The 262,397-nt window shown below is 39.8% G+C and overlaps 10 protein-coding genes across 17 annotated transcripts in view; 5 read left to right on the forward strand and 5 right to left on the reverse strand.

The window, feature by feature from the left end:
• Positions 1-10,017: 10,017 nt before the first annotated feature.
• On the forward strand, positions 10,018-19,615 carry ddx23 (DEAD (Asp-Glu-Ala-Asp) box polypeptide 23). Its single transcript, XM_006796509.3, has 17 exons — positions 10,018-10,151; positions 11,491-11,648; positions 11,778-11,897; positions 12,366-12,459; positions 12,544-12,609; positions 13,329-13,467; positions 13,554-13,687; positions 14,227-14,339; positions 14,421-14,564; positions 14,949-15,174; positions 15,313-15,458; positions 15,582-15,759; positions 17,139-17,381; positions 17,477-17,628; positions 17,717-17,825; positions 18,611-18,785; positions 18,898-19,615. The coding sequence occupies exons 2-17, from the start codon at positions 11,491-11,493 to the stop codon at positions 19,119-19,121; spliced, it is 2,421 nt and encodes an 806-aa protein (XP_006796572.2). The 5' UTR covers positions 10,018-10,151; the 3' UTR covers positions 19,122-19,615.
• Positions 19,616-21,135: 1,520 nt separating this feature from the next.
• cacnb3a (calcium voltage-gated channel auxiliary subunit beta 3a) lies at positions 21,136-47,946 on the reverse strand. Of its 4 annotated transcripts, XM_006796511.3 has the most exons (15): positions 47,603-47,946; positions 46,651-46,743; positions 33,025-33,144; positions 31,782-31,904; positions 31,532-31,647; positions 31,367-31,446; positions 31,248-31,267; positions 30,608-30,685; positions 29,459-29,517; positions 29,244-29,344; positions 28,559-28,710; positions 28,384-28,479; positions 27,218-27,388; positions 26,950-26,995; positions 23,704-23,793 (listed from the first exon to the last, which is right to left on the reverse strand). In XM_006796511.3, exons 1-14 carry the CDS (start codon positions 47,681-47,683, stop codon positions 26,966-26,968), a joined length of 1,320 nt encoding a protein of 439 aa, XP_006796574.1. In that variant the 5' UTR covers positions 47,684-47,946; the 3' UTR covers positions 23,704-23,793; positions 26,950-26,965. The 4 variants fall into 4 exon arrangements, with proteins under 4 accessions (XP_006796573.1, XP_087689704.1, XP_006796574.1 ...); XM_006796510.2 differs by lacking the exon at positions 26,950-26,995 and having other exon boundaries at positions 21,136-23,793; XM_087833579.1 differs by lacking the exons at positions 46,651-46,743; positions 47,603-47,946 and adding an exon at positions 35,059-35,138.
• An 8,640-nt stretch (positions 47,947-56,586) lies between these two features.
• Positions 56,587-105,135, forward strand: LOC102793078 (adenylate cyclase type 6-like). Of its 2 annotated transcripts, none has more exons than XM_035910201.2 (24): positions 56,587-56,806; positions 61,162-61,419; positions 61,554-62,493; positions 89,316-89,465; positions 91,075-91,196; positions 91,871-91,982; positions 92,380-92,507; positions 92,645-92,803; positions 93,296-93,437; positions 96,089-96,217; positions 96,315-96,343; positions 96,429-96,576; positions 96,685-96,782; positions 98,199-98,286; positions 98,381-98,497; positions 98,588-98,740; positions 98,857-99,032; positions 99,244-99,264; positions 99,617-99,646; positions 99,837-99,969; positions 100,165-100,428; positions 100,516-100,720; positions 100,817-100,941; positions 102,183-105,135. In XM_035910201.2, the coding sequence occupies exons 2-24, from the start codon at positions 61,400-61,402 to the stop codon at positions 102,309-102,311; spliced, it is 3,618 nt and encodes a 1,205-aa protein (XP_035766094.2). In that variant the 5' UTR covers positions 56,587-56,806; positions 61,162-61,399; the 3' UTR covers positions 102,312-105,135. The 2 variants fall into 2 exon arrangements, with proteins under 2 accessions (XP_035766094.2, XP_035766093.2); XM_035910200.2 differs by lacking the exon at positions 56,587-56,806 and adding an exon at positions 58,112-58,193.
• Positions 105,136-109,752: 4,617 nt separating this feature from the next.
• spmip11 (sperm microtubule inner protein 11) lies at positions 109,753-111,842 on the reverse strand. The gene is made up of 4 exons (XM_035910194.2): positions 111,598-111,842; positions 111,029-111,205; positions 110,822-110,945; positions 109,753-110,738 (listed from the first exon to the last, which is right to left on the reverse strand). The coding sequence occupies exons 1-4, from the start codon at positions 111,686-111,688 to the stop codon at positions 110,690-110,692; spliced, it is 441 nt and encodes a 146-aa protein (XP_035766087.2). The 5' UTR covers positions 111,689-111,842; the 3' UTR covers positions 109,753-110,689.
• Positions 111,843-117,561: 5,719 nt separating this feature from the next.
• Positions 117,562-128,919, forward strand: g6pd (glucose-6-phosphate dehydrogenase). 2 transcript variants are annotated; one of them, XM_087833690.1, is made up of 15 exons: positions 117,565-117,723; positions 118,940-118,986; positions 119,106-119,177; positions 119,665-119,783; positions 122,706-122,743; positions 122,838-122,946; positions 123,315-123,532; positions 124,252-124,410; positions 124,874-124,999; positions 125,455-125,548; positions 125,629-125,815; positions 125,897-126,132; positions 127,251-127,327; positions 127,494-127,586; positions 127,909-128,919. In XM_087833690.1, the coding sequence occupies exons 4-15, from the start codon at positions 119,670-119,672 to the stop codon at positions 127,997-127,999; spliced, it is 1,542 nt and encodes a 513-aa protein (XP_087689816.1). In that variant the 5' UTR covers positions 117,565-117,723; positions 118,940-118,986; positions 119,106-119,177; positions 119,665-119,669; the 3' UTR covers positions 128,000-128,919. The 2 variants fall into 2 exon arrangements, with proteins under 2 accessions (XP_006796576.1, XP_087689816.1); XM_006796513.3 differs by lacking the exon at positions 118,940-118,986 and having other exon boundaries at positions 117,562-117,723.
• Positions 128,920-130,999: 2,080 nt separating this feature from the next.
• On the reverse strand, positions 131,000-137,676 carry LOC102794158 (glycerol-3-phosphate dehydrogenase [NAD(+)], cytoplasmic). The gene is made up of 8 exons (XM_006796515.3): positions 137,529-137,676; positions 136,456-136,633; positions 136,164-136,304; positions 135,911-136,049; positions 135,558-135,670; positions 134,301-134,537; positions 132,815-132,921; positions 131,000-132,726 (listed from the first exon to the last, which is right to left on the reverse strand). Exons 1-8 carry the CDS (start codon positions 137,570-137,572, stop codon positions 132,630-132,632), a joined length of 1,056 nt encoding a protein of 351 aa, XP_006796578.2. The 5' UTR covers positions 137,573-137,676; the 3' UTR covers positions 131,000-132,629.
• Positions 137,677-140,828: 3,152 nt separating this feature from the next.
• Positions 140,829-207,324, reverse strand: LOC102794447 (acid-sensing ion channel 1-like). Of its 2 annotated transcripts, XM_006796516.2 has the most exons (10): positions 206,223-207,324; positions 200,217-200,412; positions 148,263-148,413; positions 147,964-148,091; positions 146,777-146,927; positions 146,590-146,646; positions 146,126-146,279; positions 144,928-145,019; positions 144,764-144,843; positions 140,829-144,486 (listed from the first exon to the last, which is right to left on the reverse strand). In XM_006796516.2, exons 1-10 carry the CDS (start codon positions 206,582-206,584, stop codon positions 144,367-144,369), a joined length of 1,491 nt encoding a protein of 496 aa, XP_006796579.1. In that variant the 5' UTR covers positions 206,585-207,324; the 3' UTR covers positions 140,829-144,366. The 2 variants fall into 2 exon arrangements, with proteins under 2 accessions (XP_006796579.1, XP_035766096.1); XM_035910203.2 differs by having other exon boundaries at positions 144,764-145,019.
• Positions 207,325-213,766: 6,442 nt separating this feature from the next.
• spryd4 (SPRY domain containing 4) lies at positions 213,767-218,011 on the forward strand. The gene is made up of 2 exons (XM_006796518.3): positions 213,767-213,938; positions 217,076-218,011. The coding sequence occupies exons 1-2, from the start codon at positions 213,806-213,808 to the stop codon at positions 217,615-217,617; spliced, it is 675 nt and encodes a 224-aa protein (XP_006796581.1). The 5' UTR covers positions 213,767-213,805; the 3' UTR covers positions 217,618-218,011.
• Positions 218,012-218,014: 3 nt separating this feature from the next.
• gls2a (glutaminase 2a (liver, mitochondrial)) lies at positions 218,015-239,098 on the reverse strand. The gene is made up of 18 exons (XM_006796517.3): positions 238,763-239,098; positions 237,146-237,233; positions 235,239-235,360; positions 231,549-231,678; positions 231,383-231,462; positions 231,077-231,240; positions 230,199-230,257; positions 228,387-228,419; positions 228,231-228,289; positions 228,080-228,146; positions 227,913-227,963; positions 225,916-226,092; positions 225,671-225,802; positions 225,399-225,497; positions 222,129-222,190; positions 221,547-221,623; positions 221,334-221,397; positions 218,015-221,238 (listed from the first exon to the last, which is right to left on the reverse strand). The coding sequence occupies exons 1-18, from the start codon at positions 238,972-238,974 to the stop codon at positions 221,082-221,084; spliced, it is 1,833 nt and encodes a 610-aa protein (XP_006796580.2). The 5' UTR covers positions 238,975-239,098; the 3' UTR covers positions 218,015-221,081.
• A 10,652-nt stretch (positions 239,099-249,750) lies between these two features.
• The window catches only part of col2a1a (collagen, type II, alpha 1a), a 23,193-nt gene continuing 10,546 nt past the window's right edge, over positions 249,751-262,397 (forward strand). The window contains exons 1-34 of one of the 2 annotated variants that reach the window (XM_006796519.3): positions 249,751-250,039; positions 251,831-252,037; positions 253,196-253,212; positions 253,322-253,354; positions 254,007-254,039; positions 254,166-254,219; positions 254,450-254,542; positions 254,933-255,010; positions 255,576-255,620; positions 255,727-255,780; positions 256,081-256,134; positions 256,527-256,580; positions 256,676-256,729; positions 256,836-256,889; positions 256,992-257,036; positions 257,174-257,227; positions 257,362-257,406; positions 257,505-257,558; positions 257,963-258,061; positions 258,165-258,209; positions 258,319-258,417; positions 258,519-258,572; positions 258,678-258,785; positions 258,906-258,959; positions 259,114-259,212; positions 259,344-259,397; positions 259,740-259,838; positions 259,971-260,024; positions 260,109-260,162; positions 260,263-260,316; positions 260,582-260,635; positions 261,180-261,224; positions 261,379-261,477; positions 262,302-262,397. The exon at positions 262,302-262,397 is cut by the window's right edge and continues 12 nt beyond it. In XM_006796519.3, coding sequence (XP_006796582.2) covers positions 249,946-250,039; positions 251,831-252,037; positions 253,196-253,212; positions 253,322-253,354; positions 254,007-254,039; positions 254,166-254,219; positions 254,450-254,542; positions 254,933-255,010; positions 255,576-255,620; positions 255,727-255,780; positions 256,081-256,134; positions 256,527-256,580; positions 256,676-256,729; positions 256,836-256,889; positions 256,992-257,036; positions 257,174-257,227; positions 257,362-257,406; positions 257,505-257,558; positions 257,963-258,061; positions 258,165-258,209; positions 258,319-258,417; positions 258,519-258,572; positions 258,678-258,785; positions 258,906-258,959; positions 259,114-259,212; positions 259,344-259,397; positions 259,740-259,838; positions 259,971-260,024; positions 260,109-260,162; positions 260,263-260,316; positions 260,582-260,635; positions 261,180-261,224; positions 261,379-261,477; positions 262,302-262,397 — 2,289 coding nt within the window. In that variant the 5' untranslated portion in view covers positions 249,751-249,945. The remainder of the gene's footprint in view (positions 250,040-251,830; positions 252,038-253,195; positions 253,213-253,321; positions 253,355-254,006; positions 254,040-254,165; positions 254,220-254,449; positions 254,543-254,932; positions 255,011-255,575; positions 255,621-255,726; positions 255,781-256,080; positions 256,135-256,526; positions 256,581-256,675; positions 256,730-256,835; positions 256,890-256,991; positions 257,037-257,173; positions 257,228-257,361; positions 257,407-257,504; positions 257,559-257,962; positions 258,062-258,164; positions 258,210-258,318; positions 258,418-258,518; positions 258,573-258,677; positions 258,786-258,905; positions 258,960-259,113; positions 259,213-259,343; positions 259,398-259,739; positions 259,839-259,970; positions 260,025-260,108; positions 260,163-260,262; positions 260,317-260,581; positions 260,636-261,179; positions 261,225-261,378; positions 261,478-262,301) is intronic. The other variant, XM_035910175.2, reaches the window with a different exon arrangement.

A 262,397-nucleotide genomic window follows, 5' to 3' on the forward strand; every position in this document is an offset into this window, starting at 1 on the left:
CTGTTTCTCGGAGAGGAGGAGGGAGGGATCTCTCAGAGAAGGCGCCTAACCTTTTTATTTGTAGCATTTAGACAGAAGGAACAGCAAAGGTGACGGCTGCACATATCGGAGCAGCGGACTGTTGGAGATGTCCCGAGCCGTCACGTGTTGTCTAAAACTTGTCTTTGTAACACTACTGCAGTCATTTTTTTCACTCCTCAGTCCTGGAACATCATGTCACCCTTAAGTTGCATTTGTCTAATGTACAGCCATTATTTAAGTCTCTCTCTCTGTTTTTTTTTTTGTTTTTTTTTTGTATATATCCTTTTAGAAATTCCCCAAAGAATGTCAGTGAAGCAAAACTAAATGTTCATGTGAAGTTGCCAATTACTGCTTAAATTATTGACTTGAGTTCTGTACTTGTTAATGCCATACACTAACTTCTAAGTCTTTTACTTAATAAATATGTCTGAAGTTCATTTTAAGTCTGTGTTTCTGTGTTAAGCTTATTAAAGGTGAAACTTTGTTGGATGTATTAAGTCAGTTTTCTTTATGCAACCTGATATCACAAATCTGTTGGTGCACTCTGACCTTGGACATTTCATCTCATTTAAGTGAAAACTTCACAAAAGCTCTTTAACAGGAGCAAGAGCAGCTGAAGAGCTGAAGGATCCCTCTTGGACAGCCATATGTACTGACCAGTGATTATAAAGAAATCCACACCCACCCTGACTGACTCCCCGCTATATCTTTCTACTTTGGTCAAAGTGCATCACACTGCATTTTTCATGGTTTTGTTTAGCAGGAGCAAATGATTATTTGGGTACACTAATCAAATTCCAAGACTGATAGCTTGGCAGCACATTGTCTATTTTGTCTTAAAGATAACCTTTAATATCACTCACTCTTACTTTCCTGATCGAGGACACAATGGGCTACTTCACAGTCATCACAAAGAAATGCGGCATTACAAATAACACTGTATGCTTGAATGAAAAGCCTTACAAATAGTACCAATGGCAAGGCTGCATTTAAAAGGATTTGTGGACAAAAATGATCAAGTCAAAACAAGGCTCTAGACGTACTAATGAAACATGTGCACACGCTTAAAAACACACGTCCAGTGCTGCATGCACTCATCTCATTACATAATCCTTGTTTTGATCACAAGTACCACAATGGTGATAAAGAAAGGTGTTTTAAGTGACAAGTATGTATGCAGAAAAGCATCTCTGATCGCACAACACACAAAAACCTTAAAGTAGATGGGCTACAGCTGCAGAAGACCACACCATGTGTTGATCCTCTCAGCCAAAAATAGGAAACTGAGGACGCAATTGCCGTTTTGCTCACCAAAACAACACAACAGAAGACTGGAAAAATGTTGCCCACTCTATGGCAACATTCAGATCAGTCAGAATTTAAAATAAACAACATGGAAACGGGGAGGGTGGTTAATCTTTTTTTTTTTTTATACCTGAAATGTACCCGATTTTAAGATCACTCCTAGGTGCACAGGTAACCATGTTAGCAAGTCTGTAGCACTTAATGTGAACCTAAAATGCACTGATGACACTGGCTGTTGTAGAAAGCCACCAGAGGTCTTCTGTTCCCCAGCACAGGCCATGAATAATAAGCCTAAACACAGAGAACCACTCCTTGAGGTCAACTGGGTGGGGTGGGGGGGTTTGTGATTATAGATGATCTGTTTTCAAGCCTTAAAACAACAACAACAACAACTTGATAACACATGCAGTGTTTAAACCTAAAACAGCTCTTTACCTTCAGCACAACAGGAGTTTTAATGCGTTAACTGCATATTGAACTGGGGGATAGTGGGGGAACTGGAAACACAGATAAGCTGCTGTTTGAATCGTAAATAAACGACTGTCACATTTTGCTTTGACCACAGTCCGTATTAACAAGCTAGCACGAGAACATCTATTCATTTAACTGAAAAATCTTAAGCTTTGCCATTTTTTATTTAGTAATGAGTAAATGCTCTCTTAGGAAGCAAATAACCAGGATAAGCTTGAACCTATGACTTGCTAGCATGATGCTGTGGTGTTTCTGCTATAAGGTTAAACTTTTTTAAATGGAGTCATTTCTTAAATAAATTAGCCCCCTGCTATTTCAGTGGTTTCCGTTTCTTTTGCCTTTCCTTGTTTACACAAACCATCCTCCCTGACCTCCACCTCTAAATTTGCTTTGTCTTTCGCCCGGCTGATATTGGCCCTTATCAGAATCTCCTTGGCTACGTCCTGCTCTCCCACTGATGATAGGACATGGATGAAAGGTCTGAATGTTTGCAATGCCTGAGCTATCACACACAGGATACAGCATTAACTTATCCAGTACAGTCAAGGCAATTGTGGGAATATTCTCTGCACCGGCAGCTTCAGATAAATTTCATCTCTTGGCTCCTCCAACATTGATTTTCTACAACAAGAAATGGAATAGCGGTCTGATCATCTTTTGGATAAACAGGGCTGCCAGCCAGCCTGTCTCCCTACGATACTCCCTTCTCTTATCTTTTCCTACAGTTTCTGTCTCTCTGTTTTTCTTCAGTACATTTATCAAAAAATTTGCCCATGTACATTACATGTCTCCGCAAATCAGATAACGGTCTGACAAAAGCGTACTGAGCCTGTCATCCATGGCAGGTTGCTCGAAGGCATGATTATTCTTTACGATCACAGTCACGGCAGGCATGTGGTCTTTTGACAAATACTGCACCTTTGTGGATTGCGAAATGTAACTCCTGAGCTGGTTATACTGCAGACTGCCATTAAAATGATAATTGAACATGTATGGGAATATACCTACAGGGAATCTTGTGTATAACTTTGATCATACTTTCATGTCTGACTGTGAAATATGAAGCTAGACTAGAAATAAAGCTATATAAAAGCTATATAGTAACAGATATAAAGCATTTGTTGTAAACACATAAAAAGGACTTATAGTTGATGATCTGTTGAGTCGTGCTCAGTTGACACATAAAATATGAAAGTTGTAGCTTGTATATTAATGTAAAAATGTTAGATATAATGGCGTAAATAATGTGAAATAACCCCTGTGAGCAAAAACTTTACCATAAAGACATGTGGTGCAGCTGTACCTTAGTAGGCTTCCAGAAGATGACCAATCAGAGAGAAATCAGCTTTTATAGAGCAGGATTTCAAGGGAAAGGATCACAGACTCTGTAGACTCAACAAAAGGCAACATAGTTTCCATAAACTGCAGTTCATCTAATGGCCACTTGAAACTGGCTCCAAGCTCGCTATAGTCTTATCTTACAATTTCGCGTTCAACGCTCTGCAAATGTTAACTTTTGGCTCCAAAACCCCCCAAAATGACAGAAATCTAAATACTAAAACTGAAACTTTAAAATCCCAAATCAGATGACGAAGGTATGGTGGTTGTGTCCATCATTAATATAATACAGTCTATGCTTTAGATAAAAGATGAACTGAGAAGTTGTTTGAAGTAGAAAAACAAATATTTTCAGTAGGGATCATGCAAAGCTACTCTAGTCCCAGGATATTGAAGTTTTAATTTCTTTTTACTTGGCAGTGGATTAAAGCAAAAAATAAAAAAGCTGATTTATTGATCAAATTAACTCCATCTTCTATGGCAGCTTCTGAAAAACAATCCCTGCTTGGAAAACAGATTTGTGCAGCCCAGAAGAGTCACATGTGGCACTGACATATTTGATGTAAACTAATGAACAGGTCAGCAGCAAGTGATCTGTGCAGTCTAGACATTTGTTCCTTCCTCTCGTGATGGATAGGAGCCTGCAGCACAGACGGTGAGACTACCTAGGACCGGGATCGGGATCCAGAGGGAGGATGACTGAGGGAAGAGCGCTGCCATCTGAAACCCTCTTGAGGAGCTGGAGAAAATGGTCACTTGTGCAGAGCGTCTCATTACTACACAAGCACATCATCTATCAGACATGGCAGTGCAGACCCACACGAAACACACACACACACACACACACACACACACACACACACACACACACACACACAATCAAACTATTGCATACATCTTGCACAGCAGCAGCAGAAAAGGAAGCTGAGGAGAGAATATGGGTTGGCAAAGCTATGCTGTCTGATTGCTGATGAGCTATCTGCACACTGACATGTAGGTTATGTTCTCTCTGTGCAGTGAGCTTTGCCACAGCTGCTCTGACAGTCTCGTAATTCCTGTCTCAGGATGGAAAATGGGGTTGCAGTCGAAGGCTCAGCTGGATGAGGAGCAGAGGAATGACTGTCCTACATGAGCGACCCTCTGTTTCAAACTAGCACACTGCTATATCTGCATAATCCATGAACTGTAAGCAATAGTTTGATACTTGGAAAGATGAAAACCACTTGCAGCAAAACTTAACAAATCAACAGATCATAGGGATAAATAAGTCTTTGCCTACCACCTGGGTCTAGACACATATATTTGCCAGAACAGAAATGAACTTAAAACAAGTACTTAAGTATCTTGGTTATCCTTTGTCAACCACAGTTTGTGAGCCTTCCAATTTCCCATCACATATATGTTTATATCTGTCATCTCTTCTCTGAATAAAAGAACAAACTAGCAGTCCTGGCACAGCTACAAACATGAGAAAAATCAGAGCGGATTTCTTTCTGATTATGCAGGACTTCGTAATGTTTCATGCAATCAGTCCATCTCTGTGTGTCTGATTTTTGAGTCCAGAGCTGCTCTGATGTGATGGCTTCATGCAGCTCTCGGCCTGTTTGTCAGTGAGCTTCTGGCTATTTAATGAGGCATACAAACATCACTAGACAGCACGCAGCACAGCCTCTGTAGCCTTAAACCCTGAGGATTCATTCTTTTTAATATTAACCACATTACGCTGTTTTAGCATTTGCATGCAGTGCACAACAAGCTGAAAATCAAATACAGCACTCGATAAATATGGGATAGATGTCATTGGGGCACTATCAATTATACCCATACGGGGCAATTTTAAGTTCGTATGTGTATCTGTGGGCAAATTATCTGCAGCTTCGGGCAGCCATGCGTAATCATGCACATGTGAACTGGTGTATGAATGTGTGTCAGGGTGTGCTGTGTATACTAAGCAGTTTAGCGTGTCTGCTCTGCTTCCCAAGAGCAGAAAGGTGAGCGAGGTTCACACTGACAGCACTCAACTCATCTGCTGGAATGATAAGACTCATTGTGTCCTGCTTGGGGTAAATAACCTCCCTGCTATGTCCTTTGCACTCCCCCTTTATATAACCCTTTCACCGATGCTGCTCACCTTCACCAGTTCTATCCCTCTTCCTGCATACATGCCCCGTTTGGCACACCCTTAGGGCATGTCATGAGTGAATGCTCTTCTAGCACTTTAATTAGACAACTGCGCCTGGCATTGGGAAATATGGGGGGAAGGGAGCTGAGGCTGGGGCACATGAGATGCCTGGAATGGGGGTTGACTTTTGTTAGGAGTTGGGAGAAATATACGAGATGATGTTTCATCCAATCATGTGACAGAAGCCTGTTTCCAGGGCTTCAAAAGTGATAATAATCACTGATCAGCAGAGCCATTTCCATGTCAGATCGTAAAACAATGGCCTGAACAGTGTGACTACTCTGGTATTGATTCCTTTCTCAATCAAAGCCTAACTTTAACCATTATCAATCATCAGCTGCTTGTGATTAGAACTGAGTAACAGTCAACGTTACACAATGCTGGTCGAAAGCAATTCACCTTCATCACTTAAAGAATGATTAAGTGGGTTTAAAACACACTTTTTTTAAAGACTTTTGGTCATAGAAATATCCAATAAGGGTAATTGTTTTCCAGTTACTGTAATTCTTCGCATTCTCATTGTCTCTGCCCTTCATCTGTTTCTTGCGCAGGCATTTATTCATCTCATGTCACGTCTCTTCATCTCTTCATCTTCCCACCTCTTGTCACTGCTCGTCTCCTCTGCCTCTTTACAGCAGAAGCGTCAAAAACAAAACTGCTGCTCGTTAGGAAAATAATAGTGAGTGGATTTCTTTTTTTTTAGGTTCATCTGTTGTGCTGAATCTTTACTCTGTGCAGCGCTCAGTGGGGCTGTTGTACAGAAGTCAAGCTCCTGATGGCAAACGTGGTGTAGTCAAGATGAAGAAAACCAGTGTGCATTTGTATATGCGTAACAGTGATGTGTACTCATGTTAAAAAGAAAGTACTCCCTCTGTCACTTCTAAGCTTTTACATATTGGAAAATAATAATAATAAAAAAAATCTGGCAGCAGGTTTTAAAAGTGTGTAAACACAAAATCAGGTGAACTACAAACCTTCACATATTGCATTGTGTTACTGTTTATTAAAAAAAAACTGAAGGCAAATGCAGAAGCAGTGTGCAAAAAACTAAGGACCCCCCTACTGCTTCTGCTGAAATTAGGAGTGTAAGAAGCAGCCAGGTGCTGCTAATCAAATACACTTGATTAACTGATTATTAGCCAGTGTGAGCGTCTCCATAAAAGCAGTTTGTTTTGGCAGTTTGCTGATCTGGAGCTTTCAGGTGTGTGTTAACACAGCGCCAAGGAGGAAAGATATAATCAGTGATCTCAGAGAAGCAACTGTTACCGCCCATCAATCTTGGAAGCGATATATAAAGCCATTTCCAAACAATTTGAACTCCATCATTCTACAGTGAGAACAATTATTCACCGGTGGACATTCAAGACAGTTGCCAAACATCCTGTCAGGCCAAACAAAGTTTAGAGAAACTGCAAAGAAAAACCCAAGAGCTGTCAAATTTTAAAGGCCTATAGCTAGTATGTTATAAAAAGACTGAATAAGTATAGTTTGTTTGGAAGGGTCACCAAGAGAAAGCCCCTTATCCCTAAAAAGAACATGTCAACACAGCACAACAGCACAAATGTTTGCAAAGTGGAATCTGAACAAAAAGACTTCTGGAACAATGTTCTTTGGATAGATGAGATCAAAGTGGCCATAAAGCCATGTAAAACCAAACCCACCTGTTTTTTTCAATCATTGAATCGATCGTGAATTCCTCTGTGTACCAAAATATTCTAAAGTTAAATGTGAGGCCATCTGTCTGATGGCTAAAGCTTATCACAAACTGGCTGGTGCAAGAGGACAATGCACTACGCTCAGCAGCAAATCTACATCAGAAAGGCTGTCAAAAGAAAAGCATCAAGGAGCAGAATGGTTCAGAACTGAACCTGACTGAGATGTTGTTCCAGGGCCTTTAAAGAGCTCTGTATAAATAAATGCCAACAAACCTCGATGAACTGAAGCAACGCTGTAAAGATTCATCCACAATGATGTGAGAGACCGATAAAATCAAACAAAAAAATAAATAATTTTACTGCTAATAGTGATTTTACATGCTACTTAATAACACATTTAAAACCCAAAAAGGACAAGATGATTTTTAATTATGCCCTAAAGTGTGACACGTTAGAAATGAAAGGCTTTCATTTTTTTTACACGTCTGCATGTCAGCGCTTACAAATGCCAAAATTGATTTGTGCAGTTTTATGACTCATTATTTTATTGAGATTGTTAAGATAAATATTTGATTGTGAATCCATAAAAACAGATACACTTATAAACCCATGTTCAGAACCTAATATTATATAAGATTAATGCAAATTCTGCTATATTCTGATAATTTTACATCTAAAAACTTTTAAACTGTTGTCATTCCTGAATATCACAGAAGAAAAAAAATTTTTTGTAAAGAAAGTACAAATTTCATGACCACCAGCATCACAATCAGATGTCTTTCTTGGACACAGTGCATACTTGGTGTTGGGCCTGTTTTCAGCTTTAGAAGATAATTTTTCATGTGTGTTGGAGCTCTCGCTGTTGCTACTATATACATGTAATGAATGGGCACTGTTTTGCGTTTTTCCATGTTTATTTTATTTATTTGCTTATTGATTTTTTTTCAGTACCTCAGGCTGCCCTTGCTTTATGCAGTGCAGTTCTTTATTCACCTTAATGGAACAAAAAGGTCTTCTTGCTTTGTTTGCTTAGCCTGACTGTCTTTATGTTACCTACATGGCTACCAAACAAGACAAGACTGCTTTACCCCATCTGTTTTGTGAGATACATCAGTTTACCTGTGTGCTGACGTAGACTCTGGGTTCAGAGGCTCTAAACCATAAAATATACATTATGTTAGTCTTTAATGCAACAGGAAAAGGAAAAGGAAGTGAAAAGATTAGCAGAGATTTTAAAAATTGGACCTAATCTTCAGCAGGCATTTTTGTCATAGCTGAAAGAGTCAAGCTGGAATTAACAACAATAACCCTTGTTTTTTATGTTCAGGGGTTTCAGGCCATTGTACTCTTAATGGATGGACTTACGTGCAACTTACATCCTCAGACACTGATACAAGTTGTTGTTACAGCTCAGTTTAGACTCGTCGAAACAAAGCAAACCAGCAAGAAGCACAAACTGTTCTAAATGAACAGAAGGTCAGTGAATAAAACCTGTTACTGTCTTACCAGTCTATTGTTTTCTTTTCTCCTCCTGTAGTGTGTGTGTGTGTGTCTGTGTGTGTGTTTTTCTTTCGTTCTTATTTTTATACCATCATCTTTGATCTGTTCCTACTGAAACTGTTCACCTTCAGAAGGGCTCCATAAATCTCTTTTGATCTCGTCTTGGAAGAAAATCCACGTCCAGAATATGAATCGGCATCCAGCCAATCCAGACTGTAGTCAAGCAAAGCACCATCTAAAATGTCTTTCATCATAAGACACATGCATACACACACAAAGAAAGAATGGCTATGATTACAGGGAAGAACATATTCTAGCTTTGGCACTAACAGAACAGCACTTCTTGAATTTTAATCTGCTGCAAAGGATAGCCGCTCTAAGTGCTGCTCAGCAGACAACACTGTTTCATCATATCAGCAGGTCTGCATAGCATTTCGGGTTTTATCAGGCAATAACAGGCCAAGGAGACAACATTCAACAGAATTGAAAATATATTTCAGTACTGTGTGAAATAGCTTAGATAGATAGATTCCACAGGTCTGCAACCAAAATACTGCATAGGATATATTGACTGGTTCTTATAGATTTTTACTCACTGAAACTGGGAAAATATTCCATCTTGTCAGATATTCTTGCAAAACTCGTGTTTTTAGTTTAATTAAATGCACAATTTCCTATCCTATACTTGTGTCAAAAAACACACGTCCCAAAAAAGCATGTCCCAACAGCTTTGTTTTGTTCATAGCGAAATAATCTCAGAAATCTCAGAAAAATTATGCATAGTTAATTGCAAAAAAAAATATTGATTTTTTTAAAATGTAAACTCCACATGTTTTGCAAAAAAAAGTACGTGATCAGAATCAGAATCAGAAAGGGTTTTATTGCCAAATGTTGAGCAGGTTTACAACATTAGGAAATTGCTGCGGTACTTAGTGCAAAAACATACTGTCAGACAACGCTTAAATAAACATAAAAAATAAAATTAAAAGTGCTAAGTAGATAGATATATACATGAATGCAGGTGGTGATCAGTGCAAAAATGGAATGATGCTGTGAACACAGTGTAAGGTCATGTGTTAGTTAGTGCGAACAGTCATATGGTTATTGTTCATGAGTCCAACAGCAGAGGGGAAGAAACTGTTCTTATGGTTCTCGTGCGAATGGACCGGAGCCTCCTGCCTGAGGGGAGCAGGTCAAACAGACTGTGTCCAGGGTGAGAAGGGTCAGCTGATGAATGGAGGGAAATGACGGAGGGAAATGGAGAACAGTTTTGGATTCAGCACCCTAAAAAACATAAAATTTACCAAAAATATCCCATGCAGTTGAAAAAAAACCCATTTTTTTGCAGACCTGTAGTTTCTATCTATCGTGGTAACTCGTAACCCTATCGCCACCTCGTGCCCAAAATGACAAAAATACAACATAATAGAAAAAAGTACTTTTGTTCAGGCATTTAGGCGTCTGTATGCTAAACATTGAGGGCCCTGGCGTAAACTTACTTTTTTGGGAGGGAAATGTAGTTTCAAACATTGCCTTTTAGCCGCTAGTTTCCACTGTTTCGTAACAGCCAGTACTACAGCTCCCACAATTCCTGGCGTGCTTCAGTTCGCGTTGTGGGCGACATGGCGTCTTCTTGAAGCGTAGATAAATCGCAACTGTTTTGTTGACAAGTGATTGAGGTAAGCGCTAAATATTTGTAAGTAACAGAGCCTCTGACTGCGCTGTCCTACCTGCGATTAGCTGATTTTAATTTGGTTTAACCGGAACTCTTTTGAGCAGCTTTCCTGGAGATAGTTAGCCTTTTTGCTAGCTAACGTAAGAGGCTAGCTAGCTTGCTGCATTTATTTTGCAGAGGATAGGAGGTAATTCAGTTTCTCTTCTCGTTTAATAAATTAGTAGTTTTCGTTATTGGTTTGTAATTTCTGTCCGCACCAAAAATGTGTCGTTATTTGTTGCTCTAAGAGTTTAATCGCGTTCTCTATCGGAGAGTGTTGAGGAATAACAGCTATTTTCACTTTTTGGGGCACATCCTGATACCCGTTTTTAGAGCATAAGAAACTTCTGCATCCACAAAACATACGGTATTTCTGTATTACTATTGTTTTTATGTGCTTTCTCTTCTCGTATTTCACAATTTGATTGAGTTCAAAATTGTCAGCCATTTAAAAAATGATCAAAATTACAGAAATTACAGACAGAAAAATTAGACCAAAGGATTAAGCTAAATACACAAACGGACAAAGGTTGCAACACCCTTCCTTGCATGATTAGAAACAAAACATCATCAGGCTACCGTTTTTACTTCTTCTTTTGCTATTGATAAGATATATGGCATGAATAATGTAAACACGTGTCACAATTTCAATATTGTCTGAACCAGAGACTCCCACTTTCTTCAAGTAATAGAAACAGATATTTGGCCTAAAATATTGAAATGACATTGCTTAAGTAGTTGTCCTGATAAAGCCATTTGAAAATGACTCCACCAAAAACTCTAAATAGGCTCGAAAATATCCCTAGCTTTATCACAAAAATAGTCTTATGAGCAAACTAACACTAGAAAACTTTAATTTGACAGCTTGTCTCTTAAGAAGTGTATCATCACCCTGAAATATTTCTTCAGGGAAATCAAGGATGGCCAGGCTAGGATTTTTTTTCTCAAATTTAGTCAACTGATATGCAATGAACCATGATGAATGTACAATTTGCTAAAACTCAGGAAGTAGGTACTAATGTTCATATAGTTTTGCTGGAAATGTATGCCTTTTATTTCTCTGTGAAGTATTTTTTTTGGAACTCGAGCGTAATTCAATTAGAGGTGAAAAGAAAAACTGGATTTGGAGATGCTTACACAGCAATATATAAACACTAACAGCTGGCAAATGCATGATCTGTAATCATTGTACATAAAGCAAATATAATTTAATATTAATATATGTCCTGCCACTGTGGTGTGATAACAGTTTTCACTTTTGTAAATGCAGTGAAAGCAGAGTTTAATGTCTGGTCTTTGTGCAGATGGCAGCTGACTCCACAGACAAGAAGGATGCAGACTCTTCGGGGACCAAAGACCGAGAGAGGAAACGCAGCCGTTCGCGAGACAGAGATCGTAAAGTCTCACCTTCCCGCAAGCGCCATCGTTCCCGTGAACGAAACCGCTCTAAATCTCCTGAAAGGTAACCGCTGCACAAAAAGAACCCATCAGGAACACCAGACTGACTTCTAGCTATTAATCTTACTGCGTACTTGTGTTATCTTTCCCTTAAGTTTTTTTGTGTCTGTGTGATTTTGTGTCATTACGATAGAGATCGACGCATGAAAGACAAGGACAGAGACAAGGACCGAGATAGAGATAAGGACAGAGACAGGAGCCGTAAGGACAGAGACAGCCATCGGCGCGATAAAGATCGCAGCAGGAGATCCAGGTATGTGACACTGATTAAGCTTCTTCGGTCAAAGCTGGCAAAGGAGATTTTTTAGTCATAATTATTTCATAATCCATGTTTGCCTAAATAACACGCCAAGATTTTTCACATTAACAAAAATTTGATATTCAAAGGAATTAAACCCAATTTAAGTGAAAATATTTTCAGTGCACAGTATTTTTGGCACTGACATGACTGTTGCCTCATATTAGAAAATGCCGATAAGGCCAACTGTTAGCAGTGAGGTTTTTTTTTCTCATAAATAAGCCTCGATCATCCCATGTCTGAAAGAAGCAGTTTTACCTCCTCTCCCTTTAAGTCACCTTTCTTCTCAGAAGTCGGTTCTCAGCTGCACTTTCTCACTTGTTAACTAAACTCTTACCAAACATCCAGACGTTTGGATTTTGCTACAGTTAGCACTTCAGCTAAATTTCTGTTTTGCCGTATTTACATTTTTGTCATCTATAGAAGCGCTTCTCCAAGATCAAAGGATGCCAAAATAAAGAAAGAGAAGGATATAAAAGGAGAAGATGAGGAGGATGAAAAAAAGAAGAAGGAAAAGGTAAAAATCTGGTTTATTGTTTGTGTAAATTTGAACTGCCACTTCGGTTATTATTTTGGGTGTTTGACATGTGCTGTTGTTCAGGTCCAGCCGCTGTCTTTGGAGGAGCTTCTGGCCAAGAAGAAGGCAGAGGAGGAAGCTGAGGCAAAGGTGAGAACATCCATCCGTCTGTCCGTTTGTCCATTTTCTAAAGCTTTTCTGGGGCCAGGGCACATGGGCAGAAGTCTTAAGCAAAGATGGCCAGATCTCCCTATTCCCACCCACCTCCTTCTAGCTCATCCATGGGAACACCAAGACGGTTCCCAGGCTAAGCATCCAGCACACCACACAGTGACTCCAGTAAGGCTGGATACTCTGAACTGTTGTAAGCCTAAATAGCAGTCAGAACCAGTTTCCCAACCCAGAGATGTTGGGAAACAACACTTGTGTCCACCATGAATAACACTAACATTATACCCATGCCTGCCCACCTCCTGTCACTGAAGGCGACTCCAGATTGTAGCACAGTCAACTCCTCTTTAGGAAACTGGTTCCACTTAAATCCAGGCCAACACATATTGCATCCGACCCCTACGGCACTGCAGGTGTTGGCATGCCAATGTCTCCTCTTCATGCTGTGCCCGACTGAGTCCTGTGGGCTAAGGGCCAGCTATCAAGCACTCTCGCTTGAGCTCCTTCCGGACTCCAGATTGGGGAACCAAAAACTATGCCCTGCACGGGGTGAACTAGTCCTGAACTAGTTTTTTTTTTTTTTTTTTTTTTTTGCATTTATGTTTTGTGAATTGCTCTTCATCTGGGAGATTAACTTTTCAATTTAAGATTATATTTTCTCTAAATTAATATTATTTATTTTGCTTTGTGTTTTTCAGCCCAAGTTCTTGTCAAAAGCAGAGCGAGAAGCCGAAGCTTTGAAGCGCAGAGAGCAAGAGACTGAAGAGAGAAGGAGGATGATTGAAGAGGAGAGAAAGAAGAGAAGGACGTTTCAGGACATAGGGAGAAAAATGCTGGGTGTGTTTCAGCCTCTAACCTGGAACAGTTTGCATTTAATTACAGGATATTAACGTGTCGATAACCACCGTGATTCTTTGTTACAGAGGACCCTCAGGAAAGGGAGAGACGGGAGCGTAGGGAGCGAATGGAACGAGAGAACAACGGCAATGAAGATGATGATGAGAGACAGAAGCTCAGAGAGGAGAAAGATAAAGGCAAAGAACTCCAGGCTATCAAGGTTAGTTGCATGAGAAAGAGTTAAAATTACAGCTGTGTACAGATTGGGCTGACAGAAACTTTATTGTGTGTAGACTAAGTAAGTAAAGTAAGTAAAACACACAAGTAAAGTAAAACTTTATTTATATAGCACCTTTCAAGATAAAAATCACAAAGTGCTTCACAGAAGCTAAAACCTAAAAATATAAATCAACAAAAAGCAAGTTTAAAAAGATGAGTTTTTAGCTGTTTTTTTTTTTTAAAGCGACCACTGAGTCCACAGATCTCAAGCTCAAAGGGAGAGAGTTCTAAAAGCTTTGTCGCCTTTTGTTTTCAGCCTTGTGTGTTGGACAGCAAGCAAGCCCTGGTCACATGACCTCAGGGACCTGGGAATGTATGGATGTAAAAGTTCACTTATATATGTTGGTGCTTGTCCATGCAGAGCCCTGAAAGTCATATTTTAACACACAAAACTTCCACTTATTATTTTGAGGGGCTTGAAAATTCCTAGGGGAAACTGGAAAAGCAGAATTTAAACCGATGTCCACAAATTATTCACAGGAGCGTTATCTTGGTGGGATCAAAAAACGGCGACGGACTCGCCACCTGAACGACAGGAAATTTGTGTTTGAATGGGATGCTTCTGAAGACACTTCGGTCGACTACAACCCGATGTGAGTGGATCGTGAGCACAAGATATCCACAGATTAGGTCTTTGCATTCTCTCGCTAAACTCTCGTGATCGGTCTTTCCAGTTACAAAGAGAAGCATCAGGTGCAGCTGTACGGACGAGGCTTCATCGCCGGCATCGACTTAAAGCAGCAGAAAAGGGAGCAGTCGCGTTTCTATGGTGACTTGATGGAGAAAAGGCGCACGCTGGAAGAGAAGGAGCAGGAGGAGTGAGTACAGTGGAGCAAAAGCATACAGTCGAATCTAAAACATGGAGCTTGTAGGGGACATGCTCATTTCCTACTTTTTATTCTTTACCAGAGTAGTTTTGCATGATTTCACAGAATAAAAGTAAGAAATGTGATGTTTAGAATGTGATTATTGGTTTCAAGTAGCTCAACACAATGTGTAACCTCATCTGAATGTTCTGTGTTTTCTTACTTTTAGGCTACTTTGTTAGTCTTTATTTATTTTTTTTAGTCTGTTTTTAATAAAGCTAAATCAAAGTTAGTCTGAAAGCTTATGTATCTATAATGGAAAATGATCCTGTATCCATAGTTTCACCTTCAGCTTCCGCCCACCCCCCATCTAATCTTTGTTTTTCCTCGCTTCAGGACAAGACTGAAGAAAATGCGTAAGAAGGAGGCCAAGCAGCGCTGGGATGACAGACACTGGTCTCAAAAGAAGCTGGACGAGATGACAGACAGAGACTGGCGAATCTTCAGAGAGGATTATAGCATCACCACCAAGGGAGGAAAAATCCCAAATCCCATCAGGAACTGGAAGGAGTACCCACTGCCTGCACACATTCTGGAGGTCATCGACAAATGCGGCTATAAGGTCAGCTAGGGTTCAACTTATCTGGTTCTGTGTTTTGTAATTTTTCTTTTTTTAATTATTTTGTAGCTGTTCACTGTTTTTCATTGTGTTCAATTCAGTCTCCACTAAGGAATTTTTTGTTAATTTTTTTCTCTCCAGGATCCGACGCCAATTCAGAGGCAGGCCATTCCCATTGGTTTACAGAACCGTGACATTATTGGTGTGGCTGAGACTGGTAGTGGTAAAACTGCTGCTTTCTTGATTCCACTGCTGGTCTGGATCACCACCCTGCCAAAAATTGACAGGTAACGGTGTCTAAGATCCAATAATCTTCAGCAATTTCAGAAATAATAACTCTGCATTTGGACTGTCTTACTGTGCCTCTACTATCTCTTATGATCCTTTGCTCTCTGTATGACTGGATGCAGGATCGAAGACTCAGACCAGGGTCCTTATGCTGTGATCTTAGCTCCGACTCGTGAGTTGGCGCAGCAGATCGAGGAAGAAACCATAAAGTTTGGTAAACCGCTCGGCATCCGAACAGTGGCTGTGATCGGAGGAATCTCCAGAGAGGACCAAGGCTTCAGACTCAGGATGGGTTGTGAGGTAAAACGGAGAGGGCTAGTTTTAGGAAAAAAAAGTGTTTCTGCCTGTGAAGCAAACTGAAGCCTCACTAACAAGTAGTTTTTAGTAGTTTTTGTTTGCTGTCAGTATTTTTACATCAAAAGAAGCCCATGAGGCTACTGAAATAAACTCAGCAGAAAGGCGAAGATGGTGCAGGACTACTGTTGCATTTGCAGAGCAGTAACGATCTCATCACAGGTGTAGTTTATGGAGGAGCTGCAGGCTCTAGTCTCTGACACACACACACACACACAGAGGTGATATTTCAACCAGGAAATTGAAGTCCAGGTGAAGTGAGAGACGTTTCTTCAGCAACACTCACTGTAACCTTAACCAGAACCTTCAGAGGTAAACCCCCCCCCAGAAAAACAAAAAAGGTCTTCTATCAAACCACCTGAACAACAAGCTTAAGAGAGAATGAAAGCTCCAATCCACTGCTTGTGTTAAACAGAAGCAGCGTTGCCGAATAAAGAATCCAAACTGCTTGTCTTGTTTGCCACTAGCTCTTAAATTTGGCAGCTTTCTTGCAGACTTGGCTGCTGTCAGCCTGCAGCCAAGTTTATTTAATGTGTGTGGATGGTTACACTCCTGATTCACTCTGTTTATAGTAGAATGTTTCCAATCTTTATTTACAGTCTCCCACATTAAGAGCTTAATGGGAGAACACAGATATAATACACACATGCTTCTTGATAGTTTTGTGCACATTCAAAACATGGACTGAAAGATGCTGCTGAACAAATTCAGCAGGATGTAAATTGTGCACATTTGCCAAATTGTAAATAAATTAAAAAGCGCAGAGTTGTGGGCTAACTCACCAAGCCATGAATATCTTTAATACATTTGATGAAGGCATAAAGAATTGTGCCTTCATGATTGGGCTCCAAATTGGCAAATTTTTTTCAGTTTTTTGTTTGTTTGTTTTTTTTCTTGCTCTTATAATTTCCAGGCTTCCAAGTTTATTTCATACTTTGTTTCTACAACTAATTTTGAGCATCAGTATCATGGGATTTGTCATTGTTTGAATGGTAAAACTGCATCAGTTTCATGTCTATGGCATAGAGCATCTATTGATGTCTTTTCTGAAAACCGTCTGTATGTTTTGTGTGTGTTTGTGATGTGTAGTGCTTCTGTCAGTGTGTATATTATGTGAGTAAAGAAAGAGGGAAGCGGTACAGATGGTGGTACAAACAGTCCACATGGCTCATTCTCAGACGCTGGTAGCTTAGCAGCTTAAACACACACAGACTTTACACTGTTTTTTGGCAGGAAGTCCATCCTGGCTTTTTATCCATAAGGTGAGGATTCTACTTGAAAATCATCTGTTCACCTGCGTCATATTTGTTTACATCGTCTAACAGATCGTTATTGCCACGCCCGGGCGTCTGATTGATGTGTTGGAGAACCGCTACCTGGTACTGAGCCGCTGCACCTATGTGGTCCTCGATGAGGCCGATCGTATGATTGACATGGGCTTCGAGCCCGACGTCCAAAAGATTTTGGAGTACATCCCGGTGACCAATCAGAAGCCAGACACCGAAGAGGCGGAGGACCCTGAGAAAATGACGATGAACTTTGAATCCGGGAAACATAAATACAGACAAGTAGGTCTTTCTTTAGCAGTTGGAATCTTCTGAAGGCACCACATGATTATCTGTTGAGTGTTTTCACTGACTGTGTGTCTGATTGCACCGTAAAGACGGTCATGTTCACAGCTACCATGCCTCCCGCTGTGGAGAGACTGGCCAGGAGCTACCTGAGACGTCCTGCTGTGGTGTACATCGGGTCTGCTGGAAAGCCTCACGAGAGAGTCGAACAGAAGGTCCTGCTTATGTCGGAGGGAGAGAAGAGGTGAGACGGATGCAAGCATTAATCTTAAATAGCAAAAATTTCACTTGTATCAAGATTCTAAATGTTTTGTATAATGTGCCCTTTGCAGGAAGAAGCTGCTGGAGGTTTTGTCGCACGGCTTCGAGCCTCCGATTATCATCTTTGTCAACCAGAAGAAGGGTTGCGACGTGCTGGCCAAGTCACTGGAGAAGATGGGGGTAAGTCACTGTAACCTGAACCACAATGGATCTCAATTTAGGGTCGAGATTTGGTAGAAGCTTCATGCTTTGGAGTAAAAAAAGTAATAATCATGTCAGGGGTGTCAAATATAAGGCCCGGGGACCAGAATAGGCCTGAGAAAGACTCCAGTCCAGCTCACTGGATGATTTTGGAAATATGTGAAAGACAGCATTTTGGACTTTTCCTACAGATAAAGACCTGAAGCATTGCCACTCATAATACACCAAATCAATTAATGGATAAACAGATAAATGACATTTGATGTTTGTGCCAGCATGTAGAAATTTCTGGGGACATTTTCTATGAAATATCAACAAATATTTGATTGATTGCCTTAAAATTATGCTCAGATACATTTAAGGTCACAAGAGAAATATTCCTAGAAGTTTTTGTTTTCCTACTAGCAGATCAAATTGTCTTGTTGCACTAAAATTATATTAATCACTCAAAAAACCCACAGTTTTAGTATAAAGAAGAAGTTATGAAAATTTGGAAAACCAGATACATTAAAAGGCAACAACAGCTTTTTAATGCACAGTATTAGCCTCAGCTGTACTTGGTGTTCAGTGCTAGTGTTGCATCCTGACATAATGCTGAGTTTCACCGTTTGTTGTCGGAAGTTTTATCCAAAATACACAAGAAAGCCAATAAATCTCAGATGGAGGTTTAATTTTAATTCACTTTGGTTTCTGATTTCCTAAAATACTAAATATTTTGAGCAAAGATTAACCTCCACTGTTCCTCCTTCTCTTCTTCTTTGTAGTACAATGCTTGCACGCTGCACGGTGGCAAAGGCCAGGAGCAGAGAGAGTTTGCACTTTCCAATCTCAAGGCGGGAGCCAAAGATATCCTGGTGGCCACAGATGTTGCTGGGCGAGGTATCGATATCCAAGACGTCTCCATGGTTATTAACTACGACATGGCAAAGAACATCGAAGGTAAGAGGCCTCATCTGGTGTGCAGTGTTTGTTTATTGACTGAAATTAAATTTTTGCCATAGGAATTGCTAAATGATTCACTGAATCATTGTTGCCCTTTCTCCTCTTGCAGACTACATCCATCGTATCGGTCGTACGGGTCGTGCTGGTAAGAGTGGTGTAGCCATGACTTTCCTCACTAAAGAGGACTCGGCGGTGTTTTACGACCTGAAGCAGGCCATCCTCGAGAGTCCCGTCTCCACCTGCCCTCCAGAGCTGGCTAACCATCCAGATGCTCAGCATAAACCTGGAACCATCCTGACCAAGAAGAGACGCGAGGAGACCATTTTTGCCTAAAATGACCTTTATCAACTGAAGGGGGAGGGGAAAACCCCACCAACTGTTTATTTTTCTCCCTCTCAGGATCTGCTCTCTAGGTTACTCTCACACATTTTGTTGTTCTTTCCCACCTTGTCTTTGTGTTTTGGTCCCATCTGTGCGTGCAGAAACACAGTAACTGGTGCCGAAGTCGTCAGCACACTGGTTCTCACCAGTGTGGGTGGATTTTAAGATAACTTTGTTTTGCGTCTGTAAGCCAGAGCCAGGAGCAGTATGCAGGACCCCGATCTGATCTGATCTGTACTGTATAAATACCCAATGCACCAAATTACAGGCAGGATGTGAGTGTAGATGAGCAGTAAGTGCTGTGTTTTTAGTCATAATTTGAGTTTTCTATGTAAGAAACCTTTACCAGAAGTGACACCAGTTTTCTTTGCTTCAGATACATCATTTGATTAAAATGGAAACAGCTGTTTTAAATGTATGATGTGAATACAGCAAATTTGAGCTTCTTAACTGTCATACTGAGTTTTTTTTTTCTTTTTGCATTAAATTACACGCAAAATGTGGAGTTTTCACAAGTAGAAGAGCAGTGTTTCCTTTCAACATGCCAATAATAGAGCTCTTCGCATCTCTTTTAGTTTTCCTCTTGGCATTTCCCACCAATGTTCTTTAACCTTTTTATTCCTTTATTTAACCAGAAAAACTCTTTGACCCCATTATCTTTTATATAGGAAAACTCTTTAAAGCTCTTTATGTGTTTATCATATCTGTACTGTTTCCTTTATCTATGCCATGTGGCTCACCACCTTCAGGAGGCACCATAGAGGTCGGGTGCAGTGTGTGTTGGGCGGAAGCCCTGGCAGTCCAATCACCAGCTGTTGAGGCAGGCTTTTTGGACGTTGCAGTAATAATGATAGAGTAATGCAAAACTCCCTATTTCTTCAAAATTTACATTTGAAAATGAAGGAATATCGAACTATTACCTGGCAATTACATGGTAGTTAAGTGGGACGTCATAATAACGCCATAATACTGAAGTTCAATCATTTCTGCTAATACAAAGAGAGGCAGAAAGTTCTGTTTTTGAAACTATGAATAACTATAACTTTATCAATACGGAAAGTTTTAAATCGAATCTTAAAAGTAGAGAGGGTGTCTAAACTGGGACTTGTTCTACAGAAGAGGAGCCTGGAAGCTGAAGGCTCTGCCTTCCATTCTTCTTTTAAATATCCTTGGAACCACAAGTAAGCCAGCAGTCTGAGAGTGTGGTGCTCTATTGGGGGCACTATGAGGTGTTTAAGATAAATACCTCATAGATTATTCAAGATCTTGTATTTGAGGGCAAAGACTTTAAATTAAAAAATGACTCCAGGATTCCTCACAGTGTTACCAGAAGCCAGGACATGCCACCCAGGGTAAGTACCTGGTTACACACCATGTTTCTAAGATTTTTTAGGCCAGTATAATAACTTAACTTAGAGGTCATCCGCATCTTTGTCTATAAGACATTCCTGATGTCTGGTATGTTTCATCTGACTTTATGGATAGATAAAGCTGGGTATCATCTGAATAGCAATGAAAATGTAAGGTATTCCTTCTATTAATACTGTCTAAGGAAGCATGTATAATGCATATAGAATTGGTCCCAGCACAGAACCTTGTGGAACTCCATAATTAACTTTACTGTGTGGAAAGGACACTACTTACATGAACGAATTGGAATCTATTCGGTATGCTTCAAACCACTCCAGCACAGTACCTTTAATACATATTGCATGCTCATGCAAACCAATGCATGTCATTGGTATCAGATGCTCATAGATGAGTCCACTGTCAGCAGCCATAGGAAAATCATTCATAACCTTCACAGTGTTTTTGTACAGTGATGAATTTTGAATCCTGACTGAAACTCTGTTAATCCAGTTGGAGATCCACTTAATTCTTATGGCAGACAGTCCTTTCCTGCTACACATAAATGCTCATAGGTATTGGTCAGTAAATGACAATGAAAGACAAATGAGTTACACCATTAAAAGTACATAAAATGTCATGTTTATTTAGTTTAATTCATATTTTACTTAACATTGTAAATCTATTTTCAAATAGAAAGCATTCTATACAGCATCAGGCAGGAAATGTCTCACTTTTTTACACATTTGCTGTCTCTTTTGATAAATAGAGGGAAGAGGCGTGTCGGGTCACGCTAGCACGCTGTGGTAGTCTGGTGGATATATGGTTATATTTAGTGCAGTTATTGCATTACAAAGCAACCATCCCAAAAAAAAAAGTAGTGCAATTTTTTTTTCTCTACTCACACAAAAGAGGAAGTCCAGATGGTCTAAGGCGTTTAAAAGTTTTTCAATGTTAGGCTTTGTATTGCATACAGAATAAGACAGAGGAAACTGAAGTATAACTCTTGTAAAAATTGTGCTTCATAAATCGAAAAACCTTCAACTGTTTTATCAGTTGCTAAATTGGTCCGCGTTGAAAAACATACTCTGCCAAAATATAACGAAAGGAGCTAATTGTTGAACTAAGACATGCAGGGCTTAGGTAATCCACTCATTAGATCACAAATTAACAAAATCAAAGGCCTGATCTGGGAAGGGGTTTTTTTTGTTTTGTTTTTTTCCCCCAGTGAGTGACTTTATTGTGGAAGAATGTCCTCAGTGTTAAAGGTGTGTGAAGAAATAAACAGATCTTTTTAGTAATCGTGTTGTTGGTGGTGCGAGGAGTGAGTAGCCCCAAAGACAAGACTATCACTACAAGACGACGAGGAGAGTCAGAATCGATGCATTACTAAAATACTTCAAAAGAAACAATCAGATTTCATGCAACACTTGCATAGATTTTTTTCTTAATTTTTTTTTCAATCATGCTGATTTTTTTTTCTCTTTAAAATATACAGAACACTAGATAGAGATACCTGTGACACATGGAAGCAGTAAACCAGGGTTTCCTATCAGCCGGCCGTGACAACAATCCACCCTGTGTAATGAACAGAGTTGGGCTGCCGCTCATCAGCATCGCGTCCACCTCGTCGTCGGCTCACGGACTAGAAATGGCGCAGGAACAGAATGACGTGTCACGAGTGCTACAAGTCCTCGGGGAGCACGACACGGTCGTTACATGGAGCTGAGCGCGATGAGTGTTGTAGGACATACACCTGAGGATCCGCCTTTGTAAAAACCAGCTGTAAAACTGCAGTACGCAAACAATGTTCGACACACAAAAAATATCCGAGGAGAGTGAGGTGGATGTAAGGGGAGTGAGATCAGTCTAGAAACTGTGGATGCTACAATCAATAACGTGCTACAATCGAATTCACGGGGCGATAGGTTGTGCGACCAAGTGGTGCTGGAGGTGCAAAAGGCATGCAAGCTTACATTCTCTGAAGCCTGGATTTGAAGAGGAGCTGCAGCTGTGCAGCATGTGCTTGAAATATGTGTATGAGTGGATGTAAACAAGCGTGTGTTTTTTTTTTTGTTTTTGTTTGTTTTTTTGGCAAGGAATACATCCTTCAAAAAATTTAAAACATTCCCTTTCATGGTTGTGTTTACATTCTCTGTGCCCATTCAAAGATTTTTTTTTTCTTAAGAGAGTGATTGTGCAACAGCAAAGACGAGCGATGCCCAGAACGTACTGCACTGTAGGTGACGCTGACGCTGTACTGCAGCTTCATATCGATTACGTTTTAACTGTTTAGAGACTGTACAATGTCTCTCCAAAAATCTCCGTTCACCGAACACATGGATGGCAACAAACAAGTCCATATAAACAAAATCAAACAAATAAAGTAGCAGTGCCCATTCAGTATATACATTGGAATCAAATGCATTACTATTTCCCATAATTGATTCAGCGGTAGACATTCCTACGTTAGTTTATCCATAAAGGTCATTCACTTCCTGTTCTGACGTTAATGTGCAAATAGTCTTAAAATTATACATGCAATAGTAAAGATCGTTAAAAGTCTTAGGAATTTTAAGGCCAGTATATGAGACATCCTACAATAGAGAAACCTTAGGCAAAGCAGCTAAAGTTTGAGTTTGCGTACAGCTGGTAGCCTGAAACCTTTCCCTTTCAGAGGTGAGTAGGCCCCCTGGAAGATTGTGATTGGTCGATAAACTGGGCATCTGTTTGTGTTTGTTTCCAATTGGCACTAAAGTTTGGCGAATCTGGGAACAAATTTCATCTCTAAGTTGCTAGTTTGGGACTGTGCGGTGGGTGGAGGGCTTGGGGGGGAGCTGGAGGCTGGGAGGGGCCCCTTGTCTCAGTAGGTGTCTCGGGGCCAGGGGCGGCTGCGCTGGCGGTTCCTCTGGTTGTGACCTTGCTGAGCTTCGCGCTGGAGCAGCCTGTCTTGTGACTCGTGCCCGTTGGCGCTGTGGGCACCGCCCGTATGCCCGCGGTGAGAGGGGTACATGTCCCTATATGTGCGAGCGTGGCAGGGAGAGGCGTATTCATCCTCCTCATCCTCCTCCTCCTCTTCTTCCTCTTCCTCCTCTTCATCCTCCTCGCCCCCCCTGTGACAGGGGCTCCCCCTCCGGCCACGAGAAAGCGAGTCGCTGGCTTCGTCAGATGGCATAAGACTGTCCTGCTCCAGGGGGGAGTGGGCCTCCTCGCCGGCCTCCTCTTCCTCATCACCCTCCAAGCCTGTTGTCTCACAAGGCTGCGGCTGGTTCTTGTTCTGGATGATTCAAGTGGTCATACAGGAAAAAAATACAAATAAAGGCAGAGTCACATCAAAGCTTGGACTCAGGATATCATCTCGAAGGAAAAACACAAAATAAGGCAAACACTACATCAATAAGGACTTTGAAGGAATTGTGGGAGTCTGTCTGAAAAGAAAATTCTGGTTTCTTTCCCATTATTTCCCACTGAAGTGACTATTTTGAGCCTACAGAAGACATTGAGCTCTCCAAGTCTCCGATCACAGTGTGATCAGATCAATGCCCAACCGTCGCTCTAAGTGGTCAGTTTTTACGTTTATTTTTAGTAGATTTAAATTAAGACTTTAAAACAATTCATACAAAATTGTTTTTTTTCTTTTCCATGAACAGCATAAAGTTAGCATTACCCTCAGAGACCAATAGAATATGGCAGACTCAAATCATTCCTCACATACCCACGTGTGCCTTTAAAAAGCTTCTTACTGAACACAAAGTGACACCTACTGTAGGAGTTTAGGTACAGTTTAGACCACAGTCTTTGTTCTGTTTAAACAGGTGTCGAGTATTAAACGAGTATAAAGGGCAAAGGTGTCACTTTTATTTTTGCTGAAGAGCCCAGTTTTATTTGATCTTGGTTAGTAAAACTACTGAATAATGACCAATGAAACAATGCATCATCTTTGTATCTTTGTGTTCAAGGTTCAATCTTCACTAGCAATCCCTTACAATCAGATAGGAAAAAGCCTCAGCTGTCTTAAGAAAAAGAAGAGCAATTTCATCACATTCAGATCGTCATTGCAAAAAACCCCAACAAAAACAAAACAAAAGAACTTAAGTGAAATATATATGTAATAATATCTTTGTCAGTAAAACTGCTGCAAAACTGATGACGGTTCAGACCTCTTGCTCACATAAAAAGTTATAATGCGATCACTCTTAACACCGCAATACTTCCTAATAGAAAATACAGAGAAAAGTCACAAAAATAATGCCGTGCATGTCTGCAGTTTTTACAATTTGAAAAACTAACTAGTAGGCCACATTGGACCCTGTGGCGGGCCACTTACAATTCCTTGTACATATCTTGGACACCCCTGCAATTCAATGCTACTTTTATGATTCTTTATACGGCCCGAGGACTGTGGGCTCTGTAATCTCTCTTCTACATCGGAATTGCATTAACAGTAAGTAAGAGTAAGACAACAACACAAACTATTGATATCGATTGATAAAAGATGTAAGTACGTCCTCTACTGCTTGTGGTGCTATATTTTCTTATGTAACTCCAGCCCCACACCACCCTGAATTGGATAAATGGTAAAGAAAATGGATGAATGGATGGATATTCCAATGTAAAGTAAGCTACCGTAACCCAAAAGCTTAATTCCGTGACACAGAGCTGCAGAACTACAGTTGTGGTCAGAAGTTTGCATTGCACTTATAATCGACATGAATGTCATGGTAATATAGGGCTTTGATTTCTGCTAATGCTAATGATTTCTTTGAACTGTTATTTTTCCACAGTGGAATAATTGTACAGAATACATCTGTAATGAAAAAAATGAATGGGTGCACAAATTTTAATTTATTCTGTTTTTTCTGTAATCCACACAGGCTCAAATATATACATATTACACATATTTGGTTAAATGTTCCTTAGCAAGATTCACCTCGACCTCATGCTTTTGATTGTCATCAACAACCTTCTGCCATAATTCTTCCCTGGACATTTGACCACTCTTCCTGGCAGAATTGGAAGAGTTCATAAATTTTTTTGGTTTTCTGGCACAGACCCAACTTTTAAACATATTCCACAAGGTTTCAAAATGTATTCCAGACGCTTAATGTTAGCTTTATCCAGTCCAAAACCATTTTTGATGTGTGTTTGTGATCATTGTCCCGTTTGATCACCCAATTATCTCCATGTTTCAACTGTCCAGCTGTCTGGTGATCTGAGGTAAAGGTGAAGAATTTGCATGTAGTCTTCTTCTTCATTTTTCCATCCACTTTGTGTAATGCACCAGTACCGCTGACAGGAAAACAGCCCCAGAACATGATGCTGCCAGTGTATGTATATGTTTGAGCCTGTATATATACTTCTGTCCCTGTGTGAATTAGAGAAAATTCAAAATAAATTCAAACTTGTGCACCTACTTTGCACTGCCCAAATTATTAAAATGTTTGCTGTGCAACGATTCCACCCTGGAGAAAGAAGCCAAAATGACCATGACATTCATGCTCATGATGAGTGTATGTAAACTTCTGACCACAACTGTAGGTAACATTAAGAAAAGCCTATATAATGACCAAAAAACTCCTATTTTTACTAAAATTGCAAGAAATAGCAAATGTGATGTATAAGCTCAGAAATATTGTGGCATTTTCTAAAATATCAAGTTATAGAAAACTGGGATTACTTGTTCTTTAATCAACCTGCAGTCAGTGTCATAAACCACAGGTAAGTAAACTGCAGAAATAACACAGAGCTGAGCAACATAAAAGGGTGATAGTGTTCATAAGTGGCATGCAGAAGTGCAGCAGTGTTGTTATCTTCAAAGTCCTTTGTTTTGTCGGTGTGTATATAGATTAATACAACAGACACTGAACAAAAAAAAAGTGAAACGGCTGAATGGATGTTCAGGAAGTTCCTCATGGAGGTAAAAAGTTATTTTGCCGATGCTGTGAACTCAGTTTTTTTGTGTAAATTTGCATTTAGTTCAGGTGAAAGCATCGTTTAAGCTCGCTTAAGCGAGCCCCATCACTCGCTTTAATTAGCATCATTCAGGTAGCTTCATGTGCCACAGTGAGCGGGGACAGCATTCACAAAGCATGCTTGGACACTGAACACAATAGGAAAAGTTAGATTTAACACAACCAATATATTTAAATTGTAGTATTAAAATGGAGACAGAGCTTAGCTGCTTTGTGAATAAAGCTTGTGGAGCAGTGATTCACCTGAAACCATCCAAGTAAAGGAAAAGAGGCAGGATGCAGTAAATTAAAGACAAACAACAGCAGAAAAACAAAAACACACCAGGTCTAATCTTTTCTGAGATTTGAATGAATAAAATGCTTTTCATTCACTGTCTCAGCCGCAGGGTCGTGTTCGGGTGTCGGAGGTGCGCAAGAGGGGTGCAAATATATATACATATTATATAAACCCTACTACTCACCCCAGTTTGTACGCGATCATTCAATTAATTCCTGTGTTTCAGAAAACTGCAAAGATGTTAAGCATGGATGAGTGAGAGGACAGACAAGACAACTGGAGACAATTAAACAAAACACAGGAGTGAAGCCTGAGATGGGAAGAGCTGGCAAAGACAGTGACAACATACAATGTGTTCAAAAAACAAGGCTCGTTGTCAAAAGTCTTACATTATTTTAAAAGCGTATTTTTACGCTCTCCTGATTTATGTACACACTCAGAGACAAACTTACCTGTAGGCTAGAGATGGCAGAAGGCGGGGTCATGAGACTCTGCTCCAATAGTGGATTAAGAGGGGTGTTTCCTGGGAGGTGAGTGGCACGCCAGTAAACCTCCAAGTATTCAGCCAAATGCTCACAAGCATCTTCCAACTGGTTCTCATCCAAAATGACATCAAACATATCCTACAAATGTACAACATGAAAAATTAGACTGTAACTCAGTGGCATTCTGTTAGGACAAGAAGTGCTTGCATTATTAAATCTAGAAATAAAGTAAAATACATTGAAACAGACCAAACTATAGCGATCTCTCTCCTTTCATCTCAGACAGTGCTGTCATAAAGCACCTTGCCTGTCAATTAATGCGCACCCAGTCTGTACATTACTGCCATCTTGTGTTAGGTAGTTGGCTATTGTCGCTGAAAGCTGTGCTTATTTCATGACATAGCAAAGTGTAGTCGTCTCCTTCTCTGAGGGGGTGTCTGTTTCCTGCTAACAATAACTGGTGCTAGGCAAGCTGAGAGGCCAGCAGTTTTTTTCCTGGTGGTTTGCGCATGGGCACTGCGGATAAACCTCTGGTCTTTGATGGTAAACTAAGGGGAGAGCAGAGTGCGAGGCAAGCTGCGGCTGGTCTGCTTTCACTGCTTCAAGATCAGTTATGACCTGCGCTTTGTGTGGAAACACAGCTAGCATTAGCAAATGAACGGGCTTCAGTGATAGCATTATAGCTTCAGAGGAGTGTTCTCTTGCTAATCACCTTGGCCAACTTGTGAGATGTAGAGGAGATGGCACGTGAAAACGTTTTTAATAACTCTTCAATACATTAGAAAGAAAAGCAATGACAAGGCAGCTCTGACCATGCCTGGTCTAATAAAACAGGCAAGTTGAACAGGCGCAAGCTCAGGAGCACTTTTAGATTAGCATCTATGAGAATGCCTGAGTGCAAAAAGCTTAACCAGCTGTTTTGCTAAAACTCCACCTTTATTTTTCATTCGTATTTTAATCCCCCTGTAGATACTAACAGTTAACCACGCCACACACTGCTCAAGCCTTTAATTCAGATGATTTTTTTGATATTAAATATCTGAATATACTTTTTGAAAAATCAAAAAAATTATTTTACATGATCATGTAAAATGTCCAAACTGTATGGACTTATTACAAACTGTAGCACTCACAGGGGGGCACTGAGAGAGTTTGTCTGCAGCCATCATCTGCACATTCAGGTGCTTGCTCTGAGACTTCCCCCTGGATTTGATCAGCCTCTGGAGCACCTGAGAAAAAGAAACAGATGGTGTAAGAAACCAAGAAAGATAAGACTGCCTTAATCTAATGTTCATGAGCAAGGTGTACCTTTGGTGAGGAAACTTTAACATAGACAATGATGGGTGCAAGGGAGGTTTTGGCGAGCTGTGCGGGATGGTTGATGGTGTCTGCGTCCAGAACAACCAGTTGCAGGGTTTTGGCGAGTTCAAATATCCTTTCAATCTCACTCTGAACCTCAGCTGCACAGACAAGAAACATTAGATTATCAAAGTTGATTCCCTTCCCTAAATGTAAAATAGAGGTGGCCAACCTCAAAATACAACAATTTTGGTTTGTCATAAAGTGTGAACTGGATAAGATCTTCACCACTGACTCTGAATGCACTCCATTGTGCATGCTACTTGGAGTAGCAAATGACAAAATCAGGGGGAAGTTTGGAAAGCAGCTCTATGCACTGTTAACGTTCTGTGCAAGGAAATGTGTATTTTTGAACTGGATCACGGACACGGCCCCATCTAAGACTCAATGACACCGGATGGTACTGGAATATGTGTCACTGTGGATTCTCTATTTATTTATTTGTATTCTTGGTTGTTTGTTTTGTCTGTTTTATTTTATTCTGTTATGTTGGTTTTGTTTTGTTTAATGATGGTGTCAGTGTAAAGTTTAAAACTCAATAAATACATGGGAGAAAAAAAAAGTTGCTTCCCTTCAAAAAAAGAAAGAAAACAGAAACTTGTGGAACTTTCATACTGGCATCAGCATAGCTTACCTAAGCTCGAGCGAGTGTTGGATCTCTCCATTATGGGTCTTTTGTTAAGGACAGATCTCTTGGCTAAGGAAAGGTCGGCAGTTACACGGGTGATTGAGATTCTGTGGACAAGTTGCAAAACGCAGGTAAATATACACTGAACCTCTTTCACTAAAATAAAGGCCTGGCTTTCACCAACTACTTGATTTCTTATATAATCTCCCCATTTTACTGACCTTCCCTCAAATCTGTGTTTCAGGAAGTCAAAGAGAGCTTTCTGCATCATATCTGTCACCTTTGGGAACATAAGAAAAACAATGAATTACAAATACATTATAATTAAAAGGCTAAGACATCCTGCTTCCTCTTATTGTTTCAAATGTATGCTGCTAGAGTTGTTCATGTTAGTACTAAACATGGTCAAATCAAATAAACCAAAATGTTATGCTTCAGACTGCTCTTAACACTTGACTCTGGACATTTTTTTCTATTCTTGGCTTGGTATATCAGTGAAAGTGGATCCACCCCTCCACCTGCTAATCAGCCAATCAGAAGAATGCTATTTTGAAAGGAGGATGGCAGGAGGTAAAACAGCTTCTTTCAGGGAGTGGATAAAATGTACTTAGCACAAAGGCCCAGTTTAACATAAATAAAGATTATTTTAATATCTGAATCCTGCAAAGTGGTTTTAGTGAAGTCAAAGATTTATAAGTAACTAAAAAGTAAAATTCTGAAAATTACCAAAACAGTTCAAATAAATAAACAAAACATAAAATGTTTTGGCTTACTACAGTAAAGCGTACTAGGTACACTTGTTAGACTGTTCGCTAAATGTCTAATTAGCCAATCACATGGCAGAAACTCAAAAAGTCCACTTGAGTCAAAGTACAGTTACTTCATAAAAGACAAAAGCTTGAGTACAGGAGTCAAACAATTACTTGTGCAAAAGGATGAAACTGTCTACTGAAAAATAACTTATGAGTAAAAAAGAGACATAAACATGCAACTGTATCAATAGTCCAGCTTTGATGAAATTCTTGATCCTAATTTCCTAAAAGTAGTAAGTAGTGTTAATTACAGACTGCATAATCATCCAAATTTCCAAAAACTGTAATGGCTGCCAAATGGCCCTTAACAAAGTATAAATTCAGGGTCTGAGGACTTTCATAAATGCAAAATCATAGTGTCATTTTCTCATTATGAGTGTAGACTAAATAGCAAAAAAGTCATCATTTAATATTTGAATATTTTCCAATAACTTTCAAAGGACAAATTCACACGAGCCAATAAAGAATGCAGCAGTGCCGAGGCAGTGTGAACAGAGCAAATAGTGCAGAGGAAAGCAGTCGTTCTGTCTGCTGGAGGTGAAATAGGGAGAAGCTGACCTCATAGCCCTTCAGCGATGGTCCCACGAGAACCACCGGCCTCATAGAGGGCACCACATCATAGGGAGGGACATGTTCCTACCAGAAATAGAGGAGGACAGGAAAGGGGATAAAGAACAGCGAAAACAGGGGTGAGAAATGATGGGAGTTGGGTTTGGTTGTTGTTTTTTACCCTCATATTCAATCAAACAATGACCAAAAAACCAGTTGATTAAATGCATTTTGGTTTTATAACATTACATAACAATAATTACTGGTATTAGTTAATCAACTAACCTGACAATGAGACAGGTGACAGAAAAGGGATTGGTTAGTTGTAAAATATTTAAAGGTTTTGCTAAAATGACCCATTTTAAGATCAGGTGCTTCCAGTGTACTACTGCAGTGATTATTTTAATATTAACTCCGTAAAAAAACAATTAAGCAACCTCCTACACTCACAATCTGTTACACCAAGCCTGCTTGTAGTTTCTAATTGTATAACCTACTTTTGTTTACTTTCCATGGCCTCTCTTACTTTAGGGAATTCAGTATTATCTTCTACAAACTCTGTGTTGTTTAGAGTGAAAAATTAAAAAAAAAGAAGCATGAATTATAAGCTACATCATCTTCTACATCATCATAAAGTACCAGAACCTACCTGTTTTTGCTTCTGTTTAGCTTGTGAAAACAAGAAAATAGCAATCAGTACAGAAACTGATAAAAGACAGCAGAAGCTGCTTTTTGTTTCAGGACCAGAAGAAGGTTTGCTGTACTTACATTCACCTGCAGATGGCGGCGTCGTCCTCCAGCCCCCTGTCACCATGTCTCCTAAACTTGAGGAGTTACCTCCTGTTTTCCTGCAGAAACAGCAGCAAAGACACATTGAATTACCAAAGCTGTTTTGTGGAAATAGATCACCTGAGATGAAATGAAATAGCTGACCTCTGTTTCTGCTCCTGTTTCAGTCGCATTGCCTCCAGTCGTAGAGGGCTGGGGATGAAGGTGATGTCTGCTCCTTCTTTTACTAGCCGGCCGATCCACCAGTCATTATTGTACTTCTGTTAAATTCAGTTCAAAAGTAGCACTGCTTTACATACAGCATGTGTCTTGTTTTAATATAATGAAAGGGCATATTATTATCATTATTAGTAGTAGCAGTAGTACTAGTATTATTCAAAACAGATAATCTCACTTCTTTGATGTGCAGGAAGTCTTTGGCATCGAAGTTGACTGCAGCTCCTTGGACTGGACAGTCCTCATCCAGAGCTCCACAGTAACTCACATTCGTCTTTACTGCAAACGCTACAGGTTTGGACTGTGGTGTCAACAAATAAGAACACGAAGAAGACTTGTCAGTGATGCAAATGCTCTGCAAACATGTGAGACTCGAGGACAACAACAGAGTGCAACAGATCAACTCCTTGTTACTTGAAAACAGACTTCCTTTGATTGAATCAGCAACCAATCACACAGCACAAAAGATGGTGACCAGACTAGCAGATTATCAAAGGATGTGACCGGGTGGTAATATGCCAAATATGTGGCTCAAATAGGAATGCACCAATACAACATTTACATTGGATAATGGTCAGATCCTGACTCAGAAATCAGTGACAGTGATTGTGCACATGATGTCACATGATGTCACCTTTCATATTGTTCTGTTTACTTCACCGCACAACAGCAGCAGCTAGCAGAAGCACTAACAGCAAAGTGTTAGCAGTTTAGATGCCTCCTTTACCAACAACCCGTCTTTCTAATAACAATTTTTTTTAAGTTACGTCAACGCACTGCTTGTTTGCTCACTTATTATATTCAGTCAGAAAAGTATCAGGTAGAAGCTGGTGCAAAAACTTGTTGGAAAGCTTTTAATATGGTTACAGTAGCATAATGTGTCATAGTCAACTCAAATAATATTATTTTGCTCCAACTGTCCTCTGAAAAGTTAACTAGCACAACTGTAAAAGACAAAGGTACTTAGACTAGTGCAAATACATTTGACAAATCCATTAGTTATCTTGGGCCTGTTGTTGCTTATTTGTTTTTACCAATTAATATCAACTCATTAAAAATATACTCTTGAATCTATTTATTTGTTACAGAGTTAGGAAAGATATGTTTAAAATTAATAGTGATGCTTCCATAGACATAACAAATGACTTCCTGCCTCTTCCTCATAGTGATGAACAAAGCTTGATAATTTAACGGTAATTTAACGGTAGCGGTATCAAACAGCACAAACGATGAAAAAATGATTCGATTTTCAGATTTCTTTGTAAAAGCACCCACATTAACATCTCCTTTGCTGACTTTTACCTACAGCCTAGACTCTTCTACTTCAAAATTCAACTGGAGAGATAGAGCCAAATGTTTCTTAGATATTTTCGTTCATAAACACAGCAATGTGTAGCTACGATAATGACTGTATGGTGTACCTTAGCTCTGTCGAGCTGCTGTTGTGCCTGGCGCTCGGCTTCACGCCGATACGCCTCGCGGTCCTCCTCTGCTGACAGGTCTGAATCAGATGGTCTACTGGTGTACGAATCAGCTGACCCCTGTCGGGAAAGAGTGACATGATATTACTGACACAGTGTTTAATAACTCAGTGAGTCACATGAAGATCATCCAGCCATGTTAAGACTACTTAGGCTGTATTACTGTTTGTTTTTTCTTTCATCTGCTTCTCCCTTTTAGCGTTTGTTTGAGTGCAGGTGTGCATGCAAATATGTGCCTGTACTCATGAACACATTCATGTGTGTGCATCTACAAAACAATGCGTTGCTCTCCCACACCAGCCATCTTCTGAGAGGCCAAATATAGCACAAAGGAGGCAAGAGCTTCCTCTTCTCTCCTGCTTGGCCCCAATCCAGTCCATCATCCCCCACAGTGCAGCATATATACATCATTTATTCCCCTGTTTATTCTCCAAGGACATCTCCTCATTAGCAAAATATATGCTGGTTATCATTTTTCATTGTAGGACACATACCAAGGATGGCTAGCATGTCATGCTGAGGGCGAGGGATAAAGCAAACAAAGAGCTATTTTACACAATAAGGAAAATAGTGAAAATAGCTTCATAGGTCCTTCTTTTATTCACAAAAAACTCTCATTTTCTTAAAATAGCTGCAACCATTAGTCAATTAATCAATTAGTCAATCAACTAAAAATGAACAGGGAAATATTTAGGTAAACATTTTAATCAGATACCAGTACCTCAAGTGTGACGTTTTCCGGTTTTTCTTGATCTCATGTGGGAGTAAAGTTAATATTATGGTTCTGAACTGTTAATGGAAAAAAAGGCTTTTCAAAATAGCCCCACAGATTCAATCAATAGTAATAATAACAATTGCAGTTTGTATACAATGTACAAATGGACTTCCACAGTAATAGTTTGGTTACTGCGTGTCCCTGTGAGCGTGTGAGTTCTCCTATATTTGGCTTCTCTTAAGGAACTCAGTCCTGAATCTGTCAGCAAAAAGAAAACCAAGTCAGAGGAGACAAAATACAAAGGGGGTTGTGGCAGGAGAGAAAGAAAAATCTGTGGTGGTGGTCATGAAAATGCTCAGGTAAACCTCTCACAAGTAGCTGCAGGAGTCTAAATGACATGATCAGCCATATTGTTGTAAATAAAACAAAATGTTGAGAAACTAAAAAACAGCAGAAATACAGTTCACTTTGGTTTTCCTCTCCTCCAGAGTGCAGCGATTCAGTCCCGATCATCCATCTTGCCCACATATACAAACAGATCCTCTGGAGGACCAATTAGCAACAGCAAAACAAAAAGAAGTACAGGCACATAATATAGACACACACACATACACAAAGTGTCCAGACATACCCCCCCCCCCCCTCCACAAAACAAAACAAAACAAACAAACAAACAAAAAAAGAACCAGCCAGCACCTTTGCTTTCTCTGCACTTCAAAACGCATGCATGCAATCCAAAATAAATCATCATCTACAGTACCACTGCAAGCGAACACCTCTCCTCGTTTCTTTTTTTGGTGTGGTGGTGTCTGTTAGATAACTAGATCTGATTTCTAGCACTCAGAAGCTCTGCAAGGCAACACTGCACCAGTGCCAGAGAGCAGCACCGTCAGAAAAAAGGAGGGTGAGAAAGAACGGGTAGAAACAGACAGCGAGAGAGAGAGAGAGGGGGGGAGAAGGGGGGGGGGGGGGTGAATACTGTTGACAAGACATACTGAAAAGAGGATGTTTACGAGTGAGTGATGGAGATGCGAGAGGTTTTATGCAACGATAAAGACAGGCTATCTAACGGGAAAGATGAGATTAGGACAGAATAAAATGCTGTGAAGGACTGGAATGAGACCTACATATCTTTCCTTACTGCAGATACACGAAAAGATGGGAAACAGAGGGAGGTGGAGGTGGAGGTGGTGGTGGTGGAGGGAGGGACCGTGACCACATGAGACAGACGCACACAGATACCGGAGAGAATTGCATACCTGGCTGATTAGCAGGACGGCGCTAGAGTCTGATAAAGACATGAATGTGAATTTTCTCACTCTAACAGCGATCCCTGTCTTCACTGGGAATGCTCACAAACACACACAGACATAAAAGCGGAATAAATATGGTGGTGGGCGCAGAGGAAAGGTGTTATGTCAGAGTGCCTTTTAATGATGTTAGAACACAGAGAGCTTTTCGTTAATAACGTTTAGACAGGGGAGCATGCACCTGTGCTGCACACTCACTAACTTACCAACTGTTAAATTCTCCAAAGAGCAGCTTTACCACCAACGTCTTTTAGGTGAAGCTTGGCTGCATTGCAGAGTGTAACAATATAAGAACATCCTTATTGTGTTTTCTAAGGATGTCTTGTTTTTTGTTTCTGTTCTTTTGCTGCTAATGTCCCTGTCTGCAGACTAAATTTAACTCTGTTCCTTCCTACTCTGCTTCTGTGATTATTCTTCACACACTGCAACACTGATGGCCCCAACTCCACAGGGAGGGGCCAACAGGGAAGTGTGTCATCTAACTAGTCGAGTCCTCAGAGGGCCAAGTCATCCTACAGGCTAGGGACCGAACAACAGAGGATTTCCACACTAATTTGATTAGGCGGATTTCACTGATACTGTTCTGTTCTTTCCCCCCCCTCCTTCTGATAAGACATGTAGAGATTTCTTTACTACTGGCTCAAGACTAATGAATTTCTTAGCCATGGTAGAGTAACTTTACAGAAGCACAACCCCATTAACAACAAGGAACAACTGATTATTGATTTATGATGTTGATAAATCTTATTAGAAGAAAAATGTGGCTTTTGAGCTGCTAAATACGAGAAGGTGGCATAAACTCAGTTAATCTGATATTAGACATACACATGTACATGTGTTGTGGTAACAAAGCAGCAGCATTCTTTGGATTAAATTACATGTGGGTTTGTCCCTATGATGTGACGTCTTTAATATTATGTGTAGTAATTTGAGCTGCCGTTAATACAAAAATTGGGTGTATATTTTACGCAAGTACCTCCAAAAATCAGATGTGAAGTTATTGACTGTATTAACCCTATTAACATTTTATATTTTACCCTTTTTCACCTTCATTGACATAATTTATCACTTGTTTACTTGTTCTCCCAAATTTGATTTCAATGTGAAAATGCAGTCGCTACATGAAGTTTAAGGTTTACAGGCAGCAAAACCTTGGGAAACTCACATGACCTTACCATTGAAAACAAAGACCAGTAAACACAAGCTCCAGCTGAGACTGATGTGAAGGTCTTTAGTTTGGAAGTGACTCTGTAATTAGTATTGGACAAACTGAAAGTTTGATCTCATTAAATGTATAATAGTGTCTCGTCATCCTCTTAAAGTCTGGGCAAAATCCATCCAATAGCTGTTGAGTAAATCCTGGCAATCAGCAGACTGGCATCCATCCCTGCTGCCATGTGGCTAACACAGCAAAAAACAATGCATACCTGCCCTCTGTTTTGCTGACAATAGTATTTCACAGTATGCCATAGTGGTATTATTACTGCACAAGTGGGCTTTTACACCTTGGCTCATACTTCTTTGTAGAGTGTATACAATACTTAAAAAATTTAATTCCATTATTATTAAAAAAATAAGCAAAAATAAAGCGAAACCACACAAAAAATTAAAAATTATCTCATTTCGCCTCTGTTAACAAAAATGACATTTGTGCCTGTTATGTTTAAAAAAAGAATCTGTTGGCCTTGACTAACACGATATCTTTGCCTCACCTGATAAACTACAAAAAGCAGACACAACCTCTATCTTGATCACAACTCATTTTGAAGCTTCTCTGGTCTCTTTTCTTTATCCTCCATCTGTCTTTCCTGTTCTTGAATATAGTGACAGCTGTTAACAGACTGTTGTGCTACTGTGTAAACTGCTGTTCTTCAGTGTTCATATCATGCATAAAATGATGCCCTGCACATATTTACAGTGATGTTAGGTGAACAGAATTTGTTAATCAATACTTTAGATATTCTCTAAACATCTCATGTGATGGCAGTTGGTCCTGAAAGCTGTCATGCACGCACATACATAACCTTCCTCCTTAAAAAGAAACTCTAATCCAAACCGAAGAAGCTGCTAAATAATCAAATTGAAACTTTATTTCAATGTCAAGATCAAGTCGTACATGGTGACAAACAATTTTTTAGAACTGTGTTACATTGTAACTCCAGTGTTTTCCCCAGGCTGAGATTTACAGTTTAACAGTTCTCCCTAAACGCCTCACTTGTTAACTCTGACATCATTAGCCATTTCAGGGCTCCAAATGCTCCTTCTGTTCCCAAAAGCAAACAAACACTGAGGCACCAATGAGGCTTAAGAATGGTCCAAATTCTTTCAGGTCTAATAAAATGAGTGTAGCTGTTTCAGGTGTTACTGTAAAGTTTAACTTGACAAAAACAAGACGTATGAGTTTAATCTAGCTAGCTGGAATCTAAAGATGATACACCGTGTTCTGACTGAAGGACTGGGCAATAAAGTGATAAAGATAGTTAATGCGAAATAGGTTTTCCGTGATATGAGACATAGTTAAAGTCTATAGAACGTCTGTGTTTTGAAGGACAACACAAAAGCCCAATGACAATGAGAATAGTACTGTGCCAAACCAATCAGGTGGCTGGAACAGAGTTGGAGCCACATCAGGTTAGACTAAGGAGTCTAGGAGGCGTGGGCTACCACAGTTGTATACACCAGCACAACAACAGAAAATCAAGCAGTGCCATCCCTGCACAGCTGACAATTTACCTGCTCAATGCAAGACTTTACAAGACTCTTTCTCCCATAACATGCCTTATGACAAAAACGAAGAGACACAGATGTATCACAAATGCAAGCGCCTGTGTTATGGTAACACCTGATGTCCGTAAGTACAGTCAAAAACACAGAACTTAAGCAGCTGATTAATGTAACTGACCCTTGTTACTAACTCCCTGGCCATAAACACACTGAGTGTAGAGAGACAGCTGAACAGCTGTGTCACACTTCTCTACCGCATCAGATTTCATCTGATCCGTGTATGAATCTCGCTGCCCACCTCACTGCGACTGTACTGCACTCCCTGGGCTGTAAATTTTTCTCATTTATTTTTTGCTTTGGAGCATAAGCCGACCACAGTCAAGTGAATATGAGTTTTTTAAATGTTCTACTTTGTTTACATTTGAGCGTTTCTTACATTTATACTAAGGATATTTAAACAGAATGCTTTGTTTGTTTTTTGTCTTATTTATGTTTTTGTTTCCCAACAATTTAAACCAGTTTGAATCTATACAAATTAAGGGTTTTTTTTAATAGTTTTAGCAGATTTAGATTTCATTTTGAATGAATCTCTATGTATTTATTTGGAATTGACAAAAAAAAAAGTAGTTTTTCAATTTGATTTTTTTTTCAGTAACACTTTAAGCTTTTAACTCGTCAGAATAAAGATTTTAGTTTACTGTACATACCTAAAGACATAATATTCTACAGCAGGACCGGTTTATGTCTGACAAAATTTTCATTGACCAGCCTTTAAGGTGTTGTGGATAAATACAACAAAATAAAACCAGTACTGGTACCCCCCAAAAAAGAAGATTTATTCATAACACATGGGAAAAGACCCATGGAAACCATGTTAAAGATAAAAACGATAAAAAAAATAACGCTAAAAACCAATAAAAACCCTGAAAACCATAAATTTCACACCCAAGCCTCAACTCTCGCATCCCGGTACCAAGCGACTCCGGTCCGTGGCGCGGGGGTTGGGGACCGCTCTTCTACAGTATATATAGCATGTTAAACTTATACCAGAAAGTAGATATTATTTTAAATCAAAAGTCAAATCAGTATTGTCACTGATTTGATTTATATAACTAACTAACGAACTAAATGTAGATAAATGTCAATATTGACTTATATGAAAAAAATATTGTGATCGAGATATTTTTTGGCATATTAAGAAAGTAAAAAATGTATCACACTGCTGTAACTTTAGATGTAAATAAAAACCTTAAACTAAACACCAGTCACATTTAGAGGGTAATTTTGGTTGGACTCTTTGTATAATGATATCCTACTTCGTCGCTAGCTACAGAGCTATGTTTAGGCCAATATAAACACATTAGCAAAGGAAGCTGTGGGATGACGGTTAAATGCTCTCAACAGAAGTACATATTGAGGGTCTTGAATTGAAACAGAAAAATACCATCATATGGCAGGTAGAGCAGGGCGATATGACCAAAAATATTTATCACGATATACATTTGAAAATCTGCGATAACGATATAACTGACGATATAATTGACACTAGACAAAATACTTTACAACTCCTCAACTTTATTAGTGCAAAAAAACCCATCAATGTATTTTCACTTAAACAAGCAGCTTTTTTTAAGTGCATTAAAATTATATAAAAAATTAACAGTGCAAATGCAAATTCCTTGCTGACAGTTTAACCAAAAGGCATTTCCAGTGGAAATTGGCCGACATATCCTCAGCATAACCATGTATAATATCCACAAAACTTAAAAAGAGGTTATACACACACAATACGGTAATATTATGTTGAAACATGGTACGTATCACTCCGCGAGGCTCCTGCCTACGATAGCCATAATGCTCCGACAATCCATCAAGCGGTGCAGGTTCGTAGCTTAGCAAAGTCGTACTGAAACATTTGACAGATTTTTGAGCGCCGTGTACCACATAAAATCGTTTCGAGGTCAGTAAACATAACCAGAATTCATACATAAGGCACACGGGATTATAAGGGGCACTGTCGATTTTCAGAAAAATCAAAGGATTGATTTTAAGTGTGCCGTATTTTCCAAAAAACACGGTAATAACGACAGCCCGCTAGCATGCGCTACCAAAAATAGTGCTTTGTTGTGTATCTGACAGACAAAAGCTAACCCAAAGTTGCAGCATTTTTACAAACCAATTCTGGTTCATTTAACGACGTTTCATTTAACGATCCACTTTCGCTCTTCTCATTCTGCGTCACCGCCATGTGCATATGTAAACAAAGGCACTGCACATCCGCGTTTTACCCATATTCTATTGCGATATTTCATTTTCCTATCGTTGCCCAACATTACACCAGTATTACCGTGAACGGTATGATATAGCCCAGCCCTAATGGCAGGTATAAGACACAGAAAACAGACAAAACTTTAACCAAGATGATGCCTAAAATGAGCCTTCTGAGGCTAGTCGTTAATATCTGTTGTACGGCCCGGAGTACTTTCTATGAAAAGGTCGTGATTCTAAGTTTCGTGTCTACATTGAGTTTAACAGAAAATCCAAAAATCCAAATGATTTTCCAAGTGTGTAGATCAAATACATACAGAGACTCCTTCTTTTATGAGAGAAATAAAATGCAGGGACAGCATGCTAATGCAAATTTCTATGGTTTTATTAAACCATAGGTAGCAGATTATCCAGAGCAGCAGCAAAATACATTATTCAGCAGGCTGAAAACCCTTTCCCTCTTTGCAAATATTCTGAGCAAAAGCTCCAGCAATCAGGATATCCAGCAACCAAATATCTAATTTCAAAAAGTGTTCGATTAGCTGTGCGGTCGTAATTCAACGTCAGCGAGTTCCACGAGCTACAGTGCTCTCTGAAACACACTGCAATAAATCAGTCTGTGGTTACATCAATATGGAAGGCAAGATCAGGCATACTGCATGTCAAACTGCAAAACTCAGAAGAGGTGTGAAGAGCAGCTGAGGCAATCATAAAGTCAAACAGGTGAACGAATGAGCGAAACAACGAGCATGAAAGAGGAAGACAAAGCAAAAGAGAGACAGGTGAAGCGGCTACAACATGATCCTTTAGAGATGTTAGGAAATCAATAGAAGAAGAAGAATCTAACTGTATTATAAATCTTTGTACTTACTCAGTTGATGTGGTGATGGTGATGCTGCCAGTCCCTCCCTCTCTATAAACTACATGCTGCGTGCAGACAGACCGCACTATGTCCCATCACCTTACCTCACTACAACCTGCACTGGAGCAGACACCGGCAACACCTTCTTTTTCTATTCTTACCTCATCACATCACAACACAACAACGAGTGCAGCTTTTGCGTCACCTGATCAAACCGCCTCTTTAAATTTACATCACATTCTTACTCATTTCCATTACAGTCCAATTCATCGGAGGAGAAACTGAAGAAACTGCTGTTATTATCATGCACTCCCTGAAGATTTCTCCTCCGGTCTCAAAGCCTCGCGTCCTACATATAACACATACATCCATACTGCTTATTGTATCCTGCTGCAGAAATGAGTCATACTCCACTGCTCCTACATAGACACCCCACCCCTATCACAGACAAGAAACTATCTGCTCTGTTTGTGAATTTTACTCCTTCTGCATAAAACACTTTGTCATATCAGCAATGGGAGCAGGAGGAGGCGGGGTGCCTGTTGTGCGTGCAGAGAGAAGGTAATGATTGAAAAGAAACCAAAAAGGTGCTTGTGTGAACACTGAACCCACACATCACATTGCCCGAGGCCTTCAAAATGAGAGTCATGAATATTTTAAACCGTGCAATATTCTCTGGAAATCTGGAGATTGTCATTAAGCCTCGCGATCCGGATAACTAATGTCCCCTTCTGAAGAAGATGTCTGCTCAGCCCTTTTTTCCCCCCTTCTTCTTCTTCTTTTTCTCACGCCTCTCAGTTACACTGTTCCTCATTCCTGTTCTGTGGATGAAATCGAGGTATTTTATTTATTTACTTTACAGACCCTTATGCTTGCAGATTATTCACACCTATAAGAAAGGAACATGATGCCTTTACCCCTTAAAACCCTCTAAGTAAATGTAATGTGGAGATTAATGAAGAAGTGGATAATGAACTGCTTCAACTACTTTACCAAATTTTTGCTGCATCTAGTTTCTCAAATTAAGAAGATGCTGCTTATTTGTATCATAAAAGATAGTAAACAAGCTGTGGGTGAAGGCGAAGCTGTCGATTCACTGGTAACAAAAGTTTGTACAGTCATCTACATCTGTGGGCTGTGGGTAGTGACCAAAAGAACAAGACTGTGGATATAAGGGTGTCTGGTGTCATCTGGTCTATAAAACACTCACAAAACAGTGCAGAAAACCCTAAAGTGATGGAAGTTGCTATAATGTAATACAACACAAAGGGTTTAAAACACTAAAATTTGGCACCTTTCATTAAAACTAAGTCAATCGGTTAAGGATACTACTGCTTATTATTAGTGTAATAGCTTCAGCTTTACTTTGAGAGATTATCTGACCAACTGACTTTTCAAGGTTATTTTTGTTAAATGTTTTCTCAAAGTGCAAGGAGTCAGAGTAAAAATTGATCAGCCAGGAATCAGAATCATCTGATTTTCAATGTTCTCAGTCTCACATATGACACAAACATTTTTGTCTATGGACAGTGGTGTGAGCAAATAATCGCTTGCACACTCACAGTCACAGTAAACTGTGGGGGAACCGCCACAAAAACATTTCTACACTGAAATCACCTTCACCCAGCCGAGCATGGACATTTAAAGAAGCTAACAAAGGGGAAAGTAAGCTACCCAGAGCTCAGATCCAGGCGCAAAAACAAACAGACAACAACAAAAATGCAGCAACTGTGTGAAAATGTAACACAATGTGTGAAAATGTTTTTAATACATCTGTTCTAAAAGTGCAGCAGCCTCAGTATGAGCAGTCACAGGATCAAAGCAGTAATGAGGAAAATTATGGAGACAAGCAAAATGATGTAATGAAAACAATGTAAGCGCCTGACAATTGCCTTGTTAAAGAAATATGTTGCACCTTCTTTTGTTTGGTAAAGTAAAATATGTCACATAAAGGTGAATGTATATCGTCTTATCTTCAGTTAATTATTTATGCCTCTTTCCAAGAAGCAAAGGTCTTTATTTTCAATTAGTTAACTTAGTGTACTGGGGGTAGGCGGAGATTTGTAAAGTTTAATAATATATTTTGTTATTAAAATTACATTTTAAACTGATTTTTTTTTGTAAAGGCTGTCAATTATAGTTTTTCAAAAGAAAATTGTAATTGACAAAATCATAAAGAGACAAGTAACTTTAATATTCATCAGGACAGAAAAACCTAAAATATAAAGTTGCCACTCAAATCTAATAAAATAAACTGTTAAAAACTTAATAAACAATAATGTTTAAAAAGCCTTTTTTATCTATCTATTTGTTTATTTTACCTCAGTTTACCTGACTTTTTCCAGGCCTGCTATGTTTCCCTTTTAAAGGTCCCTTGTAGGCGGAGTTAATCAGTGTAAGTGGGAGCACCTGGCTGGTCTCCCTGAAACATTTACAACATTTGCTTCTTATTTGGTCTGCTTTAGCCCTGTTAGCTCGGAGTTTATACTAAACAACACCTTCCACTCATCATTCAAACACTCATCCCACTGCTGACACACTGATAATACTGACTAACACACCTCATATTGCCAAGTATGGTGCCGGTCTGTTTTAATTAATACAGTTGTGCACTTTTGAAACTGTCCTCCTATTTGTCACAGCTTACGAGTTGGACCACGACAATGGATGCGGTAAGCTGGCAAAATAAGTACACTTTCTTACATCTTTACTAACAAGTTTTAGATAAGCCGCAACACTAGTGAAACTGCTGTGTACCTCTATCTCTGCTGCATGAGTGCAAAGGCATGGCTGGTTCATATGTTTCCTGTTTCAGCTGCTGTTTGGCTCTATTGAGACCATCTTTCAAAATTCACACTCAAATTTTTATTCAGGATTTTTTTCTGTCTTTGCAATATTTCTGATAAGGGTGCGTTGGTTGTTGGTTGTGATGGTTTATTTTTATTCTTTAGGGAGGGGACGTCAGGAATGGCAGTTAAATTGAAATATAATCTACAAACAACCATCACTGATAATAAATACATCTATGGGTGTATTAAGCAAAGTGCACTAAGGTGAATTATTGTGAAGCGCAAGCCTTTGGTATTTTAAGTGTGCTGTTACTGATATATTTATGGTCACAGTAAATAAGATTATGAGCACATGGCTTTTACTGTTAACAGAGTATTTCTACTTCTCCTAAAATAATAACTCCACTCTTGTCCCAGATAAGGAAAGTTGGGAGAGGTAGCAGATGATAAACTGTAAATCCTCATATTTCAAAAATGGGAAGTGCTTACTTAAAGTCCCACTAAAGCCCCAATTCCAAAAATGGCAGAATGCCATGTAAATGTATACAAAAACAGAATACAATGATTTGCAACTCTCATAAATCCTTATTCACGATTGAAGATAGAAAACGGAAATATTTTAAGAAAAATTATTAGCTCCTTTTGAATTTAATTGCAGCGACATGTCTTAAAAACATTGGGGTGGAGGCAGCAAAATGTTAAAAAAAAAAAAAAAAGTAAATGGTACTAAAAGAAATGGCTGGAGAAACATTTTGCAACTAATCAGGTTTAACCACAAATACATCAGTAATATGACTGGGTATAAAAAGTATGTTAGAGAGGCAGAGTTTCACCAATATGCAAAAAAAAAAAAAGTGAAACATGTTCTTCAATGTAAAATTTCCAAGACTTTGAGTATATCATCATCTATAATATCAAAAGTAACAGATTTTTGGAGAAATCTCTGTGTGCAAGGGACATCGCTGAAAATCAATAGTGAGACCCTGTGATATTCAGTCCTGAACACTTCCAGAAATTGCTGTTTGAACACAGTTCTCTATACTATCCACAAATACAAGTTAAAGTGTGATCATACAGAGATGCAAAAATGGCTCAAAAAGCTTAAAAAGGACTGAAACAAAGTGGAAAACTGTTTGGCTATAATAAATCAAAATTTTAATTTATTTTATTATTTGTTTTTGCTTTTTGTTTTTTTAATCATATGCTATCATCCAGATTTTTTTTTTTTTTTTTTTTAAGACTCAGCAAGACAATGCTTAAAGCATTTAGCACATCATGAACCAAAGAATACAATAAAGATAAACCAGTATGGTAGAGCAGCTAGGATCCTCTATCAGACAAAAATGGGTCAAAACTTCCCTCCCAAAGGTCCAACAACTGGACTTCTCCGTTCCAAGATCTTTACAGACAGTTAAAGGAAGAGGGGATGCTGTGGTAAACATGGCCCTGTCCCAACTTTGACAGGTCTCGCTGTCGCCAATTTCAAAGCGAGCTAGTATTTTTCTCAAAATGCTACATTTTCTCAGTTTTACACATTTGATTTGTTTCGTTACACTTTGTTTATTGTAAATAAATGTGGGTTTTATGAGTTTTGCAAATGATTGCATTCTGTGTCATTTACATTATAGATACCATCCCAACATTTCTGGAATTGGGTTTTTTGTTTCTGTTAAGCTTAAATCCAAATTCCAAAACGGCACATGACAACTGACTTGAAAATACATGGGAAGAGCCGACACATGGTCCATGTGATTCCAACCCTCAATGTTCCACAAAACTGAACAACAGAGCACCTTAACGATATACAACTTTACTGTAAGAAGCTTTTTAATTTGATTTCAAAAGAGGGTGCTCCACTATTTTTTTGCAAAAACACTTTTCTATGATTAACTCCAGCACATTGCAGATACAAGCTAAACATCTGGTTTTTTCATATCTGCCAAATTTGATAGTTTTGCTGAGTGGCAACTATCTCAAGTGATCTATTACGCTAAATGACCCAATACATTACAATGACTTCATATTTAAGACGATTTGTTCACAAACTGTAACATGTTTATTTTTCTAAAGTAAAAATATTAAAATTTCATTAAAGTCATGTCATCAGTATACATATATATTCATGTCAGTACATCGTATTGACACATTTTTTTTTGATTTATATATTTTTTAAACTAATTTCTCGGTTTCTGAAACACCATCTATCAGATTAACACAGTTTAAAATAATTCATATTCCAGTTCAGCTGTTCAATATATGGCCTTTCACTTAAAGTCAATATGATCATCTGAGAAAATCTTTCCTACCCCTTGCCCATTTCTACAATCCATTCAAAATAGCTATGCAGCAACATCACATGGAGAATCCTTTTGTTTCCAATTACAGATGCCTATTTTCTTAAATAACACTAAAACTCCATCTGAGTCTTCCACACATGTCTGACCTGAAAACATTAATTAAAAAAAATACTGTGCTGTGTTGGGATTTTGGTTGGACTTTTTGTCAAGCATTTTGCTACCCTCTACTGGGCAAAGCAACCTCTGCAACTGAGGAAAAAGCGCTGTGGATGAAGATGCAGAGCAGAAACTGTCACACTGATACGAACAAAATAAGTAGAGAATCATGCAGGTATTTTAACACCCCCATCCCCACCTCCACCAACAGCAACAACAGCCTATACCTAAAAAAAAAAATGCAAGTTGCATTACTGCCAACCAGACACTTCAGAGACATTGGCTCTGATGACAAATTTCAAGCACCTTATAGCTTTATTCCAACATTTAGAGCACACCATGACCTATATTTTCCACAGAACCTACACCTTTTTCCACCCACTAACAATCAGTGTGCAATGAGTGGCCTGCAGTGAGACAATCCAGGCACAAAAGGAGCTTTTACCTGTCGTTTGATGAAGCTGGACGTAGTGTCGGAGGATGTGCTGCCATCTGAGCGTTTGAAGCGGCTCTTGCGCTTAGGCAACTTCCTGGGCAGCTGTGAGGAAGAAAGAGATGCACACAGGTGAAGAGATAAAAAGGGGAATGGGTAGATGGATGGCGATAGATAACGGGATGCAACAACTCTCTAGCAGTAATACTGGCAGCAAGGCTGACTATAATTATTTCAGTGCTTTAGTTACTAATTATTTTGCAGATTTATATTATTCATACAAAAAATAAATCTACTGCTGGCTTTTAAGGACTGCAAAATCCAAAATGTATGGTGATTAGGTGCAAAATAGCTGCTTTGCACCAAAGCAAGCAGTAACTCTGCCAGAATCACACATATTTCAGGGCTGCCTTTATTCGGCTTCACATGGTGGTTTGATTAATGCAGAGCCCCATCAAACTGAGGAGAAAGCCTTTCAGATTCAGGCTACAGGTGAGTCCAGAGTCACGGCCTGCACATTTGCAACAATAAAATCCTGCATGAAAGTCCCATAATGTTACTGGTGTGTGCTGGTTTCTCTGCACTGGAGTGGATGAAGCGTAGCACGGAGGGTAAAAATGCACTGAAATAAATAATAAAGCATCAATGCAAAGGCCTGATCTGCGAGTTGAGATCAAAACAGCAAATACATCGACACCCAAGGAGGTGTTAAACTGTGTATCTGTGTTTAATAGCCATAATATGAGGATACATGACCGTTCACCGGCTCAAGCATCAATCTGCAGTTTCAGAAAAGGCGGAGGTGAAAAAAAGGGAAAACGGAAAAAAGTAGCCCGCTGCCAAAACGCGACGCCTCAGATTGAACAACAAGTAGCATCTGACACACCAATTAACCATTTTCCTCTTTTCTCGGTGAAGATGGAGTTAGATGCGAGAGAAATGGGAGTAAAGTGAGTGGATTTACCTGGAAATAGTGCGACTGGGAGCCGGTTTCCACGGCAGACAGAGGGTCTACGGGCGATTTGGACATTTTGACTTGCACCATATATTGAGAGCGCAGGGAGGCGGGATGCACATAGACATGGGTTACTGGAGGAAACAAGAAGCATCAGATACAGTGAAGAGAGCGAAGAAGCGGCGAGGGGGGGGAAAACGGACACTAATATCCAAACTCAGCTGACGGGAAGGCTAGCTCATACTCCCGAATAAAAACAAAAAAGTCTGTGGCGGAGAAACGTAAAGGGAGTGGGGGAAAATACTGAAGCTAAAATAAACCGTTAACGCTGAAGCGTCAGCGCACGAGCGAACCGTACAGGTCCGTACTAAGTGTGAGACTCTGCCGGGGGTGTCGGCGTTGATTAAAATGACACAAAAATCAATTCAGACCTGCTTACAGGCAACATTTGGCTTCTTTCTTTTTTAGAAGTGCCTGACTTCAAACAAACGCCGTGTTCCTTCTCGTCTGTGCATAATATTTGATTGTCAAAGAAGGATTCAAATAGTTGAAACCGCAGTCAAATAAATGTGGAACCTTCAAAGAGGGCAGCTTTGAAGTCATATTTTAGAGGAGAGGTGGATTTTAGTTGAACGGGTTTGTTTTTCTTTGATCACCTTTGCCTCAGTAAAAGTGGTACTTTCTCACGAGGCATCATTTATAGTGCTTTATTGGTGATTGATAATAATTTATAAATACATTATAGGTCATTTAAGAGCTATTAATCACAGATACCCAGCAGTGTAATAGATTACGTAGTGTGAACTTGGATTATATGAAACCTAGTTAAGCTCGTTTCATAATTAATCCATCTGAAATCAGTAGGTTTGGATTAATGCAGGCGAGCAAGCCAGGACTGGCCTGCTAAATGTTCCAGTATGATCGACTAAGATGAGATGAGATAAGATAAGATAACCCTTTATTGTCATTGCACAGTCATACCTAGTACAATAGTACAACGAAATTGGAAACTGTCCCACGTCGACACCAAGCACAACTAAACACAACAAAACACAACACAACACACCTTTGCAACGTGTAAAAACTGAGGCTAGACTTTGCATTTAATTTGCACCAGGAAGCACTGTGGTGCAAGTAATGTCTAGTAATGAGAGTTTTGTCATAAATTTAATCTGAGGCAGAATTTTAATAAAGGTCACTTTTACAGCTTTCTTCTTTTAAAACCTTCTATACCACACTCAAAATTGACGCTGATGTGTGTCTTTAGGTTAGATAGTTAAGATGATAGTACTCTTTGTTATGACAGTAAAAGACATATTGGTGAAATTGCACATGATCGGATTGATTTAAGGTTACAAATCCTGTCAAATTATCTGTAGTACAAAGAGTAGGCCTGTCTGTGTGCAACAATACAGTGCACATTACTAATGCTGAGATGTGTTCAGTGTGAGATTTCTAACTGACCAAAAAAAAAAACAAACCCTGAGGGTTACTTTTGTCATAGGATAGTATTCTGTTGATCAGACAAAAGACCTGGGCTGTAGTTTCAGTAGGTCAGCCAGGTCTTGGCAGTACCTCAAGACCTCAATATGAAAAAGGGGAAGGGAAGCAGCCAGTTGGGCAAGTAAGAGATCAGAGCAGGGGTGGTGGAAACCTGCTCCAGCAGTATGGTTAGTGTGCAATGGCAAGGTCTGTGTGTACACAATGCAAACCAAAAGTGCTCTATTGCTTTTGTCAATGCTAGAGAGAAGTCACGACAGCACATGGACCCAGCAGTGGGTATTTTTGCAGCAACCTGAGACTGGCAGAAAGTTGACCTGGGGAGACACCATAGCCTTGACAAACCTCAGACCTAATATGGTGCTAATATCAGACTCACTGAGGCAGTTGGTGGTCCTACTAGAATTGACCATTTCCTGAGAAGACCAGATGGAAGAGGCTTCTTGCCAAGTAGAAGAAGCTTACAGGTGAAGCAAGGCATGGAAGACCCATTGTACCTCACTGTACTAGCCCATGAAATTGCTCAGGATCAAGGGACTGAACATCATTAATGCACCCGAGAAGACATCAAGATGGCAGTGGACCAAAAGGGGAGATCTGCAGATGACTTAAGCCACCTAGACACAAGCTGGAGACTGATCACCCGTGGCTAGGTTGCCTGGGTACTGGTGTCTGATGTTAAAAGACCTAAAATACCTGATGACACTGGGTTTGGTTGCACTGTGGGTTGTATGTTAAAACAAGCACTCTCATCACTACCTTTTGTCCCCAAAATAATTAAAACTGTTATTTACTGTTATTTGTTATTAATGTTGCTGTTTTGTCGAGCAGTCTTTAGGGTTTCCATGCAGAAGTGCTTTTTGAGCTGCACATTTCTCGTTCAGCTCAAATAATTGAGAAACATGTATATAAGAGAATTTAGTAATTTGAGAATCACTTTCCACCACTTTCATATTCTACAAAAATCTGCACAACTTGTTCCTTGGTAGTGATTTGTAGTTTTCCACTTTTGACATTCTTCTTTTTTCGCCCTTTACCCCCAGTACAGGCCATGAACAAGACACCTCCAGAGTTTCCCCTCTGGGGAGAAAACACTCTGCCTAAAGCTAACACTACACATAAAGTACATATTTCCTATCAACCATAATTAGAAATAAAAGTGAAAATATAAAATTGAAAGGATAAGTGAGAAATTAAGTGCTATGATATCCCAGGATAATCAATATTTTATGGTATCTTAGATGGGAAAGGGTGGAACATAAAATTGAAAGTTGAAATAACAAATTGATTTCCATTGGACTGAGTGTCAAAGTATGATTTTTGCCATTACACCTTTTAATCTTTAGTGTAAAATTACTTCCGATGCATTTGTAGATAAAGTGTAAAAAGAAACTGCAGCAGTGAGACCTCTCAACAGCAAACTGCAGCAGCAACTTACAGTGAAACAATTTCATAACCAATGAAAACAAACTGAAATTTTACCCTTACAAGGACATGTATATTCTGAAAACTGAACCACAGTAGATGATGAATAGCCTGACCTGTCTTAAGAAAAAAAAAAGTTTAGTTTTAACAAAATGTGTCAGTTTTTCCACATTTGGTCAGTCTGCTGTCATTACAAAAACAAAACAAACGTTTCTACAGTAACTACAAGTCACTCCTTACTTTAGCCACCTTACTTTGGTGTGGTATAACAGGAAATGGGAAATGAATTTGTCAGTAAGAAAGTGTTGTAAGTGATCGTGATTCAAACCTCCGGCTTGGATAAACAACCACTTTCATAACACGACACCATTCTTCACGACTTCCTTTCCATTCTCCACCACGCTCCCTAGAGTAAATACAGTGTAATGCAGACAAGGCGGGTGTGCATGGTTTCTGTAGTTTTCAAAGTCATCCTGTTTGGCTGGATTGGGCTTTTCTTTTCTTTTTTTTAGTCGGTTTTCTGGTCTGTGGGCCATATGTTTGATACCCCTGGGTTAAATCTTTTATTTCTCAATAGTTAAAAGTGTGCAAATATAAAGTGATCAGATGGCCAGCAACTGAATTATGTGTGTTGACTTTAAGTTATGCTTCCAATAGTTTGCCTGCTTTTAAGACCACCGTATGTCAAGAGTTGGTCTGCTTTGCTGTTATCATTTCACAGTGAGGATGTTAAAAGACAAAGACTATAAGCTGTAAAAAGCCCATTACAGCTCTATAGCTAGTTGAGTTACAGGCAATTTTTAAGCTTTTTGTAAATTCAGTAAAGTCATAAATACCCAAACAGTGACACATCCATGGTGTTTTCATTTGTGATATAGTCAAATTTTATTCAAATTAGTTACCATCCTGTAGCTGTTTTGTCTGCCTGATGGCTTTTTTAAGATGCATGCAGATCCAGTTTCTCTTCCTGTTGTTAAATGTGGACCTAAATATAAACAAGACCTTTCTTATTCCAAAAAAATACCCAGTAAAAGTAATAGAGGTGATCCATTTAGCAAAACCTACAGAAATCATCCTGTAGAAGGTAAGATGTTTAGTTAGCCACACTTAGCAACAATCAGCTGTCTGTGTATCCTGTGACATCGAAGACACCCCCCCCCCCACACACACACACACACACTCACACACTATTTGCTTCAGTTTTCACCCAAAGCCTGTCCTACAAAGACTCCAGTTGCCCCTTTCCCATCAATATGGTTCTGGTGCAGAGATGGTGCCCATGGTACAAGCACCAACAACTTGCCATGAGATGGGTTACAGCAAACTAAATAAATAGTAAAACCATCAATGACTGATTTTTTTCTTTATTGATATTTTATTTTATTTTATTATTTGTTCACATGAGCCTCTCCTGTGATTTCTCTTCCACTGTTGGCTACCTCCTTAACAACTGTGGATGTTTATTTATCTCTTAACATTATAAATAGCAGGCAGTTTCACCAATACGCTGTCTATTTTATCACACTGGGAATAAACTACTGGTTTGTTGGACAGGTTTGAAGAATTGAAACAAGGCTCTATCAGTAATTCCAGATTCCACATTCAAGATAATTTCATTAATTATTTATTATATTTATCTTAGTTTTCCCAAACAGCAGTCCTTTTTAACTCGGACAGCTGGCAGTTTGCTATTCAAACTCAGAAAACCAAAGATCCTAAAGCTAAATCTAAACAATAACATAGCTTTAACAACACCAAGCTTTGACTTGAATTATTTAAGCACTTTAAAAACTACAGGCAAACTTTGAATGGCTTTTATTGACCAGATTGAGCTATAAGAGGCCAGGATGATTACGGCTTTCTTTATGCTGATATAACAATTCAGTGTGTCAATATGTTTATGCTAATTTGGTTAAAATGACAGGAATATGTTCCATGCGATAAAAATTTAAAGTACAATATTAAACATAATAATTTCTGACATGGACACAAGTTGTACCACAAAGTCTCTGATGATTTTATAACTAATCAATTTTACCACAAAAAAACCCCCAACTAACATGTAGTGGTCTTTTAAAAATTTGGAGTTCATTTCTTTTTGTTATCTAGCATAATTCGTTTCATGTGTTGTCTCTTTAGGACAGTAACGTATTAGATTATGTCTATTATATCGCAGTTACTGGCATAACTTTAAAAGATGGTTGTGGGACGTGGCGTGAAGTGCATCTGTGTTCTGGACACTCAAGTTCAAGTTTACAGCTTAAATACCAGTGTTAATTTAAGCTTGTCCACTGTAACCTGCTAATTTCTGTTTGTTTAAGGCTCAGTTTTATGAGTTGTCAGCCTTTGTAAACACCACTGTAGTGTCCTGTCTGATTTAGTTTAGGCACTGACGATAAATCAGGAGGCACTGCTTAGAAACCAAACCCTGTTCATCTCCTAGAAATGACTGTGATTACAGAGTTTACAGGAGCTGTTGGATTTTACTGTAAACTTATATTATTTTGGTTGTTTTTAATTAAATCAGAAGCAAGTGGAAACTATATACAGAACAAACATTGTTTAAAAGCTGATTCCATTTGATTTTTACAGAGAAAGCTGTGAGAGAACTAACTATATTGTTTTGAATGTATCTATGTACTGCATTTAGCAGGTTGTATTCTTCCAAAGAAGGCATCAACCCTCTGAGGTCCACATGTAAGTCGGAATAGGTGACAATCCTAACCTTAACTTTAACTCTAAACCTAATCCAAATATATAAGTCTTTATATAACTTTTTTTTTTATTTTGTATAAATTATTCATTAAAGTACAATTGGGCGGGGGGGGGGGAATAATCAATATAACTGCCCCACATCAAGAACTACTACTACTTTTTTTACTAGTCTGTTTAATTTCTAAAAACAAGAAACTAAGAAGAAGAAATATATGTTACAAGAACAAAATATTTTAACTAAGAGTATTAAATATATAGAGAAAAAATTTTAGTATTAAAAAAAAAAAAGTTTGCGTGATTTTTTTTTTTTTTTTTTTTTTTTTAAAGAAAAAAAAGGTCAATGCATCATACATATGCATCATATATACCCAATTAGGGTACATCAATATAATAAATATTAATTAGCACAACAAATGTAAGCAAGAGTAAGTAATTCAGTATTAATCAAAATACACTAGAGAAATAAATGTTCAGTTTTAAAATAAGAATAAGTTATTCAAAAAAAGTTTAACTCCTTCGCCTTTGTTGTGGATTACAAAGACGAAGAAGAAAATATCTCTTCCTCACAATCTTTCAGATCTTTACATATCAAGCATACATGAAACCAAACCTAAAGCATTGGATTTGGGTCATTACACAAACAAACTGTGGATGTCTCTGACCTGACCCTCTCACATTTAGCTGTATTTGTTTGGTACTTTTAGAACTTTGCCATATTTAATGAAGCTATGCAAATCTGTAATGGGTCTTTTTTACTAGCTATACATATTTTCAGAGTAACAGGCCCTGGGGTACATGGAGCGTCTACATTTTGTTATTTTTTTAACTTTTTTGAGCTCTTATACCTTTGTAACTTAATAACAGGTGATAGGCATGTTAAATTTTTACAGCTGAAAAATACATTTAAGCTCTGTTAAAAGCTGGAACTAGTCCGACTTTTCAATGTAAAGCCTAACAAAGAGTAAAAGAAACAAGCATTGGCACCCAGGATATTTTATCTGTTTTCTCATATTTCACTTGAAAAAAATACCTCAATAAATACATTTTGGGTAAACTTTAAAGGTTGTCATGTTGTGTAGGTCTTATAGCTTATGGCTCTGAAACAGAAGAACAATCACATTTTCTATATAAAAATTTGAACTTATCAGATTAATCAGACAGTTAAGTCCTGAAGAGATGTTTCGAAATCCTTGCAATGTGAGCACATAGAAGGGATTGCAGAGATCAAATTTCCATAAAACTGCTTTTCGCTGTATGTCTGCCTCCATAAATCCAGTAAATTAAAAGATAATAAATAAAATTACTACACTGGTTAATTCTTTACTCTCCTCCTAATACCAGTCCCCCCTCTCTCTCCTTAGTGTTGTTGGAGATCACAGCAGGTGTTTGACCTGCCCGGCTTGCTGCAGACTTCACCTCTAGAGGGCGTGCCGAGTGAAAGCGGGAATGAGAGAGTGGTGTGAGCAGCAGCGGCGCGCCTCGGCGGAGCGGAGCTGCGTCAAAGCAGCCAAAGTTAGACAGCATTACGCCGGAAATTACAGGATTTTCATGTCAAAATAAAAGCCGAAAACGCCACAATTGGAACGTGCGAGGACCACAAGAAGTGAATAAGCTGATGCAATAGTTGAGATTTAACGGAATAAAAAAAGATAGGCGTGAAGAACAAACAATCATACTCATGTTAGTCAATTTTCTTTTAGCTGCTGTCAAGGTCTTTTCTTTTCTTTTTTATTACTGGGTTACTAGATTAAATGAACACCCAGATAAGAAGCTATGCATTAAATATTTATATAAATGAATGTAGTTCTTTTAGTTATTCAGCAATTTAGTTATTAGAAAACTAGGTGTTGCAAAAATATTGTTTAACTTGCTGCTAAAACTTGTTTTCGTTTGTAAAAGAAGGCCTGTTGTTCTCATCCACAGAAATACTTGCATGCGTACTATATGTAACACTGTGAGGTAAACTGTGCTTCAAAGCTATTGCTTATTTTTCACAAACACAGACCTTCATGTTTGTCTAGAGCCCGTTATGTTTTTATTTGCAATCTTTAGTTTTGATTAAAAAACCCATCATGGGTCTTTGAACTTTACTGCACAGAAGAAGTTTAATACTAAAAGAATGGATTCGAATTCTGCTTCTGAAACTGGGCTAAAACCTGCAAAGAATCACATTAGTCCTGCATTTTAATTAGGGGTCAAACAGCTGGCTTGCATCAATGCGATGATATAACTCAAACACAATTCATTATGAATGCTTTTTTTTTTTAGTATGCAGGTGAAATCTTATCATATCCTGTGATTAGACTTTGTAAATTTAAGATATTTGGATGGTTTAACTATATTTAAAAAAAACGACACACCAATAACGTTAAAAGTTTTCTATCAGAATCAGAAAGCTTTAATAATCCCTAAGGAAATTATGTGGTTACAGTTGCTCCAAGACAGTAACAGTAACAGACTGAACAAAATGAAATAATACTGTATATTACAAAGTTGACAAAGTATAAGAAATAGCTGTAATTATAATGATTTAACTTGGCAAGAGTCACATACATTATGTTCACCAAATATAACAGTGGTTCTAAAACATTTTCTGTGATGTCACCCTTTAGAAACCAAAAAAATTCAGGGCCTACAGGGGTGCAAGTGAATTTGCAGGTAAATAAAGCATCAGCAAAATGCTGCTTGTTTCTCACCCTTAAAGATAATTTTCAATCAGTTTGGTTTCACTTCGTACTTTTCCACTGATCATCTGAGCCTCTAACACTTCGATAACTACTGAATGCGTGTTTATCAGAAGCATGTATTCACAGTGTGACTATGAGTGACAGCACCGGCTGATTTCCAATCCTCTGCTGGGATTTCAACTTCATACTTTTACTTACATTCTAGGGTTTTTTATATTAATGCTAAATACAAAATAAATCAGTCATTAAGAGTTTAGAAACAATTATAATCACAGAAAATATCCATGGGAAAATAAAACAACATTAATTTACATACATTTTATAACTATATTTTGCAAAAAAAGAGCAAAAAAAATAATAAAGGTTCTAAACGTTCTCGTGCAGCCCCACAAGTTTGCGCCCTTTGTGACAGACGCAAACATTGGTCCTGACTCACCTCTGCTTCTTTAAACATCAGCCTAGGAACGCAGTTTGCCAGCAGATCGTTTTGTGCTTCGTACATAATCCGTGCAGTGTTAAGATCAACTAAATCTCTGAATTGTAAGATGTGTAGTTTTTATGTTCCTTCTGTCAAATACATTTAGGATTCTTCTGCAGCGGCAGCAGCCTTTGAGTTTGAAAACCGTATACGGAAGTGTGATGTTTGTACTCCCCCTGTCTTGACAGTGGTGCTGGGAGCCGAGAGGGTCAGGGGGAGGAGAGGCAAGGGAGTGGAGCGAGAAGACGACAGGAGGAGATCCACCACAGGGTGACCAATTTAACCGGACCATCCTTGGACCGCTAGGCTACAAATGGTCCTCCACCCTGGGCGCCCCCACCGACAACCACCGCGCCGAATCGGATTGTGTGCTGCGCTCCTGTCGGCGGATGGAAAAAGATGATCTCGGTGAGTCCGTCCTTTTTTTAAAAAAAAAAAAAAAAAAAAAAAAAACTGCTGCTGCTGCTGCACACCGCAGGCCGACATATATAAAATATGTTCTCCTGTCACACAAACGTCTCGGGCGCTGTTGCGCTGCGCCGCAGACGCCCGTGCCACCTCGCTGTCAGTACTCCATTTGTGCTGAAGTGAATGACATGGCTGGCGACAGTTGCTGCGAGGCCTCTGCTTCACATCGGCGGCGGTGTGGCGGCGGTGGTGGCAGAGGATACGCGGCCAGTACATGTTTTCCACTGGCGGCCAAAAACAACATATCTGTGTAGCAGTGGGGAAAGGATGAGCCGCATCACCGTGCGCCTGTGTTTCCGAGCACAGCTGACAGCGCTGACGGGTGTTTACAGGGCTGGCTTGCATCTCGCATGAGGCGCTCATAATGATTCGGATCTTTTTAATGACATAACTTTAAACTCAAAGCCTCTCTTTATGCGCTAATTGCCTTTCGAATGCGGTGGATTTCTTTTTTTTTTTTGTAGGCGATCACTCGCTTTCCTTGCACTGACTGATGCTGAGGAATGTGCAGCAGCAATAATATAAATATAATGCTAATCTGTTTATTTACCCAAGACTCGTGTTTGTCAGTGCACTAATCCTGTGAGCTATTGCTTTGCTGCAGACTGAAGGACAGAGGAGGAGAAGGAGGAGGGGGGACGACAAAAAGAGAATAAATCGCTGACAGAGGCGTGTTGTGTCCTAAGTTGAGATACGGGACGCGGCGGAATGGTTTTATGGTCCCCGCTATGGTTGTCACACAGGCCGTGGTGTTATGTAACAAGAAGCCTACGCTGTTTGAATGCGGGCCCTCACACACGGCCTGTCTGTGCATGGCATTTAGGCACAGGATCACAAGCACATCATCCGCACATGAGCTAAACAGGGCCACAGAATATGCGTAAATTGCCCTTTCAAAATCCACAGCGTACCTTTGGTGCCCCCCACCCACTACTAACTGCTTGATACTATTTTTTTCCTGCATTTTTATCCTCTGGATGAGAAGTGCACCACAGGGAGAAAGAGACGCATGCATGCGCGCCCTCGGACATGTCTACTGCCCCGTAATGAGTGACTTGAATGCTCCCTGTTTGTGGCCAGTTGTCCGGTTTAAAATGCCCCTTAGGAATCGGTCGCTCACCCCCCCCCCCCCCCCCCTTCTCACCCCCTCCCCTCCCTGCCTGTCCTAGAGCCAGTGGGGAGGGATTGGGGGGCGGAGAGTGCAGCCAGGCACCATGCAAACACGAGCGGCTGGCAGCTTCGCGACGTTTGCAAATGGGCATGAGCTGGTCGACCTTGTGCAGGGGAGCGAGGGACGCAGCCGGGGATGTGGAGGTGGGAGAAGAGGGTAGGGAAGTATGTTTGTGTGTGTGTATGAGAACGAGAGAGAGAGAGAAGGGTGGTGAGGTGGTGTTGGTGGTTCTCCTTGAATGTTGTCGATACGCTGCCAGGGAGGAGGAATAGGCCACAGCTCGGACAGATACGTGCCAGAGAAGGCGCATGCAGGCAGCAGGATATAGCGAGGAAAATCTATTTTTGCTTCAACAACACATCGTGCCTCTCTCCGGTGAAAATACCGGCCGAGGAGGAGGAGGAGGAGGCGGCGGGTGCAGCAGCAGCAGCAGCAGCGGCTGTGCGTTTCCTGCGTTATGCGTTCGACTCTGCACTATGGAGCTGAGGGTATCTGGCAGACAGACGTTTTATAACTCAATAAGGGACTTTAACAGTGCTTACAGTGAATGATTACAACGCCAAACTGTTATTGTGTGTATTTTCCATGACATGAGAGCTCTAATAGTGATATCACAACAGGTAGAAACACAATAAATTTGAACAGGTCAGCACAAATTCCCAAATTAATTCCACAGACATGCCCATTTTAACAGACACAGTTCTGCACGTCCTAATCCACATTCTTATTCTTGGACTCAGCTAGAGTGGCTCTGCACGATTCAAAGTTATCCTTTATGTATCATATGCTGAAGTTCAACCACTGTCTGTAAAAACTGGCCACCCTCTGTTTAAACCAGCCGTCCTATAATTAATTAAAGCCTGCACGAGTTATTAAACAAGACATTAACTTATACACAGTATAGCAAAATGCAGTAGTGAGTAGTAAAATTAACGATTTTGCTACTTTAGGCATTTGAGATCGAAACAAGCAAACAAAAATAGCAGACAAAAGTGAACTTTTATTAACAGTAATTTGAAAGGGAAGTTGCTGGGCCCATTTCAAGCTTCACAATATTAAACTTGAACTCTGCTAGAGTAGCTTTGCATAATTCAAAGCAGTTTGAAAATAAACCTTATCTATCTCCTTGGCCTTTGTGCAGTCCCTCAGTTCATTCTCTGTCTGAGACAAGTTGTTATAGCTCATTTCTTCTGTTGGAACATCTGTGCGCCCGACTATGAACCGGTTGGTTCATAGAATTGCTGACCTCATTATTTGAAACTTGCTTTCTCAGGTCATTGTTAGGCCATCTGGGGCTAAGGTTAGGGTTAAGTTTTGGTTAACGACCAGCCTTTTTTATGGATTGTTTGATCATTTGAAACACCCAAAAGAAAAAGCTTTAAAATGTAACATTTTCTAGTTTGTGAAAATTTAAGTATTTAGCAGGTGGTCACAACAAAACCCAATCCTAACAGGTTGCAGATTACCTGGTACATGTTAAGAGGTTATCATGTTATATTACAGTATACGTATATAGTACCAATCAAAAGTTTGGTCATAGTCATAGTATTTCTTTATGATGGAAACAAAAAAACATTTCAGCTGTCAGTCACCTACAGCAACTCGAGCTTTCTTCACCGAACTGAACCAGGAAATTGTGCCTTTAGCTAAATATGTGTACCTTGGTTCAAGCTTACTTTGCTGCCAATTGTTCTGGATAAATCATTAACAGCCCAATGAGAGGAAAGCAAAACCCCAAATACACCTTAAACACTTTCACTGCCAGAGGATTGTTTTGAACTTACCAAAGACTCAGGAGAAAGTTAGATTTTTAATACCATCGCATGACGTAAGTCGCCGGCGCAGATGGTGTGAAAGACAGCAAAAGAATCATCAATTCGAAGATTCCACTTCCAACCGTCACTCATGTTGTGTTATGACTTCCAGTTGTTCAGAATTTTCTAAAACACTTAAAACACACACAAATTTTCTTTTTGTGTGTGATGCATGGATACGATTGTCTTTCTTCTGTGGAGCTCACGGGGGTCATTCTCTTGTAAGGTAACATAAAGGCAGGCATTAGAGTGCCATATGCTATGTCTTCTTTTGGTTACCAAATATAAGTGATAATAAAAAAAATATGATTATGATTATCAAATTAAATTAGAAGACAAAAAAAGGTTTCTCCTAAACTGCATGGCATTAAGAGAGATGTAATATTCGAGATCATAAACCACATAAAGTAAACATACATCGAAGTCTTTAAAGGTTAATAAAACAGAGTGTGCTCTGAGTGTTGTCCTGTTAGATGGAGAGAAGCAATTTTCAGGAAAAGCATAACTCCAAAAGTTTAATTTCATTTATTCTGGAGTTCACAGAAAATCCCTACTTTTAAATTTTTATCCAACCAGACGACGAATTACATGTAAGAAAATGTATGTATGAAATGCTGTGTGTGTTATGTACAACTAAAGGGAAAATACAGGTGAACAACTTGTGATTTAAACCTGCCGTGCCCCAGATCTTGTCATGTTGTATATGCTGCTCCTGTCTTGACAGTGTCCTGTTGTCCGGCTGCGTTTATCTCCATTTTTCACTCGTCTGTTTATTGTTGATTGTGATTATCAGCAGAGCTTGAAGGAACCTTTCTGCATCTTAAAGCCCACCTGCCTTCAAATTTCTGTTTATACCAGAGGGTGTTTTGTTTTTTGTTTTTTTGGTCTTTTTGTGTGTGTGTGTGTGTGGGGGTGGGGGGGGGGTCAAACAGAGCAAGTTCTGGTTCACCTTAAAAAACCCACACCTACATGCTATTTTGGGCCCCCTCCCCCTGCTCTGAATCCATTTTCAGACTATATCAAGTGTGTCTGGTTTTCCAGGAAATTAGATTTATGTGCATTTTGCTCTCAGTATGATGCATTTTATTTCCTGTCAATTTGCGCATGGAGAAGCTTTTTTTCCCCCTCTAACGAGCTATTAAAAGAGCTAAACGTGTGTCAGAAGAGTTTATTAGTATGACTACTAGCATCAGTGACAGGCTGCTAGTGTGTTTCACCTGATTACTTAAAAATGTTTTTTCTTTTGCTTCACCTTTTCCTGTTTGTCACTGTACAATCTTCTGTGTGTGTGTGTGTTTTTTTCCCTTTAGACCCAGCAGGAGCTGTGGAGATAGGCCTGGCAGCAGAGACTGGTCATCTTATTAATCTTGGTCTCTGATCACTGGCTCTGGCACAAACATCTGGAGCTTTGTGCGCCATTTAACCCCCATCCAGTCACTCCCACCCTGCGGCCCTGCAGCGTGGCTCCTAAAAACACCTCCTTGCGTCTTCAGAATTTTGTCCACGGGGATAAATGAGTGAACCGGCTGCAGGGGAAAGGGCTGGGACATGTACCAGAACCCCAACAGGTAAACGAACAACTCCTCTACTCCAGGCGAGGCAAGGAGTAAAACGGTGTATTGGTCCTCCACTGTGGTATCAGTGCTGTGGCTCTTATCTGAACTGTTCTTGTACTGAATGTTTTTCCTCTCTGCTCACACAGAATGTCCTGGTTCAGTGGTTTCCTAGTTGCCAGAGTGGACGACCGCAAGACTGCGTGGGGGGAGCGCAATGGCAAGAAGTCCAAACGGAAGGGAGGCTCATCTCTCTGCAACCCGCGTTACATGAGCTGTCTGCGGGACCCCGATGCTATGGAGCCCCCTTCCGGAGCCCCCCTCCATCAGCACCACCGCGGAGGGGGGGCAGGGGCCATGGGAGGTGGGGGAAACTTCGGCGTCCGTTGCGGATGGCAGGAGGACCACTATGGCAAAAGGGGAGGGGCTCCGAGCGAAGGTGTGGGGCTGAAATCGGTTGACCTGGGCTTTGAGGACGGGGAGTTAAAAGGGAGGAAAGGGGGATGTAATGGAGGAAGCAGCGACATGGGCGACGAAGGTCCCAACGGCGCAGCGGGGGTGGTGACGGCTGCGGACTGCTGGCTCAGGGTGGTACGAGTATTCCAGTCGAAAAAATTCCAGTCCCGCAAACTGGAGCGTCTATACCAGCGTTACTTCTTTAGGCTGAACCAGAGCTCCTTGACCATGCTCATGGGGGTACTTGTGATCGTGTGCGGCATCATGCTGACCTTCCACTGTGTCCACGCCGCCCCTCACGTGGCCTATTCGTCAGCCCTTTCAGTGGCGATGGCGCTCTTTATGGCTCTAATGGTAGTGTGCAACCGCAATGGCTTCCACCAGGACTACATGTGGATGGTCAGTTACCTGGTGATCGGAGTCTTAGTGTCCGTACAGGTTTTTGGGGTGCTCATGGTGGCACCCAGGAGTGCTTCGGAAGGCATCTGGTGGTCCGTGTTCTTCATCTACATCATCTACACTCTGCTGCCTGTGAGGATGAGGGCGGCGGTACTAAGTGGAGCAGTGCTGTCCATCATACACGTGGTCACCACCTGGCAGATCAACCAGGAAGACAAGTTCCTCTGGAAACAGGTAAAAAGCCTGATGTCTGAATGTTCTGTGGTGTCTTTGCTTTTCATGTGAAGCGACACAGATGGCCAACAGTAGTTGCTTTTTTTTTCATTCTGTGGTTTTGTCTCCATACATATTTGCTTGGCAAGCGAAAGATCGCTGGTTCATTTCCAGCCCACAGATACAGATCTCCTTTGGGGTTGTGGCGGGAAGGGAATCCGGTATAAAACTGCCAGATGAAACATGCAGAGCTAACTGCCGTGGTGACCCCTGTGACAAGGGAACAGCTCCTTCTTCTCTTCCCATTCTGTGGTTATTGATTTGTTATCCTGCTGTTTTTCAGAAGTTCATGATCAAGTTCATACTCTCATATCCTCTTAAAACACACAGGCCTTTGGGTGAGTCACTCATTATAAATGACTTAGAGTGTAGCTAAGCATTGGATGAATCAATATGCTGAGGTCTCCAGCAAAGTTTTTAACCCCCAACCTGAATAATAAAAAAAGAATGCCCTTTTCCCACATTTAAATAGTATTCGAATGACCAGATCCGTTTGAAGCAGAGCGCCACCACAAACAGGAACCCAAATGGTTTTCCCCCTTTTAATGACCAATATTGGCCTCTTACAGATGTATTGGTAGTCGTGAGATTAAAGCTGTTTGACAGGAAAAAAAAGCGCTTGGGTTCATTTAGTAATGATAACAAAGCAGCTGCGGCTCAGCAGACGGTGGTGCAAAAACAGGCGGCGTTTTCACATTTAGGTTTTACACATACTGCTGTTAAGGTAGCTAACAATAACATAATAATGCCGTTTAATGCTCCTAAAACCACAAACCTGGTTGAGAGGTCCAACTGAAGTCTGTGACTTGCTGGCTATAGCAGCCTATTTTACCACATCTGCCAGTCAAAGTGGCCACACCCCTAACTCCATGAGGAGGAAACAAACTATAGAGGCTAAAGGGCATTGTAGTTTTGATGCTGTTAAGCGGAGCATTTAACAAGGGAGTGTGAGGGTTTACTCAGCTTTGGAGCCAGAGCCTCAAGTGGCACAAAGAGGAACTGCAGTTTTTGGGACTTAATTGTTGGCTTTATTTCTACAACCCTGAAAGTTGCTGCTTTATATAGCCAAACCATATTGACTGATATATTATCATTTTTTTTACTCTCTAAAAACCCCTCAGGTTTTAAGATACCATAGCAATAACAGCAGGAATGGCGGTTAGTTCCTTACTTTGTAATAAAACTGCATAACAGCAGAATAGTACCTTCTTACTTTTGTTCTTTTGACATGTCAAAGAAACACAGTGTTAAGCCAAGCTTTTATCCCCATGTTTATTCTTCTTGGGCGTTATGCAAGAGAAGCATAAGAGCACTCAGATTGATTTAAGAGGTATCTATATTAAAACTGCATTCTGGTAGAACATCTGTAAATGCTTTGAAGGCTGTAACATCCTAATAGTGATCTCTCAAATGTCACCTTTGCAAAACAATCTGTATTTACACGTCCAGGAGACAACAAGCTAAGTTAGATTCATTGGGAGTGGCCTTCCTGATGATTTGATGATCCAGTTTTTGTTCAAATATACTTGGTGCCTTTCTGTGTAGTGTTTGCATGTTCACCCCGGGCCTCTGGGTATTTCTGCTTTCCACAATCCAAAGACATGCATGTTTGGTTCATTGGTGGTAAACTGAACTGGCTATAGGTGTGAACGTGAGTATGAATGGTAATCTGTATTTCTGTGTTCGGTGTTGGAGTTTACGGTGTACTTTGGGTTTCTCATAGCATGTTTTTTTAATGGAATAAGCTGGCTGTAAGGGCTGAAAACAGAGTATATAAGAGCCAGGAAACAGAACAGAAACAGTTTCATGTTGCAAAACCAAAACATGGAGCTGAAAGTTGCTAAGTTAGGTGATGGTACACTGATATGAGTAAGGTTTCTTTTCTGGACTTAATTAAAATCAGTAAAATAAAACACTCAAATTTTTGACAAGCACAACCAAACCAAACCAATGAGAAAATCAATTAACAGAAAATATGAACAGAAATGGCATCCTTGGTGTAAATCCAATCCAGTTTCCTCCGCTTATTCAATTCAGGGTCACCGGGGGGCTGGAGCCTTTCCCAGCTGTTGTTGGGAGAGAGGCAAAGTACACCCTGGACAGGTTTCCAGTCTCTCTCAGGCTAACACATAGAGGCAGACAACCACTAATGCACACATTCACATCTACATCACCAATTAACCCAACCCCATGTTAGGTTGTTTTTGGCCTCTAGGAAGAAGCCAGAATACTCAGAGAGGCCCCAGTGGCCCTAGACTGGATTCAAACCGAGAACCTTTTTGCTGTGATGTGACAATGCAGATTTTTAATGAATTTCTGTTGCAGTGTGATTTTAAAAAAGCAGAAATAATTAGTCATTTTCAAAAAACTTCTATTGAAAATCAGCTAATTTCAATAAAACACATTGTCGAAACTGGTCAGTTTAGTTATGAGTTTGTTGCTTTTTTAGGCAAAAATAAAACTGAGCCTTACTACAGTGTGATAGGAATTTTATGTACCTACCCGACACTCTATAAATAAAATATTTATTCACAACAACAGCAACTACGTTCAGGTTCCAACTGTTTTGGGTTAATTAAAAAAGGGGAAACAATGAGGTTTTGAATATGCAAGCAAAACGAAACGTTGGATCTATAGTGATGAACTTCACTGTAGATTGACTGAACTTGACTCTCAGTCATATCCCTAACTGCATTTAAAACACTGACATCATGCTGTTGATCGGGCGGCTGGTGTGTGAACTGTAAACGGCTCTGCTGGGTTTTGTCACCACGTTGTATGTGCGTATTTACATGTACTTTGGGGCTTATGGGTCTCGCTGTACAGTGTGTTGTTTGTGCGTCATGCCAAGGACCTAGGGGCTCACTGAAGGTCAGTGGGCTGAATGAACCGCCCCAGCTGGACGGCTGTATGTGTGTGCGCGTATGTGTGCTGTTGTGTGACAGTGGGAGAATACCATGATATAAAGCAGTATCACTCAGGTCTCTGTGCTCTCACACAAGGGACACTTTGTACTTTTCTCTCAGGGTGGGGGTGACGGGGGTGAGGCCGAAAGAGAGGGGGGGGGGCAATATGGTGGATATTTGGCCTCTGTAGTGCCTTAGCTGTTTTACAGCTGTCTTCTCCTCTGGGAAAAGTTATGCAAAACAAAATAGGAAGGCCATTACTAAGAAACAATAGGGGGGATATTAGGCGTAATCTTAACTAATTGTCACTGTAATGCATTTACCGACTCCTGTGTTATAATATTGTGATTGTTTATTATAAATTAATTACTGTAGCACAGGAGTAGATTAGGGATTCGTGGGAACTCAGTAATTACAGCGTGCTCTGTCACATCAGGCACGATATATCATAGTGTAATCCATCACATGTTCTTACATTGTTTGCCATCGTTACGTGAATGAAAGTCATGAGATCGCTGCAGCCCAGCTATGCTGTTAATTCCTAAGGTCGCTTGTGTACTGTGTGACCAGCTAATTCAGTGTTATCAATCACTGCTTCACGCTTGCCTGCAACTATTTCCTCTTTCTCCCATAACTCATTAACCGGCTTTCTGTTTGGATGGATGAGTACAGGTGATTGGTGCAGGCGATTCGAAAACTGGGCATGACGAATGATGTAAATGCAGATAGTGTTTTTGTTTTGTTTTTTTAGGGTGGAGAGTTCGTTAGACTCTAGATGTCTTATTTCACTTCCCTTATTTTCTGTCAGAGTGAAGCTGATTAATCTGCATCACTTAAATTGGGTTGGTTTTATTGCATATTACGGGAGGGTTGCTGGATTATGGTAATAATCCTAATCACAATTATTTTGGGCAACACCTTTATTTAACACAGTTACTCAAAGACTGTGCAAGCATAGTTGATATGCTAAGCTAAAAAATGAAGAAAATTCTGTTTGTAATTCAGTGGATTTCTTTGAACTTTACCTATATCTCAGCTGAAAACCTACAGAAATAAATCACTGGCTGAGGTTATCGTAGCTCAGTCTTATAGCTAAATTTGGACATGCACGAAGAGGCAAAAAATAAAGGAAAATGGTTTGATTAAAGGCAGAATTAAAGAAATATTAACAACTAAAGCAGTGCAGTACTCAATCTTTCTCACTTGCCATGCTTTAAATATCAATGGATGCCAAAATTATCATTGAAATTGAAACAATTCGATTAATTGAGCAGCTCCGCATCAAACCCTAGTTTCATTTGCTTCTTGCAGAAATCATTTAAAGTCATAATCAAGTCAAAGAGAAACGATGAACTGAAACCACAGAGAACGTTGTTAATGAATAGAAAGTAATAAAGTTTGGGGAAATTGTTGCTGTTATTATTCCTGCATAGTTTAGTATTTATAGAAACAGATATTATACTGCATACTCAGGTAGAATTAAATCTTGGCGAGAGACGGGATACACCCTGGACAGTTGGAACTGCTGGAACCACTGATGACCCTGTTGTATGCCTGATTTAGACTAGATTTAGAAATCTGCATCATAACTTACGACATAACCAGAAACCTCTTTTAAACCTGCATTGTAACCTTCCTGCAGCTACCTGCAACTCGGAAGGTTACAGCAAAGAGTTAAAAGGGGTTTCTGGTTACGTTGTAAGGTACGACTTAGATTACCCGCAGAAGTCTAAATCAGGCATAAGTCAGAAAAACTGCGTTTTACTCTGGACGGGTTAAAACTGAGACTCTTAGTAAAAGATGGTGTTTAGTTCCTGGTTAGGTCTTACATTTACAAATCGGCAGTGAATGACTTGTTTTTATTGCCCTGCTTTCCTTGAGTGAAAGTAAAATTGGCTGCTCGCTTATTTTGCAAGGGGTCACAATGGCACATCCATCTCGGATGGCCTTTCTGACCCTACCCAGGGTTGGAACCAATGTTCCCTCTAAGCTGCGCACAAGCGCAATTGCGCACTGCTGGTACGGTCTCTGCGCACATAAAGTCTGTGTTGCGCACAAAAAAAATCTAACCTGAATTGAAATTAAAATAAATACGTTAACAGTTCTGTTTTGCAGTGTTAGTCAGTGACTGGCTGCTCCAGTTTGGGATTAGAACGATGCCACCTTATCCCATAGTGCAGCTAATGATGTGATTCACATTCGTATATACGCAGCTAATCAACGTTGACAGGCTATGACAGCGTCCTTAGCTAGCAAAGCAGCGTGGCTGATGTGGAGTGAAGCCACGTTAATGACAACGTGTACAACCATTGGAGATGTGAGCAGGACAGACGGAACAATTGACGGAAAAAGTGTGGACTTTATACCAGTTTTTAAATTGTAACAATAGGTCACGTAAAACCAGAGTTACGATAAAAATATATACAATGTTTGTCTTTTTTTCCCCTGAATACTATTGTTGTTTTTATTTACTGCGGGAAGAAACGGTAAAAACTGCGTTTTATAAGGAAAACGCTCGAAAGCACTCTCTGCCTGTGAGCAAACACAAAACCAAAAACCCCACCCTTTCCTATTGTTGGAAAAATGTACCATGTGGACCAATCAAAAAATGATATGGCAACATGGCATTTAGTTGTTTAGGAAGGGAGGAAGTTTTAGGAGTGACGGCGGTGTTTGAGATGTGAGAGATTTGCGACGTTTAGCGTGTTTGGAGTCTAAAGTTAGTGTGTTGTCTTGTGTAGTTAGTGTGTAGTGTAGTCAATAATTTTGTTGTGTGTGTCAGAACAACGAGGCGACTGCTGAATGTTACAGGTGTTACAGGAGTGATACATCTGTTGTCAGGCCTGCAGGTATCAGGCTGTTGTTCTCCTTTATCTCATAGTGGACAGAAATTATTTTTTGGAGTGGCACAAATGATTTGTGTGGCATCAAATTTGATGCAGAACACCTGATTGTTCTGTAAATATTTTGAAATGTTTATTTAAAAACCGCCTTGGCTGCATTTTTAGGTAAACAGCTGCAAGAAACTTTAATGTTTGCAAAACTCAGTGACTTTTTTGAAGAAGTAACTATATAATTAATTGCCCATTGGTCATTATTTACTGTATTTTGCAGACCGAGAGTTACAGGACTCTCTCCCAGACCACAGACTCATACTCATAATACAAGTCAGAGCTTTATTAAAAAAAAAGAAAGTTGTGTTTTCAAAATTGGAGTTCAAGTTATTTTTACTTCCAATAGTGTTAACATACTACACAGGTCATGAACAAAATTTTTTAAATTTTCATTGTAAGTGGGCTAAAGCAGTTAATTAAAAGTAGTCTAACATAAATGTAAATGCTGTAATTTGATTATTTTAATAAACCATGTAACTTGGATGGATTCGATGCTGGCGTGACCACAGTGCACACGTCGGCAGTTGCTCACAGTTGTCCAAGGGACCGCTCAGGGAGTTTGTGTGTTCGCTCAGACACATGAAAATTTAGAGGGAACATTGGTTGGAACCAACACTGAGAGTACACTAGCTTGTGATCCCCCGAGGCTGGGTTTGTGTCATGAATGGTCAGTGTGTTAACGACCGAAGTAAATGGGCTTTTTTTCACAGTCTATTCATCTTGGAAGATTTGTTCTGTGAGAAATAAGAGTTTATGACACCTTTTGTTCAGCAGGATAATCTTTAAAAATTAACAATACCTTTGAAGTATAAATGCAATAAATGGACTTTAGTGTCACTACGAGTCTCATAGTCACCAAATCCCGTGTGGGACGTGATGAACGTCTCCAACGCCGTCTTCAAACTATTTTAGCTGCTCGTTGGCTTTGAAATTCACAAGTGGCATATTTAGTACAGATTCTGTGCTGTAAAAAGAAATGAAAGTGTTTCAAGCTTTTGTGAAGTCTTATTGTCCATATTGGATGTGATATAACCACCGGATGCTCAGGAAATATGTGTACTTCCCAGCTGGTTGTTTCCTGGAGGTTGCTGGATTTTGCTGCATGAAATCAGATGCAAAGAAAGTGCTGCACAGGAAACCTAATGATTGGTGTGGTTAACAACAGATTGCCTGTAGTTTTTCAAGGGTTGCCAAGGATTGGACATGGAGAAGGTCACCCATACTTTCCCTCATGACTGGTGGTTGTCAGATGATCATGGACCAGTCTCCTGGCCTGGTGGCGTTGTTCACTTGAACCTTGATTGTCCAAAATTATGGACAAGCCACTGAAAAAAACCTTCATGAGGATTCAACAGGAAGTGCAAAAATACAAAATAATTTGTGGGTTTGAAGACAAATTTCTGCAACACTCTACTCAAAGACTCCAAAAAAAAATCTGTTGAGTGCTATTGCATGAAAAACAAAGGCACAAAAAGATTCATGGTTTTGCTGTGGTTATTTTTATAAACTGACATTTTGACTGGCAAACTGAACAGTTTAAGGTGAAAAGCTAAATTAGCTTGTCTGTCTCTATAGCATATATGCATTTATAACTCAGTGGATGATGACAAAAGAGACAGACGTTTACTGCTTTAAACATCGTATTACTGTGACTTGTTAAGTAGGATATATCACCACCAGAAGAAGACGAAGAAGCTGCTTATGGCTCATAAGGGGTCGCCATAGCGGGTAGCTCCACCCTGGACGCCCTTGGTCTGTGTCTCCTCTCCGAAGCAAACTGTATATCACTGCTCTATGGAGCAACTTTAATATGCCATCGTCAAAATAAAAGAAACTTTAATGAAGTTACAGCAAATTTCTGCATGAATGTGAGTGTTAGGATGTGTGTTCTGCTCAGGGTTGCTTTTTTTGTACATTTCTCAGACATGTTCAGACCAGCTAAGACTCTTGGAGACATCTCATAAGTGTGTAGTCGCTGTATGGGGGGTACTTCTTGTACAACCCATGACATTTCTGGTCCTCAAACCTTTCAAAACACACGAAGACCTTGTGGTTGTTCCCTATTGCTCTTGGATTTGGTTTGGTAGGTGTGTTTTTACAGCTGTAGAATCGAGGATCATCTCTTTCCGCACAGCCTCGCACTGTAAGCCACAAAATGTGGCGGTTTGATCGACCTTGTTGTATAAGGCTTACGAAACAAACACTAACAGTTTAAACATGGTTCGTGTTCGCCCTGTTACGTGAGTTGCGTGAGCTTCACTCTGCTGTTTTTGTGTCACGACGTCTGTGCTCCTCAAACTTCCTCAGCTGAAATCAATTAGCTGTAACTGTACAGTACGTACACATGTCCCCTGTCAACTCATACACACACGCACACACACGCGCACACACACGCTTTGTTATGGTTTACGCCTTCCCTTCTCCCCTCTATTGAATGTTGTCAGAATTGCTGCTCTTTGTTTTTCTTTGGGAAATAACATCACAAAACAATGGTCCTGCTCGCCTGTGTGTGGGTGTCCGTTTCTGCGTCCGTACTGACATGTGCTTGTCTATCTCCGTGCTCGGCATTAAATTAGAAACATGCAGCACGCACGCTTGAATCTGCACACTTTGTTTTTGCACCCTCGATCTTCTTTTTGTCGCACAATCTTCTCACGCTCGCACCTTTCGCACAGCAGAGTTGTTTGCTTTACGGCCACTAACAATGGCCAACATTGTCGTGGAGATGTTGTTGACACAAGTGCCGTGAGAGGTCAAAGACTGGTTCCTAAAAATACCTGGCCTTTGGCGTTTCTGCTAACTGTTGCGTCACATGGAACAGTCTTATCAGAGCCTGCGTCAGAGCAACGGGCAGGTCACTCTATCCCCCTTTTCTGTGGATACACATGGGCCTGCTCTTTCACATGCCCTGAAACACACTAGCCTCACTAGGGTAGAGGCCTCTAACGCTGTATAGTCACAAATAGCCCAACCATTCCTTTATCTTTTAAAGTTGTGTGTAGATGAATGGGTATTTGAGTTTTGGCCACAGATGAGATGGCGGGTTAAGAAAGAGCACAGAGGGCAAATCAGGCCTCCTTGTAGACTACGAGGACCCTGAGTCAATTTGTTACACTGGCTTCCTTGTCTAGCTCTTATTTAATAAGTATTTTGTATTCGTTAGATAAGATTAGAGTATGCAAACCCCCTGGGGTTTCACGTCAAACTTTCCAAAAGGCTGTTTACTCAATTTTCAAATTTCTATGAGGTTTCACAGAGAATTGATGCATTTCCATCAGAGGAAACCTCACACAGACCATATCAGCTGTTTACAGTTTCAGCATCTCCCGGTGCTGGAGTAACCCTGTGTGTGCATCATGCATCAGGATGGGGGGGGGCGCTTGGATCTCAGTGGGAGAAGCGTCAGCCTGCGATGGCCACCTGTGCAAAGCCGCAGCTATAGAATAAGGGAAAGAGGAACGGAGCAGAATCTGATATTCTCCACACGTAATCCTTCCACAGCCTCCTTGATAAATAATTTGTGTGTTTAACTCGGCAGCAGCATTTTAACGAGGCTACCTGTCACATGTACGCTAGGCTCACAACCAGGATGGGACACGCACAGAAAACACAGTGAAGAGAATTTGGAGGGAAATGTATTTTTGACTTTGGAAAATGATCAAATGCAGTTATTTAGTGCTTAGTATGGCACAGTTCCACAGGTCCATTTTTTGTTGGACAAAGAGTTTTTGTAGTTTTGCTACTGTAGACCAAATCAAATAATCGATATGTGACAGAAATGCAGACGTTCACCTTTAATTTCAGGGGTTTTGTGAACATTTTACATGAATTGTTTAGGAATTACAACCATGTTTTATACACAGTCACCAATTTTCAGTGGCTCAAAAGTAGTTGGACATTTGGTTGATAAGGAGTGTTGAATTTGCATTTTATAGCTTTTCACTGTCATTTTAAATATGACGCCTAAAGAGATGCCAGTGCAAGTCAGGGAAGCCATTATTAGGCTTATATAGCAAAACAAACTGATAAGGGAGATAGGAATTTCAGGAGTGGCCAAATCAACAATCATTCCTAAAAAGAGGAAACACACTGGTACAGCCATATAGTAGCTCGTCTTCTTATGTTGGTACTGAAGGCAATTGCAGGGCCTGAGTTTGAGTGTTCCTTTCACCATTTCCTGCACGTCATTCCCCACACTTTCACCCTGCTTCACCATCACTCGTTTCACCATCCTGTTCCTATAATAAAAGCTTGATCCCCCCCCCCAAAAAAAGTTCCAAAAGACCTAACAAGATGACAGAATTCTTTCCTTGGTTAAGAAAAGTAGCTTCACAACATCTAACCAAGTCAAAAACACTCTCAGAGAGGTAAGCTTGTCATTGTCAAGGTCTACACTCAAGAGACAGCTTTACAACTGTAAATACAGAGGGCTTACAAGAAGGTGCAAACCACTGGATACACCCAAGAATATGAAGGCCAGAGTAGGCTTTACCAGAAAACAAAAAAGCGTGCACAGTTTTGGACAGGCGAAAGTAAGGTTAACTTGTTAACTTAGAAGAGAAACAGGTCATAACCCAAAACATTACCCGTCAAACATGGTAGAAGCAGTTATATAGCATGGACCACTGATAGAAGTAGCAGGACAAATTGTGAAGTGTCCAGGGCTATTCTTTCCGCTCCGATTGAGACAAGTGAGCTTCTCCTCACAATGGAAATAGATAATGATTCAAACTATGCTGCAAGAGCAATCGAAGAGTTTCTCAAGGCAAAGAAATGGCCAAGTCAGCACCTGAGCTCAACCCAATAGAGCACGCTTTTCAGTTATCGAATACAAAACTGAATGCAGCGAAACCCGCAAACATGCAGAAACTGAAGACAGCTGCAAAAAAGGTATAGCAGAACACTCAATGGACACATCATTTGATAGTATCCTTGGATTCTAGGCTTCAGGCAGTCATTGACTACAGAGGATTTTCATCCAGTAATTAAAAACAATCCTTATATTTGAAATTATGCTAGACTGCCCAGTTAATTCTGAGGCTCTGAAAACGATAGCTTGTGTATAAAAATGCAAAAATGTTGGAATTAAAGCTAAAAGTCTGCTGTTAAATCATTTAAAAATGCTCTCTTGTGCTGGACAGACACAAAGATTGTGTGTTCAGACCTAACTGTACCTAGTAGTAAATTGTGTTTCGGCACGTCATTATAAAATTCTAGTTGTTTTTTTTTTTCTTTGGTATGTCTGTGGGGGTAACATTTAAACAATAATTTAAGAATAATTTACCAGTACTCCACGCTACTAATCCAGTAAAAATTATTGCATTTTGAAGATAAAGCCACTGTAGTCAAAGCTCAAAAGATGTTAGCACATTTCATAGCTGCCTGCATTAACTTAACTACGCACATACACACATGCACATACATGCTCACACATGTAACACCACCAACACCACCCAGTATGCCAATCTGACCAGTAAGAGTGCAGGGGAAGGAGTTAGCATCACTTCTGAGACTGATGGGGAATAAACAGCATCGCTAAGTGTCTCCCTCAGTGCTCGTGTTGAGTTGGTCCAGTGTTGCCATGGAAACAACTACGACTCAAGCAGCCAAGACCCAGTTTGGTAACCGTTGCCTCAAGTGAAGATGGGAGAAAAAAAACCATTTCAGAAATCAGGTCAAAATTGATTTCTGCCATTTACCTCTCCTTCTGAGAATCATAAAGCTCGGGGTCGGGGGGGGGGCAGCCATTGGAGGGGGGTCTGTGCTTTCTAGACATGATGCTGTTCGGCTGCTTGGATAGATTTGTGCTTTGTTTTCCTCCCCCCTGCTGTCGAATTGAGACAGTCCGTAATTAAACATGGCGATGACAGGGAAGAGGTCATATGAGCGGAGGTGGTGGGGAGTCGAGAGGAGGGATACACAGGATGTTGTTTGCCAGTTGTCTGGTTCAGAGAAGCTTATCTGTGGTCAGCTTGCTATGACTGTGCATCTTTGTAACCCCAACTGCAGTGGAAACGGCGAGTGTGTTTTAGGCCTTAACCTCCTAAGACCCGAACTCTTCCACGACATGCATTTTTAATTTCTCTTTGATATTTGGGCATATTGAGGCCCGATGAATGTAAAAACAAAGAATTACCAGATTTTTATTTTTCAACCTTATTTTTGTTTTTAAGAAAAATAAGAGCCATATATGAGGATATTCGTTTAAAATTTTGATAGAACAGTAGCAGTATAAGTGGATATCAGGCCCATGTAGAGCAAAATTGAGTATTTTAGTCTAAATAACCCAAAATGTGATGTCCACATATGTGGACACCAGGTCCTAAGAGGTTAAAGACAAACAGCTTTTAAAGAAAGTTCACTTGCTTGAATCGTCGGCCTTGCACGGTTCTGTTATTTATACAGATTTCTTTTCTGGGTGCCAATAATTGGCTTTATTGCTAATTGCATCTCCTTTACGTTCCTCTAATACTGATGTAACTCCTCTATGAGGCTTCTTGTTTTATCACAGCAGTTATTCCTCAGTCTGCCGGGCCGTGCGTCGTTGCGGGGGGTCCCACGTATTCCAGACAACTTGATGATTGTGCGAAACGGGTCTTGATTTTCTTCTTATGGAGATTTTGTTGCCATTAAAATAAATGATAAAGGTTTTTGCAGCTCTAGTGCCAGAACCCTCTTCTTTTTTTGTTTTTTTTCTTTTTTTTTTTAAAAAGTCGCACTCTCTCCACAGAAGTCACACCCGCCTGGTTGCCAAAGGAAATGTGTGTGTTGCATAGTTTTTCAGTGTTAGGACCCCCAGCTTGTCTCTGTCCCTGCTTACAAAAACTGATGGGTAAGGAGTTTTAAAATGCTCAGTAAGAATAAGTTGCTTCATGTGAGTATTTGCGTTGAGTGTTTCTTCTTCAGTCATCTTTCTCACTCACTATGTGTTAATAGACCTCTCTGCATTGAATATACCTGTTATTAATCCCTGGCTCTCCCACAGTATGCCTTTTGTCTTGTCTTCCTTCTCTCACCCCAACCAGTCGCGGCAGATCGCCCCGCCCCTCCCTGAGCCTGGTTCTGCCGGAGGTTTCTTCCTGTTAAAAGGGAGTTTTTCCTTCCGACTGTCACCAAAGTGCTTGCACATATGGGGTCCTATGATTGTTGGGTTTTTCTCTGTATGTATTATTGTAGGGTCTAACTTACAATATTAAGCACCTTGAGGCGACTGTTGTTGTGATTTGGCATTAATGCATTAAAACCAACAGGCAGATTTATTAATAGACATCTGAGTGAGTGAAAGAGTTGGTCTGGCAGTGCAGTCAAGCTTCAAAACAATATTTGTTACAAGTAAACATATTGTTGCCGGCTTTGCAAATAAGTTACACTTTTGAGAGCAGGAACAGTTGCGTAAAAGTATTCAGATATAACATGAGCCATCAGTTTTCCTTTTTTTTTCCATTTATAACTCTAAAACTAAGAAAACTTAGTACTTCCTTTTTGCTTCCATGGGAATTAAGTGGGTAAATAGCAGCCAGGTGCTGCTAATCTGGTGCACTTTATTAATTAATCATCAGCAAGTGTGAGCACCTATATAAAAGCTGTTTTATTGGTCTGGAGCATTCAGGTGTGTGTTATCACAATGTTGCCCAGCTTCGAACCCACAAGATTTCTATAGAATTGTCCTTTGGACAGACGAGCCCAAGATGGAGATCTTTGACCAGAATAATAACACTGTAAATAATAATGCAAGGCAAAAATACAAAATACAGCGTGTCAGCACAAACACCTCACACAGCTAGCTGTCAGTCAGAGGGGAAGAGGTGATGATGTGGACTTGTTTTTCAGGCCACAGGACCTGGGCACCTTGCAGTCGTTGAGTCAACCATGAAATCCTCTGTGTGCCAAAGTTATGCATGAATGAATGCCCGCAAACCTCAGTGAACTGAAGCTGTATTGTAAAGTAGTATAGTGTAAAACAGAGGAAAACAAAATTCCTCCACAACAAGAGAGACTGATGAAGCCATATAGACGACAATTATATGAAGTTACTGGTGCTAAAGGTGGTTCTACAAGCTATGAAGTCGTGTGATGTAGTGTCATTTTTCACAGGACTGCAGAGAGTCCAATATACTAAAAACCTACTTTATTCAGTAACTAAGGCAAGCTGCAAGTAATAAATAATGAAGAAATGTTTTATTGTTGCCTGGTGGAAAGGTATCTGCATAAATGATTTCTGAGTAAACGTGGCTCTTTGATTCTAGACTGTGTTTGGTCTGAAGCACGTTTCTTTGAGTCATACTTAAATTTCCACTCATGGAAGGACATTGTTTTATGCAATCCCACAAAGCGACTTACTATATTAAAAAAAATTAATCAGATCTGTTTTTGTTTCTTGTATAGAAATGGACAAACAGAAGAGAGTGGATGACTTTTTGAAAATCTTCTTTTGCAGCTGGTAAATGTTTTCTTGACGAGTATGCAAAGTGCTCACATTGTACTTTAATTATTAGCAAACTGAACCGTATTTGCACGAGAAAGTGCTATTTCTGTTTAAATGACGCTGATTCTTGTCAGGTTTAGACAGACAGGATGACAGAATTTGGAAACTGTGTTTTAAACAGTTTGATTAAAGGTGTCGTGGAAAAAAGGATTTCCTGGGAAACTCTGCTCTGCTGTTCATCACAACTTTACTGCTTCTGACAAGTTACAGGCACGACGGGACTGCACAGGTGACCACACTCCAAACTGTTTAAAAAGATTTTAAATGTGTCTCAGCGGCTGACGCTCCGCTCGTAGACCACCCGGCCGAGCCAGGGAGCAGAATGAGCAGGCGGGGCTTGAATATTTATCTGTTGATGTGTTTCTGGTCATTTCAGATAAGGGCAGTGTGAGCTGCATGTAGACATGAGGCTCAGGCTGAGTACACAAACCCAGCAGCTGCCTGGCACCAAACACACACAGACTCTTTCACAAAGGCTGAAAGTGACAGCGAGCGCAAGTCAGAGCAGGCGGGAAAAAAATAAATAAATGAAATGAAAGAATATGGAAATAAATAACCTGCCCACTCGAGGAAAGATAAGAGTCAACCTACGGGAGAGACTCTTAGGTTTTGTGGGGACTGAAACGCTGTCATTGTGTTTGAGGTGCGAGAGTGTGGTTTGCAGAGCCTGATCTAACACAGATGTTCTAAGGACTTCCAGATGCTTCTCAAAGGCTGATAGCCTCTGACTTGCACTCTTGCTGGGATCGTTTCCACAATAATATCCCATCATTCACCACTCCCTCTGGGAGAAAGTCTTAATAAATAAATTCAGAATCTTGTTTGTCGCGCAGTTTTCGCTCTAGGTAAATAATTTTTTTCCGTGTCTCCTTGAAATGCTCTCAGTGTATTTAGGGACAACGCCAAGCTCTTTGAGGTGAAGCGACGTCGAGAGAGTTCGTCGATTAATTGACATTTTGCAAAGCCACTCTCACAGACAGATGCTTAGGCTTAATGATTTCTGTACATGTTGGAAAAGCTTAAGCTGTGTGTTTGTTCACTCGAATGTCTGTTTACAAGCTAGCTAAGTGATCCAGTTTTATTTCCACAATTAAGAGTTAGCAGACCATTAGATACTTAAATGAATTGCTTATTATTTCGTTTGAGTTTATTGATTTAGTCAATAATGATAATCTACTGTGAAAAAACAGGAACTTTTTTAATGTAATGGTGTCAGTTAATGCTTCACCTGTTACTTTGGTGTAGTGGGGCAGGCCGTGGGTGATGTCTGTCAGTAAGAAGGTTAAAATGCTCTCAGAGTTTCAAACTTTTGGCTTAGACTAAATAAACAGTTAACACTATGTATGTATATGTTCCACTCTCAATGAGAAAATACAGGGTATCAACGGTTAATGCTATTGGAGGTGAGGATGTAATGCTGTGGGGAAAATTTTCTCGGCACAACTAAGTGACTGCTGAGCACATAACACAATGGAGATGAAATGAATAGCAATGAAGTGCTAAAATAAAAAATGATGACGGTTTATAAACCAAATGCAAAAGATGATTCCAATAGAGAGGAACGGTGTCCAATTTATTTAATCTTGCATTAAGAATCTTACTTTAATACAAGCTTGTTAATGCATAACCTAAGAAACAAAAAATCTGAAAGGTGCGTCGATCGAATGCATTCATCTTGAACATTTTTAATCTCTAAGTGACCTTTTAGCAGCTTCTCAATGACTTGGTGAGTAAAAAAAAAAAATAAATATATATATATATTGATGAAGAGTTGCTCATAGGAGGGAAATCAGGGCCAGAGCATCCTGAAAATGCAATATGTTCCTCTGACTTTGGTATGTTGACAAAGACACCAGCCAAGCACACATTACCTCCCCCTCCTCGGCTGGTCCCCCACTCTGCACCCTCCCCAAATCTGGGAGGGGGGGGGGACTGCAGGTCTTTGGAGTGAGGCTGAGGAATGTGGGTGATAGTTGCTAAGTGAAGGCTGCGTTGCCATCTCTGATAATTCACAGCCTCCGTGGGTGTAAGTTTCGGGCCAGCACTAAGCAGAACCTTTCACAAGACTGAGAGAGAAGCTCACGCTGAGGAAGAGCGAGAGAGGGAAGGAGAGGATGCCTGAACAACATCGAGATATATGCAAAAATCATCAGGTCTCGGTCTTCCACGTAGAACAAGGCCAACAATGAGCTCTTTTTACCTGAACGTTAAGTCACGAGACCGAACATAATACCTGTACGGACGTCACAGCAAAGCTTGTTTCCAATCTGACCATCTCGGTTAAAAAGTTGAAACACGTCATATTTTCTTGCTTACAGCCAGTCTAAAGGGATTATAAGTATAATTTTCACATCCTGAGAGAGAGAGAGAGAGAGCCTTTGGTGCTCGGTTTCATTTCACTGCCTTTTGTCAACTGACTTGTCACTTAAAGAGGTCTGGATAAACAAAGTGGTGCAGTAGTAATATCGTGTGTCAGTGGGAAATTTAGTTAAGGTCATCCGTGATCTGATAGTTTTGTACACTCATGCACACAAACGCCTTGTTGTGCACCGGGTTGGGTGTGGGCTGAGTATTGTTAAGAAGGATGGGGAGCAGGATGGGGGATTAAAGGAGGGGGTGGCAGGTCACCTACTGCTGCGCCATGTGAACATACCGAGAAGAAAAGAAAGAGACGCTTGGACTTTGCACTGTAACCTTAGTTGCTTTGAGGCGGGGGTGTGGTTTGTAATGAAACTGGCTTGTGAGTGCCAGATATCAGCATCACTGAACTGTCTGTTTGGGAGTGAAGTGTTAAGTAATTTAATTCCTTTATCTGCTCAGCACTTTTTCTTTGTTCTTGGCCTTTAAATTTGCACTACAAATACTGGATTTTTCTGAGTCAACAGTAAAAACAGTTTCTGCCAAACCTGTTATCACCCTCATCTTTTCTTATACGTCTTATATTTCCATTTTAAAAAATCAAAGTCCACCCTGTTTGAAGGCAGGTGCATGTTAAGATGGTGGGGGTGGCGTGGAACTGCTCTCTCCCCCCTCAAAATCTTATAGCCCTCTAGTGTCATTCAGCTAGTAGTAACTTAGTACCTTACTGAAGTACCTTATGGAAATATTTGTACTTGTAGAAATACTGCTTACTAGTATTTCTATCCTATCTGACTTTCTGCTTCTACTCCACTAAGTCTGAACCTCCATGGGATTTATATCTTGTCTTGGTGCATGCTCAATCATCCAGGTAAAATAAGACCCAAAAAGCTGATGAACAGAATCAATTTTTGGGGTTCTTTTTTGTCCGTTTTAAAAAACAAATTCTACTAATAAATGCTTTTATTATTATGGATAAAGCTCCCTAGCTTTGTAATTCAGTTCATTTCCATTCAGTTTTATTAATATAGTGCTGATTTATAACAGAAGTTACCTCAAAGCGCTTTCTTGTTCTCGAGAATAAATGAACCTCTATGGTAGCACTTGGTAACAGTGGGAAGGAAGAACACCCTTATTACAGGAAGGGGGAGGGGAGTATAGATAGACAAGGACAAAAAACAAACTATGGGAGAGGGAATACAAAACTTCATGCACGGAAATGCATAAAAGATGGAAGTGGAAAAGAAATTTTAAGTGTCCGAGCCAAAAGCAGCATAAGTAAGGAATAATTCATGTCCCCCTGATCCAGCTCTGACTATAAGCTTTATCAAAAAGGAAAGATTTGAGGTCTGTTTTAAAACTAGGGAGGGTGTCTGTCCTCTGAATCCAAACTGGGAACTGGTTCCACTGGAGAGGAGCCTGATAGCTGAGGGCTCTGCATCCCGTTCTGCTTTTGTAAGCTAGGAACCAGAAGTGACCCCGCAATCTCTGAGAGTGACTGAGAGTGAAGTGCTCTGTAGGGATAATATGTCCCAGTGGAGTATCCCTCCCCCCTCGCCTTGTTCTGGGTGTCCCCTGTGTCACCCCACAAAAAAAAAAAATCCTGGAATCTCCTGGTAACATTTTAAGGGGCCCTCGAATGACAAGGAGGGAAGGCTCTGCTGCACATTTCATTCATCCACAGTTCATTTCACTTTTCTAAATATTTTTTAATCAGACTAAAACGTCTTAACACAGACGAATGAATTGTTGAATTGTTACAGTCGCCTAGGCAAAGGTTAAAATACTATAAACCAGCATAAAAATGACGTCTGCCGACACAAACCACCATCGTTTAACCGACACATAACAAACACTCACTAAATGTGTTTGACTTGTGCGTCTTTCCTGTGTGGTTCCTTTTTATTTGGCATCGAAAGTTCAAGGACCCTTGCTCTGTTTTCTTTTTCTGTTCTTCGCTGCCTCTTGAGGAATTTTATCAGGCTTTTAAAGGGTAAATACTCCCCCATACTCATGAGCTATTCTTTAACTTTCCAATTTGTGGATTTAAAGTGTTTTTCATTAATAACAGCTTCCTGCTACAGTGAAGTAAACCAAAGTTGAAGCTAAAAAAAACATTTAAATCCCTCGTAGAGATGTGTGTGCAGCTGAGCAGCTACAAGAGATCCCTTTCCCTGGATTTGAAACTGTGTGATCAATTGCTAATGTAAAAATATTTCTGTTATAAATAATGTCGTTCTGATGCACTAAATTTGTTTTAGTCTCATTGGACACTTTCAAACATGTCATTTGTCCGTATTGTCACGCATTTCTCTCTCCTCTTTAAAGAACCCTCTTTGTCAGTCTGAAAAGGGGCCCGATGGCCTTAAAAGTCAATGTTTATAGGCTCGCTGTCAGGACCGCAGACTTCCTGTTAAAGTAAATGGCCGCCGTGCTGAACCCATCATAAAAGGATGAGAGAAATTCTAAATACATTTTCTGGATATTCCATTAGCCCACCACCCCCCTCCTCTTATTCTCGCTGGCTCGCCTGGCAGCTTCGGAGCTTCGCTTTGATTGGAGGAGAAGAAAAGGTGTAGTGTTGCTGTTGTGACAAATGCTTACACATACAGCACAAGTGATGACACAAATGTAGCACTTCATTTGTTTAGTGTGTGTGTTTAATTTTAGCCTTGCTGGCTGCGTGGCTCTGGGGACGGAAATGCGAGCAGCTTTTCAATGGATTTCCATGACATTTTGTACAAGCATTCGTGATCCCCAGAGGACGACTCCTACTGACTTTAATACCTTGCTGAGAGGCTGCAGTTGAAATGCTTAGTGCAACTAATTTTAATCATAATTATGAGCCATCATCTTAGCAGAGACAGCATTTCTTACTTTTCTTTAGTAATTAATGAGGTTTGTAACCATATTCACTTTTACTTTTTGTCTTTCTTTTTTCAATATAAGTGAATTTAGCTTATCTTTTAAAAGATGAAAGTCTTTCTTTATCAGCTATAGGTCCAACTCTTAGCTGAAGCCATTTGAGAGAATTTGTCAAACTTAAGAGCATTAGTTTTTACAGATGTTCTGACATCAGTAGATCTTTAATACTGTTGTTCTTTAATATTGCACTGTTTTCTGCATTTTTCCATAATTCTATAGCCATATTTGATATTTATTTAATTAAGCACTCCTCTATCATAGCAAAAAATGTACTTTTATAATCAATAAATATAAATAAATAATTTTTTTAAATCTAAATTTCTCAGCTCATGATGACAAAGTTCAGCAGTTTTAGATTATTACTGATAAACAATTACGCAGTCTTTTTTTATTTACATATTAACTCTGGAGGTTAATATGAGAGCAACACCCTGCTTGTTTTGTACTAAGGTTGTTATTGATTCAGCAATGCATCCATACAGTCATGCTGATCATTTATTGATTATACCCTCGTGTTCTTTGTAAGCTGATGGGGGCTTTCTGTGACTAAGTGCATTTTAATCTATGCTGCAGAATAGCCAGTGTTACTGCTGTTTTGGCTTTCCTGTGTAGATCTGAGCAGCTCTTACATAATGCCATTTTGATATCCAGGGATTAGGCTGAGGTCCTCTCCACAGACTGGCCGGCTGCTTCCATCATGTCACCCACGGGAAAATGACAACTGCTTTTATGGCAAAAACAAAACTATATGACGTTCCAGTGGCTACAGTGATACATTTCGGTCTTCGCAAACCGAATATAACGTTTATAGTGGGCTGTAAGCCGAGCTGGTAATTCAGTCCAGTCGTGAAGCTCACCTGCTGATGCGTAGTGGCGAGATTATAATGGCGCCGGATTAAACTGGGAAAAGTGACGCCCTTAGATAAATGAGGGTGTTGTTGAACTTAGAGGACACGAGCAGGTGTGGTGGCCTTTTACAGGTAGCAGGTAAACGCTGCCAAGCCGAGCTGCTAAAGAGGTGGAGTGCTGTTGCGTAAACACAGGACTTTACTGTGTACTCTGTAAACCCACTAGCCTGTGCCCTCTTGAGAAAAGCAAGCAATTAGTTTGAAGGCTGCACGCTCAGACGCTTGGAGTGCGATGCGGACGTTAAATGGATCTCAACAGATAAATACTGCAGCTCATTAAATATTGGAAAGAAGACCCGCTCGCATGTAGAGAAGTCTCAGCTGCACCCACGTTCAGACCGACGGGCCGCTCTCACCTGCAGACATGCATCGTGCTGCAGGTTTCACTTTTGTCTCATGCCTGTTTTTGCTTGAACAGTGAGAGTAATGTAAACAGAGCTGAGCGCTCTGAGCCATCTGCCTAATGTCACTGTGGCCCATATCTGTCCTCTCCCTCCCTCCCTTTCTTACTGGGACGCTTCTTATTCCTGTCATCCACACATTGTCTTTTTCCTTCCTCATGCCGCTTCTGTTTTTACCACTAATTTCCTTCCTCCCCTCAACATCTGTCATTCTTCAGTTTTATCTGCGTTATCCATTATGTGCTTTCTTTCTTTCTCTTTTTTTTTGTTTTTTTTTGCCCTGCCCTGTGTTTACTTTCTTTTTAAACTCCTGTCCCCATTACCCATCTGCTTCTATTCTCATGTCTGTGATGCTCTGTAAACTATGTCACCTTGGCTTACCTTAATCCTCTGCTGCTATTCTTAGAATTACTTTCCAGCTGCAATATATATATATTTATATATATATATTTAATCATGCAAACTCTCTACTTAAGCAGGATTCTTTTGATCAGTGTTGGGACAGTAGAAAGGCTGTTCTTTTTTTTTTTTTTTAGCAAGTACTCTCAATTTGTGCACTTAAATAAAAATTAAATTAAAAAAATAAGAAATCAAATTTTAAAAAAATCATAAAGCCGCAATAAAAGAAATTCACAAACACATAACGTGCAGAATGTTTAAAGAAGCCAGTGACACTTCAGAAATTAGGATAGAAATTAAAACCACTCATGAGGAGGAATAGTCGATCCTGTCTGAGGATGGGATTAAAAAAATGTATTATAATTTTGGAAAATGAGATTGAAGATTCCCAGCATTAACTTTAAAGTACCGTTTCCACATGTGAGCGACTCTAGTCTATTAAGCTGCAAAGGTTGAGCTATCTGGCTGTACCTTTAAAGGTTCTATTTTTTTTGGGGGGGGGGGGGGCTTTTAGACGTTATTGTGTTAGGACAGTGGAGAGGAGACAGAACAGGGAAGGCACAGAGTAAACGGCCTCGGGGCAGATTCAAACCCAAGCCTTACGTCATATGGGTCACCTGCTCAACTCGGTGAGCTAAACAGACACCCTAAAGGCACTACTTAACATTAAAGGATAACAAGTTTTTGCAGAAATGTGTTTTCAGACTCTTTTAACCTTTACTTAACCAGCAAGTGAAAGTCTTGAGATTAAGAATCTCTTTTGGGTTACCGAGTCTGAGATTAAGCAAACGAATTCTAAATCACCTCGTGCTGTGAAGCAGCATTTCCAAAACCGAGCCACGTGTTATGACAGGCCTAAGGCGCTCGTTGTACAGCATTAACCTAGTCTTAGCCTTGATGTAAGTCAGGTAATGTAAAATCTCTCTATTTACTTTCAACAATATGTGCTCACTGATGAATACAGACATTCAAAGAATTTGGAAACAATCCACTGAGACATGCATGCCAAACCTGACTATAAAGTAAAATGCACACAGTTAATACCATTATCTAGTCTAGTGATCTTTGATTTCAGCACATTTTGGTTGTTTCAGTACTTGCATGGCTTATTCTATTTAACATAAAATCACATAAAGTCTGGCTCTCATTTTGCTCACCATAATATAATTTATTGTTTTAGTCCATCATGGGGTTTGGAAAAAATAGGTTTTAAACCAAATCTTGTTACGTTTTTTCCAGAGGCTGTAACAATCTATTAGCAACAGCTTGACCACTGTCCAGAAACCTGTTTTCTGTATGTCACTAACAGAAAATCATTTTCTGATGGTCTTGCAGCATATAAAATACTTTAGCTGACTGTACTGATGTCAGTATCAACAACTATACTGAGCACAATAGTATTTATGAATTTTAGTCTAAGAGAGCAAGGTGGCAGGTCTCTGTATCCCCAAGTCAGCATTCCAAACCTCCATAATGGCTGCTTCTGGCTTCTAACCCTTATCTTAACTTTATAACACTAAATGTCTTGTTGTGGTTTTACAATTTCCATCATTTACAAAAATATCCATCCATCCATCCATCCATCCATCTTCTGCTTATCAAATTCAGGGCTCTGTTCAGGGTGAATCCCGAACAGGTCGCGAGCCTCTCGCAGGGAAAATGACTAACACCGAGACATGAAACACTCAAGTCAATGACAGAGGTGTAGCAACACAAAAGGCAGGAGTAAATAAAAACACAAAGAAACAACAAAACCAACAATTAAAACGGAGACCATGACAACACGGGACTCAGGAGCGCCTAAATTCTTGAACTGTTTTCCAAAAATACCTAACAGTGCACAAAGGTTTGCTGACTTCTATTATGTTTTGTTTTTAAACAAGCTTTTAATAAGGAATCTTTTATGTGTTTGCATAGATAAAATAAAGAACAGGGTCAAAGTAAGTGTAAAATAGCTATTACATAGTTGAAGAAAAGTGCTGTCTTTGCTCTTTCGTGGTCTTGTTTTGTCTGTTTTTTTGTTTCTAAGGTATGTTTAAAGCATTACCTGAAGCACAAAGTATCTCTGTGTATTTCCATTTCCACCCAGAAGATGTCAGTGTGTGATACACTTGGTGACAGAAAGACACTAAGCAGAAGGACTGGAAAGCAGATTTCCGTGTTAAAAACCGCTGGGTAACACAGACAAAATATTTTGGATTGAAGTTTCCGCTTTACAGGCCTAAAATCTGTTTCTTTGCTCCTGTTGATATTTGATGCAGGATGTATCATCTCTGGGTTTCCTTCTGGTGCACAGAACCTTTGTTACTGTCCAAGTGTATCCTCTACCGTGAGCGGCGTCACGTTTAAGCTGTAAACAAGAGCACATCTCTGAAGGAAGTGGTCTTATGTGGGGTCAGCAGCAATCCCCATGATGCGTTTGGGGACATTTGTATTATTTTTTTTGGATACTGGGGGTTATCCCATGGCAGCAGCGCTTTAAACCACAAACACTTCAAAATAAGATAGCAGCACACAGCCAAGCTGCAAATATTATTAAGTGGTCAGTGGGCTGTGAGGGGTAGAGGGGACAACAGATCCCACAATCAGGACCATTTCCTGTCAGGAAGTGTGTGTGTGTGTGTGTGTGTGTGTGTGTGTGTGTGTGTGTGTGTGTGTGTGTGTGTGTGTGTGTGTGTAATCCTGTCTAGCTATCTTGTGAGGACGCACTCACCGGTCCTCACAAGTTTGAAGGCCTTTTAGAGGCTCAAAATGTGGTTATAGTGTCAGGGTTACAATTAGGTTATGGTTAGGTATAGGGTAAGGGTTAGGGTTAGGCATTCATTTTTAATGGTTAGGGTAAGGGGCTAGGGAAACCATTATGTCAATGAAGGTCCTCACTAAGATAGCTGAACGGGGTTGTGTGTGTGTGTGTGTGTGTGTGTGTGTTACTAGTTTTGGAGAAATTATTTAAAAATAAATATATGTGAAATGAATATAAATATTCAGAAGAAGCAGTGTTCTAATCTGTTTAAGTCCTAGTTCATATTCGGTCTGAATTTGCACCATGTAACGTTTATTCTGTTTATTAATAAATGTTACATGGTGGCAGACAATGACTTTTCCAGGCATCTGTACAGAGATTGGATTTTGACTATCCAAAGGCTTATACAAATAGTCTGATCACGATTATGAGAAACATCATTTAAATGTGGACATACAGGAACAGCATAATGATGCCTTTATTCCAGTAATACTAGTCTGTTTACCTGCAGAGTGGTTGCTGTGTAGCAGTTTGATCACAATCATTTCGCAACCAAATAAACTGTCGATCAAATGTTATGTTAAAAAAACAGGCGTGTGCTTCCATTGGCCAGGTTGAACCACTTAGATTTCATTTAGACTTCTAATCAGCAGGCATTTGCTCAGAGCATTTATGTTACACATTACAGATTTCCTGGACTATATTCGATCTGTGATCTGCACTATGAGCATTTGTGATCTATTTATGCTACAGTCGCACTAATGAAAACGGTGCTTGGAGACCACAACACAACCAAAATGATTTCAACCATTAATATGTGACCTTGTCACCTTTAAAGAGTCTTTAAAGAGCACGTCTACAACAACTTGCAGTCAGCTGCTGTCTTCAGAGGGACTTTGATGTGTCAAGACTAAGATACGATGGAGTCAATCTGCTATTATTTTGTGATTGAACGAGGTTCAGTTGGTAGTTACATGCAATCTGTTTGTGATAATATTGCAAATAACTGACAGATTGGTGAAAATAGCAAATCGGTTAACGTCTACATACACAGAAATTCGATTTAAGTACTTACATTCAGAGTCGAATCAGAACCTTAAACATCTGAAACAGAAGTTCTGAACTTCCTCCACAAACAGCGATGTAGTTGCTGCAGACTGACGATTCAACTGCAAAATGACGCGCTCTGAAACCTCGCTCTCACATAGGACCAGAATACACCAGCTACGAGGCGCAGAGACGGACTCAGATTGTATGTGTGATTGTGCTAGCAATCTATTGTCATCAACTAAACACTGATTATTTCAACCCTTAGCCAATCTTGTTATTTTAGTTATATTCATATGTTGGGAATAAAAAACGTCAACCAGTCTGTCTAAAATTAGTGCAGCAAACCAAGGGGTCAACCAAGGGGACAGGTTGTGTCCCACCAGGAAACCTGTGTAATTGATTTGAGCTAAAAAGTGGTCGCCCAGAGGCAACCGGTTTATTGTTACTTGCAAAAAACATTGAGGGTTTTACCATCCATTACAAGAAGGTTGGTGTTTTTACTGAGACTTTAGGAGAACAAGAACTTCTAAGAATCCTAGAATAATAGCTGTACGGACGTGTAGCCCTGACAATCAATCACATGCAGATCACATGCCACACCGCAGCAGATTAAAAACAACCACCATCCACTAAAAAGAAGTAAGATCTCTGTATTGCAGTGGCTCAATACTAAGGAAGTATAATTGTGTTTTAAGACGAGTTTTAGGTCATGGTTGGTCACAGTCTAACTGCAAAAAGGCAATTTATTCCATAACCTCGGGGCAGCAATAGACTGCTCTGTCCCCCTGAGCTTCTGCTTAGGTCACATGACCTGAGAGTTCGGACAGGAGTGTAGGGGTGACGTAAAGTAAAGTCAGAGATGACTCTAAAAAGCACAGGTAGCTAGTGAAGCGAAGCCAGAATGAAACATGATGCTCTGGCTTCGTTTGATTTTTAACTATGTGATTTTTAACTATGTGTTAATGTTTTTGTTCAGGTCCTGTGGTTGCACTTGGCCTGCTGTTTTTATCTGTCCTGCAGCAAACCTGAGAAAAGTACACAACATGCTTTTTTTGTTTGAAGTATTTGCCTCTATAGTACTTTAATTTGTTGTTTTACTGTTTATTTGAGACTCCATAGCTGACAGAAAACAGCCAGCATTTTATTAAATCAGCATTGGCTCTAACAGGATGTGAGTGTTTCTGTTACTTCCTGAAGCCTGCTGGAAACCATCTGTCTTGACTCGATTTTGGTCGGCAAAGCTTCAAACCGGCCGTCTGTGATTTAGGACTTTTATTTTTGGACTGACGATGGAATATTTTACCAAGTTTCTCTCACACACGGCCCACGGTGTAAAGGCGCCTCAATGCACAAACAGTCATGAGTCTCTTGAGACAAACAGAGAACTGAAATGTCAGAATGACAAAAAAGGTAACCAGCAGAATGAAACTCACACCGCTTGTGTCGTAGTTTCACCCTTACAATGAGTGTAACACAAACCCTGCCATCAGTTATTGTTTTGTGTCCTTTTATGGAAGGATTACAAGTGAAGTTGAACACCTGTATCTCTGAGTCTGTTTGCATCACTGCCACTACTGTTACAAAGATTAAAGTACCTAATACAGACCGTTTTCTAGCAGTAAAAGCTGCGTTGCTAGTGCATGTTTAATTATTCCTCTTCCTTCTTCTTTTCTAATGCTTTATAATCTCTTTCCCCCCCATTCACTCTCTCCAGGTGAGTGCTAATGTCCTGATCTTCCTGTGCACCAACATCATTGGCATCTGTACCCACTACCCTGCCGAGGTTTCCCAGAGACAAGCCTTCCAGGAGACCAGAGGATACATTCAGGCCCGGCTTCATCTGCAGAGGGAGAATCAACAACAGGTAAACCTGCACACACAATTCTATCTCCCAGCACTCATTTGCAACAGAACACAAAGAGTCTCTCTGCAGGGTCAGTGTTTAATGACTAGAAATGAACATAAATGTTCTATCGTTTTGATGTTGATGTTGCGACGTTTAGCGACACTCCTAATTCATGGTGGTTGCTTTCTCCAAGATGCTGGAAACACCTTTGACTCATTTTTATCGTCAGGAGTTTATCTACATTCTATATAACACCCTTATTTTACTTGGAACAGTATCACTTACACAAGCACGTCCTCCAGGAAAAAGAACATCAGATGTACATGAGTACATTTATGAGTACATATACCTGCACGTGAACCTTTGCTGATTCCTGGTTTGGCTGTTGATGAGCTCTTTTGGTGTGGAGGAGGGCTCTCCACCAACACCACCATACTCAAACAGTTTCATTATTGAAAGACACTATTGAAATGTTTTGACTCTTTCTGAAAGCGTACGGCCTGCACAGTCCATTTATTTCATCTTTTTGTAAAGATGTATGTCAGTTAAAGTGAACTATCTGTGGTTCAGTATGAAGCAGCAACAAAAACTAGAGATTGAGACAAGAGTTGTTTGAAACAGTTGCTATGTTTAAATTAATAAATTTAAACATAGCAACTCATACCATGAATAACATTTGAGTGAAGAGTATGATGAGATGTAGCAGGAAGTTGAGGCCCTCTTAAGCCAGCCAAGGCTTTATCAACAATGGAGGAGGGCTGAAGAGAGGCATAACAAGCAATAGACTGTAAAGGCATGACAGTGGTACATTCTAGTGGCTTTTTTATTCTAAACCCAAGAATTAGCACCATCTCACAGCACAGTGTCCATAAAATGAAGCAACAGGCATATGAGATCAGCATCAATAGACCAACCCAGAAAACAGGGTATTAATAAATACACGCTCAGTGCTGACATCCATTTCATGTGTGGTGCTCCGACAGAATCCTGGGTCCTACAAAAGACATCTTTATATAAAACTATATAAAGAAATATATGTATATCTGTCTAAGGCTAATCAAATGATTCTTCTAACTTGGGAAAAATTTCACTATCAAAACTCACTGCAAATCTGTCCATTAATCTTTGTGTTCTCCTGCCAACAGACAAACTGAATTAATGAAATAAGTAACTTCCTCAAACAAATGTAGTTTTTAGCTCATGCTACTGAATCCAGAGGACTAAAAAACATATTTTTGTCTCTCAAATGGATAGGATAAGGATTTTCAGCTGCTGACGGGATGTTCCTCCATGAACGATGGAAAGAAAAATGCCGACATGTTCATGATAATGAAAGGAAAGGGCACCCTTTTATTTTTGATAGTTTAAGGATAACATCTGGGGCGCAGAAAAGTGCAGCATATCAGGCTCTGGATGCACTGACAACACTTATTAGACAAATCAGAAAAAAACACGTCCTGTCTGCCTAAATCTGGATAGAGCTACTCACTCTAAGATATGAGTTCTAAATGTCTCTGTAAATAATGGGATAATAAGAACACAGGCACAAACACATATATAGAAATGTAACCACAAAATTGTGACTGACAAGATCTGCATTTCCTTGTTTATTTTTTGTGATTTCCAGGAACGTCTGTTGCTTTCAGTGTTGCCGAGGCATGTTGCCATGGAGATGAAGGCTGACATCAATGCCAAGAAGGAAGACATGATGTTTCATAAGATCTATATCCAGAAACACGACAATGTCAGGTCAGCTGAGGCATGTGGCCTCAACACCTAACGTAACATTTAACCCATGAATTCAGATTTTAGCTACTAAATCGTCTTTCTTTTCTATAATCGTTGTAAGAGAGATCATATTGTGATACAGTGAAAAACATGTGACATTGTAAAGCATAAAAAAGCCTGTTAGGATTTTGTTAATCCCATAAAATGAAGAGAAAATAAACAAAATCATACCATAAATGCATCCTAAGAATGGCTAACTCACATTGGTGCACACATAAACACAAAAACACACACATGTTTGAGCGCGCTCACAGAGTCAGAAGACGGTAGAGTGGTTTGGCAGAGTGGAGGCTAATTAACACTAGTGAGGGAATACTTAATCACCAGCAGCCAAGATAAGATAATCCCCAAAGATGGAAAGCTTCAGCACACATTCAATTACAGCACTGAGCAAACACAGTGCACTCGGTCCCTCACACACACACACACGCGCGCACGCACATACACGCACACACAGATGCTTTAAGGTCAAACACCCTTCCTCTCTCAAGGTCATCTGCCCTGATAGTAACATAATGCAATAGTATATCGCTGAGGTGTAGCTAAATCAACCTGAATCAGCTTCGTAGGTTTTTATCTCTCATGATCGAGGATTAACTGTGTTTTGTTTTTGCTCCTCTTCATCTCGTCCTCAGTATTCTGTTTGCAGACATCGAGGGTTTCACCAGCCTGGCATCTCAGTGCACGGCTCAGGAGCTGGTCATGACACTAAACGAACTCTTTGCCCGTTTTGACAAACTGGCGTCGGTAAGCAGTCTTCCATTACTTGTGTCTGTTTCTAAGACACAAGTAGAAACAGACACAAAAATCAAATCACGTCATTCAACTTCAAAAGCAAAAATGTTCTTTGAAATGTACACAAAAGTAATTCTTTAACTAAAACTATGTGCTGTTATTCAAAGTTGACAGTCACAGAGAGCTGTTTGTGTTTTTCTCTGAACTATTATCAGCAACAAAGCCGATAGTTTGGCAGTTTAAGGGGTTGTTTCAGAGTGTTGATAGTGGATTATTTTTTTATCTTTTGCTGTTTCTTCTGTTTCTTTGTTTTAAGTTTAAAAGCAGGTGAGAAATATGAAGTGCTTCCTGTGGGGATGTGTGTTTTTATTTATATTTTTATCTTGTCCTGTTGTCTTTTCTTCCTCAGGAGAATCATTGTCTCCGTATTAAAATTCTGGGTGATTGTTACTACTGCGTGTCCGGGCTGCCTGAACCCCGGGCTGACCACGCCCACTGCTGCGTGGAGATGGGTGTTGACATGATAGAGGCCATCTCGTGAGTAAAAACAGTGTATACATGCACCTGTATGTGGTGTTTGTTTCTGCGTTGTTTACAGTGTTTTGCATATTCCTCCCACTGCTGATGAGACACTCGTGTGTGTTTGTGTGTGTGTGTGTGTTTCTGTTTTCCAGGCTGGTGCGTGAGGTGACAGGGGTCAACGTTAACATGCGCGTCGGCATTCACAGTGGCCGTGTGCACTGCGGCGTGCTGGGACTCAGGAAGTGGCAGTTTGATGTGTGGTCCAATGATGTCACGCTGGCCAATCACATGGAGGCGGGAGGCAAAGCAGGGTGAGAGCGAGAGAAGCGTTTACAATTTGTAAAAACTATCACAGTGTTTTAAGAACTCCAAATGCACGGTCACTTACTGCGATCATTTTTTTTTACCCTTTGTTTTGATGTTTTTAAATTGCTACTGCTTCAAAAATAATTTGTTGCTGTCTGGAATTCATATTTTTCCGTGGTGGTACAGTTCGTACAGTCGGAGGTTGTTAAAAGCTCTCCTGTTATGAAAATAACATATTTGAACTTCAAGAAGTACAAGTGATAAGGCCATTTTGAGACTTGTCTTGAAAAGCTTTCTGCGCTCTTGAACGTTGTTTTGCAACAAATTAAAAAGAAATTGTTTCATTCATTTCTAACATGTTCCTGACTTATGTTCAGCAGTAGTTCTGGAGCTATTTATGTATGCCTGCTGTCCCCCTGTGTATGCCTTTAATGTGAAAAACAAAAAAAATAAACACCCCACATAAAGCCACTTCCTGGTCTTTTCGTCCCTGCCAGGCGGATCCACATCACAAAGGCCACATTGCAGTATCTGAATGGGGACTATGAGGTGGAGCCAGGTTTTGGAGGTGAGAGGAATGCGTATCTGAAGGAGAACAGCATTGAGACATTCCTGGTCCTTGGCTGCAGCCAAAAACGGGTCAGTACACAAACATACACACAAATATAAGAGGTGTAGGTGGGGAAATCTTCACCAAATTGAGACATTGGTCAGAGTTTTCTAGCCGAACCTGGAAAAAAAAAAACACCAGAAAGGGACCAACAAAAAGGTCGCCACACACTAAAAATATACATAGAGATCAGATGACAATGCAACTGCCATGACAGTATTGCCATTAAGAAAACAGAATCAAGAACATAAATAAAATAAATAAACAAAATTCAACATCCTATTGGTTTGAGGAAAAAGTGGAGGTCACTGCTTGTGACAGTTCATTTGGCATGGCTGAAGACAAGGCCCCCATCTTCTGTTAGATCTACCCTGAATATCTGTTTTATACTTGTGCATTTCTTCCATCTGTATAACAAATAACACCACCTTAATTTAATATGCAAAGGTATATGGAGATTTAGACTTAAAGGTTTCTATGGAGCATCCAAAAATCACCAAGCTATGGTCCAGTCCATCTGGAGAACATGCCAGTCGCGTAGGGCCAAAAAATAAATACTAAAGAAGAGTCGTACTGTATATGTGTCAACATGTCAGGGATTTCACAGAGTAACAAGAAAGTAAAGTAATGAGTAAGGAAATGAGGAAAAAAGTAATGAGTAATGTGTAATACATGCTCATTTGAAAGACCGTATTTGGTACAAAGGAAATGATGCTCGTCCGTAACACATCTGCCAGAGTCACAGTCTGCATCTACCTGCATCTAACACCTCATCCAGCTGAGTAGGCATAAAAGAATGGTTATGCCATAGTGGGACATGTAAGGAGACACTAGGAGCTTCGCATTTTTAACAACTGAGGTCTTTGAGGTGATGCAAGCAATGAACTGAGGGTCATTGCTTGCATCACTGGATTAGTCTATCCACTTCCAATAAACAAAGGCTCCTGAATTGGCTTCCCAGTAGTAGAGTCTCAGGAAGAAGAAGCCCAAGGCCTCCCACCCTACTGGACTTGTGTAGATGGGCCTTAGACTTTCAGTGTGACTTGTAGCCACAAGTAGGTAAAGTAGTAAAGTCAGTAAACTCACCATTTTAATAGGGTTCACCCTGACAGTCATAGTTAAAGGCAGCACTCTCCAACGTTCGATAGTGGCTCTGAGTTTGTTGACTAATTCCATGAAATTAAACTTCAAGAGTAAAAAAAAATCATCAGCTTGTCTAAATGGCAAAGTTTTCAGAAAGTCTGATGAAAGTTATGAATGTTAAGGGCATAATTTGACCATATAGATTTAATAGATACAGTGTGAATACCATTCCACTGACAAACTGGGAGTTTTGTTCCTTTAGCAGGCGATCAGTCCAAAGAAAACAGGCCTGTCTTCTAAAGCCAAAAGAAGGGTTGGTGGGAGTGTGTTGCTTCAGGTGTTGCTGAAATATGAAATATAATCCAGGAAGTACAGCAGCTGGAAAAACAGCAACCTCTTTGGAAAAAAAAAGGAAAATCCTCCTGCTAATCCAAGAGGAACATGTAAGATGACATAGGATAAAATATAGTGGGGAATTCTGGCTAAAACATTACATAACCTGTAAAACAGCTCAAATTGAGTAAAATACAATAAGAAAGGACAAAATAGCTTGATAAGATGAAACATTATACAAAAAAAAGAACACAATTAAATATGGCCACAGTTTGGATTTCCCCTGATATCTATAGTCTCAAAATCAAAAAGCGCAAACAAACACGTCCCTTCACCAAACGCCTGCTTTCAGCTTCTCCTCTTTCCACATCGTATTCATGAGCACAGGAATACATCCGTCCACTTTCTTCCATTTATCCAACCTAAGATCATGGTGGACTGGAGGCTGTGCCAGCGGTCTTATGGCAAGAGGCAGGATACACCCACCAGTCTGTCGCAGGGCGAAAACAGAGACCGTTGCATTCACACCTACAATCAATTTAGTTTGCCAGTGAAGCTAACCTGCATCTCTGTAAATCCTATTTTGAACATGAATATTCACTTTCGCTTAAAACAATGAAGTCTTGCCAATTTAAAAAGTATTAACATATTACATTGGAAACACTGAATATGAAATAAACACAATTCCATTAATTATAAAAATGCATTTAGGCTCCTATGGTGTCTTCAGACCGTGAGAGGAAGACAGAGTACCAGGGGAGAAAACATGCAAACGATGGTTTGAAACCCAGAACCTTCTCGCTGTGAGGCGACACGGCCAATCAGAGTCATCATACCTGTTATAAAGCATTTATTATTATAACATAAATTAGCAGATAAGAGTTGTGTGTAAGAGCAGGTTACACTTATCTTAACAGTAGGATGTTAATTATTTTTTCCCAGTTGTGCTGGCAAAAAAAAATAATGAAGTGCTTAATAAAATGATTCATTTCAAAGGATTTTATATTTCTGAACTACTTTAAAGTACAAAGGTATTGAAGCACATTGGCGATATAACAGATAGTGAAGATGTAATAGTTATTGAAGGAAACAGAGCTGAAAAAGCATAATTTGTGAATGAAGTCCTCTTGAAGATCCCGAGCTGCCTCGTGGGAAAATTGAAAGCCAGAATTTAAACAAACCCTCAGTCACACATTTTGTCGTTCTCCATGTTGTGTTGCACGAGAACAGTTGGTCAAGCCTTCGTGTTGTTCTCTCTGAGCAGAAGGAGGAGAAGGCGATGATGGCGAAGATGCAGCGGACAAGAGCCAACTCTAATGAGGGGCTGATGCCACGCTGGGTTCCCGACAGAACCTTCACCAGGACCAAAGACTCCAAAGTCTTCAGACAAATGGTGAGACTCGACATCGACGCGCTGCTTCACAGCGACAGAGCGGCGCTGCAGCTTTTCTGCCAGAACCATAATTTTGTCTGCTCTCTTTCTTCTCCAGGGGATTGATGAAACCTCCAGTAAAGACAAGTAAGCACGGACTCTGACGCACCACTTTGCCTGATTGGGTTACCCCTGTTATCGCCTGCTCAGTCTGCGCCTCTTCTTTTTGCAGCCGTGGCGTTCAGGAAGCCATGAACCCAGAGGACGAGGTGGATGAGTTTCTGGGACGGGCCATTGACGCTCGCAGCATCGACCAGCTAAGAAAAGACCACGTTAAGAAGTTTCTACTCACCTTCCAGACTTCCAGTCTGGAGAAAAAGGTTAAAACTGTGATGCCTCATTATTGCCTAAAGCTCTTTATCTTAAATATCAGCCATGTGTGGAAAAGTCTACTCCTATTATTTCTGATTTCTTCTTTTTTTGTGCAGTATTCCAAGAAGGTGGACGATCGTTTTGGAGGCTATGTTGCCTGTACTCTGCTGGTATTCTGCTTCATATCCTTCATACAGATTGTTATTTTTCCACAGTGAGTATTTTACCCATTCCCATAATGCTCTACTGCGAATGCTTCTGTGTATAACCCCATCAAGGGGACCCGTTAGGCTCATTTGTAGCTATTCTTGGTTTCTGTGAGAGTACCTTTGCATGAGTCACAGCTGAAATGATTAATCTGTCCTTTTACAGATAAGATCCAATCCCAATGATGTAAAACATTTTAAGATATTAATAAAAAAACAAAAACAAACATGCTGATGTTATTTATGAGATCTGATCTCGTTCGTATTTTTACTTTAACCTCCTAGGACCTGGCGTCCACATATGTGGACGTCACATTTTGGGTTGCCTAGACCAAAATACAAAATTTTGCTCTACAAGGGCCTGATATTCATGTACAAGCACATGATACTGCCACTGCTCGATCAAAAATTAAAACGTATCTCCTCATTTATGGATCTCATTTTTCTCAGAAACAAAAATCTTGTAAAAAAATTATTTGTTTTTACATTCATCAGGTCCCAATCAGCCCAAATAGCAAAGGGAAATTAAAAATGCATGCCGCGGTTAAAGATGGGGAAATGTTGTCGGTTTCAGCATAAAGACCAAACTGCTGCAGCTAATGTAGAAATTCTAAGACTTCATTATGAAAAAGTTTTCATAATTTCATCTTTATTTCTGAAATGTCTAGCTTTTTCTCACGCCAAAGTGTTTAAGCTCCCAATGTTTTTTGACAATATAAACCTTCACAGTGCAACAACGTTTCCTCCTGAAATCCACTTTTATGTCCAAGTTGTGTCACCTTTGAGCCCCCTGTTGTCAGCTGATTGAGTGCAGTTCATTATAAACATCACTGCTGATCTGACCTTTCCCCACTGATGCACACCGTTCCAGTAAAACGTGATTGAACGACATGTTGCACATGTTGGTGAACTGAACCTGCCCGAGGGTTGCTCCGCCCACTTTAGTGACTAATAAGAACTGATGAGGACCTCACTGGTTGTACACTTTTAGTTATCCTACCTCCTTAGAGTCACAGGCTGTCATGCTGCTGTGCTTTTCCAGATGTTCACAAATATGGATTAAAGCCCCCACACTCATTTTAGACCAGCGGTCCCCAACCTTTTTTGCGCCATGGACCGATTTATGTCCGACAATATTTTCACAGACCGACCTTTAAGGTGTCGCGCATAAATACAACAAAATAAAACCAGTGCCGATACCCCCAAAAAAGAAGATTTATTCATAACGCACAGGAACGCTCCCGGGAAAACCAAGTTAACGATAAAAACATTAAAAAAATAACACTACAAACCAATAAAACCCCTGAAAACCATAAATTTCACACCCGAGCCTCAACTCTTGCGGCCCTGTACCAAGCGACTCACGGACTGGTACCGGTCTGTAAAGTCCTTTTATAATCTGTGTTCTCTATTCTTTCCCGCAGCACCCCGGTCATGCTGGGAATCTACATCAGTATCTTCATCATACTCGCCAACATCCTCTTCATCTGTGCCATATACTCTTGCATCAAGGTAGAGCAGGTCACCTGGACTCCAAACCAAATGTTGCGCTCACTTTTTCTTGCCTTCACCGTGTATTTAACATGTTCATCATTTCCGCTCGCAGATTTTTCCAGCTGCGATGCAGACTGTCTCGAAGAAGATTGTCCAGTCTCGCACCAACAGCACGCTGGTCGGAGTATTCTCCATTATCCTCGTCTTTATCTCTGCCTTCGTTAATATGGTGAGATCAAAGTTATCGCTAAACAAATTAAGCGCGGCTACTAACTTTGTGCGACATTGTTTGAAGTCGTGCTGCTTCACTTTCATGCAGTTTGCCTGCGACACCACGGGTTTGGCTGAATGCGTCGCTGAGAAGCTGAACACCTCTGCGGTGACTCCCTGTCTGATCCGCAGCTTGAATGTGTCCGTCGAGGGGGGTCTAGAGATCTGCCCCAGCCGAGGCCCCTCCTGCCCCTTTCCTGAGGTGAGCAAACGGTCCACGCGCTTTAAAAGGAGAGTCTCAGATTTGCGTTTGTGTTTTCCTGACACCTATCGTCGATGATGCGTGCTTGTGACGCCGCTGCCTCCTGTTTGTGTCAGTATTTCAGCTACAGCGTGCTGCTGACGCTGCTGGCCTGCTCCGTGTTCCTGCAGATCAGCAGCATAGGGAAGCTGGCCCTCATGCTGCTCATCCAGCTCACCTTCCTGCTGCTGGTGGAGTGGCCACAAGTAGCACTGTTTGACAATGCAGACCTCTTTGTCACCTCCAATGCCATGTAAGTGAAACAAGTGTGAAATTACAAGTCACCGAGAGGGTTTATTCCATTTGTACTGATAATTTAAGGGATGAGAGGGAATGGAAGATTTTTATTTTCAGTAATTTAAGGAAAAATCAAAATACTTAAAATACCCTTATTTGCTCTTTCATTGATTTTGCTTCTGTAATGCATTTTATTAATATATTTGAATCTTTCTGTCTGTTTTTAGTGATTTAAATGAAACTCAGTGGTAAGTTTTTTTTTTATTATTATTGGTGTTTTTGCATTTAAACCTTTGCCATTTAAATTTTTGGTCAGAACACAAACAAAAAAGTATGGTTTGTGGATTTAGCTTTTAATTCCTTCACTTCACTTCTATACATACATATTCCATTAGATTGAAATCCACACTGTTTAAAACATGTTTCATTGTCTCTTTCTAAAAATCTACTTTCATTTATACTTTAGCTGCAAATATGTAGCATGAAATAAATTTACATCAAAATCAAATCCTTAGACTACTGATGTAAATATCTCTCGCATCATCATTTTAAATGATTTGTTTCTACTGACTAAAAGTTGTTGTTTTTTTTTAATTTAAGGCTCAGTTTCAATGAAACTACTAACCAGTGGTAAGCCTACATTCAGTGTTACTTTTAATTTTTGCATCTTGTTCAGTTACTATAATGTATTTTGCCCAATTTTAAACATCACCTTTCTTTAAATGTTATTTTCTTGTTGATCTTTTGCTTGTTTCCTTCTCTGTTTAATGCTTTTTTTGTAGTCTTTCTCTAATCTCACTGCTTGTCATTCTCTCCGCAGCTCGTTTGTTGTGACCAAAGTGTCCCTGAGGGTCATGACTCCAGTGATCCTCACAGTTTTTGTCCTGGCACTGTACCTGCACGCCCAACAGGTTGAATCTACTGCACGCCTCGACTTCCTGTGGAAATTACAGGTATGGACATCAGGGTCCACTAGAGGGCGCCAACTGACAATGTTAACCTAAAAGATCTTCCATTAATACCTCAAACATGTCCATGAGTAAAAAGGTGATAGAGCTGTTGTATGGTTAATTGAAATTAATTATTATATTATTTTATCACTGTGTCTATAAGAGCTGATTTAGTTAATAAATAACCTCCATTTCCAGGCCACAGAGGAGAAGGAGGAGATGGAGGAGCTGCAAGCCTACAATCGTCGCCTCCTCCATAATATCCTACCGAAGGACGTAGCTGCTCACTTCCTGGCACGTGAGCGGCGAAACGACGAGCTGTATTACCAGTCCTGTGAGTGTGTAGCCGTCATGTTCGCCTCCATCAGCAACTTCTCCGAGTTCTACGTGGAGCTGGAGGCCAATAATGAGGGAGTGGAGTGCCTCCGGCTGCTTAACGAGATCATCGCAGACTTTGACGAGGTAAACTCAGCCTGTCTCGGAAGGCCGCATGTGATCGTCATTTGTTTCTCAGGTGCAGTCACAATCTGTGATCTCCTTACTTCTCAGATCATCAGTGAGGAGAAGTACAGGCAGCTAGAGAAGATCAAGACCATCGGTTCCACCTACATGGCAGCGTCAGGTCTGAACGACTCCACCTATGACAAAGAAGGCCGTTCCCATATTACTGCACTAGCTGACTATGCCATGAGACTGAGAGAGCAGATGAAATATATCAACGAGCATTCCTTCAACAACTTCCAGATGAAGATAGGTAAGAGGAAGTTAGAGGAGGAAACACGGTGGTTATACGTTGCTGGTTTTGTTGGTGCAGTTTAACTTTTTTTTGGTTTTTGTCTTGAATTGACAGGTCTGAACATTGGGCCGGTGGTTGCGGGGGTTATTGGAGCACGGAAACCTCAATATGATATCTGGGGAAACACAGTCAATGTGGCCAGTCGTATGGATAGCACAGGTGTACCTGACTGCATACAGGTAGGTTTCTTGTAACTAATAAAATCAGCCCGGATAGGTTATTAGGGAGCAATCGAATATCACTGGGTGGATTTGATGGTAATATTTTATATCTGCACATTTATAGATTGCTGTAGAAATGTGAAATAAAAACACTTTAGAGATAAGATGTCCAGGTGTGCTTTAATACTGAAATGAAATAATATAGAAAGAAGATGAAAACAGAACAAAAACAAAAATTTAAAGCAATAAAAAAACGGCACATAAGTAACAGATACAGGACACATGCAGGACTATTTATACACAGAGGACAAACAGGAAGTAAAAGAAACCAAAACTTCAAAGTAAAATAAGAAATGACCAAAGAAGACCAATAGAGATATGAATACAAGCACTTAGCAGAATGTAAGAGACCTACATGAACACAAAGGGAACAAAGCGTAAAGGCAGAAATGAGACTGAGGGAGGGAACATGACTACTATGCAAACAATAGACAATAGACGAGGCTCAAACAAGAACACAAGAGACATCACAGAACTGAAAGAGTAAAGTAACAGCAAGAGACTCGATATCATGATATTAAAGATCACAGTATACTAGAACAATAAAGAAGTAAAAACTCACAAAACTAACAATAGTCAAATAAACTCAAAGCAGCTTACTATATGCATTTTTTTCTGAGAAAAATTTATTGAGCAGATATTGAGCTTTTTAGTTGCTGAGTGCTTCTCTAAACTCAGCAGCCGTTTGCTTACTGTGTCTCTCTTAGTTTAGTGCTGAAGTTTTTGTGGACAGTGGATTTCCCCCCCCCCCCCTAAAAACTGGCAAAAGCTACTGCTAGCATTGTAAAGTTGTAAACAGTGAGATAAAATTTGTTTTAAAACTTTTATCTATTAGCGGAAGCTGAGACACTGTCTTAAATGTGAAAAACAAAACAAAACCAGAATTTTAAAAAAACAACAAAAAAACAACAAAGCAGGCCTCAAATATCTCAGTTTCAACATTTCACATATGATTTTTTTTTTTTAAATATTTTTGGTAAGATTTAGTGGTATGAGTGTTAATATTTACATTTTAACCAGCATCAATACGATTTAAATTAAAAGTTGCTTAATTCAGTTTTAAATGTAAAGATTTCTTGACTTCATTTTGTCAGCTTCATAATAAAAGTCTATCAGTGCAAAAACAGACGAAGAGTTTGAAGTGACCGCTTTTAAAATATTGCGCTCTTTTGTAAATCTTTGTGTAAATCTTTTCACAGGTGACCACAGACCTCTACCAGGTGCTTGTAAGCAAAGGGTACGTGCTTGAATGTCGTGGGGTCGTAAAGGTAAAAGGTAAAGGCGAAATGACAACCTACTTCCTGAATGATGGACCGCCCAACAGTTAGCAGCCAAGACAGCGGCAGCAGCAGCAGATGCTGGGATGACCCCCCCACTGCAAGGACACGGCACCACTGAGCGAGGACTCGCGGTGTGAGCGAGCGGCTAAGAACTAGAGACGCCACCACTTGAATCCCGAGCAAAGAGGAAAAAAAAAAAGAGAAACTTTGAAGACTTCAAATGGAAAGTGTTCTAGATGAGAGGAAAATGTTCTCGTTTGACGGCCGTTTTGGACCCCGTACATGTCGAAGGACACGTGTTTTTTCTCATGTCTAGCCTCTCTCTCAGGCTTCTTGAAAGATGCAAAGTCTGTTTATTTAAAACGCCTTTTAGCCTGTGTCAAAAGAAGATTAACGCTGTACATACGGCTACTTTTTTATTTTACTTTGGGTCTTTTTGTTCGTTTGTTTTCTTATTCTGTATTTTTTTTTTTTAAATTTCACATGAATTACAAACAGGTACTCATGTTTTATTTCTGCATTAATTATTTATTTCGATCTCGATGTTTTGTGCAAAAAGGGTCCTTTATGAAAAAGTGTGGAAACATACGGGCACAAATATCCAGTTTATTACACGTTTTTTTAAGTGTGTATGTACATGCATATTTGTGTGTGTATGAATATATGTATAAACTGAGGAGGAATATATTGACCAAAGACTAAAGTATTTACTAAAAGCAAGGCAAGATGTGTGGATATGTTCTTGCTAGAGTTAGCAATGATCTCCGCCTCTGTTATTTAAGCAGAGGGCCTGAACCCTCCGTCTTTCTGCCCAAATGCTGGCCACAAAGTCTGCTCCCTCCCTTTTTTAGAATATGTACAAAACATTTATTTCGTCTGTCATTCAGGCAGCAAAGAGCATATCACGAACCCTAAATTCAAACGCTGACCTCGATCGTTAAATTAGGTTAACTTAAAACTGACTAAAGACGACTAAGGATGTTATCAGAAGGTTATACCTGAGCAGTAAAAGTAGAGCCAGCCAGGATTTGGCCCCTCTTCATCCTCACTTCATGTCCGATTGGTTCTTTAGAGCTTGAGCCGGTTTTTCGGCCGTGACAGTACACCGCCATCGACTGCTCCTTCCCTTTCAGAGACGTATTGTTTCGGTACAGATGGAAGTGAAGGAACTTAGATCCGAGACCCGTTCCAGAGCCTTCAGGGGGGAGGGGGAGAAACTTTGGATTTCAATGCATCGGTATCGCACAGCCTGATTCTTCTATGAAGAAGAAATAGATGAAGGAAATTAATATATATTGATTTTAACTGAATACTGTGCTTTGTAATCCTGAAGGGGCATAACTATTTTCACTGTGAGGTTTTTATGATACAATGAAACTGCTTTCTTGCCAAACATAACTGCTTTGAAGCATGTCTGATTGTGGTATCTGGTTTTCATTTTTGTTCGTTTTCAGCGTAGGGTATTTTGTATCACTTCTGTATCCATCATTTGTATATTCTTAATGTTGTTATTATTATGATGATTCTGATTAATTATTATGCTTAATATGATGACTCCATTCCGATGAAGAGGATCAAAGACCAGCACGCTTTCTTGTAAAATGCCAGTCGTAAAGCTCCAGCTCACTGGTACCAACTGATCAACTGCAGCCAATGAGTTCTGCTGTTCAGTCCTGATGTACAGTACAGTATTTTTAAGCTGACGATAGGTGTGATCATGTATAGTAAGTAATAACCATTAGCTGCCTTTGCAGCAGAGCCCAAGTGGTGTATGCTCACATAAGCATAGCAGTAAACACACATACATTTACAAATGAATCACTGTGCTTTTTTTTTTTTTTTTTTTGCTTTTTTTGTTTTGTTTTTTTAAATTCATGCCACTACTGCAGTATTGTAAATCTCAGCCAGGCTTTTCGGTGACCTCCACACACGTTAAAGTCCTCAGTGGTAACAAACAGCATCCCTCGTGTTACGCTGTTTAAAGAGGACAAGGTCGAGTTGGTAGGCCTACACATATTTTCTCTCCTATTACACCCGCCTCAGCGGAAAATGAAAGCACTGATTGCTGAGTCTGATTGCCTTAAGTTGACATAAAACAAATCACAGATTAACACTAAACGGGAAGTGTGCTTGCTTTCCCTGCCTGGACCGCTAATGTTCGGGCAGAGAGAGAGAGAGGGACAAGGGCTTGTCGACATTATTATTATTATTATTATTTTTTTAACGTTATCTTTCTCATCGTTGTAAAGGTCTTGGTTCCCCCGGGCGCAGCTTTCTGTTAATTTGTAGGATCAGCCCTGACTCAGCTCTTCCCTCACACTTAGCAGTGGCAACCAACAGTTGATCACGTTTGTACCAAAGCCAGCTCACGCAGCCTTGTGCTTTTGGTCCCTCCTGTGCAATGATACTCGGGCTCGCGTCTAGAGGACAGTAATGCAACGGAGATCACCAACTATCACATGAACTGTGACCAATGAAGAGTGATTCGTATAAAGCAAAGAGTTTATAAAATGCACTTGAGTTTATTATAAAGATGTTCATTGTATGTATTCTATTTCTATTGGCTGTCCATAGACTTGTGTTGATTGTTAACTCTTGGGATGCTTTTGGGAGGGGAGGGGAAGAGGAGAGGGAAGGAAGGTTTGTCCCCATACTACTGAAACAGTGTTTTTGCTCAGGCCTGATGAATCCTTCCGTATTTGTTTTTGTTTTATTTGTATTTTTCCCTGAGTTGGAAGAGTTGAAAAGGGGAGTTTTTTTTGTTTTGTTTTGTTTTTTGCAAAGTTTTGAAGGACGAGAAGAGTTGAGGACTATGACAAAGAGAAAAATAACATTTCCCCTTGAAGAAAAAAATAAAAAAAAATCAATGGCTGTTTTGTGTGACTGTATTTTTGCTCATGATGCTGAATGTGACTCAATCATTATCTTTGCTTTATAGAAACCTCCAGTAGTCTTAGCCTCCCTAAACCTTATTCTGCCAGAGGTTTTTTCCTGTTAAAAGGGAGTTATTCCTTCCCACTGTCACCAAGTGCTTGCTCATAGGGTGCTGTCTAATTATTGGTTTTTTTTCTCTATTATTGTAGGGTCTTTACAATATAAAGCACCTTAAGCTAACTGTTGTGATATATAATCAAAACTAAATTGAACTGAGTTCCTTTTTTGTAAGAAAAAAGGGTTTTAGATCACATTTTTAATATAGGGAGACCTTAAATCCATCATTTTTATGTGTAGGAAACAAGCCCTTAAACCAAGGTATTCTCAGAGGTAAAGGGCAACAGCAGCAGGAAACATGAGAAAAGACTCCTGATGATCAGTGCACCAACATTATTGGCATATATAAGCTGCTGAGGGCAGCACAGTGGCGTAACGGTTAGTGCTTTTACCTCCCAGCAAGTATTTCCTGTGTTTAAATCCACCATCTGTTCAGGGCCTTACTGTGTGGTGTTTACATGTATTTCAGCTTCCTCCTACAGTCTAAAGACATGCAGTTAGTGGGGTTAATTGGTTCACGTAGATTGACCATAGGTATGAATGTGAATGGTTGTCTGTCTCACTGTGTTAGCCTTTTGAAAGACTGGCCAAGGTGTACCCTGCCACTTACCCTATGGCAGCCGGGATAAGCTCCAGCCCCTCTGACCTTTGAGGGTCAGATTCATTGACCTCAAATTGGATAAGGGGAAATAACTGGATGGATATTACCGATTTCTAACTGTTGGTATCTGTTATGGCCACAGGCTTTTGTGCAAGGTTTGCTGTGTGTGTGTGTGTGTGTTGCAGAAGTTTCCTGGAAAACCTGTCCCTCCACACCCGGCCAGGGGCATTTGAACCCCGCCTTTTGAGACCTCACCCTGTCTTCACTCCAACTACTCCTTTTCTAACAGTGTTTGCACCGCCTCCATGCAATGGCAACCCTGTTTGTTTTGTTTTGTTTGACTTATTACCTTAATTCAGTTTCTAAACATGCATCTGCCAACTTATCCATTCATGGCTTTGCACCACTGATACAGCCTTACATGAACCATGATTATTACTAAGTTTAATAAACCTTTGGTAATCCCTATTCAGTGGGTGGTGTGACTCCATTCTTTTTTGTTGTGGCCTTTGAGGCAGTCATAATAGCACCAGCATGTATAACAGCCAACAAATGAGCATGAAGAGACAGGAGAAACCCTTCACAGCACAAACACAGAAACTAGCTGACCTGAGTATAAACAGGAAGGGAAATCTTTTTATGTTTTGTGTTTCTCAAAGAAGTAAATTGTGACACAATTAGATTTCAGGGAACAAACCGTTATCATTCTGCTGAAGGATCCCAGTGTCAGCCCATACTGTATTGATTTCACTGCTTCAGCACTGGAGGAGGCAAATATATTTCAGACAAATAGGAAGCCTCAGTCATCACATACTAGTTGGCAGTTTTGATTTCCAGTGCCAAACAGGAAGTCTTCAAGGACTGGGTTTCAGGATCAGTTACTGCAACTTGTGAACTTGCGGTCATGCATACTTTATGAGATGAATATATAAGAGATTAAATTCGCTCAAACACGTGTTTATATTCCCAGATTCCAGCACAGAAATGACAGAATCCCCTACCTGGTGTAACAGAGCTGAAACCTTTGTAGACTTACTTTCTGAGTCTACAAACACTGCTTACACACTGCTTTTGTTTTATGACTTAAAGTGAAATATGTACTTTCAAACGTAATTATATATTTTTTTAACTGTAAGTAACCAACCTTAATTACCATGAGCATCTCAACTCTAAAAGTAATTGTAAGAGTTATTATTTGATTATTTTAGGAATCACTGCACTTACACATGGCTCCTTAACAAAGGGGATGTTGCTGACAGGGTTTTGCTGTGGTGAAACCCAAAATCCACATCTTAAATCTTTTCTCTCTGTCTTCTTATGGGGCTGTTTTAATGCCATGTAAATGAGAACCACTGGTGAAAAAAAATCTAAATTTGTTGCCAAGGTTGGTACTTTAAAGAGAAAAAAACTGCCTAAAAAGGTGAAATTAGATGCCTTTTTTAAAGGCTTTGTATGACTTAATAAATGGAAATATTAAATAATGCAATACAGCAATGAACACAACTAACACATGAATTATGGTAAAACTTTAATTCACATTAATCATTTTAAAAGAGCTCATTATCTTTAATTATGCAACTTTTTTCCTACTAGGCAATGACATCACAAGAATGTCAGGCGTGAGTTTAATGTAAGTTGTTTTGGAAGTCTTAAAACATATCAGCACGTCATGGCATGGAATGAAAAATGAACTGTTAGCTGGCATTATCTCTTTTCCTTTCAAAAAGGATGCTCCAGTGTATCCTCTGTGTAAGGAGGTAATACAAGAATCACCAAAGCGACTCTAATGGTGACTATAATGGTGAGTTCCATTTGAAGCGGGAATTTCTGAGTTCCCGATGGGAATTTTTAATTGCAATGCCCATTTAAGTCAGATTTCTGATCATGTCACAATGTCAGAGTAGGCCAGCTTGCATTAAACAGTAGAAAAATGGTACAACTTGTAATCTGTACAGCTACTGTTGTCTATTTCTAGCTAAATAAGTCAAATGCAGAACGTTGACTTTAGTCATGATTGTGAAAAAAATAATAAAGAGAATTGTATTCGTTCATTACATCTCAAATAATTGTGTGCCTTCTGCTAGACTTCTGTTTTGCTTAAAGATTTTGTGATTCTAAATTTATAAAACAACTGCTGCAAAATTTTAGCTTTATATATCAAATACTTTTCAAGATAAATACAGTGGGGCAAAAAAGTATTTAGTCAGCCACCGATTGTGCAAGTTCCCCCACTTAAAATGATGACAGAGGTCAGTAATTTGCACCAGAGGTACACTTCAACTGTGAGAGACAGAATGTGAAAAGACACCTGTCCACAGCCTCAACCAGTCAGACTCCAAACTCCGCCATGACCAAGACCAAAGAGCTTTCGAAGGACACCAGGAAAAGAATTGTAGACCTGCACCAGACTGGGAAGAGTGAATCTACAATAGGCAAGCAGCTTGGTGTGAAAAAATCAACTGTGGGAGCAATCATCAGAAAATGGAAGACATACAAGACCACTGATAATCTCCCTCGATCTGGGGCTCCACGCAAGATCTCATCCCGTGGGGTCAAAATGATCATGAGAACGGTGAGCAAAGATCCCAGAACCACACGGGGGGACCTGGTGAATGACCTGCAGAGAGCTGGGACCAAAGTAACAAAGGTCACCATCAGTAACACACTACAACGGCAGGGAATCAAATCCCGCAGTGCCAGACGTGTTCCGCTGCTGAAGCCAGTGCATGTCCAGGCCCGTCTGAAGTTTGCCAGAGAGCACATGGATGATACAGCAGAGGATTGGGAGAATGTCATGTGGTCAGATGAAACCAAAGTAGAACTTTTTGGTATAAACTCAACTCGTCATGTTTGGAGGAAGAAGAATACTGAGTTGCATCCCAAGAACACCATACCTACTGTGAAGCATGGGGCTGTTTTTCTGCCAAGGGGACAGGACGACTGATCCGTGTTAAGGACAGAATGAATGGGGCCAAGTATCGTGAGATTTTGAGCCAAAACCTCCTTCCATCAGTGAGAACTTTGAAGATGAAACGAGGCTGGGTCTTCCAACATGACAATGATCCAAAACACACCGCCCGGGCAACAAAGGAGTGGCTTCGTAGGAAGCATTTGAAAGTCCTGGAGTGGCCTAGCCAGTCTCCAGACCTCAACCCCATAGAAAATCTGTGGCGGGAGTTGAAAGTCTGTGTTGCTCGGCGACAGCCCCAAAACATCACTGCTCTTGAGAAGATCTGCATGGAGGAATGGGCCAAAATACCAGCTACTGTGTGTGCAAACCTGGTAAAGACCTATAGTAAACGTTTGACCTCTGTTATTGCCAACAAAGGTTATGTTACAAAGTATTGAGTTGTATTTTTGTTATTGCCCAAATACTTATTTTCCACCCTGATTTACGAATAAATTCTTTACAAATCCTACCATGTGAATTCATGGATTTTTTTTTTTTTTTTTTTTTTTTTTATTTTTGATTTTTTTCACATTCTGTCTCTCACAGTTGAAGTGTACCTCTGGTGCAAATTACTGACCTCTGTCATCATTTTAAGTGGGGGAACTTGCACAATCGGTGGCTGACTAAATACTTTTTTGCCCCACTGTATATATTTTTAGATGGCCCACTTCCACCATGTTTTTCCCACACTTTGAAATCTGAGGCAATGTTTGAACATGATTGCCTCAAAAACCAAAAGCCTGAAATTTTCGCTGGTCTTTCTTACCATAAAAATAAATCATGACCTATAATTTGGGACAGATACATAAAAAAAAAATCTGAAAATGCATTTGCCATGCAATGTGGAACAAATATGCAAGTAGTCTTGTAAAGTTCCATATTTGAGCGCACAATAAAAAAAAAAGAAGAAGAAATTAACAATGCAAAAAATGACTAGTGACAATCTGTAAATTGTATATAGTTGTATTTCACAATAATGCAAACTAAAACATGCAAAACATTTTCTAAAAATGATTTTTTTTTTGTGATACAAATTATGGAAATGCTCTTTTCATTCAACTTTCGTGCTGGATTTAGCAAATATGACACAAGTTATACCACAGAAACAACAATATCAGCAGATCTGAACAGAAAAAATATCCAACTAGTTTCCAAACTGTAATCAAATTAAAACTGAGACAATAACTTTGTAAAATATATGTGTACTTTTTTCATTTTTCACACCCACTTTATATGCATGCAAATTGTCCTGGAAGGGTCAGATAAGTCATACTGAGTTTAAAAAATAATAAGAGGCATTAAAATTCAAAAAGTAAAAATAAACACAGAAAAAAATATTAAATGTATTGAAAAAAACTAGTAACTCATCTGAAATGACTAGTCTTCAAGGAAAAGTTGCCGTGTCCAGATGATTTAAACACAAAATTATGACAGAAATCAGAGATAGTTTCCCTGAAAATGTTCTAAAAATTCAATGCTCTGAGATGTAAGGACCCTTATTGTTAGTGATGCACCAATGGCCCTGTACCTTACTATGGAGTAAAGCAAATCCTGTTTTTCCTTGCTTTAACGACTTTAAGACTGAATACCCTTTTGTTTTTCTCCTAATGAGCAACCCTCCAACATTTTTACACCTCCAAAAACTGGCTGAGCAGTGACTTTCTACAAAGGCTTAATACTGTACATGTCATTCAAAGAATTACTTAAATGTAAAAAAAGAGAGCACACTCATTACAAAAATAGGCTTAACACTATTGCATGAGGCAAAAAAAAAAACCCAACAAAACTCTAAAAGTGTGCATGTTGTCAGTTTAATTTCACGTTTTCACATCATGTTTGTTGCTGTTTTTATGTGTGAGGTCATTTGTGTTACTGCAAAAGTTTTCATAACAGGCTGAAGTTCGGGTCCGTCTTTAACATTTCTTTAGCAAACCTATGAAAGTAATAAAAACAAGTTCACTCACATGTTATAAAAAATAAAACAAAAGGATTATTTGATTTGAAAATGTTACATACTTGGTCATTTCGCTGTTCTTTCGGGGAAACCGTCTGACTAGCATCCATGGCTCAGGGTTCTTGGACACCATCCAGCCATACCTCTGGCTCTCTGTCAGAGGCACCATGTAGAGCTGGTTTGGAGCTGGAGAACAGAGGAAACCAAGGCTCTCATTGTTTGATGCAGCTGTTTACTCATCAACATTCACATCTGTTATATTTACTCACATCTAGGTGTTTGAAGCCGCTTGATCATCGCTTTGCATCTCTCATGGCTCCCATTGTGTATGTCAGTGCTGTGGGGAAGAGGCTGGTCGGAAAGTTGGCAGTCCTCTACACATCTGAGGGGTCTTGGTTGTTCTTGAAGAGAAGGTGGCAACCCGGCTTTGATGTTGATGTTGCCATCTGTAATGAGATATGTTACCACTGCTGTTACAACTAAATATGGTCTAATAAAGCTTGTCAAGGGCCCTAAAGGACAATATGCCACAAAGAATAAAGGCAGTTCTGAAGGCAAAGGGGAGATGCAATTACTGAGTGTAATTTAATTATATTTTACTGACCAAATAAAAAGTCAAAAGATTGTAAAAATAAATTAGATATTAATAAATTAGTTGCAAATGTCTACACCATCAACTCCAAATACAGACTGCTATCTTTTATTCTTTTTGAAGAGTTTTGAAATTATGAGCCAATTTTCCACGTAGCTAAACCTTTAGGTAACTCTAGGCCAAAAGACAACCGAGCCCCGCTTTCAGACCTATTGTTCACACAAACGAAAGCAAAGCTCTCCTTACCGTTAGGATTAGACGGTCCCCGGGGATTCAGTATCATTCTATCGCCTATGGGGTTCTGATAACCCAGGTATGTCAAACCAAAAAAGGTCATAACGTTGCACAGTTTGTCTGCCCGAACCTGCCGTAGAGACACACCAGAGACAAAACCCCCTGTAAATTAACCAGAACTTTCCGTTTACACATAACCATGGCAACAAGCCCCGCCTACCCGGAACCAACTTAATAAATAATAAATAACTTGCTAGATTTCAAAGATGACTGGTGCGAGTTAAGGCTGTCGCATATCTGTTGGATTCACATCATTACAAAGAAAAATCTGTATTCATATTGGCATAAAAAAGGTTCAGTTAGAAAAGGCAAAACAGATAGTGATTATAAAACTCTGTTTCGCTAACGTTATGAAGAATTTCTTTTTAATTTAAGCATCAATACTGATATATCTCAAAAGCACCAGTAAATTTAATTTCTAAGGGTTTCTAAGGGTTCAAAATTCACTGTTCTACACTTTATAAATAACTCTATAACTGAAATCTGTGTGGGCTGTCACACATTTAACATTTCACACAAATAATTTAAACCGCCTGGCATACAAAACAATGTCAGGAAGTCAGAAGTAGTTAGTGATCTGTAAATATTTGGTCCAGATCACCAGAAGGCATTTAAGCACAGCCAGTTCCCAGATGAAATAAAACTAAAAATATGAGGTGTTTTGCTGTATATATCAACAAAATTTTAAAAGCCATTGATTAATGGGTAAAACCCTATGTAGAAAAACAATTTACAACTCAATGTCTTTATAACTCACTTTTAGACTAACAACTTCACCTATGATATCGTAAAGGTTAGAAATGCTTATTTCTAATAATGCATTGTTATACACTGCATACATGTTATACAAAAATAGAATATTTGCTGTATAATGTTATTTAAACTGTGTTTGTGATCTAATTTTATATACAATATTAAAAATAACTCTTGCAGTAAAAGATAAAAAGGATACAAGAAAAGTGTGAAAGCAGTAAAAATCCAAGTTAAAAGAATAGAAAATTAAAGACAATTAGCAAGCTAAGACAAGAGACAGCGAAAAAAACATGTAAAAGCTGTGGAATAAATAAAACATCTCTTCCAAACGATAAACTGGTTTGAGCAGTTGTTGTTCTTTTTGATTGATTAAATGGTTCATACAACCAGCCAAATTATACATTCAAAAAACAATAATGGATGGGTTCAACACTTAGACCCATATAGGGATATGGGTAATGTGTAAGTGCTGATTAGAATTTACAATATAAACATTGTGTTAACTGCAGTAATTGTTCTGCAGATCATTATTTTCACATATATTTATTTTATATTATTTGTAAACACTTCTTACTCAATCATAGATGAAAATAAATATCATATGAAATCTGGTATATACATGGAAATTGAGTTTAATAATATACTTACTATAACAAAAAAAGCCATGCTGGTGGGTTTTATTTAAAGACCATTCAGCACATTTGCCAGCAATAAATGCTTTTCTTTATGACTTAGTAAGTAAGTAAAACTTTATATAATTGCTTTCTTAAAGATTTTTACTGTTTTCTCTCATTTCTTGCTCTGTTTTATGTCAGCACTTCCTTGTGCTCATCATGTGCTTCTTCAGCCATCAATTCACCCGATCATTAAAGTTAGCGATCACCTGCTTTTTGAGTTTGCTGTTCATTTCATACTACATCATTTACAAAGCCCCTCCACAACCACCACACCTCCCTTTGGTAGTGTGGGGAGACAGGGGACTCATCCTTGAGCATAATAGCGTGTTCCCAGATTCTTCAGGTCTCAGCTGTTCTCCTAGACTTTACCTTAAAGAGGAGCTCAAGCCTCACCTTCAGAGGCCCCTCCAAGATCCCAGAGCACTGGGCGCAAATGGTAAAGACCATAAAGTGAAAGTAAAATGGACTAAGAAAAACCAGTTTAACCAGTTTGCCGGTGATTGTATCTCCCTCCACTGTGATCTGGGCAAAGACACACAAGCTCTAAAGTGAATAACCACACTGGTTACTTTTTTCATGACTGCAGACACTCACACAACAGGGAGTGTCTGCAGTCATGAACATTACAAAACATGGTTTAGTCTCTGTAATGGTTTGGGGTCCATTCACGCTAGTGGTGTTGGGGATCTTGTCAAAATTGATGGAATTATGAACGCAGAAATGTGCCGTCAGATTTTGATCCACCATGTAATACCACATTAAAGCATCTGATTGGAAATTGCTTCATTTTTCAGCATGACAATGATCCCATACACATTATGGGTACAGTAGAGGTATACCTGGATAGAAAAACAGAGTGGAATCCAAGACTGCTTCAATATTATTCAATATTAGTGAAGCAGTCATCTGTTATCTTGACAGAAAATGGAACAAAAGGCAACCAACATTTAAAGAACAGCTTTGAACATCCTTTAAGAAACCCGGAGAACTATTTCTAAAGACTACTTAAAGAAATGACAAGAAAGCTTGCCTAAGTGAGTTCAGGCTGTGTTGAAGAATAAAGGTGGTCATACCAAATATTGGCTTTCAAGTTAGAATTATACAAACTCTCTTTTTCCCTTACATACTGTATTTCCATGTGTGTGACTCAAGACTTTTGCACAGAACTGTACCCCTTGTTAAAAATCTAGTACGGGTTAACATTCAGTTTGGCTCTGACAGCTGTTTGGAACGGACGTTTTGGTGTTGTCCTGGCCTCCCAACCACCAGTGTGATCATAGTGTTTCATAATGAGGCCTGGTCCGCTCTCCTCAGGACGGTCCAAAGTGTCTTACACACAGCTCCTGCTGCCCTGCTCACAGAGATCTTACTGAAGGATGATGCCAGCACAGATGGTGAGTGCATTCACAGTACTGCATGATGAAGCTGTTGTAATTCTATTCACACTGCACATCAGTGGTTCCTCAAACCTTATTTTACTGTCATTGCTTGCATTTAAAACACACACTTTACCTATGAAGAAAGTACTTAGAGAATTATTAGGAATATTAGTAGTAAAGTGTGTTTGCAGGACATGTATATTGGCAGGTATTTGCTTCTGAGGGGACAAAAAGACTGTGACATTAATTGATCTTTTCCATATGCAACCATTTTCTAAAGCACATATCCAATTCCCAGGTGCCATCAGATCTATTATTCAGAAAGAGAGATGCTACACTTGGGCTGGGCTACCAGGTCATTACAGAGAAACAAGCAATAATTCAGATCTCCGGCCAATTTAGAATAACAAGTTAAACTAAGATGCATCATTTTGGTGGAAGTCAAGATAGAGTAAGATTATTCAACCCTTGGAAAGAAAAGCGTTTGGGCTTCTTTAAGTTGCTTGAAGACGTTTCACCTCTCACCCAAGAAGCTTCTTCACTTCTGAGGTCAAATGGTGAAGAGTCCCAGATTTAAGCCCCATGGGAGTGTCGACCCAAGAAGGACAAATGATTCTAATCATTTACCTTTACAATACCTAATCACATGAGCCAAGGTGTGAAAACGGGTGTAGGTCACAATCAGCAATCACAATATGGTTTCAGGTGAACTCATTGTGAGACCTTGCCCCACCCCATTAGGTGATTTCCTGAGGTCAAAAGGCCCAGGATGTGAGTGGGGGTTAAGGCGTCTGGGAAGGGATCTCAAAACTGGATTATAGATGGCAGACAGTTGGTGTCGTAAGCCACCGCCTCTGTTCAAAGATGGTTGTTCACAGTGGACATAGATGGCTTCTTTCACTCCTCTTTCAAACCATGTGTCTTCTCTGTCCAAAATGTGAACATTGGTGTCCTCAAAAGAGTGACCGCCGAGTCTTGTCCTGTTGAGGTGGCTCTACTATGTTGTGCCATGCGTTTATGAAGTGGCTGTTTGGTCTCTCTAATGTAGAGGTCTGAGCATTCCTCGCTACACAGTACAGCATATACTACGTGGTTAAGTTTGTGTTTAGGAGTAATTGGGCTTTCATCAATTCAGCAAAGAGGCACCGAAAAGAAGATCAGACAACAATTAGGGAGGATCACAAAGACAAACGCAACAACATTGTAATCCCCTATGTAGCAGGTTTATCAGAAAAACTCAGGAGACTCTTCTCCAAGCACCACATCCCAGTGTACTTCAGACCCAGCCACAAAAAACTAGTTCATCCCAAAGACAAAACTCCTTGTCTTCAAGCAACTTAAGGAAGTCCAGACACTTTTCTTTCCAAGCTCCTTAGACTACGATGACTTGACCTGGATGACTGAGAACCTTCACAGACATTATTCAACCCATAAACAGAGAGGCCACAGCCAGCTTGAACCCATAACCGTTAGCTGCAAGTACCAACCACCGTACCACTATCTGTACCACAAATCTCTGCTCCAAAAATGTAATACTGCTATCTACTGACACACTAAAGTAACTATTTTGCAGGAAGTAGCAAGTTTGTTTCCTCATTCTTATCACTTTGTATCTAAATAATGCATTGTTCTTATTTCCAGAATAATAACTTGAAGAACCCTTCATCAGGCAAGTGTTTGACAGTATCTGCAGGAACTCTGATATTAACTTTGTGCAAATCAGCCCAAGCCAGTCAAAGCTGGATCTTCATCAGGGACTTGTCATGGATTTATGTGTGTGGACTCTTCTTTGAGGATGTGTATCAGCTGTGGTGTTGACCGTGTTTAAGTGTTGGTATCCTACTACAGTAACTCAAATTTTTTTCTTACCACAAAGAAGGATTTTTGTCACTGTTTGGTAAATGCCCTCTTGGCTTAATTATTTGTACTGCTGAGCCTCATGTTAGTTCCACCTGAACTTTGACTTTTAGTATAATGCAAGTGCTGTGCACTTCTTCAAAACAGTTACACAATGTTACACAAGTGTATAAGGCCGGAATGAAAAAGGGGAATCATTATAGTTGCTCTTTCTTTCACTAGTTATGTATGCACATGTGACTGCTGAAATAAAGGTCTGTGAATATTCTGTATTTTGATTATAATGTAAGTCCCCTCCAACCAAAGACTTAACAGTTGGCTCTCTTGCACCAGCCCCCTACTGTCATTAAAAATCATAATGCTGATCACCACAAAAAAGAAGGGACTCAAAGCAGATTTCTGATATATTCCCACCCCACTTTAAACTCATCTGTCAGTCCTACCACACACCTCGCAACTGTTTTGCTTTTCACATACATGTCTTGCACCACCTTTAAATACTTCTCTTCCACTCCTGACTTCCTCATGCACTATCACAGTTCCCCTCTTGGCACCCTATCATATGCTTTTTCTATATCAACAAAGACACTGTGCAGCTCTTTTTATACTTCTTCATCAACACTCTCAAAGTAAACATTGCATTGTTGGTGCTGTTTCTTGGCATGAAGCCATATTGCTGCTCACTGACCATCACCTCTGTCCTTATCATAGCTTCAACTCTTTCCTATATCTTCATGGTATGACTCATCAACTTTATCCTTTATAGTTACTATAGCTTCACACATCACCCTTGTTCTTGACAATCAGTACCGGTACATCATCATCTCATTCTCCAGGTTAAATACTCTGCTTAAGAAGTCCATTGCTCTCTACCTCCAGTGTCTACACAGTCTCTAGAATGTCTTCTGGTACAGAACGCCTTTCCACTCTCCCTTTTTGCGTTTCCTGATTCACTAACTTTCCTCCATTTGTCCTCTTCTCACTCTCATCTTCTTTCATGAACTTTGTTTGAGAAAAAAAAATTATATAACCATATAATTACAGTATTTATAAATACAATTATTGCCCCGATGGGCTCTTAGTATTGCGCAGTCATTAATATTTATATAAAGGTTTCATTCAGATTGTGATGGGGGTGCAGGGGAGTGGCGATTAAACGCGCCTACTTATGGGCGTGGCGTCACCAGAGTCGACAATGATGGGATCTCGAGCGAGCGCTGGTGAGTTTCTTCCAACCCAATAAAATCTCTCAATTCTGCTTTGTCACCTCAACCGGGAAGTAGGCAGGACAGAGAAATAAGCACCACCGAGCAGGGCTGCCGTCGCTGTGAGGTTGCATAAAGGCTGTGGCGTCTTGTCTCGGGTTCACAGGTTTTAACTGCCAGGTTATCATATCCTTAACGGACCTGTTTGTAAGTAGCATTACAGTCGCATTAGCTTAGCTTGTAGTAGCTTCGCCGCTTTTTTAAACGCACATTGTGTTAGCTACGCGAAAGCTAGGTGCTCTTTTTTTTTTTTTGCTAGCTGGGGTTGGTTCTGTCAATTTATGTTGTTATAAGAGGATGATAATGTTGAGGCTTTTGTCTCAGGCGAGGAAAACGCTTTGTATCTCCGTTTAATAAAAGTGTCATCAGAGCTCTTCCATACTGCCTACCAGTGCTGCTAACCGCACATTAAATAAAACGCTGGTTGAGCAACAAATTGTCTGCTGGGGTGTCATCCTGAGATATTCGCCATCCGGCTTTATTATGGTGTTGTGCATTAAGGTTCAGCAGTCTAAACACGGGATTTGGTGGAGGATTTGACTAATATCATTAGAGTATGTTGCTATGTGAGAGACTATTTCTGGGAGTAGTAGCTTCCATCTGACAGGCACACACGTGCACTGTTGTTTTTGTGTTTGTCAGTACGTCAATGGTAATGCGACTTGCAGAAAGCGAAGAAGTCGGTGATTAAAATTACTGGACCGACTTGTATAGGCTTAGCCGATCAGGAAGTACCTTTTCCGTTGTTTTTCAACGTTAAGTAATATTCGAGGAAGTAAACGCCTAGTGCCAGGGGTTTTGCCTCATTTAGCTCGTTTTATAAGTCAGATGCCCTCTGATGACTGGTAACAACTATAGGGCGAAAACTATTCATTTGGATTCCTTTTTTAGAGTCCAAAATGTCTTGCTTTGTCACAATCCCAATAGGATTCACTTTTCAGTTATTACAGTTTATTCAGAAACTAGAATCAGATATTTATGTGGGTTTTTTTCCTAAACCTTTTCCTTTTAATTGTTTTTAGTTTTTGTGTTACAAATGAAAAAAAAAAATGCACGTATTAGCTGTGTGAACTGACTCTTCTGGCATTTATTATATTTAAAAATGCCTGAAGGAGTGAAAAACACCAGTACTAAAGGTGCCATCAAAATCAAAGGTTTTATTGTTAATAAAATTATCATTAAAAATAATATTTGCTCTTTTGAGCATTTTGAAGAGAAGGACGAACACAAGCGGCAAAGATTAGGCGAATGACATTTATTAAATGGTCTAGGTGACCATCAAATTGGATACTCACTGAGGTAGAGTTGATGTATATATGGATAGCTGCTGTGGTCTTTAACCAAAGTAATTTGTATTATACAGAAATGAACTGGTGGCTGTAGGAGAATGATGCTAAAGCAGTACAGCATGTAAGCATTAATGAAAATGTTAAGTTTTACATTTCTGCGCCAGTGTAAACTTGAGGTTTAAAATCTTAAGCGTCACGCATTAAGTGAGCCATCTGACCAGACCTAAATTCATTCTGCAGAGCGACCGCAACTGACCAGGAGTGAAAGAGAGGCGTCCTCAGCCACAAGAACAAGGAACCCTGCAACAGATGGTAAAGCCCCCAAAGAGCCCAAACCTCAAGATCACCAAGTTGGTCTGAGATTGCAATATGAGAAATAAGTAGAAGATGTTCTTAAAGATATTGGGAACAAATTATCTTAGAAGAGTTTGCTCTTTTAACGACTTGTGCTGTTTGCGTGAAGTTAAAGAAAACCAAATAAACAAATTAACATTATTTGTGGTATTTATTTGTAAAGGCTGAAAGTTTTGCACATGTGTAATCTTTAAGAAACTATTCATTGCATTGTTTTTCTTTACATTATTTGTTTGAAGGAGAGATTGACCATTTTGAGTGTCCTAGATACTTGTTATGTAGCTTTGGAGGGCGCAGAAAAATTCCTGACCCCTTTTCCTGTCAGCTTGAGGCAACTTTGGCTGCGATTGGTGCTATAGAAATGAAATTGAATTGAAATTTGCTCTTTTTCTTGGTTTAACAGGTAAAATGACTTTTTAACCTTTTTTGTATGTCTGCTTTTTAGAGAAAATGAACATCCCTCTCTCTCGCTCTGAGGTGTTTGGGGAGCTGAGGAAGGAGCTCTATGATGATGAAGAGTTTCATCAGTCCGATGTTCATGTCTTCATCATCATGGGCGCATCGGTAAGAGTTCAATCACTCCCTGAATAAAACCTAAAAAGGGTACTAATAAACAGATTTGTGAAATCAAAAAAAGAGGTGAATTGTCTAGAGGAATCACACTCAAAATTAAAAACAATGACGCTTCTATTATCAGGAGTATATAACTAATCTCTTTGTCCCTTTTTATTTTGGCACATTTAGACTGCAGGGTACTTAGCCAAGAGTGTTTGGCAATATTTTCAAAGAAAGTGTGTTGAAATCCTAAAAAAAACTTGCAATAATTGCACCCACTGTGATTAGGTAAATGTTGAAACTGATTTCAAAAAGCTTCTGCAAACAAGCACAACTGGGACAGTGTTCAAAACTGAGACAGTGAATCAGGCAAGGTTCCTCTTTGTTGTCATTAGAGGAGAGGTTATAAATGGAACATTTTAATTGATTGGCAGGAATTTTCTGTCTATATAAAGTAATAATTGCACCAGTGATGTTTTTATTTTACTCGAAGGTCTGTGAACAGTTCACTTGCATAGAATTAATTGTTAAAATGAGCATTGCCTATATTTTTCAATATCTGCAAAATCTAAATGGACATTTTTATTTATTTTTTGTTACTCTCGGTTACTCTGAGTTTAAAAGGTGAAATGAAATCCAGCCAGACAACTGAATGAAATATGACTCTATTCATGGTGGAACATTTCCTTATACTGCTCAGGTGCTGTGTTCAGGAAATGAAACCATTTCCAGCATTGAGAAACCTTTTATTCCCCTTCTTTCCTTGTTGCACAATATTCTGATTTATCATCATTCTGTGCTTTTACCTACTGGTCCTTCAGTCTTAACTTATCATTAAAAACAAAAAAGCACTTGTCCTTAAAATTGTAAAGTCATGCTTTTAAAGAATAAATCTCTTTTTATTGTCATCTTCAAAGACACTGTCAGTTATGATGTCACTGTTATGAAATGTAAAACAAAAATAGCTGCATTTGCTTTATATATGAACATCTAACTGGCTGTGGCATCTATCTGCTGCACTGTGGCTCTTTGTAGGAGAGAGCGGCGCTGTGGCTGTTTTTTGCAGAGTCACAGACAGTCAGCGTTTTCCTTTCACTGTGATATGTAGGAACAAGGGCAGGCCAGGGCTAGGCTGTGATTAGCCTCACTCTGGTTGTGCTCGTTTTATGTTTGTGTTTCACTATACCGCTTTAAGAGGTGTAGCTGTTCCCCTTCAAACAAGGATCATGCCACATATTCAAACATTTATTTACCAAAAATAATTGCCTAGCTTTTGTAGTTTAAGTAGATAATATCTTTATCTGGTTAAACTCTGATTAATAAATGTAAAGAGGGTTGCTGTCATTTTAAATAAATATTATGGATTCAACTTTGTACAAAGTGGCAGGATTACAAGTCAAGGAACTCCCATGTGAGTGTTTTAAATGAGGTGTGTCAAACATAGAATAGAATAGTACTTTAATGCCATTGTACATGTACAACAAAATTATGGGTGCTCTATGCTAACTGTGCAGGAATAAAATCTAAATGGTAAAATGGCAGGAATAAATGGCATACAGGAGAAATGTATAATCAATGTATAATCAAGGAGAATGTATACAAAACAAGAGACATGCACACATTTGAGAACCAAGTTCTTGGAAGTAGTGCAAAAGACTTGGTTTAAGTATCGAGTCCATGTGTGAGTGGCCTGAGTGATGAGGGTTACTCAGGTCATCAGGTGCCTCAGATTGGTGAGGTGGGTGGGCAGAGTTGGGGTGTAGAGGGATGGTGTTTGTTAACAGTAACTGAATGGCCCAGGGAAATAAGCTGTTTGTGAGACTGGAGGTGTGGGACCTGATTGACCTGAGGACACTAGGTAAAATAGGTGGCCCAGTGTCCACAATTGTTCCAGTAAAGAGTCCCATCCAGCCCACTGAGAATTTCAGTGAAATCAATAAATTCTGGAGTTTTTCCACTCTCGGTGATGCCAGCTTTACTACACAGGAACCAAAATCTCAGTTAAAGATAGAAAAGTACTTCTTTGTCACTGTTTTATGCCTTTCTGCTTGCTGTACTTTGTAAACTTTAATGTACATGTAATGGGCAGGAAAGCAGACATTGTTGAAATGTGTTTTTATTACGATTGCTCACAAAATAAGAATAATAATTTAACAAGAAGCACTGTTTTAATATCTGGCACACTTTTAAGAAGCAAAGTTTCAGTTTTTAAGAAATCTACACTTTGCACTTTTCTGTGGCGCTTTTACTGGTCCAACCCATTTGAGATCAATTTATGTCCCCCTAAACTAAAATGAGTTTGACACCAGCATTGGCAATTACATTTCTAATTAAGTTGGCTTCTAATGTTCTGCTATGACCGTTTGGTTACTCTGAGGTTAAAAGGCAATAAAAGTTGTACTTTTATTTGGGTTATAACTGATTTCAGAGCCTCTATTGTGTTTTATAGTGATTACAAGGCATTAGCCTTTATCTAGCAGACAGGTTGGACCACTATGTTTAAGCCACTAAAGCAGCAGGTTATTCAGTAAGATTTCCATAAGCAGCAGGGCAGTGTTGTCTCCTGGTGGTTGGCATTTGTTTCCACTGGGATTACTGAGGTTGTGCAATTCTTAAATAAGCCAAAGCCGCCTACTTACCTGTAGCAGCACAGTGTAACCGGTTTGCACTGCAGCATCTTTAGACATTTGTGTGCTTGGAAAATGACTAATGCTCACTGAAGTTACTAGCCTAAATAAACAGTACACTGACTTCATGTGACTGTGCTTGTAGCCTGTATTTTGAAGGTGAGATAATATAAGATGACTGTTTATTGCCATTGCAAAGTCATACTTAGTACAATAGTACAACACAATTAGGACACTAAACACAGCCAAACACAAGGCCGTAAACTTTAAAGTGGATCATATTTGTGTGTGTTTGCTCCAATAGGGGGATCTGGCTAAGAAAAAAATCTACCCAACCTTATGGTGAGTACATTCTCATTAAAGATACTACTTTAATCTGGATTGTAGGCTCAGAGGTGGGTTATAGTGAACCATGTGTTCCTCTGTTCTCTCCCAGGTGGTTGTTCAGAGATGGCCTACTACCTGAGCAGACGTACTTCGTGGGCTTTGCTCGCTCTGCCCTGACAGTTGATGCCATCCGGACTGCTTGCATGCCATACCTGAAGGTAAACATGGACACTTGAGATGTAGTGCTCAAACAGATTATTCATTTATTTAATGGGAAGAAAGAAGGTCAGATCAGATTGTTATAGTGAAATCATATCCTCAAAACGAGTATTAGAAAAATGCAAATAAATTAAAAACACCATCTTAGTTTGTTGGCTTTTTTCTGTTCTAAATTAAAACTATTTGATAGCGATGTGAGTTATAGCAGCATCACACAAAATAATAGTGATTCAAATTGTGTAGGAGGGTCTTGAGTTAAATCTCATTTAACTTTGCTAGATCTCAGAACACGGTGCATTTTTTGTGAAAGATATTATCAACAATGTGTTTTCCATACATCAGTAAAGGTTTTTCCTCTCTGGCACAGGTGGCAGACACAGAAGTAGACAGGTTGTCGGCCTTCTTCGGCAGGAACACGTACGTCAGTGGGAAATACGTAGATGGGGATTCTTTCTCCAAACTCAACACACACATCGAGTCTCTTCCAGGAGGCCCTGGGGCAAACAGGCTCTTCTACTTGGCCCTGCCACCCACCGTCTACCACGATGTTACCAAGAACATTAAGCACCACTGCATGAGCACAAAGTCAGTACACATTCCTGTCTCTGATGTCTATGTGCCACACAGCTTGTTTAATTTTTTTTCTTGTGCTACCTGCTGTATCTGACTGTAAATCCATTTCATGTGAGTGGAGTTTGATGCAGTGGATTCTTTGCATTCATCTGATATGAGTGGAATGTCGCCTAAAAGTCTGAGGTGTTTATCTGTGGTGTAGGAATTTGTAAATTAACTCCAGAATCTCACACTGAGAAATGAAATGCGAGACATCATGGCAAACCTCCATTGCAATTTTGGAGTAGTAGGAGTAGTAGTAGCTTCAATAATACTGTAATAAAATTTCCATTACCTGTTCTGCTAGCAACAGTTTTGTGGTTCAGTAAACTCAAAACATTTAGACTTTGAATTATCTGTAACTAGTATGTACATTTGTAAAGAAATACTGGTGAAAACGTACTACTTGCAGTTGGGATTTACTTGTTCTGTCATAATATTTAAAAATTTTCTGTATGGACTATTTAAAAAAAAAAAAAAAAAAAAAAAAAAGGGGGACATTTGAAGATATCATCCGGGACTCTGAAGTTATTTCACAATATTTTTATAGACGTTTTAAATGGTCACTTGATTATTTTCTTTCATTGTCTGCATATCAGTCATGAATGAAATGATTAGTTGCAGCTGTAGTTCAAGGTTTAAACTATTTGTTCGTGCCCCCCCCCCCCCCCTCCCCCCCCCTCGTTATTTAGGGGCTGGAACAGGGTGATTGTGGAGAAGCCATTTGGTCATGACCTTCAGAGCTCTGAGGAGCTGTCCACTCACCTCTCGTCCCTCTTCACTGAAGACCAGATCTATCGTATAGATCACTATCTGGGCAAAGAAATGGTGCAGAACCTCATGGTGCTCAGGTAGGAAACCCGAAATATAGTAGCATTTTTTTTTTTTTTTTTTTTTTTTTTTAATATGTGACACTTTTGATTGTTGTAAATGTGAAAGCAAGTGGCTTTATTACAGTTTACAGCAGGTGTAGCAGAACAGAGCCTCGTGGAGAAATCCAATGTCTGGGGCTTCATCAAAAAACATTTCTTTTTAGCATCGTTATTCAAGTATGAAGAAGAAGACTTTTTTTTTTTTTTTTAAATTTAAATTTTCATCGTAAAAATAATGTGCTCTTGATAGTAAGTTAATTATGCAACACTTCATTTTCAGCTGGCCTGTGGTTTAAAAGAGCCACTATGAAAATCTTGCACCATGAATAGAAAGTGGGGGCTAACCAAGAACAAAACCAAAGATAAATGTTTATGCATGTTGTCATGAACAGCTGTGCTGTTGCTCTGCTGTTGCTGAGGACGAATATACTGTTCTCTGCAGGTTTGGAAACCGAATCTTTGGGCCGATCTGGAACAGGGACAGCGTGGCCTGTGTCGTCCTCACCTTTAAGGAACCCTTTGGCACCCAAGGTCGAGGAGGCTACTTTGATGATTTTGGCATCATCCGGTGAGGAGAAAAATACTTCAATCATAAAGTTTAATGCTTTTTAAAGTACTGTGAATAAGCAGAATTATATGAGGGCTGCTTTAAGGCAAATGTTACACTTATTTTAGAAAATAAGTGATCACAATTATTTAACAAGGTTACCCACAGACTTCTATTTAGCTGATTTTTTTTATTCTAAGCAGATTACCTTGAATGTTAACAATAATTCAGTTGTGGGGGGCACCCAAAAGAAATGTTACCACACTAGTGAGTTAAAGTGCAGTTGTGGTTTTTTTTTTTTTTTTTTTTTTTTTTCCATTTGTACATTAAGAGCTCACTGCAGGGAGAATGTTAATAGATTTAACCAGTTTTACTAGCACATCAAAACCAACACATGATCAGTTATAATTTGAATTCATTTTGTAACAGTTTTCTGCGTCTTTAATGTGACCACCTGTTCTTTCATTCATAATCAGAGATGTCATGCAGAACCATTTGCTCCAGATGCTCTCCCTAGTTGCCATGGAGAAACCAGCTTCCACCAGCTCTGACGATGTCAGGGATGAAAAGGTACAAAGTCGCCAGGCAGAAACCAAATACTTGTGTTCTGTGTATTAAATGAGGTGTGTCTGGTCTTATAACTTTGTTAGGTGAAGGTGCTGAAGTGTATTGCTCCACCATCCATGTCGGATGTTGTGCTGGGTCAGTACGTGGGGGATCCAGAGGGTGAAGGAGATGCCAAACTGGGTTACCTGGATGATCCCACAGTACCTAAAGGATCAACTCAAGCCACTTTTGCCACCACTGTGCTCTACGTACACAATGAACGCTGGGACGGTAAAGGCGCTTATTTGATAAGAAAAAAACAAAAAGGCGTTTTAAACATTCTCCTGTGCTCATGAAAATGTTTCTCCTCAGGCGTTCCTTTCATCCTTCGCTGTGGCAAAGCACTGAATGAGAGAAAGGCCGAGGTGCGGCTGCAGTTCACCGACGTCCCCGGAGACATTTTTGGAAGTCAGTGTCGCAGGAATGAGCTTGTGGTACGCGTGCAGCCCAACGAGGCTGTGTATGCCAAGATGATGAGCAAGAAACCTGGCGTGTACTTCAGCCCGGAAGAAACAGAGCTGGATCTCACCTACAAGAGCAGATACAAGGCAGGCTCAAGTTTTATTTATTTAATTGCCACACTCTGAGATCAACTCTGAGATCAACTTTGAGTAGGGCTGGGCCATATCATATCGTTCACGGTAATACCAGTATAATGTTGGGCAACGATAAGAAAATGAAATATCGCGATAGAATATGGGTAAAACACACATGCGCAGTGCCTTTGTTTTCATACGCACATGGCGGAAAAAGCATGGCGGTTACGGAGAATGAGAAGGGCGAAAGCGGATCGTTGAATGAAACAGATGAACCAGAATTGGTTTGTAAAAATGCTGCAACTTCAGTGGTGTGGAACTGGTTTAGCTTTCGGCAGATACAAAACACTATTTTTGGTAGAGCATGCTAGCGGGCCGTCGTTATTACCGTGTTTTTTGGAAAATACGGCACACTTAAAATCAATCCTTTGATTTTTCTGAAAATTGACAGTGCTCCTTATAATCCCGTGTGCGTTATGTATGAATTCTGGTTGTGTTTCCTGACCTCGAAACAATTTTATGTGGTACACGGCGCTCAAAAATCTGTCAAATGTCGTAGGCAGGAGCCTCGCGGAGAGACACGTACTGTGCTTCAACATAGTATTACCGTATTGTGTGTGTGTGTGTGTATAATCTCTTTAAGTTTAGTGGATATTATACATGGTTATGCTGAGGATGTCAGCCAATTTCCACTGGCAATGCCTTTTGGTTAAACTGTCAGCAAGGAATTTGCATTTGCACTGTTAAATTTTTATATAACTTTAATGCACATAAAAAAACAGCTGCTTGTTTAAGTGAAAATACAATGGCTTTTTTTTTTTTTTTTTCTTTGCGCACTAATAAAGTTGTGGAGTTATAAAGTATTTTGTCTAGTGTCAACTATATCGTCAGTTATCGCAAATTTTCAAATGTATATCGTGATAAATATTTTTGGTCGTATCGCCCTGCTCTAACTTTGAGTATTTTGGGGTGTTACAAGATAATATAAAGAAGAATCTAGCACATATTTAACACTGACTTCAAAGACTGATTAAGAGTTTCACCCCGTTTTAGAGCTTCAGCGGTAGTTGTACAAAAATAAAAAAAAACAGGTCTCTAACAAAGCTGTTAATATGGTATTTTTCTTTTAGGACGTGAAGCTTCCCGATGCTTATGAGCGTCTCATCCTGGATGTCTTCTGCGGGAGCCAAATGCACTTTGTACGCAGGTCTGTACTTTTCCTTCTCCACTCTTCTCTAAAGTCACTGCTTGTAATCTAAAATCTCCATCACTAGATGGAGCCAGAGGGGCCTCTTTTTGCTATCAGGTGCTGAGTAGTGAAAACCTTGCACCTCTGTTTGACCTACTTCTGCATGTTGAATTGTTGTCTGCAGTGATGAACTGAGGGAAGCATGGAGGATCTTCACTCCTCTCCTTCATCAAATAGAGAAAGAGAAGCCGAAGCCAATTCCTTACAAATATGGAAGGTAGGAAAGGTTTTACTCAGCTCTCACTTGGAAGAGGAAAATCATACCACATTCAAAAAAAGATTCTTTAGCCTCAGCAAACATGAAGAAATAATTGTGTGTAAAATGCAGCTGAAATATATGAAATCAAAGTATTAAAATAGTAAATCATTAAGGAAACCATGTTTGATATTTAATATGAAGAGATTCCGTTAAGTGTAAGCTTTTACATTGTACTTGCATAATGAAATTACACGGAAAGTTTACATGTAATCAAATTAAAGTCTTTGTTTTTAATGTAATTGCTTATTTTTTTAAAAAATTTTCCCCCCCTCCTTTTTAGCCGTGGCCCTCAAGAAGCAGATGACCTCGTGCAGAAAGTTGGATTTCGTTACGAAGGCACTTACAAATGGGTGAACCCTCACAGACTTTGAATTGCGATGATATGAGGGATGAGTAGAGGTAGGATGGTAGGAGGGGTGCAGTAGGGCGAGTGGTTAGATATTTTCCAGTACAGGATCATCTTTGAGAAACGAGGCTTTTCCACGATGTGGATCCATCATGGCGCAAAGACAGAAAATCTCAGGTATTGTAGTTATTCCATAAGGCCTGGTCAAACTTTCACCAGACATTTGTGAGTTGATTGTGTTTTCATGGGCTTGTACCACAGTTACGGTGGTAGTTTTAATACATTCACAGCAGTTTTCAGCTTTAATTAGAGATGGGATTGAGTCTGTGAAAAAACAGAATGATCAAGGATTTTTGGGAACAAATTATTCTGCTAAGTGGAACTCCTTATTCCTGTCTTCAGTGATTAGATCAAATATCCAAACCACAAGAACAAAATGCTGCAAGCTAAGTGTTGTCCACATAGTGTCAACCAACGGACACAGAAAATGAAGAATAGGAGCAAATGTCCGCTAGCTGTCGCTCTTAAATCACCACGATTTTAATGCCATTCTGCTTTTGATTGCATTGTTTGCATTTCTACTTTTGCTGCTGTTTTTCGCCTCCTCTGTGTGGGACCAAGGACATCATGGTGGTTTTAAAAATAAACAGATTAGTTTCCACGAGGCGATTTTCTTCAAAGCGTTTATACTGCGAGTCTTAACTGTCTTCACGGACGAGCAAAGCAGGCTCCTTTTTAGTTTCTGCACTTTGAGCTTCATTCCCTTTTTGTTTACATTTTTCCAGATTTATTTAAGTTGCTGACATTGATTCCATATTTCAAAATCCAGACGACAGTGGCGTGTACCACAGGTCAGCAGTGAATGTCTGTTTTGATGCATTGTATACCACACACTCATGTAAAGCTAGCTACATTTCAAGTTGTAATAAACTAGTTTTGCTTGTTATCGTGTTGTGTTTTGCCTTCTCATCCTACCGGCCACAGAAATCAGAATTTCTAAAATGCACGTGGAGAGGGGAGAGGAGGCTTACTGGAAGAACAAATCATACATACAGTGGGGCAAAAAAGTATTTAGTCAGCCACCGATTGTGCAAGTTCCCCCACTTAAAATGATGACAGAGGTCAGTAATTTGCACCAGAGGTACACTTCAACTGTGAGAGACAGAATGTGAAAACAAAATCCATGAATTCACATGGTAGGATTTGTAAAGAATTTATTCGTAAATCAGGGTGGAAAATAAGTATTTGGTCAATAACAAAAATACAACTCAATACTTTGTAACATAACCTTTGTTGGCAATAACAGAGGTCAAACGTTTACTATAGGTCTTTACCAGGTTTGCACACACAGTAGCTGGTATTTTGGCCCATTCCTCCATGCAGATCTTCTCAAGAGCAGTGATGTTTTGGGGCTGTCGCCGAGCAACACGGACTTTCAACTCCCGCCACAGATTTTCTATGGGGTTGAGGTCTGGAGACTGGCTAGGCCACTCCAGGACTTTCAAATGCTTCTTACGGAGCCACTCCTTTGTTGCCCGGGCGGTGTGTTTTGGATCATTGTCATGTTGGAAGACCCAGCCTCGTTTCATCTTCAAAGTTCTCACTGATGGAAGGAGGTTTTGGCTCAAAATCTCACGATACTTGGCCCCATTCATTCTGTCCTTAACACGGATCAGTCATCCTGTCCCCTTGGCAGAAAAACAGCCCCATAGCATGATGTTTCCACCCCCATGCTTCACAGTAGGTATGGTGTTCTTGGGATGCAACTCAGTATTCTTCTTCCTCCAAACACGACAAGTTGAGTTTATACCAAAAAGTTCTACTTTGGTTTCATCTGACCACATGACATTCTCCCAATCCTCTGCTGTATCATCCATGTGCTCTTTGGCAAACTTCAGACGGGCCTGGACATGCACTGGCTTCAGCAGCGGAACACGTCTGGCACTGCGGGATTTGATTCCCTGCCGTTGTAGTGTGTTACTGATGGTGACCTTTGTTACTTTGGTCCCAGCTCTCTGCAGGTCATTCACCAGGTCCCCCCGTGTGGTTCTGGGATCTTTGCTCACCGTTCTCATGATCATTTTGACCCCACGGGATGAGATCTTGCGTGGAGCCCCAGATCGAGGGAGATTATCAGTGGTCTTGTATGTCTTCCATTTTCTGATGATTGCTCCCACAGTTGATTTTTTCACACCAAGCTGCTTGCCTATTGTAGATTCACTCTTCCCAGTCTGGTGCAGGTCTACAATTCTTTTCCTGGTGTCCTTCGAAAGCTCTTTGGTCTTGGCCATGGCGGAGTTTGGAGTCTGACTGGTTGAGGCTGTGGACAGGTGTCTTTTATACAGATGATGAGGTCAAACAGGTGCCATTCATACAGGTAACGAGTGGGGGACAGAAAAGCTTCTTACAGAAGATGTTACAGGTCTGTGAGAGCCAGGGATTTTCCTTGTTTGAGGTGACCAAATACTTATTTTCCACCCTGATTTACGAATAAATTCTTTACAAATCCTACCATGTGAATTCATGGATTTTTTTTTTCACATTCTGTCTCTCACAGTTGAAGTGTACCTCTGGTGCAAATTACTGACCTCTGTCATCATTTTAAGTGGGGGAACTTGCACAATCGGTGGCTGACTAAATACTTTCTTGCCCCACTGTATATCATAACGAACATATCATACTGACATTGCTTTAAACTGAGGCTCTGACAGAAGGCTTCCTCATTTTGTGAAATGTCTGTTGCCTTAAGACTCCTCTCCTCATGTGTTTTCCTTGTATCCTATGCTTGTATTTCTGATGGGAGAGGCTAAGGTGTCAGAGGAATCAAGGATCTATATAAACTGAGAAGAAACCAATTGCGTAACGGGGGGGGACAGCTCCATGGAACAACTACAGGTTTAAACCTGTAAGTAGGGAAACATAATCAACCCTTTTATTAAACAAGAAATGCTATAATTTCTACTGCAATTCCCAATTTCATTGTTTCCTTTCTAATGAAAATGGAAAAAAATTAGTCCAGCCATGATTTGATACTAGAATTAATTTATTCACAGGCAAATGTTGACGATTTCAAATGTATTCGTAACTGAGTGAAAACTGGGTCAGGCAGGATCACAGCTACAAATGACGTACCGGACGGATGTTTAAAGACTAATTCAGATTCATTTCAGCCTGGCATGTTTCCTCATTGATGTGGCAATTGTGGTATTCATACCAATGAATAACCCCATGTAGCTACAGCACTGGATTTTATATGTATTCAGCTAATAATATAAATTAATTTATGCTTGGTCCTTATTTACATTGTTGGAAGTCCAGCTATATATCTAAATACTATCTAAATATAAAAAAATTGATCATACTTTGCAATTATCACACACATTAATTCCACGTCTGATGATTTATAGGATGGTGTTAAACCTTGATGCACTTCACTAAATGGCATTTTTCTTAACCCCTTCTCCTCATTGGAGTGGGGCTGGAGCCCGTCCCAGCTGCCATAGTGCAGAGGAAACATTTAAATGCATGAAGTTCACAATTAAGCACTCTTTAAGTGCTTTCTGCCAGCACTTCTTTCACACGCTTTTGCAGCGTGTATTATTATTTCGTTTCAATTTTTAAACAATGATCTCAATGATCTGTTCCTCTTGGCTTAAGTAGGCAGTACTCAGTTGCTCCATTTTTATGTGGAGAAGAGTGAGCTGACATGTTAAATTCCCAATTTTTATGGGGGCGCCTGATGAAAAACGTCTGATTATAAAAGCAGATTATGCCTGATGTGAGGCCCATTATCTTTGATGGAGGATTTTAGGATTTGTTGAGCCAGCTAAGGCAAAGACAGCCTAGTTATGTCCAACACCTGCTTACTAACTGCAATAGAGATCTGCAGCTTCATGCAATAATACATCTTCAAGGAGCCATCTTGTTAGCACGACCCATACAGACATAATGAAATTTAAGCCAAGCTGAAATGAACCGTAATTATCCTTTGACTTTTTTTGGTCAGACCACAAACAAAAGCTAAAGACTTGAACCATGCATTTTAAGGCACATTAGCTTTTCCATTTAAAAACAGTTTTTGTGCGATTGACAGTATTTTTCACTTACAGTACAAGGCAGCAGATGTCAATGAATGATGTAAGACACTTAAAGCATAGAGACGTGACGAGATGAGGTAATACATCTATTATTAAATAACTTGGATGGAAAGGTGTTTACTGGACGGAAACATTAAAGATTAATCCCACCCCAGAAGGCAGGCAATGGCCCCGCATTTTCTGAAGTCGTGAATGTTAATTTCTGTATTAGTGTTGTGATTTAAAAACTGACAGATTTAATTCGTTTTAAAACATAAAAAGCATGCATCTTAAGCAAAAAGTAGAGGACAATTACATGAATTGGTTATCCTTCAAGTTTCAGTACACGTTAGGAAATAAAAGTACTTTTAACATGTTGGAAATTCAGTGTTCTGGTTTCAGAATTTGCTGAATTGGAGTTGAAGAGCCACACTTTGCTGGCACCATTTCCTTGCACGACAGCTGTGGTGTGTCCGGTGCAGCCTACTCCATCGATTTCTGAACGGCTGCGAAAGTGGTCGTGTTCTCCGTTAAGAAGGCACCTTTAGTTTTGTTTGTTTTGGGTTTTTTTCCCCCTCTTTACATGTGTTCTGGGTGGTTCTGCAGACAGCTTATGAACTCTGTGACTGGGTGGCCCTCGAAGCAGATCTGATAGACTGCGTTGAACAGAGGAAACCTAAAGGAAGGAGGAGGCATAGTTGAGTGCTGGAGTGAAACAAACTGATTTCATTTCAAAGCAAATGGAACCTGTGAGTCTGTCTTACTTGTCGACCATGTTTTTGTGCTTGAGGATGAGATAGACCTCAGCTGCTGTCGCTGGTCCCTGCAGCTTCTGGCCATTCAGCATCTCTTTCTCCAGTTCCTCAATGGACTGAATGAGATAAGAACCAAGACATGCTGAAGATTCTTGAGTTTAAAATGAGAGAAGGTGTACACGTCTGATGCCGCCACACAGTAGACTCTATATAAAGGATAGCAGTCCCCACTTTGATGTCAGTCATTGGTTTGTGGACAACTGTTTGAAAGCCCCAGGTGTAGCATTATATTTTTAAACTGAATGCAGCACAGACGTGAACGGCTCTGACGAAGCTCAGACACTGCAAAACGCTTACAGGAGCAACTTCTTTATACCCTACTGTCCTTTTTAAAATCTAACTGTAGTTTATAACCATCATCGTGCTGCTGAAATACTGCTTCAATCTAGCAACTAGCCAAATGAGATGGCAATGGCAATGACATTGCAAGTTCATTGCACCCATTTACAATAATCCTCTGACCACTTTCTGACTCTGTTGTCTTTGGCGTGACTGTAGAATTCAGTAAGAGTCAGAGTTTGCTGGGGGGGAGGGGGTATATAGTGCACACAAAGTATCTCTCAATACATTATGAGAAGTACAGCTGATGGTCACTACACTGCATCAGAGACCAGATTTGTGGGAAGAAAGAGTCAGGACATCACAACAGCACTAACACAAAATCACATTTGTATTTATTATTTGAGAAAATGTGCTAATTCTAATTGTGTCATGGTGTTGATGTAATTAATATTGGAGAGAAAATGACCAGAATGGGTATTTTTAAATTTTGCAGATGAACTCGCTCACAGTTCTAAAAAAGAAAACTATGTAAGTGTCAACCTCTACAGTCTTTGTAACCACAGCTGCTGCCCTCTGCTGGTTATTAGAAATAATGCAGTTTTATACTCCTTGCACAGGAGCATCAGACCAAGAGGTGAGATCCATCTTTAGTGCAGTCAGCATTAGGTGCAACATAATTACGTTTTAATATACTATACATACAAGTTCTCTTGTATTAATAACTTCACTATGTCAAGTAAAAACATTAAAAGGCATGAACTCATCAGTGTGCCCAAGTTTTGACATTTCCAGGAACTACCACAATAATAATCACCAATAAACCTTCAGCAAAACTTCACATTATATTAAATTATTTAATTTATTATTTAACATTTTAATTCTGAGTCAAATTTGATACTTGAGATGTTTTTGTTAATAGAACAACCACGTCACCACAACTCAACTAAATCCAGAATCAGCTGCCAAAACTATCACAGTTTGGCACAAACTAACTCAGATCCCTACACTTTCCTCTCTCCGCTCACTGCCTCTTGTATTCCTGCCTTTAATGAGAAGAATATATGCCAGGAATATATAAGCATTGCTTCTGCCTGAGCCTATGACATATATACGGTAATTGAACATGTATATAAAATATCTTTAAAATTTGTACCTTCCCCGTTCTCACAAAAGCTTCAGCAACTTTGCGGTTACGTCCACCGTAGCAGGTTGTGATGAGGTCGGCCACGCCGCAGCTTTCAAGGAAGGTTGCTGAGGACACGGGCCCTTCTTTGCAGAAAATACGGGCGAAGGCAATCATCTCCATCAGGCCCAGCCTGATCACTGCCGCCTTCGTGTTGTCCCCGAAGCCCAGACCGTCACAGAAACCGGCTCCGACCGCAACAATGTTCTGTAGGACACACAAAAATAATCGGATATATTAAAATGTATTTTTTTATTCGACTCTATACAAAACAGACTAGAAAAAGGCTCCAAAGCCTCATATCTGAGAAGCTGCAATGAGAGAATGCTTGGGCATTATCCTCTCCTATGATATGAAAATCAAGCAGAGAAAAAGAACACAACCACCAACAAACTAATTCTCTAAAAACATGGGAATCCACATCCTACAATAACATGTGTGTAAAATTTCTTTGAAAACAAAATATTTGAGTTCACATTAAGAAAGAAATCCTGCCAGACTTTTCAACAACCATTTAGATTAATGTCCCGTTAGAGCCAACCCTTTCACAAAGCTCACAATGGGTCCTTGGACATTTTGTTTGGGCAGCTTTACTTGAAGTGTTTAAAGTCTCACTGCGTACGTCTACAGAGATCTCTGATCTTCACTGCCTAATTAACAGAGTGACTAGATCCCAGCACACTAAATGTGGGGCAAACAGCATGTTTGTGTGCGGCAGTGTGGTAAATGTTAATAATGCTGAGAGAGAGAGTCTGCAATGGTGACACATCCAAACACACAAACTCTGCAGGAAGAGAACACATTCTTTGGTTTCAACAAAAGTAAATGTCTTATGTAATATTCTTCTTACACGTATTTAATTTTTAACCTAAATCTTCTGAATCTGTTGTTATCTGTTCTGTGGGGTCATCAGCTTTCAGTTTCAGTACTGACGTGCCCATAGATCAGCATGTCTTTATGAGGCACGTGCTTCTTATGTGACTCACAAGTACTGTGTCACTTCACTTTATAATCTCACGCATGTGAAACAGGAACTCTGTGGGGGGGAGAAAAAAAAACTGGGACAAGGGATAAAATGCCTCTACTCTGTTTTGTGTGACTTTTGCTGAGAGTACAAAAATAGTCATTGGTCCTTGATACCATAAATAAACCTGTGTTGAAATCAAGATGACTGTCCATGTTTTGTAATCGTGTTGCAAGCAGACAAGTTCTGCACTGAGAGCTCACCTTCAGGGCTCCGCAGATTTCCACCACATCGTATTCCTCCACTACAGTAACTCGGAAGTTGCTGGTCTGCATGAGCTCCTTCAGGAGAGCACCGTGATTTTTATTCTTACAGCCTGTAAACCAGAAGAAATATATATGCTGACTGTAAACCCTGTAAAAAAAAAAAACATGATGGAAGCACGCATTGAACCAAAGAACTAACGCTGAGGTCGCACAAAGCTTTAACCGAAATAAATGTGCTTCCCGTTTTGAGGTTAAAAGCTGCTTATCTGGATCTTTAATTCTTGATTGAAGTGCAAAAATAATTCAACAACAATGGGCCCATTTGAGCGCAACAAAGGGACAAAACTAACCAATGGTTGTCTCACAAAACTTCTCATCAGCAACTTCATTGGCAATGTTTGCACCCATCAGCACGCTCATGGTGATACCGAGCTTCTCCTGGATCACGTCAGAGATGAGTTTGAGTCCATCTGGACCCTCGTCTACGCCCTGAGGGAACAAAAGCACAACATGCTGGTGTCTGGATCAAACACCACTGAATAAACTTGGCAATATTTTGGAGATAAAAGGTGTAAAATCCATATCTAGTAATAAAAAAAAAACCTTGATGAGTGATATTCCCAGTGCATCGTTCTTTATCTTCCCTTTTATGGTGTCACATACTTTCCCCACAAACTGGTGCGGGATCACAAACACCAAAATGTCTGCATCGCTGGACGCCTCCACCAAGTCCGGCACTGCCAGCTGAGAAGGGATGATGACATGTCTTTAAAGCCTGAGGCAGCTGTTAAACTTATTATAAAACTAACAGCTGCAAAGCATCTATTCAAGGACCTTACTTACATATATAAGACAACAGGCACTAAAATGTTTTTTAAAAATACATTTTTCTTACCACATTTGCTGGCAGCTTGTGTCCAGGAAGGTACTTGACATTTTCGTGCTCGGAGTTGATTATTTCAGTGAGTTTGCGCCCATTCACAGTCTCCTCAAACACCCACATTTTTACAGTATTGTCGAACTTTGCATTTTTACCAGCATTGGCACCCACGATCTTGGCAATGGCTGAGCCCCTGCGTGGTTAACAGTTACAAGTCAATGTTCATTTTACAGGAAAAATCAATATTCTCACTCAGTCATACTGTGATCTAATGGGGTGATCATTAAAGGTAACGATTCCTATTTGATCATTAACTAATATTTCAGGGCAAGACGGCAAAGCTGCACGCAGAGATAAGCTGATAACGGTATGCTGCAATCACCAATCCTCCATACTGTTTCCACGGGTGTACACCGAACTCCATTGAGAATTCTTGCAATTTTATTTTAGCATAAGCAGCAGCAAAATTATAATGGCTTTATAACCAGTTTATGGAATGATTTTAATTATTTGGGGGGTAATCATGAATTCGGAAATAAAAAGAAATAGACATACATTTAATTTCGTTCCAAAATAAGAGCTACAACTACAAAAACCACAGTGTGTGTATGAGAAGAATGTAAAAAATTTATATTTTTTATTCGGCTCATAAACTGAACCCACACACCGAATTTACAGGACGATTTAAAAAAATCTATTTTTCGTGTCAAATCATCTTTTATCTCTTTGGGGAGGTGACGTTAATTTATTAGACCGGTAAACGGAGGTTCGGTGGCGAACAGCTGCTGATGTCTCTGCTACCGCTAATAAGAGCGAGCTAACAGGCGGCAGACACGTTAAAGCTAACGGCAAAAATCCCAGTAATGTTGCCAGACTTGTGGCCAGTTTTCTACGATTATAAGCCGGCTTGTCAGCGTGTGACTCCACGCGGAGATAAACCCAACTGTCGCCTCCGCTAACGAAGCCTATCTGGCAGTTACAGGTACAGCAGGTCAAACTTCCCGCACGTTACTGTGCGCCGTGTCCAGCGGATAACCGCACATATGAGACAACCGGACACGGTTCAAAACATCAACACATCGACTTGCCAGTTTCCAGAGCCCACGATGCAGACTTTCTTCGGAGCTGCCATTGTGAAGAGGTAAACCGCTGAGTGTGTGGAGTGAACCTGTACCGACTGCAGTCCAGTTATGCAACACACACACAGTGCCTCCCTGGTTTTATTGGTCTGCCCGAGGGGAGACACCGGCCCGCCCATTAAAGCAAGACCAAGGCCATCAGAGCAGAGGCTAGCATGCTAGACTGGGGCCAAAGTCTCCATGTCAGCCTTTATGGTTTCACATCATCTGCATGTGCAAGTGACTTTTCATCCAGAGGAGGCCAAGCTGTTGGATTTTATTTAATTTAAAACCTGAACTATGGTTGTTTGAATTATATAGATGATCAATGCTGATCAATGCTGACATACTAACACACAATCTAAACCATTATCTTGTCTGTATATGTGTAATATATACTAACCAGACGTAGATTTAGATTAATGACATATCTTACAATTGTAATTGACAAAACGAGATGGTAATTATTCAATAATTAACCAACTTAGCAACAATTACTAAATGATTACAACTAAATTAAATCTTGTAATGACATATGATAACATATGGGGGCTTTGCCAATTCCTGTAAAACAAACAAACAAAAGTATACTTACTTACATTACTGGATTAATGATACAAAACATTTGTTTAAACAGGACATAAAATTGTAATGTCAAGGTGATATTTTAACAGTTATATTCACACAGATAAAACATTTCCATATAAAACATTTTTTATTTTGACTACATAAAACAGTTGCTTAAAAACATTGAAGTAAATATTAAAGTTTTCATTCCTTGAGCTCCTTGTTATTAACAATCAAAGCAAGGCAATCAGTGGATTATCTTGATAATCTAACCTGATACTAAGATACCTGAAATTTTGACTGAGGGGAAAAACAAAACAAAAAAATATGAAACAGGATTAATGTTCAGGTTAGTATCTTCAAACATTAACTGAAAATGTTCTTAGAAACTAAATTTTCAAGCACGTTATACTTAGAAAAGTGCTTGAAAATTTCAGATACGTAACTCTAAATTTTGTGATAAGTTGAGATTTCAACTTTTATTTATTTATTTTTCAGTGGCAGAAACAATATTACATCGAAATATTACCTATATTTATATTTTCTCATGGGTGCTATTGACTGCATACTCATACATCATTACTTCCAAAATGAGTCCTTTATTCTCCATTCTGGTGCTTTAAAGTATTTTTACTTACCTGTATTACTACTTCATTAAATGCTTGAATTTAGGAATGCTACTTGTATTTGATTGTTTTTACTTAGAGTGTAATTCAAAGGCAAAAACAAAAGAAGTACTTAATCCTGTGAGACCCAGCCCATCAAAAGATAGCCAGAAAATTCTGATTTTTTTGGAACTGAGATGTTTATTAACCCTTATAATAAAATCCATAATTTTTGCTATATGATGTTGTGTATGATAAATTTTTATTATATATTTATTACATTTTTTTTGTATCATATTTCATACATTGGGCGTTTTTGGCAACTTTTTGTTAACAACAATAATAATTTTAGACAAAAAAAAGAGTTTTTTTACGGCAAGTATTGATCATGTTGATGAGATAGAGGTCTCAGAAACTCGTGTATCAAATATAATACAAAGGGCATTATAGGTCTTTTTCCAGTCTTAGGGTAATATGTAAACACTTTAAACATGCATTCTTTTTAATGATCAGCAGGGGGCGACTCCTCTGGAGGAAAAAAAAGTCAGATTGTATATAATTTAGAGGGATAGCGATCATTTGGCTCCCTTGATGTATAACCTCAGTAAAACTGATGACTTTATGGTGTCGGTTTATTTTGTAAAATCTCATTGAAGACAGCATGATGGTTTAAGTTATAGATCCCAATGATTAGAAAAGTAAATAGGTTCAACAGTAAGGGCAGCCTAAGTTTTTGGGTAGGCTTATTTAATGATTTAAAAGTCTCAAAAGATCAGAACAGCCAAGACACTGAGCTAGAGATTTAACAATGATACTAGTATCTCTTATGTACAGTGTATGTCCACTGTCCACTTCAATGGCTGAAAAAACTGTCAGAACATTAAAGTCAGGCCAATTTTAACAGTTTAATGCATCAGCACCAATAGCACAATGTTGGATAAACATTAGACAGGTAAGAACTTCTAAGTGAATTTGTAATGGTGTATTTTTTCCTTTACCACTTTACTGCTCTTTCTGAACTAAGTGACGTTAAAAGTCACTGGAGCAAACCACAAAAAGCTCACTGTGGCAAAAATTATTTGGTCCAAAGGGCTCGAACAAAGGACCGCCTTGTTACGTAAGTGTTGATCAGTGGGTGAAGAGGCAACACGGGAAGGAAGTGCTCTCAGCAGTCTGGTTTAGCAACTTTAAAACAAACTGACAAAATCCAGCTTACTCTGCAGAAAATAGTTCAAAAAGAAAGAGTTGACTGGGCTGATATGTGAAGCTGTGTTGCTGCAGGGTTATTAGAGTCTAGGAGATATTTACTGTAGTTCATTTATGAGTGAAAATGTAAACGTTATAGTGAATTTAAGCCAATATGCTTTGTTCTTAAGCCAGTGGTTTTTTCCAGGATCTTTCAAAGGGGGCCAGTGGTCCATCCATCAATCCCTTTTCCACACTTATTCAGCTCAACTCCCAGGGGCAGCACTGAAAGCACAGATGCACAGACCTCCTGCTTCATAGCCACCTCCAACTCCCACAGAAGAGTCCCCAAACTAGTCCAAAGACATAATCTCTCCCAGTCAGACATTCACATTCTTCCCTCACTTACGGGCAAGACCCCAAGATACTTGGACTTCCTCTACATAAGTCAGCAAGCCCTCCCCAACCCAGAATGTGAGCACTATTTTTTACAGCTGTTATACATGTTATCTCAGCCCACTCCACACCCAGCTGCAAACTGCCCCAGTGCAAGCTGGGAGTCAGTTAAGGTCAACAAGAACAAATCATCATCATCATCATCATTATCAGGATCACATTGACGATACTGAAGATGATGAAGATGTCATCCTGCCCTCGTAGCATGCAGCGAGAGACTGTTGTAAAAACAACAGAAGCTGCACCGAAACACAGGATTCAACAGTGAGTATAAAAGGAATTGGGGGAGCGGACCAAACCACTTCGAGACATATGAGGGGGAGTCCATTTAAAAAAAGAAAGTGTTGTTTTGCAGCTAAAATGAGCACAGGAATATTCAGTGTATTATTTAACATTATATATTTATAGTTACAATGATGACACATAACTCCTTGAAATGAATAAGAGATACATACGGTTAGCATTTGATCTTTAATGTAACAACCGATTCAAGTCCATTATTCATCTTTACATCACCAGACTAAAACAGCCATCCTTTCATATCACAAATGAAAAGGCAAAAGTAAAGACGGAGGCAAAAACAAAAGCAGTAAGCTGGGCGACCTCATGCAGCAACAGTCTGGCTATTTAATTCTCATGTACTGATGAGAACGGCTGCTGTGACTCAACTCTAGCAATATTAATAAAAACAAACAAACAGCCCCCCCTACTTTGTCTTTGACAAATAAACAAATTTACAGAAGAAAAAATGAATTGAGACACACAGCAAGTTTCTTTGAAATAAATCATTAAGTACACCGTTAGACAAACCAGACTATGCTAATACACGAGGATTATTATCCACAGTCAACAGTAATATTTACACTAAATTACAACTGATGGAATAATTGTGCTTGATAGTAATACCACACAGCTACACGCTAATCAGATCCCACTTCCTGTTGAGAACAACAAGGAGCAGAATAATAAACATGGTTAGATTTTTGGTAGGGATGCACCGACTGTGAACTTCTGGGCATGCCACGCTTTGTTCTTGTTTGCTTTTCCTTCGTGTGCCAGGAAGACAAGCACATTTTCAATAACAGAACTGACACACCATCTTAAACATTAGGCATTGTGAAAAAAAGATCAGAAAACACTCACGTCAATAAATACATTCTTGTTTGCAGAGAAGTGAATGGTCAACAAGGCCGAGATCAGGCTGTGCCGAGGTTTGGCCGATATATCGGTGCATCCCTAATTTTGGTATATACACAATCATGAGGGAAACTCTCACACATGCTCCGCAGAGCTCAGATTTTCACCATCTACCTGACACCACACTCACTGTTGAGCATTTTAGGGCAGTTTCTTTCCACTTTTCTTTCATCGTCGTAAAACCGCAAATGAATACATGCTCACAAAACGCACCCAGACACGAGGACAGAAGAAGGCTCAAACTGCAGGTGTGGATGAACTGTACATATAGGATGCTTGCTGTACAGTGCTACATGCAAGTAAGCGTTCGAAAGTGAAAAACAAAAACATTCAAAATATTGATTCTAGTTGATGTGATCCAGCCTTGTTGACACAACAGAAGCAAATTTCCTTAAAATGTGACAAAAAGCATGTAAACATGAATGACATTCTCTTAAACAAATGTTATGGCATCACGTGTTGATAAATTTCTCATTTCTACAGCAAAGCTATACAGTACACGATGATTAAGTCTCTTTGTCATATTGTTCGATTACATCTTTTTTGCGGGGAATCTAGCAACTGGTTTTTAACTTCCTGCTCGTGTTTAACCCAAGTAGTTCCCTTGGCAGATCTTTTTCACAGCGGGCATTTGAACTTGTTACAGCAGGAAAAATACAGGTTACTGATAACATTCACAAGCGTCATATGATGGGCCAAAGTGCGACACCGTGCGCAACATCAGAGGCTGGATGTATAAACTATGCGTGTGCATAAAAATCATACGTAGGCCCTTTTTACTCTCATACATAAACTGGAATGTGCGGTGAAAATGTGAAAACAAACGTTTTCTGAGAGAAAGTGAGAAAGAGCTTATAGTGCTCATTTCCAATTCTGTATTTTTATTGTGGACTACATTACAATAGGTCTACATGAGTCACAGTTCAAATTATTCTTTATGTGTCTTATGCTGGACCTTTGGGTAGTTTATCGGTTCATTCACTGTCTGAAAAAAGCAAAACCAAGAGCACTCAGAGAGCAACCGACTAGACTAAAACTTTGATGTTTTATGGTGTTTTTATTACAATATGATAATGTTAGCCTGTCACGGTGTTACTGCAACACCATAGGGCACTGTATTGCAAAAGAAAAGTGTCCTCCATGCCCTTTCATATGAGATATTACTTGTTATAGATTCTTGAAATTTTGATCTTCGTGCTAACAGTGTAGGTCAAATGCTTACCCAGGTACTTGTATCCCCAAAAGCCTTGTATATTGTTGTGAAGTTTGAAGACGAGCCATTAAAAACATTGGGTAATATAAAGTTTTTACTGATTATCAAATGTCACCTTGACCTGATTTCCACCTAAATGAAATCAGCTTGAGCTGTTATTGGTATCTACCATCACACAAAATTGAAAATAATATCTTGAAAACTGCAGAGGCTAAACTGTTAACAGACAGACAAGCAAATGTAACCAGTTGTATATTCCCTCCCTTCAAGGGAAGAAAAACTCTTAGCGCTTCTCCAATTCAGCCAACTTTCGTCTGATTGGCTGCCTTTTGCAAATAGAAGGTTTGTCCTGATATCTCAGGTTATTATGAGAGTGGGTTCTGAACTAGTTTAAAGCTGGCCTTTTCGCTAACAGGGATTATTTACACATATCTGAAACTCTGGCCATGTTTATTATGACCATCCACCATTACCTCAGGATTTATGTGACAGAAAATAACTACCAGCTACTTTCACAGAACTTACACTTACTCTTATTATTTAATCTTTTTCTATTTACAAACAGACCTAGCTACACTAATATGAGCAGTTTAACATCTGTAAAATTAAATACAAATTCAGGGTGTACTAATTTTTATTGGGCTTAAAAAGTTCAATTAGGTTTCATTTACATAGTGCCCCTTTACAACTAAAGATGTGTGACTGTGCTTTATATTGTAAGGTAAAGACCCTACAATAAGAAAGACAGAACCGCAGTGAACAGATGATGCCCTCTGAACAAGCACGTGGTGACGGTGGGAAGCGACGACTGTGTCACAGTGACTGAGATTTTATTACGTTTTATTCATCCAGCTGCAGGAACCCATAATTAAAGTAAATGGATCTCAGCTATCCTTACATTTGTGCTTTTACCTATTGTGACACATCAAAATGCTTTCTGTGAAAACCGCCTGCGACTACTTTTCAAGAAAATGTTGGGCTTTCTTTAATGTCCGCCTACTCTACATGGCAGTTACCTTTTTGTCAGTCAGTTTTACTTAAATTATTTTTAGCATTGTCATCCTGCGAGACGAGGTAGTACAGTATGATGGCAGAATGCGTAGTTTAACAGGGGAAGACAGCTGTAAGTAAAGACAGCTGTAAGTTAAAGAGAAAGCTGGTTTAGTCGAAACAAAAATTCCTGTAAATTAACAACTATTTCACACAAAAACAGTCAAACTGACACCACATTGCTGGGATTTCTAACACTGGTTTACTGAACATATAATGAACCTGTGTAATCTTTTACTGTATCTGTTACTACGTCTTGAAAAGGTGTTTACAGAAGACCATGCAGTTATTCTAACATTTTTTTAGTTTTATTTCTCTTGGTTCTCCTGCCCTCGCGTCTCTGTGGCTGTCCGCTTACCTCAGCCACACGTCCCTATTTCATCATGTCGCTTACACACCTTAATCAGGCACAGTTCACACACTTCCTCTGTTGTTCCAGCAGTGGGAAAAGAAAGAAAACCTGCAAAGAACAAAGTCCACGAAGCTGCTCACAAGCAAGAGAGTGCGGCGGCTCTCTGCCCCCGGCTGCAGAAGCTTAGTGAAAGTTACTGACGTGACACTTGACATCGTCTAAGCTCAGGACCGTTCCCTGGTCATTGTTGTTGTTATGCTTGTGCTTCTTATCGGAGCAGCGGCACAGTTTGTACTTCATTACCTGAGGGGATGAAAAGCACAGTCGCAGCAAGGTCGGTGCAGGAAAAGAAATAAGTCGCATAACGCAACAAGAAATGCTTTCAATTATTTACATTTTCTAAATATGAGGTGTAAACACTGCTTCAAAGCCAGAAATAAAACAAAACTGTGTTGTGAAATACGGTCTCCTCTGATCACTCCTACTGATCTAATTATGGTCAGGTTTAAATACATCAAGTCCAAAGCTTTGCATATTAGAAATGACAGACTATATGGCCTCTTAAATGCCTATGTCTTACCTCATAAAGGTAGTCAAATATCTCCAGAATAGTCAGTATGCTTGCACCAATAAAAAGTCCCATCTGACCACCAATATCACCTGAAATGAAAGCATATTCATAACAAATGCATGAAGACAAAAAATGTAAGAAGTCTATGTTATATAATAGAAAAGAAGCTATACCTAAAAGTCCAGCCACTTCATATGCTTTCTTCTGTTCAATAGTTTCATAATTGAGAGCTTCAAAGAAGATATCTAAAACCAGGATATTTTCCCTGTGGAGACAACATAAACAAATGAAGACAAATCCCTCATTTTGAAGCTGCTCAATAATAATTAAGAGCACTTGAGAGATGAGATTTGAATGTTTTCTTTGTCAGTGGCTCTGAAAGGACTGGTTCGACATTTGAAATATGACCCTGACAATGTCATCCAAGTTATCACAACACAGCCTTTGAGACAACCTTTTTCTTCTTCCTTAAGCTTCTGCCTTTGGAGGCCACATCTCACTCTATCCCAACATCCTCCAACACACCAACCCTCTGAATGTCCTCCTTCGCTATATCTCCTCTGCGCTCTTCCTGTTTTTCTCCTGTCTGACAGCTCTATCTTTAACTTCCTCTGTCCAGCATGTCCACTATCCCTCCTCTGCACATGTCTGAAGCATCTCAACTTTGTCTCTCTAAATTTATCTCCAAACTGTTCAGCCTGATATACTCATTTCTAATCTTCTCCTGGTCTCTCATTCTGAAAATCTTGGCATCTTCAACTCAGCCACCTCCAAAGTTACTCCAGGGTAACTTTGTCTCCATACTGATTCCTGATCCTCTCCATCCTGGTTGCTCCTGTTGACTCAACACTGGGTTTAATACAGTTTTAATCTACTCCTAGCTAGATTTCAGTGTGATAATGGGGTAATCTTGGGCACATAGCTCTCGTTGTGAAGGCAGAAGCCCCACCTACTTACTGTCTGTCTGTACAGAAATATGATCAGAAAATATCAAAATGCACAAAAGATGGTATAAGTTGATGAAAACTGAATCAAAGCAGAAATCAAACCCAGAGACACAGTTTAGTATTAGATTTTATTTCACCCCTTAAAACCATTTAGAAAGTTGTCAGTCAGCACATGTTTCTATTGATGATGGCCTCTCAGGTTGGGGTTTTCTTCCTTTTTAGGAAAACTAAAAATGTTTAGCTTCTGGACATGATTAAACAAAATAAATATCTTGAAAGAACATATTGGGCTTTTAAAAATGACATTTTTTTGTATTTTGTTAGTGAAAGTCAATGAAATACAATAATCCTGTAATAAAATGATCATTCATCACAGGCTTTGCTTTGCGCACACAATAATGTGAGAAAACCCAAACATACTTACTTAATGTACTGCTCAGATTTGTTGTATTTTTTTGCAAGATATTTAGCAGAGGCCTTGCTGGGGATCTTGACAAAAGACAGCTCTTTGCTGTATCTGGTCATGTTGCACGGCGTCTCACACACACAGAAATCATTGTCTCTTTCCACCAGGAAATCTGGAGAGAGGAAAACCAGAGCTCAGCTTGACCTTTGAATCAGTGCGACTGCGACTTCAAGATGTCACGAGCTGATGTGCCTGCATCTGTGTGTGCACGTGTGTGTCTTTCTGCTGTTTTTGGGGTATAAATCTGTGCATTCTCCTTTTTTTGGGGGAACTAATATCATAAAGACATATTAAGGTAATATCAGGTTTTGGTTAAATGTGCAGGAAATGTGATGTCCTGTGAAGCGATGCAAACATGGCTCTGTTTGTGCGTGTGTTGCTGTTCTTTAAAGATTTAGAGGAGTATGAAGCCTCTTTCTTACCCAGAGCTGGGTCAGCACATTCTTTGTACAGCTCGGGGGTGCAGTAGGGGGCATCGCCTGCAGCAGCAGCAGCAACACACACTCACGTTAATGAATTTTTTCTTTGATTTCCTTCTTTGAAGTGCCTTCAGTAATTTCTCAGATCGGCGTAAGTCTGATACAACACAGAGAAAGACCGGATACCAACCAGGCATGTGCACCATGCGACAGTTGCAGTTGTCCACCAGGTAGCGCGTTTCGCAGTCAATGCGACAGGCTGTGATGCTGTAACTCTCAAAGAAGTCCGACTCCATTGGTGTCACCTTGCAGTCTCCCCAGGGTGGGGGGAGATATATCAGCTGCAATGACCACATAACGACTTAATAGTGTTTTAAATAAGAAATAAATACCAAATGAAATAAAAAGCAGGCTTCTCCTTGCAGGGAAAAATAAGAACTAAACAACCGAATCCATTTTTTTAAATTCTACAACTGCATAAATGGGAGAGAGATTTAAAATGTCTGATGTGACCCGCGGATAATTCTAATCTATTATTCAGAGCTATGGATGTGATTTTTTTTATTAGGAATAATAAAGTAAAACACTCATTTAGTTTAAAAAAAAAAAAAGAGATTCTAAAGAGGCTCCAGTTTAACTTTGTTCAGTCGAAGAAAAGGGAAAGTGAAAACTGTAAACATCTGCCATAATTCACAGAAATTTCTTTTACCAGCTGTGGCTATTATTTTCCATTTCATATTTATATCAGTGTTGAAACTAAAGCTTAAGGTAAACCAGAGTATTTCTGGTTCTTCAAATGTTTGATTTAAGATTTATAAATAGGTCTCACAAGGGAAATCTTTGTCCTACAGCAACATGATAAAGAGTAAAAATAGCACAGCCTACAATAAACAACGCAGTCAAATAAAAAGTGCCACAGAAGCCCAGTAAGTGCCTTATACTGTGAGATAGTGCAGGCATTTATATACGTTCAACAGAAACAAAACAAAACAAAACAGAAAGGTCAAAATAAAGTTAGTTAAAACCACTAAAAGTATGAGTGACATTGTGTAAAAGTGATTTTATCCAAACAAAACACTGAAAAGGATCCAAAGACGCATTCTTGGTTTGTGTGTACTTTTATTTTTAATTATAGGACAAAATGTGTCTGATTGAAAGCTGATTAGTGAATCAATGAATCAATCAAATGGCAAGAAATCAGTTGGTAACCAAACTGTTTCAATCATTTGAAACCAGATTATTTCATGTCTGTTCCTCATATGAAACCTTGCTTTGCTTTGTTATAGTGAATTATTAATTGTTCAGATCTCTGAACTCTTCCTTTGCCGAGTATGATAACGTAATAATCGATAAGAATTAATAAGCAACAGTTTGTACCCTCTGTTCCTGGCAGGAAACAAATGTCTGGAACCCGGGTGCCACTCCGAATCCAAGCTGGTCAATGAAGGACGGCTCGTCCTGACTGTGGATCTGAACTTTGACCCCCGCTTCAAACGAAGTCTCATCTGCAGGAAAGCAAAACGTTTGGTATCACTGTAAAAATGAGTTTCACTAAGGATCCAAACACGCAGAAGAGTTTCAGGCTTTGAGGTATCGACGCCAACAAACACCAACACATCAATCGCACCAGTGCGACAGACAGCTATAACCCGCCACGTGAATGGCCTTCCTCTCACCTGTTTCTCCCCAGACTGGCAGGTATTCATCCTGCTGAATGTCCAGCATGAGCTCGAGGCCGTTACCCATACCTCCCTTGGTGGTGATGAGGGGAGTGCGCCCATCACCGCCAGCGTTAAAGGTGTAACACTTCCCATAGCGAGTGAAGACCTGAGTGACAGAGGAAAGATATATAATTTAAGCAGTTAGAGAAATGTTTCTGAGAGAAAGATTCAGGTCAATTTTGTCACAACCACACAATATTACTGGAATATACAACTGAATGGAAAATTATGGGGTAAAAAAAACCAACAACAAAACAAAACAAAACAAAACAAAACAAATAAAAACAAGGGTATTAAATGGAAACCCGATCTGTCTGCACAGTTGTGGGATGCTGGAAAAAAAGAGAGCCTGGAACATATAAGACTTCCACTGAGCGCTCAGAGGATAACAAGGGTTAAAAGCGGATCACCTTCTTGTGTGGTGCAAACCACCAGCGCAGATGGCTCACTAACAAAAGAAAAGACAAGAATCTGTACACAGCATCAAAAAAGCTACCTCGTCTTCAGGTCATGTGTGGTATCTCTAGGGAAATGTTGGCCAATTCTAAGATGCTGCAGAGCAAACTGAACAGGCACCTGGAAACCAAGAATCTCTTTAGAGGAGAAACTTCAAAAACAGTCCTGGCTCTGAACCAGAGACTACAACCTACCCAGCAGTCTAAACAGTGCAGGCAGTGTAGGCTAGCAGATTTGAATCCCAAAACTTCTCGTGTCACAGCAAGAAGGCCCTCAGTGAACATGCTACACTTAAATATTGGATGAAAAGCTTTGACTGTCTAGAGATTTGCACAAATAGGTTCACTTTGGCACCCAGTGTGGTCTCCTGCTGCTGCAGCCCATCTGCTTCAAGGTTTAACATGTCACACATTCAAAGATGTGCATACTTTGTTTGTGACGAGCGCAAGCAGTCAGGCCATTCTACTCTGACCTCTGACATCAGGAAGGCATTTATGCCTGCTGCTCACTGTATATTTTCTGTTTTGGATTAGCTTCTGTAAACTCTAGGGATGGCTACGCTGGAAAATCCCAGTAGATCAGCAGTTTCTGAAATTCTCAGATGACTCCATCTGGCACTGACCACTGGGCCACACTCAAAGTCACTTAAATCACTTTTCTTCCCCATTTACTTTGGGCACCTTGACCATGTTTACATAGATATGCTGCCAAAGGATTGGCTGATTGAGAAGGAGCAGTCTAAGGAGGAGATGAATAGGTCTGCTCAATAAAGTGGACAGTGTGCCATAAATGGCTTAATATACAGCTTGGTGTGAATTAGAAGTGTTTATGTGATCTATTAAACTCTACCATTTAGACCTCTAATCAACAGCAGAAAACCAGCAGTCAGTCTGCAAACAGTGTTTTGCAGACATTTGGTGCTTGGGAGAGACTGTGGGATTGTGTGAAAAGTGTCTGATAAGGTGATGGAGGCAAGGTAAATGCTAATGAAGTGGCGACATTCTTGGAAATAAAATTGCTGGTGTTGTGCCTGATCCATTGCCTTTATTTGACAATGCAATCCAAAGAAGACCTTATGATTTATGCAGATATGAATTGAGATGTACAGCCTCGTCTTTCTTGCTGGTGTGCCTTGGACAGTAAAACTTGTGTCAGAGGATTTGAGAGTGTTTTTCCACTGGGGGTCAGTGTTTGACTCGGTAAATGGTGTGTGTGTGTGTGTGTGTGTGCTGACTGTATGACTGAAATAGTATGAGAGGAAAGGAGAGAGGCAAATGTGTGACAAAAAGAGGAGAAAGAAGGAGAGTGGAAGAGAACGAGGGAGAAAGGAGGTTTTCCCGTGGGAGTGTGAGTTACACAATCAACCCAGTGAGGTGATGGAGACTGGCAGACTGGCGATTTAACATTCCCTCACATGCTCTTTATGGCACTTATAATGGACCTGATGTTACCATGGAGACCAAGCATCCCGACAAGGAAGAATACCGCCTTAATTTTAAAGGAAAGCCGAGACACAGACGTTAGACTGAACCTCTGTGAGACATCAGCAAAAGGCCATTTGACAAACAGCCTCGAGCGTGCGACGGTGAACAGACAGAAGCGTAACAATATTGAGCTTTCTCCGGCGCGGAGTTAATGTTGTATTAGTTTTTAGTGTTGTGTGAGTCACATAACCCATGCAGGCAGAGAGCAGGAGAGCAAGGAGCAATGGAGGAGCGAAGGAGGGCAGGGATGCAAAGTGAAAGAGACAGAGAGGAGGGGGGGGATTTAGCTGCTAACGCTTGAAGCTGGCTATTGTTCAGCATTATAGCACAGAATGACATATCTATGATTAGAAAGAACAAACCAAGCAAGTAATTGTAGAGAAAGAGTTGGGATCTTGCCAAGGGCAGTTTAAGCATTTAGGCCATCTATCACGTCAAGTCAGCGAGAGACTGCTGCTGGTTGCAGAAGCAGACATCAATCTGAAAACAAAAAAAAGATTCTGCACAAAAAAAGCAAATAAAAGCAACAAAATAATGTGTATCCACGTCCTTTAGAATTTTTCCGTCATATGCCGCAGGCTTAAATAAAAACTGATGAGGGTAAAGACGCACTTGTCACTTTTAGAGACTGACACCAACATCGACGCCCACCTCACACCACGACGGGCCAGATGTGCGGAGGTGAGTTGTGAACACCCAGGTGCCACAGTATGAACGGCTTCCACATGGGGCTGTGTAAAAATGGGCACCTACATTTTCATATTTACCTTCAAAACAAGCAACAGCTGGCCAGTGGGTTGGTTGTTTAAAGAAAAACAAAAGTTTTAAATTCTGGTGTATATTTCAACATCTTTGAAGTTACTTATAAATATGTCAGTCTTAGTTGTGGAAGCTGTCTCTTAGTGTAGATTTACCGAGGTGTTGGGTCTACTTTTATGCCACATATTAACAGTTACAATGCTCATCTTTAAGGGCATATAATCCTTGTCAACCTAAAATTTGGGCTTCATAATGCTCTAAACACTCAAATTCAGTCAGATTGTTCAATTTTCTGCTTTGTATGATGCCGAAGGAAAGGCGAAATCTCAAGCAAACAGCTCTGACTGTAAGCACAGCACCTGCTGTTCAATTCTTCCCTTTCTGCGGCGCAGCCAATGATTAGAGAGTTTGCCTAAAGGTCCTCATTGTAGACCCCTGTGTTTAAAAATAGTTTAAATCTTTCTAAACTAACTAAACATATCGATAACATTTAAAGAAACAACGCCTATGACTTCATGTCCTGAACATTTATGTATCGTGTTGACAAGATAACAAGTGAAGGTAAATTAGAGATGAGCTGCACTTTTGTGTAATACCATTTTTTTTTTAACCACAAGATGATGCAGAACGTTAACCAGGTAAGAAATTAAGAACACGTTCTTATTTAAAATAGGCCACATTATGGAAGTTTGCTTATGCCACTAAAAATATTATTTTTCCTTTTACCATCCTTAAGTCAAAGTTTCAGAAAGAACAGCAGCACACATCTGAAAACTATTACACACAGGAACTGGTAAAATGCTGCCTCCTAGTGGTTTTTGTTAAAATCTTCACAGGGTAACTACAAAAGTAACTTTTAAAGGCAAGAGAAGTGAGCTAAAACACCTCGTTTAACACTGTGGATAAACTGAGGAGCTAGATGAAAGCCCACTAAAAGATAAGTAAGGATTATTTTGAATTTTAAATCATGCAGAATTATACTGATGTAAAATTACTGTGGTGACATTAATGATCATACAGCTGTATTAAAAGAGACCATTCACTGTGGGGATTTTAAAAGTTTCGTGGCAATACTTCTGATAAATGTTGAAGTATTTCAGTGAACCAACTGACAGACCAACACCATCCCTTGAGCCCTGGTGTCACCGCAGGTAGAAATCATCCAGTAAACATAGCACTACCCAGCCTCTCTTTTCCCCATTTACTCCCAGCCTTCTGTAATTGCTCTTTGCTGCACACTATTGATCACAGGTACACACTGTGGACCCTGACAGATTGTCAAACATGTGTAAGAGTGGAAAGGCTCTGTCAGATCATAAGGTGACTGAATTTCATAAATAAAATCAATCATGACAAAAATGTTAAACCTGCGTGTATGACAGGTGCACGATTGTTCGTAGGCGGCTCGATCAATACGTAGATCTGAGTTGATGTCAGGTAACTGGTGTTCTTTTCTTCTGGTTGAAGAGTTGTGACAGAGGTGGTAGGAATAAAAACATGAACCATGTATAATGCACAAAGTCTGCACGGCACACTGTTATGATGAATAAATAAATGATCGTGCACATGTGTAAAAGGTTTTCTGCAGCACAAATTATACGCTGCATGAGGAATAATGAGTGTTACAACAGAGAAGGACTTTAATTATGACAGATACATGACTGTCACACCCTTTTGTCACTACTTCAAACAACAAATCAATGCCCTTTTTTCCACAGAATTGAATGCATTACTTACCAACTGCAGTTTACACACACACTATCTTCACAGCTCTGATCAATAAAACTGTCACTCACACACAATTTCCCATGTATTGAAAAGCACTCAACAGAGCTCTGCAGTACTTAATCATTATGCACATAATCATGAATATCTGTTTCTATAGCCATCAAAAGTTGAAGGAATCTCTAAATCGCAAATCCCTGCACTTTGCCATCCATTTAGGGAGGTCTTAATACAGTCTTGCAGTCTGCAAGCAGCTAAAAGACGTCTCGGCAGGCTAAGTTCAATCCATTAGTGCTCTGTTGTTTTATGGGGATGTTTTCAAAGACTTTAAAGCCGTCTCTGTAAAGTGCAAACACTTTCACTGTTATTATGCTGTTATAGCCACCACTGGGGGAAAAAAAGCTATTTAAATGGAATGGTGAGCAGACAGTAGTCCACAGTGACCAGGGCTGACAAAAATAAAAATTAAAAATTAAAAAACGGAAATTATTCACGGTTATTGCTGCCTATTGTGCATTTACAACATAACTCAGGATTGTAATCTGATGAGGACTTCAGGTGACCTGGAAAAAGTGGGAAGTTTCACACCATGCTGCTTTCCTTCATACATGGATGAACTTATTAATAAGAAAACAAGAGTCTGCAGTCATACAGCCTCCCTACTACTACTGTAGTCAGAGTTCTGCTTTAAGCTAAACTCTAACATACTCATATTTACAATGCTAAAACGTTGATGTTAGCATAATATTTACATAAAGTGCATCTTAGGTTAATATTACAATTATCTGGTTTACACCCATAAAGCTTGTACATACATGTCAGGGATGACCATGAAATCAAAATATTTACAGTTTATGCAGTTTTTTTTATTAAATATATATTTTTACTGATACCTGGTGATGTAATGCAGTACTCTGCCACTACAATGACAGGTGCTATGAAGGCATCTAAACAACTAGAAAATGGGAGAACTACAGTCAACCCCCCCGTAACTCCAAATTATTTGCGGAAAATACTCCTATTCGCTTTTTTGGGGGCGGGGGTAGAGCATTTCTAAAATATTCGCTAATTATTTTCATTTTATTTTCGTGAGGGTCTAAAGTATTTGCAGATTTCAGCTATTCACGGGCAGTTGTGGTCCCTAACCCCCACGAACTCTCTGAATACCGGGGGTGGACTGTATAACCTGCCATGGTTGCTGGACTGGTTCAGTGTCATTGGTACTGTATAAAGCACACTGCTGCTTGTAGTTTTTGATCACAGGCTCAGAATCTGTTGGTTGTTCCGCGTATACGATTGAAGACTAGGGGAGACGGAACTTTTCAGTCAGTGATGCCAAAGCTTTGGAACAGTCTCCCATTACAATTATGTTTATTTCAATTTCCTTTTATTGTGATACTTTTAATTATTTTTATTTATTCTGTTTCTTACCATGTTTTTATATATTTCTACTATCATTTATGTAAAGCACTTTGTGACCACTTGTCTGTGAAAGGCACTTTATAAATAAACATTACTTACTTCCTTTCTACGGCTATGAAAAAGTCTACCACCTCTCTGCAGAGGTGTGGTACAATATTCAAAGCACAGTCAAAAAGTGCCCAGTGAATATGAAACTGTATTTTGGCTTGAAAAGTCAATCGCCAATACAAATGTAACATGTTCCTCTGCGTTTTGTTGTTCATTGCAAAAAAGTTAAAATATATAGAATCTAAGTTTCTTTTCCTTTGAACTGCTTTTATCTGTTGCTCATACTGAGGCTGCTGGCGTGCAGTTGGCTCAGGTGGATATCTTTAGACACTTGGTTAGTTTCTTTTAAATGTCCATGTTCAGTTAGATGAAGGTGATTTAAGAGCCTGATTAGGTTTGTCATTACAAACATTTTCATGGTATCTAAAAGATACATGGTATCATGTATCTTTCCTCATTGTGAGGCCCTTTCACACTAATGAGCATGTGGGCTATAAGTTTGTGTGAAAGTATTTGCCTGCACTGCTGTGCACATATTGTGCATGCATGAAATAGAGTGGCTCATAATCAGGCATACAGCTAACCGACAGGTTATGGGTGAGGGCCGAGAACGCTGCAAAACAGATGATTCTGGTCTCTGGCTGGTCAGTTTGTGCATCTCAAACTACATGTGTTAAGGAATTCTTTGGTGTTGGTTCCTATTAAAATTTTATCCTTCATGACATTGAACTGGGTGTAAATTTTTTTTTAAATTTTTTCTCCTAATTTATATTTTGGATGAATGAGGTGAAGTTTGGAATCAAAATCAACCTTTGGATAGGTGACTACATGTAAGGCACGCACCATCTGTGAAGATCTTGAAGCATCGACTCTGTGTTATCTGGCAAAAATCTTGGCATTTTTCTGTTTTATGACCATTTGAAAGAACACGTACAGCTTCTGTGTTTGAGCAACTACAAATTCAATCAACACAATTGATTAAAAATATGTATATTGTTCTTGCTACAATGCAGGTGTTCTTCCTTTGGTTCTTTTGGAGGTTTAAGCTGGTAAAACTCTGACATTGCACCACATTTATTACTTTTACATTTAATAGCGATCCATCCACTATTATTTGAGTTTTTCTTTGATCTTTAAACAAAACCCAAAAGCCCAGGAGTGTGATTATTCAATGAGAATACAGCGTGTGTTAAAAATCAAAGGAAAATAGTGATGTTATGTACCAATAAAGAGTGCTGGCTTTTGTGTCCTGCACAGGTGATTTATTACGCTTTACACTCTCAAAGATGTGCGTGATCTTAAAGTCTGAGCGCGCCTGTTAGATGCACACAGGTTAAATTAATTCGAGAATAAAAGCATCAGAGCCAAACCAAACACTCCCCCGCTCTGTTTTGAATGAATAGCTGACTCACCACACTAATAACCAGTCTTGGGTGGAAAAGAAAGCTACTCCAAAGACAAAATAAAGTATAGGCAGGGGATTGAAAGCCAGAGGCACGGTGGAGCTTGGGTGTTTGTGTGTGTAATAATGATGCCCAGAATATAGAATCAGACCCTGAGTCACTGGTTGTCAAAATAAAGAAGTAAAGATGAGAGGCAAACAAGAAAAGGTAGAGAAGAACCACAGGGCTCCTCGGGGGAGTACAGATAACTAAAGGCTTCATAGAGAAAAGTTTTTTTCTTAATTAGGGAGAAAAGACCAAAGACTATCCTGCGCTACTGAGATACCCACTTTGTGGATCTTCCATCTTTGTACCTGTAGTCTCAGTGTGGTCAGAAAAAAAAAAAAAAACACTACAAGAAACACACTTATCCTCACCACATTTTGATTTGTTGCAAAATACAGGTGTGAGTCACGGAGCTGCTGACAAGGCCAACATGACTCTACGACTTATTCACAGTCTACAAATCAAGACCCACACCAGACGTCTGTCACTGCTGTGGTTATTTAAGATGGCAAATCTGTGTTTTTCAGTAGTTTAAAGAAAAATCCTGAGATTGAAACATCAAGCAGTTCAATAAATCCTCATATGAGAGCTGGCTTGTCTGAGGATCAATCTGTTCTCATACTTTCTGATTCAAGTCCCTTTTGTTTCCATTTATTCTTTAAAAATAGGTCACAATTAGGTGTACAAAGATTCTCATAATCCCCCATTTGGTACATATCTTTTATTTTTTTATGCGGTGGGTGAATAGAGTGAATCATTCCGTTCATGATCCAATCATGACCATCTGATCCTTCCGGCACAGAAAAAAAAATATTCAAATGGATTTCCAGCACACTCTTTATCAGAAGGATGGTTAATCGCCACATTTTTCACCAATGTGGCATGCTTTAACCAGTTATTAAATACCACCACTCCAAATTTACCTTAACAACCTAATTTTACAACAATACAAAATACGCTCTAAGTAAAAAAGGCTAAACAATTATTTAAATACCAGCACAAAGCTTGATAATAAGCCTCAGACCTAGAGACAAAACACAGCGTCCTTGGGAACAAAAGTCTATTCCCTGACAGGCCGATAGCTTCTATCCGGTTGTGATGACGTATGAACCGTGCTTCCGGGTCCAAACTACACTGCGTTCATTAAGGCTGTTGTCTTTATAATGTGTTTTAATGCTTGGTGTCTTGTTCTATTTAATCTGAAGAAGCTCCTAAAAATAGTCTGTGATCACTGACGGCCTCTCTGGATTTTTATTACCACTATTCATCATCAGCAGGTTTCAAAACTCAGTTAACTAAGTTAGTGTTAGTAGTCTTCTTCTTCTTGTCCTTTAGCGGGCAACCAGCGGCGGTGGTCGGCCGCGCAACCAGTACGCTGCTGTAGGTGCCGCAGGTTCTCTTGCTTGACCAACGATTATCTTCCACGCTTTTCGATCTAAGGCGATGGTTCTTGCCTGCTCGAGGTCAAGTCGAAGGGCCTTCAAATCATCCTGGATTTGTTTCATCCATGTCTTTTTTGGTGCATTTCGATGCACTCTCCAATCGGTGGGGCGGGTCAACCAGAGTAGGCCATGGGGGTAGCGGCTCTGGTCCATTCGACAAATGTGGCCAAACCAACGGAGTCGGCGGCGCTGGATTAGGTCGCCGATCGTTGGTTGGTTGCCGCAGCTGGTGAGGATGGTGTCATTCGAATGACGGTCGTGAAGGGAAACGCAGAGAATGCATCTAAAGCAACGCATTTGGAAAACTTCGAGCTTGCTCAGGCCGTGTTTGAGCATTGTCCACGTCTCCGCGCTGTAAAGTAGAATGGGCAGGATCAGGGTTCGGTAAAGGCGGATCTTTGTCGCCAATGAGATGTTGTTCTTCTTCCAAATGCACCAACGCAGGGAAGCAAACGCTGCCGCCGCCTGCCCAATTCTGGAGCGCATCTCCACTGATGATGCCACTTTCTTCTCCTCGATGAGGGACCTCAGATATTTAAATTGTTGGACTTGTTTGATCTGTACACCGTCGAGGTGGACGATCGCTGGTGAGCCGTCGGTGGTCAGGACTTTGGTCTTCTCTGCGTTAATCTTGAGGCCGTACGGTTTGGAGTGCCGGGCGATGTCATAGAGGATGTGAGTCGCCTCGGTGTCGTCTTCAGCAAAAATGGCGCTATCGTCAGCGAACATTAGTGTTAGTAGTATTAACTATTAAGGTAAGTTTTTTTTCAACTTTAATTTTTATTAGTTTTAGTTAACATTGAAATATTAAGGTTATTTTTATAGGACATCTGGAAATGAATACAGAGCCATTTACTTGCTGAGAACGTGGTATATTGAGTGTTACAAAATTGGGATTATACAGACGTGATTTGATGCTTGCCAAGCATACACGATTTTAGTTTTGTTAGCTACTGAGTGAAATGTGATAGTAAACCATTAAACAAGAGAGGCTACACTGTCTCCTAGATTTTTTCCCCCTCACATTAATATTAGCATTTATTCTGAATAGTGGAACTCTTCCACCCAAGGTTAGGTTTATATCTAACGTTTAAGATAAGAAATAATAAAATATATGTTATTTATTCTGAAAGTTAAGAATTAGATTAGATTATTAGATTAGAATTAGAACAAAACCTAATACAACTTAAAATATGTAGCGAAATAACATAGCTTTATAAAGTAAATAAATTAATTTAGATTAGTAATGTTTGGGTAATGCTAGGAAATAATTAAAAAAGTATCCAATTGAAAAAAAAAATCCATTAGAATTCATCATTCATTTTAGCATGTGTCCAGAAAATTCAGAAAAAAAGTTTGTTGGGGATTCTTTTCAAGAATTAGCTAAACTGGCTGTACCTAAAAGGTTTCATTTTGGTCTTTTCAAGGCATTTGGTGACCATAACAATAAAACTCACTACATGGCTGAACTATCAGGAGACTAACACTCTATCAACATTGCATTATTGACAAAAAAATAAAAAATAAATAAAAAAATAAAAATGTCATATCCAGTGCATCGATTGGCAGACACCTTGAGATGGTACCGGCTAAGAGAAAAGCTGTGTATGACGAACACTTCGTTGTTTTAGACAAAAGTCCTCCTGTTAGCTGTTAACAAAAGTTTTTCAGTGCTTGTAAAAAATGAGTGTTTACCAGTTTAAATGTCAGAATTTAATGCATGTGGGAAACCATCATCTGTCTCTCGCCTTCCTCACCAGCTACATGAAATACTATTAAACCTCCCCCACTGCTGTGAGGGGAGTTTTTATCTATCATATTTGGAAATTTATCCACTAGCTCCCACACGATAAAAATATTTCTTTCCCTCCTTTATTTCATTCCTCCCTGGACTGCAGAGCTCTTCCATGGTTCCCTTGTGTCTCTTGAACTATGATGTTCTTTCCCCTGTGGACTTCACTCCATCTCCTGCCGCACTTCCCCACCCACCATTGCTTCATTTGATGAATATTTCACAGGCCAGTAGAGACAGTCGTCCTCCTCTCTCATCCTATTCCCAGACACTACTCGGCTCTCAGTACCTATCACCTTCAGAGACGATAACATCCTAGCGCTGGGTAAGTGGCACCTCAGGAGTCAGCTGGGTCTCTGGGAGCATGCCATATGAAGAAAAATGGAATTGTGTATTAACTTAAGCTCTATACGCCTATCTAAAACCATCTAAAACCTGACCTTAGGTTTTAGATGGGATTTAGGCTAAAGCTGGCAGATATTACAAAACAAAACGGCAACACCCATCAGGTGCGAAGAGGAAAAGGACCCGCATGGGCGCACCATGATACTGTCCAGTGGTGGAAGAATTATTTAAAGCCATTTAAACCAGAGCACAACAACACCTAAAATACTCCAGTACTACAGTAGTGAAAGCAGCCAAGTGTACTTATATAGATAGATCAATACCAGTGATGCAAATGATTCATTAGGCAATTAATCATTTTTTATAATCACTAAAAAAAACTAAGCTGCACATTCACAGGGTCCAATTTATAAGGATTTAAGAAAGGATTCTCTTTTTGTTGCTTATTTACTTAATCCCTTGTTTGCTTAATCCCTTGGGTCCCTTTTGACAAATTTCAATATAAAAAAAACAATAAATTAAAAATGATAAGTGATGAACAGAATTTTGCAGTTCTTTCTGATCATTAAGTTTTAACTCCTTTACATGTTTCAGAACAAGGATTCTGAACCTAGAGAGACACACCAATGGTCACAATTTCAAATTCCAGCATCACCTTGTTCTCAAGTTCTCAAGTTCACAAGATTTTCATAAAAATTTGACTTCTGACTACAAGGTCATCGAGATTTGAACACGCTCGAGTTTTTTAGTAAGGTAAGGTGAATGTAAAAACCTAATAAAGTAGTTAAAAATCAATACAGTGTCAGTACTTAAAATGACTAAGTTGTCTGGCCAATAAATAAATCAATAAATACAGTATAGGTTTAACCTTCCAATGGTTTAACCTACAATATAGAACCTTTACAGATTTTCTTCCAGCTTCTAAAATGTAAGTATTTCTGTATTTTCTGTGTAAAGTTAATATGTAGGTTTTAGACTGTAGGTCTCCTCTTTAGAACAACTCGTACAGGGCTTGTAAAGGCAGACTGCGTGGCTCGATGGTAGATTTTATACACCTGTGGCAAACAGACTAAAACACCTCAAAGATTAACAGATGTGTTGTATTCAATATGCACCTGCATATTTGCAGATGCAACTAGGGGTAACTGAAATGGGTGTCTTCACATAGTTTGCCCAGCAGAATGACTCCGTTGTTTACAATACTCTCACCACTGTCTGCAGCATTGGCAATAGAGTAAAGTTCAGAGCTCAGCAGGTAAAGGTGCAGAGTCAAGTGACGACTTTGTGGTAAGCTGCAACCTAGTTTCTGCAATACGGTGCAGAAAAGTTGGTGCAGAAAAAAATGACTCAATCATTTTCTGTTTTTAATATAACTAACACGCATGTATACATTTGTTTATATGTAAGAACACTGGACAAAATGTTAATATGTAACATGCAAGATTGTGTTTCCTAAAACTTTAAAACTTCTAGATTAACATGATAAACCAGAGTTTATTTATCCATCTTAGTGTATTTTCTATAAATTTCTAACTTGAAGATGTCAAACTGCATCTGTTCTTTGAAGTATTGTTTGGCAACAATGTAAACAAATACTTGTAGCTGATTTGTAACTAATAAAACTAATGAAAATTCCACCAGGTTTGCATGAAATCATTGATGACAGTTTAGAGTACACACCATTATCGTCACAGGCTAAAGACAGAAAACCCAAAAAGTTTATTTAAAATGATTTTGGGGCAAAAATAGAGCAGTTTTATTTGCAGTTTATGTAGACTAGTCAATAAACTACATTTTTCAGGCAGTTTTTTTTCAGGTTAGATATGACGTTGAAAGGTCCCCAACTGACCAGGAGACACAATATCAAAAGATTCAGGCCTAAACAAAAATTTTGTATTTCTCAGGCTCACATTGCTTATTTTTCGTCATTTTATTAATGAAATTATTAATCAAAAATGAAGAAACAAAAGAAAATAACAGACAGGCGGAAAACAATAAAGTAATATCAGAGGGTGGCACCAGTCTGTCATTATCATTTAGATAGATGTGGCACAGTGGGATCCAAATCAGTGGAGAATTAAAGAGAGACCCTTCTTGTGAAAAAACAAAGGAGAATCACAACAAAACAACATAATAGCTGATCAAGAGGCGACAGAAGAGCCTACAGGCTGCAGTTTTTCCTCTGAGGAAAACTAATTGTTGTTTTAATGCGATCGCTGGTCTCTATGGTGGATGGACTTGGAAGATGCACAACACACTGAGAGGAAATAACGCCCCGGGGAAGACTGCATATAATTCCTCCCTCCTATGCCTGCTTTTCACTCAAATGAAGACAGAGGGAGATTTCTGTTGAAAGGCTTTTTTAAATGACTACTGAAAAATGACGCTTCCACATTCCTCCAGAGTGCCGGCTTCTCGGTGAATAATGGAAATGATCTTGTGAATTTGGATGGGAGACATAAATGTCTTAGAGTTGCCGGTTCACATTCATTCAGAGCTGTTAAATTTTCAGTTGAAGCTCTCACAGTTAGCGGAAACCCTCTCATTCTCCCCCCAAGTGAGCAAAGGAGAGCAAAGTGAGACCGTAAATAGCTGTACAAAAGGGCTGATACATTCGATATGAGCCAGTTACAGGATGTATTTATACAGTTCATTTTTATAATGCACTTATATTAGATTAAATAGCTATATGGCGGCTTAAAAGTACTTGCACTGCTCGCAAACTGTGACATGCAGCATTAATCTCTGCTTTGTTGTGCCCCTTCTCTCCCTCCCTCGATGCTGCAGATCCATATGGGATGTTAAAACCTCCTCTGCCTGCCTTTTCTCTCAATCATCACTGTCGCCTACAAATCTCCTGCCTACAAATCCTGTGTCAGCCATGTGCAGAGCCCACGCTCGCTCTCTGCTGAGGGGAAAAACTGCCAGGCAGCCGGAGAGGCCATCACTGTAGCAGCAAGCTTCGCTGTAACTCCAGCGTGCGCTGCCCTCTCATCCGCCACAGCTGAGTAAACATCGGGGGATAAACAGCCAGAGGGGCAGAGGCCTTACTACAGCTGAGGGCAGTTTAGTTTGCACACAGCACAGTGGGGTTAACTAGGATTAAATCATCATGTGTCAAGTGTGACTATGTGTCTTCATTCGTCATGTACTTTAATATATCAGCACAATGTGAGAGAAACTATGAATAAAAGACTCATGGAGCGACAAAAAAGAAGGGATAGTGTCGACTTACATGAGAACAAGCAAGGTGATAACGGATGAGACATTTGAACGTGACGTGGTGGATGTGCAGGATTTATAGTGTAGTAATTAGAATATAAAGAGTGACAGCACACTGGGGGACTAAACAGAAAAAAAAAGAAATTTTAATGAACCAATTTTTGTGGCTCAAATGAAGGTCTGTGTAAAGGATTGTGATAGCCTGATGAAAGAAACCTACCATCAGCTTCTTTGAACTTCTCCTCAGACTACAGTAAAGCCTCCCTTACACAGAGAGGGGTCAATGTTGGGAACCGTTTTCCTTGATTTGGTCCTAAATGACATCAGGTTTGGGTGATGCAGGCTTCATGGTGCACTTTAACTCTTAACCAAAGCATCACCTGAAGGCTTTTACACTGATGGATTTCTGATGCATATTCCAACCCACTATATTTCCCATAACTGTGGTCACTGTGACTCTGTGGATACTGGTAACTCTTAAATGCACAATCAGTAACAAATTTGTGCACCTGAGAATTTGTAATTGATAAGATATGATAATGAATCTTTTAAGAGTCCAAATTGGATTACAGAATGTATTTATATGGACACAGGCACAGAAACATTGCCTACTGGTTTGTCAAAGTCAGCTTTTCAAGCTTTGACCCGTGATCGTATTTGGAAACTTGCTTGGTTAGCAAACTGGGTTAGCAGGCTGCGTCAACAGACGTAGATATCTGCTAATTAGTGCAAAGCCACTCACTAAAACTAGAGCACAGACTCCTTTGTCGATTTGTCAACACAATTAGATGCACAGCAAGCTGTATTGCTTTTCAGATAATTAAATTTAAAAGGCACAAACATGACGCACATGGTCAACAGGTCCATGCTCAGTGACTTGAATTAGCTCAGGCGAACCTTAGCAGAGTGCCTGCCAGTCAAAGCAAATGTGCCGTCCACATTAAAAACTTTTAATTGTTGTCACAAAGGCTGAAATTAACTATAAAAAAACAAAATGATTTTCTGTACCAGGCTTTAAACATGTGTATTTCATCTGTAATGATGAAAAAACATGGTGAGAAATGACTCACTCGTTACTTGTCGTTGTTGTCCTTGTCTCAGAAGATTATCTCAGGAGAGTCAGAGAAACAAAGTCTTTTAGGACTTTTTAGTACATCATCTACGTAACTCGGCCTGTGGATTGCTTACAATTTATGTAATCATTATTTATTTATTTTTTAATCCCTATATCTATTTTTATTTACTAGCTTTGGTGGCACAAGATTAGTTACGGGCTCACATATTATTTCTATGCCCGTATCTCCCGTGTTTTGTCTTATATTGAAGCATCTAAATGTTCTGTACAGTGCCACAGCCCACATGGGTCTCTGTGAATTGAGCTGGAGTGGAGCCTAATAATGACGGGTCATTTCTGTAGAGTTTAAATTAGTCTCCAGAGTCAAATGACAGCGTGTCTGTCTGCCTGCTAAGCCCGAGACAAAAGGTTAGCTGTGAATTAGGAATGATTAGCTATAATAGGTTATATACCACTACCAATATTGGGTGGACATTTATCGATAGGTACAGTGTGTGTGGCTATATGTCAGACTGCCTGTTTCTTTTGAATGTTTAAATTTGCATGCAAGCCTCTTTCATGCATGTCTAATAGTGAGCTGTAATCACCTTCCAACAGGAATGGGGTGGGATGGAGGGGGGGTTCATTTCACAAAGCCAAAAGGCTGTCACAGTGCATTTAACCTGACACCTGACTTGAACTTAGTAATGGCCTCGGAAAGCTGTTGAGATTGCATGTTTCACTTCGCACATACATCCCAGCTCCTCACATAATTTACCCCGACTTAAATCGATACTGTCTTTGCCTGTTTAATGAAATTTCATGCCGTGCTTAAGCTAGTCTCAGTAGTTTTTTTTTTTTTTTTTTATTTAAATCAAAATCTAATACGGTTTCCACGAGCACGATCACTTACTCCACTGCAATGCTGGGGCACAGTGATGCCTTTGTGATCCTGTCGTGTGATGTGAAAACTTAACTAAATTTCACATTAAGAAATGCTGTGTGTGCAACATGCAGTCAGACAGCTTCCTAGGAAAAAACCCAGCCTATAAATAAATCACACAGTTTGTTCCTGGGTGGGACGAGGATGGTATAGACATATGGTAACAGTATATCAGAGGGCAACAGTGCATATCCATGCATAGACACATAATGGAGATATACAGACGGGTGATGCGTGACATATATATATTCCTGCTGGATGACTCTCGTAAAACATAGTTCAGTTGCACAATAAAGTACTCATCGGTTTATTTTAGGAATTGAGCCGTGATTCAACATCTGAGTGGCTGTAATGAAAACGTTGAGCTCCTCGAGGGGGTGAATTGGGACCAGCTTATACAGGAGATATTCTCTATGAGGGAAGGTGGACAGCAGTCATTGCAGTCAGTCTCGATCTTTTGCTCACAGGCCAATTTGTTCACCGGGACTGCATCGCATCTGCTGAGAAGGAGGAAACCATCACCCTCATTAATAAGAAAACATCAAAAGACAGATAGAGGCACTCCTGGAGAAGAGCACCTCTCTGCGGCTGTGCTGCTAACAAGCCCCTCTTTTATCAAACGTCTTTGATTTTGCAATTCCCAAAATACCACCCAGCGAAGGTGGGACGAACAACGATTAATGAATGCGTTTATTACTTCTGTCACTTTATGGTGCAGTTTAGAGGGCGGGAAAACAGTCAGGAGGGAGAAAAGGCCCTGCAGCTGTACCCCTGGAGTGAACCTCCTCCATGTGACAAATTTCACAGTCTGTTGAGAGAAATCCGCTGAGGCTTTATGTTCCTTTTTCACTAGTACCTACTCGGTCAGCTCGCCATGGCTTGGCACCGTTTCCGGAGTTTTCTTTCCTAACATTTACTCTGCCAGGGTTCCAAACAATCCGGGTCGATCCGAAAATGTGACATCAACAGACTGCATGCCACTGATTGGCTGGTCAGCGGCGTCGCTTGGCAAGTCATGAGTATGTCCTCACGCCACTTTTGAAACCCGGCAACGAGGGAAAGGGCTTCAAAAAAGTAGAGATGGCACGATACCACTTTTTAATGTCCGATACCGATTCTGATATCATAAATTTGGATATCTACCAATGAATCCGATATAGCTTATTTTGTAATCAATAAAACTGTTTTTTTTTCTAAATATCTTGCTGCATTTTGTATAAGTTCATACTCAAGTTTTAAAAAAAACAAGAAAGCTATTCTGTTGTACCTGTATACAAAAAATATACTCCACCCAAAACATTTTATAGTTCAGCAACACTGATCAATCTAATAAATTTAAACCTACACCATCCTCCCTATTCTGGTATTTTAAAGAGTACTTACCTACCTAACTAATAGGGTTGCCAACTCCCAGCAAAAATATTAGGGAACCACAGCCCACCCATAATTGATGTAAGCAATTTTAATTTAATGCATGTGTAAAACAAATGCACAGAAATCATTTATTTTTCTACAATATATAAATAGATTCAACATCTTTCTTCAACAGAATTGCAGACTGCACAGATGGTACCTTCCCAAAGGAAAAAGTACTATAGCTTACTAGGGTATATTAGACTTATTAGTTGCTATATACAATAATGGATTTCTATACATTTAATCAGAAGACCACTTTTGTTGTAAGATTCAGATAAGTTTTTAAATGACATAACAAAGAAAAATATTTCTTTGTGCCCCCCTTTCCCTGTTAATGCCCAACCTGGCCCCCGACAACACTTTGCTAGACCCGCCCCTGCACAGTTACCAGCCTTCAGCTAAGTTGAAAAGGATCCTGGTGTTATTTGTCTCTCAGAAACAGTTCATAACTTCCCTTCAACTCATTCATGTCACCTAAAAGGTAAACCTGTTTCTCCATCACCTGCTTAGCTCTGATGATTTAGTAACGGCATCTCCTGGTTTCATCTTCATGTTTCCCTCTCACCACATATCCAAACGGATATCGTGACCAGCAGCTTTTACAGCCGTGGCTCCAGCAAACCTCAGCTGATACTAGAAAGTAATATTAAATACATTCTAACAACAGCTTATCGCGCTTAAATGTGCTACTGTTGTTTATCCGCTGGTCTCCTCTTTCTAACGCAAAGTGGGCGATAAACAAACAAGAAAGCTGACCAGCTGATCATTGATCAGTTTCATGTTTGAAGTAATAACAGGAGAGGAAGGGGGAGTGAATGAGAGAAGTAGATGCAACTGCGCAGCAAAGACAGAATAACTCCAGCTTTGTGTCTATTTTTTAATTCCAGCTGAAGTACCGGACAAATCGCTTCCTTTTCACCTCAATATGGAACTCCGATGGCCAGTCCAGCTGTGGCTCAATATATCAGTTGTTAAGCTTAACGTGGAAATACTATGCAAACATTCAGGGATGAACTTACACACTTGCTTTACTTCTCTGGGATAGTTTTCGCCAAGATGAAATGCCGCGGTTAGGAAGCATGTAGCGAGGCTCCAAATGCTCCAACAGACCGCCGCCAGGTCTCGCAGATAACAGCTGCTCTATCACGTGACACATACTGCTCCGATGCACCGAGCTGGGTTACGCCAAGTAGCGCGTTTTGTGAGGTGATTTTGTGATACTTCGGATTACATTTTGTATTTCTCTCTGTTACGTGTCCTCCTCCTTCATTGATTGTGGTTGTCCGGTGTTGCTGTCTCCTTCCTGCCTTTGCCACCACCATGGTGGGGGGGACGTAACACTCTCCGATATCCGATCCAGTAATTTAGGTCAGTATCGGACCGATACCGATACGTAATATCGGATCGGTCCAGCTCTATCAGAAACAACGGTGTGATTCCAGAGTCTGGAGAAAAGCCAGAGACTGAGCAGCAGGCATATGCTGCTCAGTTTGCTGCCCTTTTTCACTAGTACCTACTTGGGTCGGCCCGCCACAGTTTTCGGGGCTTTCCATCAGGTCATGGTATCTGTTACCAGGTACTTTTTTAGTACAGCCGTAAAATGTGACATCAACAGATTGCATGCCACCGATTGGCTGGTCAGTGGCGTCACATGAGTCATGAGTGCGTCTCCTTCACGAAAATCAAAACCGCCATTTTTGAAGGGCAGCAACGTGGGAAATGGCTGCAAAAAACAACGGCTGACAAAAAGTCAAAGACCGAGCAGATCATCGCCTTGACGTCCACGACTGTTGTGGTGTTCATATCATACACCTATTACATCACGGGATGCTGGGACGCGTTGCTATAATGACCCCATGCACATTAGGTGGTACTTGATTGTAATGGAAAACGAGCCAAGGCGAGTCACACCGAGCCAATCTGAGTTGGTGCTAATAGAAAAATGGCTTTAGAGGGCGGGAAAACAGTGAGGAGGGAGAAAAGGCCCTGCAGCTCTACTCCTGGAGTGAACCTCCTCCATTTGACAAATTTCACATTCTGCTGGGAAAAATCCGCTGAGGCTTTCAGCTTGTCTCATGCTGTTGCTGAATACCAAGAGATTAATTCATTTCGCAGATAATGCGTGTAAGTGACTCCAACTCCCAAATATGCAGGATTCAGACCGACACTACCTGCCCAATCTCTCAGCAACAACAAGGGAAGATTCAGGCTGGGAGGCGAGATAACAGACAGCACACAAAGGTCAACACATCAAACAAAAGATCCTGTTTGTAGACTGAAACAAGAATAACACAATTCCAAACTAATTTTACCCCCTCTCCCTGTCCCTGCACCAAGTCTGATTAAGGAGAGCCTGAGGCAGCAGTAAAAGCTTTTTGGACTGGAAGCTGATTTTCAGTGCAAATAAAGAACCTACTGTAAAAACTGTCTGTTTTTTAAGTAAGTCGGGAAGGTCAAATGTAGATGTGACTTACAAAAATGCTTTAATCTTCTTATATTGATCATCATTCGCTAGTTTTTGTTGTATTAGTTTTTACTAATCAGAAGGTCGGTGCTTCAGCTATCTACTCTAGTGTGCAAGAAACTGACCTTAAGCCAGAGGTTCCCAAAGTGGGGGGCACAGCGCCATTGCAGGTGGTGGGGGTATGAATAAAAAAAACCAAAAAAACAAAAAAACGCTTGGACACTGCTAGCATAATGGACATAATGGGTTTCCACACAAACGCAAAGCAGAAAATGAAGCATCGCCAAATATGTTTCCAAACCAACTTCCTTCCAAGCCAAATACTAGAAAATATGATGAAGCATATCTTCCCTTTGGCTTCACCTGCACAAGTGCGAAGGTAGGTCTCCATGACAGAATTTGTTTCCCCTGCGTCGGGAGCACGCGCTGGGCTGTCCAAACCACAGACAAACAGTATCCCACATTTTTTATTTTTAGTTCCCAAACACTTCTTATAATGACTAACTACTCCTGACAAAAACCCCAACTACACGTAAAATAATCACACCATGACGCCTCTGCCTTTCTAAATGGAGGGACAGTAACTGCATGTGTATATGTAAGCGTGTAAAAACTGCCTTAACAGTAAGGTTAACAGTAACAGTATTTTGTCTCTATCCACCATTGTAGAAATTCATCTCATGTAAACAATAACGTGGCGCACAGTGTGAAGATTTTCTTGTAAAACAAAGGGGGGGCCTAGCAAAAGAAGTTTGGGAAGCACTGCCTTAAGCTAACCTCAACCCTAAATTGCCTGCAATGCATTTAGAGTAAGAATGTGTGCAAGTATGTGAATAACACAGAACTGGCAGTTCTAGTGTTAATTTCCTTTTCAGCAACCCAAACTTTTATTTATTTATTTATTTTATATTTTGGCATCTTTGGCATTTAAAAAAAATGTAGGCATGTCAAACTATACCTTAAGACTTAAGAGGCTTAGTGGCTTTCAACACCTTCAGGATGAATTGATGTTATTGCCACAGCTTTGGATACTCAGCATCCCTTACATGTTTAATTTAAGAGGTGTCCATCAGGCAGGAGGTGCAGTCTCATTTTGAGCAGCTCTACACCTGCTCCTCGTCAGGCCTGAGCAGAAGCAGGTGTAGGTGAGTCCTGCAGTGTGCTAGTTGCTGATTGTGGTTTTTACATTTTGTCGTGTGCTTATTTTTGGCCCAGCACCTGTCCCTGTTTTGGTGTGGATGGACGTGTATTTTTCTAGTCTTTTGTATAGGAGCATTAGTCTCTCAGTAGGAAGCACAACTAGTCAGAAATTATGTCAGTGTCATCATGTCGACCCTTTCTTTCTCTTTTCCCATGATTCATTGTGTCAGTGTAAGAGATGTGGATCTTGTACCGTGTTTGCTGATTATGTTGGACTACCATCTGTAAAGCAAATTGCCCCACAGGGACATACAAGTTCTACTCTACTCTATTCTACTTGATTTAACACCCTTGGGATATAATTAAATGAATGAAAAATGAATCAACTGTATTACTCCAGTTGCAGCAATCATTAAACAGCATAAAACTGTATGCCCTGTATCCTATTAGTCCTTCATCAACTGAATAGCAGAGCCATGGGAGGTTTTATTAAAGACATCATCGTGTTTTTCACACGCAAAGCATGCGGCAGTCAATTTATATTAAAAGGTTGGTAAAGATACATCTAGGCATCCATACCCTCTGGTAAACAACCATTTCTGTTTCTACACTGAAGACCCAGACAGAAAATAATGTTTAGCTGTATGACTTTCAAAGGGAATGAGCCACTGTTCAGCCATTTGTGTGTGTGTGAGTGTGTGTGCGTTTTGTGCACAGTGTTTCAAAGAATCAATGCTGTTTTATTTGCCTCACGCTGTGCGTGTTTCTTTGGTTGGCTGGATAGATATGAGTGTGTGTATGTTGGTGTGTAGCAGAGCCTGCTATGTGTATGGGCTGGTGTGTAGCTTGCTGTGTAGCTGAGCTAGCTCTGAGATAGATATCGTGGTAGCTTTGTACCATGTCTTATCTTCTGAATCTGTGAGGATGAGTATGCCAGTCATTATCACATATGACAAAGGAATAGAAAAACTGAAAAATATCTCAGTGATATTTAGGCCTGTTCCAACTAGTATGTCTCAAGACTATGATTTACGCATAAAGGGGGCTGCTTTTACATTTCTGTCATGCTACAACAATAATAAGAACAATAAGAATTGGGTTTAAATCAAGTAGACATCGTGTTGAGAAAGTGCCCACTTCCAGGAGTAAATCATAGTATGAGACATGTGACTCTCACAAGACTTATAAATAAAACATAAACATTTACTATTTGAGGCAATGGGGCAGTCTTTTTCTGTTTCTTTTCCATGACCTACTTAAAAATGTGGACTTGTTCCATGTTGACTTACAGCAGCCAGCAGGAGAGGAGACAAACCCAGCAATAAACTGTGTGAAGAAATAGGAGGGCTGCTTACAGCAAATATGCTGTTTAATTGTGCTGCAGCTGAGCAGCTAATTAACTATCAAGCTTGCAACTCGACATTAGCCGTGAATTTTTTTTCCCGGCTGATCGTTCGCTTGGTTGACTGCTTGTTGCACAAACTGTGCGGGGAAAGATGTGTCTCTGTTTGCAAGTTAGAAACTAAGCAGACTTCAGCAGATAAATAAATGTCGACTGTTGTTAAGAGTCAGTGGCTCGGGTGCTCCGGTTCAAGGTGAAAGCATGGGTAGCATGGGGTTTAGCGCTGGCACCTTGCTTTATGTAAAGATTTTATTTTGCTCTAAAGATGATAGACCTACAAATGTGAATTTCTATTTTTCAGTTTAGGATTTTTTTTGTCATCAAAAGGAGCACTACATGTGGCATTGAATTAAAAAAAACTAAACAAAAAAAACACCACCAACAAATATATACAACCAGTTTCATATGCATGTACAGAAGGCCATGCTTTGGAGCCAACAATCCCATCTGCACTGTTAAATCAATCATAAGTCTAAAAGTTGTGACGACGGCTGACAAGAAGCTGGAAAACACCCCAATGTCAATGTCACATGTGGAAATGAATTAGTAGTTATCAGAATCCATTTGGAAAACATTTAGAACTAATTAGAAGCTGTTAATAATGAGGAAAAGCATTTTAAATAATATTTAACACTATCAGAAAATGATAGAAGAGAGCAATTACAAAAAGTCACACCAATCTGTGACAAATGGGTGTGAAAATGATTTCCATCTGTAAATGATTGGCTCTTATAAATTATTTCCCCACATTTTTTCTCTTATGGATTTTAGTCTCTTCTTATCAGTTAGAAGCTGCACTGCTTGTCCTTTTTCTTTTCCCCCCTCTACAAGCTGGTTTATTTTAGAAATCCCAGTGAGCTTACATCAAGTGAATAGTGTCAGTGAAAGTTGAGGGTCAGGCCTGCAACACCACTTAACAGCCTGGGGTTTCCATGGTGACCTAAAAAGGGGCTAGCAGGAGGCTAACAGCTCGTTTAGACAGAGACTCACTGTAGTCTTAAACACAGGTGCCTCCTGCTTCCACAGACCTGTGGGAGTGCCTGTGTGTCTTTACATGTTCATTTTCTGTGAGTTAAGATGTTTACAAGTTCAAGGACAAAAAAAAAAAAAAAAAAACCCCACAAGAAAAACAAATACTGCAGTCATCTTTGCTGTCTAGAGTAAGAGAGTAGGTCTCAGCCACAGCTAATGAAAGGCATCGCTCAAGGCGATGGCGTCTTTTTTTTATCAAAATACACGATGTAATCAAATGATGACTTGATGAGCGCCTCACTGTTGCACAAATCACAGAGCAAACCAAACACAGAATCACGCAGCACTATTTCTGCTGCAGCAACTACAGTACATATTAATATTTTCCAACTGCCTATGAGGCTCCAGTTACAGACAGGCATGTTTGAAATGTAGAGCATTGTCAGTGTCAAGACCAGTATTCACTATGCCAAGGAGTACATAAAGAGCTGAATGTCTTTTTAAATACAGTACTCTGAGAAATCTGAAAGAATCGGTTGGTAAGCAGGGGGAAATGAATGGATGGATGGATAAAATGATGTAGGTGATAACAAGTCAAAACAAAACAGTGACATTCAGCAAATCCAGTAATGCTGATTTTTGGGGATTTGCTGTTGAAAAATTGTCAAATTTAAATGAAAAAATTAGATTTTTAGACATCCAGTGTACATTTAAATCAATTTAACTGAACTGAATTTCAGCTGGTGAACATATCTGAACTGATCTGAACAAAAGCTGTCAGAACACATTCAGACTGTAGCCTCGTAAACTCATTTTATTTTACCTCAAATATTCACTTCATCTCAAACAAAATGTTAATGAAACTCTTCACACCGGCTTTTCAAAAGTGATTAAAACAGTGTTTAATGTTTATAATTGTACTACCTGCAGACCTTTATTACTGCTTTCTCAATTTTTAAAAATACTGGAAAGCATTTTTGAACAGAATAGAGCTATTTTATTAACACAGCTTTAGAAAGAACAGATTTAAGAAAATGGTCATTATAGATTTTATAGAAAATCTACGGTAAATCTGCAGCATAAAAAAAGACGTAACACAACTGGGCTATTTATTGATTTTTCCAAGGTATAGCGTATAATTTGTTGCAAATTTCTTTAGTTAACAGAGCAGAATGTGTAAAGCTCTATGATTATAAGTTACAGCTTCTAGGTGTATTGGTTGGGGTTCCACAGGGATCAATACTAGACCCCAACTTTTTGTCAGGTAGTTTTACCTGACAAAAAGTGGTATTACTCTTTTCTGATAATACCACTTCTAATGATACATTGTTGGGCTTTTTTACTAATTAAATTGTGAAATAAAAAAAATGCAGATGAAACAAAATGTATTATTTTTGGAAAGAGGTGTAAAGATAAACAGATTGAAATGCTTGAAAGTAAACTGCTTGGTGTTTAGGATAATTCACAAGATGGTTTGAAGAGAAAACACCAACAAATTGTTTCTAAATTCTCAGTGAGACTTCACAATCTAGTTGACTTGAAATTTTTATTAATGATGTTTAAAGCAGTACATGGAACATTACCTGCTGATGTACTGAAGTCGTCTGCTATTAGTAACAATTCTGCTGAGCACAGGAGAAAACTTCACACTTAAGTTACTACTGGTAACATTAGCTGACTACTAAAAAAAAAAAGGTTTCAAATTATGCAGTGAAACTATGGAACCATTAAGACATCTTTACATTGCACCATGAACATGATGAGCTGTATCTTTTGTGATTCACAAAAAATGGCCAGTTCAGTGGCTCAATTCAAAGTTGTCATTCTTTTGTTTTGAGCACATGTATGAAATATGCAATCATCTGTATATTTATTTGGTTGTGTATTGACAGGCGTAGGTAGATCTGCATGTATGCATAAAGACATTCTGCTATTTCAAATTACCTTATTGCTATTCACTCTAGGGCTGTGCGATATGACCAAAATCTCATATCCCGATATAAGAATTCTATCGTCCCAATAACGATATAAATCACAAAAATGTAACATTTTCTGTAAATTCTGTGAATCTCGGGCAGCTCGACTTGCGGGAAGTGTTTCCAGCAGTCATGTACCTGGAGTCGAGTGTTTTAACCGATGCATGAAACGATACAATTTTAGACATAAGTTGTAACGGCCGCCGTTTTCTTTGTGAGTATTTATTACACATGGAGCTTCGGGCCTGTTCTAACATTTGAGTCCAAAGTTTATTTTTTTAGCACCTGGCGGCTCTTTTTTAATTCTCATCCGTAAATAATCTGCTCTTTCACGTGATTCAGTCTATTTTGAAAAGTCTCAACAGGATCTTGAGCTTTATTGTGAAAGGTTTATGTGGAACATAAACAAGTGGACACGCAATGGTGTTACTGTCGTTGTTGCTAACCATAAGGCATAAAAACAGGCGCTTGTCTGTCTGTAGTGTGGTTATATTAAATATAAGTGAAATAGAGAACTTTAAGAAATTAATATAGCCACTACAGTGTCCATCAAAACGATGAAAAAAATATTGCCGTAAACAGTTTATTTTGCAACACCACGAAAAAAACGATAGCTAAAATGAAACGATAGACGTTTTTATATCGTTATCCAATATATATCATAAAGAAAAATATACAAAGAAAATATAGAAACAAAAATAAAATATTCTTCTAACTGAACCTTTTTCACTCACCTTGACAGTAGTGTGGAAGTTATTATTGCGCCTGACAAATATTTTCCATTAATACAACAGATTACACTATGACAAATGACTGATTAGTGATCAGTGTTCTATGTCTCTAAAGCGTCACGGTGATTCATTTTATTTAAAGAGCGATTACCACAGTAACATATGGTAAATGTTTCAGTGCAGGGAACTGGCTGACATCCTGACAGCTGCATTACTATCCAGAGCCACAGCATTAGAAAGATGTGGCCTATATATTTTCTTCTAAGCAGATAATAAATCCATGATTGCTGTCTCCGTCCTTACATTAATGACTGATTAATTATAAAAGCGCTCAGGTTAAATGTGACAAATAATGCACAAACGTCTAACTAGGATTTTCTGCGCTTTGATATGAATGAGAGAATGAGTGTCAGTGCAGCAGGAGGAGAGGAGTCCGAGAGTAACTTTGAATTTGTGCAACAAAACCTGCCAGCTAGCTGGTTACATTCATAAAGCTTGTTACCTCGGTAACTGACTCATAGTTAAATTCATCTCTTTCTCTGGAATAGAAAACCCTGAGTTTTGTTGTACCACACACACCCTGATTCACCCTGATTACTTTCACCCAGCCGGTGTGGCACTAACTCAGCCTGCTGAGAACGGGATGAGTGCACTTGAGGCTAAAGGAGGAGGAGATTTCAGAAACGTATAACTTGATGTCCATCAGTAGTTTTATAGCCCTGGCTGCCTATAAACTATTCCCCTCAGCATAGCCACGGCTGGTTTTCTGAGTCATACATACTGCATTTCCTAAACTGCTTTTCACTTTTAACACATTGACATTCTCTGAGTGTCTGAGAGCAGCAGTGCACTGCATCTTTAGTGTATGGGTACAGCTGAACTCTGAGCAGGTCCGTCTGGTGGTTTTCAGGACAAGGAGGACATCAGTAAAAAAAATAAGTGCATATCTTGTGTTCAATTTTTCAACTACTGCTGGATGTTTCTTTGACGGTATATGCTCTCAGTAATACATTAATGTTCTGGTGGCTCAGTGTTTCTCCACAGCAGGTCCAAGTGCATGCTGGGATATAGGTCCTGTCCCTTCTGCGACCCTGAATAAGAATAAGCTGATATAGAAAGTGGACTGCTGGACCTTAATTTAAATCTTTTGTGTTTTTCCTCAGTCACAGATCCCAGTCACCCACACAGGTGTTCACTTGTTCACATGGCAATTGCGCTCAAGCACCACCCACCGCATGAAGGAAAACATATTTATACATAGCTTTCACTGCCAGTTAAGTTTATCCTGACTCTCCACCACCTGCTGCTGTCTAACTGTCAGAGGTTTTTCATCACATCTACTTCTTTCATCTACCGTTCTTGCTACTGCGTAACGGCACTCTGGTGTGGCAAAACGGAGCTCAGACAGTGGATAACGGTGTAATTTGTGCCACCCAAACACAAAGGTGCAAAGCAGCTAACAAGAAAGTCAGCCAATTATGCAAACACAAGACAGATCACAGCACTCAAAAGGTGGAGTCAGGGCACAACTGATTTACATGATATGGCAATAAGCAAAGGTGACAGAAATAGCATGGGCAGGACTGTAGACATAAACTCTGTGTCATAGCTAACCAAAGATGTAAATGAGCCATTTGATTGCCATTAAAAAGCTCTATAAAACAGGCTAAACAATCAATAATTCCTGAATAAGATGTCAGACCCCCCTTCATTCAAACCGGCTGAATATCAAGTTCAGTTAAATTCAGCTCTGAGTAAAGTGGTTCAGCTAGTAACAGGGACCACATTTCTCACCTTAGAAATGTAAAATAAGAGCAAGATCCAGTGTGCCTGCACATTTGCACGTAAAATTTCAGACCTTATGGGCTCAAAGCTGTGATTTGTTCCACCCCAAAAGGCATAACAATGCTAACAGTGAAGTGAAAGAAATGTCAAACAGATTCTGCATACACCTACACAGCAATCTTAAGAAGCCTGATTATCCAAAATAATTCCATTCTCTTGCATGGGCTTACATGGATTTGCAGGCATTGGTGAACACATCTATGAGAAAGCTAAACATGCGATTTTGCATCCTTTCAGGACTGTGTGAAAGCGCAGAGACCTTTCGGCTGACATTTCACTCAGCAGCCTCTTAACTTTGATCTAGCTGTTAGACTCACAAACATGAAGGTACAACCAGACTGAATTTTTCTCCCTTTCCACGTGGAATATTAAGACGTGATTGATTCGTTAGTGCAAACTGACCCCCTCTCTTTTACTTGAAACAGGTCAGGCTTAAAAGTTTAAAACATGGGCTCAGGTTGCAGACATTGAGGGTAAGATGTTAGCCAAAGCAGGCTCCTAACATCACATAAACCTCATTTGAAGAAATTCAGACCTTTGCCTTGTGGGCCCACGCGTGTAATCAAACCAAAATAAGCATACATCGACAAAACAAATCTCTCAAGCTAGAAGATGAGCCAGTGGGCTGAGATAATAAGGTTTTAAAAACTGTCTGGATTTGATTTCATTAACAAACTTTTAAAGGAAGGCTTCCCAAGTTCAGTATTTATCCGAGGAGTATAAGAGTAAGACAGCCTTGAGACCTGAATCGGAACAGTGGTTTTAAGTATGAGAAGACATGATATACTGAGGCAGCTCCTGCGGGAGACTTTTTATGAAGAAAACTAATAGAACATGTTTTTTGCATCACAGGAAATACTCTGGATTGCAGAAAAGCATACTGTAGGTGTTAATCACATTAACAAAGGCTCCTATTAAGGTATGTGAGTGTGACAGTAAGCTGGAACCGTCAAGAAAAAGCCTGCTGACCTCCAAGTGCATCGCCGTGCTAAGGTAGCAAGTGACAAATTGGCGTTTTAATTATACAAACATAATCTCAAGGTGGGATTTTACACCGGCTTCCTCTCTCTTCGTCTTTCTTGTCTTGGTCTATGTGATTCTCAGTCACCCTCAGCTATTCATTATGCATTCTTCCTCCCTTTTCCGTATCTGAACCTGCGCAGCCCACTTCCACAAAGTGGAACTCATTTGTCTGTCTTCAAATGCTAATAGAACACATAATGAGTGCCACTCAAAATTATCTCCCCTCGCCTATATCAGCGTATAATTAAAACAACACTGTCCTTAATAAGGTGTCAGAGGTGATAACGCAGGGCGCTGATAACTCTTTAAAGACACACACATACACATGCATGCACCCAATCACTTCCGCGGTGCCAAGCAACAATAGACTTATAATGAGTAGGACCATCAGGCCAAAACTAATTTCCAAGTATAAAGACAAAAGCTCTGATTGCTCAGTGGCGTTCCATAAGTAGGTTATTGCCTTTAGTTATTTACTGTTTTAATTAACCTTTTTTTACAAACTCAACACATCATTTCTCTAAGAAATGCTTTGCTTTATAGCTAACTTTTAAAATAATTTTGAATTAACAATTACAGTACTTGAAGTTCTTACTTGAACTTTTGCAGTTTCCCTTGACCGCTTTCACCTCCCAACTTTACTGCTTCAGTTTACTCTCATTCTTTCACAGAGTTATGGCCGCTTAAAAAACCCCCCAAAAAACCAAAACAAAAACTTTGAAAAACCCCAAGCCCAGCACTCAATAACAAAGCAAAAGTGAAGCATTCAGCAGCTAACAAGTCAGACATTGCATTAAGCACATCTATCAAGTGGCCAGAAGCACAACACAACAAGTCCAAATGAATGATGATGTTGCTCTTTATCTGCTGGAATGCGTCTGCTAACAAGTTCAACAGTGTGTCAGTCTGTAGTGTTTGTTTCTGCTGCCAAAGGGAAAAAAAATAGCCAGTAGCTCATTTAATTCGGCTGCACCTGTAGAGGACTCAAATCAGATTTTACAGTTTCTGTTCCCCATTCCAAACCTCATTCAAATTATGCTAATTTCCATATTTTTACACTTTGACCAATTCAGCTTTGCATAATTCGCAAGATTCACATTAATTTTTTTTTATTATATACTGGGCCTTCAGTAGTTCAACAGTTCAGCTTTTTCTTCCTTATTGTTACCAAGCATCCCCTTTGCAAAATAGGGTTTAACAGCATTCAACCCCAGAGTTTACAGCTATGAAAAAAAAAACTTTTAAATCGCAAAAGGAAGAGATTAATACCTATAAGTGTGCTACTTTTTTCACTCAATCCCCAGCTCAATTACTTGAAAGCGCTTGCTTGCCCTCGGGTGAGACACTTAACCCTGATTTGCTGCAGATGGTCAGGCCAGCATCTGTTATTTTTTGCATATAATACTGAAAATAAATCTAAACATATGAATGCACCAAATTGAAACAACAAACAGTTTCAGCATCTGATAATAACTGCTGTACTGGATGATGACAGGTCTTAGGATAAGAGTCCAAGAACATTTCTGCCCGGCCCTGAATCTTATGCAACGGCACAGACATGATGTCATCTCTCTACAGACTAATTTTAGGTCACTTTGGAAAGAGTAAACTCATCAGCTGCATGCTTCTGAAGAAAAACTCTTCATCACTGGGCTGGGAAGTTAAAAAAAAAAAATCTCAAGATTTAAGGGCGGAAACTCTGAGTCATGTGAGACGTCAGATCGAGAATTATGACCTGAGGTGGTGAAGCAGTGAGACAGGCTGTTCCATCAACCTTGTTTTCTGCTGTCCCGACTGTACACACACTTTATTGCTTTAATTGAGCCCAGAAGTATAATTGAGGTGGAGAGTTGGGAGAGAAGCTGGACCAGCGGGGGGCTCAGGCACAGACAGCAGCATCTGCAGGCAGCGGACACAGACGACTGGAGGAGCATATTAAGTTGCTGCTCCTACTTTACCAGGTGTGTCCCTGTCAATTGGAGGACACGGGGAAAGCGGGAGACAGCGCGCCTGACAACTCAGCCACAGCTTCCACTTCAGCTCGGCTCTACTTATCAGAGCACAGACAAACAATGACCAGCGGAGAGTAAACAACGAATGAGTCTATTTACTTTTTCAGATATACCTTTCACTACTGAATGTTGCCACACACTGCAGTGACTGATATCCCCAATCGAGGCTCATTGTCTGAACATCACTCACTAAGCGGTGATGCCGGGTTTACCCAACGTCAGTGCATAGCAGCATGACTGATAGGTTTAATTTAATTTCATTATATCAAGCGAACAATTCAGGATCATATTTGCTGACTGTGTGTGGGAGGCAGGTGAAAAATGTCCAGATATGTCTGAAATCTAGTGAACAACACTGCCCTCCCCGGTTACTCATCTTAACAACTCAGGCAATCTGATTAGTCTCCTTTTTGTGTCTGAATAAGGCATTAAATAAATAAATCATTATCTGTCCTCCTGTCACCTCCACAACGCAAACAGGTTTGAAAACAGCAACCCAGTGTGAGCAGTTGCAGACCTGTTTCCCATCTTCGAGGCAACAATGTGAAGGTATCGAGATTACAAGTTCTCTGCACACGGTCGCAATTATTTTGATCATACTGTGGTCTCCAACCACTGTTTCCCATAGTGTTATTGTAACATTATAAAAACATAAAAAGTGCACATTACTGAGAAATGTATTTAATTCGAATAATGCATGACTTATTAGTAAATGCTGCCATTACTCATCATAGTTCTACATTTTATGTTTGCTGCCTATCCATCCATCCATTTTCTTCTACTTATTGAGGGCAAGAAAAGAGAAGCCCACACTTTTCTCTCCCTGGCCACTTCCTCCAGCTTGTCCCAGTAAGACCAAGGTGTTCCCAGGCCAGCCTAGAGATATAATCTCTATATAATTTCTGCCACTTGTATCCGAAATCTTCTTTTGGTCACTACCCAAAGCCCGTGACCATAGGTGAAGGTAGGGACGTAGATTGACGTCCCTACCTTCACCTTCACTTTTAGGATCACCTCTCTTTACTACGATGGACTGGTACAGCGTCTGCATCACTGCAGCTGCAGCACCACTCCTTTTTCATCGCATTCGCCGACCCCTACGACACCTCCTGCGGGTGGTGGGCTTACAGGATGGTGGGCCCATGTCCGCTCTTTGGGCTGTGCCCGGGCAGACCCCATGGAATAAGGCCCGGCCACCAAACACTTGCCCTTGGGCACCCTCCCCAGGCAGCCTCCCCAGGACTAACTCCAGGGCAGTGCCACAGAAACACTATCCCTGGTGTGTTGAACTGTTCTCTAAATTTCACATTCGTTGCTTTTTGTCTGGTCCCTCACCCAGGACCAGTTTGCCATGGGAGACCCTACCAGGGGGCTTGACAACATAGCCCTTGGGATCCCTGGGACACACAAACCCCTCCACCACAATAAGGTAGTAATTCATGGAGGAAAGGAATTATTTTCACTGAAACAAATGAACAGTTAGTAAAAGTCAGTAAGATTTTTCCCTACATTTTTACCATTTACACTTTGGATTTTGCTGCACTTACAGAAAAAGAGAATTAATTCACCTTTAATATAAATTAAAAGAATGAGCTAATAAATGAATTTCAGAAGTTATTTATCTTCATTGGGCACTCTGCCCAGCCATTCTGTCCTCTCTCTTTTCTCTTTTCCTCCTCCCCATCACCCTGTAAATGCCTTTCTATCCATCTCCCCACTCTGCTGTCAGTCTGCATTGTATTCTGTGCGGCAGACACAAAATGTCATAATGATAATCTTTCAAGAAAGAGGTGCCAAGGTCTCAACAAATCAACAATCCACACCACAAACACACCAGCTTCACTGGCAGCACACAAACACACACATCATGCCAGCTAATGAACTTATTTCCACATACATGCCCCAATTTTCCACGGACGCAATAAAAAAGAAAAAAAAAACAGAAAGAAATGTTGCCTAAACTCGGGCTGCAGGCCAAGACAGAGCCATCGCTGGTTAACTGATTAGCTCAGTAATTGCAGTGGAAATGCCACTCTAAGACTGATATAAAAGTGCAAAGGCACATCCAGGAAATACTAATCAGTCTCTCGGCTGTTCTCGCAGGAGGCTGCTCTTCCAGCCCTAGCTGCTGTTGGTAATGCCACTGCCTCCAGCAACAGCACGTTATCTAAGTGTAGGTTTTTGTATTTGTGTATGTTTGTGCTACATATTTGCACCTTGAGCTTACTGGCTAGTAATTAATATCTCCTTCTTTACTTGCAGGAATAAAAAACCTTTAATATGGGGGCTGTAAACCTGGGCAGGATCTTTCTGCATGTCAGAATAAATGACTCATTACAGCGGCGTCAGTGTAAAACATGCAAAGAGAGCCTTCGTTGTTCAAAATCTCCTCATTATAAACCTCATTTTTGTTCTGCGTAACATGCCTCGGGCTTTTTTTTCTTCACTCCCCTTTCTTTCATCCATTTGTCCTTGCCTCGTTCAGAGAGAGTTTGTTTGTGCGCCACGGATCACACCTACAGTGACTACAGTCTACATCCTCACCTGTCACTACAACTGCTCCCATCTGTCTTTTCTCACTATGTCCTGCCCTGCATCCATTTCTCTGACCTTGTTACACACAGTGACGCAGTCTGTTTGCACACAAATTTTGCACGTGAACTCAGAAACAGGCAATATTTAAGTTCACACATACACACAACTTAAAAGGAGGCTCTTCTAAAAGACAATTTGAGGCGAGTTGAAAACACAGCTTGTGCCTCGCTTCTCCTCACTGTGTGTTTGTGTCTCTGTCAGGTCTGTTTGTACTGTGGAAGGATTATTTGATTGTTTACAGGTTTAGAGCTTGTCTGCAATCAATCTGCTGTGTTTACGGTGCATGTTGCCTGACAATGAAGGATTATTGGGAATTGCTGTTTGTGTGTGTGCTTGTGCATCTGACTGGATAACCTACTTTAACTAAAAAAATGTTCAGTTTTCCCCCCATGCTCCTGTTACGTGGCTTCATTTTATCCACTCCGCTGGGCAATGTGTCAAATATACTGCTTGTTACTGCGCTTCATTGAAGCAATATGACATTCAAACAGAGTGAAATATTAGAAACCAATATGTCATGTTTTCATGGCTACATCGTTAGATCAAATGAAAACATCTCTTGATTGTGATTCAGTCTGGCTTTGCAACTTTCTCTTAATTTTACCAAAACTTCAGTGGGGATAAAATTAACTGCCTGCACATCATAATGGTCCTATTACTGATTTTAGACAATTTCAGCCCCCTACCAACCTACTACCAAGGTCTAAAATTGAGCTAACAAAGAAGTACCAAAACTACAGTTCCACCAATTCCTATTGCAACCTTGTCTCAACAGCAGGTCAATCTCTAAATTTGCCCACTAAAAATGCCCATCTTCTGTAAGGAAATTAAATATTTGGTCTTTATTATTATCTTTCGTGTCTTCTTCCCCTCACCCCTAACTGGTCACAGCAGATAGCCACCTCTTCCTGAACCTGGTTCTGTTAGAAGGGAGGTCTTCCCTTCACTATCACCAAAACGGTTGCTCATAAGGAATGATATGATTGTTGGGTTTTTTTTCTCAGCTACAAATTTCTTCTTCGTATTATTGTCAGGTCTTTACCTTACAATATAAAGTGCCTTGAGGCAACTGTTTTTGTGATTTTGTGCTATATTAAAAAAAAATTGAATTGAATTGAATATTTTCTTCCCTTGTTTTGAAAGATGGACCGATCCGATATTACCTATCGGTATCGGTCTGATACTGGCGTAAATTACTGGATCGGATGTCGGAGAGAAATAAAAAATGTAATCCGATCCATTAAATATCAAAAAAAAAAAAACCTCACAAAACATAGGACACGGCAGCAGTGTGCTCACGTGATAGAGCGGCTGTATGTATTTGTAGCCTTGCTACCAAACCAGCATTTCATCTCCGAGGAAGTTATCCCAGAGAGAAGTAAAGCAAGTGTGTAAGTTCATCTCTGAATGTTTGTAAAGCATTCCAGCGTTAAGCTTAACAACCGATATATGGAGCGACTGCCTCTCTCTCTCTCTCTCTCTCTCCTGCTGCTACTTCAATCTGAAACTGCTTAATGATCAGCTGATCAGCTTTTCTGTCGCGAGTCCATCTCTCTTCTTTGTTTTTGGCCCACTTTGCGCCAGAAAGAGGAAACCAGCGGCTGTACAACAGCAGCACGTTTAAGCTTGATAAGCTGTTGTTAAAATTTATTTAATATTACTTTCCACACCAGGATCTTTTTCTACGTAGCTGACGGCTGGTAACTGTGCAGGGGCGGATCTAGCAAAATTTAGCCAGGGGGGCCGATAGGGCATGAACAGGGAAAAGGGGGGCACAAAGACATACTTTTCTTTCTTATTCTCATTTAAAATATCTAGCCTTTAATAAATAATTATCTGAATCTTACACCCAAAGTTTTAATCTTATGTAAAATATATAGAAGTCCATTACTGTATATATTAACTATTAAGTCTAATATACCCTAGTAAGCTATAGTACTTTTTCCTTTGGGAAGATACCATCTGTGCAGTCTGCAATTCTGTTGAAGAAAGATGTTGAATCTATTTAATTATTCTTGAAAAATAATTTATTTCTGTGCATTTTTCCCCACACTGCATCAAATTAAAGTTGATTACGTCGATTAAGCATCACGAGGTGGAGGTTGGGGGGTGTTTCCCTATTTTTTTATTTTTTTGCTGGGAGTTTTAGAGCCCTATTAGTAAGTTTGTTTAATAATTCTGCTAAGTACTCTTTAAAATACCAGAATAGGGAGGATGGAGTAGGTTTAAGTTTATTAGATTGATCAGTATTGCTGAACTATGAAATATTTTGGGTGCAGTGTATTTTTTTACATACAGGTATAACAGAATAGCTTTAGTGTTGTTGTTTATTTAAACTTGAGTATGAACTTATACAAAATGCAGCAATATATTTAAAAAACAGTTTTATTGATTAAAAAAAAAAAAAACACACTTTATTGGACTCATATCGGTATCGGCAGATATCCAAATTTATGATATCGGTATCGGACATAAAAAAGTGGTATCGTGCCATCTCTAGTCCTAACAGTTAGCAAAGCTTCACCACATTTAATGCAGATTATTGAACTCCAGCACTTGATGTTTGCAGTGTTGGTGCCTTTCTGGGCATTTTTAATAGAATTACCTCATCATTAATGTGGCTCACTGTGTGATACAGAGTGTCCAAGAAGTTTGTGTTTTCTTTTTGGTGATTGACAAAAACAAAAATGTTGAGGCCTCAAAATTATAAGTTCAAAAACTAATAGGTGATGTCATGATGCCCATCGTCTATTTACAGTCTATGTGTACTATTCACACCGGGACTACTCAGGCAAAGGAAGTAAACTAAATGTAAGACCGTCTATATGTGGCTACACACACCTGCCATCACAGCAGCTTTCTGAGTGAACTGTCCAATTACTGAATTACTCTCAAACTTCTTTAAAAACAAAAGCAAAGAAAGAGGTATGTGCATATAAATGGCTCTAATTCTTTAAAGGTTCATGTATTTTTCTTCAACCTTTTGAATTTAAGCTAAAAGCATACACTTTCAATTGAATCTTGATTCTTTTATTTCATATCTATTGTGGCTAAGAACAAAGCCAAAAAGTGCGTCACCGTCCAAACATTTTTCGAGCATTACTGTAGATTTAATTTGTTATATGACTACTCAGAGAGAACAAAAGTAAAAGCCATATTTTAGAATGCAAAAGCACATTTATTTTTGAGATTTTGTTAAAGCTTTTTGTGAAACAAAACCTCCCTCTCTTCTAAATAACAGAATTTGAGGTGAGATGTTTAGAGGGAAGATGTCTCTTTGGTGGAACTACTCAGGAACATGAAATGTGACAAGCATCCCCAACTAGACGCTACATTTTTGTAGGTGTCACAACCCAAAACCCCCGGTTTGGAACAACTGGTTTGACATGCAACAACTTTGCTCTCAATTTCAAGTTTCTCCTTAACTGAAAGTAACTGTCAGAAATATTCCTTTCTGGGAAGAACTATGACTGGAAAAGAAGAGTGATACTTAAGTAACTAAATACATGTACTTGGATACTTTTTACTCTTGGCTACCAAGCCGGTCTGTCACATCTAAAAGAAGCCGCTGAAGAGACAATTAGCGTAATATGGGGTCAGTCGAGAGAGCAACCCGAACTCTGGCATTCCTTCTCAGTCTCCTAAACTCCATCCAGCAGCCTGAGTCACTGCTAGGCCTTTGCCAACTTGCCTCCTGCCCACACACAGCTTGGCCCTTAAGTCACCTGCACTAACCCACAGGATAAATAAACCATGTGCAGAGCAGGGTAGCTGCCAACTTGGGCTATTTTCAGCCCCACTGTGCTCTTTTTTCCCCCCCTTCTTCTTTTCTTTACCGCCTTCTTCCTCAGTCCAAAATGTCTTCATAAAAAGCATTTCCCCCTCTCAGTCTCAGATAAATAGAGCGTGCTTAGGCAGCATTACTGATCCATCTCGAAACAAGCCGGAGTCGTTGAGACGTGTCAACCTTTCACTATAACAACACAGGAAAAGATATGGTTTTAAAATAAAAATGTAAGATTACTGATCCTTAATTGGACTGTTACAGTTAAAGCAAGACATTGTAAAGAATGACTGGGCTATCTAAAGCTCGGTGATCCCCGATTATAAATTTTTCTGTGCAGCAAAAACTCATTTGTTATGCTCATTCCCTTGTCACCAAACTGCACGCCTCCTTCTATTCTTACATCTCATTTTACCTGTACTTCCTTCACACTCCCTCCTTACTTGTCCTACAAAAACACCAGCCTCAACTTGTTTCGGGAGGATTGATTCTCAGATGGCATGAAACAAAAAAGATTTTTCTGCAGAAAAAAAAGAAAGAAACCAATTATTAGATAGAAATGGGCAGGAAAAAAAAAAAGACTACTGCAGGAAAAAAATATTGCTAAAAACAAAATAGAGAGTACAGTGGAAATGGCTTAAATGTCACCTGCCTTAGAGAGACAACTGTGGGATACTAAAACATCAGATTGCAGCACTGGGTGGAACAAAATCTCAAAAGTGGAAAAAAATTAAAACGTAAATGCAAGATTTCCATTAGTTTTTCCCCTGTTTGAGGTCTGACTGGAGCTCATAATTATATCTCATGTTGCCAAAATATTACAGCAGTGGTGCAGCCAACTGGTGAATTAGTACCACCAGCTGTTATCCATGTATTAGGTCCTAATATTCACACAAAAGTATTCTTTGGGGGGAAAAAAAAGACTAATGAGTTTTTCAACATATTTGAGATCCAACATTATAATTTAAGTGGTGCAAGCAGGATGACACTTGGCTTTAAGTTGTATGCCTTGTCATATATGAAGGTAATCTGCAGGGATGCATGGAAGATGAATGTTTATTAAATTTGCGTTTTAAACTGTGTAATAAAGCTGCACTTGAGCTCTCCTGCTGTGTTGGGCACTTTCACTGCTGACAGATGGCTTTTGTGTACAGGATTACTACCCATTATGAGCCCTGAGCATTTACCTGCCGATCTGGATAATGTGGTTACGCTGGGCCTCAATCACTCTTTGGACCTGGTCAGCACTAAATAGCCCTCGTTCAGCAATGTGCTGCAAATATTAATTTAATCCTCAGTAAGTGTGTTCAGATGATTTTTTTTGTTGTTGTTGTTTTTTTCCAATTCACCACTAGAGAGATTAAGGAGTCAAAGGGGAATGTCATGGGAGCAAAGAGAACAAAGGATTGGGGCACAAGAGTGAGGCAGGCAAAGGGAGATGGTAAGAAGAGGCGAGAACATGTCATGAAAACATAATGAACACCGTCATGCCCATGAGGTTTGATGTGAGGAATGCACATCAAACCCCATGGAGTGTAATGTGAAGGGTTGAGATGAAGGAGGAATGCAGAAAACTCTAAGAAGTGAAGGGGGGGAGGGGGTAAACACTGTGACTGAGATATGACATAACCTTGCAAACTCAGCACCAGAGCATGTGGCAGGTTCACGAGTCAGGCTGCGGAGAGCAGCTGTGCTGACCCACAAGCCGCTGGGCGGTGTGGGTGGTGGCTGTGCTCCACATCTGTCGCTTCGGGCCACAAACCCTGAGGAAATGCAAGCCTAAGTATATTCCTGCCAAGGGAAAGATTGGCTGCCCCCATTCCAGAGTCTGGTTCTTTTCCAGCTCCCAGCACGGCTGCAGTTGTCAGAGAAATCTGAGCTCATTGTCACCCTGAGGGTTGCTTTTGGAGAGTTCATCCTGGGGCTTAAGACCATCACCACAGGTTTTACAGCAGTCAAAAGAGAAATAAGATGTGAAAACACAATAAATGTGTGTTCAACTGTAACCCTGCAGACCAATGAATACACAGAGGAAAACAGTGCAGAACTGAAACCTCCGCAGAGGCTTTATTTAACAGCTTTTCCCCCCAAAGTATTCCAGTTATTTTACATCGCCCTTCCAAACAGTTACCGGTTTAGGTTCTCTAGATATTTATTTTGACCGAAGTTATTTTACATATTCTGCAGATGTGTGAAGTGACAGCTTTAAAACCACAATGCTTTGGGATATTTAATTAGGATATGCAGAATTTATAGAAAGCATACTAAAGCATGCACAGACCTTAGACTTGTATATGACTTCTTCTTAAACAGGCTTTGTCATGACATCTACAGCTGCGCAGCTTGCAAACGATGAAATATATAAAACACTGTTATTCTCATACCACCAGGCTCTCGCTTCTCTTCTCCGAGGCACAGCTTGTCTTACATTTTGTCGGCGAAATCTACAAATGCATGTTGCCTTCTTGAGACATGACAGCAGCGATCAGAGTACTGAAATTCTAACACAACTGTCATGATAGCAGTGTGCTGGGAGCTTGCAAACACACATCCATTCCCCGGGTAGAGCTGTCAAAGCCTGACTTTGACAAACAAAAAAGGGCCAAGCATCAGGCCAAGGGAAACGCTCATCAGAGTGAGACTCACTCTGTTCTCCTTTACTGGAGCTCACTGCTGAGTGGGTTCTTAAATAAGCCCAGTTTGCTCTCTACTATAGAAATACCTCAGAGTCCAATTAGCAGTGATCATTCTCTTCAACTGTTAAGGAGCAGAGGGGGAGCGCTGGGTGCTTTTGATAACGTTGCAATAAATACTGGCGTGAGTTTTGCTCTGAGTGAGGGAGCACAATAACTTTCCGAGAGTCTGATTGCTCTTCCTTCACTCTGTAATAAACATATTTGTTAATGAAGAATATCATGCAACTACAAAGGCAAAGCACAACATTACAGGAAAAATGTCATCCATTATGCTTTTCTTGCTTTAAAGCTGCAAGCAGTTAAATGCCTTTAGGCAAATGTCTGACATTTTGGGGATTTTGAACATCTGAAAGGACACTTGTCTTATACGGCTACAGCCAGTGGGCTGTTAGCTTAGCACAAAAATAAAATAAAAAAAATAATAAAATCTGCCATCAAGTACCTCCAAAGCTCACTAACCAACACAATCTCTCGTTTTCAAGCAGCACCGTCACAGGTCATTGCTTTAAACAGTGTGCAGCATAGCAGCTAAATGCCATTTCACCCTGTTCAGCTTCAGAATACCACCAGCTGACCACTTCCTGCAGATCACAAAGACCTGTCATGTTTATGTTCATTAAACATTTTGTAACTTACAGACAATAAGTATTCATTTGAAGTAAATTCTATATCTTACAGGAAACCAGTGCAGGGAGCAGAGAATTAAAATGATGTTTTCCCTTTAGCCAGTTTTTCTTAAAATCCCAGCTGCACCATTCGGAATGAAATGTAGCGTCTACACTGTAGAAGAGCGCTGTAGTTAGTCAACTCTACATGAGATGAAAGGATGAATACGTTTCTCTGCGGTTCGCTCTGACACTCTCACTCACTCTAAATTTCTAAAATACCAAAAGGCTGGATTTAGTTACAGCCTTAATATGTTGGGTAAAACCAGGCCCTCATACATACTTACACCAGGATTTATCACACTGGTTGAAATTTTTAGTGCCTTCGATTCTAGGTAGGAACTGATTTGCATCTGTGCATTTTTGTTTGCAGACAGGAGAGTCTCACAGCCTTGTTTCCATTTAATTAAGAGAAATTTTGTTGCTCCAGCTGTCCACTTTTTCTACACACAAACATAATACAGTAAATCAATAGAACTGAAGTCATTTGGTGAGATGGTGAATGGCCCGCATTCACACCAGAGCAAAATAAATAAATAAATAAAATAAAATAAAATAAAATAAAATAAAATAAAAATTTTATTTTACTCCAGTGGTGCAATCATGGAATCACCTCAACCGGTTGTATTCTGGTTATATTCCTATATGAAAGGTTGCTGAGTGCATATGCAATTTTGCAGGTCAGTCACCATCCTGCAGCAACTATGTTACTATTTGTGGTAAATTTTCTTAATTTCTGTCTCAAATCTTTGAGGTTCTGTCTGGATTCTGAAAGTAAGAAGTTACTAAATTTCTGTTTAATGCGAATTTTGTATGTAGATGGCAACAGATTTACAATTTTCTACAGCTTATCACATTTAATCAATGTATCATCACCAACAGATTGCATGTAATTACAAATTTAAAATGTGCTAAGACCTGAACCATCTAAGGACAGTAAGCAGTAGTTGCTAAGACACATCAGCTTCTCATGCAAATGCTTACAAAACAACAAATAAGTGCATTTGCTTTTTCTTTGACACTTTGATAGGTAGAATAAAGACTCAGACATCAACTTTTAATTAAACTCAAAAGTCTTCTGTCAAACTGAGTCTTATTTTCAAGCCAATACAAACACGTTTAAGATTTTTTATGAGAACATTTCAAACATATAATTCTCTTTTGGGAGCTTCTCTTTTTAATACACTGAAACTCAACAGCAGAGGAAATATCTTCTGCAAAAATATGGAGAAATAAGCTGGCACGACTCAACAGAAGACGATAACGTATTGTCAGCTCTCCGCATGCACCATCATTTGGAAAAATCTACCCTTGAGGTATCTTACAAGTGCAGAATAGTTCTTTCGTTTTCCACATTATATGGAATAAAAATATTTCTTTAAAAAAAAAGAAAAAAAAAAAAGAGAAGTGATCCTGTCAGTTCAGTTGAGTTTTCAGTCTGTATTCGTGTCACAAACAGCTTGGAATAGTTTATCAGCCTCTTTTCTGTGTTTGATCTTTTTACAAAGAACAGTCTGTTGGGATATATCTCTTTCCTTATTCATCAAGTATGTTGCAATGAAACAATGAAAAGATTAACAACTCAATGCATCAAAGACAGTCTTCAAAGGAAGTGTATTTTCCAGTTTTCTGGAGCTACGCGGTGATGTAGATAACAAAAGGAAGTGGAGAGCAGAGAAATAAAGGCCTTAAACCTCTCCAGGGGAAACACCTCTCTGCTGCCACTATGTTCTGGCCAGATGTAATTTCCTGAGCAGCGTTCTGCTCTTCAAAGAGAGGAGAAATTGCCCTATCACAGTAGACACAGTAGAGAGGATGTGGGGGCTGCCTGAGTAACAGTCTTAGGCACATGTGCAGCAGATATTAACTACTACATAAATTATCCATCCCCCACAAATTAGAAGAAAAACACATAAAGGTCAATGAGACGTCTGAACGTGTATTAGACTCAGAACTACAGAGCCAGGAACGGGGTGACACGAAACAACTATTTACATGATTCATGTGCGCACATTTCATATTCCAGTGCTGAAATGAATTGTTGAGGCAGAACTAATCAAATGTTTGGGAGCATGTGCTCGCAACCAGAAGGCAGTTTTGAATTCTACGAAGTAAAAAAAGAAAGAAAAAGAAAATCATGATTCAATTCAATGTTTGGGTTAAAGAGAAGGGCAAGCAGCTCGGCCAACATCAGCTGTGTCATTAAAGCACCACAACACAACTGCTATCTTCACCTTTCAGTTCAAGGGGCTGCTTGGTTGGGTGGAATAAATATGTCCTATTGTGGAGAGAAAAAACTCATTACCAACCTGTTTCTGTGTGCAACTTGAAGGTAGGTTGAAAGGTGATCTCAGACCGTGTAATCTTAACAGAATGTCATCTTTAATGAGTATTTCTACTTGTGAAAATAAAAAAATCAAGCGTAGGTTCTACTAACAAGAAGTGTGACTCGTTTCTTTTCAAGTGTCCAGTAAATCAGCTAGACCCTGAAAATGACACACCTAGATAGAACTGAGCCATAAAAATGATTATTTACAGCTCTTTCTTTCCTCCTGTAATGTGTGACAATTACTACCTTGAAACAGCCAGAATACACTTTGAAATTACAGTGTGAAGAAACTTCTTTAGCCACCATATATAGTAGAAAAAGTTCAGGAAGCACACACTCTTTCCCCCATAAAGTCAATGTTTGACAACCTCCCGTGTATCTTTAACGGCGAGTTTTGACACCTCGGTAAATATCAACGAAGATGTCGTTTGATGACCATCAGAATAGTTTCAGAGTTTTTCCAAGAGACCACCCTCACAAACTCCTGATGCACACCCAGTTATTTTGCTCTATAAGCAGGTCTGAAATATGACAGAAATCACTCAGTTCAGAAAAGAGCTTCAAGGGTTACTCCTAGCAGGCTTTCAAGGGGTAAAGATTATTACTTAACAGGACATCATATAAAAAAATCATCTGGTCCTTAGCAGAGTCTAAAATTATTTAAATTCGACCTAAGAACAACAACAATACATGACATGTACTGTGCTGTGTTTATGTTGTTGCCTATTGTGCAGCATTTTCTGGTATGGTTACATAATTTAAGAGTGTTGAAACCATTTTTCTTGCAAAAGATAAAGAAATGAGGGGAAGCTCAAGACTTTTGAAGACTACTGTAGATAAATGCTGCCAAAATACAGAAGTAAATGTCATGATTCAGGACCTTTAGCAGCAATAACTTACAATAATTGTTTTTTGTATGACGTTATCACTCTTGCACATCACTGTTGTGGAGGTTTGACTCTTTACAATGTTGTTTTACTTCATTGAAGTTTGCAAGCTTTCATCTATACACAGCTCTGTTAATGTCCCGCCACAGCAGCTCAGTCAGGTTGAAGTCTGGACTTTGACTGGGTCATTGTGGCATCTTGATTCTTTTCTTTTTCAGCCATTCTTTTGTAGAGTTGCTGCTGTGCTTTGGATCATTATCCTGCTGCATGACCTCATTTTAACCAAACTTTACTTGTTGGTCAGATGGCCCCACTTTTAACTCTGGATTGACTCAGTGACTGCAGTGTGTTCAGGTAAATCATCACCCCTCGTGCTCATCGTGCTCAGCAGTTATATGAACAGATGTTATGTGCTGATATGCTTTGTTTGCTTTTTGACCAAATGGGAGAAAAAGTGGGGAAACTTGTCTTATAGCAGAATATTAAAAAAAACCCAAATCTGCTCATTTTTCTCTTTAGGAGGTTTAACCCTTGTTCTGAAGTTAATTACTGATTTTTTTTTGTAAAGAATGTCCTTTGTGGCCATCCAAGAAAAAGCTTTCACTTGGCAAACCCTCCAAACAAACCAAAACTGTTCTAATTATAATGACATGAACTTTAAAATTTTAAATGCTAACTGAGGCCTGTAATGTCTGAGAAGTAGCTGTTTATTTTTGTTTTGTTGTTTGTTTGTTTGTTTGTTTGTTTTGCAGTTTTCCTAAGCATTACCTGATCTGGCCTTGAGTTGAATTTGCTGGGACAGCCACTCCCAGGAAGACTGAATGTTTTCCATTTGTTAAAAAAAAAATCACCAAAGAGTGATGGACTTCAAATTGTTTGGAAATGACCTCGTAATCCTTCCCAGATCAGTGGGCAGCCAGAATTGCACTGCTGATGTCCTTCCACACTGGCATCATGTTAACATACAGCTGAATGTGCCAGACCATCAAAACGTCTTCTTTTATAGAGGTGATCGATTAATCCAATGCATTTGATTAGCAGCACTTAGGCGTTACTTACCCCCTTAATTCCTATGGAAGCAGTGAAGTTATTCTTACGTTTTTCACAGGATTTTGTATTTTGTTTTTCTTAAACAATTAATGATATGACATATGACATTTAAGATTGTATTTACCTAAGTTAAAGACATGGCAAGGATCAAATTACTTTTTAATAATGGCCTGATAATACAAAATAATAATAATTTAAAAAAAAACAAACAAACTCAAAATTCAAATAAGTTTATTTTTTCAATAATTTTCAACAATTTTTTCAACTATATATGAAGATTTGTTTCCTCAACCTAAACCTATAAAAAGTCAACAGGTTTCACACACATATGTACATTAATGCCAAAGGGAACTTCTTATTCTTGTCCTGTTTTTGTTTGTTGTTTGCCATTCATACATTATTAGACCAGCACCCAATGTAATGTTTATGCCATAGATGCCCTAACAGTACTGGTAATTACCAAAATCATTCAGAATTCAGCACATTAGTAACATTAGTATTTTTAATTAAAATGCCAAATTAGTTATTTACTTGCATTATTGAAAAGCAAAAAAAAAAATGTTTTAGTGGTTGAATGTTGTGCTTGATTAACTTTTGATTTCTCAGTGAAGTCCTGTGTGCCGGCTCAAATTATAAAAATATAGTAGAAATATAAAAATGTGCATACAGAAACAAGTTTTTTTACAGATGCCATAAAAACAAGACAGCAAATATTTTAGATAGTTAATATAAGCACTTTGCACACAATATTACAACAGCAGATGTTCAGATTAAATACTGCCAAAGTCTGATATAATAATGCAAGCAAATAAACCTTATCATCAATGACGTCAGGTTACAGACTACTGTATGAACTGTCGTCTCCCCCCCCCTTACTGGTCACTCTGTATGTTGTCATAGGGAGGGACTATACCTAATAAAATCATCTCTGAATCTTGCTGTGACGACGAAAGTTACATTCATCTGCTTAAAAAGGGGAAAGGAGAGCCAGAAAAGAGTATGAACTGAGGGTATGTACAAAGATCAGGGGCATAATTTACAGGGGGGTTAGGGAGGTTATGACCCCCCCAATAATCAGACCTAGCCAATATAACCCCCCAATAAAATTATGAATTATCTTGCCTAAACAGGCTGTTGATTTTCTTCACTCATTTCAGTTATTACCAGCAAAATAATTGCATGTTTAATCATCTGGGAATTTACCCAGATTTATTTATTTAGACAGAGATCTTGACAACCCCAATGTTCAGCACAAACTTATGCCCATGAACAAGATCTGACATTAAAGATAATTTTGAACTGAGAACCATGCAAAGCTTCTCTGTCAGGGCTCAAGAATAAAAATACAGAGCCCAAAATGACATCCCCCTTAAAGCATTTTTAAAGGAGAAAGAAATCACTGTTTAGAGAGGAAATTACTGTCATGCAGAGCAAAAGAAACAGACTAAAGAGTCCAGGAAACAGATAAAGAATTAATTAAAATAACAGAATACAACAGAGATAAAAGATTAAAGAAATGAAGCACTGGCTTTAGAAAGGATATAGCACATCAAAATACTAATACAATTTGTGTAGCATGTAAATTGCTATTTAAATATTCTGCATATGTGCAAAAATAATTAGTGCTCTGCAGTAATAATGAGGTAGAAGTCAGGTTTTCATTTGAAAGAGAAAAAGACCTTAAGTCTTCATTTTCTCAGTTCTCCAGTTAATATAAAGTCATTGTTGTCTCATTAAATTCGGTATAATGCCAGTTTCCATCAAGGAAAGTTTCACATTAACAGTCTTGCAGGCTTCCTTTTAATGTGAAAAAACAATAGAAGCTTTAAATCAGGGGACTAAGAATATGAAAATATAATTTATGGTAAATGGAGAACAGCAGCAGTGTGGAGAATGTAACTGTTGCTGAACTGATGGACCTAATACAGAGGAAATGGGCATTATAATAAAATAATAAACTAAGTAATTTCACCCTCTTAATGTTTTTTTTAAACTCTCGCTGCATTAGTGTGCTGCCCCTCAGCTGTTATTTCATAGTCCTGATTTGAATGCCCTAGGAACACATATATATATTATAGTTTAGAGTTTTTTCATGCAACTTAACTTAAGGCTGTACCTGTAAGGTCAAATAGCTCATCTCTTTAGGTATTCAAAGAGAATTTCTCTCTCTTCACACAATTTATTGTGTTGGATTGAGGAGAAACATTTCCCACTAACAACTCAGCCCTACAATTTAATGAATTAATGATGTTCAGTGAAGTTCCTCATTAATCACATTTTCGTCATCTAGCATACAACTGTGTGTCTTAGCATAAGTAGCAGCGATTAAGCTACAAATATGCGACTCCTCATTACAAGAGTATTAAACATCGTCTGTGAAGGTTCTCAGTCATCCAGGTCATCGTAGTCAAAGGAGCTTGCAAAGAAAAGCGTCTGGACTTCTTTAAGTTGCTTGAAGACGTTTCACCTCTCATCCGAGAAGCGTCTTCAGTTCTAAGGTCAAATGGTGGGGAGTCCCCACCTGGTGTGGCCAGGTTTCACAGTGAGCTCACCCGAAACCCTGGCTGATTGGGACCCACACCCATTTTTACACCTTGGCTCAGGCGATTAGAGGATCATCAGGGGGTCCTTTTGTCCCTCTTTGGGGGGATACTCCCACTAGGTTTAAATGTGGGACTCCCCACCATTTGACCTTAGAACTGAAGAAGCTTCTCGGACGAGAGGTGAAACGTCTTCAAGCAACTTAAAGAAGTCCAGACGCTTTTCTTTGCAAGCTCCTTTGACAGTATTAAACATCCATTTTCCATTTGTTGCTTATCAAGCTAGGCTTGCAAAGGGCTGCAAAAGGCTGTTTTGAGCAAGAGTTGGTCTACATACTAGTCAGGTCACCAGACCATCAGCGAGCTAACGCAGAGAGACAATCATGCATGCCCACGGCCCATTGACAGTCACTAGTTGACCTAACAGACAGGTCTTTGGATTGTAAACTGGAGCAAACCCACACATGTGTAGGGAGAATAACACACACTCTACACACCTCAGATCTAAATCCAGAACCTCTCACCTATGAGTGGGGAGCACTCACCACTGCACCACAAACCAATACATATTCATAAAATCATTTATTTGACCCCTACTGTAGAAAAGTGTGAAAGGACTATTGTGAGTGTGCCTTTAAGTGTGACCTCTTTGAACAACTATTTATAATACCAGTATAATTAATCCACATTTAATTCTAAGCTTGATTGCACAGCATGACAAAGAGACTTCTTATTTCCTTAACACACCTGTCCCTTTAAATCTTACCACTATAAAAAGGTAAAAAACAACAACAACAACCAAACAAAAAACAAACAAACCCCAAAGCAATAAAATTTATTGAAATAGGAAGGACACTACTCAAAGTGTCTCAATAAAAAAGAAACAGACACCAAAGTGAGGGGCTAAAATATCGGTTGTCATATGCTGGATGTAAAGTCCTTTAATTAAGGCAATTTGTCATTCGGGCTATATCAATAAACTAGACTTGATGCACAATACAAATTGTGTGGGTGTGGAAAATGAAATATGAAATCAGAGGCTTAGCAGCCACAATCTTAAAGGTACAGGCTCTTTTTGTTTTAAGTCTGGAGTGAGAAACAACCCAGAAGCTTGCTTTAGAAGATCTACTAACTACTCTAGTGCAAGCAAGGAGAGCTGTGACTGCTCTGACCATGCAGAGATCTAAGAGGTTTTGTTTTTTTAAATTTGAAGATGGTTGAAAGAAAAGAGGGGAGATGAAAATAGATCAGAGCTGCTGCGACTTGCTACCAGGCATGTCTGTTTTTTTTTTTTTTAAAAAAGACACTCTAGTAGTGCTGCTTCCAACTACATGTGGAGAAAAAAAGGCACCCAGTTGCTTTGCTTTTATTGGTTTAGCAGGAAAAATGGCAAAATTGCCCATAAGCAGAAATATCACTTCAAAGCTACTCCAGTGCAGCTGCTACACTAAGCGGCAGCTTTAAGAGATCCTCTCTGGTGTCATTGTGGATGAATGCATGTGTCATTATATTCCTCCTTTAATCTCTTCGGACTGCACATGCACGCTTGTTCTTCCTCAAAACTGCTGGTTAGATCGAGGTAAAAACTCTTTGACGACTCGTGCTCCCGTGAATAATATCTGCCAGATAGTAACAGAGATGCTCACAGAAAGTAAACGTAAATCTTGTTAGGAAAACAACTACAACTGAACTTAATCCAATCTACTCAGCGAGCTCGCCGTTTCGAATGATCAATGTTCAGCTCCAAATTAAAAACCATGTCTGCTGCCAGTGACTTCTGGCTACAGCGTTTGGGTGGGCCGGCCTCAGCAGAAGGTTTTATAGCAGAGACATTACAGTCGGGCAGCTCTGCTCCTGTGCTGCAGGGGAAACTTACTTTTCCAGTCAGTCAGGCAGACATATATAATGTCAGTGGACTGCTTAAACAAATTTTGCCAGCTCCAGTGCATTATTTCACATCCATTCTCCACAAGGACATCTGTGCACATTGTTTACTGGTTTCTTTTATTTATTAGGATCCCCTTTAGCTATAAACACAAAGCACATCTAGTCTTCCTGGGGTAAAAATATACGACACATTTCCAAATAATGCCTCCCTTTCCTTGTTTAAAGGATAAAATTAAAAACACTAAAAACTATTTTTATTTTAAAAAGGTAGACGCGAACATTTATTTTAAAAGCTGAAGGGATTCAAGTGAAATAACTAAAAAGCTCAAAACAATGTTTGATCATTTACTTTAACAAGAACTTGTTAGAAGACACGGAAGACTCACAGAAGTGAAAATGGCGTTTTAAACATCTGCGTGCACTTGGGATTAAAAGAAATGGCGAACATGCCCATACAACAACACGTGCTGTGGCAAATTTTCTGAAAATTTGCCACATATATGCTTTAAAATATATATATTTTAGAATTGATCTAAATCTTACAGTATAAAGCTGGTTATTTTATCAAAAGCTTTATTTTCATGTTGATCTCTGTAATGATGGCTTTACACCACAAGGTGTTTGTTCTGACTGTCAGTGTTGCATTTGATTGGTTCAGTATCTGTGTGTGCAGATATGATTAATGGTTTGCAATTTCATTAGTTTCATTGGCTACACAGTAATTAACTACCCGAGGTGCTGACTTCAGCTGTTGCTCATTCCCATCTGGGATTCGAGCGCAGCCAACACAAATCCGCATCATGATCTCAGTCTCTGGTTGGTGACTTTTATCAGTCTGGTTATTTGCCAACATAACAACTGGAGCCATAAAAGAAAGACAGCTAATGCTTGACACCGCATCCTCTGTACTTTAATATAGGATAAACAAAATAGGGGCTCTGTCAAAACAGTATAAATCATTAAATCCCAAAAAAAGCACATAACTCAAGGGATGAGCCAGTTTTGCAGCCTGTTGCAGAAAACACAATTTGTTCCCATTTGTTTAGTTTACTGTCCAAAAAAAAAAAAAAAAAGCCAAAGATGGCAAAGAGGAGGAGGAGTTGTTTAGGAGGGAGGTACAACAGTGAGTGTCTGCAGCCATCTGTAAAACACAGTGGAGGCTCTGTTATGGTTTACCGTTGCATTTCAGCAAGGAGTGTTGGGAATGTTTTTCAAAATTGATGGAATTGGGAACAGAAGAAAGTACCAGCCAATTTTGATCCACCATGCAATACAATCTGGAAAACATCTGATTGGCAACAGCTTCTCCTTCTTCTTCTTTTTAATGTATCAACCAATTTTAAGTGGATTTTTTTCCTTTATTATTTTTTAGTAGCAGAGTAGAGTAGACAGGAAAGGAGGAAGAGAGTGTGGGAAACAACAGAGAGGAAACAGCCCAGAGTGAAATCACATCCGGACCCCTGCTGAGCTATACCAGCACTTCAGATAACACTTAGAGCTTTAATACCAAACACACTACCAATGCAGTAAAGGCATACCTGGATAGAAATAAAGCACAAACACACACACACGCACACCATCAGTCATGGACTGGCCTCTTCGGAGCTCAGACCTCAGCATTATCATCTTGACAGAAAACAAAACAAAAGGCAGCCAACATCCAAAGAAAGGCTTTAAATGTCCTTCAAGAAGCCTAGAGAATATTCCTGAAGGCTACTTAAAGAAATTACATGAAAGCTTGCCTAAGAGACTTCCGGCTGTGTTGAAAAGTAAAGGTGTTCATACCAACGAAAGCCTTCTAAGCTTGTTAGAATTGTACAAAGTCTTTGCATGCTTGCACATGTTTCATTTCACATTTTCCTGACAAAATATAAAGAAGTGCAAACGTGAGTGATCGTCCCATGCACAGTTACCATTTAAAGTTGTGAAATTTGTTGACACTGAGTGTAGTGCACTGCATACTGTAATATGCATGTATGGATGAGTGTGCAGAACTGCTGATGACTCAGTATGGGAACCACTTGGGTCAGCAGGCATGCCCATCAAAATGTACTCAGGAAATTTTTTTTTTTAAGTTTAACACAGTAATTTTTATCTCTGTTTTGTCACAGCCTGTTTAATAAAGCACTCTATCAATTAAATTTCAGCTTCGAAAAAGCCTGGGCTGACATGAAACATCAATGTTTGTTCACGGCTCTGCAGACAGTTCATCTGTCAGATATATGAGAGGTTTCAGAAAAATTCCCAGCTATAATTACAGCTCGGTTGTTGCACACTAGCAATTATAGAAACAATGTGACTTGAGCGTAATCCTTTAATAATCTTCTGATCAAATCTTCTGGAGCAATGACTTACCACTTTGAAGTCCTCTGCTCTGCACTCGGTGCCGTGGAAGTGGCAGGAGAGCAGCATGTCACTGATATCGTGGCCGGTGCGGTCGTAGAATTCCCGCATGTTGAAGGGTCGCGGTTTAAAGTTGTGGAAGTCGGCTTTGACCTTGAGACTCTCCAGAACGCTCTCCTCCACCAGGTGCATGTCTCTGATCTCATACCTTTGAAATCAGATAGAGAAGGAGAGTTCATAGAAATGTTTCAGCAATTGCAAATTTCATGTCTCGTAGTTTGGTATGGACTCAGGCGCTTGCTTGAGCAGCACATCCCAGCAGTTAATCGCTCCCTTATCATAGACTTTGTAGGGGTTTTTTTGTACACTTCCAAGAAAATTTATGAGCGTCTATACCAGTGAACCTTTACTCTCCTCAATCTAAAAATAATACTGCACAATAAATCATAAGGTGTGAAAACCAGACGACAAAAATGTACAAGATGGTTTTTCTGTGGCATTTTCCACCTCTCAGATGACAAGGACTACCAAAGTGTAAAGCTTTAGTTTATATAAAGTTGAGACAGGAGCTGTACAAGACCATTAATCCAGTAGTCCCTTCACTGCAACAGTTCCAGGCTGCATGGTATTTCAATTTGAACCAACCTTATGTTGATTGGATTAAACTTAAACTTTCATGTGCATTTTTAAGCTGTCTCCTTCAGAAGTAAGAGTAACTAAATCTTTTAAATCCATGGCAGAGGTATGGTGAAAAAAGGGAATTTTTCAGAACAATGGAATCATTAATATATTTCTGGGTCACAGTTCAGCTGGTAGAGGAAGCCATAACAGAATTACCACCGTGTTTGAAAGATGAGACATTATGGTGGGAGACGTGATGGCTTTTTGCTTCACATGGTGCTCTTTCGATCATTTTGACAGAAGCTCATTTTTGTTTCATCAATCAACAAAACTTAGTTTTGTTACTTAGATTATGGACATTAGCAAAGAAACATGTGCACCCACATCCCAGAGAGCATTCTCCAGCTAGCAGTTCATGAACATACTCAAATACAGTCATGGTCCCTGTTATATGTGCTGGTTTCCGGTCCTTTTGCTGAATTTTCTCCTTCCTTCTGTGCTTCCCCATCAGTGTAAGCTATTTGTTATTTCCGGTTTTACTTTGAAGTCTCGTTCTGTGTATCTCCATGTTTTTGCTCCTGAGCCCTCTGGTCCACCTTAATTGTGTCTCTTTCTGAAATCAGCCATCTAAGTGTGCATACACACATACACACCAGACAATTCATTAGCTACACCTTGCTGGTACCAGGGTGGACTCTTTTTTGTCTTAAAAAGTGCCTTAAATGATCATGGCACAGATTCAGCAAGGTGCAGGAAAAATTCTGAGATTTTGATCCATGTTGACAAGATGGCATCACACAGTTGCTGCAGATTTGCTGGCTGCACATTCATGATGCAAATCACCCGTTCTACCCACATCCCAAAGACACTCTTGATTTTGGTGGCTGTGGACAACATTTGATGTGATCTGAGTTCTGGTGCGTTATCCTGTTGGAAGCAGCCATCAAGAAGATGTGTACACTGTGGTCGTAGTGGAACGGACATGGTCAGCAGCAACCGTGGCTGTAGGCTGAAGCATTTGAACAATGATCAACTGCCACTAAGGGGCACACCACCAAGAACCACTGGTACAAGGCAGGATGGATCCATGCTTTCATGCTGACTCTACCATCTGAATGTTCCAGCAGAACTCGAGACTCATCAGACCACAACAGAGCACAGGTGAGCTGTCGCCTCCATTTCCTGTTTCTATCTGACATTAGTAACACCCAGTGTAATCTGCTGCTACTGTAGCCCATATCTTTCAAGGTTTGACTTAATGTACTCGCAGAGATACTCTTCTGAATAGTGGTTATTTGAGTTACTGTTGCCTTCCTAACAGCTGGAAACATTTTGACTAGTCTCCACTAATCTCTGGCATTAGGAATTCATTTTCTCCCAAAGCACTCCCATTCAATGGATATTTTATACTTTTTTGGGAGGGGACCATTCCCTGTAAAACCTGAAGATGCTTCTGTTGGAAAAACAAACCCCAGCAGATCAACAGCTTCTCAAATCCCAAACTAGTTTGTGTGGCACCACCAACAACGCCACTTTTGAACTTTTAACTCACTTTTCTTGCTCGCTTTAGCAAGTACTTAGCCAGTAAGTGCATAGTTTTGTCCTTTTATCAGATTGTCCGTTTACCTTCTGAATCTTTGTCTGTGCGCTTCGTTCAATTATATCAAATACGCATTTTAGTTAAGTTAGCAAATGTCAGCTAGCTAACAAGCTTAACATCAAAAAGTTTGCATAGTTATTGTAGCCATCTTGGAATATTAATAAAGTAGCATCCAGTAACTGACCCTAGAGTGGCCACAATTGATATCTGTATAGTTGCTAATGGTGGGGACCGTCACAGGATGCTAAGGAAAAGTACAGTAAATAATAAAAAAGCTAACTCTTTTCCCATAAAAACAGGTTCAGGGAGCAAACAATCTGACAATGAACAAAAGGTAAAGATAAGACTACATATGCACAAAAAGCTGCTTAAACAAGTACGCACATGAGGAAACGATCAAAGCAGGACAGACAGTCACAGGGGAAGGAAATCAGACAGCAGAAGATAAGACACATGCTGAAACAATCAAGGAATCAGTGAGAAGGCAGAAAGCGAAGATGCAGGCAAGGAAGTGATAAATAAATAAATGATAAATGATAAAAGAAGGTACGAGCATAAAAACAAGAAAGAGAGAGACAAAGACAGGGAAACAGGAGACACTGGGAACATTAAAAGCAGAAGATAGTATATTAAACAGAAAAAAAATCAAAAAGCTTAATTATGTCTGTGTTTTAGCATTTAATACCCATATCAATGAGAGTTTCTCAGCTGTAATATCATGTATGATGTTTAACATAGCTCTGCCTCACTGATAGCTTGGCATTCAGTTACATTTCTGTTGGTTTCGTCTGTTTCTCCTGACAGACTCTTAACTATAAAGGCCTATGTGTAACGTAGTGGGGAGCCAGACAACCCACATCATATGCAGTATTATCGGTAGCACTGGGAAATTTACTTTCATTTAATGGAGCTCACAAAAATCTGACCACGCTGCCTTGTATTAAAAGTGAGCAGAATAGCTGTAAATGCAGCCGCTCTCCAGCCTTGCTGTGATCTCCCACTGAGCTATTATTAAAAATGTCACCATTTTAATGGACTCACCAAAGAGCAGACTACTCCAGCCCCCCATCTCACCCCACCTCAAACGCTGCTTCAAATGAAAGGATTTTTTTTTTTAGAAATTTCTCATATGAATGTACTATGAATATGGTCTTTTATTGTGGCAAATACAATTAATACACACCATGTGTTTTATGTGCAACATGAATAAGAATGAGATCCAGTGGCTGCTTACTTTAAGAATGGAGTCGGTAATGTGCAATTATGCCAAGCTATTAAAATGTCTTATAAAAACATAGGGTGCAGTAAATGCTTTTTTTCCCCCATTTTGCAGAAGGCAAAAGGGGATCCAACCAAGTGAAATCATCAAAACAACAGATCAATAACAACTAGCCTCATTCTGCTTTAAAAATCAGTTCACAGATTTTAGACATTAAGAAGAGCCTAACCTTATTAAGATGGGGCAGGGAGCGCTTTTGTTTGATTGAAAGTGAACTTAATTGAGGAGAGGCATTGACTCCCTGCTGTTTGTATTGTGGACAGACCTGCCAAGAAGGCACTTATGAGATAAAATCCCAGAAGTACAAGCCGACAGGATCAGCAGAGACTGACACTTCAGTATGTGCACAGCTTAAATATCATGCCACAAGACATTTCCCAGACCAGTGACTCCAAACATGGGAAGTAGGTGGAGAACAATCTTAAATGGATTTCATGCCACGAGCACTTTCATTTCTGGCTGGGGTATAACAGCTAAGTGTGCTGTTGCATCGCCTCTCTACCTTGCCCAGGGAGGCAGGATAATGAGCACTAAACCTACTTCAGAGTGTAAGAGTTGAGATAAGTACACAAGGAAAGAAACTTAGAAGGAAATTCAACCCCTTTCTGGTTTGGTGGCCAACTTTGACAAAAAATTCTTTGTGAACTGCTGCCTTGAAATGTGGGATTAGGAGATGAATTGATGTAGAAAAATCCAGATGGCAAGTGTTAATTATCAGCCACACCAGCCTCACAGGAAAACAAAGCTAATTTTAGTCTTCAATCTGGGATTTCTGTTAAAGATATAGAATAGAAACTGTCTTCATCTCCATGTTAAAGTAAATCCACCAGATGCTGAGTCTTCTCCTTGATCTCTTTAACAGACATGTTCAAGCCTGACATAATCGGAGGACACTTGTGTTTTTGATGACTCGGGTGAAACAACGGTCCAAACTCTCCTGAAATGCTCTCGAGCCCTGATTGTAGTGAATGTCAAAATCTTGCTAATTGTTGCATTATTGCTACCTCTGTTGACATTTGGAAGAAAAAAATATTACAACACCACAGGGAGAGCAATCAAACAGCGTCTTAAGCAAGGATTAACACAGCCTCTTGTTCTTCCCTGCCTCTTCAACAGCCCTGTGCGTGATGATAATCAGCATTCATTCTGAACATCTCCACGTAATATAACATTAAAATCTACTGAGTAGATTTAATGTGCAGGAGGAGAATTTTTGGTGAGGTTTCACCGACATGAAGGATGTAAGTATGTGAATGACAAAAAAAAATAAATAAATAAAAAAAAAAAAAAAATACCCACAGCGTCTGCCATTTCACTTGCAATCAAAGGAAGCAGACTTTCCACAGCTTTTCCTCCTGTGCATGCTGTACAGTACGACGCTGCTTCCAGCTCCATTACCCAGAGCCTTCAGCTGCACCAACAAGGCGGCTGGAGTTTTCTGATTAGTATGCCTTAGTTAATTCAAGCCTGCCAAGCATGCTCTCTCCAAGCACTGAATCACTCAACAAGGTATGAACTATTAGAGCTTGCTGGATAAAGGAGTGCAAACTGCCAGTGGGGGATGAAGAACTCAATCCTATGCTTAAAACTGGGATATGCTTTGAAGGTGGGGCCACTGGACTTTAAAAGAAAATCCAGATTAACCTTTCAGCACATTGTAGTTTAAGTGATCTAAGACGTAACTAGACTACTGCACCTTCTCTAGCCTGTAATGCAAGAATTTGGCCACAGAGGTCATAGAGTAGTAGAAAGTGGTAAGACATAGTGGGATAGTGGGTTAAGTAGAGTTCTTTCCACAGGAAAGCAGGTTTGGAATCCCAAGTGAAGCCAAAAGTCAGCGTAACCCTATTTTAGTGCATATGCCATGCTCATCAGGTGGGAGGGAATTTATTGTTCTCCTTTCTTAGACTTCTGCCAGCTTTTAGTAACAATGCTGCAAAATATAACCACTCTATTACATTCCTGTATTGAAAATATCACCTAGAAGTATGTATGATTTATTCTAAAAATATGTCTAAATGGACAAAAACCAGAATATTGAAAGATAATTTGCTAATTAGTCTGGAACAACGTTTGATGAAAACATTAAATGTTTTATCTAAACTTTGAAAGTGTGAATTACTTTACTAACTATCATAAGGTGAAAAGCAGGTACGCCTGGTGGGTGGTTGGTGCCTATCCCAGCTGTCATGGGGCATAGTGTCATACACCCTGGACAGGCCACTAGTTAGCACAGCTCATATTCACACAATTAACCTAGCGTGCATGTTTTTGCACATTTGTACCCGTTTGTGTGGGAGGAAGTCAAAGTACCCAAACTCCACCCTTCCGGAGTTCGAACTCAGGAATTTCTTTTTATGAGGCATCAGTGCTAATCACTGCACCTGTGTAAAAAATATGGGGCGTTTTAAATGCCCAGCTAAAAGGGAAATATTAAATGCAGTAATTCTCCTGTAGCGGAGGCAGAGTTGGAAATTAAATTCGGAGCGCTCTCTATTAACTTTTCTTTAACAGCTACCTTTGGTTGAGAAGGGCCAGCAGCTCCCCTGCGTGGTACAGGTCGTTGCGCGTCACGCGGCTGAAGCGGAAAGCGTTCAGGTTGCAGAAAGTGACGGCGGGGAACGTCATGATCGGGGTCGTGACCTCATCCAGTTTGGTGACGTGAGGGTACTCGAGGTAGAAGTGGATCCGGTCCACGCACACGTACAGCAAGAAGGTCAGAGAGCCCAAGAAAAACACGAGCCACAGGCAGCGTTTGACGCAGAACCGCTCGTACGTGAAGATGTGAGAGATTCCGTGTAGGGTCGAGCTGTGCGCAAAAACTTCTATGGGTGGAGGTTGATTTGACTCCATTTCTTCGGTTTCCACTTTGAGATCCATTGTTCACCGTGCAGCCCTCTCGAGCTGTATGCCAGAGTCAGAAAGCGGCTTCAAAACAGAAAATATTCATTCACCTGTGGCATAAATTCTCATTATCCACGCGAACAGGTCCAAACGTGCAGATAACCTCTCCGTCACCTGGTGCGGTTCGGGCGCCATCGCTCATACACACCGACAAAACATTTTAAGCTTTAAAGAAAGTCAGGCGAGCGAGAGATGTGTGCAGAAGTAGCGCCTTTGGAAAAAAAAGCACAATGATTCCAATGCGTGCATAACCGAGACGCCAAAGCGAATGTCCATCACCGCTGCGCTACAATGATGTTTTGCAGGTTTCTCGCTGGGCTGCAGAAAAGCAAAGAACAATATAAGGGTTGACAAAGTGTTTCATCAGCCTGGAAATTCGCTGGTCGATTATAAGTCCAGTGAAGCACGCGTCGTTCCTGCGCGACAGCGAGAAGAAAGCCGGAGCTGTGGGAGAAATGGAAATCCTTCTTGGCACTTCAGCCCGTTCATAAAGAGTTCCTCTAGCTGCGCTGCACGCATGCCCCTTACAGTCAGTCCGCAGATTTTCAGGTCAGACCCGGAGATTTTTTTTTTTTTCGACTACTCAGGAATCTGAAAACCTGTTTAGGAGTCAGATGGTTGGTTGTTCTGGTGAGTCGTGAGGTTTCCTCCCCCCGCGCGCTCGTTTATGTCTGTCTGCAAGCAGCAGTGGACTGAAGCTCTGCTGTTCACCTGCGAGTTAGTTACTCCAGTTGTTTTTTATATATCAGCACTACACAAGCTGGCAGCCGGGAGGAAGAAAAAAACAGAGAGGAAGAGCGAGAGGTGGGATTTCAGAGACTGTGCAGATTAAAGTGAATTTGTTATCTTGGGATATATTTATTTAAAAATATAATTTAATCAGTGATTTACACCCAATCGATATTTCAGGGATTCAATAGAATATTGAGCAAGTCATCTATACAGATTGTTAACTTTGGTCTAAAATGATCAAAGGATATCACCATCCTTAAAATATACAACCCCGGACGTTTTCAAACTTGCCTCGGGGCTTAAATGAGGCTTTGGTGATTCACTGGGCATATAAGAACAGCTACTTGGCATATATTTAAGTCAGTGACTGTGTCACCAAAAAGAACTGTGCGTTTTCATTTTTATTTTGTCCTGGCTCTTAGACAAACAAAGTAAAGGACAAAACTTGTTTTTGTGTCTAGGAATTTTATTTTACTTTACGTTGCTGAGTTAAACTAACACGTTTCTAAATACTTAACAACCAGCTTGAGTAACCGAAAAAAAGCAACTTTTTTCAACCCCCTTTGTTTTATCTAAGGGAGATGCAGTAAGTGCGTTGTAATATGTGTTGGTTTATGTGGCTGACTCAATTTTTGTATGTTTTTTCGTTCACATAAGATTACCTGTATAAATGAGGGATTTAATAATAGTTTCTTCCTGAATAAGTTGTCAATTCAATTCAATTCAGAGTTTCTACGCAGAATTTTTATGTGGAACGCCCCCTCAACTTGGACTTGCAAATCAGAAAGTTGCTGAAGACCAAAGTACCCCAAGTTAGCAATCCAAGATAGCAGGACCGAAATAAACAGTTGTAAAACTGTAAATTTTTAAATGTGTACTGCAACTGTATTGACTCACTAAATAAGCAATACATAGAGCGCTGATCAGGCTCTATCCATGAATGTGTTTGAAACAAAAGTATTATGTTGTACTGCTAGTATTACCCGAATGACTCTATTTTGCTAAGAACCAAAACAAATCCTTATTTTCTCACTTTTTCTAGAACAAGCTAACTCAGGAGTGGCATGACTCCTAATTAAAACTCCCATGCCACTGGTTCACTCACTGTCTCCTCTTGGACCACTTGCATGCCTCCCACCAGACACATTATTAAAAGTCCTTTTTGAAGGACTTTGGTTCGAACTGGTGCATACGTGCGAGAACACTCAAAATCCCCAAAACATGCTTTTTTTAGAAACTCTCTGGCCGAGTCATCCAGCTGTCACAGTTTGTCCCTTGTTTGTCAGCACTTCACAGATTCTTGCATTTGCTCATTTTACCTTTTTGCAGAGCATTAACTTCAAGAACTGAGTGTTCACTTTCTACTAAATACATGACTCTCCATGGCAGGTGCCACTGCAGAGAGATAATCAGAGTTATTATTAGCACCTGTCAGGGATTGTAACATTTTGCCTGATTGGTGAAGACAATTTGGAATAATTAGCTTCTTACACAATAAGCCCATTTGGAAAACCTGAAAGGTGTATAATAGTAAAACTGACAAAATGAGTCTTCATTCTGTCATTTGGATGAAAAAAATTCTATTGAGATATTATGGCAGCATCCATCTGTCTGTCTGTCTGTGTTTTTTGTTTTCTTCTAGCTTTGTGACAGTTGCGTTGTATTAAGAACTGATCAGCTGCTAGCTAAAAGGGATGCTCTAAGCCATAGGTGTCAAACTCTGGCCCGCGGGCCAAATTTGGCCCACAGCCTAATTACATTTGGCCCGCGAAGCCATACCAAATTACTATTAGAGCTGGCCTACTGGTATTATACAGCTAATGTATATATTGTTTAGTATTAAGCTTTGCTTGTTCCATATTCAGTTTTTCAGCAAAACGTGTTTCATTCTTGTATCTGGAGGAATAAATATATTTCAATAAATATTAATGTTAGCCCGCAACTTTGCTCCAGTTTTGAATTTTGGCCCACTGTGTATTTGAGTTTGACACCCCTGCTCTAAGCTGTGAGTCTACACAATACAGTACAACCTAACTTTTCCCACAGAATGGGAGTCAAAAGAAAAAGTTGTAAACTTCCCACTGTAATTGTTTAGAATCAAATGTCAGATCAAAAGAGCAAGACTAACTCATTTACGTATTCAAGCTGAGCTGAAAGAAAGTAAGTACCGGACCTATATTTGTCAGGCAAAATCCAAATGAATGAGAGAATAGTGAAAAGCCAATTTGGCAGAAGGTTTTCAGAGAACATTATTTCCTGTTAAACAGAAACTATTTGGGTGCTTTGACTGTTTTTTGTTATAGGAGCTACATCTTCCAGCTTAAGGGAAGAGATTCCTTATGTGTACTGAAGTTCCTTTGAACTCTAAAAGAAGAAAAAGTTTGGGAGAAAAAAGGGGAGGGAACTGCATAATCAGTGAATCTTTGAAGTTAAAGGAACAAAGTGATTTGAATCTGCAAAGATATTCAGATTTCCACCTTTATAATATCAACCTAGAAGGTGATGGTTAACGCCATGTACGTTATTGCATTTTTAAAGAGGACAGACTCTCACATCGCAGATGACTTCACTCACCCTCTGTAATTTAAAGTCAAATTCAAAGAAAATAATTTCAGCACCCAAAGGAGAAAACTAAATTTTCCACAGGTTCATTCCTTACACAGACAATCCCAACACCAGGATTAAAGTCATATTACTCCTCATATGAATTATAAAAAACATGAGCAGTTCTTTTGTTTGACTGCAGCCTCAGAGAGAAAAGAGCCTGTTATTCCTGTAGGGGATAAGGATATAGTGGGGTACATTACAAGGACTGAAATACAGACATAAAGATTTAGAAAGATTGCTGAGTTTCGAGGCCAAAAACGCAATAAAGAAAGTCAATTTCAGTGGTATTTGGAACTAAACAGACCATACAAAACAATACAATAAAGTGCAATACATTAAATAAATACTCCAGCAATTTAATATTCTACTTTCATAATAATACTGGTGATCTCCAAAGATGCAACATTAAAAAATAAAAACAAAACAGAGGTGAAATTAAGATGAAACTCAAAAGCATCTTTTATTAGACAGTCTAAAGATGTGGAAGGGTACGGAGCTGGCCCAAGGAGACTCTCCCCAAAACAGGATCATTATGAGCTACACAGGAAGGAAAAATAATGATATGTGCCACGTTTAGATTGGACCCATGAATAAACAATGACATTTTATCCTCAGCTGGATGTTGGCGTGAAAAATAGATCCGGCTGTGCAACACGGCTGAATCAAGCTTTGTTAATATCACAAAATATTTATCACATGTCATGAAAGATGCATTGCGCTCCCTAAATACCTCAGCATGAGAAGAAAAAGTCCTCATCTCTGACATTAAATGTCCTGTGACATTCAGCACTGTGCCTTGGGGCAGTTCTTATCTCAAATGCTACATAAACAGTTTTATGTGTTGCAGAATGTGTATTGAATTAAATATATATATATATATATATATATATATATATATATATATATATATATATATATTTTTATGTGATTCAAGCAAAGCCTTTCCCACATGTTTACAGTCATGACTGCATGATGTCTCTCTTACGTACAATCATATGGTGGAAAGAAGCTGAATGATTTATTCATGGACTGTACTGTACTACTCAAGTACTGAATAAGAACTGTAAGTATTTTACTTTAAATGGGTACTTGAGTATTTCCAATTTTCTGCTCTATATCCATATTTTTTTCTAATCAAATATATTTAATTATAAGGTTTATTTGCTTTAGTGATTGTTACTTCTGAATTTTGTCTCCTCTTTTGTAAATCAAACTCTCATCTGGTGCCTCATAAAACTATAGATGAACTAGCTTAGCTTCCTCCTACAGGGAGTGTCAAACATGTGGCCCAGGGGCTAGGAAAGGCCCACTAAAGGCTTCAATTTGGCCCACTGGATGGCTTTAGAAAATAATTTAAATAAGAGAAAGGAATAAATTGTCAACTCGTAGCTATATTTTGAAAAAAAAAATCATTTAAAAAAATTCATTAGTAAAAGTCATGAAGGACCTTCACTTCTAAACAAGCTCAATGCTCAAAAACATGAAAGCAACTCGTCACAGTATACAATACAACTTTATTTGTATAGCACATTTAAAAGACCAGTGGTACACCAAAGTGCTTTACAATAAAAACAGGAAAATTAAGACAATAAATAAAAGACTATTAACAAAGTACCACATATGTCATCAGGTTAAGGGCACTAATTATACAGCAATAAAAGGGAATATAAGAACAAAGTTACTAAGAACAGATATAGCTAAAAGATAAAGTACATAAATAAGAAATTGAACCAAATATAAAATAGGGACACTAACTAAATGGAAAAGCTATGTTGAATAAATGAGTTTTTAAATGGGATTTAAAAGATAAAACGGAGTCTGACGCACGGATAGCGATAGGAAGGTTGTTCCACACAGTATATCACAAAGATGATGCTGTTGGCAGCATATTGTTCACCATAGCATCTCCAGACTCTTTCATGTCTGTCACATGTGCTCAGTGTGAACCTGCTGTCATTTCTGAAGAGAACAGTGCAGTGCCAGTGGCAGACCTGCTGACTGAGCTGCATGCCACTGGTTTATGAGCACAAGTCCCATCAAAGGACATTGGACTCTCATGTCATGCTCACTGAGTCTGATTCTACTGCTCTGGCAGTGATCCCCCTCTTCTTCCTCGTGCAGTGGAGCAGATACAGGTCCCACTCCTGGGCTGAAGCCCTTCTATGGCTCTCTTCCACTCACTCATGTAGCAGCCTGTCTTCTGGTATCTCCTCCACACTCTTGAGACTGTGCTGAGAGACACAGCAAACCTTATTGCAGCAACACATATGGATTGTGCCACTCTGGAGGAGCTGTGAAAACTGACTGAGCTGCAGGTCTAATGCAACCTGAAGTGACAAGGGAACCAGCAAAAGGCAATGCTAAAGAAAAATCAGTCAGGAGGGATAAGAAGAGACCAATGTTCTGTTCAAAAGCATTCCCTTTCGGGGGGATTGCCTTTTGTTGCCTCTGCAGTGCACCCGTTGTCACTTCCATTTGCAGCAATGTAGCTGAAATTGATGCACAGTGCTTTATACTTCCCTGAAGTTTATCTGGCCTTGTGTTACACTGTGATGGTCAAATGTTGCCTTATTTTTATTTTATTTTTTTGAGTAGCATAGTTTACACTCTTGTAGTGGTCTTTTTACTTACATAAAGGATCTGAATATTTCATGTACTGATTCACTGCCTGGTTTGAAGCTGATGTTGTACAGAGGATATTTTTCCTCCATTTACTATTCTTTAAACAAATTCAGCTGCCACCAGAAACTGAAGTTGGCATTTGAGAGACGTTATATTTCACAATACAATGTCATATTATTTATGCTGTATCCACCTCCTGTCTTTTTATTAGTGACACTGTCTCCACAACATAATTCCTAGCAGGTCTCACTACCATCTTGTAAACCTTCCCTTTTCCTCTTGTTGCTATCCTTCTGTCACAAATCACCCCCGACACACATCTCTACCTGCTCCACCCTGGCTTCACCTCTCTTTTAGTGCAATTCAATTAAATTCAGTTGCATTTATATAGCACCAAATCACAACCAAATTTGCCTCATGGCACTTAATATTGTAAGGTAAAGACCCTACAATAATACAGAGAAACCCCAACAATCAGATGCGCACTGTCCCTATGTGTCAATTTGTGTGCTGTATTGTAATACTGTTTGCATAAAATGTATTTTGTACTAGCTCTTCACTGAAGTCGTGTCAGGTTTAATAGACTTTGTGGTCGGTATATAGAAACACCCGTCCATCCATCCATGTCGTTGCAAAGGCTGTATCCTGTCCCAGCTAGGCTGTTGCTGAGCCAACAACCATTCATGCGCACATTCAATAATACTAATAATAATTCAGTAATACTGAAATACATACATGTATTATCCATGCCACGCAGTGGGCTAAATCCTGTAAAAGTAGATTGAAAAATGCATGGAAGAAAACATGTTTGCTCTTAAAAATATCACAACTGCACATAGAAAAATACAGCTAGGGCCATAAATTACCTACTAGGCTGTTTAAAGGTTAAACTAATAATTAATATTGAAAATGTATTGTTGTGAATCTAATATTACTAAAATATTCCAAAAGTGTTGCTCCCTTCTGTTAAATGCTTTATTGCATGATGTTTATATTACTGTATGTATTATTTATTATGGATATAATAAATAATATATAATGCATCAATTATATAAGGATAATTGATGAACACTGATAATAGGCAGGCTGCTGTCCCTGGTACTGATCAATGTTTGTTTTGGCCACGCGGGTGTCGGTGCTACTCTCCAGGCCTGCAGGGGGCGGCAGAGCGCGCAGCTGCTACATTTGATGAGCAAAAGGAGCTAAAACGTGAACAGCAGCAGCCGCAGCGAAAATATGGCAATACCCGTGAGTGCGGCTCGTGTCTGTCGCCTGGCAGGACGCACTGTTTCCTCCCTGTCAGCCGGACACAGGCGGGCTGTCAACCTGCCAGCGAGGACCTGCTTCATCTCCACATCCACGGCCAGCAGTGAGTTAATGTAGTGGTTAAAGAAAGGTTAGCTTTTGAGCCCGCCCCCTCAGAGGTCAGTGTCTCAAAAAGCGTAACCTGACGGCTAACGGCTTATGTTTGTTAGTGTGGTTGGATTCTCCGTCATGGCCTACCCTTTCTGCAGTAGTAAGGGCTGTAAGTGGTCATAAAATCCGAATAAATTCATATTTAAAGCAAAAACAAAAAACAAAGAAAGCTGTGCGGATACGCCTGACTGATGTTTTCACACGGAGCCGTAGCTGTCTTTGTACCCTGAAATTCACGCCCATTGGTACTAAAATTTTCATAAACATAGACTATAGTATGTGTGCACGGTGTTGAAGTAATAGAAGTTTAAACTGAAATAAAAAGCAGCGAAACAAGTACTGTCCGAAAATAGGTGCATTAAGCTCCTGCCTTCAAATGTGTGTAGTGTTAATGTGCTGCTGCTCCTGTTTTTCTTAGTAAATGTACTTTTAAATGAGCAGTTTTGTTACTTTTCTAATGTTCATATTGCATTCAGAAAACACTTGAGCACCTGTTGCATACTAAGATCTACTGTAGTCAGTTTAGTCATTGTACAGTAATGTACAACAGACCAATGGGCTTAAACCTGGGAGAAAAATCAGGGTTTTTAACATTTTGAGTTGCCAAGTAATGCACTGATAATTTGATAATTGTTGGCAAGTTTAGAAGCTGTCTAAAAGCAGAATGCATGATTTGCAAATCTCATAAACCTGTATTTTATTCCTAATAGAAAAGAGAAAACATATCAAATGTAGATAGATAAAAAAAAAACAAAACAAAACTTTATTAATCCCTCGGGTGGGTTCCTCTGGGAAATTTGTTTTCCAAAAAGCACAGCACCGACAGAAGTTACAGAGTTAAGAATATTATATATATATATATATATACACACATATATAAATACAAAGACATATATAGATAAAATATACAAAGGGGATAAATAGAATAAATAGAAATAAAAATAAAAATACAAGTGAATTGCACATTTCAAGTATGGAGTCTATTGCACCGCTGATTATTAACAAAAAGTATTGCACAAAAGGTAATTGCACAGTGAAGTGGAGAGGCACTACCGCTTAGTTGTTCCCCCCTCCTTTGTCCTCCTGTTTCCCCTCCCTCTCCCCTCCAGAGAGGAGTTAAAAAGTTTGATGGTGTGTGGGACAAAGGAGTTTTTAAGTCTGTTGGTTCTTGTCTTTGGGAGAAGCAACCTGTCACTGAACAGACTCTTCTGGTTGTTTATGGCCGTGTGCAGAGGATGCCCAGCAGCAAATGTAGCAACGTATCTCAAAAAAGTTGGCACAAGGGGTGCCACTTTGGCTCAGTGGGTGAGTAGGTGAACACATAAGAAAAGACTAGGAAAGTAAGTGTTCATTAAGGGCATCTTGGAGAGGGCAGAGTTTCTCAGGAGTAAAAATGTGTAGAGGTTCACCAGTCTGCAAAACAAATTAATCTACACGTTGTGGAACAATTCAGGATAATGTTATTCGACATAAAATTGCAAAGACTTTGAATATCTCATCATCTACAGTGTATAATATCAAAAGATTTAAAGAAACTGGTGAAATCTTTGTGTGCAAGGGACAAAGCTCAAATTCTGTATTGGGTGCCTGTGATCTTCAGGCTCTAAGGCAGCCAAAAAAACAAAAAACAAAAACAGGCATGAAAATCACTGTGAACACAGTTTACTGTGCCATCACAAATTCAGGTTAGAGGTCTGTAAAGAAAAAGCTATATGTGAACGTGCGCCAGGAATGCTGATGTTTTCTCTGAAAGCTACTTTAAAATGGACTGAGTCAAAGTGGAAAACTACAGAGCCCCGCAGGGGACATGGGAGAAAAGAATATTAAGACGGACTTTTGCGAGATCTCGCAAAACAAACTCGGGATCTCGCAAAAGTTTCATGCATCTCCGAAAAACGTCGGAGCACTTTTGTAAATATGTGATGTCTTGTAAACCGAGCAGATATCTGACATTTACACAACTACATTCACGCCTCAAAATATCTTAAAAGTGTATTTTGTGACCCAGAAAGAGTAATATTACAACTAAGTAGCTGTTGTGCTGTTGTGCTTGTTGCATTGTTGGAATTCAACTTTTGCGAGATCTCGCAAAACTTTTGCAAGATCCCGAGTTTGTTTTGCGAGATCTCGCAAAAGTCCGTCTTAATTTTTTTTTCTCCCATGTCCCCTGCGGGGCTCCGTAAACTGTTCTGTGATCACCTGAATTGAAATTTGAAGTTCGTTTTGGAAAACATGGACACAACATCCTTTGATCTGAGGAGAAGAGGGACCGTCTGACTTTTCATCAATGCTCAGTTCAAATGCCTGCAACTCCGATGGTATTAAGCTGCTTTAAGTGTATATGGATCTGACAACTTGCACAGCTGGAATGCCACCATAGGTATATACAGGTTTTTAGAGCCAAGTATGTTCCAATCCGGTGACGTCTCTTCTTAGAAGGCTCTCGTATATTTCAGCAAGATAATGTTAAGCCACATTCTGCATCTATTAAAACAGCATTGCTTTATGATAGAAGATCCCGGGTACTGAACTGGCCTGCCTTCAATGATTCACATGCATTTGCAAAAGAGACGAACAGCACCTAGTAACTGAGGCCATATATTTTTAAAGCTGTCAACTTATTTAATCACTTCTCAGTGGAGTGTGCGTGTTAGTATTCAAATACTGTTGGCCTGCGCTATCAGTGTCCCAGAATTGATTTAAATATTATTTATGAGTTGGGACTGCTTGCACATCTGCGCCCCCCCCCCCCCCCCCCCCTTCAAATCTCAGTGTAACCACAATAAAGTGATAACTAATAGCCCGGATCACAGCATCTTCTGAGAATCGAATTCAACAGTATTAGAAAAGCTGGTATGCAAAGCGTCCAGGTTTCTTTATTGATATGAATGAAAGGAGAAGAAGGTCAACTTTTTAAAGGATACAAGTCTCTCTTGCTTAGTTTGAACTTTTCTTGTAGCCCATGCTCTTTTGCTTTCTTTTTTCACAGGCAGGCAAATCACAGATGGAAGAGAGATTTTTTTCTTCCACTAAACTGATATCAAACTTGAGTCATGTAAAGATACATTCCTGTTGTGTCTTTATCTCTAGGTCTGCAGTTCAGGCTCGACGAGCGAACAGCCCACAGCAGTCTGGACCTCTTCAAGAAAGACACAGGCGTCATCTATCGCATGATGGGCCTTGACCCCAGCCAGGTCCAAGATGACCCCGAGCGTTTCCGGGACTGGGCTGTCGTGTTCGGCGACAAGAAGATCAGCAGCGGACGACACTACTGGGAGGTGACGGTGAAAAAGTCTCAAGAATTTCGTCTGGGCGTGGCCGAGGCGGCGATGTCCAGAGACGACTGCGTGGGCACCAACAGCTCCTCCTGGGTGTTTGGTTATGCTCAGCGGAAGTGGTTTGCCATGACCAGCAATAAGATAGTTCCCGTGACACTGGTGGGCAAGCCGGACCGTGTTGGGATCCTTCTTGACTATGAAGGGGGTTTCCTGGGGCTGGTTGACGTGGAGCAGCCCAGGATCATTCACACTGTTAGGGGTCAGTTCAAGGCCCCTCTGTGCCCAGCGTTTGGACTTTGGGATGGGGAGCTGCTCACACACTCGGGTCTGGAGGAGCCCGAAGGCCTGATGTGAAGCTGGATGGCGTGATCGTTGTAAAGGTCGGGAAAAGTAGCAGGCTAGGCTTGTTACCATGGCAGTACTTATGAGAACAGTATCTTTAATAAGTGGAGAAAAGAAAGCAATATCTTTATGCATCATGTCTACCTTAATTACATTTGTGTGTGTGTGTGTGTGTGTGGTCCAGATGTTTTCTAACCATCCAGTACTCTGTATGTCATCAAGCCTCAGGCAATTATAAGTGTACCTCATGTGCTACCTCTGAGAGGAACATCAGCTGCCAAGTTGTTTTTGTTTATTTTTTTTTACATTGAATGTGCTGCATTACCCACCTTTGCAAACTTAAGTCACCACAAAGCATTTTTCAAGCTAATGTTCACACTCAAATTTAATAAAATAACTTCACTGATGCTGCCTCTACCTTCTTTTATTTACAACAGTTTGTCATTTACAGTGACCCTAAGGCTTTAATACAAATCAGGAAACTGCTTTTTCATTGCAGGTAAAGCCGTTTTCACACATGAACATTTCAGCAACAACACAGTCACGCTCGTCATTCAATCCCTCTTTAGAATGAGGAGACTGTGCAGGAAGCAGCCTCACTTGAACTAGAATATTTCCAGAAGTGAGAACTGTCAGGACATGAACTTTCTCCTGTTGAATGCTGCATTTGAGAAAGGAAACTGGACATCATCCCAACATTTTCCAGACTTCATGTGTGTGAAAACAGTTCATGTTGCAAATGAAGCGCAGTGAAATCGTCACAGGTCTGCATACTGATAAAACGCAAGTTTGCGTTCATTTATGTGCACAGCTTATATTCACATTCACATATTGTGTCAGCCCAAATGTACACTGTTCCCAGCACCCGACACATTCAGATATTTGTTTGACAAGAATATCCAATAAGTGTTTTTCGAACTGCAAAAAAGAAAAACCAAATCACATCACAGCAGAGTAAACTGAAGCCTTGACAAAGAAGAGTGTTTCTCATGGGCATTAATACCCGTTTTATATGTTTCACATATAATCAACATCCTGGTTTTGAGAAACGTGGACAATCCGCTTGACGTACTTCAGGAGAAACTTGAACAGTGTGGCATGTCAAAACCTTTTCTGAACATCTTGTGGCTGAGAAAGAAATCAAGACAACTGCACAAAGATGATCAGAAATTACTGCATGATCATGTACACAGGAAAATAGGGGGAAAAATGGGTTACTCATGTTTCCTAAAAAGGCTAATTTGGACATACAGGAGTCTGATATGAAACTGACTGAAACGGTCCTTTTAGTGTTTCAGTTCATTAACAACAGTCATGGTAAAAAGAAATTACAGCCCCTGTCAGTTGTAAGGTTTTTTTGAACAGTTATGGTCAGATGTTTACATAACACTCATTGTGAGCATGAATGATTTCTTCCAACTGTTCTTTTTCAGGGTGGAATGATTATACAGCACAAATCTTTAATGACTTTAAAATCCAAAAACTGGATTCATGAGTTGAAGTTATTTTGGATTATTTCTAATCCACACAGGGTCAAATATGCTGCTTAATGTACTACAGTGTCTTGACCTGATAAGGCCTATTAACTTCTCCTTAGTGATCATGATTGGGCATTGATATACAGTCTATTTGACAGCACTTATTGAACTGACCAATACTCAGAACAATGGTAAAGTCCAAAGAGCCCAGTGAAGATGTAAGGAGGAGAAATACAGATTTACAGAAACTGGGAAGGTATCTTGGAGCCATTTCTAAACAACTGCAGTTTCTAAGATCATAAGTTCAAACTGTACACAAGTACAGGTTATTTGGATGTGTCACATCACGTGTCACGTCAGGAAGAAGAACCAAACTGTCACATTTAAATAAATAGAAATTAGTTAGGATGATCAGGAAGAATGCAGGAACCACCAAGATTCAAGTCTGCCATGAACTGGAAACTGCTGGAACACCAGTGTTAAGTTGTGGACTTTGGATCATTGTAACATCATTCTTTTCTGTTTCAGTTTTGTGAGCTGACATTTAGCAGTCAGACTGACGGCCTTACACTTGAATCGGAACACTTTGGTATACAGAGGAGTTTATGGTCGACTCAATGACTGCAGGATGCCCAGATCCTCTGACTACAAAACTAACAAATCATCACCCCTACATTATCCAGCTTAAACGCTAGTGTGAGGTTTGTGTTGGTATGCTGTGTTTAGTTTTTTGCCAAACACAGCTCTTTGCTTATAGACCGAATATCTCCATTTTACTCTTGTGCTCAAAGGACATTTGTGGGTTGTTCAGATTAAATTTTGCAAACTGAAGTTGTGCTGACAAGGTATTTTTAGGGAGAAGAGGCTTTCTCCTAGAAACCTTTCCAAGACATTTTCTGTCATTTTCTAATTGTACTAACTGAGGCCTGTAGAGTCTTGGCACTGTGTTAACACACCTGAATGCTTCAGACCTGCAAACTGTGTAAACATCTGCTTTTACAAAGGTGGTCAAACTTGCTGATCATCAGTTAATTAAGTGCACTTAGCAGCACTTGGCTGCTATTTACCCCCTTAATTCCTATGGATGCAGAGAGGCTCTACTTAGTTTTTCCACACACAGCTTTTGGGTTTTTTGTTTAGTTTTTTTATAACGTCCTTTCACTAGCTGAAACTACATCACATTTAGGTTTTACAGCATTTCGAGTAGATGATGGCAGATGGTGTGAATATGAATTGAGACTGTGGTTTGGGTAAGGCCTCAGATGGGACTGGCAGCAGGGCAGATGCCAAGGTAAAAATGAGGAAGGCATGAACTGAAAAAGAGAGGAAAGCTGGGAGACAAAATCAAGAACAGTTTAGGTAGTGTAGTTTAGTGTAGGGGTCATATAAAGACAGAACTAGAAGGGGGTGTGTATAGAGGTGTGGTCCTACTCCAGAAATGATCTACAAGATATTCAAATCTTATAATTGAAAGAGGATGTCCCTTCTTTTTGCCATGACTATGAATCATATCCTGTCAAGGTAGAATAATTATTAGAGCAGCTTTAGGCATATTTACAGTCATTTCAGTAGAAGCATAAACCTATTATTATGATTAAATTATTCACTAATAAGGCAGATGATACAACATCTCACCGTGTTAAAAATAAATAAGCGCTTTAGATATTTACATCTCATTTATCTATTGGAAGCTGAGCATAAAAAAAGCATTAAAGTTTCAACGCAGTCCAAATCACAAAATAAATTAATGTAATTTTTCTCCACACAAGCCTGACATTGCTTGTTTGTATAGTGCTTGTCTGATACAAACCTTCTGTCTGCAAAGAGATACAGCTTTTCACAGTCTATGAGATGATGCTCACGTAACATTTCTACCACATTTAAGTTGAACTAATTCATTCATCACTGCTCTCAGTCTCACTTCTTTTTCATTCCTCTCAGCTACATAATAAAAAAAAGACTAATTTTCATTGCAAGCTCTCATGATCCCTAGTACATTTAAACAATGCTCTTCAGCGTATCAAATGCAGCTTTCTGCTCATCTGTGTTGCTCAGTGAGTTGATGTCATCGTACACACGCTGGTACTCTTGCAGGAGCGAAACAACAACTCCATGGCCAAACTGCATGGCGTCATCTAGAGGTGTATTCCCCCATCTAACAGGTAACAGAGCACAAAAATGGACATGAATGTTTTTTTAAAGTTAGTGTTATCGCTTTCAAATGAAGGAGAGGACAATTTAAATTCCTACCTGTCCTTCATGTGAGGATTCACTTTACATATCTCGGTTAGAAAGATTATAGCTTCCACTTGACCTGAAAAGAGAGGAAAAAAAAAATGCAGCAAGCCCAACGTCAGAGCCCAAAGAACAGAAGACCAAACATGCTGTAGTCAATTTAGACTTCTTTGAATGTTGAAGCCAGGATTTTCCAACAATGAAAGAAATAATAATGTAAAGTGTCACCTTCTGCAGCAGCGACGTGGAGCACTGTGCGAGAGTCGTAGTCCCTCTGCTCCATGTTCACAGCCGAAAGGGCAAACCTGGGGGGATAACAAGGACACGGGATGGGAGATAAGACGCACACGAAAAGGTTATTGTAACTCCAGTGAAGGACAACTGTCAGAAACCATGGTATGTGAGAAACAGTTACATGATGAAATCACATTTATATGGCAGCTAACATGCTCTTTAATGTTTTTTCCCTTTCTTTATGGAGAATTAGGTAAGAAGACTGATACCGCCTCATAAAGGTCTGTTAAAGCCAGCAGACAAGCTAGCTGGACATAAAGACTGTTAACATTCAGTATGTTAAAATGTATTTATTTAGTATGACAACAAGCAAACTTAGCACAAAAAGTGATTATTTCTTTGTTGTAACAATGTGACACTGTTGTTTCCTTTTTATGGTGCCACATTATAAAGGAAAATGCATTTGCATTGAGACCCTAAAAATCTGCTCATGTAAGAATGCATCATACAACAGTTTGTGTTGTGTATGTGTTTCTGGTAAAAACTAAAAAACGATTATATCCAGGTTTTACTTACCTTCTTAGAGCAGAGACGTCACCATTGTATGCTGCGAACATCAGGTTGACCACTGACTTGTTCTAATGGATCGAACAACAAACACTGTGAGAGTGGTCGTATCTGCTTTGTTTTGGATGCTTATACTAAACATGGCCAAAGTATTGCATATTAAGGCAGTCTGTATAATGTTAAAGCTCAGCCTTCAGATTGCTCTAGAATCTTAGTTTCAGATGCATTTTGTCTCCTTTAGGCTCAAAGAAAGGGAGCCCTTAATTATGTCATCTCAAACACAGATGGTTGAGAACAGTTACAGTCAGTCACAGTCAAGATCATGCAACTCATCAAAAGTGTACAAGGTTGCAACAATAATGGAGACAGGAGAAAAACTCTGGCAGCTAAATACTTAAACCGGTCCATTGTAGGTGATGCGAAGCGATACAGAAAGAGTGTGATTACGCAAATACCACATCCTATGTGTGGTATAAAGTGTTTACACAAATTAGTATTTCATGCAGTGAGTTGTAGTTGGAAACCTCACAGCTTTAACAGTGTTAAACAAGTACATTCTAAACACCTTTAAACAATCAAACCTTTAAACCAGGGGTAGGCAACTCCAGGCCTCGAGTGCCGGTGTCCTGCAGGTTTTAGATCACACCCTGGGTTAACACACCTGAATCAAATGATTAGTTCATTACCAGGCCTCTGGAGAACTTCAAGAAATGCTGAGGAGTCATTTAGCCCTTTAAATCAGCTGTGATGGATCATGGACACATCTAAAACCTCCAGGACACCGGCACTCGAGGCCTGGAGTTGCCCACTCCTGCTTTAAACAATCAGAGATCCTGCTGTCCAAACCTTCTGTTTTTGAGAGCAGCCAATCAGAAGAAAGCTTGTTTAAAGAGACGGGTAAGAGAGATAAATCTGTTTGTTTAATGGAGTGGATAAATAAGGACTATTTGTCCTTATCCTTGTAACCTTGGACTCTATTTGAGACCAAGGTTACAAAATATGAACCTTGATAATGAGCATAACAGGGCTCCAGTATATTGTTAGTAATTCAGGGTGTTTTCCTACTTCTCTGACATCATCACCAAAAACAGTCATAATGCTCGGGTCTTATTTTCTACAGTTGACAGGCTAACAAACCCTCCTGTGTCAGTGGCAGCTAAACTTCATTCAACCATGGCCTGCAATGACTTCGCCAAATTCTTCACAGACAAAATCCAAAAGATTAGACAAGCAATTGGTACATCAACAGCAGATTCAGGATATGTACTGTGTCCACTGAAAAACTGTTTAAACACCATCAAACAGCAAAGACCTGGAGGACATCTTAGGTCAACTGAACTCCTCCTCTTGCTGTTTAGATGTCCTGCCAACAAGTTTTTTCAAAAAGGTCTCAAAGACTTTGGAGTCAGACCTGAATAACTGCTATGATGCCTTCCAGTCAGGTTTTAGACAGAACCACAGCACTGAAACTGCTCTGACCAAAGTGTTTAATGACATATGTCTGAATACAGACAGTGGAAAAATGTCAGTCTTAGTTTTGCTGGATCTCAGTGTAGCATTTGATAGTTGTCCACAACATATTACTCAAACGACTGGAGAACTGGGCAGGTCTTTCAGGAACTGTACTAAACTGGTTCAAAACATACCTAGAAAACAGGAAATACTTTGTATCAATAGGTAACTTCACATCTGTGCAGACAAGTATCACATGTGGAGTTCCCCAAGGTTCCATCTTGGGACCCCTTCTGTTTAACATTTACATGCTCCCACTGGCACAGATTATAAAGAACAACAAAATAAACTATCATAGCTATGCAGATGACACACAAATATATATCACAATGCCACCAGGAGACCGAGGCCCTGTACAGGCTCTTGGTAAATGCATTGAGGAAATTAATGACTGGTTGTGCCACAATTTTCTCCAGCTAAATAAAAACAAAACTGAAGTAATAATCTTTGGTGCCAAAGAAAAACGATTACAGGTCACCAGAGAACTTCAATCTATACACCTAAAAACCACAAACCAGGTGAGAAATTTGGGTGTAGTGATGGATGCAGACCTAAACTTAGAAAAACATATTAAGACAATAACAAAATCAGCTTACTATCACCTCAAGAATATATCAAGGATAAAAGATCTGATGTGTCAACAGGACCTGGAAAAACTAGTCCATGCATTAATCTTTAGTAGACTTGATTACTGTAACAGCATCTTTACAGGTCTACCTAAAAAAATCAGTCAGACATCTACAGCTCATTCAGAACTCTGCTGCTCGAGTCCTCACTAAGACCAAAAAAGTGGACCACATCAGTCTAGCTCTGAGGTCTTTACACTGGCTGCCTGTCCGTCAGAGGATAGACTTTAAAGTTCTGATGCTGGTCTATAAAGCTCTGAATGGTTTAGGACCAAAATACATCAGTGACCTCCTGACCCAGTATGAACCTTCCCGATCCCTCAGGTCATCTGGATCCGTTTTTTTATCAGTTCCCAGAGTCAGAACCAGACACAGAAGCTGCATTCAGCTTTTATGCTCCATATATCTGGAACAAACTCCCAGAAAGCCTCAGATCAACTGAAATGCTCAGTTTATTTAAATCCAGGTTGAAGACTCACCTGTTCTCAGCTGCATTTGAATAAAGCACCAAATCCACACTTTTAAGCTTAAATTTCAAAACTTATATTTTAACTACTGATTTTATCTACTGTTCTGATTTTATCTACTGTTTTTTAAATCAATTTTAAATCATGCTTTTTATTGTTTTTGTTTTTTAATGTCTCTGTAAAGCACTTTGAATCACCTTGTTGTTGAATTGTGCTATATAAATAAACTAGCCTTGCCCTCTGCTGTTTAGACTGCTTACATTGAACTCTGGTTCTCTCTCTCTCTCCCTCTCTCTCTCTTCGCTGCGGTTTGTTTGTGCAGATGTGAACATGGTGCAGACCAAAACAACTAAGAAGTTGGCGACTGACTGCTTCCAAATGTGTGATGATGTGTGATGCTTTATTTATATTTGGTCAGATAACCACTTTTGTCAGCTCTTTCCTGTATTTACTTTTGTTGCGCCTTCCACAGATACATTAGGCTAATATAAGAGGACTGAAAGTCCATATTTGGCTTGTTCGCTGTGAGTTTTGTGAAGTAACCAAATGGGAACGTTTACAAACTCGTCCACTTACTCCAGACCAGAGGAAGCAAATTATCAGTGTGAGAACGCCCTTAGTTAGTCAGTCACCTGAAAAGAAAGCACTGGCTACACTTGTTGCACTAAACTCACTGGATCATCATCGTCATCTAATCGTCTCCTCGGGTCGTGTTTCTTAGTGAAATGCCTCAGGTTGTCGTAATTGTGGAAGTTAAAATAAGACACGAGATCCTGATGAATCAACAAATAAAAGACATAAATTAATATGACATACATAACATGTGGTGTATTTGATCTTTAACTTTTTATCATAAAAACACAAAAGACATGAACATTTAGCTTCTGTTACAAAATGTAAATATTTAAGACTTAATAAAAATTGTCATTATGTTTAAGAAGCATACCTGACAGAAGTGAATGCCACGAACACTGTTTCCAAGACGATCTAATGGTGGGGACCAACACATTATACCCATGACATTGGGGACCACCAGCAGTACAGCACCTGAAACGCCAGATTTAGCTGGCAAGCCCACCTAGACAAGGACAACCAACAAAACATCTGAAATCTCGATGCAAACATCTCATGATTAGTACTCTATGGTTTAAAAAAAACAAACAACTATTTTCCTCCAGTACAGGGACTCACATGGAAGGCAAACTGTCCAGAAAAGTCATACATGCCGCACGAATGCATGAGACTTAGGGTGTTGCGCACTGCCTCGGCACTCAGCACACGGTCGCCTGTGATTGGACAAATACCCCCATTTGCCAGCGTGGCAGCCATGACGCTTCCTGACTCGCAGGTTACCTCTATGGAGCACAGCTGGAGTTTAAGAAAAAAAAAAGATTAAAAACTCACAGAATTGGACTATATTGTTCTTACTGTATTATTCTGACATTACAGATTTTTTTTGCAACGTGGATACTTGTGAGGGAAATATTTTGCTCTATAGTAGTTTTAGTGTTTAATCATTCACTTTCTTGATCAGCTGGTCGCCAACTATGTCAGTTTCTTGATGCAGAAAAGATTGTGTGTAAAGACTGCTAAGAGATGAGTCCGTAAACTATAACAGAAAAAGATCAATTAAATCATGTAAATTTCAGGTGTTAATTCTGGTCGCCATGATTGACTTTTCATGGTGCACATTAAAATTTGATCTTATTATAACCAATCTACCAACATTTGTTGGTCAAAAACGCAATTTTCTGTAGTTTTGCCTCTGTGTACCACCACAGTGGATTTTAAACCAAACTTCAGCTTTAATTCAAGGCTTTTTACAAGAATCTTGCAATAACTCTTTAGTATATACAATTTTTTTTTTTATACATAGGCTCTGATTTTCAATAGCTTAAAAGCAATTGAAGAATTCACTGACAAGTTTCAGGGTCGGGTGAGGTATGTTTCCCTGTTATTTCAGGACAAATGAAAAGTTTGAGAAAAGTGTTGAATGGGTATTTCATGGCTTTTTACTGTTATTTTAAATATGAGAGCTGCAGACTTGTCAAGTGAGGGAGGCCATCATTTGGCTGAAAAAACAAAAAACCTATCACAGAGATGGCAAAAACTTTAGAAGTGGCCAAATAAAAAAATCTGACAGAAGGAAGGAAGAAAGAAGGAACTAGCTTAATCGTTTCTGACAATTACGGACCCTGAAATGTACTTCATAGGTTTTTTGTTCACTACAGACTTCTTGGCTTTAAATATATTATCTGCCCCTGCTGGTAATGCAACTTCTGCATGCATGCCCATTTCATGCTTCAAAGAGGCAAAGCATGACATTGACAACTAACCGAATTATAGAAAAGCAGCTTAACAATATCTAACCAGGAGAAAAACATTTTACAGGAGGTAGGAATATCATAATCAAGGTCTATAACCAAGAGACACTCAAGAACAGGAAGGCTAAACTTTGCCAAAAAACAAACAAACCCCAAAACACTCAAGCCTGCAAAATTCTGCAAAAGCGTAGAGGGCTATGCTCTGATTCAGCCAAATGCTGCAAAACAGCAGGACAACACTACATAGAGCAAATCAATAATGACCCCCAAAAATGCTACATAATCAAGCAAAACGTTTCTTAACGTAAAGAAATGGGATAATCTTCAGTAGCCAAGTCAATCATCTCAACGCTACAGAGCATGCTTTGATATAAATGTCTGTAGTACCTTAACAGTTAACGGAAAATTGTTGTAAAACCCCTTGAAGTAAAGCTGGAAGTATGTACTTCAATCACATATTGATTGTTTGATTTAAAATTCACTGTGATGTGATGAACAGAGGCAGTGAACTGTAGCAGAGTGTAGATTTGCCCAAGAAAAAGAAGTTTCATTGTCCAGCAAATTATCGACCTATAATAATCATGAGGTTTCTAATTACACTGCTTACTTAGCTAAACATTAATATTAAAGCTGAGGTTAGTGGGAGTGATACTTATTTAAATACTTGCAAAGTGTCATAAATTATTGGACAATTGGAAACTTGAACAAGGGGTAAAAAGATTCATTATGTGGACATCATGACTGGTGCTGCCATCCAGTTGTGTTTAATCTGGATCAAACTGTCGGACCAACTGACAGGGAGCCGCTCTGCTAGCATACACATGCTAAAATATTGATTCCAACAACTTTAAAGGACAATCTCACCTGAAAGTAAAAGTCAAGAGCTGCAATCATATCTGCATTTTCAGGAAAGCACTGCAAGGAATAAGATTAGAGTCAGCATATACTATTCAATTAAATTTAAAACCTCAATTCAATAACCCCCGAAGTACTTAATATTGTATGCAAAACACCAAAAATAATAAACGCACCTTTTTCTCTTTGAGGTAATACCCAATGGCAAAATTCCTGTCACCAGTCTCCCTCTCTGACTGGAAACTGCAGGCACACAGCAATATGAAAACCATCATTCAGGGCACAAAATGACAATAGTTTTTACATTTCTTGCAGCAGGCCACTCACGTTGCATTGCTGAAGCCCACATACTCTGTACCAGTCATGCTTTTCAAGAACTCCATCACCTGCAGTAACATCACTTTTAGAGACCATTGAGCAGGAAGAACAAATACCAAAAAGGGACTAGATATAAAAATTTCTAAAAATAAAACATTTACTTACATAGTCAAACCTCTCAGCCTTATTTGAATGAGGCTGTAAGAAGAGAAGAGGGAAAATAACTTTCTGTTGCCAGCTCAATAGAGTCAGTAAGTCCCTACAGATGGCAGTGTTTGAGTGCTTTGACACTGAAGCATACTTTTAATCTTGGGTGTGTGTCAATATCTGACGTGCACATGGTGTGTTTGAGCGTGTCAGCCCACGTGGCAATGTGCTCGCTGTGGCGTGAGGGCTGCTTATGGTTGTGCTTGAATTTCATGGACCAGCAGATGATCATTACCGTGTTGTAGAGGCACCAAAAGGGGATGGGGCTACATTCATATTTAATGGCCTTATCTCAAAAGGTTAAGGATGATAGCAGACATCACTGAGTTCAAGGAAAGACCTGAGGACTAAATCTCATGACCACTAAAAGAGTAGGCTTTATGTCTCTCAAGGGAATTCATCTCTGGTGTGAAAACTACTTTTTGACCAAAACATACAAATGTTTGATATGTTAAACTTTGATATGTAAACCTTTGCAATATTTATGCACTCACAAATGTGCACAAATATTGCATCTTCTATATACTTTGTACTTTTAGCCTTTAATTTCCTTTTCTGTGTCTAAAATAAATGCTTTTTAAGTATATAATCTCCTCAGTGTAAATATAAACTATATGCAAATACACTGAATAAACTATGTTGACACAAGTATTGCCCCCTCTAAACTCATGGAGCTGTGAGGCTGGCTAACACACCTTCAGTTCTGGGGGCCATAATTGGCCACAAGCATGCACACGCCCTGTTGTCAGCCCCAGACCGATTCCCCTCCCTTGCAGCTGCACTTGGGCCACATATAAGAGTCAGCTGCCAGACTTCAAAAACCAACACAAGCCAAGCCTCCACGACCAGATATGACTGTATGTTTTGGAGTAAAGGCAAAGATCACAGATAAGTCACTATGGGGGGATATAATCTCAGCCAATAGATAAGGATGTCATGGCTGTTGCTGACGTTATCCATCAGGAGGGAGTTTGTTCAGTAAACTAAGCAACTAAGTGTTGCTTTCTAGAACTTTGCATTGTAAATAACATTACAGCACCAATAGTTTGACCCTTAAGAAACCAGCAATCTGTGGCTTTCAGCTGTGTATTTCTTTAGCGCTTCATACCCATGAAAAAGCAATTTTCTAAACTAGCTCACAACATTTAGCTCACAATTGTCTTTATATTGAATATTCTACCGTGCAAAGTACCACTAAAGGGATTTGTTTGCTTAGGTCACACACAGATTGCAAACTGTGGCACAATCAGGTTTCATAATGACTGCAATTTTTATAAGATTGCAAACCATACAGGGCTTGTCCCTACTCATGCACTGGCTACAGGAATAAAAAGAGAGTTTGTACATTTTTTGAAAGAGAGTTATTTTTTTGGCAACTTCAAGCTCGTGTTGAGCCGGCAGCTAAAACCGAAATGAAACCTTAGATGATAGAAAACATATTTTGCAAAACCTATTTCGCTCCTGCTTTGTACAGACTTTTAAACAACTGATTACCCCTTTGAAATGTGAATCTCTGGAGAGGCTACAGAACACTATGCTGCACTGTACTAATTCAAGGGAAAACATTTAATAAGGACTGGGTTTAAAAATGGAAAGCCTATTTTTGGTCATGTCCAGCTGTCTCCTGAAAGACTCCTGGATTTCCCCAACAACCTCATTTAATGACCGACAACTACGTAAAGTTATTTTATGTGCATATTCTTAAACACAGACATGTGCATTCAGTAAGCATCTATTATCACATCAATGTATTCAGGGCTTAGATTTCACCTTAATTAAAGAACTGATGACAATAGCTCCAGCATTCACCATGGGGTTGTGTGGTTTATCTGCACAAGAGATGAGAGCAAGTTATCACTGATTTGCCCCTAACCACAAGAATAATAAACTGAGACTGCTGAGACTGGAGAATAAATTTCATCTTGGGGGCTTAGGATGCAGCAACAGCTAATGAACTGAAGACATGCAGTAAAATCCAATTTGCTTTAGAGATGAGCAGGTACTTTAATTGTAACCCAGCTGGCAGGAAAATTTCATACAACATTTGTAAATGTTATACCTACAAGCTCTAATGATGTTTCTGATTGGATGTTCAAGGAATATTTCTAGGATAGAAGTTTAATGCATTTCTGACTGCAATATACATAATAAATATAATGCTTTGAAAATGTTCATTTATAATATTACATGGAAACATTAAAAATGCAAATATTCTCTGCATTCAGAGAATATTTCCAGGATGTTTTTGGCATTCCTTTAATGTGATGGAAAAAAAAGATAATAAGCAAAATAAAAACAAAATAATACACAGCCTGTGTGGGTTGTCTCTGGGTACTCTGTTGGGACATTAGGTTAACTGTGGTTCTTAACTGGAAATAGGTGGGAATAACCATCAAACCCTCTAACTGCAGCTAAATACACAGATAACTGTTTGTTTTCAGTTCTGAAATTGCGTAGTAATGTTGTTCATCCACCACATAATGTCCTCACAGAGACCACGCACGTGCTGATCGCTGGGTCGGACAGAACAATATGTGCAGTAGTGTCTGGACATTTGAAAAATGGAGGGACAGATGTTTTTGTAAACTCTGACTCATATGTTATTACCGCAGGGAGCATAAATGGGGTTCTTTACGCAAATTACTTGCCTTCCTCATTTAGTGACAGTTTGTTGAACTTGAGACCACTTGGCTCTTTGCCCACAAACTGATGAACGTGCTCACTGCCAAACTCGTGTAAAGCGATGGCGTATTCCAGAGGCTTCACACATGACTGCAGACAGAAGGGAACCTTGGTGTCACCCACAGAGTGTCTGCATGACATGAGGATGTAATGGAGAAAAAATAAAATAAAATAAAAAATAAAATAAAAATGGAGGCGTGTTAGTGAGGCAGTACACACGGTGGAGGTTTAGAGAATGGAAAGACGTAGAACAAGTGGAACTGATACTGCACCTCTGTCCGTCGATTGTGCACAGAGATACACCCCACAGGTCAGGGCTGAACTTAGCCAGCTGTGGAATGTAGTCAGCCACCTGCATAAAGACAAGAAACATGTGAGTGAGCTAAAAAATGATGACGCACACGCTAAAATCAATACGCGTGTTGGTCTGGCGCTTACCTGTCCTCCCTCCTGTCGATGCGCACAGTCGTACATCGTATCAATTTGGTGGACAAACTTTTCAAAGTCTGGGATGATAAATTTTTTTCTGAAAGCCTTAGTCAGTAGCATGATGTTGTTGCCCACATACCTACGAAAGGACACAATTACAATAAGGTCAAGAAACCCTTAAAAAGCATGCTTTAATTAGTAAATTTTTATATTCCTAACTGTCACTGAAGCTACTTTGTAGCAAAAACACTCTCCATAAAACCACCCTTCAATAGGAGGAGCCAAATAAAAGCCGTTCAGTGAGTAAATCCAGGTACTGATCAGTGTTTTCATGGCAGACATTATGACCCTTTACAGTTTAAAAGACATTATATATATTAATGCAAAGATGGTTCTGTGCCAGGGAGCCATGTCAATGTGACAGAAATGCAGCATGTACAATTCCCACAACTGAACCAGACAAATGGATTTAATAAATTTTATTATTCACACCTGTGTGATAAAACAGGACTTTTATAAATGTAATAAAGTGTAATGGAGACTGAGATGTTTTCATAAACAAATAAAATCCCTTTGCCTCTGCTGTGTTAAGTTACAGCAGAAATTGTGGGAAATATTGGCTTACTTGGATAATTAATATCAGACGTATTCTTTGTGATGTGAGATAGGCAAGCAACTACACCTCAGCTTCACACATAAGACAACAGAAAACGCTGAACAGCAAACACCAATCACAAACAATTAACAATTACAGTGCCTCTTGGGTACTTCGCTAAGCCAAGTCGAGACAGAGCTACGTGATTAAAGTACTAAGTTAAATTTAATGAAATTTGGTGGAGAGGTGGAGCTTTGTGAGGTTTTTGATGACTGCGGTCTTGGTCTAGGATATTGTCTCAGAGTGACTCCCAGGACGATTAATCAAACAAAGAGCTGTACAGCTAGCAGGTCCTCTAATGGAGCCTTATAATACTGTGCAAAGGTATTGAGCTTTCACTCATGTCTTGGCATTTTGCTTAAAAAAAAAAAAGAAAGGAAAAAAAGGGAAAACTATGTGCAGGATTTTACTGAAACTCAAACAAATCAAGGTACAGCATGTAAGGCAAAAAACAGTTTCTGCAATTCTAAATAAGCTTGAAAGCCAATATTTGAGATCAGCACCTTGCGTGTATTAAGCAGTAGTTGGAGTGCAGGAAGCTGGTGAGGAACTTTGTGGAGAGGTCTGGAAGAAATCCCCTCCTTTTCAATGTCAGCAAGGCAAATTGTAGACTGTACTATTTTTCATTCTTAACCTGTTACTGTAAGACAACAACTTCCCTTGTAAGGATCAATAAAGTAGCTATCGGTCTATTCTTTAACATAGCCTGAACTCTCTGAGGCAAGCTTTTGCTTTAACTTCTTTAAGTAGTCTTCAGAAATAGTTGTCCAGTCTTCTTGAAGGACATTCAAAGCTCTTATTTGAATTTTGGCAGCCTTTTGTTCTGTTCTGTCAAGACGATCCAACACTGCTTCACTGACGTTGAGGTCTGTTCAACATTTGTCTGGCCAACCTGTGACTAATAGCGTTTTATTGTGTTTTATATCCAGGTATGCTTTTACTGCACTGACGGTGTATGTTGTTATGAAGCTGAGCACACTATGCACTGTACATGCTTACATTTTCTACAAAAAGTCTTTGGGAATCACCTTGTTGGTGCAAAGACACTATCTTAGGCCAATCAAACTGTTATCATTAGCATTTTTCAAGGATTAATCTAAAGAAATACGAAGAAACGATTAGCTTTTGCTGCTAGTAACAGTAAAATCTTTATTTATTATGGGTTGTTATGTGTAGATTCAGCACTAGTTCATTACTTGAGCCTTGCATGATTCATAAGTCAAATGGCAAAGAAACAATTCCTCTGAAAAAGGTTAACGATTGGACTGACTCAAGACTTTTGCACAGTACTGTATAAACTGAATGGCTTATACATCAGAATGGCTGATTGCACCTTTGTGATAAGCTAAAAGTTATATTAAGTAGTTTACTCTGAGTTACATGTAGCTCTAATTGTATTACTACATAACCGTTTTTGAGAATTACTCAAAACACGCCTCTGTAATATGAGCGTCCAAGCTTAGACCCTTAAAAACCTGAACAATGAAATAAAACATTTATTGAACATTAAATAACATTAATTTGCATATATTTGAATTCATCAAATGAGTATAATATTTGTTACGTTTTGCTTTTTTTTGCAATTTTGTTTTATTGCAGAAAAGGAAAACTCATTGATGATGTAAAAGTCTCAAAAACTCAAAATATGATACACTTTGCTTTACAAGATTAATCTTTGGCTTTTTTCAAAGAAGAGGAGTCCAGACATTTTCTTTAGCTTCTTTGATTCAAGTGGAAAATTCTGAAGTTATTGAGAAAGGTGGTGCCTGAAAAATTGTTTATATAACTAAAACATCAATCAATAATTGAAATCTTCAACACGCAGGCTTCAAAGTAACCTGTTTCAGGCCAACTGACATTTAGCTAAAAGAGTAAACAAACCTGCCCATACCAACTCATCCAGTAGTTATTATAGACTTCCATTGCTGTGTGTGTTAACTGCTCAGCAATGCAGTATGCTCTCAAGGAAAGGTATGCACATTCTGTCACAGCTCTGAACTAAAATATCTGGGCCCAGAGGCCTCACTAATCCAAGATGCTAACGTGAGGTTTGGGACACCAGGAAAAGAGAGTGGAGAGAGCTTCCATTATTCATACGGGTCATCTCTTTAAAAAAATAAAAGCTAGCTCTCTCTGTTTCTAGTAGCATATTTATAGTATGCTCTTGAGTGTTCTTCAGGAACAGATGACCTCACAAATTTTAGAAAACAAGCACAGAAAATCGGAAATGACCAATTAATTTTAACAGAGATAGTCAGACTATTTGACCCTGTGCTGTTCCTTCTTCCAAAGGAAGAGAGCGAGTGAATTACACAAGTCTGCTATGAAATGATATGTCTGGTCAGCAGCCTGCATAGCACTTATGGATCTGTTGGGCCTGCTAATGTAATTGCCTCAGTCTGGAGCCAAACCAGAATGATGCCCTTTCATTAACAGCCCCAGAGACCCCCTGTCTTCCAGCACACTCCACTGCTTTGGCTGGCATGCATGCATGTGAATTTTGTTAGCTGCAGCTGTCGGCCATAAAACGCCCGTCTCTGTCAAGCCCTTGGACTCAAATAGCACTGATCACAAATTACTAACAAACACTCATGTGAAAACTCAACCAACCTTCATCATTTCCTCCCATTTACTCAATCTTTATTTGAAAGATTATAATTAAATATATTTCACTCAAGGTCTTCTGACTAGTTTTCAAGTATTGAGCAACTGTGTCCCCAAACGAAATCAGTTTGGCGATCGTTGCGCAAGAGTTGGCAGCTCATCTTGTAATCAGAAGGTTTGCAGTTCGAGCCCCAGCTTGGACAGTCTCGGTCGTTGTGTCCTTGGGCAAGACACTTCACCTACCGCCTACTGGTGACGGCCAGAGGGGCCGATGGCAGCCTCGCTTCGGTCAGTCTGCCCCAGGGCAGCTGTGGCTACAACTGTAGCTTGCCACCAGTGAGTGAATGAATAGTGGAATTGTAAAGTGCTTCAAGGGTCTCAAAAAGCACTATATAAATGCAAACCATTATTATTACATCACCATACACAATGTTTTTCACCTTCTGAAAAGTTTCTTATCCATCATGACTATCCCAGTGGAGTCACGGGTGGATTTTCGCATCTGATGGACACAATTGCGTAGCCGAGGGTCAGATGTTAACAAGCCTGTTTTTCTTAAAGCCTGCAGAGAAGGGAAATAAGAAGCACAAGGGAGAAAAGAAGGGAGTGACCTACTGACATACTCTTTCACACACTGAAAAAGCTTTTTATGTAAGAATATTAAACATGTGTCAAGGACATGTACAATGAAAGAGCAGCAAAGCTTCAGGCGTTGCCACAAGGGAGAGAGGCGGAAATACAGGCATAGACCAGATCACTGGAATCCCTCTCGCAAGTCACAGTGACAGCCACTGTATGTACCATGTGGGTCTATTTTGGGGACACCATGTGTACAACCCTCCTGACCAGTGAGACACCTTTTGACTGGTAAGTGATTCTGTAAGCAAGCACGTGGCTCCAAACATGCTCTTGCAGGAAGTGCTGAAATTAGACTGTTGTAGTGTTCCTGAGTCTATTTTAGAGTCGAGCCCTTCAGTTGACTGTTTGAGGGTTGGGTTTGTGAGCACAACAGACAGAACTCATTTAAACTGAAACGCAGCAAACCCTAAACACTTTTTGATTTTTGATATAAAGAGTTTTTATAAATATATGTTAGCGAAAGGCAACAGCTTTTAAATGAAGCAGATTGTTTTTTTTAACAGCAACATGACGTTCAGTTGTACATTTAACAGCTTGTTGAAAATTAAAAAAAAGAAGAAGAAGAAAAAATTGGGTCAGTGGAAAACACACTTATAATTTTTACAAGCTGTTCATCATCACACACAATTATCTCCTTTTCATTCACAAATGATGGCCCAGTGTATCCTTTGCTAAAGAAGGAAGTAAAGGAAGAACCAAAGTAGCTTTTTTAGTATTTAGAAATTTCAAACATCTCTAATTATGGCTGCCATGCATATACTTCTGGGTCACTTTACTCACTTAGAAACCTTTCTAAGCAAATGTAACTATTTGACTACACTCAAAGTCCTGACTCTGCCTTTTTTAGATCACCTGCTTTAGGTTTCCAGTGTTTTATGACACCCTGAGGGTCAATGTGTTCTGCAGTTGTTATTTCCATTGCAGGGACACCGAGTACCACTTTCCCGTTCCATCTCCGCTCCAGTAACCTCTACAAACACACCAAGTCATTTGTGCTGTCACCTGTGTTGACACACGTCTCTCCTTCTTAATGTGCGTTCCGTTTTAAAAAGACTGAGTCGTCATAGACACCACAGTCACCAGCTGTCTGTATAACATGTCCTATCACAGGGGAAAATAGAAAAAGAGTTTATGTTCTATGTTCTAAGTCTATGTTCTACTTCTCAGTAACCTAAGCTCTTGTGAGACTTTTAAGATATGAAAAGGTTCATATCTGTTCATAGAAGCATGACTTTTTTGAATGTGTGAGCTCAGTGGGACCTCATGTATCTGACAGGAACCTCATAATGCTCCTAAGATTAAGTAAGGAAATAGTAGATGCTGGTTCCTAAATTAAATTCCTTTAATCTACTAATATTATTAAATCTACCAGTACAACATCTCAACTGTAAAGTCCTGTTGTAATTAAAGGCAAAATAATAATTAAAAATTAATGTTAACAATTAATATTGCTCTCTGATTCTAATTACTTTGGTCCTTAGTGCCACAGCTACTATATATAGTCCTATTGCATAAGAAAGTCCCTAGACACTTTTAAAACCGGACTCCTCAGTCAGGTGGAGATGCTCTGGATTCCTGCCACTGCCAAGGGTGATTTGATTAAAGTCAACGGTGTAGTCGAGTGTGTTTGTGTATGTTCACATGGCCCATGAAAAGCCAAAACAGTGCTCAGTGTGACAGAGGAAGTGTAAATGTGCTGCTGACGTACAGAGATGAACTGGGAGAGAGGGATCGTCTCTTTGCCATCAGTGATGGTGTAGAAAAGCAGGTCCTCCATGCTGGACATCAACCTGTTTCTATAAAAACAAAAAACACACACGCAATAGGTTTTGATGTTTAAATATGGACAAGCTTCAATGTCAGAACTTGAGCAATGAGTCAAAGTTTATGTCAACATAAAGCTAGTGTAAATACTGGCATTTTTCCAGTGATCTACTTTGATCCTAACATAAACTTTGTTTTAGAGAAGGCTTAACTACATGTATATTTTTTTAAAAAAATCGACATAAAATATACAGTGTAGATTTTGGAGTGTTGCATACAATTAATATGCAGACAGCTATTTTAAAATATAATTGAACTTATCAATTTTAATGAAATAAGAAGGGCAAAACAATTAACCTGCTTGTCATGAAGTGTTATAGAGTTAGCAAGGGTGATTGGATCAGTTTCCAAAGACCCCAAAGTAACAGCACCATAGTCATTTTAAGATTGATAATGGTGTCACTCTCCTTTTTACAGCAATTTTCGCATCTTTCCTGCTGTAATTATATACATAATAATGATCACTTGAGATTTACAGAATATGCACTTTTATATAGTGTTAATCACTGCACTTTTAATGTGTCTGTGTTTAGGTAATTAGCAGAATAAAGAAGGAAATTAACTGCTTTAAGTCTGGCAAGTAATTTGGTGCCAATTAAATAAAAAATGCTGTTATATCAAATAATATGAATTCACTGCCTCAATTATGCCATATTTCTCAATTGAGTAACTTTTATCACTAGCAAATACTTACCAAATCTACAAATTACTTTTTTGTATACACAGAGACACAGAGATTCTTGTTTTGTTTGACCAGCAGCCCAAATTAGAGATATTTAGTTACTCGCTATACATTCCTTACTTAAATCACTGAAGGTAAGTGAAAAGCATCAAGTCAACATATTTAAAAATTTGAAACAGTGAAAATGTGAACAGCATAAAGAGGGAAAAGGGGACCAGGCAGTACTCCTTTGCCAATAAAGGAGTGATGGCCTGCTAATTAAACACAATATGTGTTATAGTAGCCTAGCTTTATATGTATTTTTTTTTACATTTTTTTTTTTTAAATGTATTGGGTTTGCTCATTTCAGTTTAGCTTTTATTGTTTAAAATGTATAATTTTGACACGGGTCATGTCAAATAGGAACCCCAGTCTCGGTTAGCCTGCATTAAAGCCTCCTTATGTAACCACACCGACAAAAGTTTCAAAATAGCCTTTAGTGTAGTTTTGTGGGAAGCAGCTGTTATATTGTTTCTTGACCTGGCACACTGCCGTATTGTTAGTATTACAACTGTTTTGTCAAAGTTTGCTTTCATTGGTGAATCTTCCCAGCTTTACATAAAAGGTAAGACCATTTACCACAAAATAAGAAACTTTTCTGACAAATTTTACTTACTTAGTTAGTGTGGCCACCTGTTACTACAAGCTTGAATAATGAGGGGAACTTAAGCAGCTAATGCTAGTAGAATTATTACTCTTATTGTGAGAGTACTGTAGTAAAAATAAAAGTACTGAATGATTTTTTTGGCTAATTAATGATGACAGTCTTCTGTGACCTACTTGGTGTGTCCTTGGTCCACATCAGGGCCCTGCTGGTGATAATAGGCTCTGTGGGTGTGGGGTGATGCTGCTGCCCAGCAGGGGAGAAGAACAGGTTGCTGAGTCCTGGACAAAACCATGCTGTCAGCTCCAACTCTAGCAGAGATCCCTGCATTTTTAAATAGCTGCAGGATTCCCGGGTTAGCTGTCCTCAGACTTTTCAGGCAATGCATTGTGATAAGTAGGGCTCAGCGTTTAATAATTCAAAGTAGTTTTTTTCTTTCCTCCAGTAGCTGATCTTGAGAGATATCTGTGACCTGCGCTCCCTGGTCCTCGGAGCTTTAATAGCAGCAGCTGTCTTACAAACGGGATCAAGTAGAGGCTGTTGCTCCGGGGCGGGGCTGTGACACCGACAGCATGGTGGGGTCAACAACCAGCACCTACCGACATGAAACTGATGTAATTTCGGCCAAAGTTAAATCACTTTCATTTAAACAAAAGAAAAAAAGAGAAAAAGTTATATTCTCTATACCTTTCAGGGATTTATATTTTCCCCCTCCAGTGACCATCCAAAAATATTTATCAATTGAGATTAAATGGAGTTAAAACCTGGAATGAGCTCATAAACAAGCTTTGCTTTCATTTTTTAGGCATATATATATATATATATATATATATATATATATATATACATATATATATATATATATATATATATATATATATATATATATATATATATATATATATAACTTAAAGAAAACAATCTAAAATGGTTTGTTTCTTACTGCATGAATAACACATCCAATATCCAATGCCCAATATTGAATTCATATTTGATTGTTTATGCAAAATCTTACATATATTTCTCCTATTAAACTGTTATTTTTGTTTTTATTATTACTAATAATAATGTTGGTGATGATAGTGTTTAACAACAACAACAATAATAATAATAACAGCGTTTTCCACATTTTATATGAAGAATATAGGCAATGTTTCATTATAAATGCGTCAGTAGGACAACTGGTTCTTCTATTAGTCATGACATGAAAATACTGACTGATGTAAATGACCAACTGTGTTGTGTTTGTCTGTTGCATACTTCCTGTAAGGTTGCAGTCAGGTTGTCGCTACGGTATTTTCTAGTGTTGTGACATAGTGACACCACCTGGTGAGTTTCCCACGCTCATCGACTGAAATCTTACGGTCCTGTCCGCTAGGTGGCGTACTCACTCCAGGACCTTCTACTCAGGTCAGTTTCCCCTCTCTAACTCTGTAGTTTTACTGAGTACACATCACAGTCAGATCTTTCCTCTCCAGAGGGTTTTCTCAGCATGTTTCCTGGTGCTTCAAAGACACTTTAAAAAGATCCCTTCTTATTTTTTGAGTTTTGGACTTGGCTTCCTGTCTTTGATCTCAGCTGCTATGTGAGATGTTCACTGAAGAGTATCACCAAAACTTTTACTCCTTAGTAAAACTATTTCTCATCGTAGGGGAGGATTCTTCTGAATTGCAGACATCACATCAAAATATGTATATTTTCTATTTTTATCTATTCATATTTATCTATTTATTATTAAGGCAATCAAATCATTGAAATACAGTCTTTCTCACGCTTTCAAACTGTGCAGTAACACTTTAATTGTAGACTAAAGGGACAAGATATTATCTTTATTACCAAATAAACAAGGCCTTGCTAGGAATGGCCTTCTCCTTCGCATTTCCAGCCATATCAGTTCTCCAAAGAAGTATATGCTAACCCATGGTCCCTCTGTGCTACCTCTGCCGGTTGTAGCTTCTCTGTTTTCAGCAGAAAATGTTTTCCATTCCTGGGCCAATGAATGCCACCTTTGTCCCTTCATCCTCCGTGTTGTGTGAGAAAACCCCCCTCACTGCACTCACCAAGCCTGCACAAACTTAACCTCTTTCCCCCTCCACCTCACACAGGAAAAGAAACATACCGGCTCTGGAGCTTTGATTCCATCTTAGTAATCTGGAGGTCTGGCTAAAGCCTTGGAATAGAGGCCACTTTGGACAGACGTTTTTAAGTACCTTAGGGAGGAAAAAAGGTGAAATGTGATTGGAGCAATTGTTAGGATACTCTGGATCAAAACAACAAATATAGAATAAAGGCTGCTATATAAGAACATAGAAAAAGCTGGAGAAAGATGTTGGTTATAGCTGCTTCGTCAAAGTGAATTGTGTAGAGGTAGTTCATACAAAAAAGTGTGGTAATTAACAGGGTAGGAGATATCTATTAGTTCAAGGCTAATTTAAAGCCCTGGGAAACATTACTTATCCTCATTATCAGCCTGTCCTCACCACATTACCAATTACACTGCCATTTTCACTGGATTGGGGCATGCTTATTTTCCTGAATCACTCAAAACCTTCCAAGCCCTGAAACACATTTTACTCATGCTACCACACACCACTCTTGTTCAGATATTACCCCAGAAACAAAGGACGTAAAACGCCTTAATTTAATCCATTTCCAGTTTCTGTTAAACTCAAAGCCTCCTACACTGCCTGCATGGCAATAATATGATATTAGGAAGAGGTATTAAATAGGTATAGCACATTGTGAAATAAAGCTCCTCATTAGAAACTATTGAAACCTTGTAGAGATTTAATGCATCGTTTAATGCATCTCTCAAATGAAAGGATGAGGGTCATTATCCCTGTGCCACCCAGGAATTCCATCTCTTCTCTAAATTGAGTCTTACCCACATAGCGACACACACACAAACACACACACACACACACACACACATAGAGGGCATAAAACTGAATTATAATACATTCATTTCTTGGAGACTTATCCTAACCATCCAATCCAGTATCATCATGTCTTGTTATATCTGTTGCTCGTCTGTCTGTCATAATATTGCCCCCAAAGTGGCAGCAGTAACACCCCGGGATGTTGTAGTGAGCAGTTGTTTCTTAATGTTGCATATTTTAATATGGTTTCACTATATTTAAAAATAAGAGATAATCAGTTGAAACAGTTTTTTTTCCATCCATCCATCTTCATCCGCTTTATCCGGGGCCGGGTCGCGGGGGCAGCAGCCTAAGCAAAGAGGCCCAGACCTCCCTCTCCCCAGCCACCTCCTCCAGCTCATCCGGGGGAACACCAAGGCGTTCCCAGGCCAGCCGAGAGATATAATCTCTCCAGCGTGTCCTGGGTCTGCCCCGGGGCCTCCTCCCGGTGGGACATGCCTGGAACACCTCACCCAGGAGGCGCCCAGGGGGCATCCTTGTCAGATGCCCAAACCACCTCAGCTGGCTCCTTTCGATGTGGAGGAGCAGCGGCTCTACTCTGAGCCCCTCCCGGATAGCCGAACTTCTCACCCTATCTCTAAGGGAGATGCCAGCCACCCTTCGGAGGAAGCTCATTTCCGCCGCTTGTATCCGCGATCTCGTCCTTTCGGTCACTACCCACAGCTCGTGGCCATAGGTGAGGGTAGGGACGTAGATCGACCGGTAAATTGAGAGCTTCGCTTTTACACTCAGCTCCCTCTTCACCACGACGGACCGGTGCAGCGTCTGCATTACTGCAGCCGCAGCCCCAATCCGTCTGTCGATCTCCGGCTCCCTTCTCCCATCACTCGCGAACAAGACCCCGAGATACTTGAACTCCTCCACTTGGGGCAGGACCTCATCCCCGACCCGGAGTGGGCACTCCACCCTTTTCCGGCTGAGAACCATGGCCTCAGATTTGGAGGTGCTGATCCTCATTCCCGCTGCTTCACACTCGGCTGCGAACCGCTCCAGTGCGAGCTGGAGGCCCTCACCCGATGAAGCCAACAGAACCACATCATCCGCAAAGATCAGAGATGAGATCCTGAGGCCACCAAAGCGAAAGCCCTCCGCCACTTGGCTGCGCCTAGAAATCCTGTCCATAAAAATTATGAACAGAACCGGTGACAAAGGGCAGCCCTGGCGGAGCCCATCACCCACCGGGAACGAGTTCGACTTATTGCCGGCAATGCGAACCAAGCTCTTGCAACGGTTGTATAGGGATCGAATGGCCCGTAGCAATGGGCCAGACACCCCATACTCCCGCAACACCTCCCACAGGACACCCCGAGGGACACGGTCGAATGCCTTCTCCAAGTCCACAAAACACATGTAGACTGGTTGGGCAAACTCCCATGCACCCTCAAGTATCCTCGAGAGGATGAAGAGCTGGTCCAGTGTTCCGCGACCAGGACGAAAACCGCATTGTTCCTCCTGCATCAGAGGTTCGACTAGCGGACGAACTCTCCTTTCCAGCACCCTGGCATAGACTTTCCCGGGGAGGCTGAGGAGTGTGATCCCCCTGTAGTTGGAACACACCCTCCGGTCCCCCTTCTTAAAGATGGGGCCCACCACCCCGGTCTGCCAATCCACGGGTACTGCCCCTGATCTCCACGCAACATTGCAGAGGCGTGTCAGCCAGGACAGCCCTACAACGTCCAGAGCCTTCAGGAACTCGGGGCGGACCTCATCAACACCAGGGGCTCTGCCACCAAGGAGTTGTTTAACTGCCTCAGTGACCTCGCCCCCAGAAATTGGCGGGTCATTCCCCTCATCCCCAGACTCTGCTTCCTCCTCGGAAGACGCGTCAGTGGGATTAAGGAGGTCCTCGAAGTATTCCTTCCACCGCCTGACAATTTTCTCAGTCGACGTCAGCAGCGCTCCGCCAGCACTATACACAGTGCAGGTAGAGCACCGCTTTCCCCTCCTGAGACGCCTGACGGTTTGCCAGAACCTCTTCGAGGCAGTCCGAAAGTCTTTTTCCATGGCCTCTCCGAACTCCTCCCACACCCGAGTTTTTGCTTCAGCCACTGCCCGAGCCGCATTCCGCTTGGCCTGTCGATACCTGTCGGCTGCCTCCGGAGTCCCACAGGCTAACCAAGCCCGATAGGACTCCTTCTTCAGCCTGGTGGCTCCCTTCACCTCTGGTGTCCACCATTTGGTTCGGGGATTACCACCACGGCAGGCACCAACCACCTTGCGGCCGCAGCTCAATGCAGCAGCTTCGGCAATGGAGGCGCTGAACATGGTCCATTCGGACTCGATGTCCCCCGCCTCCCTCGGAATGCTGTTGAAGCTCTGCCGGAGGTGTGAGTTGAAGATCTCGCGGACTGGGGCCTCTGCTAGTCGTTCCCAGCACACCCTCACTACGCGTTTAGGTGCACCAGGTCTGTCCAGCGTCCTCCCCCGCCACCTGATCCAACTCACCACCAGGTGGTGATCAGTTGACAGCTCAGCTCCTCTCTTTACCCGAGTGTCCAGAACATATGGTCGCAGGTCTGGTGATACGATTACAAAATCGATCATCGACCTACGGCCTAGAGTGTCCTGGTGCCACGTGCACTTATGGACACTCTTATGTTCGAACAAGGTGTTCGTTATGGCCAAACTGTGATTAGCACAGAAGTCCAATAACAAAGCACCGCTCGGGTTCAGATCAGGGAGGCCATTCCTCCCAATCACGCCCCTCCAGGTCTCGCTGTCGTTACCCACGTGAGCATTGAAGTCTCCCAGCAGGACAACAGAGTCTCCAGGTGGAGCACCTTCCAGCACCCCCCCCAGGGACTCTAAGAAGGCTGGGTACTCCGAACTGCCACTCGGCGCATAAGCGCAGATGACAGTCAGGACCCGTTCCCCGACCCTAAGGCGCAGGGAACAAACCCTCTCGTCCACCGGGAAAAACCCCAACGTACCGGCAGCAAGCCGAGGGGATATTAGAATACCCACCCCAGCCCGCCGCCTCTCACCAGGGGCAACTCCAGACTGAGACAGAGTCCAGCCCCTCTCCAGGAGACTGGTTCCAGAGCCCAAGCCGTGCGTAGAGGTGAGCCCGACTATATCTAGCCGGTACCTCTCAACCTCACGCACTAACTCAGGCTCCTTCCCCACCAGAGAGGTGACATTCCATGTCCCTATTGCCAGTCTTGGCAGCCGGGGGTCAGTCCGCCAGGGCCTCCGCTCCTGGCCGCCACCCGGCACACAATGCACCCGACCCCTATGGCGCCTCCTGCGGGTGGTGGGCCTGCGGGAGGATGGGCCCATGTCGCCTCTTCGGGCTGTGCCCGGCCGGGCCCCATGGACTAAGGCCCGGCCACCAGACGCTCGCCCTCGGGCACCCTCCCCGGGCCTGGCTCCAGGGCGGGGCCCCGGTAACCCTATCCCGGGCAGGGTAAACTGTTCCCTCGGTGTTTTTTTCATTGGGGTCTTCTGAATCGCTCTTTGTCTGGTCCCTCACCCAGGACCAATTTGCCATGGGAGACCCTACCAGGGGGCAAAAGCCCCCAGACAACATAGCCCCTGGGATCCCTGGGACACACAAACCCCTCCACCACGATAAGGTTGCGATTCACGGAGGAGGTTTTTCTTTCATTGTAATATTCTTTCTCTCTGTGGTGACCAAAATCAATCGCAGTCTTTCGTCTGGTCAAAAAATTACCAGCTTATGTTTAACTGAGGCTTGATCAGATTTATCTGGTGGCTATAATCAAAACTGACTATCCTTTTAATTTGAAATTCTTTTTTTGTGTTTCTCTGGGGTCTGTGTCCTTATCAAGCTACGCTGTTGGAATAGTAATGCAAAGTGAGGATTTTATTTAATTCAGCCTCTTGTTAGCTTATTGGCCGCATCACATTAAGAAGAGATTACTAAAAGTCCAGTATGGGTAGGATGTTTGATTACAGCATTATTCAATCAGACTTGAAGAAATCAGAGCCTGTCTTTTAAATCTGTAACTATAACTGTTCACCTTGAGCTCTAACCTTTAATAATAATAAGCATACTTTTTGACAAAGCTTATTATGACACTGTACCCTCCCTGATGTACTGACCGTTTCTTCTTCACTTACATATTTTCTCTCACTGTTATTATTAAACTCTGGCTCTTTTCCACAGTCTACATTTGTCCTGTCTTCCTCTCCTCACCCTCAAGTTGTGGCTGATGGCTGCCTCTACCAAAGCCTCGTTCTGCTGGAGCTTTCTTCCTGGAGAAACAGAGTTTTCCTTCCTACAGTCACAAAGTGCTTGCTCACAGGGGTTGTCTGTTTGTTGGGGTTTTCCCTGTATTATCATAGGGCCTTTACAAAGTGCTTTGAGGTGACTGTCGTTGTGAAGTGGCCCTATATAAATTAAATTGAATTGAATTACTATAGCAACATACAGAAGTTCATATGTCCATATGTTCATTTGTCACTAGTTCATTGTACAAATGAATCACTTTAATGGATGTCTATACTGATATGAAATAAAATTATTAGTAGCTTACTAGCTTTGAATATAGTAAAAAGTAAACAAGAGATTCAACCAAAGTCCAGCAGCCGATCTGGCATAGTAAGCCAGCAAGTGGTAAAAACAGCCAAGTTTGTTCATGTTCAATTCTTAATAACTTTATTCATTTATTTAGATTAGGAGTACACAGCTGGAGGGACTTGATATAAGCCATGTAGGTCTGTCCTTCTATGCTAACCACCACTAATGAGGTTCAACAAAATTAAGACCGCAATTTTCAGTCATCTAGTTTTTTGTCAATATCAATGGGAACCATTAACGACAGGTAAAAAAGTTGCAGGTTTGATACCACTGGCCTAGATGTTAGACTCCAGTGATTTGTGAGGACGTATTGCTGTTTCTATAGACATTTTTACAGATTTCATGAATCGCAGAATTTCCTCATTCCTCTCTAAAATTTCTGACTGAATTTCTTATTCTCTCTACTAACTGATGACAAAGGTTGAAACTTTGGTTCAGTGTGCACAGACTAAAACCCTGTCTGTAAGTCTCAGATGAAGTAAAAACAAGATAAAGATTATTGTGGTAACTTTAACTCACATGTAAACCTAAATGCTATACATTAAGGTCTTTATGAAGTGCACTGGTAAATTATAATGCACACTGGGCATGTGAACACCTCAGTATTCAAGAGTTGGTGCATAAGCACACAACTGGTCAGCTACAAAGAACTTGAACTATTAAAAACTGAGTCAAGTCTGAGGCTGATAGGTTGGATCTTAATTGACCCAAAGTGGCCAGTGCACAGCAAATCTTTGTTAGTAGAAACATGACCCTTTCTATGGCACCGGCCTCAGGTAAAGCTACACATTCCACCCCAACAAGACAAAATCAGGTATGTAATGAGCGTTATAGCCCTGTAGGACAACTGAATTTTTGCTGCATATGTTTTTCCTCCTCATTGAAATTTGGCATCCTTTAGTCTCAACAATGGCAGAAACATTAAAGTGGAGTTTCTTGCAGCCGCTACTATCTTATGTGTTCTTCACAACTAAATGAGGGACAAGATATGTTGTGAATAGGGCCTGTTCATACTCTCTTCTGCCCCAGGTGGGTGCTAATTATCACCACTTTGCCTGTACACAGGGCTACATCCACCCCCTCTCTTACGGTCACTGTGCCGAAACCTAGACACCCTCTAGACCCCAGGAGCCTCAGTGCACCCCTACAGTACTGAAAGATCAGCCCCCCATCACCACCACCTTCCGCCTTCCTTACCATCTCTTCCCCTTCCCTTTCCCCTACCTCAAAACCAACCCCTCCCAGTTTTCATCCTCCGAGCACCCACACCCTTCCTCACCCTCCAACCCCCATCCTCACCATGTAGCTATCCCACTGCCCTGCCATCTCGCAGCATTCCGCGGGCCGTGCACACAGAGGCCTATTGTGTGGGCTGGGAGACGGCAGGAGGCTATATACAGTCAGAGCACCAGAGAAAAGGCATGTGTAGGGCTGAACTGGGCTCAGTATTCCTGCTGTACTTTGAAACAGATCTGTAACTGAAGTTGTGCTGGAAATCAGCGCTATTCCTGTAACATCAGTTTAAAGAGAGCTATATCAATGCAACACTGATAAATGTCAAATGATTGCTACACGGCTCTCTTTTGCGTTCGTGTTTGGAGGTTATACATACTCAGCACTTGTTGGATGCTGTAAATGGTGGCAGTAATTTCTCTAAACCACCAGTGTTGCTTCTTCTGCCATTGCATAAACACTTGATATTTATAGTTTTATCACTGGAGTTTGTTGTCTATGATTATGATTTGAGGGTTATTTAGAAGATGTAATATAAGAGACTCAGAGTTATTTTCCAAGTAACCAATGAAGCTCCACCACATCTTTCTCTGTGTGACACAGCAACATTGACTTGACACCACAGTGGACAGAGTTAGTGCGGAGTGGCACTGTGTACTCCTTCTTGTGTTAAACACTGCTGATTATTGGTTCAGCTGGACCGTTAAATTCCTGAAATGTTTTTGTTGTTGGACTCATTAGCTTTATTGCTGGTTTGTCCCGTCCTGTTAAACTTGACGACTACATTTTAAAAATCATTTTAAACAAGCATCTGTTTTCCTAGGTATCAGCTGTACTATGAAAATCAAACTTTATAGTACAATGAATGCTTCTGTGAATACTTCTGCTGCATCAGTTTTCTTCCTCGAGTGCAATTCCAATATATGAAACTGCTCACTGCTCACACAGGTCCAGGTAAGAAGTCAGTTTTAGATCTTTCTTTTCTCTGTGTGGAATGAAGAGGGGCTCTCTAGAAGGTCATGACCCTGGAATTACTGGTCCTTTGCTCATGACAGACTCCTTTTGAAGCTCACTAATCTGGGTCTATCCACCAGAGAGATCTAGTAAAGATCATGCAGATCTTTCATCTCTATTTTATTTCAGCTTCACAGGAAATGCTGTAAATCTGGTATATATTGGATGTTTGCATGAACTGTTGCCTCAAGATCAGCTAACTCTTGATTGCAGAACCTTTTGCCCTAACTTAAAGGCCAGAAGAATTATCAATTTAACTGGATAGCCACTTGTTACTTGTCTTTGTCCAAAGAGAGAAGCCTCTCAGAATGTCTGACTGTAATGAGAGCGTGACATAGCTGCTGATTGGTCAGCTCAACACTTAAAGGTTGTCTAAAGTCTGCAGTTTAATCTATAATCCAAAAGGCTAAACTGACCCAAACAACCCTGCTGACCCACTATTGAGTTGCCATAAACTGAGAGTTTAACTGCAAGTAGCGGTTCATTACTCAGAAAACAAAAACATGTATTCTGTTCTCTTTTGCAAAGGTTAGATGCATTTCTAATATTGTATATGTTGTATTGTATTTATTTTTCAAATAAATATAGCAGTCTGGTGAAACTTTACTGTCAAAGTGCTCACTAAATCACGACAATATGATCAGAGAAAATTAAATGTGGAACACTTTATGACTTTATGGGATTATTCCCAGAACTTTTTGATTGCACCTTGCGTGCTGACAGAATCAACTCTCTATTTACCTCCTCTCCAAAAATCTTATGATACAAATAAAAACAACCAGTGGGCATCAATTAGTCACTAATGCACATGCAGAGCCTCTTTACTGAAAAAATATGTTTTTTTTGTGCGAATAGAAATAAATTTTTTGAAGAAGGGATTGCTGTATTGTCGATATGTACCAGGATGTTTGCAACCTCCTTAACCATCAAAATGAGACCCCCCCCCCCCCCCCCCTTTGATCTGTTTAATTCAGTTGAAGAATCGTCTGAAGAAAATGCTATAGTTTGTGTGTAGTCATTTCCCATGTGACCAACATCATCATATATGTTCCTATTAAAACATTTTTGGTGTATATCCTGATATTAATTGATACTTTCTTTAAGTTTGTTTACAAGACAGAAATATGAGTCACTCTAAAACAGGCATTTCATAATGCCCTGACACAGTGGCATGTGACTGACCTGTGCTCTGCTTCATGCAGCCTCCTTTGTAATGTGAAAGTGTAGGTGCATCTCCTAGCCAGGCCAGGCCAGGCCAAGCAGGCCAAGGGAAGAAGGAGGGCTTGAGTTTAAAAAAAAGTCCCTGGGAGAGTCAACGGTGCTGGACTGAGGGGAGGGAGATGAGGTTCAGGTTTCAGCCTGACAGGGGGTCTGGGGGAAGGACTGGTATTTTGGAATATACGAAGATCCATACAAGGCACAGTGACATAAAACCGCGGTGCCTGCACTGACACAGTGGGTGCAGAGTGCCAGCTGGGGCCCCGTGGTGGATTCCACTTAGATTTTGGAGGGTTTGACTGCATGGTGCCATAAGTCTCCGGGAACACACTTAACATACCACTGACTGAAAGCCTGGTCTCCTCCATCCCTTTATTTCTCACCCAAGCTCTTGCATGTCTAATTTTTAGACATGTTCAGCTTTGTGGACTCAAGGACTGTTCTGCTACTTGTAGCATCCCAAGTTGTTTTACTATCCGTGGTCAGATGTCAGGAAGAGGATGACCGTAAGTTGCAGTATTTTTCTTTTGCACTTCCTTATTTATAATTGAATTGTAATTCTGATTCCACCACCAGTCTTTTCTGTTTCTATCTTTGTAGATCTAGAAAATCCAATGAAAGTTGTCTGTTTTCACAAAAAGAACTGTGGATACATGTTTCTTTTTCTATGTACACTTTTTAGACATTTTTTTCAAAGCAGTAATTAAATGTTATTGATGCTGTCTGCTTGTAAAATATCTCCCCAAGGAAGATAATAGATTTCTTTTCAGTAGATAGGCGAGGTTGACAAGGTGCATCTGTGTGGGATGGAGGACCAGGTGAACAAGTGCCTGTTTGTCCTCACCTGGGTCCTACAACTCAGCCTTTCATGCTCTGTTTGATTACTTTGTAGTGAAAGTTTTTAGCAAAAAAATGAAGAAAAAGAAAAGCTTATAATACAGCATCTAGATGCTATTTTTTTATGCTAGTATTTAGCAGAAACACTTTGGTAACAACACTTAACAAATAAAAAACTAAACTTTTTCTTAAGGACTTGTAGAAATAAACCTTCCCCACAGATTTTGGCCGGAGCAGTCTAAGGTTTTTTTCCACGATGTTAAGTGCCAGTGCCAGACAGTGCCTGACCCCAGACTAGCAGGCTCAAAGGGTAGCAGGACAGTGTGCACAGCAACGAGTCAACAGATGATGTACATATAGATGTATTTATAGCAAGACAAATTTCACTGTAAATGCTTTTATTTCCACATCTTCTTGTTTTTAATAGCTTTTGCTTTAATTCCAAACTTTCATTTTCACAATTTAGTTCAGGAGGTTTCATTAGCAAGTAGTCAGACTAATCAATCCTGACTTAAACATTCATGTTACATATATATATGCTATATATATACATATATATAAGTATCACTTTGACAAATAGACCTAAAACACAGATAGCAGGAGTGAATAGGCCCAGTTCTAAGCTGTATAAGCTGCATAATCGAAACAAATCACCCATTCTTAATTCCCCAGCGTGTTTGCCCTGGCGCTTAACATAACTATGGGATCCAGATGGAGAAATGTAGAAGGACCCTCTGTTTACTTAAAGCAGCAGCGTGTCAATTGGGCATGCTGTCCCTATAAGAGAGGGTCATTCATTCGAGCAGCAGAGCAGGCCTGCAGGTTAAATATGCTCAGCCAGTGATGTGAAATGCCTCAATCAGGGCTTCAAACATAACGGCTGACTGTGGCTTGTGTTTACATTGTACTTTACGCTGCTATTAAACTCTCTTTACGATAACTTAGAGGCATTTCTTTACATACATTGTGTGTTAAATTTAAAACTCGTAAATTACTGTTGTGCTCCACAGCTACTGATTTACAACAGTGTGTTTTGGGGTCAGATCAGCACCTGTTCATCTGTAACAAAGGACCAAGTCTTCTCACTCCACTTTTTTTTAAATCACTAAAGCACATATTTTTTTAATCCAGTTTTGACATTTTTTTAATGGTCAACTACCCAGTGTTACAGTGTTCAGAGTTTGTTTGTAACCAAATAACTTTTTTTTTGCTTTTTCCATCTACACCTATACTCAATAATCCCTCCTCTTCTGCTGTTACTCCTCCCACTTCCTTGCCTTGCCCCTCGACCCCTAACATCCTCTTATCCTTGTCTTAAACCAATTATTTTTTTTAAACATCTATTATGCCAACTCACAACATTGTTCAAATGCTGTTACCTCCCCCTGTCTAATTCTCTCTTGAACCCTCTTATTGCTCCTATTTCTGCTTTGCCACCTGACCCCTGCTGGCCACCACAGAGGAGTCAGGGGGTTGCATCCAGGATGGCCAGCTGTATAATGATAAGGATGTGTGGAAGCCAGAGCCGTGTCGTATCTGTGTGTGTGACAGCGGAGCAGTTCTGTGTGATGAGATAATCTGCGAGGAGATCAAAGAGTGTGCCAACCCTATCATCCCATCTGGAGAGTGCTGTCCCATCTGCCCTGCTGATACCAGTGCCCCCTTTGGTTGTAATTTATTTATTCACATACCCATAAATAAATTACTCTTTTAGCTTGCACTCATCTCTTTCCTGGCTAACGCTTTTGAATGGGGAACTGCCACTGGATCCAAATAATCTGCCTGATCAGGACTAGAGTGGTTACTGATTTGTGGCCAAGAGCAGCTACAATTTTTATAATTTCTATTTTTTATCAATTTTGACATTTCTAAAAAGAAAACAAAATCAGTTGCCAGCCAATGTTCCCTGTTCCAGAGTGACTTTTTTTTAGATGGTTTTATGGAAACTAGATAAGCAACATGATCAGGATTTTTTGCAGTCCCAGTGAAAGTCTTTTCATGTGGGATTTGAATCCTGTCATGTGCTTTCTGATCCGCACATAAACCAGCAGAGACACTTCTGCTCAATTTAACACAAAGCTGAGATGAAGTCCTCATATTGTGCAAGAACTCAATGATTCATTTGACCCCTTTTGAGGCTTTCTACAAATTTCGATAGTCTCTTGAAGGTCTTTCCAACCTTTCATGTCAAAATGACTGTAAATATGTGTTTCCTCAAAGTTTCACGTTTTTGTGAGCAGCTGCTGTACTCCAGCACTGTCTTCAAAAATCTGCTGTTAAATTCATATTGTGATCAAGACGTTGAAAGACAGAATATTTATGATTTTGTAGAATTGCTTCTTCTTTTGCTAAAAAGTTTGGGAATGTAATGGGCCTCTTGGGCTCTAATGTTTTAGGTCCTTTCCAGATTGGTTACAAATTTGCTATTAAAAAAAATACAAAATTTGACAATACAATGTAAGATATACATCTTAAAACAAACACACTAACAGCAGTTGCCCTTCTTTATTAAATAAGCTCACTTTTTTTTTCCTATTATTTACATTTTGCATGATTGAGTCTAAACCTTCATTTCTTAGTCTGAGCTTGTTTCTGCTTCATCTCTTGCATCAGTAATATAATCTGGATGGGTTTTATGCGTTTGGGTTTGGTAAATGTTATTTGATCACTTCAGCATCTTTGGATTTCCTTACAGGTCTCCTTTCTAAGAATCACAGAGTAGCTTTTAAATCAATCATGTGTTTGAAATCTCACTTCAAGGTATAACTTTTAATAATTCTCTCTTTGCTCTTTCTTTCCTCTTGTTCCTCCTTCTGCATCATCAGAAACAATTGGTGCTAAGGTGAGTCAGTGATCTCCAGCAACTTATGCACAGAAATTATATTTCCTTTGTAGTTGTGGTGCAGTGAACTGTCAGACAACTCATACAGTTTGACTCTTTTATCATTCAGGGCCAGAAAGGAGAACCAGGAGACATTGCAGATGTAAGTATGGACGCTCACGAATATAAAACTGCTAAATAAAGCTTTAAATAATTGTTGTTACAGTTCCTCTTAGATAATTCTACCTGACCAAACAAACATTTTGGGCATCTTTTGTTCACTTTTATTTGAATGGAATTACAGGATTTAAATATCTGATCAACTATCCATCTATGTTCATTATGTTCAGTGTAAAAAAAAAAAAAATCACTTTTTTTTCTAAAATTTATCACTGGTTCTATCTTTTATAACCCACTTTTGCTTGTACTTTCAATGTGTTTTCCCTTAACAAATGTGGCAAAGTTTCTTATGTTTCTCATGAGTGAGAAACTCAGTGTGAATGTTTCTGACTTTCTATTAAATGAGGAAAAATCCTGCATTCCTGGGGCATAATGAACCCAATCAAATCCTCTTAGATCTTCTCAGCAACTTTCCTCCAAGTGCACATGTCAGAAGAAAAAAACACCAGCCAAATTAGAGGTTAAAGGAGGTGGTGGTCATATAAAAACTTGTCCTGTCAAATCAAATCCTTTTAATGTTCGCCTCCTACGAAGCTGGAATGTTTTCTAATTTTAGGAAGTTCAAACTAGTACAAAATCACCGGTTACAACACCAATGTAGAGTCAGTTATGAAAACATTTTTGTCTTTCTGTAGGTTGTAGGACCAAGAGGACCACCAGGCCCTATGGTAAATATCAAAGATTTGGCTATGTTCTCCATATTTATATGCTTCACAACAACGTGACCTTTCTTCTGAATAGGACTTTCAGCAGTTTTGTGAATGCTACTGAGGCTTTTATGTTTGTTTTTGTAGGGCCCCCCAGGTGAGCAGGGACTACGAGGAGAAGCTGGCGCTAAAGGTGATAAGGTAAGAAACAACAAAATGTGTGAAAAAAAAAAGATTTACCAATCTTTTAGCACTGGGTCCTTAGACACTGGGTGAAGCAGCATTATCAGAACTAGGAGAATGGCCTGTAGAGTTTGCACTTATCTTATTACTACTTATGTAAAATCTTTATTTATTTGGATGCAACAGGTGGATGAAGTCAAACAGATGACAGTTTTTGTAAAATCTGCTTTATTTTCTCATTTGTGTAGGGAAATCCTGGACCTCGAGGAAGAGATGGTGAGCCTGGCACCCCCGGAAACCCCGGCCCACCTGGCCCACCTGGACCTCCAGGACTCGGAGGGGTGAGAATAAGGACTGTAAAATATGGCATATGCAAAATTTGAGCAATAGCTGCTTTTTTGCAACACTTTATTGTTAATGTGTAAATCTTTTATGAAGTTTCTATTTGGCTGCACTTAACTTGTTATAAGAGCGCAAAACAGGCCACACAATTTATAATGCATGAAAGTAGAAAGAGGAAAAAAGAGGAAAAAGTCACAAAGAGGTGAACAGACAAACAAACAGGTGGGCACACTGACATCTGTTTTTGAAGCAAGATGAGTGAAAAATAGAGTGACGGTAACAGGTGTAAACCCCCATTCATGGCACAGATGTACCATTCACATTACTATTTGTGGCTCACTTTGCTTAGGCAGATAAACTGACTCTTGGTCTATTTTGTGTGTTTACAGAACTTTGCTGCTCAGATGGCTCAGGGTTTTGATGAGAAGGCTGGAGGAGCTCAAATGGGTGTGATGCAGGGACCAATGGTATGTATTGCTGGGTGCATCTAACAAGGTGACTGTACTGTATGTTTACAGTTTCATCGTGAGAAAAAAAGAGAAAATTTTCATTCATCTGGTCTCCAAGTCACTGCTGAAAATAATTACTGAAAAATAGCCAATACCTCACTCAGATTGCTGCAGTGCTGCCACCTTGTGGCTCAATAATTTCATCCCAACAGAGAGCCTTACTATAACCTTTTAAAATCCTGCTTTCTCAACTGAATGCTGAATCTGCACACAAATAGAAATAGATTATAAAAATAGTATGTGGGAATGAATTTGCCTCAGTGGACACATCACATAAAATAATGAAATCTTTCTATGAAAGGTTTTGAACTGGATACCAGTCTTTAACCTCAAATATTTTTCTTAGCTGGGACAAGGTTTAAATTTGACTTTACTCTTACCAGTTCTGAATGGTTAATGTGTAACTGGTGAAACCTTTATTTACTCAGGACACCTGTATTCATTTGGTGAATTTGTTCCACTACTTGTTAAAATAAATGATGCCAGACTGATGTTCTCTGTATTTGTTGTGTTTCTTTTGTAGGGTCCTATGGGTCCTCGGGGTCCTCCTGGGCCTAGTGGAGCTCCCGTAAGTACTCTGATCACAGCCCAAATCATTATATGATTGGGTTTTATAATCAAATAGCTTATTTGAACACATTTCTAATGTTTTGTATTATCATCTGTTACAATAGGGGCCACAAGGTTTCCAAGGGTCCCCCGGAGAGGCTGGAGAGCCCGGTCCTGCTGTAAGTATCAGTATCAATCCCAGAATGTATCTGTATGTCTTACAAACGAGCTGAGGTGCATATGAGGTGTAAATCTTGGGGTTTGCCAACAACACATACACTGTCAAAAACAATACTGATTATAAATGTCATGATTGTTCATTGTAAAAAAAAAAGATCTCTATTATTTGCTCAAAATTGAATACCAAATTGATGGCCTTAATGGCAATTTAAGGCAGTGATATATTTTACATAACATATTAATTTTTGTCTTTATATGTTGATTGTCAGTATTAATGCTCTTGCTTTGCGTTGATACAGGGATCTATGGGACCTCGTGGACCACCTGGACCTTCCGGAAAACCAGGAAGTGATGTAAGTCATATTCATAGCAAAATTCAAAACTCTTCAAGTACATGCAGATATATATATATATATGGTCAGACCACATTTTTATTAGACCCCATTTTTATTAGGAAAAAAACAGTTTTGTTTTCCATGTAAAAATCAAATTTTTTTAAAAATCTTCATTTACTTCATACTTAGTTATTTTTCACAACCTATCCCCACCTCCATAATGTACTTCAGTTATACACCCCATGTGCCACCAGGGGGCACTGTGTATCTCCAAAAATTACCAACGAACATGGTGACTTCACAATACACAGCCTTCAAACACAGTACAGTGAAGGGCTATTGCAGCTACATCTTATCCTGCAGCTACAAAGCTTCAGCATGTAATCCTGAATTTTGCTGCTGGTTTTTAGGGTGAATCTGGCAAACCTGGCAAACCTGGTGAGCGTGGACCGGCAGGGCCTCAGGTGAGCAAATAATAATTATTCAAATATTTTTTACTTCATACTTAAATAAAAAAAAAAAACTTTAATCTATTGCTGCATGATTGTTTTTATTTCAGGGAGCTCGTGGATTCCCTGGAACCCCTGGACTTCCTGGCATCAAAGGACACAGAGTGAGTGTTTCAGTTCAGTCACATGTTTCACAAAACTGTGGCTGCTTATTGATTGCATGTGGTGACTAACTGATGTCTAAGTCCTGATTATGAGCTTTTCTTGTAGGGTCACTCTGGTTTAGATGGAGCTAAAGGAGAGACCGGTGCTGCAGGAGCTAAGGTAAGGTCATCTTTTGTGACAGTGTGGGTTTTCCAGAAATAACACTTTTTCAGCTTACTTCTGCTATTTTGTGCTTACTCATGGTAATTTTGTTCCTTTCAGGGTGAGGCTGGTGCTCCTGGAGAGAACGGTGCCTCTGGACCCATGGTGAGTTGCCACCATTGCTTTTTCTAGTCTGCAATGCTCTGAACTTTCTGACAACATCAGTAAATTTGCATAGCTTATTAGGCTGCAGCAATAAAATAAATAATGAAGATATTTATATATAAATCATTCTTTTATAGGGTCCACGTGGTCTGCCTGGTGAGAGAGGACGTCCTGGAGCTGCTGGAGCCGCAGTAAGTAACATTTTCGCAGCTGCTTAAGGCTATTCAACAGGAATTTATTTCTCATTTGCTATTTATTATGGTTTTGAATCTTTTATTAGATCATCACGAACCAAACTAAATTGACCTGTCTTTGCTATCCTTAGGGTGCCCGAGGAAATGATGGCTTGCCTGGCCCTGCCGGTCCACCTGTATGTATCATAGTCGCCCCTATGTGGCCATTTTGTGCTGTTGATTTTTCTTTAATCTGTTGCCTTTGATCTGATGATTCTTTTTTATTTCTCTACAGGGACCAGTGGGTCCTGCTGGAGCTCCCGGTTTTCCAGGATCCCCAGGAGCAAAGGTTTTTACAGAACATATCATCCAGGAAACATTTGCTGTTGAAGAGTTTGTGTATTAAAATAAAACAGAAAAAAAGACTTACAAGAGCCACTGCATCAGTCTTTGTTCACTCTGGTTGTAGGACACTAAGTTCCAGTTTTCAACAACATTGTATGTTTAGTTATTGTTATTTTTTCATAGACAAATATACAACTATGTCAAACTTCTCTTTTTGCTAAAGAAGATAAACTGGCCTTCAAATTCTTTTTAAATTTAGTTGACTTATTTTGAATAACTTTCATACACAATGAAACAACAGTATTATATTCAGTTCTATGGCAGGGAGGCACCAATACACAGCTCAAAGAAATCTACAACCAATACCGTTTTACTATGTTAATGATAAATTCGTTGTGCCTTTTTTAGGGAGAAGCTGGTCCTACTGGTGGCCGTGGCGCTGAAGGAGCCCAGGGGCCACGTGGAGAGGCTGGTACCCCAGGATCGCCCGGACCTGCTGGAGCATCGGTTTGTTTGCCTTCACTGTTCATAAACATTCAGACTTTGATTTTGATTCATTTTGATTCGATGATCAGGTTGTTGTTAATATAATGCTTCTTGTTCTATGCAGGGTAACCCTGGTACTGATGGTATTCCCGGAGCTAAAGGATCTGCTGTAGGTTTACACTTTTGTTAGTAGTTTTGATGTCTTTCTTTAGGTTAAATTTTATTCAATAAATATTTCTCTTCATTCTGATATTTGATTATTCCTTTCCTCAATGAAGGGTGCTCCTGGTATTGCTGGTGCCCCTGGATTCCCCGGCCCCCGTGGCCCACCTGGACCTCAGGGAGCAACAGGACCTCTAGGGCCCAAAGGACAGGCCGTAAGTCAGCTGAGATAGTCTGAAGTTATGCTAAATTTAAATATTTTGTAATGTTGTGATTATTTATTATTGTGGCTGCCTTCTTTTCTTGTGTTGTTCAGGGAGACCCAGGTCTTCCTGGATTCAAAGGTGAAGCTGGACCGAAGGGAGAGCTTGTGAGTTTCAGTTTTTTGTGATCATAAATATACATGACCACATAAAGATTTTATGTGGAATTACTCCCTAGAGTAGATTCACTGAAATATCTTTATCTTTTCCAGGGCCCCATTGGTCCTCTAGGTCCCCCTGGCCCTCCAGGGGAAGAAGGAAAGAGAGGTGCCAGGGGAGAGCCTGGGGGCGCTGGACCAATTGGACCTCCCGGAGAGAGAGTAAGTGATCAGGACATGCATTACATGTTACTGGTCACATCTGACTAAAAACAAGGGTAAACATGGTTACTGTATTCACAGTCTAATCAAATATATCTTGATTTCTGTGATTCCTCCCAGGGAGCCCCTGGAAATCGCGGTTTCCCTGGACAGGATGGTCTTGCTGGTGCAAAGGTTGGTGCCTGTAAAAATGAGATCTTTTGAAAAGTTATAATCATTTTATCTCAGTGATACCACAGCATGACAGTGCTGCACGAGAAAGATACTACAACAAGTGATTTTTGTTTAACATATTTAAAGTTTCCACCTTTGGTCTTTTCTTCTTCAGGGTGTCCCTGGAGACCGTGGTGTTCCTGGTGCTTCTGGGGCTAAAGGTGCTACTGGAGAACCTGGACGCACAGGAGAGTCTGGTCTCCCTGGAGCCAGAGTGAGTCTTGCAACTTTATGCACATTTTTATGGTTTTTGCAGGATGTTTACTGTGGCAGGTTTTTTATGACTGATTTGATTTTTGATTTGAATGGAGCTGACAGTCTCTGTTGCTTGTGCCTTTCACGCAGGGTCTTACTGGTCGTCCTGGAGATGCTGGTCCTCAAGGCAAAGTTGGACCTTCTGTAAGTACAATATTAATTACAATTACATTGAATGTGATTTATAGATTTACTTCCATGAAATTTTGAAATCAAAATAATAGAGCAGCTGATCCTGTTCTAAATACAAGCTTTGCATTCAGTAGGGTTAATAACATCATGATCTACAGTTTCATTGTTGCTTTATGGAAATCATAAAGATTAAACAGAACAAAATGTTTACAACCTTCTGCTGCCTGTTTAGACTTAAGAAGAATTTTGCATGACTGGCGCAATAATCCTCAGAGTAAAATCATAATAACATTCAGGTTTTAGCTTCCAGACTAATACCTGCTGATTTACAGTGTTTATCTGTAATTTTGACAGGGTACCCCTGGTGATGATGGCCGCCCTGGCCCACCTGGTCCTCAGGGAGCCCGTGGTCAGCCAGGAGTGATGGGATTCCCTGGACCAAAGGGAGCCAATGTAAGAGTCTGAAGGTTTCTATAACAACAGACAAGCGGCACTTCCACATCTTATGATGCTGTTCTTATCCCTTTGATCCCCAGTGCTAAAGAAACTTCCTACAGTTTATAGTGTATGATTTCTCTTTGACAGGGTGAGCCTGGAAAGCCTGGAGAGAAGGGACTGGTGGGTCGCCCAGGTCTGAGAGTAAGTATAGCTTTCCATAAGTGCTTAACCATCATCGATTTCTCTCTCAAGCTCCTTTTTCCTAACTAAAGTGCTCTTAATTAGGGTCTGTCCGGAAAAGATGGAGAGACTGGTCCTGCTGGCCCTAATGGGCCTGCTGTAAGTATTCCGTATAATAACATGTTTTGAGACACTTTTATAGCCAGCAAACAGACTTTTATGTTTGATTGATCAAATGTGTTTGTGTTTATCATCTTAGGGACCTGCTGGAGAGAGAGGAGAACAAGGATCTCCTGGACCTCCTGGCTTCCAGGTGAGATCATTTTCTGACCCATCCCATCATATGACTTTTGTTAAAACCTAAACATGTGCACAATGTCTGTGCCTTAAACATTAGAAACTTTAGTAATTATGAGTTTCAGCAAGTATTTAAGCTAAAGAAGGATCACCTTTTATGGATTTCGACATCACAGCTTTCAAAGACACCTCAGAATCATGTATTATAAAAGACTTACAGATAATATTCTAGTCCATATTTACTGATGGCATTTCAATAACTATTTTGCTATTATGGGCAGGGTCTACCTGGACCATCTGGTGCCCCGGGAGAAGCTGGAAAATCTGGAGAGCCGGTGAGGTTTTACTCTATCCAAATAATTTGTTGCACCTGCAGTTCTCTGTTTTCTGACAAACATGTCAACAACAGTGTATTCTACTGTACATGTGACGCTGCCTACATGCAAAATACATTTAATGGGAAACTTTCTGCTAAAATAACACAAAATGGCTTATTAAATGCCAAAACACTCGAAAAACAGATGTTGTTAATTTGTTTTATTAAGTATTGTAATGCTTTATTTAGGCTGTTTTTATAGTGTATAATTCAGTTTTTATAGTTAAGTGGCTGCTGTAACAACTTTTTCATGAATAAATATTCTCTTTATTTAAAAACCAGAGTGGTCTATGTGATCATTGGTCCTTTATTTATCCAGGTAAAAATCTAATTGAGATTAAAATTTCATTTCCAAGAAAGACCTGGCATCCTGGCAGCATCATCTTTAATTACGTAGCATTTTTTAATTTTAACATGAACATGTAAAACTCTTTCTGTTGTCAGGTTTTAAGTGTTAAAACAAAAAAACAAACAAAAAATGATAAAGTTTGTCCTTTCTGCAGGGTCTTCCTGGAGAGGGTGGAGCTCCTGGTGCTGTTGGACCCAGAGTGAGTTTCCACTAATTATGTGTATCATATGTGTACATAGAACTAAAGTTTGCTGTTGGTTTCATACACGTAATCCCTTTGTTTTGTCTTTGCTGAGCTATTCCTTATATGCTTTGCTTCTCTTCTTATCCAATATCTCTCTGTCTTATTACAGGGCGAACGTGGTTTCCCTGGTGAGAGAGGTGGTGCAGGAACCCAGGGTCTTCAGGGACCTCGTGGACTTCCTGGAACACCAGGCAGCGATGGACCCAAGGTCAGTGGATGACTCAGACTAATTTCTGGTTGCAGGTTCAAGATTCTTAACTGCTCTTCTCACATGCAGATAAATACCCACAATAACATTTAATGCCACAGCATTTCATCTGCTGATATTTTTATTATTCATGCCCATAGTCAATGTTCAGGTTAAAACAAACCCCACACAAATCTGTGCTGACTACATTTAAGGTTGTGACTCCAGAACAACATAATGTCATTGCTGTCAGCTCTCTAGTCTCTACTATTTGCCTGACAGCTTCATAGCACCAACTAGAGTGACAAAAGCTTTGTCACAACCCACATCAAACCAGGATGTGTCACTTTTACGTCACAGTTTCTACTCAGCTAAACAAAAGAGATATGATCTCCTGATTAGTCAAATTTGAATGTGCTGACGTGCAGATTTTCTTACCTTTGAACGTACTAACACCGTCTGTTCCTCCATATTTTCCAGTCTTGGTGTGATGGTATCACATTATACATTTTCTTATCTAACTCTCAGCAAGTAACACAGTAAGCACTTTTCTCAAAACATCAACTTTTCTCAACGTGAAATAAGAAGAATTAAATTAAATTTAAAAACAAATCAAGGCTGTTTATTTTCAGGTGGAAATGTTTAACATCTGCAGCCTTGGTCAACTTGTTTTCTGTAACACAATATAATTTGAACGACTGAGACTTTTCCAGATGTTTTTTAATCTAAGGAGCTTGGAAAGTTTTATTTAAGTTCTTTTTATAACATCATCAAATAGAGAGGAAAGATGAAAGATTTGGATTGACAAGTGCTCTCCTAATTGTGGTCCATCTTGCTTTTATCAGGGAGCTATTGGACCAGCTGGCTCTCCTGGAACCCAGGGACCCCCAGGCCTGCAAGGTATGCCAGGAGAGAGAGGAGCTGCTGGTATCACAGGACCC

This window comes from Neolamprologus brichardi, chromosome 20 (genome assembly GCF_056152115.1).
Source record: "Neolamprologus brichardi isolate AB-2024 chromosome 20, ASM5615211v1, whole genome shotgun sequence".
In the NCBI taxonomy this organism is placed as follows: domain Eukaryota; kingdom Metazoa; phylum Chordata; class Actinopteri; order Cichliformes; family Cichlidae; genus Neolamprologus; species Neolamprologus brichardi.

Coding starts and splice junctions, on each gene's coding strand:
- ddx23 (XM_006796509.3), top strand. CDS start 11,491: ATGGCAGCTGACTCCACAGACAAGAAGGATGCAGACTCTTCGGGGACC. Junction 14,340..14,420: donor TCGGTCGACTACAACCCGAT/GTGAGTGGATCG, acceptor CGGTCTTTCCAG/TTACAAAGAGAAGCATCAGG. Junction 15,175..15,312: donor TCGACAAATGCGGCTATAAG/GTCAGCTAGGGT, acceptor TTTTCTCTCCAG/GATCCGACGCCAATTCAGAG.
- cacnb3a (XM_006796510.2), bottom strand. CDS start 47,683: ATGGTGCAAGTCAAAATGTCCAAATCGCCCGTAGACCCTCTGTCTGCC. Junction 29,345..29,458: donor AAACACAGATTTGAGGGAAG/GTCAGTAAAATG, acceptor ACTTGTCCACAG/AATCTCAATCACCCGTGTAA. Junction 27,389..28,383: donor AACTCTCTCAGTGCCCCCCT/GTGAGTGCTACA, acceptor GTACATTTGTAG/GATATGTTTGATGTCATTTT.
- LOC102793078 (XM_035910201.2), top strand. CDS start 61,400: ATGTACCAGAACCCCAACAG. Junction 91,197..91,870: donor CAGAAACACGACAATGTCAG/GTCAGCTGAGGC, acceptor TCTCGTCCTCAG/TATTCTGTTTGCAGACATCG. Junction 98,741..98,856: donor CCTCCTGCCCCTTTCCTGAG/GTGAGCAAACGG, acceptor TGTTTGTGTCAG/TATTTCAGCTACAGCGTGCT.
- spmip11 (XM_035910194.2), bottom strand. CDS start 111,688: ATGACCTTTTTTGGTTTGACATACCTGGGTTATCAGAACCCCATAGGC. Junction 110,946..111,028: donor GCGGCTTCAAACACCTAGAT/GTGAGTAAATAT, acceptor TCTGTTCTCCAG/CTCCAAACCAGCTCTACATG. Junction 110,739..110,821: donor AAGAACAGCGAAATGACCAA/GTATGTAACATT, acceptor TTACTTTCATAG/GTTTGCTAAAGAAATGTTAA.
- g6pd (XM_006796513.3), top strand. CDS start 119,670: ATGAACATCCCTCTCTCTCGCTCTGAGGTGTTTGGGGAGCTGAGGAAG. Junction 122,947..123,314: donor CTTGCATGCCATACCTGAAG/GTAAACATGGAC, acceptor TCTCTGGCACAG/GTGGCAGACACAGAAGTAGA. Junction 127,587..127,908: donor ATTCCTTACAAATATGGAAG/GTAGGAAAGGTT, acceptor CCTCCTTTTTAG/CCGTGGCCCTCAAGAAGCAG.
- LOC102794158 (XM_006796515.3), bottom strand. CDS start 137,572: ATGGCAGCTCCGAAGAAAGTCTGCATCGTGGGCTCTGGAAACTG. Junction 135,671..135,910: donor GTTTTGTGAGACAACCATTG/GTTAGTTTTGTC, acceptor TCTGGTTTACAG/GCTGTAAGAATAAAAATCAC. Junction 132,727..132,814: donor CACAAAAACATGGTCGACAA/GTAAGACAGACT, acceptor TCCTTCCTTTAG/GTTTCCTCTGTTCAACGCAG.
- LOC102794447 (XM_035910203.2), bottom strand. CDS start 206,584: ATGGATCTCAAAGTGGAAACCGAAGAAATGGAGTCAAATCAACCTCCA. Junction 146,647..146,776: donor TCGCATGGTGCACATGCCTG/GTTGGTATCCGG, acceptor CTGCTGCTGCAG/GCGATGCCCCCTACTGCACC. Junction 146,280..146,589: donor ATGTGCTGACCCAGCTCTGG/GTAAGAAAGAGG, acceptor TCCTCTCTCCAG/ATTTCCTGGTGGAAAGAGAC.
- spryd4 (XM_006796518.3), top strand. CDS start 213,806: ATGGCAATACCCGTGAGTGCGGCTCGTGTCTGTCGCCTGGCAGGACGC. Junction 213,939..217,075: donor CTCCACATCCACGGCCAGCA/GTGAGTTAATGT, acceptor CTTTATCTCTAG/GTCTGCAGTTCAGGCTCGAC.
- gls2a (XM_006796517.3), bottom strand. CDS start 238,974: ATGCATTGCCTGAAAAGTCTGAGGACAGCTAACCCGGGAATCCTGCAG. Junction 231,463..231,548: donor ATCGACAGGAGGGAGGACAG/GTAAGCGCCAGA, acceptor GTCTTTATGCAG/GTGGCTGACTACATTCCACA. Junction 231,241..231,382: donor TGCACAATCGACGGACAGAG/GTGCAGTATCAG, acceptor CATGTCATGCAG/ACACTCTGTGGGTGACACCA.